Source organism: Mustela nivalis (genome assembly GCF_964662115.1).
Source record: "Mustela nivalis genome assembly, chromosome: 11".
In the NCBI taxonomy this organism is placed as follows: Eukaryota; Metazoa; Chordata; class Mammalia; order Carnivora; family Mustelidae; genus Mustela; species Mustela nivalis.
In genome coordinates, this window is record NC_139030.1 from 56,697,483 (window position 1) to 56,900,273 (window position 202,791).

The 202,791-nt window shown below is 37.0% G+C and overlaps 2 protein-coding genes and 1 long non-coding RNA gene across 5 annotated transcripts; all 3 read right to left on the reverse strand.

Annotated features, from left to right (window-relative positions):
- Positions 1 to 24,192: 24,192 nt before the first annotated feature.
- Positions 24,193 to 32,456, reverse strand: TBR1 (T-box brain transcription factor 1). Of its 2 annotated transcripts, none has more exons than XM_082691273.1 (6): positions 31,549 to 32,456; positions 30,795 to 30,949; positions 30,312 to 30,433; positions 29,609 to 29,767; positions 28,379 to 28,440; positions 24,193 to 25,136 (listed from the first exon to the last, which is right to left on the reverse strand). In XM_082691273.1, the coding sequence occupies exons 1-6, from the start codon at positions 32,238 to 32,240 to the stop codon at positions 24,278 to 24,280; spliced, it is 2,049 nt and encodes a 682-aa protein (XP_082547399.1). In that variant the 5' UTR covers positions 32,241 to 32,456; the 3' UTR covers positions 24,193 to 24,277. The 2 variants fall into 2 exon arrangements, with proteins under 2 accessions (XP_082547399.1, XP_082547400.1); XM_082691274.1 differs by lacking the exon at positions 31,549 to 32,456 and adding an exon at positions 31,363 to 31,440.
- Positions 32,457 to 37,076: 4,620 nt separating this feature from the next.
- Positions 37,077 to 139,368, reverse strand: PSMD14 (proteasome 26S subunit, non-ATPase 14). 2 transcript variants are annotated; one of them, XM_082691291.1, is made up of 12 exons: positions 139,047 to 139,368; positions 131,514 to 131,642; positions 129,194 to 129,245; positions 81,093 to 81,164; positions 80,761 to 80,880; positions 77,270 to 77,340; positions 76,121 to 76,271; positions 61,601 to 61,708; positions 54,399 to 54,473; positions 50,918 to 51,043; positions 39,949 to 40,011; positions 37,077 to 37,492 (listed from the first exon to the last, which is right to left on the reverse strand). In XM_082691291.1, exons 3-12 carry the CDS (start codon positions 129,239 to 129,241, stop codon positions 37,394 to 37,396), a joined length of 933 nt encoding a protein of 310 aa, XP_082547417.1. In that variant the 5' UTR covers positions 129,242 to 129,245; positions 131,514 to 131,642; positions 139,047 to 139,368; the 3' UTR covers positions 37,077 to 37,393. The 2 variants fall into 2 exon arrangements, with proteins under 2 accessions (XP_082547417.1, XP_082547418.1); XM_082691292.1 differs by lacking the exons at positions 129,194 to 129,245; positions 131,514 to 131,642; positions 139,047 to 139,368 and adding an exon at positions 99,672 to 99,707.
- An 11,574-nt stretch (positions 139,369 to 150,942) lies between these two features.
- LOC309844419 lies at positions 150,943 to 157,091 on the reverse strand. Its single transcript, XR_014300675.1, has 3 exons — positions 156,977 to 157,091; positions 152,053 to 152,096; positions 150,943 to 151,096 (listed from the first exon to the last, which is right to left on the reverse strand). It is a non-coding gene; the product is annotated as an uncharacterized lncRNA (long non-coding RNA).
- Between the last annotated feature and the right edge of the window lie 45,700 nt (positions 157,092 to 202,791).

Below are 202,791 nucleotides of genomic sequence, written 5' to 3' on the forward strand. Positions count from 1 at the left end.
TTAACCTTAGAGACTGTTTAAAAAATATATGCTTATTTTCACCATATGAGAAGAGTTCCCATAAAGTCTCCAAAAAAAGGACTGCCACACCGAATCAAAACAGTCTAGTCATACTAGATAGAGTGCTGGAGCAGCGTCCCCCTCTGCCAGAAAATCACATGAGTTCAAAGCAGGAGCTTTGTTTTCAGCTTACCATTATGATTCTCCTACTCTATCTATCTTCAGGATCAGAAAAGAACACTGTGTATTTCAGGAGGTAAACAAGGAAATGGAGCTGCTTATAGTTAAAGAAGTAACACAGTAGACACAGGAAAATACTTAAAACTTTCTTTCTAGTTTCTAGCCCTTCACTGTAACTTAAATGAGAACTAGGGTATCTAGCTTTTCCGATACAATGTCTGGACAAAAGTCGTCCTGCATCCTTGGGTTTTTGCAGTGCTGCTTTAATTTTACGAAAAGGGTAAGATGGTATAACAGAAAAGGAATGAAATAATGATGAACTCTCTAGAGTTTCTTAAATACATAAGAGGTAAGCAGCTAAGATGCAATGAAAGGATGTGAGTGGGAAGTTTGTGACCCATGAAGTTGATACTGCTGGAAGCGTGAATGAAAAGTTGAAAGGCTTTATGATTAGGCCAGACTAGATAGATAGTGAGGCAATTAGAATCATTCATTGCTGCCAAGGCATCAGGCCAACGTGAATTACAACCCAAACTGAATGAAGCAGAATAGAAAATAGAAAAGCCTTTAATGAAAATGTTGGAGAACTCACAAGGGATGGGGAAAGTGCCAAATAACTGGAAGATGGCTAAGTAAACTAAAAGGTCTATTCTCCCACCAATGCATAAGGGATTTACAAGTTTAACTCTCATTGCTGTTAATAGGAATTCTATGTGTGATCCAAGGGTGTACTCATGGAGAAAATGCATCTATTAGTGTCTCGATTGGCCTCTCTTGAGCCAACACTGGCAAATGCTCCAAATTGTGTGGTAGTTTGGTGACAGGGACTAACAGAGGCTAGAATGAAAACCACCAGCTTTGCTTCACCTTGTAATCCTCTGATAGTACAAGATCCCTAAGGAGCAAAGAGTAAAATACATCCTATGCAATCTTTCGTAATGTTTAATTTGGAAATTAACTTCCAGCAAATTAAAGTAAAAGAAAATGTAAAAGGGCAGAAATTTCTATTCAATCGAAAAGCCTATCTTTGAAAAAGAAAAGCACATCTTTAAATAATTTTCTACCTGAGAAGAATCCTTTGGCTAATTTATCTAGTAATAACAGCTATCACAGCCCCTAATATGCCCACAGACATTGTATCAGATGCTTTACTAAAGATTCTACTTAATCATTACAACCAGTCTATGAACTAAGTTACTATTTTCACAGATAAGGAAATTGAAACTGAGACACTAAGAAATTTCCCCAAGTCACCCATCTTGAAAGCAGCAGATTCAAATCCAGGTCACTTTAACTACAAAGCTCATGATCCTTCCTCCACACCTCACTGCTTACCCATTATAAAACAGCAAATGTGCCCCACTACATCACTCTGACTTAATTCATTTCCCAACCCAATACAAATTCTCAAAATCACTAAATCCCCCCTTAAATTCTGCATACTTTCAGAGACAGTAAAATTATCTTTTCTAATAGTATTCCCCAAAAAAGAAAAAAAAAAGTGATATATTGGTTTTAAAGTAATTAACATTTTCATCCTAGAAACATTTTTAAGAATTTCATATAACAGAGATTATATATGCCAAGGTCTATATTAGACTAAATACAAAGATAAATACAGTCCCTGTTCTCAAGATCAGTTAAATCTAAAAGGAGAAATAGACATTATCAACTCATTAAAATATAATCTGATACATGATACAAGAAGGTAAGTACAAAGTGCTGCGGGGCACATTGTGCCATTTGTAACTGTTGATATTTGTTAAATATATTAACAAATGTACTGACCTAATTCACCATTGTATAACACATTTTATTCAAAGATTCCAACAAAGCTTTACTAAAGGCTCAAAGTACTTTCATTTATTTACAGCAAAATTTCTTCCTGCTCCAAATCCCTCTAAAGTGTGTACAGGGGAATCATTAATAGATCCAAATTGCTGGTGGAGAAATAGTGGCTCAACAAAATGAAGTAGCTGACAGAACTCAGAATAAACTCCCAGTGACACACCCTAGTCCCCCCCAGTATAAAATTCATTTCTCTACAAAAATCTTACTTAATCCAAAGTAATATTGACTTTAAAGACTCCTCTGATGAGCTAATTCCTCAAGAACCAGTTTGAACAAGTTCCATCAAATAGTCTGAACAATCTCAGCTCAACCAAACAGCAAAACAATTTCTAAAACCAGAGGTAGGTGCTGGATACTGCTTTCATTTGAGTTAATTAAAAGTATTTGATCCACTATGGTGCATCTCAGTGTAAGATCTTTAAAAGAAAACAATCAATTAATCTATACAAGTTTCAGATAACACCCAATCTAAATGCCAGAGCTTGTGACCAGATTTAATGAGGCTCTGGACATTATTTATTGATTTATCCAAAATAAGGTTGTGAGGTATTTTTTAAATTTTCTTCTATGAAAGTAGTTGAATAATAAATAAGCTATCAAAACCACCATCAATTCCCATTACTGATGTATTGAAATTTTTGTGAATATTAGGCAAAAACAAAGTCAGAATAATTTATTATTCAAAATGTCAAACATTACAAGAATTAGCAATGCACGTTCTTGGGAGAAGGGATGGATAAATTTTACCTCTTGTTCTTTTTTTTTTTTTTTTAAGGATTTATTTACTTATTTTAAAGAGAGCTGAGGGGGAGGAGCTCCATGCCCAGCATGGAGCCCCATTTGGAGCTCAATCTCATGACCCTGAGAACATGACCTGAACTGAAATCAAAAGAAGGTCACTTAACCAACTGAGCCGCCCAGGAGGCCCTACCTCTTGTTTTCTTAATGCCAACCACTTGGAGATGATAAACACCAATAAAGCAAATTCTACAGGCTTTTAATAGATACACCCTTCTACTCAGGCTCTCCTCTCTGGTTTACCATCAATACCATGGATAGCCTTATGAATAAGCTAAGGAGGCAATATCTAGTAATGTGAGCTTAAAGATACCAGAAAGTCTCCAAGCCCAAACTATTTTCTTCTCATCCTGTCTGCTGATTCCTGAAGCAAGCATTTCATTCTTTAACTCAATGGTTCACAGTCCTGGCTAATCCTTAGAATTACCTGGGGCACGTCTTTAAAGCATTGATGCCATAGCTTCAGCCCCAGAGATTCTTATTTAAGCCTAGGCATCTGTGTTTTTTTCTTTTTCCTTCTTTCTTTCTTTCTTTCTTGCTTGCTTGCTTTCTTCCTTTTTTTTAAGAATGACAGGGAAGGGGCTCCTGGATGGCTCAGGTAGGTAAGCAGTCAACTCTTGTTTTCAGCTCAGGTCATGATCTCAGGGTCATGAGATCAAGCCCCGTGTGGGGCTCCCTGCTAAGCATGGAGCCTGCTTGAGATTCTCTCTTCTCTCTCCCTCCTCAACACTTTTACTTTCTCTCTTTAAAAAATTTCACTCTCTCTCTTTAAAAAAAAAACAAAAACAAAAACAAAAATTGAATGACAGTGATTCTAATGGGTAGCCATGATTGAAAGCCACTGTTAGGATATTTGAGCAAATCTGAATAGATACAGGAGAAAGCAAGAGGATATGAGGTAACTAAGAGAGGGAAGAAGCAATATATAAAATAGAGACACAGTATGGGGAGACTAAGGCAGTCAAACCAAGGGTTCCAATTTTGCCTTTGGCCAACCGTGTAAACCTAGGACCTGTTCAGAGGGACACTGTTGAAACAGGAGGAGGAGGAGCAAATGCTGCTAGGAAAAAAATTCATGAAGATCTAGTTTCAAATCATTTTACCACTATGGACATAGAAACGAGTTCAGCTTAATTTAGATCCCAAAATAAAGTCCATTCATAAAAATACACAAACATTTTTTAAGTATGGGAAAAAGAACATTTCTCAATTTGCACATAGATATATTTAATTGAAACTCAAAATAAGCCTCATAAGTAAAAAAGAAATACTACATTACTATTTTTCTTTATTATATGTCCTGTTCCTTTTTTGTAGAAATAGCTCCATTTAAAAAAAAAAAGTAGATTAACATTTTGAAATTAATAATAATAGAAAGCATTTAAAGTAGAGGATTTCCGACTTTAGAACAAAAATTTTTACCAAGGGGCACATGGGTAGTTCAGTGGTTAAAACCTCTGCCTCTGGCCCGGGTCATGATCTCAGGACTGTGGGATCAAGCCCCACATTGTGCTCCCTGCTCGGCGGGGAACCTGCTTCCCCTCTCTCTCTGCCTGCCTCTCTGCCTACTTGTGATCTTTGTCTGTCAAATAAATAAATAAAATATTTTTTAAAAATTTTACCAAAAAGAAAAAAAAACTTAATCTCTAGTTTAAATACCCAGTGTGTTCTGTGTGTTCTGTGCAAGCATTTAACTAGGTCTTGTGTTTCAGTAAAACATCAAAGTAATATTGAAATTTTTCATTTAATAATTTCATTCAAAATTCTGACCTTTACTATTGTCCAAATGAGGGACCAGATGATTCGACATGAATTTAACAAGCTTCTGATTAATTATACAAATAAACTGTCTTATCTTTAAAAAAATGTTCAATTTTATTGGCAAAAATGCTTTTTACCTAATTCAAAATAATTACTTTACCAGATACATTTTTATTCTGTTGTACAAAGGAAGTTATATAGCAAAAATATCACTGATACTTTTTTTTTTTTAACAAATCTTTTTTTTTTTTTTTTAAGATTTTATTTATTTATTTGACAGAGAGAGATCACAAGCAGGCAGAGAGGCAGGCAGAGAGAGGAGGAAGCAGGCTCCCTGCTGAGCAGAGAGCCCGATGCGGGCCTCGATCCCAGGACCCTGAGATCATGACCTGAGCCGAAGGCAGCGGCTTAACCCACTGAGCCACCCAGGCGCCCTATCACTGATACTTTTGAACAAAATTGAAATCCTCATGATTTACAAAACAAGCTCACATAGCTTAAAATGTTTTTGGTTTTTTTTGTTTTTTTTTTTTGTTTTTTTTTTTGTTTTTTTTTATTCTACTTATTAGAAACTATAGGGGTGCCTGGCTGGCTCAGTTGATAGACTGTGGGACTCTTGATCTCTGGGTCATGAGTTCAAGCCACATGCTGTGTGTAGAGATTCCTTGAAATAAAATATTAAAAAGAAACTACAAAGAACAATTAGAGAGCAATAAAGAGGAAAATTTTGGCAGACTCACAAACAACACACTCTCTTATTATTCCATTTGAAAGAAATAATGAATATTGTACACCTGAAATAAAATCCTAATTCTTTTTTGAAAAAGGCAAATAGTCCATTTGTTTTGCTAATATTTACATCTTTAAATAAAGTCCTAAAGGATCCACTGCAGATTTCTTTCTTGAATTCTTTTTTATTTATTTATTTTTTAAGATTTTATCTATTTACCCGACAGAAAGAGAACACAAGCAGGAGGAGTAGGAGAGGGAGAAGCAGGCTTCCCACTGAGCAGGTAGCACGATGGGGAGCTCGATCCCAGGACCACGGGATCATGACCAGAATCAAAGGCAGACACTAACGACTGAGCCAACCAGATGCCCCTTTTTCTTGACTTCTTAACTCCTATTTGATTCACTGTTTTTCTTCATACTGCTTTTGGTAATAGTAGTCTAGATCAGTTAACATCTCATTTATCTTAACACCTTTGCTAATAATAATAATTACTCTGAAATCAGATTGCCTGAGTTCAATTCCTGATTCCACTACTATTTACTGTGTCATTATAAAAGTTACTTACTATCTCTATCCTCCATCTGAAAAGTGGGAATAATAGTGTCTATCTCACAGGATTGTTATGAGAATTAAATTAGTTTATATACACTTAAAAACATCTTAGAAAATTGTCATAAAGCATTTAGTAAATATTTGTGATCATTATTATCAGTTTAACACTTACGGTATTTCCAAAAGAAATCAGCTTTCTTCCAGAGTTGCCATGGTGTCTGAGATACTATTTTTGCTTGTTTTTTTTTTTTTTAATCTGAATATTAGTTGATTCTTAAATACTTGATTTGAATTTCTAATCAACTTTAAAACAAACTAAATCCAAGTATATTGGTTTGAGGTAAGGGTTGGAGGCATATAATAATAATCTAAAGAGAAACAGACTTTAGAACTATAAAATCAAAGCACTGAATGGATACTAGAAGGTCATCTCCATTTCTTCCCTCTCTTCCCAATCTCCACATCTACCATCTCACACCTGTATCAATAAGCTTCACTCTTTCAAGACCAAGTGACACTATGGTAGACTTTTAATTACTTCAATAAAAGTGGATTACATATCCTCCTGGTTGAAATTTGAGGCAATAATATATTCAACAGAGCACAGGCCTCAGGCAGATTTAGGATTAAATTCTTGCTCTAACATTAACTAATAATACCACCATTGGAAAGATAACTTAAATATTTTGTCCAATTTCTTTATCTGTAAAAGGAAGCCAGAGCCATATTGTGGGGTTGTTGTAGCGAACAGGTTATAAGCCTTATAAAGTATCAAGAACAATGTAACTTAACATCACAACTAGATAAAGATATACACAGACAATATTTCTCTGAATTATGTTATATAATCATAACAGTGATATATGCATTTTGTGAGGAAACAAATGATAAGGACAACTAATTTAAAATGCCATTTAGAATAAATTAGAAAATAATTAGTGATATGATACATTTACAAAAATATTTTTAAGATACACCTGTACTTTGATTTCTGAATCTAGTAGAAAAAAGAAATATGGCTTTGAGGTTTGCTTTAACTTCAAATTAAAGATTTTGTGATAAGGAATATACTTGTTAAAGCCAATATTTGCAATTTGTTTATCAAACCTCTTCATTATAGATGGACAGATGGCAATTAATATGTAGAGGTAGTCCATGAAATTTTACAAAGATTCTTAAATTATCACCAGCTAAGAAAGAGTGCATTAAAATAAAACTAAATAGGGAATTATCTATTTGCCTGTTTTGTGTTAAGTCCCTGAGATTTATTCCAGTGAGAACAATAAGCAGAGAGAATGAAATAAAAAAGGCAGAAGGCCAAAGTGTCATAAATGCTGTTAAAGTATTCGATAAAAGCTATCCACTTGAGGTTCATTGCAACACATTGGGAAAAAAAATGATCTTCCCATATTTAGACACATGCGAGAGCAAGCCAAACACTCTGAGAAGATGTGATACTGTTATACAACACACAGAACCATATTTATCTTATTACCGCTACCTATGTGGCCCATAGTGTTCGTAGGAAACCTGATTTGATGTACATGATATAATGTTTGGAAGCTGCTCTGATTATTCTACCCTAATTAGCAGGATGTCTGGTAAAAGTCAGCAAACAACGCAATGCCTGAGTTTGGTACTAAAAACCAAGTCTTAAATCTCCATAATATTTTTAAAACAAACAAAGTAGGACATGAATGGTGTTTTTTTTTCCTGGATTCATCTTTTTAAAAATTTTCCAAGATCCTTCCAGTCGATACATAAGATAGGGCACATATTGTCAAGGATAAGTTGTTAAAGTGAATATGAAATGTGCTTCTCAAAATATCGTTTACACATTTACCAGATGGTAAAATAAACATGTAAATTGTTATCAAGTATACACTAAGTTTGTATTAAAATTTTATGCTCTGTAGAAAGAGTGTAAAAATTATCACATATTGTATTACTTGTTCACTTAATAGTTTATTAGCATTCTATAAATACTTTCTTTAAGAAAAAATGATATTTAAATGGTCAGAGGATTCATGGGATGCTAATCAGAACAAAAGAAGCCACGAACATCATTAGATAATAGGGAGAATAATCTATTTTCCCTTATCCTTTCATTAGTCAAAGGTGAAAAGCACGTTTCCTTAAAACACCAATTAAATCCATAAGTTAATACAGTTAACTTAATACCTTTGCAAGATATGACATTAAGTAAGAAAGCTGATTTCACGGACATGTCCACCATTATACTGAGGATTACCAGAACATTCCACAGATCTAGTCTTCTGTTCATCATTGTTAACTACTACAATTGCATAAAGCAATTACTAAAAAGCTCTGACAAAAAATAAGAGGAAAATTAAATCTCTGTGAAGTTACTCTCTTTTCAATTCATTCTAGGTTGATGCTTCATGAATAAAGTTTTTGAATGACAATAGGAGCACATTATGGCACCTCCAACCTCCTTTCAGATTTAATCACAAGTTTTAATCCACAGCACTGACATTAATAACGTCAGCCATTTGCCACATGTCATCGCTCTCCTGCTCTGTGGCCAGATTTATATGCAGCATGTTGTTAAAAATGTGGTATTATTAAAATGTAATATTTAAGGCAGAATTTCTAGAGGAAATCTACCTTTAGAAAGAATCGATGAGCCAATCATCAAAGCTTACTTAACATACCTCAGAAACACATGATTATTATAAAGGAGAATATTATCATAAAATTTAATGATAACATTAACTTTTCAACCAGAATAACCATCTCAGTTTTAGAAGGTCCTGGAAGTCAGGATCAGACCCCAAAGATTCTAGCCCAAGTATAAACTTTTGCCTGAAGACTAGTGTTTTAAAAGAAATCCATAGAGAAATGATCAGTGAGTCACAATGGAGAAGTTCTTTGAGGTCACAGAAGTAGCTGAATTTATTAGTAAACTTGCCAGCTCATGGTAATCAATAAACAACATGAAAAACTAAAGTTCAATGACCTGTCTTCTTCAGCCAAGAAACCTGGAACCTAAAATTTCAAGCCATAAGAATTCCATATATCAAATTCAGGATATCATGTCTTCCAAGAATAAAGCAGAATATGGAAGAACTTGTGCAATCTGGGATTTTCACCTGCTGTTTCCTAAAAAGCAAGGGACGAAAATCACCAAGGAGAGTATTGTTCCTGCACTGGATTCACAACTGAGATATTGTTGGAGGCCCCTCGGGAGTCACTGGAGGAACCAGAAGTCCAGAGGCCTCACTCTGCTTCCATACGTACATGTTTTCTGTTCTGCATATCAACGTGTTTTGAAAAACAATTCTGTTATTAAAAATTTTTAAAGTGTGAAGATGACTGCCCTTTGGGAAACAGAGAGATAAAAAAGTAATGATTTTTTGTTAGTGTTTCTTTCTTTTTTTTCTTTTCTTTTCTTTTTTTTTTTTTTTTTAGATTGTATTTATTTATTTGAGAGAGAGAGAGCACACAAGTGGAATGAGGATCAGAGGGTGAAGCAGACTTCCCGCTGAGCAAGAAGCCCCCCGGAACTCCGGGATCATGGCCTGAGCCGAAGGCAGACCCTCAACGACTGAGCCACGCAGGCATCCCAGTGCTTCTTGCTATTGGATGTGTTATTTTAAATATTAATTATCCTCTGTTTCCTTCAGTTCATCTACTAGTCAAGAAAGTAGTGTAGATTATGTGGACTATAAAAAATATGTATTTAATGTCTGCAAGTTTAAAAAAAAGTGACTTTTTTATTAAAAGCAAAATGTATAAGAAACAAGTTAAAGTTGTTTAAGGCAATGTAATAGTTTGCTTACACCCTGAAAGGGAAAAAGAAAGAGAAGTGGGTATTAACTAAATTCTACTTTACAATGCTTTTTGATTTGTGTATATAACAATTCTATCAGAATATTTTAATAAATCAATATTTTGCCATTCCTTTTTCTCATATATTAATGGTTTTGTTAAGCAATGAAGAGAGATTTCATGTCTTATAATAGGTTGTTGACTGCCACGGTAATAAAACTTGTATATATCCCTCCCAATATCCAAAGTGCTATCATAAATTATTTAATAACTAAACAGAATAAATGTTCATTTTTCTTAATCAAAAAGAAATCATGTAAATACTACATTCTACCTTCAAATTTTTCAGCTTGTTTTAAAATGAAAATAACATTCCTCCCAAATCTTTAAAACTTAACAATCTAGAAAGGCATGTCACATTATTCCTATAAGTTTTCTTATACTGTCACACAATCCCATACCCCAGGATAAAATACTCTCCAAAGTTATATGTTTTCTAGTTAGAGCATACCTTCCTATTTTAGATGCCAATTTCTAATTTCATCAATACGATCAAATTTTTAATTATGTCAAGACTGACATAGTTGGAACTGCTAAGAGGGTGAGGAAACAAATTCTCATATACTTATGGAGTAACTGTAAATTGATACAGCCTTTAGCCCAGAAATTCCACTTTTAGGAACTTATCCAATAGACATCTAACACAAGTATACAGGGAGAAATGTACAATATAGCATTTTTTTTACAATAGCAAAAACCTAGAAACAACTCCATATACATTCGTAGGACTAGTTAAATTAGGACTAATTTATCCATACAATGTTAATAGTAAAGGTGTTAAGAAGAATAAGATCAATATGTACTGGGTTAGAAATATAGCCTAAATACATTGTTAAATAAAAAATATAAGTTGCACAACAGTACATATGGTTTCTTCTAATGGAATTCGTAGTGAAAGTCAGTTATATTTAATCAGATTGGGTTATTTCCATTTAATCAGAGGCCCAGTTTGTATAAACCTACCATTCAAACTGTGCCATTACTTGGCACCTAGCCTTTCTACACTTACCTTCCTATTACCTCCTCTATACACTTTATTTCTCAAACGTGAAATATTACCTCTTTCCCAAAAGACTTCTGCTTTTCTCCCTCCCACACTTGGCTTATGGCTTTCCTTTTTTTTTTTTTTTTTTTCCTTCCCCGTTCAGAATGTCTCTGCAAGTCCAGGCTCAACAAGTATCACATTCACAAAGCCTTCCATGATTCCCTCATCTAGGTGGAATCACACCTCCCCATTGTCCCAGAGGATTTTTACCTGTGCTTCTGTTCTAGAACTCATACTCACCACTTTTTATCTTGTAATATAGTCTTTTCACAAATCACAAAGAATCCATATTTAGTTCATCCTATAACCTCTATGATGCCTTATAAAAACCTTAATTATAGTTAGCAATCTCAACAAAGCCTTGCTAAACTAAAATAATCAGATCAATATAGAAAGTTCTTGTTACATCAGTTTAACTTAGATAAAAGAATCCCCAACCTTTCTGCAAAGAAGGGCTACTTCACATTTTCCAAGTTGGGAGTGCAACAGAGTAGTAGAGAAGAAAGAAATTCATCTGAATGAACCATAATAACCCTAAACGGAGACAAGAAATGGAGGCATACTACTGTCCATCACTACTCTCCGCTCAACTGGCAATCCACAGGAAAAAAAAGAGAAGTGACCAATCGTTTTTGAGATCTATCAGGGAGGCTTTCAAAATAATGGCAGGGAGATCCCAAGGTTTGGTTCAGGAATTCCTATCTTAGAGAGTTCCCCTTGCTAATTCCATACTTACTTAGATTCCTGTGAAATGAACTATTACAATGTTGTATTCAGTTTGCAATAAAAAATAAACTAAAACCTCTTAATTAATGGTAGTTTAAGACTGCAAAAAGAGCAAGGATAAATAAAATTCATTAGTCTAAAGATTTCATTTTAGAAATATTTGTATCCTCCTTCTTGCCAAATTGCATTCACTGATAAACAGATTTCATTTTTACCATAAACTTCTCTTTTTTGTTATCTAGTAAAAATAAGGAGTAAAAGTAATCAAAAGATTGGCAGATGGAAGCAAGTGAGAAGCAATTCACACAGATAATTCGGAAAGAGGAAACGTCTGATTTTTTTAAAAATTGACTATCATTTCTAGAAAGTATGTTAATTGGACAAACAAAAGAAGTATAATTTATACAGATAAAACTTGGAGACCTCAGAGAATTCTAACAATCTTACTTTACTCTCTTAAAAGGCTCAATACAGTATGATTAGAATAATGAAATCTTGTTTCAAAAAATATATAAAATTTAAAACAAGTAGTAAACTAAAAACTGTGCATTTGTTCTCTACTCCCTTTACCATTTTTCAATCTGGGAACACTTCTAAATTTAGGAGTGAGCTATAAATAAGCCATGGTCAGATGACTGCCTGGTTTCTCGAACATTAATAAATACTTAATTCCAGCACAGATGAAATACTGCATTTGGAGAGGTGGATAGCAGGCAGTGTAAAAATAAGGAGATTCAGTAACTTTAACTTTTCTTCTTCTTGCTTCCCTTTTATTTTCAAATCTCAGAACTTGGAGATTTCTAAGGACTGGACAAACTGAATTGTTTCTATGTGATAAATACTCTATGACTTTTCTAATATTTCAAGCTCAGCAAATCCCCAAATACATTGAACCAAGGCTTTTCCTTTTAACCTTTCACCCTTTAGCCACTTTGATTCTTAGGACTGGTGAATTTTTGTATTCTAAGTGATATTTCTCAGCAAAAAAGCAGATCTTGTTTCATCTTATCCTCTAGTTATGGTATAACACTCCTATATATAAATATTATGTAAAACACAAGTCCAGATCAATTTATACTAATTATTATTCCTGGGGATAATAATAGCAAATAATAACTCTCCACACTTTAATGGATTCTGAATCTAAATGAAGCAAAATATAAAGTTTCTATGGTATTTCTATTGCAATATGCTTAATACAACAAATTCTCAAATACATAAATTAATCCGTGACTCAGTTTGATCAGTGATGTTCATATCATGACTCAAATGGATGCAACCACTTAAAAATGAATGACTTGGGAGATTGCCATGGACTATCTGAGTAAGTAAGCTGCTTATATCTGGCCTATATTAACGGGAAGAAATCTTTCCATCTGATACATTTTGGAGGTAATCCCTCACATCCGAACTGAAATATGATACATGGCTGGCATTGCTATACAGAATTCCCACCCTATAATTCTGTATTTGTTCCATGGATTAGGACTATTTTGAATACTCTGGCATTTATTGTTTTGAGAATGATATCAGATGTCAAACATGCAATACTTCCAGATGATCTTCCAATTTCAGTCTCTCTAGATAAAGGCTACCTTATGGATGACTATAGAGTTTCCAGAGACAGTACGAATCACCATGTTTTAATCATGATAAAGCTGGAGGAGGAATATAAATGCTTCTTCTATACAGAAAGTAAGAGCTCTTCAGGTCACTTTTCTCTTGTAGTCAAGGGCATAAACTGCCCATTCTAAAACATGACAGTATGTGTCACAATGTTTAAGAAAAAATAGAAAGCTATTTGAAAATAGTTACTTTTAAATCTATGGGTTTATTTTTATTTTTAAGAAAGTTGCCATTACCTGAGTCCCTAGGCATGAAATTACAATAACTAGGTAGTTTGTCACCATGGTTAATAGCTGTAAAATCAAAAAACAAACAAACCTTCTACCTTTTCTTTCATTACAAAAACATCAACAAAAAAACCTCAAACAAACAAAAATCCTAGGAGATTAGTCCCCAGATTTTGCTGCATGTTGCAATCACCTAGCAATCTTTAAAAAGTACTGATCCCTGGCTCTCACGACCAAACACTCACATTCTGATTCATCTGGGATGGGGTGTTAATCTGGGCATTAAAAATTTTTATTTTATTTTTTTAGGATTTTATTTATTTCTTTGACAGAGAGGCAGAGAGGCAGGCAGGGGTGAGGGGAAGCAGGCTCCCCACTGAGCAGGGAGCCCAATGGGGACCCTGAGATCATGACCTGAGACCAAGGCAGAGGCTTAACCTACTGAGCCAGGTGCCCCTTAGCATTAAAAACTTTAAATTTTTACAAGTTCCCTTTCCGATTCTAATGTAAAGCCACTGACCTAAAGGATATAAGAGCTGCTGCTATCCTCTCGTCCCCTTCCAGCTGCCTTGGTGTCAAGAAAGGGAAAGAGGCAATTCATGCAAAGAACCACACCAACAAGTATGGGCCTGCTTATCCCCAAGACCAGAAGTGACCCCAATTTCAATAAATCAGTATGCTTGGAGTAGGTATGTGTGTGTGCATAAAAGAGAAAAGAATGAGGAGTGCATGGCTGGCTTACTTGGTAGACCACAAGACTCTCGATTTTGGGGTTATAGGTTCGAGCTCCCACATTGGGTGTAGAGATTACTAAAAGATAAAACCTTTTTAAAAATTCTTTAAAAAAGAGAGAAGAATGGGAGATGCCTAAGGACAAATAAGTTAGGTTAAATCATAAATAAAATCTAGCAATCTCAAAGAGACAGAATTTAAAGATTTTTTTCTAATATGCAGATCATAATGGAAAGAACATTGTAGAGGACAGTCTCTCAAGCCTTTCCCCCAAGCATCCTTTATGCCACACATACAAGCAGGTTATCAAACAAGAAGCAGCTCACTCTACTTTGCTAATATGTATGGTCTGCCATTCTAGAAAAGAAAGACTGGAACACAGAGATACAACAGGAAACTGAGGACAATCTATGAAAATCCCATTAATATCATCACTGTGACACTGTTTCTCATTTTGAGGCACTGTCCATCAGAGAATCGTGAAATAAATTTACAAGGTCATAACCAGAATGAAATTAAACATAAAAGAAAAACCATCAGAGTGTATCAAATGATCAAATGTGGCAAAGGTATTTTGTGAACCTTTGTGTATGTATTCATCACTGTGAGTCTCAGTTAAAAACTCTGAAAACCACTGCTTTCGAGGTTGTTGTACCCTAACTCAGAACAATGGAAGTCAAGGTACAGAGAAATTCAGAGGTCCACAAAAAGCAAAGTTCTTTAAAGCTGAAAAATACCTGGAACATTTGATTTATAATTTCATTTTACAAATGATTGTATTGAAAATCACAGAAGTAAACTGTCTTATCTGTGTCCAGTGTTTTCTGCTATACCTTAGGAGTCAGGTTCTTCTGCGACTTATATTTTCAAAATAAACTGAATGCAGGTATCTCACATACTAAACTGCCATGGCACCAATGACAAGTTTTCAGTCATATTATGTGAACATTTCTGTGACATGGTGGCATTTTTCACCTCATTTCTTACTCAAGTGGAAATTATACCAGGTGCCAATTAAGTGATAAATGTAAAAGCTCTTGATTCTAGTGATCAGAAGTAGAGAATTATTTTCATAGACAAGAGATTGCCAAGAGGGTATTTCTTCAGGCTCCAATAGAAGGTCCTCAAAGAGCACAGGATCATGACAGTACGTAGGGCAGCACTGTGCAAGAAGTGTGAGAAATTCTCTGCTTGCTTTTCTTGACTTTATGTTCTTACTCTCCCGTTGCATCATGGTGTTTTGTACACACACACACACACACACACATATACACACATATATATATGCATTTGCTGCAGAGTAGAAAGAATTGAAAATGAAATTAAAAATCGGTGTAACTTCAATCTCAGGAACAAAGAGTTTCCTAAAGAAATGGTAATGCAAGTGAAACTGTTTCTTGTGCTCTCTAAGGCCTGATTCCCCTAGGTTTGGAACCTTGTTTTTTGAAGCCATGCAGAGAAAGGGCTGACAATGATGTCACTACTAAGTGTAGTACACACACTTGTATAGCCATTCAAAAAAATGTTTAAAAAACCTTCCTTCTTCGTGGTGTTGGCATACACACTTCATATTGCAATCTCCTTAAGGGGTTAAATTAATTAAATATTAACTAAGAAAAATTCACTTTTTAAAAATTCATTTTAGTCTTCATCATGCTAAAGTTAAGGGCAAGGAGAACATGAATCGGTATCAGAAAGTTCAAGGAAGGGTAATAGAAAAATTCGGAATGTCAACTGAAATACACCAGGCTACAAAAAATAAGAAACCATCATATAGGTAAAGGTTACTAGGCAATGGGTGGAAGATACATGTTAAGAAAACTAATACAAGTTCTTCTTTCTCCCACCCCATTCTTCCCTAACACACATAGAGCAAATTTTTCTTAGGAGAAATGTAGGAGGACATGCACTGGGCAAAGAAACCTATAGAAACCTATAAATGCAAAAATAAATAAGCCAGCAAACAGAGAGACCCATGAAAAACTGGAAGAAGGAAGGGAAAGTGAAGGAGTTGCAGAATCAGTGATTCTGAATCACCCCAAGGGCTAATTATGATTTTAAAAAGCTAAGAGAATGAAGATCAGTCTGTAGTAAGGCCATTACATTCAGTCAAGAGCACACTGACAAATATAATAAGAAAGATTTTAATGTCTGTGCAAATGAGGAAGCTGAACTGAAAAGGATCAAAGAAAGCATTGAAAGATGGGTCCTAAGTACAAAAGAGATCAGGGGTAAATGAATGAAGTGAGTGCCTCCCAGAGCTAAAAATGTTAGGGGTAAAGAAGAACACAGAAACACCAGTAAGAGACAACAATATTAATTTGTCCTTTCACAAATACAAAAAAAAAAAAAAAAAAAGATAATGGGAAAGTGAATATTGAGAGATGAAGTGATTATACAAGTATATAGGGGGGGAAAAAGCACAAATCTTAAAAAACAGTGTGGGAAAGGCTAAATAAGAAGACATACTGTATCTGACGTTTGTCCTGAAAATTGTACAATTGCTTTTGGGGAAAGCATAAAAATTCTGACCTGAAATAAACAAACTGATGAATCAGGCATAGATTTTATAAAGATTCAGGTTCAGCGTGGTAGCGTGAGAAAAAAAAAGAGGAGGTTAAAAAAAAGTTGTTGGCAAGAGAGTCAACAAGGGCAAAATGAGTGTCAGAAAGACAGCAGAGTTGGAGGAGGGAAGAACAAATTTGTTGAGGAGGAAGTCAGTATGTTTCGTTGACTTTCTCCACAGGAACAAAGCAGAATGTGAGCATAAATTAAGAGAGTGAATCCCAAAGGTGAGTGAGCTCTAAGGATTATTTAGAACGAAGTCAATTTAAATATATATATACATCGCAAATTAAGACAGAGGTAGAAAAAAAGATTTTATTTGAACAAAATATATAGCATTCAACGGTAAGTAAACTGTGGAACGAATAATTCCTCATCATAGCCTTTCAAACGAAGGTGCTGAGTAGTAAACATTGCTATTATTCGGTAAAATTAAAAATTTTTAATAAAAAAGCACATCAGGTTATAAAAGTACTAGCCACCTTTGAGACATTTTTAATCGGAAATAATGCTTTGGCCTTTAGTAAATTTCCACTTGAGCAAGCCATTCAAAATAGAAATCACTATGATAACTGAAAAGCTCTCATAAAATGTCATTGTTGGTTGCAGATGACCTGAACTGAGTCTACATAATGTGTCTGTGTATTTTACTAACTGAAGCTCAAGGATGTTGAGGATTAAAAATATAAATGTGATAGCTTAATACTATAAATACAAAGATGAAACTATTAAGAACGTTATAATTCCACGAAGTAGTCCATAATTTTGACTATATTACAAAAGGGGAGAGATGACGTTGCTCTTTCACGTTTTAGATACAATCAAAGAAGCTATCTCCTAAGGCAGAGGGAGAAAACCACCTCTGGGACTAAACAGAATAATCTTTCATTAATAGAAGAGAGCAAATGTCTGAATGTTCACGGGGATGCATATCACTATTCAAAGAGGACATTTCAAACACACACACACAATTTAAGCATACATATCTGAATTGGTCGTGCCTTCTATCAACTTTCACAGGCAGCCTTACTTGTTCCTACAAATGGCAGCCCAGCAGGCAGTGACATCAGACCTAGAAATGATGTGGCCTGTATAGTATGCAGTGAAGTGCAGTGCTCTACTTGTTTGCAATGGTTTTATTTTTCGACTAGTTTTTATCACACTTGGCATGAACAAGGGAACATGTGCTTTGCTAAATTTGAACTTTTAAGATGAAACTGAATTAACTGAGAACCAAAAAATTGCTTCTGAATTATCCTAAGATTGAAAAATGCCTTCCCTTTCCTACTAGGAATGACAAAATAAAAGACAAATACATCTTGAAAGTTGAAATGTGAGCTAGGAAGATCCTGTGGTTTAAGAACAACATTGTTGACTTTTTCTTTTTTAGGAACCTGAAATAAGATTGTAAGGAAAAGGCTTTTTCCCATACAGTACACTTTTGCTAACGTGAAGATATGTACTAAACTGAAACCTAAATAAATCCAGTATAAGCACCAAACTTAACAGAAGCAAGATATGTTTTGTTGCATTTTTCAACCAGAGGTTTAATTAATTTGCCATCTCTTAAAACTTAGTATGATCACATCTATACATGTATATATGATAAAACATATGTACTACCAATATATACGAAATCAGTATAACCCTTACCCCAAAACATAATCTTAGATTCTTTTTTTTTTTTTCTTGCTAGTATTGGAACAAAATAACTGTATTGGCTAAAATCACCAGAGGCATATCCCTAGAGACACTCTCCCCTCCTAAATTCCCTCTTCCTCCTCATAAAAGATATGTTAAGATACCCAAGTATAAAATGATTTGTATATAAAATGAGTGCCATCATGCAGATATTTTTCAAGAGCTGAAATCCAAAATAATATTAATATAAAATTCAAGTTATAAATCACAGGATATGTTTTAAGGAATTTAGTGATAAGTAATAGGTCAAACAACCTGAAAGAATCAGCTTGTGGTACAAGCTTCATTGCATTAATAATGTCACAGTTAGTATGTTTATTAAATTAAATATTACCAGCAAGGGTCTTCTAAATGCCATGTTCCTAACACTAGATTACATATTTATTTCAGAGTTAGCATAGTAAGAGGGGGAGCTATCACTAGAAGGTCTATTAAGCCATGGTTTTTTTCATTGCTTTAATGGAACTTTTCAAATCAAAATTTTCACGCCATGCCTTGTACACCGCTGCAAACCATACTGTGGGTGTAAAACACATGCAAGGCAGATATAATCAGCTCAGATGAGACCAATGACTTGTACACCATCAAGTTTACTTTATTGTGAAAGCAGTGGGGTTTTCTTTCAAGTGAATATATTTTTAAATATGTTGCAACCTAATTTACAAGCTGAAGAAGGAACCAGGAAGCCCCACAAATCTCAAGGCCACTGAATTAAACCAAGTATAATTCAATGCCTGAAATCTTGCCTAGTTTGTCTTATTTTCTTGTTCTGGCAAAAGAAAATCTGACTGCCCAAATGTAAATCTTGCACTCAGATTGTAACTTCGATGAATCATATGACTCAACTTGCTTTAAAAGTCTCAGCTTTTAAAAGCCTGGTTTTATCGATATTACACTATAAATTTATTCTTTCAGATATTAAAATTAGCAGAGTAACTGCCCACATACCAGAGTAAATTAAGTATTTTTTAAGTTGAATGCTTATCACTGGTCTTTAAAGGTGCTGATTTCTTTGGCCCCTGGCTTGCTGGGTCAGTGAAGCATGAGACTTCATCTCTGGGTTGTAAGTTTGAGCCCCAGGATGGATATAGAGGCTACTTAAAAATAAAATCTTCAAAAAAAAAAAAAAAAAGATGCTGACTTCTTCCTAAGTTTGTCCAAATAATAGCTGCTTTTCCTTTGGGAAATCTAGATCGGTTTGTTTTCACTCAGGATCACAAATTCTACTTTTTTCCTATCCCCCCGGGTAAAAAGCCTACATGGTAATATAACTAATACACACACAGAAAAGGTGCTGCACCTGAATACAGGCCAAACGTTTTATAAAACCACTCACGAACACAAACACGTTGCCCAAATATTGCTATAGAGAGTTTGAAGTTCTGCTGGAGTATAAATGGTCTCTATGCAACAAGGCTTTTGTTCCTTGCCTGCACCCCCAAGAGAAAGTAGAACATCCTTGAAAGCTTCAATGCTAAAAAGATAAATACTTAACATCGCCAGAATGGTGGGTCAAAGAGTTTTAGCAGTAGGATTTGTAAGAAAATACAAATTCAGGAGGTAAGAGGTTTCAGAAAGTTTTCTGTATAATCTAAATTACTACATTATAAGAGCTCGGGTGATGTCAGTCAGTCCTAAAGAGGCAGAAACAACCTGGCTTTGCAAGCAAACTCACGAGTAAGCTTCTGCTAGGCCTAAAAGGCCATCAGGTCCTAAATCCTAGAGGGTCCCTTGGCGTGGCTCTCTCGAGGAGCTACAGACTGGAAAGGGCGCCCTCAGGCACAGCCAAGGTCTCGGTCCTGCTGGACCGGACTCCGAGAACGCAGAGAGAGTCTCCTGGACTCCGGGCCTGCAGGTGGGCCCGGGTTGCCAGTCTAGCCCCGCGCCCCGCATCCCCGTCTGGACTGGCCCAGGACAGCCCGAGCACGGCCACCGGCGGCGCGGGGAGCCTCGGCGCAGGCTGCACGTCGGGGAGCAGGCCTCCCGCAGCGCCCCGCTCCCCGCCCAGCCCCTGCAGGCGCGCAGCCCCACGGATCTGGGCTCGAGGGCGCCCGGACGGACGGCGCTAGGCCCAGGGCAAGTGCGGCCTCGGCCGCGGGAGCAGCCCAGACCCGCCGCCCGCCGCCGCAAAGCGCCCTGGCTCCGCCTCTGCTTTACACAGACCCAGGACGTCCGCCTCGAAGGTTAGGAACCGAGGGCCCAGCACCCCTGGCTGGAGCAGCGCGGGCCGGCGGCCGCACTCAGCCCCGAGCGGGTGCTTGCAAGTGAGTTAAGATGGCGCGGAGGGCGAGTGGCGGGAAGGCGTGAGCCGGAATGCAGGGCTCGCCGCACGCTCGCCTTTTTTCTTCCCGTCTCTTTTAGAAAAGACACTGTTGAAAACACACTTTTGAAAGCTGAGCCTAACTGCAGGTTGCGGGGAAGACCGCGTCCTCGCCTGACCCCTACCCTTGCGGAGAGGAGAGGCAACTCGAAATCGAACCCGGGCCGCGAACTTGGGTGCCCACAGGCCCTCCCAAACCCAAACTCGGATTCCCTTGGAACAGCAGCAGCTTCTGAGACGCGGCGACAGGGTCCCTTCACCAGACACCCAAGACACTGAAAGCGAGCAGAAATGATCATGCTTGAAAGGGGAAAGCACACTGCCTCCGAGAGGAGCGCGGAGCTGCAAATTTACCTCACGCTGACTCAGTCCACACAGCAGATGGTGGAGATGGTGGCAGAGCTGCAAGGGAAACGACCTCCCCAATTTTTTAAAGTACTTCCTAATAGCAGCTAAAGTGCGTCTTTCGGTACAAGGCACTACGTTCCTGTGAAATCTATCCTCGGCTGCTGAGAGCTGCGTTTCCGCACACGACAGCAGCTCGTTTGCTCGCGGGGCCTGTGGCCCGAGGGCGGCGGGCGGAGCGCGGCCCCCGCACCCCGCGCCCTCGGGCCTCGGCGCCCCCGGCGCCCTCGGGACCGCACGTGCGCCTCCTCCCCGGCCGCGCGGGGCGGCCGGCTCGCGGGAGCATAGCCCCAGTGCGGGGACACTACACGAAAACACTGCTCAACTTCTCTGGCGACACAGGCACCGTGTTTTGTACTTTTCGTCCCCTCGTTCGGGTCTTAGGTGTGGGAAGGGTGAAAGAAACACAAAGGAAAATCAGCCATCGCCTTTCTGTGTGGCAGACAAAACTCCGCGGAACGCCGTCTAGTGGCGAAATTGTCCAGAAACAACAAATCGGTTTTGTCCCCCACCCCCCATACCCCTCTCTGAATTTTTATTTTAATTGGAACTTTGAAGCCACTTTGCATCTCTCAAATTGCAAAGGGGTTACAGGACAATCTCGAGGTGGTGCTACATTTAGTCCCATAACCTGAAACTGACCCACACTAAGCAAGAATGTTGAACCATTTTCCGCCTCTTTCCTGGATCTCCTTTCTCTGGAGACAAAAGTACAAAAACCGCTTCTCCGCGAGATAAAGTCAGAGCTCGGCGGACTCCTCGACTAAGACGCAGCGACCTCCCCCACCCGCCCCCCGGCTGGGATATCCACATTTCTGCATTTGTTCTCAAGGAATGGGAATCTGGCCTGGGCAGGACTGGCACAGGAATTCCGCCATAGAGGAGATGGAGTGGTAACCCCCAGATAACCTCCCAAAGCAAGTTTTAAGCTCCAAGCTTAAATACCGACCGTCCCGAGTTTGTTCTCCGATTCCTTACCCCACTCCAACCCCGCCCAATCCCCCTGAAACATCCCGCTCAAGAAATGCAGGCCATTCCGTGTTTGCATGTACAGAGTCGCCACGCATCTCCAAGGCCTCGTATTTAAAGACCGGGATTTTCCTTCGACATCTGCCTAAAGCTGTGGTCAACAGCCTATTCTGACACGCATTTCAGTTACATCCTACTCTTCTGCCCAAAGCCTCCCGCCTGTGAAATTTAAAGAAATTCTTAACTCCTTATTTAAGACCCTCCTTTTCCTGCTCGCATTATTTCCTACTTCAGAGAAAGATAGCTATGATGAGGAACTGCCTACATTTTCCTGGAAAAAGAAAAGAGTGCAACAAAGTGAAACTTGACTCCTAGGGAACTAAGTTACTTGTAAATAAGAAGGAGAAAGTAATCACTGGCAGTGCTATAAAACGAATTCAAGTGGGAAATGGGACCTGATTGCCATTACACAGACTGCCCCATATTCAAGTGGGGTCGGGCTATACTTCCTTAACCCTTAAAAGTAATCACCTATAATAAATTATTTTCAAACTGTAAACTGCTTTCAAACACCATAGCGTTTTACCAGATTTATTTACTTGTTATACACAGACGATACAAACGAGCAAAAAACAAAACGTTTCTCAATGGAGTGTGTACTTGTATAAATTATTCAGTTCACAGACAAAACGAAACAAATATAAAAATCACAACATTAGATTTACAGAAGAGCCAAAATATACACACGTTTAGACCCTGAATTCCTATTAGGAAAAATCCCCCCATGGACTGGAATCTAGATTGAATATTGTGTATGATGCATATTTCACATTAATTTTAAAATACAAATAAAAGTATAGGTTTGCTACACAACATTAGAAATCCTACTAATCTATTTCCAGGGGGATTAATGCTCCTTATCAAATATAACAAGACTTAGAGGGGGGGGAAAAACCAGTCTTACTTGCATTAATGCTAGTGTTTTCCCAAGGAAGTCAAATTTCAGCTGTTTCTAGGTGGCAGGGAAATCATTTTCAAAACTAAAATGCAGTAAAATATACAACTCACACAATTTATCTTCACTAGACTACACTATAGTTACCAACAATTCAGTCATCTATATCATTAGTAGAATATTCATTACAAAGATTTACAGCATATAAAGGTGGGGGGGGACTGAAAAGATATTCAGAAACAGTTTGTCAGCATATTTGGCACCTGCACAGACCAGTAATGGATTTGGCACTTTGGGGAAAAACAAATAAGGCAAAATAATATTGCTGATGTCGAGCTACTCTATGGGGGGGGGGGGGTTGGGGGGGGGGGGACATACAACTCCAGTTAACTTTGCTTTGCAGGCATCATGCCACTTAATGGACTTGCCTATGAGCGGACACCTATCCTTTACAGGTGTTCCGTCCGATTCTCCTTAGCTATTTATGTGCATTAGGCACAGAGTAATTATTTCATGCAACGGATTGAGGAGAAGTGAGAAACCCATCATTATCTATCAAGTATTTCACGTTTCCAGAGCCTCTTAGAATATTGTTAATTATCTCACAAGGCAATTTTTTAAAGTGGAGAGGGGGTGGAGAAAATGGAAAAGAATGGAAAGGTTAAGCGGTGAACTGGTTTTGTGCCTTGACGATGAAAATAAAAACTAGCCATTCGTTACAATAAATTAACACTATATACAGTCATTTCACAGGCTTTGTTCCACTGAAATTATTAACATCCCTACCATCCATCCATCCATCCACTCGGGGATAAGAAAGGACGCGCTGGGTGGGTCCAGGTTCTAGAGTCAACATCCTACGGTTAATGGGGAGGCCGAGACTTGGAGGGTCGGAATCGCTGATGCCTGACAGGACTGCCCAGGTCTCCTAAAGGTGAAGAGTTTCATTACAAGAAAGAGAAGGAGAGGGTGAGAAAAAGACGAGAGGGAGGAGGCTTGTTAGGAGTGTAACTTCACAGAAGGAGAGTAAGGAGGAAAACCGAAAGGTTTACAGCAAAGTTGAAGGTCGGTGAGCTAACTGCAGAAACTGCTGTGCAAAAAAAGGTTAAAATCAAACTCGGAGACCTGTACTTATTCGTCGCAGACGGTATTCGAGGGCCAAGTGACATGAGGGGGAGCGCGAGGTGGGCCGTGGGGAGGAAGAGCTGGGGAGAGCTGCGAGGGGCTGGCTGGGGGGCCGGGCGGCGGCGGGGCGCGGGGCCGGGCGGGCAGGGCCGGCCTAGCTGTGCGAGTAGAAGCCGTAGTAGCCGCCTATGTCCTTGGCGCAGTTCTTCTCGCAGTCCCGCTGGGCCAGCACCTCGCTCTTGAGCGGCGACGAGCTCTCGGACACCGGCGTGTCGGCGGGGGAGATCCGCCTCCGCTTGGCCTGCTCGTAAATCCCCGAGTCGCTCGAGTCGATGGACTTGATGGAGGAGGGTGTCTCGATCCAGCTGGAGTCGGACAGGTCCTTGGGCTTGGCGTCCTCGGCGGCGCCGGGCGGTAGCGGCGAGCGCTCGGCGGCCAGGCCCTCGGCCTCCTCGCCCAGATAGGGGTTGGCGCCCGCCATGCGCGCGGCGGCCGCGGCGCTGTTGGGCCAGCAGGGCAGCACCGAGCCCGACTTGGCGCCGCAGTACTGCGGGGGGCTGCGCGCGCCCCAGCCCGACGGGTCGGCGTAGTAGCCGAGCGGGCGGCCGGTGCAGCCCGCCGCCTGCAGCGGCAGCGCCTTCACGCCCGCCGCCGCGTAGGAGAGCAGCGTGGCCGCGTTGCCCGCGAAGTCCGTGGCTGTGTCGTAGGCCGAGGCGGCGAAGTCCAGCCGGTTGTTGGCCGGGGTCACAAACCAGCGCTGCGGCGACGGCGCGCCCGGGTCCTCGGCCTGCTGCGGCGACAGCAGCCCGTTGGTGTGGGGCACACTGCGGTCCGTGCCCGGCCCGGGGCCCGCGCCCGCACCCGGGTGGAAGCGGGCCTTGGCGTAGTTGCTCACGAACTGGTCCTGCAGGAAAGAGCCGGCCATAGCGTAACGGGCCCCGGGCACGATCTGCGAGCGCGGGGAATCGTTGGGCGAGGGGGTCAGGCGGTCCATGTCGCAGCCAGTGTAGATCCTGCGAGGGAAGGAGAGAGAGAGAGAACCGAGGGGTGGCAGAGAGGTCCCCTCGGGAGGCAAAGGGAAGGCCACCTCCACTTTTCGCCCACCCCCACAATCTCCATCTGTAACTTGCGGTCCAGGGTAGAGACGGACAAAGGTCACAGACCGACGTTCTCCCCCAAATAAAATAAATCGTGCAATTGGAAAGAAGACGAATGGTCTACTCAGGGAGCTAGGCAAAGCACAGATCAAGAGGAAGGCTTGCCTGTCCCCTCTCTCGCGCCAGCTGTACAAGGGATCAGAGAGCAGAGCACAGCAGGGGAGTCGCATCCCACTTCTCCGATGTCTGTAGGAACATTAGGGCAGATTTACCCAGGGACTACGGTGTTATTTGCTCAGTGGGCCTTTTCTCTGCAGTGAGAGTTTCTGGGCAATATTTCTAAACAAGATACCCATTTCTCCACTCTGTGAAGAACACTTTCTTCCATTTGATAGACACGTAGGCTATCCAGGTAGTAATCATCAAAGACTGGGCTTCCCCAGTCTTCTGAGACTTGAGGACTGCTGCTGGCAGCCTCCACAGTATTTACTGTCCATTGTTTCCCCCGTGTGATCCTTTAACCCCCACCTCTACCAATAATAACAAGAATTACTACTTGGAAATGAAGTCATCAGTCAATAAAATACTTTTACAAAGAAAAAGTATATATACTTTTTTTTTTTTTTTGTAAAGTAAGTTTTATGCCCAACATGGGGCTTGAACTGACCACATGAGATCAAGAGTCAAGAGTGGAACCCAAGATCAAGAGTCAAATGCTCTACTGACTGCGCCAGCCAGGGGCTCCAAGAAAAAGGGTTCTGTATGCTGACCTTGTCCTAGCTTTTGAACCATTACTGATAAATAATAATAATAATAGTAAGTAAATAAAAATTAAAATTTAAAAAAAGACAAAAAGCAAAACGGAACGAACAAACAAAAAACACCTTTGGGACAAACTCTCACAGTGATTATCAAGCTCCTCCAAGCACTCTCCCACCAATAATAGCTAACCCTTACACAACTTGACTCTGTGCTATGCACTGTTGTCTAGGACTACAGATAGTAATTCCGTTAACCGTCACAACAATCCTCCCTGTTATGTAGCATTATTATCCCACCTTACAGAGGAGAAAACTGAGGCACAGGGAAGCTAAATAACTTGCCCACAAACAGTAACTGTGTTACTGGGAATCACTGTAGGTGAAATGAAGATTGATCTAGGCCTTGGGCCTAGAAAATCCCATTAGAGTTGAGAAAGAACCAGATGTTGGATCAAGATTGGTAGAAGTGTTTTCACCTACACATAGACACATGCCTCCCTTTTTATTTAGCTCACACATAAATGTTTTAATCTTTAATCAACACACTGTTTTGAGAGAGAGCCTCAGTATTGTCAGACCTTAATCCTTGGGGGAAGAGATTCCCTGGTGAATAGCCAAGCAACCTTCTAGTTCCCCTGAACTTATGGCTCACCCTGTTTCTCCAAGGGATCCATGCTCAACGTATCAGCATAAAAGGGCAAAGGGTGGGTGGCATCAGCCATTCTGCTCTCCCCTGTCCCCTAAAAACTAAAGTCTCCATTTGTATAGATAAGGAAGCTTTATGGAAAATATACAGTTTAAGAATCAAAAAGAAGCGACTTTTCCTACAGAAGTCAGCCAGAGAAGGGTGGGTGAGGGTGATGCAGGGCCATTCTGCTTACCACACAAAATTTCCCTCCTGAATTTAATTCCAGCTTCAGATAAGTAGAGGGAGGCAGGAAGGGAACATAACCAGCAAGGTGCAAATATCTTCTCTGTTTACCACAATATTTTAAAAAGGAAAAAAAAAAAAAAAAGCCTGCAAAAGATACAGTTTAGATGCCCATCCAGGTCCCAACCCACTTGGGATTACCGAATTGATCTGTGCAAAATAAAATGCTTTGGAACAGATGTTCACAACAGAATTAAAAGCTCAAAACCTACAAGACCCCCTAGTACAGAGACCAGTATCTCTGGCCTCCTGGGCCACACACTTCCCACAGTGCCGGGTCCACATTTTTAGACTGTGAGGACTAGAATAGCTGAGTTTTTATTCTGGGGAATCATCTCGATGAGCCTTGCTTCCTCAAAACTACTTTTAAGGGAGGCACCTGACAGTTATACGAGGAAATATCAATGACTCTTTTTAGTTTTTTATAAAAAATATCAGGAGGGAAGTTTGTTATCTTCCTGGAGATGGAATAGAAACAGCCACTTGTCTATTTCCCCACAAAATTAATCTATTTCTGGTTAAAGACAACTTCAACTTTGTAGCTCTAGTCCGGACACTTCATGCAAGCCATGATATTAAAATTCATGTACCCTTCCCTTTTATGGTCAGAATAAAAGTGGGGAGATTCTGACAATCCAGATTTAGATTTTGCTATATAACACTATCTGAACTCTTGGGCACTATATCTGAACTCTGAGCAAGAATGCTAGAACAAGCACTGAGAACAAGCACTAAGTTTATATCTTCTGCTGTCCCCCAGAGAACATCATTTTGATAGAAAAGACACAAGTTAGGGAAGCCTGGAGAAAAGGGTACCAACACATTTAATTAAAACACGCCTAGATGCAAAAGATAAAAGGAAATATTTTTCTTTTGAAGCTTATAAATAATACACAGCAACAGCACCTGGGTCCTTCCCAAAGCCTGAAATAACTGTAACAACGGCTCTGCTCATGCCCTTGCCTATGGTGGGTGCACATTTTTATTCAGTCCATAGTAAACTTGCACAGGAAAAGCTATTACACAAAACTTGGAAATGGGTAAATAAAAGTCACATATGCCAAGGAGAATATAACAACTGCCAGAGCCACATGCACTTTCCGGCAGAATCGGGCGGTTTCAGACACAGACAATCTGAGCTGAGCATCTGCAGCGACACATACAGCTCCCGCACCCAGGAACCGGGGCAGCTTCACCAGTCAGCCAGTCCCAGAGGCCCGCCAACAACTTTGTAATTCATAAGAAAGATAAAAATAAGTAGAGGAAATCTTTGACCCAAACCACAAAAACACCAAGTCAGAAAGTCACCAGAAAGAAAGGGAGCCCACAAAAAGGCAAGGGAAGACCTTGGAAACAGACTTGTCTTCGCACACTTGAGCTTCCAACAGCCTTGTACAGAACAATACACCTTTGACCTAAAGCCCAATTCCACAACTATTTGAGAAGGAAGGTGCAAAACTACTTACGTGTCATAATTATCCCGAAATCCTTTTGCAAAGGGGTTGTGATCTATTTTCAATTGTGTGATCTAGAAAAGACCAAAAAAAAAAAAAAAAGATTAATATGGTCTCACCTTCTGTGTAGGTGGATTAGGTGTTTATGAATGCATCACCACTTTTTACAGGGGTCTATGGCCCACAATTTCATTAGGGAGCAAGGGAAAAATTGGAGGGAATGAATAGAAAGGGAAAAAAGAGAACGTTTCATGAAAGTTATGAGGAACATGTTTAAATTAATGATGCCCAACACTAAAGGATTGCTTTCAATTAGCTCTCCCAAGTGTTCTAGGTCAGCTCACATGCACATCTTAAAAATACTTGTTACAAAAAGACAAATCTTTAAGGGGCACTTGAATTCATCACCAAATGTTGCCTATTTTAAGTGTTTCACCACATTTTTAAAAAGTTGGTCACTTCTGATTCACAACCTCAAGAACCCATAACTGTATCTTTAAATCAGCTTTAATTTAAAATAAATGCATATTTTCATTTTTGATACTTCCATTTAAGTTAAAAAAAAAAAAAAACACCGTCACTCCTACTCGTCAAATCAACAGAAGTAAAATAAGTTTTGGCGAACTTGCAAGTGTTGAAGAGGTTCAAGTGCTAAAAAAACTCACTCCACAGCTTCCAGTAATCCGATTTATTGTACTTTTTAGATATGTGAATGTGTCTGTTCTTTTGATCGCCCAAAAAGTGACGTTTGTTTATTTTAGCCATCAATTCTGAGACTTTAATTAATTAATTAATTAATTATTTTTAGATAATGCCAAAGCTTGCCAATAATAAAATGCAGGAGAAAATCTGCTTCTTCTCTAAATGGAAGAAGGACTCCAAAGGAGGAAAAAAAAAAAAAAAAAAAAGAGTCTTGGGTAGGGGGGCGGGGGGAGAAAGCAAATTTAAATCTCTTCTAGTTTGAGAACTGAATTAAAATTCCCAAAAGAGACCCTACTAGAAATCCTGGGCCCCTCAAAGATGGCCCGTGTGACCCGCGATGAAGACGAATAGGAACCGTTTTCCCACCGGCAAGCTATTCAGAGAAGGTGCCCAGCAGGCCCCTAGCCCTCCGCCTAAAAGGCGCAACAGAACCAGCTGTTGCTGATGTTAGTGCCCGAACCGGGGATGGCCGGGGCTGCGGGCTGGTGCGGGGTGAAGCCGCAGCCGCCCGCCGCGCGCCCAGCCCCCAGGCCTCCTTACATCGGTGTTCTGGTAGGCGGTGACGGCGATGAACTGGGTCTCGGGGAAAGTGAATGTCTGCACGCGGCCAGGCTGGCTGGTGTCCTCCGTGCCGTCCTCGTTCACTTCGACCACATGCAGGCGGGGCTGGTACTTGTGCAAGGATTGTAAAACCACCATCTGTCCGGCGGAGAGACAAGGGGAGCGCGGGGCGGCGCGTTAGCTCGGTCAGTGTGCGCTGGGCTGGGGCCGCGGGCCGTGCCGGGGCTGGCTGGAGCCCGCCGCCCCGGCTAACTGACCGCGGGACTCGTCTTCCTGGGGACTGGCTAGCTGGGGCAGGACCAGCCCTGGTTCCTCCCCGAGCAAAGATCAGCGGAGCACCGGAGGAAAACCGAACCCGACTGCCTGGTCGTCAGGGCCTCCCGATCCGCCTAGCCCTCCTTTTAGGAGGAACAAAGATTTTTACAACCTCCGATCCTGTGGGTTTCCTTCTCAAAATCAATCGAGTATTTGTACAGTTCTTGGGAAGGTCGGGAACTCGGAAATTGGGCGGGGGGCAAGAATAACTTTATAGGAGGGTGGAGATGAATTTTTGAAAAAGGCTTGTTAATGAAGCAAAGAAACATATGTCCATTTTCTCATGCTGATTTAAACTAATGGACTGGATGCTAGCGAGGGACGTGTGGGGGTGGGGGGGGCGGGAAGGAGCGCTTGAGCCACTGACCTGCCCATTGTTGTTTGAAGCTCCTTTGTTGTTTGTAAGTTTTAATTTTCCAAAAGAGATTTCTTGGCGCATCCAGTGAGCCCCCGTGTTGGGGGAATCCGGATGCATATAGACCCGATTTCCTAGAGAAAGAAATATGTTGTTTACATTATGCCCTGGGCACTGCCCAGTCCCAACTCCTCACCACGTAGGACACACGCACACACACACATACACACACGCACACCTTATTCCACAGTGAGGCCCATTAGCTGGGGGTTTTTTAGGCCTCGCTTTCTTCCTATTAACTGGAGATGATTAAAATAGCTTTTGCATAATCCTCCCCCTTCTCGCTGCTCAGTCTGTCCCCCTATCCCCCTCGTTTCCTTTTAGAAGTCATTGGCCGATCGTTTTAAAAGTCTCTCGAGCCAGTCCACAAAGGCTTTAATTAATCATTCTCACCTAAATAAGTGTCAGGAAAATGTGTTAATTGGAAGGACTTGCCTTGCACATTGGTGTCCGCTTTGCCGCAAGGAACCCATTTGCCTCCTTGAAACCTCCAGTGATTGGGATCCGCCAAAATCACATCCACAAAAATATTGTAATGAGCCGTGGGATCGAGACCAGAAATGTTAAAACTTAAAAAAGGAAACATGCGCCTATTTAAATTGAGGGGGGGGGGGGAGAAAACAAGAGAAAAAAAAAAAAAAAAAACACGTAAATGTTAAAGATTAAATGCAAGAAGCGCGGCGCCAGATAGCAAAGCAAAACTTGTTCTTCCAGCGTGGATGAGCGAATGTTTGCTGGGTTAGAGAAGGGGTGGTGGGGGGAGGAAAAGATGTGAGGATGAAGTCGGGGAGATCCGCGGGTTAGCTGGAGTGGGGAGTCGGCAGGTGTCACTGCCCAGGTGGAGAGTGAGGTTGGCGACCCGCACCTCCACCTGTCCTTGGTTCCGGGCGTTGATGCGTCCCTACAATTTCCCAGCTGCAGGCCCGGACTCTCCCTCTCTTTCGCCTTTCTCCGGCCCCTGACAGGTTCTCCGACCACCTTTCTAGAGCGGAAACCCCCTTACCAACACCACCGCGGCGGTTATACCTTCCACTTTCCCTTTTTCCAAAAACAGCCAACTCCAGGGCGCACCAGAGCGCCTTCCACTCCGCTCCCGACCCCAAAACATCGTTACCGGGATTAGTCACAACCCGGCGCACTTGCCCCCGGGCCGCGCCTGGAGCAGCGACTGCCAAGAATGTAGCATTACCTTCCCTGTTTGGTGATGATCATCTCCGTTTGGTGGCGGTGAAATTTCAGCCAGAGGGGCCTGTTGCACAGGTACACCTGCGCTTTGCCGGGTACCAGTCCGGGCTGCGTGGAAGAGAACTGGTAGAACGGGGCTCCTTGGTAGGAGTGGCTGTACTGCTGTGGGTAGGGGTAGCCGGCCGCGGGGTAGCCCTGCGGTGAGGAGTTGGACAGGAGGCTGTTGTAGGCTCCGTTGGTGATGACCGGGTGGTGGGCCATGTAGCGGCTGGGACTGCCGATGGAGAAGGCGGGGTGCGCCGGTCCGTGCTGGCCGGGGTACGGGAACATGGCACTGGGAGCAGTGGCCGCAGACTGTGGCTGGCTGGACTGAGAGAGGAGGTAGCGATCTGCTGCAGAGCCATCGAAACTGTGACGAAGCTCAGAGACCCCGTCCAAGACAGGAGAGAGTTTACTTCTCTGGACGTCCCCTGGTGAGTCCTTGGAGTCAGGAAAATTGTCTGTATCTGACTGATTCGTCATCCCCCTGGTAATTTTTTTCAAAGGTGAACTTCTCTCCAGGTTGTCAGTGGTCGAGATAATGGGATGATCGTGCAAGACAAGCTCAGATCCGCCTGAATGTGGGTAGCTGCTGCTCACATTGAGAAATTTCTTGGAGAGCATGATAGAAGGAGAAAGGCAGTGCTCCAGCTGCATAGCTCTAGAACCTGAACACTCGCCCTCCTGTCCCTGGTTTTTAAAGTCCTATTTATCATAAACTAGAAATCCACAGACCCCCTCACTAGACAGAAAGCACTTCAACCAGCAAATGCTTCTCAAAGGTTTGATTTACTTTTTTTTTTTCCCTGGGAGAAGAGATTGGCCAATTGACACTATGCAGCAATCAGAAAAGGCTCACTTTTGATCTTGCTGCTTGTGCAGCCGATGAAACGGCTCCTGCCATTGGTTAACTGCTGACAGTAATTTAATTAGATAGACATTAATTAGGATAATCACCTGGCTCCTGGTCGCGACGATCATGGCAAATTGAAGGGGATGATTTTATTGTTGGCTTGGGGGATGGGGAATGTGTGTTGGCTTTACGTGAGCACTGTTGTGTCACCTTTAAGCTTTGTGACCACTGCTTTAGGAAGATTCAAAGATGTGCAATTTACTAAACATTTTCCTACCTTCCCCCCACCTCCCTCCTCTCGAGCCGAGGGGCGGAGGAGGGAATTCGATGATGCTAGGAGACTTTTCGGATCTGAATGAGCCAAATATTCAGTTGAATGTAACGATTTCAAGTGCAAAGTATACAAAGCGCGAGCCGGTGGCCTCTTCTCGCCCTGTAAAAGTTCCAGAGTCTGTCTTTTCCAGTTAATACAGAAGCACATAACACCTGAGCCAGTCCTTTGTGAGCAGGTCCTGCGTGTCCTCCGCGAACCGCCCCCCACCACGCACACCTTTTTAACTACATACATAAATAAATAAATCACTGCTGCCGAGAGCCACGGCGATGAAAGTGAGCGGGAGTGGGGTGGGGGGAGAGCAGTGGGGGCGAAAAGCTGCAACTCATCCACCCATCCACCCACCTCGGGAAGGTTCGGTTTCTTGCTTGAGCACAGAAACAGTAACAATCCATGATCACCTTTTTAAGTTTTGAAATAATCATAAGCTGTCGGGCTGAAGTGCCTTAATGTATTTGCAGTGATGTTTACGAGGTCTTTCCTAAATATTTTATCAGCGAGCTTGGTTGCCGATTATCTGAAGAGCATCTAACTGGGGGCAGGCGCCATGCATGCCGCGCGTCCCACTGCACTTCCTTCTCTCAGAGGTACTGGCTTGGCGACAAGGTTCAAAAGCCTCGCCAGGAAAAGAAAGGGCCGAGTCCTCGTGCAAATGGGTTCGCTGGAAGCGCTGATCTGGGGAGACAGAGTGGAAGTGGTGTCAACGCAGTGATCGATACCGAAGACGTGTGTGTGTCTGTGTGTGTGTGTGCGTGTGTGTGCAACGTTTATATAATCTGGATGGGAGGGAAAAAAATGCCAGTAAGTTTAAAATGAGGGAGAATCAGCGGAAGAACAGAGAAAATAACCAATTTAAAAGGATGTTGGCACAAATAAATAGCACGAGGCCCAAAGCGACCCTGGGATGTCGGAAGAAATCTCCCAGTTCTGGCTCTGGAGAGGAAGGAACCCAGCCCTGGACCAGAGGGCCGAGAGCGCAGAGGCTTCATCAGCCCCAAGTTGCTTCCGGTGGCGGCACCCGCCAATCTGCCCTCCCGCGGCTTTCCCCGGGACGCCGAGCCGCGCGGGAAGGAGGAGGAGGAGCGCGGCGGGAGCTCAGTTGGGCCCCGCAGGCTGGCCGACAGGCGGGCGGGCTCCGCGCCGAGCACTGCTCCGGCTGGCAGCCTGAGCGGCCCTCCCCGCGCCCGGCCATCCGCCCGGCTCTGGTTCATTGTCTAACGTCCCCGAGCGGCCTGAGCGGAGGCTGCCCAGCTCCCCGGCTGTCCCGAGAGGCAGCCGCCGCCCAGGAGACTCCGGGAGCTTGGGGAGAGCCGCGCTGCGCAGACGCCAGGGGCACACACTCTTCTGGTGGCAGAGGCATGGCCCGGGAACCTCCGCCCGGTCAGTCCTCCTCGGGGCTCGGCACCTGCCTGACGGAGAGCGGCTCTGGGGACCTTGGGTGGGTCCTAGACTTGGGCAGAGAGGGGTTAACCAGACTCGACTTCCGCCTAGGCGGGCGCCTTTTTAAAGAGCGCTGCCTCAGTGGGCCGAACGGTCAGCGCGGAGCCCAGCCTGAGTCCCCCCAATCCCCAAGGCGGGCTCGGCGCCTTGGCTACAGAGGGCACCAGCTGTGGCCTCCAGCAGGGCGCCACGAGCCAGGCCCAGCGCCGACGGCTCCGGGCTGGACAAGTGGGTGACCAGATGTCCGACTGAAGCCGAGACAGTTTTCTGAGAGAAAAATACAGCCAGGCCCATTTTTCTTTTCCGGAGCAAATCTCAGCTCCTGACCATGAAGCTTCATCAACAAGCAGGGCCTTGGCTGTTCAGGCATCCGGGTGCAGGGGAGGGGACAGGAGCTATGACACTATTTGACACTTGTTTTTTCTGCCCTTTACCTTTTACCACCATTTCTCCTGAGTGGTTTTTGCCCAACTTTGGCTATTCTTGTTTTCTCCTTTCTTCGACCATTAACTTCTTTGTCTCTGAGCGCCTCTATCCCCAGCTTCTGAGATTACCCTCCACCCCTTTCTCTGTGGGACAAGAGCCTTAAGCAGGTAGCCAAAAAGGCTCTTGAAGGCGTTCTCATGTTCTCATTCGTGACATGCTGAATTAACTTTTTAAAGAATGAAGAATGCAAAACTGAAATGTTAAAGTGTAGAAAGGAATAGAGTGCACCTTCCTCAGTTTTTAAGGAATTGGAATAGGAGATAAATGTGCATTCTGACTTTAGATTATCAGTACTAAATTCAGTGATTCCTCATTACAGGGTGTATCTTGAACTTACATAAGCTTAAAAAGGAAAACTAACTTTCCTCAAGATCAGCACATCTGCTCTTGAGCCATACTTGTGTGCAGCAGGGATTCTCAGACTTTAAAGTGCATATGAACCATGCCAGGATTCTTGATGTTTGATTCAGGTCTGGAGTGGGGGCCTGGATTGTGTATATATAATGAGCTCCCAGAAAAGCCAGGTGTTCCTGGTCCAGGCAGATCACACTGTATATTGAGGTTGGAGCTTTCAGTGGCCCCATGTTAGTCAAAGAGGAAAGCAGGGATATCTCTGTATTAGAGGCAAGCAGGAGTTTGGGTTCTTGCGCTGCTTTAACGCTGCATAATAGATGGGTAAAGATGCGCACATAAGCACATACACACCTTACTGAGCTTGTGATTAAATAAGTCATTTCAATGCCCAACTGGACCTGAGCCATCAGACTGCTGCTAAAATAGCTGTACATTCCACCACAAAAGTGTTCAACAAGACTCAGGGCATCCTAATTTTCATCCATTCCAAATCTCAAAAGAAAATGCAGGTTTTTGCTAAGAGGGATCCTGGTGAGGTTTTGAAATTGGGAGTGTTTCCAACATGAACCAAGTAGGAGAAAGTGGTACTGGTTGTGGGGAGTGCAAGACGGTGAGGTGATCAAATAAGAACAAAAGGCAGGTATTGTGCAAGCCTCAGGAGATGTTTTCAGCAGAATAAAATGAAAAACAAAAGGAAGTATTTCAAATGGAATGTTGAGAAGCGCCTCCGGATTATTGAGGCCTTCTTCTAAGGGCATACTGTATGAAAAAAATCTTGACTAGCTCTAATGAATATCTGTGAAATAAATCATAGAACCCTATTTATGTAAAGGGAAAAATCATGTACCCCAAAAAAGTCTGCACACAAGATTAAATTAGGCAAAAGGAAAACTTCTAACTTCCACTTACATTTTAATTGTAAAAGGTTAGCTGTTGTAATCTCAGCAATTAAATTAATACATATTACATGTCCTACATAAAACATACTATGACTATATAAGAGAAAAAGCCACAGGACAAACAAATGCTCAGAATACCTCTTATTCCACCAAAAAAGAGACTGTGAAACACAGTGGGAACTTAAGCCATTTCTACTTTTAGTTTCTGGTAACTGTTCATTAGGCAACCAATACAAGCCTGGAATTGTTCAAATAGGACAGTAATTTGGTCTACCACATTTCTACCACCTCTAGTAGGGGTTAAGTCTAAATTCCAAGTCCCCTAAGTAAAACGCTCTTTTAATGAAGCCTTAGAAACAAACATTTTTACCATATTTTCACAAAGGGTACAAACAAGAATTAAATCTACCTTCATGTTTTCCCATACTCTTTGGTGTACCCAGAATGGTGCTGTGCCATGAGTATTAACAGGGGCAGTTATTTATGTATATCGGGTTAGAAACAGGTTGAGGGATAAGGTCATCTATAAAACCTGCCATCAGTCAAATTTTTGTCTTTCTCAGAAAACTGAGTACTTTCAAGTGAATTTGGGAAAGATAAGAGAAAACAACAACAAATTATTTCTTACGTGCTCATGATACTAAACTCATATTATGGTGACTTTTCTTAATTTGTTTTGAAGAGATTATTTACCTTCAATGGCAGTCTTAGCTAAAAGTCTAGTGGAGTTTGCAGCAGGCAACTCCCAGATAGTCTCAACATTGGTAGAATGTACTCTTTAAAAAAAAAAAGTCTGAATTAACATTGCCCTCTTTTTCTTCTTAAATGTACTCCCCTGAAACTCTGGAAAGTATAATATGTTAAGATATTGATTATACAATATTAATTTGCCACAGATACTTTTAATAAAATATGTCAACATTTTTTGGGGGGGTTACTCACTAATGGTGTAGCAACTCCTTAATGGCAATGACTTTACATTTGTGAAGTTTTGTTATCACATTGATGTTTTATGTGTTATAAGATCTTAAATTGCAAAGAGAAACGTATCTTTGTGTGAGATTTCGAGAGCACTGTCAAATGTTATTCTGTCAATTCCACCCAGTGCCAAAAAACCTCAGGAGACATAGATTGTAAATGTATTTTATTTTGTAAGCAACAATCAAAATATATTTGTGTTACTGATTTCTTCAAATATTAAATGGGATCTTAACAAAATTCGTCCACTTTGATGTATTCTTATACAACTTTGGAATCTGCAAAGACCCTGACTAAAGAAACAGAAGTAATTGCACAACTGAGACTGAAGGTGTTACAGTGCTGCAAATGATGCCAGATGTCTTACATTTAACCAAACACACCTTCAGAGGTCCCTTGATTTTGAGCATTAGGAACAATAGAGGAATATATGCTGGAAGTATCACCAATAGCTTTTTGCATTGTTTTATTTAAATACAACAGTATCCAACATAGCTGCTAAACACTGGACAATATTTGAAGTCATAAGTACATCCACATGTTCCTCCAAATGACGTTTGGGGTCCTAAATAAAAAATAAGGAAAGAAAAAGAAAAAAAGAACCATATTACTGATAGAAGAATTACTTAGTTTAAGTAGTTGAAACTGGTAAAGAAAACCAAACCTAAATTTATATATACTTTACAATTTAATTTTCCCAATATATTGTTATATCCTTAAGATTCCTACATATATTTAAAAATTAAGTACCTGGTAAAATAATAGATTACACAATGAAAAACTGATTTATACAATCAATGCTATAACTCTATACCAGAAATTATAAAGAGTAACAAGGAATTCTATACAGCCGCAGCATCCGATTTTTTTAAAAACAAAGTATAAGCATTTATAAGTGTGCATAAGCCCAAGTACGTGTGCATACTTTCTGCCATTCATATTTATTGACTGTCTTGAGGGGATCTTATTACTCGAAGCAGACGTACCAACAGGTAAGAGTTCAATGTGATTTCTTTCTCATTACTTCCTCTGTAATTTTAATTTAAATTTAATTCCTGTATAAATTTAATATTTCAGGGAAAAGTACATTAAATGATTTAGGAAATATTCTTAGATTAAAAGTCACTGTTACTTGTTTAAAAATTTAAATACAATGTTAGGATACACATATTTTACATGTATATAATATGTACAAAATAATGTTAAAAATACCTATTTGCTGTAGCTATTTTGAAAAAATAAAGTATCAGAAAAGTATATAGGTACAATCTTTTAACTGAAACCTGATCAAATCTATATTTGAAACATTTGAGTTAAAAATGAGGCTTAAAATAACATTGTAACAAATGAAGTTAAAACGCTTAATTTATGTTTAAGGCTGAGCTGAATGAAGTATTTCAGCTAAATGTGAAAGCTTTAAAATATATATATTGCAAATTAAACTCTCAAATAAGGCATTATTTTTGTATGGGTATTGCTACAATACCCAAGACTCCTAACCTTAAATAAATGCTCATCACTGGAATTATTTCTTGGCTGTTCTTTTCTAAATTACAATTTCAATACATGCTTGATTTCCTTAAAGAACCCAGAGATGCAACACGCTACAAATAATTTCAAGTAATTAGACCACGTATTACACTTTCTTTATTTCAGGAATAAGCCTTAGGACATTTTAGGTGGAAGTATCTGAGAAAGACTGGCAGGAGAAAAAGATAGTGATCTGATTCCATTACAGACAGTGTTGCTTTTGCCACGCAACAGGCTAAACCAGTGAAGAGCTAGATTAAGAAAAATGATTCTGATGATTATTCATCTTTGCCCATTACATATTTTTCAGCATCACTTTTAATTAAGACCTTTTATTTGTTGCTGTTAAAATAAAATCTACATGGTAGCCTCAGAGGCATTTATACAAAAAACAGTGGGTTCTATAAAGTGCAAGACTCCAAGCTGGTGATCTAGTAACATATCTTAGACTATAATAAGTAGTAGGAAAAGACTAGGTAACTAGAGCACACAGGATGAGAGAATAAGATGAACTACACTTTATTTTGTTTGGGGAGAGTTCTAGCTGTTTTTACATTATAATATTCAGAATGTAGTGGATTTAATTTCACTAATTATGATATTTAAGTCAAACCTTTGCCCCTACTGCGCTGTTGGAGTAACTAGTTGTATAGTGAATTGGTAACACACTTCCCTCAGTTATCTACATTACTTCTTGTGGCAGCTGGGTGATTCTTAGAGATTTCCCATCCAAGAATGGTCCTGGCCCAAACCTACATAGCTTGTGAGATGTGATGGGATCAGAGCATATGGTAGGATGGCTGAAAGCAAAGACAGCTTAGTGTCTTGCATCTGAAATATCAAGATTCTGCCAACATCAGCAATATGATAACCATGTTCCATGAAATGAAAAAAATGTAATCAACATTCTTTAAAAAACAGTCTAATTAATCTGTAGATTCTTTTAATTGGTTGGTGTGTTCCCCCAACCCTCGGAAAATAGGAACTAAAATATATATTTCATCTTGGAAATGTGAAAGAGCAAATACTTAAAACCCTTTTTCTTCACTCACTATAATCCAATGGTGTTCTCAGCCTTCTCAGGAACGTTACCTACATACTGAAGCCTACATACTGACAAAATGTATCATTTAAAAAACTGTTACTATGTAAGAAATAAACCATTCTATTATCTTCACTAATAATATTATTTCAAGTAAAAATAATACCTGAAAAATAAACTCAAGATATAAGTTTCCTAATTTATTTCTAGGAAATTATTTTCACTAAAGACAGTACCTCGCAGATCTATTTGTGACTTCACTATATATGGCAAACAGGATTTGACATCAAGTAATTCAGTGACCTTTAAAATTAGCATCATATTTACATGACAAAAGAAAAATGTAGAGTGAACAAACAGGGGAAAAAATCATACAGGCCCTAAAACAGTTTTAACTCTACAAGAGCGCATTATTATGCGACTGCGTAACCTATTACGGTATACCTCACCTGCTTGCCAACATTCTTTATTGCCAGCTGTTCAGGTGTCATCTTATCTTCTTCTTCTACAGCCTGTGAATGAAACACAAAGGACAGAGTTTCAAATTCTAAATCTACTTTTTCCACTGCAGAATACTCACTGAAGACAATGGTGATCATAATTTTCATTCACAGAACCTTTTACTCACGTGACTTATTAAACAATAAAGAAAGTGTGCTAATCTTCCAAATAACCTTAAGCATAATAAAAACTATTACCACCATCATTTTTTAAAAATTTTTAAAATTTGTTTAATTTTTATTTGAGAGAGAAAGCACGAGAGAGCACAAGAAGGGGGAGTGGCAGAGGGAAAAGCAGGTTTCCCACTTGAGTAGGGACCCCCAGCTCCACATGGAGCTCAGTCCCAGCATTCCAAAATCAAGAGAGCCAAAGACAGACACTTAACCGACTGAGCCACCCAGGCACCCTAACACCATCATTTTGAAAACAGACTTAAGAAATACAAAAAAGACATTGGATATGGAAACATGACCACCACATGGTAGTATTCACCATCTGGAAACTGTTATATAATTCTTTGAGGGATGGCTTAAAGTGGGGGAGAGAAGTAACTATGGCAGCTGCTTATGGCACCATGGTGCTAACTAGTCCTGTTGTCTTCTCTTCCTTGTCCTACTTTCATGACACCTCTGCCCCAACTTCCCATTTTTCTTGTCAACTGTCACACCCAGTATCTATATAACTATCGGCAGCTCTTAGGATCAAAGAAGCTGCTGCCTTTTGATCCACTTAACAAATTATATAGTTTTCTCCCTTCATAATTCTACATATTTAAATCTCTAAAAGGAGCACATGTATTCAGAAAAAAATCTAACTTTTCCATGACTGATCTTTAGTAATCATGAAGAAAACAGAGTAATCTGAAGTTTTCAACAGGAAAAACTCACTTGAATAAAAAGCCAAATCAAGTAAAAATTAAAACAAAACAATATACACAGACCATTTTCTACTATTCTCAGTTACAAACTCTTACATGTACGACCATAAATTTTCTAGCCAGTTCTTATAAAATAATTACAGCATATAGATTAGCTACCATCACTGCCCCCTCTCTCAACAACAGTGCCACCATAAAATGTCTTTATTGAGAAGGAATCTCTTTTAGAGTATGTTATGTTTCTGTTCGAAGCCAGGACTCTAAATCAGGTGAACTCCTGGTCTATGATTTATTCACAGCATCTGATAAACGGAAAACAAAGAAAACTGAAGGATCATCAACCTTAAAAAATACCACCACAGCACTTACCACAAATATGATTACAAAAGATGAGATGGTGGGGGTGGAAAGCAGGAAACCAAAATCCCAGTGAGGGTTAGATTTGGATACTCTAAACTTAATAATCTCGCAGCTGCCAAATTTCTTCATGTGTGAACAATGAACATGTAGGAAATGCAATCATCAGACATTTCCCATAAACTGGGAAGTTTGGCTGCATTTCACACCTTCTTAATAGTTTTGTAAACAGAGAACTTGAAAATGAGCAAAGATGGCAAGTGTCTAATTTTATAAATGGACAAACTATCTAGAGAATTTTCCCCAGTAGAACCTGCCTAAAGAGAAAGATGGTGATTAAGTACTGTATCTACAGATTATTAGAGGATACTTATTTACAACATATCATTAAGAAAATATATTTATGACTCATAAAACTGGAAGAAGGAAAAATAAAAGCTAATAACACTCCAAATCTAGAATTCCCTAGATGGAGAATATGTTCATTTTCAGAGTCAGATGTCATTCCTATTATGCTCAGCTAGTTAAAAAAGTATTACTTAAATGGGAAATTGCTTCTCCCACTATCTCAATATTTTACATATATAAAAACATGAGCAACACCTAAAAAGTTTGTTTTTCTCAATTACTTCCACAAATCATGACACTGTACCTTACCAATTTGAAAACATTACTGGATGAATGGAACAATTCACATAAGTTTGTACTCTGCATTCATTCAGTGTTAGCTGCTCTATGCACATGTCCAAAACAGTACAGTATTGGAAGGAGGTAAGAGTTTTGGAATTTGGCTCCAAGTACCAGTTAATGTACAAATAGTTATTACAAAGTATTCTGGAGTACTGCAAATATCAAAGATCGTAGGTATGCAAAGATGAAAGTCAAAAAGCACTTAAAGCACTGACCTTATTTAAAAAGTTAAAATAGAATGTAAAAAGCTCTAACTTAGTTTTTAAAATCTTTTATATCATTTAACCACTTTACCAATTAGTTTTTCCATTTCCAATAATTAAAAGAGAGAGTTCACAAACTCTTCGAGAAGTGCAGATGGTAAAAAGTACTCCCAGCCATAGATGCCATCTGGAAAATGAGGAGCAGCTGTAGATTTAGGCATATACTAAGGTTGCAAACCCCCATGACAAAGAATAAGCACATCTTTTTCATTCTAAGATAGACCAGATCAGACCAAATCATCACATCAAACCCCTAAGTATTTTCTCCATTTACCTAAGTCACCTATATCTCATCTACGATCTGGGCAAGACCAGTTTGTCTTCATTCATAGTTCTAATCTGGCTAGTCACCAGGAAAAATTAAGAAATGGTAGCAGCAGAAACAAATGAAATTCAGGCACAGGCAGTGTCCTCACTAGGGGAACTTCTGTGTTTATGGCAACTTCTGTGATTTGGCATCAAATTTTGCTTTTGCATTCATGCTCTTCGGTTTACTCAACCAACAAAAAAGCACTGAAAATGTTTGTGGCTATTCACACTAGAAACGTTTTTAACAGTTTATCAACAAAGACCCCCAGATGGCTATCCCATCATGCACGGTCTGCACAGTTCTAAGAAATTCCTAGAATTTGGTCTGTTATGTTATCGTAATCCCCTCAGATGTACCCCCATCTTAAAGAGTCTTTTATGAAACCCATTAACTTCATTCTTTTTTTTTTTTTTTCTGGTGATGGTCAAATTTCTTAAGTGGAAAACCTTTATCTTAGATTCTACCATTTAACTTACCCCTTAATAAATATGGACTGGGTTCTTTGCTCTTCATTAACACTCTTTTAAGGATCTCCACCATGTAAACTCCAACAAACTCAGTTTTCTTGAACTTTCTGAACACCTTTAAGAGCTTCTCTAATACCTGTTTTCTAATCCTTTAACCTCTCTGCTTTTATAACATCGTGTCCCTTATTCTACTTTATACTTCTCTAGGCCTTGGGCTTCTTCTTTTCCTTTTGATATGTTAACTTTCTTCACCCTATAGCATGTCATAATCTCTTTTAAGCACATGCTTTCTAAACTCACATGTATGGTCACTAAGTGCTAGTGAATTTTAAGATAATGCATTTTACTTCTTTCTGATTTTATGTGAGATCGATGTATTGACTATATAAATTAAAATCACATCACTGAGTTAAGGCAGTAGAAAATGAATTAAAAGAAATAGCTTTTATAAAAAAATACTCGGGAAAGCAAAATTAACAAACATGAAACTATTAGAAGTCTGAGACGGGATAAAATGTCTGAGTCTGGAGAAACTCCTACCACTATCAGTAATTAAATATTACTATATACATGCTTTTATAATATTAATTTACTGAATCCTTAAAACATCCCAGTAAAGTAGTTAATCTACATTTTTCATATGAAGAAATTAGGCATCACCTTCTTTGAGAAACTTTATGTTAATTCCAGCAATACTTCTATTATTTAAAAAAAAACATACTTCTAATTCTCCTTTTGGCATATTTATAAAATTCCAGTACATTCTATACATGTCCTCATCAGAAGAATTTTCATTTTACTATTCAATAATCACTCATTCTGAATAAGATAGTTCTTGCTCTTTGAGGAGCTCACATTTGGGCTTTACTTGCCTATAAATCTCAAAACGCAATGCAGTATGAAATATACAAAAATGGAGTGTGCACAGAGAACAACAGGGACACATACAGCCACACAGCTAATAAGTAATGCAAGTGTGACTTCAACAGTACTATTTATCTCCAAAGACCTTGAAGTAACATTCATGACAATTCAGGAAATGACTAGTTTTTAATGATATATCCTGAATAACAAAGCCAAATCCATGGTTTAATAAGTGACCTGAACAGCATAAATTCTTTCTAAAAATCTTACAGGGAATCCAATTTTAAGTGTTAATTACACAAAACAGACATATACAATAAAGACTGCACGTGTATGTGTGTGCACACATAATAGAAATTGTAGTTCAGCTTGTTGAAAAAACTTCTATGGCAGAATCTATTTGATGTCTACCCCAACATATATTTTCCCCTTCTTTTAGGGGAAAACAAAAATGTTTCCCTTCTTCCCCTGATTTTAGTAAAGAAAATAATGTTTCCAGGTAAAAGACCACACTATATAACCTTTCTCAAAGCAAGGTGTGTCCATTTGAGTTCTGCCAATGAAATATAATCAGAAGTGCTGCTTGGTAAGCCTTAAGAAAGGATTGTGAAAGGGAATTGATTTAGCTGGAAAGTAACCCATTTTGGCCCTTCCTTTTTTACCTGTTGTTGGGAATTTGGATGGGATGGCTAAAACTCTAGTAATCACTGTGAATCGTGAGGGTATCTATAGGATGGAAGCCAATATAAGGGAAGGGGAGCAAAAGATAGAAAGAATCTGCATTTGGGGTACCTGGGTGGCTCAGTCAGTTGAGCATGCAACTCTTGGTTTCGCTCAGGTCATGGTCTCATGGTCGTGGGACTAAGCCTTGCTTGGGTCCTGCTCCACAGTCAGTGGAGAGCCTACTTGAGATCTCTCATTCCTTTCCTTCTCCCTCTGCCCCTCCACCCCTGTGTACTCTCTCTCTTCTCTTTCTCTCTCCCTAAAATAAATAAGTAAATCTTAAAAAAAGGAAGAAGAAGAAGGAGGAGGAGGAGGAGGAGGAGGAGGAGGAGGAGGAGGAAAAATCTGGGTTCATAATGACTTCAAAGTTTTATATTGGCCTTGAGTTGCCAGAAACCTTCATCTCTTTATTTCCCTTTTTTTTGAGATCTACATTTCTATCTTGTTGAAGCCACTGCTACTTTGAGCTAACACAATCTTAGATATAAGTAACACCTGGTTAATGCAAAAACTGAAATAATGCAGGGCTTACACAAAGGATATCATTTCTCTGCTTTCCACCTTTGAGGTGAAATGTTAAAATATGTTGAGATAAGTAAGTGGGAGATAGGTATCTTTTTTTTTTTTTTTAAATTTTTATTCATTTGAGAGAGAGAGAGAGAGAGAGAAAGAGCACAAGTGGAGGGCAGAGGGAGGAGAAGCAGATTTCCCACTGAGCAGGGAGCCCCACACAGGGCTTGATCCCAGGACCCCAGGATCACGACCTGAGCAGATAGCAGACAGAAGGGACTTAGCCATCCAGGTCCCCCAAGTTAGGTATCTTTTAAAAGGAAAGGGAAAGTAACATAGGAACTTTTCATGTTGTTCTATAATTTAATTTTTAATATAATAGTGTGTTGTAAATATTTCTCTAAGTCGGTACTTGAACCCTTAAAAAAGAACATATTAGTTTTAAGAGTTATATGCATTTAAAATTGAAAGATGGCCTCAAAAAATGTTATGTCACTTTTATTTACCCACTACTGATACATTTTCCCAAATTGTTTTTTATATTTGAAAAGAAAAGAATTCTATTTATAATTTTAATTTTTTTCTTTGACCACTTAATAAGGTTGAACTTGTTTTTTCATGTTTATATGCCATTTGTCTTCAGTGAGTTTTCTAGCTCTTTTTGTCCAAATTATTGTTTTTCAAAACTATTTTATAGGGATTCCGGGATATTATGCATCTTTTGGGTACGAGTTCTTTCTGTGTTACCAATACAAATATTTTCTCCCAGCTGACTCCTAATAAGCATTCCATGAATGTTAGTTATTATTTTTATTGCAGATAAACTTTACTGTCAAGTTACTGAAACTTTAAAAACTCACTGATATTCTTACTAGCATTAAAGTAATCTTTGGGAAGCTTGACAGCGGCTTTACCATACGAAATCTTCCTATTTGAAACTGAGGGAATCTATTCTCAAATGTTTTTAGCATTATTCAAATAAAGTCATATACATTTATACACTTATTTCTTATGGTAATTCTTTTGTAATTCTGGATGCTGTGAATTGATTTGCCTATTATAAATTTTTCAACTGGTTTCAGCCTATGTAACTACTTGGTTACCACCTACATAATTCTCTATTGTAACAGTTCTAACAATTTTTCTAGTTTAGTTGCTTAGATTTTTGTTTGACTACAAACATATCCTATCATACTTAAGTAATGATAATCTGGCCTAGTTTTCCCAGTATTTACATATTATTTTGTTTTTCTTATCTTATTACACTAGCGTATAACAACATTTTCCTACTTAAAATAGCTACTGTAATAAACCAAATGTAGTCATATAATTAAATGTCTTACATGTAAAAAAATATATATATTTAATATATAAAAAATACACCGGAATTTTTTTTGCGGGGGGGTTAAGGTTTTTAAAAAATTTAATTATTTGACAGAGAGAGAAAGCACAAGCAGGGGGAATAGCAGAGAGAGAGAGGGCGAAGCAGGGAGCCTGATGCAGGGCTCAATCCCAGGACCCTGCAATCATACCTTGAGCCAAAGGCAGACAGTTAACTGACTGAACCACCCAGGCACCCCATACCTGAATTTTCTTTCAGGTAACAGAGCAGGCACTACTTCTATCTGAAAGGTAAACTGCCAGATTGCAGATTTATAGGGCTACATGTTTGAAAACAAGGCAAATTTTTATGTATCTATGTTATTCTTAAAATACTCTTCTACAATTCATTTTTACTTGCACATTCACTTAAAATATCCAATCAAATATTATCAATATTTTAAAATTTGATGCATCTTAAACTGAATAAATTAGGAGATCTGGAATAACAAGAGTGCAGGTGTTGTAGTTTAGTAATTAGAGAAATCAATGACTAGTGATCAAGCAGAATCTTTGTGTGGAATTCAGACTTGAAACAGAAAATTTGGGACAAAGGAATTTAATTATTTTCTAATCTTCTTTCACTTTAGGAGCTAACTGGCACCTAACAGTAATTACCTTAGTTTAAAACACCAACCAATTAAAAAGAATACTATGAAGAATTGGTAGCATGGGCCTTTCTTTTTATATTTTAAGTGTTACTAAAAACTCCACCACATTCTCTTTCAATCACAGAGGGAATTACATTCTCAAATTTGGACTCCTTCATATCACAGCTTACACATTGTTTTCATTTTATAACCAAACCTTACAAGTTTTTGAGTACTACAGAGATTTTTTAAAACTGTAAAATAGGAAAAACTTCTGTGGATGGGCAGCAGTAACCATAAATAGGTTATTTCCTGGCAGTGGTACCAATATGAATTTACTTAAACTTGCAATGTTACAGAGAAATGAAAACCATTCCTACAGTCTGCTGAATATTATTACTTAAGTCACTAAGGTATAAATGGTTAATAACTGTTTTAAGTATGACAAACTACTTCTTTCTCTTTAATATCACAACATGAAAACATAAAACTAGAAAGATAAAAAAAAATTTCCCTCCGTATGATCTAGAATCAATGGGTACTTCCAGCTGGAACACCACATATAAATCAGGGCATGATCTTCATTGCCAGACCTAATTCTGCTTGAATTTAGTTTGTATGGGCCCATCAACTTTTTTGTTCAAAGCTAAACTCTCTCCAAAGACTTCTTGCTACATGTAGCAAATTTTATGTACCGTCTCTTGGCTAATATTTACTTTGGTAAGGGGTGTGTGTGTTTTAAGATTTTAATTATTTACTTAACAGAGACACAGGGAGAGAAGAAACACAAGCAGGGAGAGTGGGAAAGGGAGAAGCAGGCTTCCCACGGAGCAGGGAGCCTAATGCAGGGCTCAATCCCCAGGACTCTGGGATCATGACCTGAGCAAAAGGCTGATGCTTAACGAATGAGCCACCCAAGTGCCCCTTGGATCTTAAGATGTGTTTAATGTAAAAAGAGAAATACTACTTTTTGGTGTGACAACCCAAACATCAAGTTTAACTGTCTCCGAAATCTTAAGCTCTAGCCCCTATCATTAAATTTTAGTCCTCTATTTCCACTGCTTGTTTAAAATATAACTCTATCTCCTTTCTTAACCCTTCTACTTCTAAACTGGAAAATTGTAATGGTACTAACGTACTTCTAGGCACCTATGCAGGAAACCCTGAGTTCATCCTTGATTCCTCCTTCTTTCATTTCACCCATCCAATAGGTGCCATGTTTTATTTGTCTACTGCTCTCTGTTCCCAATGCCACTGCAGTAAAGCTGATATCTAGTACCTTTTGCTTGGATAACAGCAAGCTCCTCCTAAACAGAATGTCCATTTCAAATCTCTTACAGCACCCTCTTTCTTTTATACTGCTGTCAAATTACATTTCTAGAGTCAGATTCTGGGAATATCAATCTCTTGGTCAAAAGCTCTATCCTGATATTCTAAGCTCTATTATTTGACTTCAATAACTTAAAAAAAAACCTATTCTCCCCATTCACTCTCATATATTATATACTCAAGCCAAACATAGTTTCCTAAAAGGTGCCTTTTCTGTCTCCTAGTCTTTGCTCGTAATGTTTATTTTGCCTAGGGTAACATTTCTCTATATGTCTAATCTTATTCAAGCATTAAGGTCTAGTTCAAATGCTGTTATTCTTTAATACAGCATTCTGGGTCTCCCACAACTGAAAGCAAAAGCCTCTGAATCTTTACAGGACTTCACTATGGACTTCTCCAGGCCAGTTCTCTAACTTCTAACTTGTATACAGATGAGTATACAAATCTCCTGGAATTCTTGATCAACTGTCAATGCTCACTCAGTAGGCTAGAGAGTCTGCATTTCTAAGAAGATCCCAGGTGTTACAGCTGGTCTGTGGACAAACTGAATACTAAGATGTTAAGGAACACACCAATTTTGGTCTACTACTCTGATCATTTGTGAGTTCTTTTTACTGCCTCTGTTTTCCCATAAATGAAGGAAGGATCCCTATTTTCCACTGCAACTTGTACAGGAAATATTCAATAAATATTTGTAAATAAAACACTGTAATTTGTATGTTTTACAAACTGCAGGTTTTCAATACATTAATGGATTGCAAGCTATATGTATGTATATATAATTGAAATAATAGAACTAAGTCAAATGACAAAAAAAACTATCACATATAATAAAGGTAAATATTATTTCGTAAAACTTTTGTAGCAACTATATGTACACACATATACAATTGCATGTTCTGGGTCAAAACGTTAAATCTATTCTTTATGCAGGCTTTTGGTCAAGAAAGCTAGAAAACACATGTTAGGCCAAATCATGGCCCACACCCCACTCCCAATATGTTGAAATCCTAACCCTGGTTAGAGATTGGAGTTGTCACAAGCTAAATAAAACCTGGGTGTGGGGGGGTGGGGAGGGAATGTGTGCCTGGGTGGCTCAGTGGGTTAAGCCTCTACCTTCGGCTAGGGTAATGATCTCAGGGTCCTGGGATCAAGCCCCACATGGGTGAGCTCTGCTAAGTAGGGAGCCTGCTTTCCCCTCTCTCTCTGCCTGCCTCTCTCTCTCTCTATCAAATAAATAAATAAAATCTTAAAAAAAAAAAAAAAAAAAAGCAAGCAAGCAAGCAAGCCTGGGACTAAAGCATCTGGAAAAGGAAAGGAAAGATCTTTCCCTGGAGGCTGCCAATACCTTGATTTTAGACTTCTAGCTTCCATAATTGTGAGGCAATATAATTGTTTTAAAATATCCACTTTAAAATAAATAAAATAAAATACCCAGTTTATGGTAGTTTGTATGGCAGCCCTTGGAAACTAATACAACACAGAAGATACATTTTAAGTCATAGTTCAAGTATTTTTTCAATTGCAAAATTGTAAAAGAATATCAATTTATGAACAAAAATATTACGGCCACATTTATTTTAGCATACAAGTATCTTCAGGAGATTCCACAAAATACAACTTTTTAAACATCTTCATATATAAAAAGTGATCTCCCCTAGTTATACTTTTTTATATCATCCCATTTATTTCTTATAGCACCAAATCACAATATATTATTATATTGTGTTTCTGTTTACTTTGTTTCCCCTACCAGAAAATAAGTTCTGTGAAGACACGTCTTGTTTCTTACCATATCCCCAGTGCCCAGCATATAGCAAGTTTTCAATAGACACTTTCTAAATGAAAAAAAGAAAAGTTCATAAACTAAACTATATGTAGAATTATTAAATGCTGTTGTTATTATCCTACATCTCCTTGTTTTCCTTTCCCTTCCAAGAAAAAGCCCCCTGGATAAAGAAGAAATCTCAAATGTGAAACTATTTTATATGGTCTATTATATGGTCAACTATTTTATATGGCAACAGGGTTGCCAACTATATAGCCCATGGGCCAAATCTAGCCAGCTGCCTATTTTATTAAATAAAGTTGTATTGGGCGCCTGGGTGGCTCAGTCAGTTAAACGACTGCTTTTGGCTCAGGTCATGATCCCGGGATTCTGGGACTGGGCTCCTCATTGGGCTCCATGCTGAGCTCCCTCACCTAGGGAGCTACTGCCTTTCCCTCTGCCACTCCCCCTGCTTGTGCTCTCTTGTTCTCTGTCAAATAAATAAATAAAATCTTTAAAAAATTAAAAAAAATAAAATAAAATAAGGTTGTACTGAAACACAGACTCATTCACTCCTTTTCGTGTTGTGTGTGGCCACTTTTATACTATGACAGCAGAGCTGAGCAGCTGCCAACAGACTGGATGGCCTGCAAAGTCCAAAATATTTACTATCTGATCTATAAAACAGGCCATTCAATTTTTACCTATGTATATATTTATACCATGTTTGCCATCTAATCATACGTATTTCAAAGATTGTAAGAAATAAATGTTGGAAGTAATTTTTACCTTATTGTAATTCTTGGCTAATTCCAACATTTCTTTTACCACTGATTCATTGTGTTTACAGTGTTCACTGTAGTCCTGAAGTGTCAAACCTTCCATCCAACTCTTCTTATGCAAATTTAGCAACATCTAAAAAATATAAGGAAAAAGTAATTATTTTCTTGTATTGAGGATATTCCCGTCATTTGTCTTGAGAAACAATTTCACAAAAAAAGTTCAGAATTAATGTAAGAATTTAAAACTTAATTTTATTAACTTACTTAAGTAAGAATTCTCCTAAATTTATATTAATATAACCTCAGGAGTACTCCAATGCTATGGCCTTTGTACTTGCTGTCCTTCTGACTCAAAGGCTATTTTCCTTATCTTTGCATGGCTTATGTTTCTCATTTCCCTAGAGATAGATGCCTTTCCTCATCACAATACATTACAAAGCCACCTCACACTACCTTAAATATTTGTCTTCCCTTATCTTGCATTATTATTTTTATAACTATCAACACTTGAAATTTGTTTTATTATTGCATTTCTCTCACAAAAGAAAAATCAACGAGGTAGGAGCCTTAACCTGTTGATTTTGAGATCACCAAGATCTAGATTCCAGAACAATATCTAATCTAATCATAGCAGACATTCAATAAACATTTGCTGAATGCACAAATGAATGAGCGAGTGAACTACTACGTTTCACACAAGGTGAAATAGTGCATATAGCCCAGCTTTCAAAGGCCACAGTAAGGAGGTAATGTCCCATTTTCTGAATTGACTTCAGCTAAGTCCTTCTGAGCCTCAGTTTATACATCTATGAACTAAGATCTCATAACTAAGTTTCTTTCTAATTCTAATAGCCCATCCATAATTTTTAAAATGCAAACTTCCTTACTGTCAGAATGAAAAGTCACGAAACTAGGCAGGAAATCACAGATTTGTCCAGTCTACAAAGCAGCAAACTAGGATCACACCCTATTAGTGATCATGGAACTAAACACCTTAGTTCATTGTTTCTTAAGCTAAAGTCCTCATTCTGAGTACATATTCCTCGAAGGTCCTAGGTTTTCAAGTTTAGAGTCCTAAAACAATTTATCCTAGTCTTGTTACTCTATAAATGTTCTTTAGTTGAACTTAAAATTTAGTAACTTTTTAAAGTGAATAATAAAATCTTTGTGGGGAAAAAAATGGTTGTTGTTTTTTTGCCATTAGGACCAGTCTGACTTGTGAGATCCATGAACCATGATCTGAATGAAGATAAGGCTGAAGTGTCAAGTTTAGAAATTCTACTTGCTTAGAGTTTCATAGTTATATATGGTACAGAGTTGGATCTTTCTTTCTTTCTTTTTTGATGCTAGAGAATAGGTACATGTCAAAAATCACCTATGAGATTTCTTAAGACACAAAGCTCCAAATTCCTCCACTCCCATTCAAGGGCCCATGGGGACAAGAGTAGTTTGCAAAAATACCTGAAAAAATCCTGCACAAGTAACTCCAATTTCTTTGCTTCTCATCTTCTCCACTGAAAAGTGTTCTAGAAAATACATCTTTGGGAAATTTTGGTGCAGCTGCAACTATATATGTTATAAAGCTACCTATAGTTAAGTGTTGAGAACTCGATTTTTCCTACCACTTCAAAAGCAAAGCTCCCACAGAGCATATGGCTATCCCTACCATGACTCAACAAGGATTCCACTGTGACCCTTGAGTATGTTTGAAGGGAAGTAGATAAGTATATAGGTTGGTGGGATAAGAGTAAAGGCAGGGCTTCTGGTACTATAAAAAGCTCTAAACTGAGCTACTAGGAGCATAAACATAACATTAACTTATGTAGGTATTTATGTGTTTATCTTTTATGTCAAGGATAGTTGTTAAGTTTTAGGGGCATCAAAAAGTGGAAAAGTTTATGTAATCAGCAGGATATTTCCAAACAGTTGGGTGTCAGATATCTGACTGATAAAATATTTACACATGTGAATACATTTTTCAGTTTGCATCTGACTGGTGCCCTTTTTTCATGGCCTGTACCTATTCTATAAAAATTGAAATGAAGTGTTGAAAATATACTTCAAGCTAACAACTAAATCTACCACAGCACATATAAACTTTGGGACATAGACAAGCAGCTGGAAAAAACTTTATGGCTCTGTGTTTCCCTTTGGGCCAGGGAAGAACAGGCCCCTGCAACGCCTCACTCATCATCATGCTCAAGCACACAGGACCTTTAGGTGAGTTCACTGGTAGCTTTGATCTTTTAAAACAGTGGTTTATAAAACTTAACAAAACAAAACAGAATTCTTCTTTCAATGAAATCTTATATAGCACCATCTTCCCCCATTGTATATAAATGACCTTAAAAATGGAGGTCATCTTGTTGAAAGAGGAGGCAATATGGACAGCCCAACTTATTTCACTTCCCATTTACCTCATGCATTAGAATTCCCTTCTAATGCACGTTTGTGAGTAACAGTTTTGATCAGTTAAGTAAGGTCTTATTTACTCCTGATTACTTACCATGTCTGGACTTGAGAGTCACACAGAAACCAAAACTTACTGGCTACCAATAGTACTTGGGGTTCTTAAAAATTATTTTAAGTCTTCTTCAGGGAGAAATACAAGAAGCTAATTTGGAAGATGACTAATTGTAATAGTAAAGAAATAAAGCATGGGGCGCCTGGGTGGCTCAGTGGATTAAAGTCTCTGCCTTCGGCTCAGGTCGTGGTCCCAGGGTCCTGGGATGGAGCCCTGCATCAGGCTCTCTGCTCTGCAGGGAGCCTGCTTCCTCCTCTCTCTCTGCCTGCTTCTCTGCCTACTTGTGATCTCTGTCTGTCAAATAAATAAATAAAATCTTTAAAAAAAAAAAAAAGAAAAGAAAAAAAGCAGTTCAGATTGTAATTTCAAAAAACAGTAACAGGCAAAATGAAATATTTGGTATTAGTTGAAATAATCCTAAAATAGTAAAAACAAAAGAATGCTAAAGCATGAAGATGCGAGGTAATTTTTAAGGTAACCAAATTTAAAAAATTGGCTAGTATAAAAAAAGGTAAGAATCTAGCTTTAAATATATGAAAACCCATTTCCCTTTAGGTTTTTCATTCACCCTATATAAATAGGGTATTTTTTAAAGTACTACACAACTATAATCTAATTTATGCCTTTCAAATTTGAAAAAAGTTTCAAAAGGTCATTTTATTGGTAAAAGATAATCAGATAAATCACAGAATGATTTTTGTAATTAATCATAAAATCAAACAGAAATGTTTGTTTCCTGCTTATTTTCTTGTTTTAGCGCCTACTAATAAGGTAAAATGTCTTTCTATATGTCCAATAAAATATTCCTTTATTTTAAATTCCTGCAAATTCATCAGGAATGAAAAAATATTTGAACACATCAATGAACAAGGTCAGCCATTCAAAGTGAAACATACTAGATAGTAATTTAAATGGTCTGAAAAAGATTTTTTTCCCTCTCCCTAAGGTAAAAATTTTAACTTACCTTCTGTTCCAGTTCATTTTTCCGATAGTTAATCGTAATGGAGTAATAGTGTCTGTTCAGTCCATGAATTAACGCCTATATAGAAAGGATTAAAGGACAAATTAATGTTCTGTATGTAAAAAATAAGTTTGAAACTGCCAACATATCCTACAGACAACATCTTTACTGACTTCTATGAAAAGTCTTTAACCTAAATAAAAATTAAATGAAAAAAATATTTTTTCTCAGCTATAAGTTTAGAAGTGAGGTTTAGAGGTACAAGTCATACATTCTTCAAAATATCATACACAGCAGCACAAAGTTAACAGTTTCAGTAACCCTGCTCAGAGTCAGAGACAGGGTCTGACCCCATCATAATCTAAATTATAAATTAATGATAGTTTATAAATAACAATTAGTAAGTCTGATTTTATGATATCTAGGGTACTCTCTGTTATTTCAAAAGAAAAGTCTAAAATTTAGTCATAATAATACACTTGTTTTTTTACCCATGACATTAATCTGGGGTTTCCCTTTTTGTTAATGCAGTTCTAACAGATTCAAACAATGGGTATCCACACGTTTCCAAATTAACAAAGTGGAGTTTGTTCTTTACTGGGTCTATTTTTATTTACCTCATGATATTACCCAGTGACAGGCAATCTTTCTAAGCCAGATTTTTTTCCACTGCACTTGACTTCTCTAAGACAAATAGGCAGATCATAATAAAAATGTATGCTAATGACATGGCTTTACTAAGAAACGGTAACACTACCTGTGATGTAATCCATTCACAACTGATCAAATATTTAACTCTAGCAACAGATGTTCAAATGGGGCTCAGAATGACATTCTGGGGGATCCTCTATCAGCCTGGTAAGACATGAACTTGGACTTATTTTCAATCAGTATAAAAACAAAAGCGATTTTAGGGTTAGCTCAAATATAAAGATTAAAGCTAACCAAAACCACCACCGTACTCTCTAATTACTGGATTTGTACAGTGAAGGCATTAAGGTGTTGAGGTAGAAGAAGGGCTAGAAAGGAAATAATTAGTGAGTGCCCAGCATCTGCTTTTCACATTAGGTCTTCTAATCTTCCTAACAACCCAGTAAGACTGGTTCCATTTGTGTTTTGAGAGATGAAGAAAGTATGACACAAATCTTTAATTTGTCCCAGTTTTATAGCAAGGCAAAGGTGGGATTTCTGACTTGAAAGCCCATGTTTCTCTTACCTTGGTATGCCACATGTGTCTTAGGAAATTCTTGGATTAAGTCTTTATACTTTAAAGGGTCAGGAGAAAAACAAAGCATGGCCAGTCTTATTTTATTTTTTTCTTATTTTACTTTTTAAAACATTTTATTTATTTATTTGACACATACAGAGAGAGAGAGAGACAGCGAAAGAGGAAATACAAGCAGCGGGAGTGGGAGAGGGAGAAGCAGGATTCCCACTGAGCAGTCCCAGTATCCTGGTATCACAGCCCAAGCCAAAGGCAGATGCTTAATGATTGAGCCACCCAGGTGCATCAGCCAGTCTTATTTTAAAATGACGCTAGCAAAAACCCACTCCACCAAGTACTAAAACATTTTAGATAGGTACTATAACAATCCATTCTTATCCTAACATCTGCTATAATAAAATGGTTGACATACAAAATTAAAGTACTAAGTGTATTTATTAAATCCTATTCATCTCAATAGTCAACAAGAGTAGTGAATTAATCAGCGTTCAGAAATGCCTGTGCTGTGCAGATCAACAAGTAGAATTAATCAGGGCCTTCCTTAGTATGTACTCATATTTATCTAAATTAGGAAGTGTATCCCATGGATGGAAGAATTAGAAGAAGGTACCTAGTCCTCTCAGTGGATAAAGCCTGACTGGAGAGTGGAACTTATGCTAGGTTTCAGTTCCAAATTGCCCCTCATCGAAGCACCATTGTGCAATGCCCTGACTATATAATTCTACAAAGCAGCCATACAGCTGGTAACAGGTATGGCCAATAAATAAATAAATTGGCCAGCCTGGGGCACCTGGGTGGCTCAGTCACTAAGTGTCTCCCTTCAGCTCAAGTCACAATCCCAGGCTCCTGGGATTGAGCTCCGCATTGGACTTCCCTGCCCAGCGGGAAGCCTGCTTCTCCCTCTCCCACTGCTTGTATTCCCTCTCTTACGGTCTCTGTCAAATGAATAAATAAAATCTTAAAAAGAAAGAAAGAAAGAAATCGGCTAGTGGGCCCACAGTCCACATTTTAGAGATTAACTATACTGCTAAAATATAGAGTTTGGTATTTGAAGATACTGCCTACTTGATTTTTAATAACATTATTTAGACAAAATCAGTAAAACTAACAGGCAGCATGAAAAATTAGGAGATATAATGATTAAAAAATACGTAAGTTTAAATAAAAGGATATCCTCGAGCACTCTTCCAATTTCACTTACTCATGGGTTGTGTACCCCCAGTACACTCCAAACCACAACTGGCCATATACAATCCTCCTTTCACATGAGCCCCCAAAAAACACAGCCTCAGTGAATAATAAATTCTCTCAAATTAACCAATTTCATCAACAGGTTGAGACAGCGTATGCTAAACAAAAGATTAGATTTATAAGGAGGGAGAAGCAACCTTTTGGAGGGGTCAAATTGCAAATTACACAGAATATAATAGCATATGCCATAGCATGTCAAGCAGATAAAGGAGACACCTAGGAAATTTCTTAAAACATCATTACTTAACTTCTTAATTTACAATTAACAAACGTATGATGGACTTAGGAAAATGTAGGCAATTCTTCATTAAAACAGGATACATTTCCCAAACTTATTCACTAATTGGCCATTTTAAATCTCCCAAAAGTTTCTCATAGGAGCATTCTTATAGCCCGATCTATTCTATAATATTATATACTGTGGGCTAAATATGCTTTCAGTGGTTGATCCAGGAAACTAGTCACTTTCTACAGCACTGTTTCTAGGACAATACCTTTTGAATTTACTAACAGCAGTGAGTTTATTTATTTGCCTCTTGTATATCCTGACCCTTGTTTTCTTTGTCAAACTTTGCTAACCTTTCAGGAAGTTCTGCCTAGGTTGGTACTTATTACCACTCTAAGAGGCTATCTATTCTAGATACAGAATGGTTTAGAGAACCACAGACAAAGGGGTGTTTCCAGATCCTGTTGATTAACTTCCTGATTGTTTCCATGCTGCTTTAGTTAATCTTTAGAGTAGAGCTTCATAATTTTGTTAGTATGACAAATCAACTTTAAAATCAATCACCATTTGAATTATTCATATTTCTGTATTTGTTCATTAATGTGATTTATTAACCTTTAGTACAATTATCTTTGGGAGACTAGATACCTAATTGCAAAGAATGTTCAAGACAGTCTAAACCACTACAGGAGAAATAATAGCAAGAAGGGAAAGTAATAAACTTAGAACTGCAGTGATATATGAGCAAAGGCGGTAGAAACTATGGGATAAAGATATAAGCAGTTTATGAGAGGCAACCAGCTATCAGGTTGGAATGAATTGTGTAAGACGGTATTTTATGTAAAGGTATTTTTGACAACAGATCCTAAAATAAGATCCTTTACTTAAATGGCTCCCTATATATGCCTGTGTCAAATAACTATAAACAACTAACACTTTACCCTCATCATACTTCACTGAACACCGCCCAGACTACTGAGTAGAGATTTAAGTTATTTTTTAAAAATTTTATTTATTTATTTGACAGAGAGAGACACAGCACGGGAACACGAGCAGGGCGAGTGGGAGTGGGAGAAGCAGACTTCCCACGGAGCAGAGAGCCCGACACGGTGCTCAATTCCAGGACCCTGGGATCATGACCTGAGCTGAAGGCAGAGGCTTTAACCCACTGAGCTACCCAGGTGCCCTGAGATTTAAGTTATATCTCCATATACTCACTGCTATGGAAAAGCAGATATATTATAAAATACACAGCTTACAAACTATACAATAATAATAACCTCTGGAGAGGTTCTTGATCAATCAAAAAAGTTCCATGCTCTTAAAAAAGGAGTGTTTATTTAGATCCAGAGGTAGGTTTGTCTGTCTTAAATTATTTTACACTGATAAAGTGAAAATGTGGAGCTGAATAGTATCAATTACATCATATTTTTAAATAAATGGAGTTTTCCTACATAAATATAATAACTCTGAAAAGAAACAAAATGTGTTTTATTGTTCCCTCAAGAATGGAGAATTGGATTGCAAAAGGCAAAAGGAGAAGAGAATTTTTGTTAAATACATTTTTGTAACTTGTGAATTTTGAACTGAATAAATATATACCTCTGTTAAAATTAATTATTTAATTAAGTTCCAAGTATAGTATAAAGAACCAGGAGTCCAGGTTATGATGCCAGTTCCTACGTTAACTCACTACAAAGTTCCCTCACCTACAAAATGACACAATGGTTCCTTCCAGAGCAACAGTTTTATAACTTACAGTAACTACTGAAAACGATGCTTTTCAAATAGCTTAACTCTGTTAGACAATGCAGTTGTAAGCAGGACTACACTTAGAGGCTCACAGGCCTTGCACAATGTATCTGTGCACCAATGGTTACAAAATTTCCATGCAGTTGACAACCCAATCTTCACTTATACTATTGCTCCTAAGGATCTGAAATGCTTTGAACACTTTTTAAGTGGAACAGTTTAAAATTTTTAATTATGAAAATAAATGCTTGTTAACCCTCAATCCTATGTTTGACAATAATGGTAAATGTTCCATTTATCATTGGTAAATGGTAAAAAAGGTAAATAATGGTAAAACAAAATATTACAAAGTCTCGTACATTAAAACAAAAGCCTAGAATGTAAGCATCACACCTTTGTTTCCCTATCAGGATTATTAATGGCTTCCCTTACTTAAAACATGAAAGTTAAGATAAACTTTGTCTATTCGTTTTTTTCTTACAGATATTTCCAACATTGTTTTAGTGCTTTAAAAATAACATTTTCTGTAAGTAATGTTATGTTTCACTGTAGATAGTTTTAAGAAATATGGAAAAGGAAAAACAAGAAAAAAATTCCATTTCTACCAAAGGTAGTAATCATTAACATCTTTGTGCAGATAAACAGGCACAGTTTATAAAATACGTATTTGCAAAGAGGAGAACTTGTAAATCCTATTTTATAATCTTTTTCTTAACATATTTTAAACGTTCCTCAATTTACTGAACAGTAGTCTACAAAATAAGCATACTTTCCCCCACTGCAATAAATATAGTAGTAAAAAATCAGTGTTAGAAAAGCATTAGTCGCCATCAGCATAAGTGCTGATAGTTGCTGTCAAGTTTCTATCCCTACTACTAGAAAGTTGGTTTAGGTGCAATGACCCTCTTAACACAAACTAATTTTCCTTCAGAATAAAACCCCTTTGGAAAGGCTTCTGATCCCTGAGTCAAAGATTCTACTAACATATGTCAAAATTATATTATTATATTAACCAGTCACTTCAGGTTTTTCTGGGTTGCTTTCTTTCTAGCTTATCTTAGAAAACTAAGTAATAGTTTTAAAGTGTGGCTTTGTTCTGTTACTTGTTGGCTCGGTCCTATTTAAGTGGTTTAGTATTGAACTGTCTTAAAACCGTAAAGCACTCAGATAGATGTCATTCTGATGGGCGCTATATAAAGTGTGAAATAAATGTATTTACAGATTTTAATTAGAAGGCAAAACAAACTAAAATGAAAGGAAAAACAATGATGCTGTAGCTATTATACACCCAGGTCCTTTTAACTTGGGTTTGGAACTTGCTTTACAAGGTCCACCTTTAAGTTATGAACTATAAGGTAGGACTAAAAAACACAAACTGAACTACTATAGAAAAAAGAACAAATTTTAATATTGATTTTACTCAATTTATAAAGTTAAAAAGCAGGTTTTACATTTAAAAGATGAAATTGTCAACAGGTGGCTGTTCACCTGCAATTAGTAAAAACTTCTGGCAGAAATATACCACGTAGTAATCACAATGACCTTGGATCGTGAGATGCTACTTAACCTTTGGCAAAAAAAAAATAATGAAGCAGTATGATACTATGGGGGTTTATAAGAAAGGTCATTATCACAGGCTAAACATATATTCTCCTGGAACATACAAGCATGGGCTTGTCTGTACCCAATCAAAACACTGGTAGCTTATTTCATACTCATTAAACTTTGCAGTTTTCCCTGACTTGTAAAACAATTTTATTCAAAAGCAACACACCTCAATCCTTTCAAACAAAAGGTTTCACTCTGATGAAGATTTCAAACGAGTGACTGCTGCAAAAGTAAGTGTCTAAAGGTGTAAAGTTATCAGAGTGTGACCCAGGCTTAACCATGGTTAACTGTCAAAGCCACAACTCCCCAAAGACAATCATATGACAGAGCCAGGTTTCAGAAGGCAAGAAGCAATAGCTACTATAATGTCTTTGTCCTATGTGTTCTATTTAACCAAACATGGTATTTCTGCCCATTTAATTAATCTTCAGAGAAGCAATTAACTATACAAACACAGGTTGTGGTACATTTAAAAACACATTTAAAATAATCTTTGCAGACAATGAAGATTTGTGTAAAAACAATGAGACATGTGAATGATACAAAAAAAAACCATTAATCACTCAGGAGGATATCAAACTCTTGCATTAACTGTAATAATGGTAGCTGACATTAGAACAAGATATAAATGAATCAAAAGTAACAATACAGGTATGTGTTGTAGGATTTATTTTAAATGTGGAGAGTAAATCAAAAAAAGGCAGAAAGTTTTCAGGACCATTTAAAAGGAAATGTTTCTGTCTCTTATAGTGTATTGATTATCCTATTTTTAATGCTGAGAAATGTCCACTAACCAATCAATAATGATACCCCTAATGTACTCTACCCAAAACTTGTTTATCAGTCCTTTACTACAGTGTTAACCGTACAAAGCCATAAGGTACTCTCAAGATAAAGACTCTACTATGCTCCCCAAAAGAGTATCCTCAAACTATGTTAGGTAAGTTTAAAGATTCCACTAAAAATGGACTCATAAATGAGCAAACCTAATTTCTGCAAGTGTTTCCATAATCTTCTTCTCAAGCAAAAGAAAAATTAACTGCAAACAAATTAAAATGCTAAGTATTAGATCTTAAAATGGCCATTTATAATAGGCTTTTAAAATTAAAACAGTTTTAACACATTATCAAATACAGGCATTACCTGGATAGATGGCTTGTTTAAATGACCCAGATTTGAGGTTGTTTGTCTTGGTTCATGTCCTAAGACCATCATATTAGCATTGATCAATCTGAAGGCATCAATAACAACCTGTAAAAATAAGGTGTCAGGTCAATTCTTTTTAAAAAGCAAGTGATGATGCCAAGCAACAGTGGACAGGCATGATCAACTTGCATCTGTTTCTGGCCTATTTCCAGAAAATCATTTAATTATAATATTAATAAAAAAGAACCTCCTGCTGACTGTGCCATCAGCACACCACCCTCTATCTTGTAATGTAAGGTGACACCAATTATTGCAATTTTCATGAAGCAGTAAAGAAAAATATTAACTTTGCATCTTTATTATTGAAATAAATCATTATTAAACTTACACAGCAAACAGCCTCCATTGGTGTGCATATGTTTGTCACCTAAATTTTACCTAATCAAAATGAATGACAAAGAGAAACTAAAACTGAAAGTGAGCACAAGCTAAGGGACCACATGTAAAGCCCAGCCCTGTCACATCAATTATACTCCCACAGTACTTGAAATGACAACAAAATTACAGCCAGCAAGGCACTTGCTCCTGTATTCTCTTCTAGTCAGATACCTTTTACTTCTTGTGACTATAAAAGACTTTATACCTTGTCTGATGGCCTTAAATAGCCAAGCCACTGTCAAGAATAGGAGGCAAACACAAGAAAACCAAGGTCATCTGTGATTTAAGCCAGGAACACAGTATAGACTGAGATGGCCATGAGTTCAGAGTAAAGACGTAACGATAGGTATCATCTTTTTCTAAGTGTATTCAATTTCTGTATACAAAGAGTTCAAACTTACGTAATAAAGTATCATCTGTTAGCTCTTATATATTAAGATATTTAACAAGAATCACATATTATCTGAACACTTTGTTCTGTTCATTATCATGGATTTGAAAGAACTTGTTAAAGCTTTTAAATGTGAAGTTTTATGTAAAGCACTGGGACTTTAAGACAGATGCTTCTTTCAGGGAATTTAAATCAATTACCTAGAGAATAAACTCAATACTTCTGTCACATAAAAATAAATCTTAAAGCAGGATAATACATTTTTCTAGATATCCCTTAAAAGTGCTTTAACTGAGATTAATATTATAAAAGTTATCATCAACTAGACTGTTTCCTGTTTCTATACAGTTTGAGTATAGCTGAGCAAGTAGTTGAATAAGAGGGGAAAAGCAAGTTTATTTTCAAGTTAAGACAAATTAAATCTAATCAAGTCTGAAAAGTATGTTTGTAGGAAGTATGTATACATGCTGTATACTAAAGAACAAGATCTAAAGAAAGAAAAAGTCACACTTTCTAAAAGGCTACCACAGAGGGTCAACAAATAGTACAAAGGGAACAAACAGACCAAAAAGCATTACAAGTGTCCACTCTGGCAGGCCAACAACAACAACCACAAAAGTCAACTATGAAATTTTGCTTTTATTTCTAACAGTTTGAATTTCCCCAGAGTCCTCTTGCCTCAAAATAAAATCAAGTATTCCCAGAACATACATGATTTAATAGTTTGTGAAAACTCCTTTTTCTTTCTATATAACTGTAATTCAGACTTAACTTTAATATTTATATATAAATAAATATGGCCTGGGTTTATACTTCTTGCTTTTCTTATATTTTTGTCATGTATTTAAAAAAAATCATAAAAATAGGTACTAATATTAGACATGCTTTAATCAGATATTATCATAGTTTTTAAAAAAAAGATTTTATTTATTTATTTATTTGACAGACAGAGATCACAAGTAGGCAGAGAGGCAGGCAGAGAGCAAGAGGGGGAGGCAGGCTCCCCACTGAGCAGAGTGTCTGACATGGGGCTCAATCCCAGGACCCTGAGATCATGACCTGATCTCAAACACTTGCTTAAAATATAGAAATAAAATTTTTTCCTAAAAAGCACTTAAATTAAATGTGAAAAATAAATATATAAAATGTAAGCAAAAGATCTTTTTTAAGATTTATTCATTTAACAGAGAGAAACAGTGAGAGTGGGAAAATAAGGAGAGGGAGAAGGAGGCTTCCTGCTAAGCAGGGAGACCAATGTGGGGCTCGATCCCAGGACCCTGGGATCATGACCTGAGCTGAAGGCAGGCGCTGCTTAACGACTGAGCCACCCAGGCGCCCTGGAAGTGACCATTTTAATAGATGTACTTAAATAAATTCAGAATTAAGAACTGCCACCATTTTAGTACTGTGGTAAATTTAAGAGCCAAGCATCGTTTTAACCCAATTGTTCTTAGAATACTTCGATTCCATTTTAAGATTTCAGTAAAATCATTTGAAAAAAACCGATCCTACAAAACTACAAAAATTCCATCACATATCACAACAAAATGCCTACATATTGTTTTATACTGAACACTTTCAAACTAAAACAGCAGGCAGCTATTTTACATGCAAAAATCTCCATAATATTTCTCTGGAATATTATAAGCAGGTGTGAAACTTCATAAAAAGGAAATGAAAATACAAGCTAAGTAGGTATTATGATCAGTCAGAAACAAATCTAAAACAAAAAAATTAAACTCTATTAAAAAAATGAGAAAAAGTTTAAAAATATACTACTCAGATAATAAATGATGGTCTGTGTGAAATGACATGCTTAGATCTATGACAATTCCTGAATAGCAATATGATAGCCAATAGAAAAGAATACTTTAACTACACCAAGATTAAAGGAATTTGCTGCCATTGCTATAGCAACTGTCTTAAGGAAACTAACATGTTCAACAACCTGCAGACCAAAATTAGATTTAGTACGCAATAAAAATATAAATATGGCAATATAGTCTACATTTTAATCTGTACAATTTTATAATTGCCTTTTGCACTGTGAGAATAAGTGGGTTCCTCTTTTAGAGCAACCTATCAAAATAGACTCATTAATGTCCAGTGCACTAATGAGCAATGGGTGAAGAAGGTGTTAATTATGCCACAGTAAGATTCAAGAAAAAGCCCTGGTGAGCACTTGGAGGTGTGTATAAGCTGAAGGCGTTTCTCCATGTTTATGTATTTACAGCATGATGCAACAGAATGACAGCAAAGTGGTCACTCCATGGATCAGAAAGGAAATCTTAGATAAAATATACTGCAAAAAGAACCCTCAAAGATTAATTAAGGTATGGGGAAAGGGACAGGGGCAAGAATCCATTTTTGGAGCTACATGAATTTTCTGAACAGTTTGTTTTGAAGTATACATACATTAAACCAGTCCAGTTTACAGCTTATAAATCCAAATAGTAATGTAGCCAAAAACTTTGCACAAAACTACCTCATTAATATGTAATAACAAAAACTTTCAAATGAAAGTATAAAGATTATTTTCAGGAATGTGATGCCAGACTTTTATTATTCCTTTCCATGCTGAAGTCCTATCTACCAGACTGAATCTCTATCCACCAGCCTGACCATTTAATTTTTTCTGGTACAAGTGCCTTGAGACTTTTCAGAGGTCACTGCAACAGTAGACAGCTTATAACAAAACCATTAGCAGTTTGGCTAGCTTAGGGAAACCTCTTACTTTCCTTTTTTGTTTATTATCACTGCATGAATCTGCAGCATATGATAGTTTATAATTTCTCAGGCTTGTTAAATTCATGTTAAAGGTCTGTTTTCTTGTTGAATAAATTTTGTTCATATAATGCTGCCTATTTCATACACTCAGTCTTTAATAGCACCTTTGGTCTATGCGCAACTCACAGATCAAAACAGAGGACTAAAATAGGGGTTGATGATGCTATTTACATGTGTGATTCCTGCTGTCTTCTTGTTAGTAGCTTTAATATAATAGAAGACCTTGTCTGTTTTGTAATTAACACATCTTTACTGGAGAGATATTTGGAAGTGATTGCTGTGAATATACTGGTTAGTAAAATAAACACAATCACACACCACTTTCTGTTATCAGACAAATTTGTGAATTGTACACATTATACTCCAGATCAACAAACTGTGATATAACAGCCAAGTAGAAGACACATATTTATATAACCCTTTATTTTTCTGAAAATATGTATTCACTCTGACCTTGCAAATATAATTAGCTTGTGGGATGTGCAGATTTCAGTACCATGGTTGCTTTACTAATTGCAACTCTTGGAAATAGATACTAAATATTTGGAAGCTGCCAATACAAAATAAAAACTGCATCTTTTTTGTACATCTGTCTTAGCTTATAAAAGCAAATACTTTTAAAAACAATACTGTGTTCCATATTTATTCCAAGCATACCCAAGGGTCAATAACCTATCATTTCATTTTAATAACGAATCTGGTTTAGGACTCAAAACTGTAATTATTTTCAAATTCCGTCTAATCCATAATTTTTTGGCTTATTTCATGAGTATAGTACAGTTTACCCAATATGCTATTTATTTTCAAATTCATATTTTCATATCAACTGCTAGGTCACTGAGAGACTAGACTAAATTTCTAAAGCATCAATCCATGTTTCCCAAATTTTTCCATTCAAAGGAGGCTATATTGTATAGCCCCTAAAATTAATACAAAGGTGTCAGAAAGAAAAATGCATAAACACTTTTGGCAGTAGTTACTATAATTATAAACTCTCCATCTCTGTCTCTGTCTCTGTCTCTCTCTCGTAACAGTAGCTGCCTCAGGCATTTCCAATTGCACTTATATTGAAGTCAAAGACTATGGAAAGTGCTTATAAATAAAATGAACTGAATTTTTTTTTTAAACAAAGCTTGAAAGAAAAATTTTAAGACCTCAAAATCAATGTCATATATCAAAAAAAAGAAAAAAGTTGTAATTCAGTTACCAGTTACTACATATTTAAAAACATAAAGTCTCCAAATGACTATAAAAAATGCTAGGTGTAAAAGAAAAGCAGCACTCCATATCAAATACCCTTTATCACCTAGAAATGACCTATTATCAACTGCTTAGGTTGTTTCTAGATTCTTTAAAAATTAAGGGTGCATTTGACCTGGGAAGTACTGCGGGGGTTTGTGACCCTTTCGTTACTTCTGCTGCCATGCACTGCCAAGCATCTATAAGAGAAAAACATCTTCTGTCTCTTGTAAGCCCATAGCATAAAAAATTCAAAGAAATCTTACTTTTTATGCCATTTCCAATGAAAAGCACTAAGAACTAAAACTGACTCATGCCAAATGCATATCACTGAATTGCTGTGATTTCTTAGTCTCAAGTTTGCAACACGGAAATTATTTATAAAATGTCAATTTTAGCTCTGGAAAAGAAATTCCTATGTGTATGTACATTTTCTTTCTTCATCCTTGGAGAACTGCTTACTGTAGCTAGAGATCTGTAGTACAACTTCAATATACTGGGAGAGAAGGGGGATGGGGTGTAACTACCATAATTTACTTTTTTTTGACAAGTGAAGACATACATCAAAATTCAAACAGTAAAGCCACAAGTTCTGAACAACATGTATGCCTTAATGAAAACAAATGGATCTTAAGAAACTAGTATGGCAAAAGGTAATTAGACATTTTTAGATTCATAAAACTTTATAAAAAGAATATAGTTAAATCATAAAGTTCAGAAATTTTTAGGATATGCACATAGTCAGTCTGGTATAGCTACTTAAATGCTTGAGCCACTGGAATCACAATCCTGCCTAAGTTACAATTCTGGTTCTACCACTGGCTAGCTCAGCAATCGGGATAAGTTATTTACGCTCTCAATGTCTCCATTTGCTCATGAACGACACCTCACAGAGCTGGTGATAAGATTAAATAAAATACATGTATACCTGCCACTGTAGTTCTTAGTGTTATTAACTGCAGCAGTCACAGAGCTGACCGCCTCAGACCTCCGTTCAACAGAAGCTACTGCAGAGAGAACATAGCTGACTCACCACCTCCACATGCTACACCTTTGACTGGGAGTTCACCCCAGATCATGTTTCCCTCAGACTACTCCCAGCCAATGACAAAGTGGGGGTACTAGAAACTAGGCATTCCTTCCAAAGAGAAAGCATTCCTCTAAAGGGCAACTCATCAGTCTGGCTGAAACTTCCTCAGAAACATGCTGTATAGCCTGATTCAGTTCCTACCTTCCCAATTCCACCCAATTCCCAATTCTACCTTCCCTTTCTCCTTTCACAGGGTCACACCTATACTGCTGTCCCCTATGTCTATCACAGGTATTTACCCAAATAAATCTCTTGCATAGCTAATCCCATTTGAAACCTCCTTCTTGGAGCACCGCAACTGACCTAGTCAACAGAGTACTGCTAGTGCGACAGAGTGTTAAAGTTAGAAAAGAAGTACTCCCAAAACTAAATCAGAATTATAATTTTAAATTAATTAATTAATTAATTAATTATAATTATAAATTATAAACACTTGACATATGAAAAGCATCAATAGAAAATTAGGGAGGGGGCATCTGGCTGGCTCAGTTGAAAGACCATGCAACTCTTAATCGTGGGGTCATGAGTTCAAGTCCCACAATGGGGATTGAGACTACTTAAATAAAGAACATATTTTTTTTTAAAGAAAATATTTTAAAAAGAAAAGAAAATTAGGGAGAAACATTTAAAGACATCTATTTCCTTAGAAAAATTCCTAATTAAAGTTTTTTTTAGGGGTGCCTGGGTGGCTCAGATGGTTGAGCATCTGCCTTTGGCTCAGGTCATGATCTCTAGGTCCTAGGATCAAGCCCCGAGTCAGGCTCCCGGCTCGTGGAGATCTGTTTCTCCCTCTCCCTTTGCTTCTCCCCCTGCTCGAGCACTCTCCCTCTCCCACATAAATAAATCTTTAAAAAAATAATAATTTTTTTAAGTATACAGTTATACCAAATATTATCTTTTAAAAAGTCACAATATCCCTAGAATCCTGACACTCCTGCATAACAGATATTTCTAGACCATGACAAATACACACTAAACTTAAAAACTGAACTAGACTATTTATGAGCTACAAGAGACTATCACCTCTGAGTCACTGGTCTGATACCAACTTAGAATACCAATTCTATCTGGTGGCTACCCACCCAACCTCTATAAAATGAACAAGTGACTTCAGATTCCTTTCTGGTATAAAAACTAAAGCAATACAGTTGGTATGCTTCTTGATAGTTGCCCGAAAGGAAAGAAATAAAAAGCTTTAGAGACTACAAGTTAGAGCTCAACCATGTTAACAATTAACAAGGTGGTAAGGCAGATGGAAGGGGAATAAAGGATTTACATACATTGCTTGTGCTTTAACATCATCTTTAAGAAAAATGCAAACCACCATCTCTCACTAGGCAAGGTCATTTTTGCAAGAAAAATATGTAAGAGTTAATACTTGGTTGTGTATCACTTTTATACATTTTTATTGAGCTTATTAATTATTGCACAGAAATCACCTTGTGTAAGCTCTGAAATACTGAGAGGTAGGTATTAATGTTCACAATTTATGGATGAGAAAATGGAGGTTCAGAGAACATGGAAAAATTAAATGAGATGACACAACAAGCAAAGTGATACCACTATGATTTGTACATACACAGCATGCCAAAGCTAGTACTCTTCATCACCAAGCTATTTGATACAACACTTTCTCCTAACACAAAAGCAAGAAAAGAGTACTATTAGATTCAGTTACTTGACAGCAATGTTTGTATCTTACTCGCCATCATATATCCATTCCCCAGCAGAATAACTGGCACACACGATATGGTACAGAATAAGTATCTATTTGAAATCAAGATATCCAAAGAAAGCATTTTATATAAAGTTTGACCATTCATGTTTATTTTTCCTTCAAAAAAAGGGGGGAGGGCATGTGTTTTCTATAAAAATCTAATCACTAGGTTTACAAAACACACACTTTCCATTTCTTTATCACTGATCTGTTCTGAATTCATAAAATACTCTCCCATGGCACACTGAACTGAAAAACCCAAACACCAGAACGCACTGATCTGTGTTTAATTTAGAACAAAAACTCATCCAGTAAAGCAATTTGGAATATAAAAAGTGGCAGTGGGTATCTATTAATCAGCTTACTAGTCATCTAAGAATAATCGCTGAGGAATGAACTAAGACCTACAAGAATATCTAGCTTCATAATCAATCTTAACTTCTTTAGGAAATTACAACGATAAGAACATATTAAACTTATTAAAATATATAGGCTATGGAAAGGCCTATATAAAGTCATGGTTTGCATTTTCTGGTACAATACTGGCATTAACAGGGAGTAGATCTTGTTCTTTATGTCTACAGTGTATGCCTGTAACACAGTAGTCAACAGTAAGGATCTGGTGAATGACCAAGCATCATCCCCATCATTAGACTGGGGAAAGAAAAGTATTTCAGAATCAAAAGTCAATAAATAATTTTCTTATAGATAATGGGAAGACTTTTAAAGATTTTCCTTTATCTTTACTAAAACAGCTTAATTTGAATTAATTTGAAACAGATTTCTATCACTCAAAATACATAGCAAGTACTAAACAATAATAAAGTAGCTCAAAGACTATGTTATTAAAACAGAATCTTTAAACTATAAATTAAACACAGAAACTATAAATTAAAAGAACTATACTAAGAAGTGTTAGTTCTGTATAAGATTTATGTTTCTTAGAACTTCAAACATAAAATTGCTTTAACATTCCTAGCTGACAATTTCTGATAATAAGAGTGTAAAACAGGAAGCAAACAAAAGATAATATAGTAACTAAACTTGTTCCAAGTGTTGGATGGGTATGCTCACAGAGCTATATTAGGAGTGGAAATAGAATTTTTATGTGTCCTATTTTCTATTTTTCTCTTGCAATCTGGAAAACTAGATGAAGAAAAGGTGTGTATGTGTGTGTATACAATCTGAGAGTAGGACTATCAAGCCCTAACTGACCCTTATGGGATATTGATCAAAAGAAAATCTTATGAATAACAGGTATTCTAAATATCTTTCACTATCTTCAGCCTATGGCTACACCACCCTGAATGCACTTAATCTTGTCTGATCTCAGAAGCTAAGTAGGGTCAGGCCTGGTTAGTACTTGGATGGGAGACATTAATCATTTCAAAGGCCAGAATCTTAATGCATTTATTTTTGTCTCCATCAGCATGTCCTAGAGAAATATGTCAGAAAAATAGTAAGTGCTCAATAAAAAAATCAGCTGACTCAAAAGAGTCTTCTTAAATTAGGAGGTGCAAAACACAAGGGCAAGCAAGTTTTCATTTCTTTTGTAGTTATTACCCTTACCTTTTTTTTTTTTTTAAAGACTTTATTTATTTATTTGACAGACAGAGATCACAAGCAGGCAAAGAGGCAGGCAGGCAGAGAGAGGGGGTAAGCAGGCTCCCCGCTGAGCAGAGAGCCTGGGGCTCAACCCCAGGACCCTGAGATGAGCTGAAGGCAGAGGCTTATTAACCCACTGAGCTGCCCAGGCGCCCTTACCCTTACCTTCTTAAAGTGAGCAACACAGTTACAGACTTGTTCCTTAAAAAAAATTCTCAGAAATATTCATATCTTATATTTTAAAATAAGCTAGTTGTTAATCTATTTAAGTAGCAATTAATTTAATCTTGAGAATAAAATGTCATTTATTGCATATTTCCTATAAAGCATGCACATTCTAATCATAACATATTACTTCATAATACTAGGAGATGGGTACTAAAAATCTGATTTAATAGATGACAAAACTGAAGCTCAAGATTAGATAACTTGCTCTGGGCTCCTGGGTGGCTCAGTGGGTTAAGCCTCTGCCTTTGGCCCAGGTCATGATCTCAGGGTCCTGGGATCAAACCCCGCATCTGGCTCTCTGCTCTGCGGGAGCCTGCTTCCCCCCCTCTCTCTGCCTACTTGTGGTCTCTCTCTCTGTCCAATAAAATTAAATAAAATATTAAAAAAAAAAGATTAGATAACTTGCTCAAAGTCATACCATAAAGAAGAGAGAGAGATAAAAATGGGATTCGACTGAAGCCCTGGTAACAAAGCTTGTGCTCTTCATTACTCTATGCCCTGCCATTATGATACATATTTTCCACAGTAAGAAGAAAAAGCTAAGACAAAACTATTTTTGAGTAGTTTAAAATCTCCACTTCTAATACCAAACTTTTGGATAAGTAAAATACTTGCCCCGCCCCCCTACGCTGAAAAAGAAAACCTTATAAATCTCTGAAAAATAATAGGTAAATGCTCATAATATTCATTCTCTAATTCTTTCCTCCTACATTTGCATTTACTTTTCAAAGCCCCCTTTTTAAAAAATGAAATATTGAATAAAGACAACAATAACATCACCAAAAACTATTCATTTTACATTCTAATATATCTGTGAGAAAAGCATGAACAAAGAGGTAAATAAGGATACCACCTGGAACAGAATTATTTCTACATTCTTCTCCAGAAAGACAAATGTCTCTTGTGGGAGTGATGTCCTGCCCACCTATCAAAGCTCAGTTCAAGCGTCACTCACTTCGTGCAGTCATACCAATTTTTCTCTTCTTCTAATTTGCATTTACTATGATTGCTAAACAAGTACTACTTTATTGTATATTGGCACATACAAGGTTCTGAATAAGTATTTGTTGCATTAGTTCTCTCTCTAGCAACCAATTTAATACTTAGTTACAGAAACAAAGCAGTATCAGTGTAATTTGTATTCTATCAGTATGCAATGTAGGATTATCAGCACATAATTGGCAGAATGTTATCTGGCTCACTAGATGTATGTTATCTGCCATACACTAAATGTATATGACTTATCTTCTCAAAATGACCAAGACTGTTGTTTTCATCTACTTTATATACCAGAATCATTGGCACACAGGCACATTATATGTACTTAAGAAATACCTGCAGCTAAGTTATTTCTGATCAGACTGAATAAAAACTTCTCAAGAAAATTCAGCCAGTGTGAAGATTTATATGGACTAAAGGGTTATTAGTGGTTTATTTTCTTTTAATGTTTTCAAAATAGAGAACAAAGATTGTTATCAGTTAGCAGATAACATATAAACATTTTACTGACAGAAATTATGATAAGAAAACAGGTTTTCAAAAGTAGTAATAGTTGCATGGTAGTTTTATAACTTTGCACAAAGTCATCATTCTTTTTGTCCTAAGGAAGTATAATGATATATAAGCTAAGTTAACTTCTAAATCTGCTGCTGGATCAAGTCTAGTTGTGGGCTGAATATATAAGATAACAAAACTTTTTAGTAAGAGGCTGCTACTTTACTACTTGAGAACTGAAGCTTAAAATATCTGAATATATACATTTTACAAATAAACTAAAACAGAATTTTAAAAACTATTCACTAAAGTTTAGAGTTAAGCACATCACTAACTTCTATATACCTACTCTCCATTTAAATTATACATGTTATTATTTTCCACCTTTAACATTTTTAAACATTTACAGGATTACATAATATACAGAGGGCTATGGATTCTTTATTATATAGTATATTTAATTATTTATGTAGGTCTCAATTTTGGTCCTAGGGATGTTGCAAAAACTGAGAGGAATGAGTCTGTCTAAACTGCTTTTTAAAATAAAAATCAACAAATACTGTCTGAGGAAAATCATTTAATATGTAGTAACTACTATAAATAGTACAGTGTACTATTGAGAACTTAAATAAAATACATAGCCCCTTATCGTGACTTACACTGAAGGGAGTGATATCTATCCATATAAGGTAAGAAAAAGTCTTACAATGACCTCTAATACTCATTTGCCAATCCTGAGTTCCTCTAGTTACATAGTTCCTAACTGTCTACTATTAAAGAGTCAGCAGAACAGCTTGAGCTCTGAAATTTTATAGACCTGATTTATATCCTTGTTTTGCTGCTTAATAATGCTATAATTTTGGGCAAAATAATCTCTTTGACCCTAATTTTTTTAACCTTTTCACTGACAAAATGGAGTAATAATGGGATCTCCGGAATTTCTAAAGAATACATGAGACAACTTGAAATATTTATCACACAATACCTGGCACACAGCAATAATTCCATAAAAATACAATCAATTCGCTATAAAAGGAAATCAAACATCATGAATTAATGAGATAACAAAGATTCAGTGCTTACCTAATCACTCAAAAATAGCTAATATAGGGATTTATAAAAATGAAAATATAAAATTTACAGTAAAGAGGTATTAAGTGAACAGTCTCAACTTCAATAATTTACATATAGATTGTCATTTTAACTCCTGATCTAATCATTGTCTTACTAAATATTTTGACAGCTTTGATAAATCACATGCAGAGAAGGGAGAGGGAGAGGGAGAATCCCACGCTATTCCTCATTTTCATAAGCTTATATTCTTGTGTTTAATATTTTAACTAGAAAACTTTGGCCATGGGTTTACTAGCATTTCATTTGGCTCATAGTTCTGGGAGGTCCTGACACTAAAAGAACCATAAATTATAACCAAACTCAGACATCCTATAGATGAAGTTACATTACTGAGAAAGAATTGAATCCTTAATTCAGGTCATGAAATTGTGTGAATCTACACGCTAGGTACAAGAAGTGATGTGTATCATCAGTGATAGGTATGTATACTAAATATTTCAGAACTATTTTTTCATGACTATAAATCTAGACAGTGATACCTATGATTTTATCAAGTAATTTTAGATAGGTTATTTTGAAAAAATAACTACATTTTACCAGATGACAAGTCATGTCACACAAGTGTATTTTTAAAATTCATTCTTTTAACATGAATTATGTTTAATTAGAAATAAAGCAAATTCTAGTTATATAATATAAAACTGTCCTTTAAGATGCTATAAAGAAGATGGCTAAAAATACATATTTATTTTGTTTTGAGAATGTCTTCTTTCGTTGTATTTAAGTTTATATTTTCCTATTCAAAGTGGCCACCATCACAAGTCAAGTATAAAAAGTCAGATACACTGATACTGCAAAATAGAATTCTAATTACATTTAACATTAAGCTTCAATTATTTTTTGTAACTATTGTGGTAGAGAGACTTAAAATCAGATAACTGTTATATTTCTAAAATGTTAATTATTACTTAAATGAGTTAATTTGAGTTATTAAAAAGGTATCTTAATTATCAGGAATTAGATTTAAGAAGTATTATACTGTACTATAATTCATAAAACTAATAAAAGTCAAGGATTTTCCACTCTTTTTATCTGTACAGTTAAGTACTAATATACTTAGTTAAAAAAAGTAAATTGAAATATAGGTATACACAAACATCAGAAGTAATCCACTTTGAATAGTCTAGTGTATCGGTTTCTATTATTGTTTTTGTGGCTAGATTCCACCTCTGAAAAGCTAAATCACATGTAATAGGATCATGATTTAGAGAAGACCTCAATTTTTATTCATCATAATAATATGATGTCAGAAAGTGTTCAACTTCAAATCATGACAGATAAAAACTCCATGTTTAACAGCCATATTTAGTTTGTTTGAGCTGGTGAGCAGATGTAAATGTAATCCGCAATACTAGCAAACTCCAGGTCTGTTAGATAGCAAGCTAATATTTATTTTTAAGTGCTCTAAAAATTATTTGTAAAAGCTGCATAAAAAGGATTCCATAAATGTATTGTGATTTTTTTTTTTAACAATTATTCTACACTACAATGGAAGTACATGCTCAAACAAGACACCTCAGCAGTATTTTAAAGCAGTAACCACCTAGCCAATTTCTCTATGTTCTGTAGTTTTTCTAATCCACTCTCCCTGTGGTTGAGCAAAATCGAATTGCCTCTCACATTTGCAGACAGCTCTGTGAAGGTGATAATAGAGCTGCTCCCTGCTGTCATGAGGCAGGAAATAGGAAAATGGCATATGGGGCTAGAAAGAAAGAAATAAAAAAAAGAAAGAAAGAGAGAGAACGAACGAAGGGAGAAAAAAAAAAAAGAACTAAACAAGAACAAAAGATTTCAACAAAGAACAACTATAACCCAATATGCTTTGCAAGTTAATCTCTTTTCATAATCATTTAGCATATTTAATCATTCATCTGTGTCCTCACTCCAAAAATGCGAATGGCTGATACTAAGTGTTTAGGTCAAGTTTTCATTGTCTAAAATATTCGCAACATCCAATTCCAGAATATGTCCTGCACAAAGTCTGCAAAACAGAGTGTCCTTAACTAGATACATAAAATGTGCCAATCCCAAATTCACCATTCTAAAATAAAGGAAGGTAGAACAATGTTTATTAAAATACTAATATAATGTGTACAGTAGGCTTTTAGTAAGGTTGAACATTCCTAAACCTATGAAATACAAATTTAAAAATAAACATTTATGATTAGACAATACCTGATTAAAGTAGAAACAAATCTCTAAGTAGTTATATTGCTAATAATATTAAGATGACACATTTTTCAACTTGTACAGGTTTTTTGTTTGTTTTTTAAAGTACCCAGACAGGGGTTTTTTGTGTGTAAGAATCCTGCTTTAAACAAAAGAAATTTTAATTTAATGTATTTGTAAACAGAATGTGGCAGCAGATGCTAATAAAGACAGAATCTACTCTACCTTTCCTTTTACACTCTGAATGGGATCCACAACCACTGCCACAGCTCTCTCCGACAAGGCTTCAAAGCTCTGCTGAGTGTTGATATCCACACCAGAAAGCCAACAACCAAAGCCAGGGTGACTGTGATACCAACCAACAACCATCTCAGGCCTGAAACAAAGAGGGCATTCGGCGGTTCAGAACAGAACAAGTAATACACATTTATGATAGGAAAAGAAACAACACACTAACAGGGTATAAATTAGGAAGAGATGAAAAACACACAGGTGTGAAAAAAGCACCATTAGAAACACTGAAATCATACACCATATTATCCAGAAAACATGGAAATGAGTAAGCATGACAAAGGAGTGCTATCATTAAGAGACGCACATTAGCAGTGGTAGATAAGGCTTTCAGTTTTTCACCTTGTTACCACACTTTCTCTGAGCCAGTTTTACCCTTTCAGCATTCAAGTAAATATCTACTCTTTAACTCCTTAGGTCTGGGAGTTGGATTTTCCATGCAGAGTACAATTTTAACAATGGACACCAGGATCCACTGTTGTGAAAGGATTAAATATCAATTAAACCAGCAGTAGAACTAGGAACTCAGTCAAAAACCAATTTGCACTGTTCTGCTCAGCTGCTGAGCCTTTTGCTAACATTAATTTTGAAGTTTCTTCCACAGTAGAAGAATTTGAGCAAGAGAATGACAACTATTGAGATTTAATCTGGGGGGGAAAACTTGAAGAATATTTGAATTCTACTTTAAAAATCTTTAAAATTTAAAATTTAAATATCATAGGCTTAATGTAATTAAATATTCAGAATCTTATTCAGTTCCAATACGCGGAACATACAAGCTCTTTCAATTGTACGTGACTAGACAGTAACTCCATATGCTAAACAGGGAAGCTACAGGCCAAGCTTAGTATATGATGGTTGAGAATTTTAACATGAGGCAGTTTTCTCATTGGCAAATTTCTTTGATTTTAGAAGAAAGAGATACTAGCTGGGTAGGTGACACATAGCACTGCAAGTAATACTTTTTACATTAACTACATGACTTTTTTTCCTAGGTATGATATTCATAAACACCAAGATTTTGAACTACATGTCTAAAAATACTTCCCATTATTCCTTTATATAATCAGTTAAAATACTTACCTTCCTGTCTGCTTCAACATATCTAACATTTTGGCTTGGAACACTGGATCAACTGCCTCCACACTGACACCCTGGTTTAGACAGAAAGAAACATAATTGGCTTTCAGAACTCTGAAAAAAGACCCACAAACATTTATTCACTCTACATGAACAAAGAGCTACCTCCAAATCCCCTACACATATTATTTTGGGATACCAAAGTAATTTTTTAGGTTTAGATATTGATAATTGATTCCCGTTTCCATCAATTATAAACCACACTTTAATGAAACTTCTAAAACCACCAAAGTTTAAAATTAGCTAACTGCTGTTAGCTAATGAGTTAAGACAGTTTTTGGGATCCTTTAAGAACTTACGGCCGGCCATGGCTACTCATATGTGCACATGCGTGTGAGCACACATACACATCTACTACTACCAGAAATACCAAATAACTGAACCAACTATTTTTGGTTAGATCTACCTTGGCAAGCATACTTTCAAATGCCTTCTCTGATACCTGACAAGCACTATGTCCCTTCCATCCTATCCAAAGTTTTGTTAACTATTCAGCTACTACAATAATCAACAACCTGAAGTCTTCTTTTTCCTCAGTAACAGAAATACTTCAAAGAAGGAAAATAATTTCTGAATTTCCCAGAGTAACTTTTGTTTGTTTTATTGGTGGGTGGGTTGGGAGGGGAGGAAGTTTAGTGCCTCAGTTAGAACTATTCTCAATTTTGGCTCAGGTCATGATCTCAGGTAGTAAGATTGAGCCCCACATTGGCTCACACTGGGTGTGGAGCCTGCTTAAGATGCTCTCTCTCCCAGGCATCTGGGTGGCTCCGTTGGTTAAGCTTTTTACTTCGGCTCAGGTCATAATCCAAGAGTCCCAGGATCAAGCCCCACAATGGGCTCCTGGATCAGCGAAGAGTCTGCTTCCCTCTCTCCCTCTTTCTCAAATAAATAAATTAAAATCTTGAAAAAAAAAATTTTTTTTTCTCTCTCTCCACTCCCACCTCCCCATTCCCCATTAGAGACAATATATAACCAACTCTTTTAAAAATACTGCATTACCTTGCTAGTTCAACCAAAAAACCCTAGAACATGGAAGAATTAAAGGCATTAATGTCATCTCTCCAATGATAAATCACTGCCATATTAGCTCTAAAAGGCTTTCTTCTAATATCAGGGATTTAATTCTAATCTAGCCCAATAAACCAGTTAACATAAGCACTTCCTTCCCACCAAAACAAACAATAACTGAATTCCAACTGAGAAAGCATCCTCAAGAACAGGGGTATACAATCTGTTGCCTATAGGTTTTTTACATTTTTAAAGGGTGTTTAAAAAAAAAAATCCCACAAGAATGAGACAGAAACACACATCTTTATAGAAAGCTGATTCAGGCCAGAAGAAACTCTTCTTCTCTACTACACAGAATGAACACAAAGATCAAAATCTTCTACTTCATACTGTCAAACAAGTATTTATAAGGATATAATGTTAACAAAGTTTAAAAACTCCTTATTGTAATTGATAAGGACCAAAGGTAACAGAAATACTAGTTAACTTTATTATGTTTTTCATATTCTGATATGAAAGATAAAAGATAAATATAGGTAAAAATAGCCTAAGATATAAAAATAGCCTTACTTTAAATAAATCTAAATCTTTAGTTAATACACAGAATACTTCCCTACAACCAAATGTACAAAATAAATACAATGGATAGCCAGGTGAACAAAATCAGCAGATCTAAATTAGTTTACCTCAACAAACTAGTCCATTTGGAGAAAAATTTGCATATTTGTCTATATTTTGCATTATTTAGAAATACACTGTAATCTGTAGTAACTACTCTATTTAAAATGCTGGGTCCTCTCTTTCTCTCTATGAAATAAATAATAATAAATAAATAAACCTTTAAAAAATGGGGCACTTGGGTAGCTCAGTGAGTTAAGCATCCGACTCATGATTTAGGCTCAAGTCATATTCCCATGGGTCCTGGGATCAAGCCCCACACTGGGCTCCACACTCAATGGGAAGTCTGCTTGAAATTCCCTCTCCCCCCTTCCTTCTACCCTTCCCCTAACTCACATGCATTCGTGCTCTCGCTCTCTCTCTCAAATAAACAACAATAAATAAAAACTTAAAATGCCTGGGCACCTAGGTGGCTGAGTCGGTTAAGTGGCTGACTCTTGATCTCAGCTCAGGTCACTGTCTCAGGGTCATGAGATCGAGCCCCACATAAGGCTCTGCCAAGCATGGAGTCTGCTTAGGATTTTTTCCCTCCCCCTCTACATTGCACCTCTTAGCATGTACTCTCTCTGTATATAAATAAATAATAAAAACATAGGGTTGCCTGTGTGGCTCAGTCATTAAGCATCTGTCTTCAGCTCAGGTCATGATCCCAGGGTCCTGGGATCAAACCCCATGTCTGGCTCCCCTGCTAGGCAGGAAGCCTGCTTCTCCCTCTTCCACTCCCCTTGCTTATGTCTCCTCTCTCGCTGTGTCTCTCTGTCAAATAAATACATAAATAAAATCTTTCAAAATATACATATACATATATATATATATAACTTGTTTTACTCTATTATCTATTTTATTGAGGTATACCGTTAAGAGCCTCAAACAAAGCAAACAAGCAAATAGCTTTACGACAATTTCCTTAATCCAGTTATTTTCTAAAGCTCAGTAAGAGAAATGTTGCATGTTACAGAAAAAACAACCATCAGAACAGTACACATATTTTTTCTAGGTAAAAAGATGAGAAGGATATGTGTGTAGCTTTTTGTAAGAAAAGCAGACAAGTTTTTTGGCCATTTTCTTTAGCTCTAAATGCACACTTTTTTACACAAGTCCAATGCACTGAACAAAACAGCAAAACAAAACAAAAACCCTCCAGAAAGAATAATGCATTCTACACAGGTAAAGTTGATGACTTCCAAAATTTGTATGTAGTATACTTCCTCTATGAAGAAATTACCAGCCTGGGCTAAAGAACTAAAATTTACCACAAGTTTTTGGTTTCTTTAAACTTAACATTTGAATATGAAAAGCTTAAAGTCATTTATCACCAACAAAAATTGGGGGATCATATTTCAAATCAAAAGGAATAAAACATGAGGACTAGATAACATATGTGAATTAAAAGTCTAATTAAGAGGGTCTTTAAAATCTTCTGAATGGAGTGTTCAAATTAATACCCTACTAGTTTAGGGTAACGAACTTTTAAGTCTGGTATTCTATACTAGTTAAAGCTGAAAGTTATGAGTTAAGGGATTTAATGGTAGCATCACTCAGTTTGTGGATCTAAAGGGAACTCATGATGCATTTAAAAGATGAATGATTTAATTTCATACAGGGTATAAATTTCTATCATTAATCTTATGATGGATTCTTCCTATCAGGAAAATAAAATATAATGTGATCAAAATTATTTTGCATAGGAAAAGGAAAGAGAAATGAAACACATTTACTTACAGCAGGCAACCATAAAAAGTACTCACTGTTCCTGACTGTGGCATAGCAAACACATCAATCACTCTGACGGTGTAATCATCAACAAATTCTCCAAGCATCAGACCCATAACTTCCATGGGAACTCCAGCCCGACCATGCTTTAACATCTGTAAAGAGCAAGATAGGTTAAGCTTTAAGATCCTTGGTACTTTTTTTTTTTTAAATAACCTAAGTTTGTTTCAGTGGAAATAAAACACTCCTATTTTACAAATGCACCTAGAGCAATGACTTAAGTTTGAGGGTTAACATAATAAATATTCCCAAGTAAAAGTGAAAGCAACAGAGTTCTGTAAAGCAAGTATCTCTATTCAATACTTACTTTTAACAGTGCGAGGGAAGAAATATAGACTTGTTCTGCCGTGTCCACTGCAGGAGCATCTGTAGGTGGCCCCTAGAAAAAAGCATATCAATTATTATAAACACACAATTTATGAATTTAAAATTCAAGTTATATGTTATATAAACTTGACTGTTTTAATTTAAGAGTTTTGGGAAAACCCATCAAGTATCCTTTTATTCTTAAATATCCTTTTATTCAGGTACAACACAAATAAAACAACTTTATAAGCATCAAACCTGTGGAAAACAAATCAAACTTAGTGCTCAGGCAAGTGTCCAATGGACATAAAGCTTAATCTTTCAGCAATGCTAATCTACCTCTGCTACAAAATAACTACAAAGCACCAATTAGACACGTTTCTTCTTCTCAATCTGAGACTGATTTTCAGCTACAGACAGCACGCACTTTAGGGCTATGGGATCTAGGCAGATGCGTAGATATAGTTGGGGGGAGGGAGCAAACGATTTTTAATCCCTAGGTGAAAGAGCTGTGAACAACATACTATGCACTTTGCCTATAAATTTGCTTCCCCCGCCCTCCCCGCCAGCAATACAACAAATTTAACACAGGTGCACCAGGGGTGAACAAACTGGCTGCTGACTGGTGTAGCCAACATGAAAATACTTTTAAATTCTGACTACCGCCTTTAAAACAAATGTTACTATCTATCTTAGAAAGGTTAAGGGAGACATTATATTTTCCCTCATCAAAAGCACAAGCCTCTTTTGACTGTAACGTTCAGAGGCACAAGGTATTTTACATAGGGACCTTACCCTCAAGATGACTACAGTCTTATACATGTAATTCCGTACACAGAAAGCTTTCTTGTTTTTCCATACTTGACAGTTGGGAAATTAAAATAAGATGTGTCCTATAATTGCCAGGTTCTGTTTTCCTCAAAGTTCCCTTTTCTTGACAATAACTCTATTATAAATTACAAAGCAAATGTTAGTTATCCCAAGTATAAATCAACATTCTATCTTGTTTTTAAAGGTTTACTTACTAAAATTAATCAATCACTTTATTTACTACATTTCAGATGTGTAAGTCTATATGTATTTTGTGTTTCTTCCTATTTATATGCTAAATTCTGTGATTTTTAAAATTTTTAAAATTTTTTGTTTAAAAATTCATAATATTTGCTGGAAGCATTAAATATAAAAAGTTCCACAATAAGTTCTCTCTAAACACAAGAATACAAAATTATTTCTTTTTTTTTCTTACAGAAATTATTTGTTTCCTTATGTACAAAGGGTTAAGAAAAATCAAATGTCTAATTTTCTTTTTAATAATAAATGTCAGATAATAAATTTAAAAACCAAAAGTAATTCTTCATTTATTACTGCCTAATGCAGCTTTATTGCTTATCTTTAAATAGAGATGAATCTCAAAGTTTTATTTATTTGAGTGAGAGAGAGAGAGTGGAGGGAGCTCATGCACGAGCAAGCTGGGGTGGGAGGATAGAAGAGGGAAAGAATCCTCAAGCAGACTCCCCACTGAGCACAGAGTCCCACAGGGGGTTTGATCACAGGACCCTGAGAACATGACCTGGGCCAAAGTCAATTGTCAGCATCAGCATCGCTACTCAACCAACTGAGCCACCCAGGGAACCCTAAAACATGATAATTTTGTTGGTATGATAATTTTATCCATCTAACTAAGAAAGTAAAGTTTAAGAAAAAGGTGAGGACAGTAGTAAGTTAGCTGTGATAAGAGGTTTTGGGGAAGTACTACTTTAAATCAGGATAATGAACACTGTATTTATTCACAGAGGTTATTTCCTGAATCCAGAGCAACTTAAAAATTTCATATGGAGAAAGAATTTAAACTGGCATCTAGACTAGTTATTAATAAAGTCTTTCTTTCTTTCATTTTTTTTAAAGATTTTATTTGTTTATTTGACAGATCACAAGTAGGCAGAGAGGCAGGCAGAGAGAAAGAGAGGGAAGCAGGCTCCCCGCTGAGCAGAGAGCCCAATACAGGACTCGATCCCAGGACCCTGGGATCATGACCTGAGCCGAAGGCAGCGGCTCAACCCACTGAGCCACCCAGGCGCCCTCTTTCTTTCATTTTTAATACTGCCCTTCTTAACTTGCCAGAAAATACTAAAAAAAGCAACAGGGAACTAAAACATCAAACCATCAGCAAAAATGTATTACTGTCAAAATCCAGAAAATACCCCTGCCACCAATTAAAGAAGAACAAGTCTGTTTTGTTCAACATATAACCAGTACCTAGCAAAGTGCTTGGCACACAGCAAGAACTTAGTAAGTATTGCCCCCCCAAAAAAATAAATAAATAAAAAAGAAATGAATAAATTGAAGTACTACTAGCCAATGAAACAGAAATGAAAAATACCCATCAGTTACTCTATGAGAGAACAAGCCATATGTAAGTGGATATAAAAGATCATTATCTCCTCTTTCACTGTTTTCTTCTGGTTTAGAATCATACTAAGAGAAAACCATGCAGCTATTCTCTACTGGATGGGTGCTGTTTTTTGAGAAAACAGCCAGTGATATTTCCTGTTGCTCCTCTCACTCCATTACTATTTTGTTTCTTTATCTAGTCAGAGACTAAATTTCTCAGAAAAAAACTTGGCAAGATGTAGAGAAGAGTTTGTAGCGGTGAAGAACACTTTCTTTCTTTCTTTTTAAGTAATCTCTACACCCAATATGGGGTTCAAACTCACAACCCTAAGATCAAGAGACCAAGAATCACATGCTCGTCTGACAGAGCCAGCCAGGTGCCCCTGAACTGCATTCTTTAAAGAAATAAAAACAAAAAGAGTAACCTGTGTAAAATACTGTCTACAGGACAGATGTTAAGGACCTCTGATAGTTGTGCATATTTGAGACTATCAGTTTTCAAATGCTTACCTGTCCAGAATATCATATAACCAGGCAAAGAAGAAGAAAATTCCATTAAAGACCCTGGTAACTACAGTTAACCTAACCAAAGTTAGGAAAAATGTTTTGGGCTATGGACAATGTACCTACATTGTCCTTTGGCAAATGCTCCTGAGCAATAGCATCCTGATGATTCAAAGGGAAGAAAGAAATCTGAAAATAGGATTCATAAAATTTCAGAAATATTTGGCATCAGTACAATATAAACTTTCCTAATGTTGAAATAGTTCAAGGACAAACCAAGATGAAAAGATGAAAAATAATTAAGAACTAAAATCACATTGGAGGAAACAAGAGTAAAAATAACATTATGACAGTCACTGATACAGAACACAAAGATGATGTCTCAGAATGTACAGTGAAGAGATAAAAATTACTAAAAATACAAAGATACTAGAGGACAAAGGAGCTATAAGCTAAGAAATAGTTGTTCCTATGGACAAAATAATAGAATCAATAAGTAAAGGTAAAGCTGAAGAAAATTTTCCCGAATGAAAACAATTTTTTTTCAACTTTCAGATCACTAAACATCAGGCAATAATCAGTGAAGAAAGTATTACACCTTGAAAATTCTTGGGCATTTTTTTTTAAGATTGGGGGAGGGGAAGATGGAAAATTTAGTTTTATTTATTTATTTGACAGAGAGAGAGAGAGATCACAAGTGGGCAGAGCAGCAGGCAGAGAGAGGAAAGCAGGCTCCCCACCGAGCAGAGAGCTGGAAGCAGAGCACGATCTCAGAACCCTGAGATCATGACTCAGGCCTGTGCCAAAGGCAGAGGCTTAAATCACTGGGCCACCCAGGTACCCCAGAAGAGAGAGAATCTTTTTTTTTAAAGAGAGAGAATCTTAAGCAGGCTCCATGCTTAGCTTGGAGTCTGACACCAGCCTAGATCTCACACCCCTGAGATCATGACTTGAGCCAAAATCAAGATTTGGATACTTTACCCAGGCACTCTGGGTAAATCTTGATTACAAGGATAAAGCTAAATTCCTAAAAATACGAAAGTAGAAAAACTAACCTGGTGAAAAAAATGCAACTCAGGTTGACTTGGGATTTCTTTGCAACATTAAATGGCAGAAAACAATGAAAGAAAGTTTCCAAGTTTTAAGAGAGAAACCCTGAGTCAGAAATATTATCCTCAATTTAAAAAATGTCTGAAGGCCTACAAACATGTTACTAAGTACACAAGGACTCAGAAAATATGATTCCATGTATCCTCCTTCAAAGAACTTCTTGAATAAATCAACCAGTTGTGCCCCCACAAATCAAAATTAAAACCTGAAAAATGGAAAAGCCATCTGCTAAGATTATTGAAAGCAGTTTAAAACAGATATACATCTAAATAATACAAATAAACAGGGTTCAAAACCACAGATAATTGTCCAAATAACAGTACAGGGCAGGGGAAAGAAATGAAGTAAACAAAATTCTCTATTTTATATACAGGAGGGGAATAAAAAAAGAACTCTTAAGTACTAATTTTGACTATTACAGAAATACGGTTTAAAGTCTTTTTTTTTATATAAGTTTTATTATTTATTCTATAGAGACACAGCAAGAGAGGGAACATAAGCAGGGTGAGTGGGGAGGAGAAGCAGGCTTCCCACTGAGCAGGGAATTCGATGAGGGCCTCCATCCCAGGATACTGGAATTATGACCTGAGCCAAAGGCAGATGCTTAATGGACTGAGTCACTCAGGCACCCCTTAAAAAGTCTTCTGAACAACCTAAAAATCATCACAATAAGCATTCAAATTGAATGTCGCCTTACAAAATCACTGGAGGAAAAAAAGCAAATACAACATTGATAATTAAAAAAACAAAAAACAAACACACACCAGTAGGGAACCAAGACGGGAAGAGAACAAAAACAGCAAATATAAGGTAAGATCAAATATACTGGTAATGGAAAAATATGAATGAATTAAAGTGCCTCGTTAAAAAGCCTCTCATAATAGATTTAAATGGAAATTCATGTATAAACTGATTACAAATAAAAATTAAAACAAAATAAAAGGTAAAATTATCAGTCAATGACATACCTGTATTTTCTTTTTGTAAACACAGCCATAATGGCTACTATGTTTACCCACCTTGCCTTCATCCAGTGATACATTATAGTAACAGATTTCCCAGTATTAAATCACCTTTCTACACCTGGGATAAACTGTTGACATAATTTACTTTTTTTTCTTTTTAAACGGTTTTTGTTTCCCTTTTTACAAGTGAGACTGACCTGGCATTTTCTCTCTTATGTTAAATTTGTCGACTTTAATCATTATGCTAGATTTAAAAATAATTGTGAAAGTTTATACTTTTCTGTGCTCTAGTAATAATACAGCTATCCTTTGAACAACACAGGGATTGGAGCACTAACCACCCACACAGTCAAAAACCCACATATAACTTTTGACTCCCTCAAAACTTAATAGTACTACTACTAAAAGCCCACTGTTGGATAGAAGCCTTACTGATAACAAGTTAATTTAAATAATTAAGATATTCTGTATTTTGTATGGATTATATACTGTAGTTTTATAATAAAGAAAAGGTTATTAAGAAAATCATTAAGAGAAAATACATTTACAGTACCATACTGTATTTATTTTAAAAAATCTGTGTATAAATGGACCCAGGTAGTTCAAACCTGTGTTGTTCAATGATCAACTGTATATACTGAATTATCTGTCTTAAAAATTTGGGAGAGTTCAATATTAAATATGGCTCTAAAGCTGACCTTGGAACTGATCATTATATGTTTTTCAGTGATATTAATAAATTCAGGTTATTTATGTCTTGATACTTATTACATTGTTCCAGAAAGTTTTCTTTCAGTAGATTACAAAGTTATCACCATAAAATTGAACATACTCTAGTTTTTAAATGTTTAATACAGAAAACATTTAAAACTAAATGTGTTTCTCCATATCACATTACATCACCAGCCAGACAGATTAATAATTTACATTTATGAAAAAATCAAATTATAGCAAAACTTGGCTAAAAATATTGGTGAAACTTACTGATTCATTCTATGAGGCCAGTATTACCCTGATGCCAAGGCCAGACAAAGTGCAAAAAACTGCACACCAATATTTCTTACAAACACTGGTGCAAAAAATCTCTACAAACTACTAGAAAACAAAACTCAGCAGCATATGGAAAGAATTATTTTACACATGACCAAGGGGAATTTATTACAGAAATGCAAGGATGGTTCAACATATGAAAACTGATAACAATGTAATAAACCCCATCAACAGAATGAGGGGAAAAAAACCCACATGATCATTTCAACTGATGAAGCAGCAGCATCTAACCAAATTCAACACCCTTTCATAATAAAAACACTGGAAAAACTAGGGGTAAAAGGAAACTACCTCAACATAATAAAAGCTATATCTAGGGGTCCATGGGTGGCTCAGTTGGTTGACTCTTGATTTCAGCTCAGGTCATGACCTCAGGGTCATGAGATCAAGCCCCGTGTCTGGCTCCATGCTCAGCAAGGAGTCTCCTTGAGATTCTCTCTCTCCCTCTATACTGCTCACACTCTCTTCCTACCCTTACTTACTTAAAATAAATAAGTCTTAAAAAAAAATAAATAAAATAAACAAAAGCCATATGTGAAAGCCCACAGTGATCACAACATTCTATGTTTACTATAAACAAAAAGCGTTTCCTCTAAAATGAGGAAGTAGGCAAGTATGTCTGCTTTCATCTCTTCTATTCAATTTAGTATTGGAAGTTCTAGCCAAAGCAATTAGGCAATAAAAAGGGGTAGAATGCACCCAAACTGGAAAGGAAGGAGTAAAATTGTCTCTGCAGGCAAAATGCTCTTACATGTAGAAAACTCTAAAGATTACACATAAACTACTGTAACTAATAAACAAACTTAGCAAAAGAGCAGGCTATAAAGTCAACACAAAAATCAGTTGCATGTCTGTTGTGAGCAACTGAACAATCTGAAAAAGAAATTACAAAAGCAGGGCATCTGGCTGGCTCAGTCAATAGAACATGGGACTCCCGATCTCAGGGTCATGAATTTAAGCCCCACGTTGGGTGTGGAGCCCACTTATGGAGAAAAAAAAAAAAAAAAGAAAGAAAGAAAAAGAAAAAGTAATTGCAAAAGCAATTACATTTATAGTAACATTAAAAAGAATAAAATACTCAGGCATTAATTTCTGAATATTAAAAATTTTTCTTAAAAACCTGAAAAAAATTTGCCCCATTTATGACACAAAGTCAATATATAAATTAACAAAATACTAAAATTGTAATGGAAACATGGGCAAAAAATATAAAGCAAGTAATTACATAAATACATGATGAAATAAATATGAAAATGTTCAACCTCACTAGTTGACCTTCTTTAATTAAGAAATGCCAATTAACACATTAAGACGTTGTTGTTGTTTTCTATCACACAAGCTTTACAATGCCTAATTTTGGAGAGGGTATTATAAAAGAAACACTCTGAGCACTGTTAGTGAGAATGTGAACAGGTTTAATCTATCAGAAAAGCAACTGAGCAGTATCAAGAGTCTCACAACTGCAAACTTTCTGACCCTACTTTTGTACATCTAGAAATTATTTAAGTAAATAAGCAGAGATGTTTGTATGAACCAGAATGTTCATGATGCTTCTTTTAATAATGCAAATAAATTAAGGAATAAAATAACAACCAATAAAGAATACTGTTGAATGTTCCTTTCTCTGAAAGATAAATACCATATGATTTCAGTCATATGTGGAATTTAACAAAAGAAATGAAAAAAAAAAAAAAAAGAAAGGAAGAAACAAATAGTGGCTGCCAGAGAGGGGATGGGTGAAATAGATAAAAGGAATGAAAAGTATACTTATTTTGGTTACCACTGAAAAATGTAAATAACTGTTGATTCATTATATTGTACACCTGAAACTAATATAAACACTCTTTGTTCATTATACTTCAATAAAAATTTTTTAAAAAGAAAAGTTCCTTATGCTGACATCTCAAGATACTTCAGGGGTTAGATGGCTATAGCCTAGGCAAAGACACAGATATAGCTCTATTTCAAGTAACTCAAGAAAAACAAAGTATTTAGAGAAATCAAGAAGGGGGAATGTATGGAGTAGGAGTAGTCAGGGTATTGAGGTAGTAATGAGAATCCCAGAACTGTGAGACACTTTCCAGCAAAGCAGACATGATGGTTTTTATTACTTACCCACTGAAAGTCTCCAAGTCCCTTTTTTTTTTTTAATATAATTTTTTATTTTTTATAAACAAGTCCCTTTAACTAGCCCTGCCCTCATGCCTCATATATGCAAGCCCTCATGCCTCATATACACAACCCTATCACTTTAACAAAGTGATTTCACAAACAGAAACTGATCCAAAGGTTTTTTAGACCTAAGGTAGCCATTGTCAGGCTATGTTTACATGTGGTGTAAAATGGACATGTGGTGATCACAAACATCAACAGATTATACATGTCCCATTTATATAATGAAAAACATCTGAATAAATGCATAGAATTTACTTCAATCATTTTTCACTTTTTGAGAACTTACTATGTTTAAGAAACTAAGCTAAATGTTGGGTAAACTAAAATGAAAAACTACACAATGATTAAACCAAATGAAAACTTGGACCCAAATATTTTTGAATTTTTACACTTGGCTATTACTACTATAAAAAATAATGGAGAAAATAGTTGCTTTCTGGCGCTTAATCAAACAGCGTAGTTCTAAAGTTACCAGCTTATATAGTGCGTAAACTATCAAGTTCTCTACTGACCTTGTAACAACGATTCTACTATCACCATTTTTTGTAAGGACTGAACAAGATGTAACTTAAATTTCAAGGTCCTTTAAAAACAACTATTAGAGGGTTCCTGGGTGGCTCAGCTGGTTGAACATCTGTCTTTGGCTCAGGTCAGGACTCCAGAGTCCAGAAATCAATCCCTGTGGTTGGGCTCCCTGTTCAGTGGTAAGTCTCCTTCTCCCCCCTGCTCGTGCTCTCACTTGCTCTCCCCCTCTTTCATATAAATGAATAAAATCTTAAAAAAACAAACAAGCAATAAAACCAAATTATTAGTTGTACCTGAAGGCACTGGTACAACTAATCTGGCATTAAGCAAAAGCTAAAATAAAAAACTAAAGAAAACTGACCTATATTTCACACAATGCCACTATAAAACAGAAACACACATATCACTGTTAACAGGTTAAGTAAAATAAGAAACATCTATGGGGCACCTGGCTGGCTTGGTTGGTACAGATGCAACTCTTGATCTTCAATCTCATCTTCAGATGATATCTTCAGATCTCAATCTTCATAAGTTTGAGCCCCACACTGGTGGCAGTTCACTTAAAAAACTAAACTAAACTAAATGTTCTGTAACTTTATATTGTTAAAATTTTAAATTAATGTTACAATTTAAAAATTGGAATGATTTAGTTATATATTGCTGTAAAAAATGTGTAACTAAAATATTTGCATATAACCCTTTATAAAAATACAGTAATCACATCTGCTACATAACTTCTCAATATTCAATAGTCAACTTTAAAATCACTTACGTTAAGTCTGGTCCTTCAAAAATGAGTTTATTGTAAAAAGAAAGAAAAATCCACACTTTTAAGCTCAATAAAATCAGCTACTTAACAGAACTGTGGGGTAAACTGGTGAGCCAAAGGCACAAGCAGTGCAACCAACCTTTATATAAACCATGAAAATCTACCCAATTGGTGTTATAATACCTATTCTGACTCCATAAAGGCATTAAGCTTATCTCTGTACAATGAGTTTTGATCTGCCATGTTTAGTAAAACAGAAATTAACATCCAGATCCATAAATTTTAAGTGTGGTTAACTTAAATGAGACATGGTTCCCCACATCCCACCCCCATTTAGAAGGTTAAAACCTTATCCAGCATAAAAAGCTGTGACTTTTACTTGGGCAGCCCTTGTTGACTAAGTGTTAAAAAAAAAGGCATTTGCCATTATAACAGGATAAAACGCCTCTAAGTGTTACCTACTCAGGCCTTTTAACAAATTTGTTAACACTATTAGTTATATTACTCCACCTTTCTCTTAGTGTGAACTGGTATCAATTATTTAGCCAATTTTATTATGTTATTAAAATACCTGCTGATTAAACATGAACCAAAGTGTCATTTAAAAGAAATGTAAAATAAATAGTATCACTGAACTGCAACACAATAAAACTATCTAAAAGTATAAAGTTATCTTGGCAAACAACATAAAACATTTCAAAATTTGTTAAAAAGTTGTTCTATGATTAAAATATTACACAGGTTTTATTTTTATAATGGCTGTTTAAAGGGAAATATTTGGTCCTGCAACACAATTATTTTTTAAAGGTCTTAAAGACATGTATTTTTCAACAAAGAGAAAATAAATTTTATTAACAAATAAAGGAGACAACATTTTTAAAAAACAAAATAAAACCTAAACATATATGGAATAGTTGACAGAAAAGTTTTAATTTACGATATCCAGTACCACCCAAATTTGATAAATTCTGTAAGAACTTTTAAAAATTTGATGAAACTACCAGCTTCAGTTTCTGCAATTAAAATACCCTGAAAAAAAAAAAAAAAACTAAAGACAAAATCAAACATATAACTACAAATAACTACCATGGTATTGTTTATCTCCTATCCAGCAAGGTAAGAAACAACCTTTTAATACTTTAATTTTGTGAGTATTAAACAACTAGTGTGAAAAACAAGCTGCATGTAAACTATTTCTACTGCCTGAGCTTCAATGACTAGCTGAGGCAACCTGTTATAGGAGGTGTTAATTGGCAATAGGAGTACAAGTCAGAAGCATGCTCCCTATCGTCCTAACCCAGCAAGGCTAGGTCATTAAAGTGGAAATGAATTCTTTCATGTCGATTTAACCCCTTCAATGCATGATTTCAGCTGTTTTCTCTCAATTAATTTAAAAAACTTGTTACTTTTTAGAGTTAAAAAAAAATGTTCCCAAAAAAAGGTCCTTTGGCTGACAGTTTCAATGACTATATTATTCAGAAGAGAAGAATAGAGCAAGTTAATTGCAATGTAATATTACAACTCTCCTTTCTGAAAAACATAGGAACTAGTTCTATCTGCTTGTTTTAACACTGTAAAGAAGATATAGGATATAGTGTTTAGAAATAGCTTGGATATAGTGTTTAGAAATAGCTTGGAACCATTTAGTCACATAGGGTTTTGATTTACATTTCAGTTTAAGGATCCAACTATGATACTTAATCATCTTAACCTTGGGATAGGGCAACATTAATTTTTTTTATTCCCATAATGTCCATATAAGAATTCTCAATTTAAAAATGTTTTGAAATATATATGAGTTAAACACCTTTCTAATTATGTTTTATTATTCTGATAAGGTGGATAGTCACAGCATATCCTAATGACTGGTTGCCAAAAAGCCTAAATTCCTTTTATGGCATGATCTCAGAGGTTTCCAGATGGCACATTAATTCTTAAGAAAAAAAAAAAAATACAAAAAGAAGGAAAGAAAAATAAGAATGAAAATGTCAAAATAATGATGCACTGCTTTCAAAATGCCATATTTATAAATACTAATATTCTTATATATTTTAAGCATTACAGACATTTTAAATAAAATTCAATTATATAAATAATATCCTAAATATTACAATTAAAAAATTAACATACTATGCTACATCTTTCATCTGTATAACCCTGAAAATATTTCCTTTAATGAAAATAGTATCAGAGTAAGAATTAAACATGGGAAAATGTGTTAATTCCTAACAGTATATACCTTGTGATAAATAAATAAAAAATTACGAACATGACAATATAGACATAATATCACCCAATGTTGTAATACAGCTGGGCTCCTGAGTAATTATAACTAAAAATATGCTTATGAGGAACCTGGTCAGCAAGGTCTTAGATAATAATGGGCAATATAATGGTTCATGGATATCAAAAAAACAGAAATTATACTACACCCAATTCTATATTCCTTTCTGTACCTCACCCACTCTTCCTCCAAGTCTTTGACAAACTCAGTTCTTTCTTCTAAGAAAACTGATTTTCTTTCCCTAGGCCTACTGACCTAATCCAAGACAGCAGACCTAAGTAGCTGCCCTGGAACTAATATTTTGAGAATATAAAAATTTCAGTGGGAGAAAAGGTAGTGGGGTGAGGCTACATAATAGTAAGGGAGAGGGTAAGGATGACATTTATGACATCACCTGGTTATAAAGACAACTGATCAAAGTAATATAGGATCTGGAAGCCTAATGCACATTGCCCAATGTGACATTTCTTTCTCTTTAAGATACTCATTTGAAAGTAATTTTTACCAGGGCACCTGGGTGGCTCAGTCATTGAGCGTCTGCCTTTGGCTTAGATCAGGATCCCGGGGTCCTGGGACCAAGCCCCACCGACCAGGGCTCCCTGCTCGGTGGGAGGCCTGCTTCTTCCTCTCCCACTCCCCCTGCTTGTGTTCCCCCTCTTGCGGTCTCTCTCTGTCAAATAAATAAGATATTAAAAAAATAAAAATAAAAAATAAAATAATTATTACCTACTTAAAGGTGTGTGTGTGACACATGCTGTAAGTACCAATCACTTTAGACATCTATGAAATCTGTCTCACCAGAACAGGGATCTACTGACCTGTTTCCCATTCTGAGTGACTTTCACTCTGCTCCACAGTAATGAGGAAGGAGCAAGCACAATGCTTGACTTCCTTTGTTATACAGAAGACTCATTCATAGATCAGCTAGTCAAACTTCAGAAACCAGAAGATAACTACAAATGTTTATGGGACACCTGGGTGGCTCAGTCACTTAAACATCTGCTTTCCGGCTCAGGTCATGATCCAGGGTTCTGGGATGGAGTCCTATATCAGGCTCCCTGCTCAGCGGGAAGACTACTTCTCCCTCTCCCTCTGGTTGCTGATCCCCTTGCTTGTGCTTGTTCTCTCTCTGTCAAATAAATAAAATCTTAAAACACACACACACACACACACACAAACTCCAAATGTTTAAGAGTGGCTAAAAAGTGTCTTTTATAACTGGAGATTAATTCCCAGAATCAAGCAGAACCTTGAATGTCCTTCAACAGACCATTAAGTTCTATTAAAACTGTACAACAAACACAACTAGCTCTGACTTTAAAGTGCTTATAGTCATGGATGCCCCTTTCTTCTTTTACAATGTTCAATTACAGTATTATTTATTTATGAATTTAAATTATAAAGCATGTAAAATACAAGTCAGCCACAAACTGGTTATATTGGGAAAACAATCATAATCCATTATATACTACAGAATGCCATGTATGGAATGTTACACACACACATACACAGAATGTATGTTTTTCTAATCACTCAACAACCACAGAGCCCACCTGCTAGCTAATCAAAGGCAGAGAGGCCCTTGCCCTTAAAGATTATAAACTAGAAAGTAAGCAAGAGGGGCGCCTGGGTGGCCCAGACATTAAGCGTCTGCCTTTGGCTCAGGTCACAATCCCAGAGTCCTGGGTCCTGGGACCGAACCCTGCACTGGGCTCCCTGCTCAGCTGGGGAAGGCTGCCTTTCCCTCTTCTTCTGCCTGCCACTCCCCCTGCTTGTGCATGCTCTTTCTCTGTCAAATAAATAAATAAAATCTTTTAATTAAAAACAAAAAGGCAAACAGAGGGAAAAAAATCATAAATGCAATATATAAACGAGAAGTAAGCAAGAAAGAAGAAAAAAACCCTAAACACAATATAGTAGATTAAATGCAAAAACAGACACACATATAAGGGGCACAATGCATTAAGAAGTACAGAAGTGGCTCAGTGGGTTAAGCTGCTGCCTTCGGCTCAGGTCATGATCTCAAGGTCCTGGGATCGAGTCCCACATTGGGCTCTCTGCTCAGCAGGGAGCCTGCTTCCCTCTCTCTCTCTGCCTGCCTCTCTGTCTATATCTCTCTGTCAAATAAATAAATAAAATCTTATTTAAAAAAAAAAAAAGAAGAAGAAGAAGAAGTGCAGAAGTCAGAGCAATCTATTTGATAAAATCTTTCCATAGGCGGGGTGCCGGGGTGGCTCAGTGGGGTAAGCCTCTGCCTTCGACTCCGGTCATGATCTCAGGGTCCTAGGATTGAGTCCCGTATCGGGCTCTCTGCTAGACAGGGAGCCTGCTTCCTCCTCTCTCTTTCTCTCTCTCTCTCTCTCTCTCTCTCTCTCTCTCTCTCTGCCTACTTGTGATCTTTCTGTGTCAAATAAATAAATAAATAAATAAATAATCTTTCCATAGGCTAAGAATTAAAGACTATGCAGGACTTTCCAAACAAAAAAAAGAGAGAGGCGAGTGTTGGGAAAAGACATTCCAATGAGAAAAAAATGACTTATTTATTCAAATGACACATTTAAAGGTACAGAGACATAAACAGTAAGAATCTTGCACACTACTATTCCTATCTACCTATCTATCTATTTATTTAGTTCTAAGCTTTTTAAACAATAAAACAAGCTTACTAAAGCATGGATTCTTAAAATTAAATATATGTTAATATTGCTTCAATTTCAATGGGTGTTTTTCTGAGAATACAACTTCTTTAAAAAGGCCATTTTTAAAAGAAATACTTTTTCTTATCTACACTTTTCCCTTTATGAAAAATATTTAGCCCTTTAGAATATAAGTCAGTTTGGAATTCTGAGACGCTTTAAAATATACATACAGTATGAGACAGTAAAGGAGAACATGTGTTTTTCCATACAAAATGTTATCTTAGAGGCACCTAGGTGGCTTAGTGACTCTTGATTTTGGTTCAGGTCATGATCTTAGTTAGGATCAAAAGATCAAGCCCTGCATCAGTCTTCACCCTGGGATTGGAGCCTGCTTAAGACTCTCTGTGCCTCTCTCCCCCCATCACTCCACCCCACAACACCTGCACACACTCTATCTCTAAAATTAAAAAAACAAAAATAAAAATAAAATCCCCAAACCAAATGTTATCTAGTAATAAGCAGTGTCTTTTTGGCTTATAGATTTTGTATAAATATTATATCTGAGGCCAAGGACTATTTCTCTTTAACATACAGTTCTCAGAATAAAATACGGTTTGTTTGTTTTAAAGATTTTATTTATTTATTTATTTATTTGACATAGAGAAATCACAAGTAGACGGAGAGGCAGGCAGAGAGAGAAGGAAGCAGGCTCCCTGCTGAGCAGAGAGCCCGATGCGGGACTCGATCCCAGGACCCTGAGATCATGACCTGAGCCGAAGACAGTGGCTTAACCCACTGAGCCACCCAGGCGCCCTAAAATACGGTTTTAACAAATATTATTATAAATAGCTGATTACCTGACATCCAAGCAATGGATATCACTGGAAAAGAAGATAGTTCAAGGCTAGGATTAGTTGGATCACTAACCAAAGGAGCTTAAGAATAAGTGGATGCTACTGTGTTCAGCTGTTATAGCCACTGAACAGCCATAAAAACCAGGCCCTAGGGGTGTTAACACAGAATACTAAAAACCTTGCCTGTTTGGGTGTATCTCACTTTGTATTTTTCAAATATGTTACATTTACATCTTGTGTTTTTCAAATATGTTACTTGTATCACCTAATGAAAGAAGATAAGAACAAGGAACAATATATGAAAGAACCCTACACAGGAGAGGGAATCCAAAAATAATGGGTGAATGTAGGCGTGGTTAGGAGAAAATTGAAAAAAAAAAAAGACGGAAAAGCTCTGTGTGCAACACACTGTGACATGCACTAGGTATATGATGAACGGATAAGATGTGGTGCTAGTCCTTAAGATAAATATTGGAGACAGATCATATGCAGGTAAATATAAAAACAAGTGTATAACTGTAACTTGAGTTTGGTATCAAAATAAGAGGAAAGAGAACAAGTTTTGGAAATACAATAAAAACAAGGCCTATTTTCAAAGAGCCTTCCACGAAAGCAAAAAGGCACTGAACATGTAAGCCAGTGATTCCTAACCTTGTTTATTCCTCAGAATCCCCTAGAGGGCTTAAAATATTCTGATGCCTGGGCTCACTCTCAGAGATTCTGATTTAAATTGATCCAGGGTAAGGCTCAGGAATCTCTTTTATTTTTTTTAACACTCCAAGTGATTCTAACATACAGCCAAGGTAGAGAACCATGGATATAAATTTATAAACCAAAGATCTCAATGAAATTATTGGGGTAAATTTGCCTGGCTAGCTGGCTAGGAAGATCAGAACCAGTCACCAAACAGATCACATTCAACATTACAATAAGGTTTCATTATAATCTCAATTCAATGAAATGCAGAGGTTTTACAAAGTATTGCAGAAGTATGAAGAAGAGATTAATCAGGTTTGAAGGCATCATGTGTAGTAATTACTGCTACCCACCAAATATTTCTGGTCCTTCTCTCTAGCATGTAACAGGAGTACACCTCATTGACCTCTTCAAGTTAGATGTGAACATATGACTGGCTTTAGCCAATGAAATACAGAGATGACCTGTTGTTTTCAGTCACAGCTTTTTAAGAATCAGAGTTCAATGATAACATGCTGTCAGCTTGAGTCCCAGAGTAAGGATAACACACAGAATGGCACCCAGCTGATCCATGACAGACATATAGCAGGAGCGAAAAAGAAAACTTTGTAGTTTTAAGTCACTGAGATTTAGGGATTGTTCTTGAAGCATATCCCAGCCTTCCTGACTCAAAGACCATAGAAGACTTCCAGAGGAAGAAGATTATTTAAGCAGTCCAGAAGGAAAGTTTAATAGTACAATTCAGGGGCACCTGGCTGGCTCAGTAAGAAGAGCACGGGACTCTTGATCTCAGAGTAGTGAGTTTGAGCTCCACACTGAGTGTAGAGAGAACTTAAAAAAATAAAGAAAAAATACGTGCTATTCATTAGACAATGGGGCAAAGAGCATTTGTTTTCAGAGATACCTTATATAATGTAATGAATGAATAAGCAGAATAACATGGGATACTGGAGGAATTATAGAATAGTATAATATGGCTAGTTTAGAATATGGGAAGGTTCGAGCAAAAGATAAAGCTGGAAAAAAACAACTCATGAAGGACTGCAGATCTAGACAAGAGATCAACTCACAAAAAGGTCAAAGCAGCCATTCCACAAAACAGTTCACATAGTAGTCCTCAATTTTCTTTCTGCCTTGTTATACCTAAGTGAGAAGACCCATTTTCACCAGTAACAATGGGATAACTACTATCTATCTATCTATCTATCTACCTACCTATCTACCTATCTATATATGTATTTTAGAAAGCTCTAGTTGATTCTGATCCACTTTTAGGAGGGACAGCCCTTCCTCTTCCCTATCCCAAGAAACACTACACTTTCACTTGAGGACTGTGTTTATCCTACAGTGAAGATGACTGAGGCCTGATGAAGGATGTTTAAACAGGGGCACCTGGGTGGCTCAGTGGGTTAAGCCTCTGCCTTCAGCTCAGGTCATGGTCTCAGAGTCCTAGGATCAAGCCCCGCATCCAGCTCTCTGCTCAGCGGGGAGCCTGCTTCTCCCCACTCTCTCTCTGCCTACTTGTGATCTCTGTCTGTCAAATAAATAAATAAAATCTTAAAAAAAAAAAGATGTTTAAACAAATGAATAAAATAATTAGTATTTTAAAAAGGACTTGCATTTCTGGTGGCAGAAAGATTTACTAAGGGATATTGTGACAAGAAGGGTACAGATAAACATTATGTAAAGACCTGAATTAAGCAGAGGCAATGACAAAAGAAATATATTCAAAAGACTTTTAGAAAACGGACCCCATACTACAATTCTTGAGGACTAACTATATAGAGGAAATGGAGTAGTACACAGTGATCACATGTTTTTCCTGGGGAAGCTGGGTAAATATTAACACCACTAATCAAGATAGAAAATACCTTCAAGCCATATCCCAAATCTCCAGAATCCATTTCTTTTTTTTTTTTTTTTTTAAGATTTATTTATTTATTTGACAGAGAGAGATTACAAGTAGGCAGAGAGGCAGGCAGAGAGAGAGAGGAGGAAGCAGGCTCCCTGCTGAGCAGAGAGCCCGATGCGGGACTCGATCCCAGGACCCTGAGATCATGACCTGAGCCGAAGGCAGCGGCTTAACCCACTGAGCCACCCAGGCGCCCCAGAATCCATTTCTTAAAACCAGAATTTTAATGCTCACCACCATAGCTCTCTGATGATAACTATAAATGTTACGGGGACAGGAAATCTATCTACATCTCATTTTACCTAATTTTGTTTTTCCTCTTATTAGAAATGATCTGTGATCTTTCTTTCCTATTACCTTGATTAAATAAGACCTAACATTACAAAGTTCAAATTAAATCTCATGCAACTTTAATAACTTTAACATTATATCTAATATATCTGCAAATAGTGGTTTAGGCCTGTCTAAAGAGGAAAAATTTAAGACTGCCAAAAACCATGATGACAATCAGTTATTCACTAAAAATTAAACACAGTAACTTCTATTCTTAATAGGACTAGTATTCTTCCTTCTCTATGTAAACCACTGAAGTTCTTTATTCCTAAGCAGTTGACCAATAAAAAAATACATAGTTTTCAGTTAAATTTGAATTTGAAATAAATGAGTATTTTTAATATGTACATTCCACGCAATATTTGGGACATACTTCTATTTTTAAAATACTCATTGTTGGGGCGCCTGGGTGGCTCAGTGGGTTGGGCCGCTGCCTTCGGCTCAGGTCGTGATCTCAGGGTCCTGGGATCGAGTCCCGCATCGGGCTCTCTGCTCAGCGGGGAGCCTGCTTCCTCCTCTCTCTCTCTGCCTGCCTCTCCGCCTACTTGTGATCTCTCTCTGTCAAATGAATAAATAAAATCTTAAAAAAAAAATACTAATTGTTCATATGGAATTCAAATTTACGTGGGCATCCCTTGTTCTATTCTGCTAAATTCGGCAACCCAATTTCCAAGTGACTATTAAGTACTCTTCTAAAAAGATTTTTTTATTTGAGAGAGACAGCGAGTGGGAGTGCTGGGCGTGGAGACCAGAGGCAGAGAGGCAGAGAGAGTGGGGGAGAGAAAGAATCTCAAGCACTCTCCCTGCTCAGCCCTGAACCCAACACAGGGCTCTCTCTGAGCCAAAACCAAGAGTCACTGCTCAAACAACTATGCCACCCAGGGGGGCCCTATTAAGTACTTTCTAATCTAGTAAGTCTCTTTCCCATTTTATTTGTTCTGACTAGCTTAAGCCAGAGGCAACTTATATAACTACACATATCCTTTACCTTTTCAAAACCTAATGCTGCTTCTTCCAGCACCTGGGTGGCTCAGTCAGTTAAGCTACTGATGTCGTTTTGGGTCAGGTCAGGATCTTGGGGTCATAATATTGAGCCCAGCTTTGGGCTCTGAGCTCAGCCAGGAGACTGCTTGAGGATTCTCTCTCTCTCCCCTTGAGAATTCTCTCCCTCTCTCTTTGTCCCTCCCCATAAATAAATAAATCTTTAAAAAAACACAACCTAATGCTACTTCTTTGTCTTTAAATAAGTAACACTTTTAAGAGTAAAGCATCCTGACCAAAAAGTCACTCAGTTCCCTCTAATAAGAATATAAATGAAGTTATCATCTTAATTATATATACACATTCCTATCTTATTAGAAATCAGCATCTACTTTGAAATGTCTTCTCTTACCAAATGCTAAAATAATCATTCAATAACCAACAAATATGTCTTTTACTTTAGGCAACAAAACATTCATAGTTCAGAGTACATTGTGTCCTGCTGGTCTCTCCAACCTCTGTCCCAAGTCTAGCTGACAGTAAACTCTCCATGCAGGCCCTGAGCAGTGGTCCTTAGCTCTCCTAGATTTTCTTTGCTACAAACTCTTCTTACTATTAAGTCATTAAGTCTCCATTTAGTAAAATACTCTGTAAGGGCTTTGCCTTCACTTGCTGGTAGCTCCACCACAGCATCTGGGGGAGTGCTCTGCCTATTACTACTGCTCCCTGTTAGAACGTCTTAATAGAAAAGTCAAAAAGTTAAGAGAAAGCTATCTATGGACATAACTGAAAGAATCCCACACTAGATAAAGATTACCCAAAACCCACACAAAAGATGCTCAATAAATAACTCTTCAATCTCTTTATAAATAAATGCAGTTTTAGCTTTTATTTTTGATCACTATCTCACCCACAAACATGCCAGCAGCAGGCATTCTGATGCCTCTGTGAGCCAAGCATACATGAAAATGCCAAAGGCAATCCTTTGCTTCTGTGGTCTCCATTAAGAACTTTAGATCCCTTCTCCCAGAAGGATAAATATATCCAAAAGGCAGAATAAATGAGAGGCTAGAGAAAGAAAACTAATATACTTGAAGTATACTAGAAAGAGAACAAGAAACAGACAGTAAACCAAGTAGGCAGCAGCCTGGGCACAAGGGTATTTCATTTAGAGAACTGATCTGTCTCAGGCCTAAGAGTAGAAAATTGCTTTCTGGGGCATGAGAGAGGCCAACGAGGCCTGCACATCAGCAGAGGAGAGGAAGAAAGAGAGGGCCAAGTTTGACAACCATCCACAGCATGAAGAACTAATTTTTTTCAAGTCATTGTTAGTTTGTTACTTTTAAATGCTGCTTCTTTTTAACACATAAAATATTTAAGAGGTACAAAAAGATATAATATTAATGCAATATACTCATTACCCAGTTTATGAAATAAAACATCATTAAAACAGTTGGGCTGAAGTTCCTTTGTCATCCTCTCTGACTGCATCCTCTCCATACCCCTACTCTACTCTAATTTTGATCATTATCGTATATTTCTTTATACTTTCACTATAAACATATATACAGATAAAATAAAGTATTATAGTATTTGCAAGTTTTAAATTCTATATAAAAATTTCATATACAATGTACTATTCCTCCATTGCCTTATTCATTATATTAGTAAGGATTAATCATGTTGGCATGTGAAGATCATGTACTTTACAAAATTCCATTCTTAAGCAAAAATATGTACACATTCTCCTATTGATGGACAATTAGGCTGTTTTCAGTTTCTTGATATTATAAAATAGAGATCAGCAAACTACAGCCTGTGGGTGAGCCAGCTGACTGTTTCTGAAAATGAAGTTTTACTGGAATGCAGCCAGGCCCATTCATATTTTTTTTTAATTATTATGTATGGTTGCTTTAACACTACAGTGGCAGAGCTGAATTAAGTATGGACCATTTGGTCCACAAGCCTAAAATATTTACTATCTGGCCCTTTAAGGAAAGGATAACAACCCCTGTTATTAACAATGCTGTTATGAATGTTCCCTTGTCCATGTGGGAGATGTTCACTAAGGAACACAATTAGGAAAAGATCTGCTAGGTTGTAGAGCAGGCCAGTCTTTATCATTAGTAGATTTTTACCAAACTGCTTTTCCAAGGTGGTTAGTTATATACTTTTATAGACCATTTATGCTTCTTCCAATGTTTGAATCTTTTGCCTATTTAAAAATGGACATCTTTCTTTCTGATCTGTAGAAGCCAAATATATATAGACAGATAACTACTGCTCTGCCCACTAAGTTAGATACCTCTTTTCCAATCTGTGGCTTACCATTTGGCTTTTTACCTTCATGTCTCAGCTGCATCTGAAAAATGGGGATTATAACATAACTCAACTTCATACAGTTGTTGTGAAGAGTTCCTGAGTTAATATATTTAAAGTACTTAGAACAGTGTCTGGCACATGTAAGTGCTCAATAAATGCTAACTATTCTACAGTGCTGTTTTTTTACAGGAAAATGAATTTTAAATTTTATGTAAATTAATTTATCAATCTACCCACTGGTATTTGTGCTATCTTGTTTAAGAAATCCAACCCTACACTTTCAAATTTATGAGTCCATTAAGCAATATATGTCTCAACCTATCTGTTTATTTACTACCTCTGAATGCTTAGAAAGAACAACACTTTCAGTTAACAGGGTTTCAATTAACTATTCAGTTTCAGTATATTTTCTTCAGTACAATACTGATCTCTATTTAGTTCAAGTAGAAAATAGAAACTCCTCTAGAATACCTAGTCCAATACAAGTTCTTGCCATCAAAAAGTAAATAAGAGAGATCTGCTGATGTCTAAGATAAAGTAACAGAGACTAAATTTACTTTTCCACCTAAAACAAATAAACATAGATGAAACTATAAAAAACAGCAGGACATGGCTAGGACATGTAGGGCATGGCTGATTGGGCAACAAAGGAGAGTGGTATCTGAGGCCTGTAAAACACAGAGGTAAGCCCTACGACAACCCAAGCATATTGCTTTAGGACAGTTTCCGGGCTACAGTGTAGGAGAAGGAAAACCAGGAAGAGTCTAGTGGACTCCCTGAGTTGAGGTGATGGAGCTAAGATGACTATGTAACCAAAGAAGCTAGAGGTATCAGGATGGAGTACTGATAATAGCTAAGAAAATAGTTGCTAATAGAGAAAGCCCTGGAGATCTTGAGGGTCCTCCTTGAGTAATTCAGCTGAGTACTGCTAAGTGCATGTGTGTAAAGAAACTACCAAAAGCTGGGGGAAGAATTAGAGAGAATACCTACCTCTCACATAGCACTGAAGATAGTGTCTATTCCCACTAACCAAACTGAAAAACCTCCAAATGCAAAGGCATCAACTAGACAGAAGGGTCTAAGCACTACTCTAGATTTACCTAATAATATTTAAAAGCAAAACTAGAAAGAATCAAACAGATTTCAAGTAACTTACTGTATCTCTTAACAAATATCAAGAATATTTATAAAAGTAAAAAACAGCCAACATACAAGACAAAATTCAGGCAGGCACTAGTGAAAAATTACTAGACATGCAAAGAAGAAAATATGACCCACAATGACGAGATCAATCAATCAACTGAAACCAATCTAAAAGTGACAAAGATGTTAAAATTAGCAGATAAGGACACTAAAATGTTATTATAATTGGTAAAAAGTAGAGACATGGAAGACAAAAATGGCCCAAATCAAAGTTCCTGAGGTAAAAACTGCAATAAGTCAGTAGCAATGGGATAAAGTAGGGGTGAATTTAGAGAGGCTTGAAAGAGCTTTAACTCTATGGTGTCTGTGAGTGGCCAAAAGGTAAAAAACATATATATATTTTAAGATGAAAAATACACTGAATGGGATTAATGGAAGATTTAATCTTACACAAGAAAAAATGAATTAACCTGAAGACATAGGAACAGAAAATGAAACACAGTCCAAAATGATAGGAAAGAAATTAACAGAGCCATAAATGAGCTATGGACAACTATAAGGAGAAAAATATATATGCCTTTCTGATCCTTGAAAGGGTGGGGGGATGAGAGGAGAACAGAAAAATATTTAAAGAAGTAGTACCAAAATTTGTTTTAACTAGAACCACAAGAACAAGAAGCACAAAGAAAACCTCATCAATGCACATAACTAAAGACTAGTGATAAGAAAAATCTTAGAAGCATTATAGAGTTACAAGGATAAATACAGAGATCAGTAAAACAGAATTGAAAGTTCAGAAATAAATCCCAACATTTAAAGTCAACAGGTCTCTCATAAAGTGACCAATACAATTTAATGGGAAGAGAGTCTTTTCAATGGTGCTAAGAATATCTACATGCAAAAACAAGATCCCCACCTCACACCATACACATCGTGGATCACACACACACACACACACACAAAAAGTAATCGCTGAAATCACAGGGGAGCCTGGGTGGCTCAGTTGGTTAAGCATCTGCCTTCAGTTCAGGTCATAATCTCAGAGCCCTGGGATCAAAGCCCACATTGGGCTCCCTGCTCAGTAGGTAGTCTGCTTCCCCCTCTTCCTCTGCCCTTCTTCACCCCAATCATGCTTGATCTCTCAAATAAATTAAAAAAGAGCTAAAATCATTAAACCCTTAGAAGAAAACTAATGAGTAATTTTTCGTGAACTGTGGTTAGACAGCAATTTTTTGGTACAATATCAAAGGCATGTTATAAGAGAAAACTGACATACAGGACTTAAATACAAATTAAGAAACTTTTTTGTGTTACAGGGTACTCCCCCCCACACTTGTGCATGCATGCATTCTCTCTCCCAAATAAATAAATAAATCTTTTAAAAAAAATCTATACTATAAATCCTAAAACAAATAATAAACTAACAAGAAAGTTATAGCTAGAAATCCAACAAAGGTGACATAATAGAATTATTTAAAAATTCAATCTAAAAGGAGGCAGAAAAAGAAAAAAAAACACAAAAGAACAAGTGAAAAAAATAGGTAAACAATAAAACGATAGATTTAAATGTAATCATATTGGGGCGCCTGGTGGCTCAGTGGATTAAAGCCTCTGTCTTCAGCTCAGGTCATGATCCCAGGGTCCTGGGATCGAGCCCTACATCAGGCTCTCTGCTCCACAGGGAGCCTGCTTCCTTCTCTCTCTGCCAGCCTCTCTGCCTACTTGTGATCTCTGTCTGTCAAATAAATAAACAAGATCTTTAAAAATAAATAAATAAATTTAAATAAATAAATGTAATCATATCAATAACTGCATTAAATGTAAATGACCTAAATATCGTAATTGAAAAGCCAAGATTATCAGACTGAATTGAAGACAAACCTATATGCTACTTACAAGAAAGGTACTACAAGCAGGTTAAATAAAGACCCAAATAAGTTCACTGGAAAATATGTATCACAATAACACCAGTCAAAAAGAAAGCTGGAGGGACGCCTGGCTGGCTCAGTGGATTAAGCTGCTGCCTTCGGCTCAGGTCATGATCTCAGTGTCCTGGGATCAAGCCCCGCAGAGCCCTGCATTGGGCTCTCTGCTCAGCAGGAAGCCTGCTTCCCCTTCTCTCTCTGCCTGACTCTCTGCCTACTTGTGATCTCTCTGTCAAGTAAATAAATAAAATCTTTAAAAAAAAAAAAAAAGCTGGAGTGTCTATGTCAATATCTAACAACTTCAGAGCAAAGAGTATTACAAGTATTAAAGCAGCTCATTATATTGAGTATGATCATCTCAACAAAAGCAAAAAAAGAATGACAAAGCCCAATATCCACTCCACATGTAAAGTAAATAAAATAAAAAATAGTAATCTTCTGTAACGTGACCATCTATTAAAAACCACATAGCTAATATGCTTGATGGAAAAATAGCAAATGCTTTCCCCTAAGATCTCCTAAAATAGCAAATGCTTTCCCCTAAGCAAAAAATAGTCCACTTCAGGGGCACCTGGGTGGCTCAGTGGGTTAACGCCTCTGCCTTTAGCTCAGATCATGATCCCAGAGTCCTGGGATCCAGCCCCGCATTGGGCTCTCTGCTCAGCAGCTCAGCAGGGAGCCTCTTCCCCTTCTCTCTCTGCCTGCCTCTCTGTCTGTCAAATAAATAAATAAAATCCTTTTTTAAAAAAAGTCCACTTTAACGTTTTACTGAACGTTTTTAAACATTTTACTGAAGGTTCCAATCAATTCAGCAAGAGAAGAAATTAAAGGAATCCAGACTGGAAAAAAAGAAGTAAAAACTGTCTCTTTCAAGGACAACATAATCATTGAAATAAAATACTGCTATAGTAGCATCAAAAATATGAAACAGACATAAATACGACAGAATGTGAAAATTCTATATACTAATAACTACAAAAATTGTTAAGAAAAAGTTAAAACCTTAATAAAGAGATATATACTGCATTCATGGCTCATAAATCTCAATACTGTTAAGATACCAGTTCTCCCCAAATTGATGTATAGATCTGATACTCCATCAGTTAAAATACCAACAAGTTTTTCCTTACATAAATTAACATACTTGATTTTAAAGTCTGTATGAAGATGCAGAAGACCTTAGAATAGCCAAAACAATGCTGTTAAAAAGAACAACTGGAGGACTAACAGAACTTTATTTCAACACATTATGGAGCTACACTATCCAAGACAATATATTTGCTTTAAAACCCAAGACACAGAACAGAGTCTGGAAACATACATACAGGGACAACTCATTTTCAATAAAGGTGCAAATAAAACATAAAGAAAAAATAATCTTTTTAATACATGTTGCTTCAAGAGCTGGATAACCACATGCAAAAAATGTTTTAAAATATGAACATGATTCACAACTTACATCATATATAAAAAATTCAAAATGGATCACAGACATAAATATAAAACTTAAAACCAGAAAACTTCTAGAAGAAAACATAAGAGACTATCTTTGTGATCTTGAGTTGGCACAGATTTCTTAGATATGATACCAAAGTATACCCTATAACAAAAATTTAATAAATTAGACTTCAAATGTAAAAACTCTGCTTTTCAAAAAACACTAACAGAGTAAAAAACTAATATCTGCAAATTACATACTTGATAAAGGAGTTGTATCTAAATGATATAAAGAACTCCCAAAACTCACAAATAAAACAGTCCAGTAAAAACTGGACAACAGACTTGAATAAAGACCTCACTAAAAAAGATATATGGATAGCAAATAAGCACATGAAATGGTATTCAATATCATTAGTCACTAACGAAGTGTGTGAACTAGAACCACAATCAGATACTATTACCTATTAAAATGGCTAAAATTAAAAAGATTAACCGTACCAAGTGTTGGCAAGGATGTGGAGGAACCTGAACTCATACCCTGCTGGTACGAGTGTAAAATGGTACAACCACTTTGGAAAACACGTTTGACAGTCTTTTAGTAAGTTAAATATATATCCACTGTATGACCCAGCCATTCCACTCTTAGGTGTTTCCCCAAAAGAAATGAAACATGTACATAATGTTCCATTATTGCTTTATTTAAAACAGCCCCAAACTAGAAAACACCAAAATAGCTGTAAACAGGTAAACAGATAAAGTGTGGTATATTGATCCAATGAAATACCACTGAGCAAAAAAAGGAAATGAGCTATTGATACACACTTAGAAGAATCTCAAAATACTTATGGTATAAAAGCCGGACATACTTCTACTGTATGATTCCATTCAGTTAACATTCTAGAAAATGAAAACACAGATCAGTGATTACTTGGAGAATGGAGAAGAAAATAAAAGAGGGACTATCAAGGGGCCTAAATAAATTTGGGGAGTGATGGATGTTCCCATCATGATTGTAGCGATGGTTCTTTAAGTCAAAACTTTAACTTTAATGTCAAAACTCATCAAACTTTATGTATGTATAGTTTAGTGCATGCCAATTACATCTCAATAAAGCTAATAAAAGCAAAAGAAAAAAAGCATATATATATATTCCTATCTTAAATTCTTATAACTCAAAGAATATTGTAAAGTTACTTAATGATTTCTGTGATCACATACTGCCTCTTGTGATAATTCTCAACTACGTGACTACAAAATAAAACTTTTTTAAGCATAAAATAGAAAAATGCTTATGAGTAGGATAGATAATACAATTTGGTGTAGTAGCTCAGCAAATTCATGTATCAGTCAAAAATAGTGTTCATTCAGAAATGCCCAATTAAAACATTTTAAGAGAAGCTTTTCTATCTTAAAAAAAAAAAAAAATTCCTGACTCCACCTACAAAGTGATTGAATTATAGCTCCTGTGTATACACACACACACACACACACACACACACAGCAGTTTCCAAACTCCACATCTCTTAATTTGTAGTTCCAAAGATAATTAATTCCAAAAGTTGTCAGGGATATATTCTGGTCAAAGGAGAGAAGTCTAGTTTAGGGATGCTTCAAGGCTCAAAAACTCACCACAACATTATGCATTTAGAGACCAAGTTTTAGTCTTTCAGATTACAAAACATTTTTAAATCCTCTCATTTTTAACTGATCTTTCAAACAATGTAGTTAGACAGGTATAATCATACTTCTACTGAACATACACACTGGCAAATAAATATAGATAATTTATATAACTATGCAAGCTACAGGTCAGGAGGTATATCAGGTCTAATCCACTTTCTGCTATACCGCATCTTTTCAATTACTGCAAATGTTAGCTGTTTACACAATGAAAAATATTATGACTTACTGCTCAATGTCATCTGCACAGGCATCCCTGAGCCCATCACCATGAATAAAAATGACCATCTGCACTGGATCATTCTTATAAATTCAGTGTATTAAAAAAATGACAATGCCTATCAACAATCTGATAAAACCCCCTCCCAAATCAAAATATTGGTAAAAGAAATAGATATTCTGGAATCAGAAAGAATAAATATGAGGTTACATCACTGCCTCATTGCTTAAAACTAAAACTCTTGTGAATTGGGGCTTCTCGTACCTATGGTACTGATTACTGTGAGTATTAAATGATAGAACATCAGATACTGCATTAGTAAGGTACCTGGCACACAGCTGCTACTACTCTCCCTATTTTTAACAATATATTTTTTATATTTAAGTTATTGATGTCTGTCAAAAACAGTAATTCTAACATCAATAATATAGATATGCCTTAGAAATAAACACTAAATTTACATATATAAAGGATAATACTTTGTCTTTCCTTTAACAGAGTTTCACTCATAAGCATGCCTGTTAGGCACACAGATTAAAAAATAACAAAACAACAAAGTCAGCAAATTTCTTCACGTATATACAGACATACAGCATGCCCGAGACTGGTTCCGAATCTGTATACTTGTAAAAATTCTGGTTACTGGTTTTAAAAAACTAATCTAATTTTTCTTTAAATAACTCTGAATAAGTAAATCATTCTTATGATAGTACACAAGGTTGATAATAGATCCTAATGTTTATAAAAAATAAAGTGAAGATAAACTTAAAATGAACTTACTTTCCAATGTACTAAAAATATAAAAATCACCTGTGATAAACAGTTTCAAAGAGGTTTACTTTTTCCAAATAATTCTAAGGTTTTTATTTCAAATAAGACATGTCATTGAAAATACTGAAGAAAAGAATTTATACCCACACTCATAATATGCTTCCATTATCCATAATTTTAGGACCTATGGCCCCTTCTAAATAGTACCACAGACTTTTTATATCCCCGTTTTTCATCAATATTCCAATCCATAAAATATTTAAATACAATGTTATATTAACAACAGTGACCTGCTTTAATTCAACATAGTATTCTAAGGCCTAGACACAGCAATTAGACAAGAAAAATAAAAGGCATCCAAACTGGAAAAGAAGTAAAGCTGTCACTATTTGCAGATGCCATGATACTATATATATATAAAAACGAAGAGACTCCATAAAAACCACTAAATAAATAAGTTCAATTTAAATTTATTTATATCTATTTAAATCTACTTAATTTTCATTTAAAATAAATAAATAAATAAATAATAAAATATATAAATAATATATAAATAAAAATTAAATAAAAATTTAGAATTTAAATTTCTATTTAAATTTATTAAATAAATTCAACAAAACTGCAATTAATCTGTTCCATTTCTATATACCATTAATGATCTGTCAGAAAGAAATTAAGAATCCCATTTCCATGGGGCGCCTGGGTGGCTCAGTGGGTTAAGCCGCTGCCTTCGGCACAGGTCATGATCTCAGGGTCCTGGGATTGAGTCCCGCATCGGGCTCTCTACTCAGCGGGTAGCCTGCTTCCTTCTCTCTCTCTCTCTGCCTGCCTCTCAGTGTACTTGTAATTTCTCTCTGTCAAATAAATAAATAAAATCTTTAAAAAAAAAAAAAAAAAGAATCCCATTTCCACTTACACCAAAAGAACACCTGAAATAAATTTAACCAAGAAAGTGGAAGACCAGTACTCGGAAAACTATATGACACCGATGAAAGAAACTGAAGATGACACATGCAAGTCGAAAGATACTCCATGCTTAAAGACTGAAGAATTAATACTGTTAAAATGTCTATATTATCCAAAGCAACCTATAGAATCAGTGCAATCCCTATCAAAATATCAATGGTATTTTTCATAGGACTAGAACAAATAATCCTGAAATTTGTAGGGAACCACAAAAACCCTGAATAGTCAAAGCAATCTAGAGAAAGTACAAAAAGATGGAGGTATCACACAATCTGAGTGCAAACAATACAACAAAGCTATAGTAGTCAAAAGAGTATGGTACTGGCACAAAAACAAACACAGAAATCAAAAGAGCCCAGAACAAACCCACAGTTATACAATTAGTTAATCTACAACAAAGGCAAGAATATACAATGGAGAAAGGACAGTCTCTTCAATAAGGAAACTGGACAACTACATACAAAAGAATGAAACAAGACCACTTTCTTATACCATATGTGAAAATAAACTTAAAACGGATTAAAGATCACAAACCATAAAACTCCTAGAAGAAAAAACAGGCAGTAAGCTTTTGGACATCAATATGAGCAATATTTTTTTTTCAGATGTCTCCTCAGGCAAGGGCAACAAAGGCAAAAATAAATAAATGGGACTACATCAAAGTAAGAATCTGCACAACAAAGTAAACCCTAAAAAACAAAAAAGCAACCTACTGATTGGGAGAAGATATTTGCAAATGATATAAATGATAAGGGGTTAATATCTGAGATATACAAAGAATCCACACAACTCAATATCAAAAGACAATATAATTTAAAAATGGGCAGGGCACCTAGGTGGCTCAGTCAGTTAAGCCTCTGCTTTTGGCTCAAGTCATGATCATGGGGTTCCGGGATTGAGCCCCACATTGGGCTCCCTGCTCACTGTGGAGTCTGATTCTCCTTCTCCCTCTGCCCCTCCTCACTGCTCGCATGCTATCTCTCAAATAAATAAACATGTTTTGAAAAATGGGCAGAGTGCTCACTTCAGCAGCACATGTATTAAAAAATGGGCAGTGGTTCTGAATAGACATTTTTCCAAAGAAAACATACAGATGTCCAATAGACAAATAAAAAGATGCTTAACATCACTAATCATCAGGGAACTGTAAATCAAAACCACCTCACACCTGTCAGAATGATTATTATGAAAAAGAGAAGAAATAACAAATATTGGCAAGGATGTGGAGGAAACGAAACCCTTATGCATCATTGGTAGGAATGTAAACTGGTATAGCCAGTATGAAAAACAGTATGGATTTCCTCAAGTAATTAAAAATACAATTACCATATGATCCAGCAATTCCACTTCTGGTTATGTATCAGAAGAAAACAAAAACACTAATTAAAAAAGACACATGCATCTTTATGTTCACTGCAGCATTATTTACAATAGCCAAAATATGGAAATCAACCTAAGCATCCATTGACAGATGAATGGGTAAGGATGCGGTATTGATACATGAAATATTACTCAACCATCAAAAAGAATCAAATCTTGCCATTTGCAACAACATGGATGGAACTACAGGGTATCACGCTAAGTGAAATAAGTCAGAAAAAGACAAATACCACATAATGTCACTATGTGTGGAATCTAAAAACAAAACAAACAAATAAAACAAAACAGAAACCGACTCTTAGAGAACAGTTTCATGGTTGCCAGAGAAGAGGGGTAGACAGAGAATGGGCAAAATAGTTGGAAGGAGATTACAAGGTACAAACTTCCAGTTATAAAAGAGGAAAGATGTGGGGATGCAGTGTACAGCACAGTGAATATAGTTAATAACATTATGACAACGTTGGTGACAGATGGTAACTAGATCATGTCACAATGCAAAGAAATGTTAAATCACTATGTGGTACATCTGAAATTAATTATAATGTTGTACGTCGACTACCCAAAAAAAAAGCCAGTGACCCTGCTTAAATTTAACCATTGTCTGACAAGGAAGGCACTATAGAAAAGCTTGAAATGTACAATTTTGCCAGCTGATATACAAAAGTTCTAAATTAGCATATGAAAAGTAATCTACATATGGCTATGTAAAATTCAGAGAAGTCAAGTGAATAAAAGGTGGAAACTATCTATACTTACAAACCTAAACTGAGCTAAGCAAAGCCTTTTGAATGTTCGGTCATAATTCAACATTTAATAGGCCTCTGGGCTTGTTATGTTATCACTGTTAAAATAAGTTAACAATAAGGCTATCATTATCTACTACTCCTAATATGAGCTCCTAGCACCACAGGTCTGTTATCTAACATTACTTCTAATAATCACATAATCCTGCAAAGTGAGTACCATTATGCCTATAGTAAAATGAGGAAGCTGAGGCTCAAATGTTAACCAATGTGCCCATGGTGATCAAGATTAAGTGGTGAAGCCTAATTTTAAAGCTGCCAATGTTGTAGTACATATCTTTTTGAAAACATTAATACAGGAAATGACCTAAATGTATATCAATAGAGGACTGGTTAAGTAGGTCCTGGCTCCTCCATAAAAGGAAACAGCAAACAATCACTTAAAGAAAAATGAAGTAGCTTTTTATGTACTGAATATGGGAAGGGACAATATCCAGGATATACTATTAAGTAGGTGCATGCCACTGTCTAATACAGTAGTCATTGGCTACATGGAACTATTTAAATTTAAATTTTTTAAATTAAATTAAAAACTTAGGGGTGCCTGGGTAGCTCAGTGGGTTAAGCCTCTGCCCTCGGCTCAGGTCATGATCTCAGAGTCCTGGGATCAAGCCCCGCATCAGGCTCTCTGCCCGGCAGAGGGCCTGCTTCCTCATCTCTCTCTTCCTGTCTCTCTGCCTATTTGTGATCTATGTCTGTCAAATAAATAAATAAATACCGTCTTTAAAAAAAAAAAAAAAAAAAAACAACTTAGGGGTGCCTGGGTGGCTCAGTGGGTTAAGCCTCTGCCTTTGGCTCAGGTCATGATCTCAGGGTCCTGGATCAGCCTGCTTCCTCCTCTCTCTCTCTGCCTGCTTCTCTGCCTACTTATGATCTCTGTCAAATAAATAAATAAAATATTTAAAATAAATAAATAAAAATAAAAGTAACTACCTATTTAAAAATAGCTCATTTCATTCCCAAACTCCTTGATTTATGCTAATAAGAAGCATAAAAGGCTCAATAAGTTCTGAGGCATAACCAATAGAGATGAAGGGACAGAAAACATCTCTTCAAGATTTCCTAGAAATACTCCTAACCACTACCTTAACTTCATTAAGCATTTGTTTATTCATAACACTATTTGGGATACCAACCAACTACAGAGTTGCCATTTAGAGGAATTAAAGAAACAGGGACAGACAAAAAAAAAAAAAAAAAACGGAAGAAAAAGTATTACAGAGCATTAAAGAGAGGCTGTGGTCAAAAAGCCCAGGGGAAATTCTATTCTTTCAGGAAGGAAGGTATGGGTCACACTGCCACATCTATTTCTCTTCTCCCTTTCTCATACTGCTGTTTAATGCTTACAGAGGAGCATTTGAAAGCAAGTCTTTCAGTTCTACTCCGAAATCGTATTTTTTTCCTTCAAAGGTCGTAAGTTACTTTAGTATTATATGCTTCAATCTCTTCACCTGCGAGATGGAAACCTGTTGCTTAATCAGTGTTAATTTAATAACTACTGGACATTTTTGCCTAGGAGATGGGAAACGGAGTTAACAGCCAATCCTGAGAATATAAGAGGCAGTCATCAGGTAATCCATAATAACAAACAAAAAAACATTTGAATTGATACCTTCTCACTGGGAGATAGCTCAGGGAGGCTGAAGGGTCTGTGAATGATGCTAATGTACGAAAACATACCCTGGAAGAAAAATGAATGGGAACAAGATCCCAGACATCCACTTCCTTGCACAATGACAGTGTACTGTCACTCTCTTTTCCTCTTCCATGGATCTCAGCCACTATTCAGATCAAGTCTAGTTCCAGAATGTGGCCTTTCATCATTGCCCAATATATACTACCTTTCTCAGTGAGTTTGGATTAAGTATCTGTGCCAGGGCAGAAAAAAGCGACCCTGGTGTTCACAAAGGGGCAAAGACACAAATTTGTCTCCACACAAACTGGGGACCAGAGACGGACTCCACAATCTAATCATATCCACAAGCATTCAAAGAAGTCAACTTACAAAGGAAAATATCCTGCAAAATAAAAGACAAAGCAAGGAAGATGTGGCATAGTGAGGAAAAAACATATGATGACTCTTTCCAGAAATGTGTATCTCTAAATTACTAAACAAATTTTAAAATGCAAGAATTACCAATAAGTAATTTAAACCCTAAAAAAATTATAGGGCAGATGTTAAATTCATTTCATACAATTGCTACATGTAGAAATCTATGGGGCCTTAGACTACCACACATTTATTTAAGGGAGGGAGACATCTGAAAAGGAGTTTATATTAATGGGAAAGTGCAAAGAAACTTGCCAGTGTGTCAGCTCCATAGCCTATGGGAGGTGAGCATCGCCTATCGGTGCCAGTCAGATCACCAACCAACATTACTGTGCAGGCCATTAAAGAAGCTGTTAAAACTCTGGTTTAAAACCAATCTCAGCACAGGCCAGAGCAGCAGATTAAGCAGAACTTTACATCAGTGGCAGGTCTTCCAAGTTCTCTTGATGCCACAGAATTCGTAAGTGGGATCAGTATGTTCTAAAAAAACATGGTACTGCAAAAGGAAAAAAAGGTTCCACAGCATCAAGCCGTGTAATACTTGAAACCTCATCATCAAAGTGACAGTTTTCAAGTGCCATTTATGATGCCCTAGTCTGGAAACATCCCAGCTAACCCATCTGATCAACAATTTCACAGATGGAAGCACTTGATGGCTAATTGGCAAGTCTATTATTCAAATAAAACAGCTCTCTGTACCTCTTCTTTCATTATTACAAGTCAAGGTACAACAAGACTGGTCATTCAAATTAGCTTATTAAAAGAAGTGTCTTTCCAAAAATATTTTTTTAAATAAAACAGCTTATTTTGGCAATTAGTTTAGAATACTAATTGATTTCTGAATAGTAAGGAAATGTTTTATAAACTAAAAGGAATAAGGTATTAAACCTTCTTTAAAAAGTTGTACAATTTGTATCCTCTATTTTTAATCAATATATCAAGGTATATATTACATGTTATCATAGAGAATAAAATGAAATATTCACTCATTCCTTAAATATTCTTAAAACATGAAACAAGAATGACATATCGCAACAAAGAAAACTCCTCTCAAATATTTTTTGTGTTTCTTAAAAATTTAAAAAGCAAGCATCCGGGGGGGTCTCAGTGGTTCAGTCAGTTAAGTGTCCGACATTTGATTTTGGCTCAGGTCATGATCTTGGGGTTGTGGGACAGAGCTCAGGTGGGCTCTGCACTCAGCAGGGAGTCTGCCTAAGATTCTCTCTCCCTCTGGTTCTCCCCACCACTGCATAAGAGGGCACAGAGGCATTCTCTCTCTCTCTCTCAAAAAGAAGTAACTATAAAAAAATTAAAATAAATAAAAAGCAAAGCTTCTTACTCTTCACCTACATTTTACAATAAAAAGTTCTAGACTATTTAATGTTTTTTAATTTATGAAGCAAGTAGCCAGTGACAACACTGTAAGATTATCTACGTGAGGAAATGTTGATGTAGAATAGCCCTCGGCAACAGAAAAACCTGTGTTCTAACTCTAGCTTCACTTCTTAGTTCTATGACTCAAGCCTATAATACAGGAGTAATTATCCCTACTCACATAGGATTGCTGTGAGGATTAAATGAGATTAAATTCATAGAACATCTCAAAACACGGGAGGCACTCAGCATTAGTCCATTTAGCTCTCATCCTCTCCCCCATCCCCACTTCTATAAATTCTAGGAGAATCCTGATAAAACTTTCAAAATATGTGGGTTCTCTTCATGGATTCAGACATTTGCCCTAGATCCCACTGACAATTACATTCTTGATTTTCAAACTATATCCCTTTATTGCTACAGTAGTGCTACAATACAGCTACAATGTTCACAACCCTCAAGGAAACCCCTAAGAAAGAGTCTTGTTGAGAGACTAAACTATAAAATATTCCAAGAGCTCATTAAGCCTACCAAATAGAAATTGGGGGGGAGGGCAGGGAGATGCAAAGGAAATAGAAGCCCGAAACTGTGGAAGGAGGTGAAAACCAAAGTTAAATCAAAATCATCTCCCTATAGTGATATGACTATTTAATAGTAACAAAAATGTATTCTATTCGGTGATAAAATAAGCCATTTCCATTTAGTAAAAGAACACCACCTTCTCTATAAAACCGAAAGGGGTGCTTTTCCAACTAGGTTTTGTTGTTTCATCTACTTCTGATAAGCATTTTGCTTTCAATTACATAGGCTCTGGTGTTTAGAACACTAAGGGAATAAAGAACTCATCAATAGACATGAAACAAGAATGACATATACATACATAGGCAATAAGAATGTATACAGGTAAAAAGAGGGAAAATATACATAGGAGTAAGAGAAAAGTATAACATTCTGAATCATTAATTTACTCTTTATCGTCCCTAAGCCCTCCCGTGGTGCTCCACACAGGCACTCAGTGTCCTGTCAGGAAGAGCCCGTGAAATCACCAGCAACAGTTTGAAAAGCAGCACTGGAAGGCTGCTCAGTGGAGACGACTGCCCCGCTCTAGTGGCATGATTTTTGGCACTCAATCCAGGTTAACAGTCCACAAAAAACCACCTTGACTGTGTGTTGTGGGAAACAACACGTAGGCCCGGATTTTAGATGAGCAGGATATCTACAGTACTGTCCAAATGATAATATGATCTGAAAAATTACAAGTTATATTACAAAAGTTTAAGATAGAAAACCCAAAGATCAATGTACCAAATAAGCAATGTAGCCAGTAAATCAAATATGTAAAACAATGTAGAAGGCAGGGAAGAAAAAGACACACACTGGATTTTCAAGACTGTAACACCCCCTATATTTGGCAGATTGAGATTATACTGCAATACCTCAGTTTCCTGTATTAGACAGAGGTATCTTATTTCTCATCCCATTTATCTTTTCTACCAAAAACAGTATCAAATGTCATAGATTCATCGTATCTTTAATGTCAAATTTAGAATTTTTTTTAAAGATTTTATTTATTTATTTGACAGAGAGAGATCACAAGTAGGCAGAGAGGCAGGCAGAGAGAGAGAGAGGAGGAAGCAGACTCCCTGCTGAGCAGAGAGCCCGATGCGGGACTCGATCCCAGGACCCTGAGATCATGACCTGAGCCGAAGGCAGCGGCTTAACCCACTGAGCCACCCAGGCGCCCTCAAATTTAGAATCTTAATGTTTCATTTTTCCTCGTAATTCTGATTTTCTATTTCATCAGAATGTGATTAATTCTGGAAGATAATCTCACTGTAATTGAAAATAACTGCTCCCCTTATATTCTAAAGAATTCAAACAAAACCATTTATGGTAATTTCATATCATAATAGAAATTTAACATTCACAAGTGTCAAAGATCCTTCCCTTTGAAAGACCACTCACCAGAATGTTCAAACAAAATGACAAGAGAGTAACTATCATGCACCCACCAAGAATTTGTTTTCCTTTCACTTGAGAACTCTCAAGAGTAGATCTGAGACCTCTCCAGAGCACAGCATTTTTTATGGGGTTTAATATCTATTCAGAAGAATTACATTACAAAGACAACTAGAAAGAGTGTGCTCTAATTAGCTTGCTATTGACCTGACCTTTCTTAATTTTCTAGAGTAGAAACATCAGCTCAAGTACATGAATAGAATAATTAGGAACTATACTTTTAAAAATAATAAAATTATTACATGACAGACACAGCAAAAGAAAAAAATTAAAGGCATGTTGTATTTTTGCTTTGTTTCTAAAGCAAAATCACTATTTATTTGTAGTTAAGCAAAGAAAGAAAACAATTACAATTTCTTGACCCTTCCCTATTCTTAATAGGCAGAAAAATGGCCAAATTAATCTACCAATATTCAGAAAGCCTCTTTGTAAATGTTCAGAGAATCACATAAGGACAGATACTCAAAGAATCAAAGAGAAAAAAAGGTAGCCAGTAAAAAGGTAGCCAGAAGCATCCATCGGTATGTAACTGTCAATACAAACAGACTAAAGCACTCAAGGAACATAATCCTAAAAAGTCTTTTGTAAATGCCTGCTCATTTTCATGCTACTGCACCTTTTAGTAAATAAAGGTCGTATTTCAAATGTGACAGATGTAAAGATTAATTGTACACATTAACTAAGTACACATAACCTGTGTTGGCTCAAGCTACACCAGAATCTCTTTGGCAGATGAATATACAATAAAATAATTTAATCTATAACTTATCTTAAAACGGTATTGTAGTAGTTTCTTGTCTCTGCTTCCATTCTTTTCATCTTGCATTACATCTCCAGAGTACGCTTTAAAAATGTTTCATAGGCATAACTCCTTTGCTCAAAAATCTTTAATGATTTCCCAACTCACTTGGAAGAGAATTTTCTATAAGGCCCTACATAATTTAGCCTCTGGCAACCTCTCTAGTGTTATATGAAATACCTAAGTAAAGCATGAAAATAAGTACTGAAAAGCAAATTAAAATGCATTTCTGATTTTGTTTCACTAGGTGCCCTTTTTAAAAAGTAGTAAAGAAAATGTTATGTAGTATCATTTAATGGTACTCACTGACTTGTTCTTTTGCTTAGCTTTTTTGTTTGTTCATTTGTTTATTAAAAAGAGAGAACATTATATATGAAGTAAAAGTTCCTTTTGCCTCCCTCCATTCTCATTAATTTGTGTGGGTTTATCTAGGCCTATGGTAGTCACTAGCCACTATATAACAATAAATTTAAATAAAATTGAAAGTTTAGTTCTTCAGTCACATGAGGTAGGCACAATCCATGGACTCAACAGCTACATGTGGTTATTAAACTTAAACTAACATAAGTTAAAATTAAATAAAATTTAAAATTCAATTCTTCAGTTGTTCTACTCACATTCCAAGTGCTTAACATCCAGCCACTGATGGCTAGTGGCTACTGTGTTAGAGCCCGTATAGAGTATTTCCATCACCACAGAAAGTTCCACCAGACAGCCCTGCTGTAGAACTTGTAATACTTTTACTCAAAAGTTATGTACCCCTTAAAAATTGTTGTTTTTAGAATTAACATTAATGCTTTCATACTGTGTATCTCTCCACAACCTGAGTTTTTCTCTTATTGTGTTTATAAGTCCAAGAATCATTTTAACTGCAGTATAATATTCCATCATAACACATTTTTTCCACAAAAAGACATTTAAATATTCTGCAATTTTTCAATAGTGCAAACAGTGTCATAATATGTTGTAAATCCATAAACATATGTCCTGATAAACATGTGTAAGAATTCTTTAAAGTGAATAAATGGAATTGCTGAGACACAGCAGTTAGGGCATTTTTCAATTTTACTAGATACCATCAAATTGATTTCCAAAGTGACTACAACCATTTATATTCCATATGCAGTGTGTTCATTCAACATATATTTATGGTCTTCTATTTGCCAGGTAATGTTCTAAGCACTGAGATACAATCCTTAACCAATTCCCACACCCATACTCCACACCGACACCTGGCCTACAGAAAAAGAGCTTACATGAAAATTTTGCTGTCTAAAATGTTCATTGACACTTAATACAAGACTTTTTTTTTAATCTAATATTTGTTTTAATTTTCACTTCTCTGACATACATTGAAGTTGAGTATCTTTTCTTATGCTTGCTGGCATTTGTACAAACCGCCATTTCACGTTCTTTCTTCTATGAAGTTGTCCTTTTTTGTCTTACCAATTTGTAGTTCTGCTAAATGTGTTGCAGATGAATGTGTTACAAAAATCTTCCCTCCTTCTATTGCTTGTCTGTTAAGTTTGTTTCTACGGTCTTTGTTGGGACAAGAGTTAGTAAAGTACTGAAGCAGTCAAATTAGCAATCTTTTGAGTTTTGCTTTCCTATTTTGAGGTCATACAGACAAAATTTTCTTGTAAAAGAAATTTTTAAGGCTATCTTCTGTGTGTCTGACATATTTAATCCTTTTAAGAAACAGCCAAGGCAGGTATTAATCTCATTTTAAAGATACAGTAATTGAAATTTTTATTGTGGTAAAATATAAACAATGTAGAATTTACTATTTAACAATTTTAAGTATACATTTCTGTGGCATTAAGTACATTCACACATTCACAGTGCTGTGCAACAAACACCACTATATCCAGAATTTTTTGTCTTCCTAAATTGAAACCCTATAGCCTTATAAACACTAACCCACTCCACTACTTTCCGCAACCTCTGGCAACAATCACTCTACTTTCTGTCTCTATAAATCTGACTTTTCTAGTACTTCATGTAAGTGGAAGCATTCAATATTTGTCCTTCTGTGACTGGCTCACTTCATTTAGCATATCTTCAAGGTGCATCCATGCTGTATTAGATATCAGGTTTTTCCTTCCTTTTTAAGGTTGAATAATATTCCACAGCACGTACATATCACATTTTGTTTATCCACTCATCTCTCAGTACAACACAAGTACCTTTTGGCTATTGGGAATAATGCTGCTATCAACAATAGCTTACAAATATCTATTTGTGTTCCAGCTTTCAATTTGGGGGGATATATACAATGACAGAAATAGAATTACTGCGTTGTATGTACTTTTATTTTTATTTTTATTTTTTTATGCTTAATTTTTTGAGGAACCACCGGACTGTTTTCCATAGAGGTGACATAATCACATTCCTACCAGCAATGCACAGGGTTCAAATTTCTCTACATGCTCAGCGCCTGGGTGGTTCAGTGGGTTAAGCCTCTGCCTTCGGCTCAGGTCATGATCTCAGGGTCTTGGGATCGAGTCCTGCATCAGGCTCTCTGCTCAGCAGGGAGCCTGCTTCCCCCCACCCCCGCCTGCTTGTGATTTCTCTCTCTGTGTCAAATAAATAAAATCTTTAAAAAAAAAAAAATTTCTCTACATCCTAATCAACAACTGTGATTTTCTAGTTTTGGGGGGTTTTTTTCTGAATAGCCATCCTAATTGGTGTGTCTTCCAAACTTATAAAGTTTGATTTTCACAATCATGCCTCAATCCACATACTATACATTTTTGTATATAAAACAGGTAGGAATCTAGTATTAGTTTTTCCACCATAGAGAAAACCACTTGTTCCAGCATCATTTAATGAACCACTCAGCTCGCTCCTTCCTCACTAATTTTTAATACAATCACTATTAGAAATCAAGTTCCCATATATGCATGAGTCTATTTCTAGGCTTCCTGCTTGATTATGCTGATCTATCTATATGCCAATATTAGCTTATTTAAGTCATATAACATCAAAATATATTTTGATATTTGGTAGAGCAAGTCTCTTTTTCCTTTCTAAATTATTTTCTTGAATTATTTTTTGTTATATGAATTTTAGGATCAATTTTCCAATTCCATGAAAATTCCGGTTTATATTTTTACTGGAACTCCACTGAATCTGTGATTAAATTGGAGAACTGGCATGTGATATTAAGACTCCTCATCTGTGAAAATGGTATTATTTCCTCATTTATTCCAGGAATTTTTTCCCCATTCTTATGTTAAGTTAATCTTTTCTATAAAACATCAGACCAGGGCGCCTGGGTGGCTCAGTGGGTTGAGCCGCTGCCTTCGGCTCAGGTCATGATCTCAGGGTCCTGGGATCGAGTCCCGCATCGGGCTCCCTGCTCAGCAGGGAGCCAGCTTCCCTCTCTCTCTCTGCCTGCCTCTCTGTCTACTGTGATCTCTCTCTGTCAAATAAATAAATAAAATCTTTAAAAAAAAAAAAAAAAACATCAGACCAAAACCCAGAAGACAAATAACTGAAAGAACATTTCTACTCAAAGACCCATGGAAACAGAAAAATGATTATTAGTTATGTACACAAAATCCACATACTATAGGGATTCAGGAGTTTTAACAAATAAAACAGTACATACAATTCAGGAAGGGTTTTTGTGTGTGTGTGTGTTTTTTAAATCAAGCTACCTGAAATACTCCCTCAAAAATGTAGCTTACATCTCACCACTTTCAGAAAGCCTCCTCTGATCATTCACCTATAGTATTTCTCCCCTTTTTTTGCATCTGGAAATTACTGTCTCTGTATCAGAAAGATACAAACTGAGAACTTACAGGCAACACAGGTCTGTATATGTATTTAGTTCAGCCTGTGTCATGTTCCTTAAAACAAAAACCAGAGATCAAAACAATTAGGACATTTCCCACAAAAATCACAGAATCTATGACTTGCAGATATGTCATTCTCTCTGAGGGAGCCAGCTAACAAAGATTCCATTTCCATGCTTTCTTGATTACAGGGCAGGCAAATCATACTGATTTTTAAAGCTTCCACATAAAAGTGACCTATTAATTTCCAACTCATGTTACACTGGTCAAAGTTAAATCATGGTCAAGCTAACTTAAAAAATGATAGATAAAATCCTACTATGTGCCAGAAAAGTTATAAATCAGAAGTTATTTCATATAATTGATGACTCTGCCTTCAATATCTTCCCTTCTATCTATTCTGCACACTACCACTAGAATTACTTTACAAAAACAAGACTGAATTAGGGTGGCTTAGTCAGTTATGGGTATCTTGGTTTTGGCTCAGGTCATGATCTCATGATTGTGAGATCAAGCCCATCTTGGACCTGTGTTCAGTACAGAATCTGCTCAAGATTCTCTCTCCCTCCCCCTCTATACATGCATGCACTCCCGCTCTCTCTCTGTCTCTCAAATAAATAAAATATATATTTTTTAAAGCACACACTGGATTATCTCATGAATAATCTTCATCAAAAATCTTCATGAAATTATTATAATGCCTATGGGGGGAAAAAGTAAAGATCACTAGGAATGTCATTCAGCCCTTTCACAATCTACTCCAAATTCATTCATCAGCTTCTTTCCTTGTTATTTTCCCTTATATTACCTATTCTCCAATCTTTTGAATATATCTTACTGTATGTTCCAAAACTTAACTCAAACATCATCTCCCCCATTCAGTCTTATGTACCCTTATTGTAGAAAAAGAAACCCTAGGGGCACCTGGGTAGCTCAGTGGGTCAAAGCCTCTGCCTTCGGCTCAGGTCATGATCCCAGGGTCCTGGGATTGAGTCCCACATCGGGCTCTCTGCTCAGCTGGGAGCCTGCTTCTTCTTCCTCTTCTCTTCTCTGCCTGCCTCTCTGCCTACTTGTAATCTCTGTCTGCCATATATATAAATAAATAAAATCTTTAAAAAAAAAAAAACCCTATATCCACTATACTTTCAAATCACATTATTTATAATGAACACTAGTATCCACTCATAATTGGTGTGTCTCTACTAAAACGTAGCATACTGTGCTGGCTTCCAAACAGCACATATACTAAAATCAGAAGGATACAGAGTAGAATGTAACATACTTAGGTTAAGTAACAATATTCTTAGAAAATCAAGATACTGGCAGAACAAATTCAAATACAATATAAGCTAACAGATGTTACTGACATTTCATTTAAGAATTCATTTACTTTTCTTTTCTTCCTTCTTTAAAAAAAAAAAAAAAGATTTATTTATCCTGGTGAGAAATAGCACGTGCACAGGAAGGGGCAGAGGGAGAGAATTCTCACTGAGTTTGGAGCCAGAGGCGGGGTTTCACCTCTTGCCCCATGAGATCTCCATCCATGAGATCATGACCTGAGCAGAAACCAAGAGTCGGACCCTAACAGACTGACCCACACAGGGGCCGTGAGAATTCATTTACTTTTCAACCTACCTTAAAAGCTTACCTTGCCTGTTTCTAAAGCTAAAATGGACCCAAAGACTGACACTAAAAACCTTTTAGAGACTGGAGACTATGCTTTGACTAGGCCTATCTCTTGCATTTTATCTTCACAGATTTTGGAAAGTTTAGTTGCCAAGACCTAAGTTGGGATAGTAATAAAGATAACCAAGTACCCAAATTATAGCAGTAAATGCTTTTAATAAATCATCTCATATCTTACAGTAATTTCAAGTTCATAAACACCTCATCAAATAAAAAAATACATTTGAAATTTAAAGCTACTAGTTAACAAATTTTAATATTTCTAATAAAACATCTATTTGTAGAGCACATGGGTGGCTCAGTCCATTAAGGGGCTGCCTTGGGCTCAGGTCATGATCCCAGGGTCCTGGGACTGAGCCTTACATCTGACTCTCTGCTCAGCAAAGAGTGTTTCTCCCTCTCCCTCAGCTTGTATGCTCTCTCTCTTAAATAAATAAATAAATCTCTTGGAAAAAATCTGTTTGTTTCTACTTCAAACTACTAATAAGTTTATACTGGGGATGCCTGGGTGGCTCAGTAGGTTAAGCATTTACCTTTGGCTCAGGTCACAATCCCAAAGTCCTGGGATCAAGTCCCACATTGGACCACTTGATCAGAGAGAACTCTGCTTCTCCCTCTGCCAGCTACTCCCCCTGCTTGTGCTCCCTCTTTCTCTCTCTCTGACAAAGAAATTTTAAAAAAGTTTATAATTAAGTATGGGATTGTGGATAGATTTAATGATGTTAGCCTATCGCTATTCAACATTTTTTAAAAAGATTTTATTTATTTGACAGAGAGATCACAATTAGTCAGAGAGGCTGGCAGAGAGAGAAGGGGAAGCAGGCTCCCCGCTGAGCAGAGAACTCAATGCGGGGCTCGATCCCAGGACCCTGAGATCATGACCTGAGCCAAAGGCAGAGGCTTAACCCACTGAGCCACCCAGGCACCCCTATTCAACATTTAGAAGTGTAATATGTAAAAAAAAAAATCTTCAACTTGTTTTTGTAGGTACAGACACAATAATGAAGAACTAAGAAAAAGTACCATGATAAGCGCATGGAAGAAAAAGTTTTAATACTGACATTGTGAACAGTATTAAAATATTAAGGTCCAGGGATGCCTGGGTGGCTCAGTTGGTTAAGCATCTGCCTTCAGCTCAGGTCATGTTCTCAGTGTCCTGGGACTGAGTCTGCATCAGGCTCCCTGGTCAGCAGAGAGCCTGCTTCTTCCTCTGCTGGCTGCTTCCACTGCTTTTGCTCATTCTCTATCTCTGACATATAAATAAATTAATATCTTTAAAAAAATATTAAAGTCCAGTGAAAAGGAATTCAAAGTTAGGCCAACAGATTTGGCAACTTGAACAATTCCAGAAAAGTAATGGAAGAGAAGGCCAGTACACAACCTCACAAGAGTCAAAGGTAAGGAAGTATAATCTGTGAGTATAAGCTATTATTTCAGGAATTCTAGAAATAGAAGAAAAGCTTAGTGGTAGAGTACAGTGAAGTTTTGTTGTTTTCTGGATACAGACAGACATTTTTGTACACAGAGAAAAGGGCTAGTGCAAATGAGCAAGGCTTCAATATAGGATAAGATCAGAGAAAAAGTGGAAGGATTAGCCATGGAGAAGAGAAATCATTTCGTTTCAGAGAAAGTTCAGAGTTCTCAGAATGAAGAACCCTGTTGTTTGTATTCTCATGTTTTCACAGGACCATATGCAAACTTACCAGCAAGTATCCCTGCCTCATCTTTAAGGAAATTCTAACTTTTCCATTAAGTGGTAAGACAGTAAAATTACCCATTTACTTTTGGAGCTTATGTCTCCTTTTCCACTTCTATTGGCTGCTACGTACTACTGAATGGAAAGAAAAGCTATTAACTCAAATATTTTTTACTTTATTAAAAATAAACAACACACATTTTGCTTCTGTATATTAAAAAATACACTTGACATCTACTGCAAAGATATATCTTAAATTAAGAACAAAAGTAAAATTTAAAAAAATTTTTTTATATTTTTATTTATTTATTTTTAGAGACAGAGCATGAGTGTGAGTTGTGGGAGGAGCAGAAGGAGTGGGACAAGCAGACTCTGCACTGAGCGCAGTGCAAACACTCAAACGCTATTATTTGATAGAGAAGATATCACAGAAACAAGCACCCCACAAATTATCCCATTGAGAGTTTGTCATCTAACTGGGAAGATGAAATACTTACTTGGAATAACAGATTCTCAAACAACATATTTTTAAGTTCAATTAAGAATGCAGGACACATAATGTGACTAAATTATCAAATACCAAGGAGAGGTTATTGAATCAAACTTAAATTTTTTGCTTACTACAAAGGTTTGCAGTGGTCACTGAGATATGCTATAGCTCAATTTCTGGTCAATAAAACTGTATTTCACATCCGGCAATTTCCCAGCATGGATTTCTAACATGGATATGTAATTTATTTCATCTAATGCTTAAGAAAAGGTACTTCGGTATTTAAATTTGACACAACTTCCTTTAAGAATTCTACAAAGGGGAACGCCTCGGTGGCTCGGTTGGTTGAGTGGCTGCCTTCAGCTCAGGTCATGATCTCGGCGTCCTGGGATCGAGTCCCACATCAGGCTCCTTGCTCAGCGGGGAGCCTGCTTCTCCCCCTGCCACTATGTCTGCCTATGCTCACTCTCTCTGACAAATAAATAAATAAAATCTTAAAAAAAAAAAAAAAAAAGAATTCTACAAAGGGAGTATCATTGCCTATATTTTGCAGGTAAATTTGCAGTACCTATGTACCACCTCAGCTCACTTCTGACACTTTGATATGCCTTAACATCATTATTGCTAATTTTGGAATAAATGAGAGAATTCTAAAAGCTATCTAGAATGCTTATGAAAGTATGGAAACAGCTTTGGAAGGGTCAAGTTCCCAGAGACTTAGGCCTCTTTTTATTAAAGATTTTATTTAGAGAGAACAAGAGTGAGAGAGCATGCGCACGTGCGGGGTAGGGGCAGAAGCAGGGAGAAAATCTCAGTCAGACCCTGCCCACCACTCGGAGCCCAATGCACTGCTCAATCCCAAGACCCAGAGATCATGACCTCACCCAAAATTAAAAGTTGGACACTTAATTGACTGAGCCACCCAGACGACTCAAGGCTTAGGCTTCTTAAGAGAATATATTACACATATCTTACAAAAATGAAGAATTGTAACAAAATAGGCTGATAGTAAAGGAACATGAGAAATAGTCAACACCCAAAAAAGTAAAAACTGGGGGAAAAAAAAGGAAAAATAACTGAAGTCTATACAAGGATACAACACAGAATCACAAAATGATTCCAACTTTCCAAAAGGAAAAAGTTTATTAGTAGAACCCATGAGACAGACCTACTTAAGGAACTCTTATGAAAGTGCCTCCACACTGAAAAACCATGAAATCCCCAACAAAACTGTTTCTTTCACAAAATATAGACTTTTTTTTTTTTTTTTTTTAAGATTTTCTTTTTTGACAGAGAGAGAGATAGCAAGAGCAGGAAGACAAGCAGGGGGAGCAGGAGAGAGAAGCAGGCTTCCTGCTGAGCAGGGAACTCAATGAGGGGCTGGATCCCAGGACCCTGGGATCATGACCTGAGCTGAAGGCAGATGCTTAACAACCAAGCCACCCAGGTGCCCCAATATAGACTACTTTATATGAAGAAAGACAAACTGATCAATCGTGATAAGAAAATGAGGGAAAGCTGGAAGCTATAAGGGTTATAAAAGTAGGTTATAAAAATACTCCTAAATTTTGGTCATAAAACATTATGTTACATAAAAGTCTCGGGAAATGACAACACATAGTTATCACTTTTATGAATGGAAAACTGGAAAGATAATCAGTGTAGAACTCAAAAAAAGCAAAAATTTCTGCCTCACCTAAAGCAGAATAAATATTCTGAGATTAGAAAATCTATGTAGAGGCCATTTGCCCAACAGCAAGAAACAAGGTAGATAATAATATTAAAACTGAAAAAATTTAATTTTAATAAGAATGTAAAAGAAACCATACATTCCAAATTTAAAGAAAAAGAGATATTACATATTATTTGAGCCTTCTATTGTAACTACCAGAAGGAATTTAACAGTATTAAAACTGTACATACAAACATTCTATGGGTCGGTTTTCTGGATCTTGCCAAAAATATGCCATGTTTACTTTTCCGTGTGTTACTTCTAAAGTCTACATTGTAAACCCAGAAATAAGCTTGAGTCCTTTGATAATAAGCTTTGAGTCCTTTTTACTTTTTATTAAAAGTTAAGTTGGAGAACCTTACATATCCCCAAATTTTAAATAAAAGAAACAGAGAAAATTCTTATTCTTAGGAGAAAATTAAATTAAGATAATAGGAAATGTTACCCTCATGTATTGAGTGTTGCAATACAACAACCAGCCATAAACCAACCAACCAGCTTCTTACTATAAGGTTACCTATGAGATGATTTTCTTGGGAGTGATTTCTTTCTCTTTGCATAACTAGAGAAAAACGTGTAGTTTACAAACAAAGAAATACTGAAAGTCTATATACTAACCTGGCCCAGTCCAGGCATACCTCCTCCAAGTCTAAGAAGTCTGTCCATATTTCTAGAAAACAGAAACAAAGGAAAACGTTCCTAAGCACCAAAGTGTTTACTCAATTGCTATCTATATAATTCACCTTCAGTCACTCAGTATGTCAAAAATATTGGTGGTAATTACAACACAACATCAGACTTCCTGTTAATTAACACCACATATTAATTCAAGAAGCTGTCTTCCATGCTAATTAACAGACCTTACTTTACTGCTTTGGTTTTGGGTTATCCCTGGTTTTAAAGACAAGCAATCTTAGCATACTTTCAAAACTTTGCTATCATTAAGTTAATTATATTTTCTCATTGTTATCTAATAAAGTACCTGAATGAGGAAAAAGTGCCTGAAATGCTTATCATATGTATGATTGAATTTCCTTCAATTTGTTGAGTGTACAAATAAAAATCCTCACTTTTAAATTAAATTTTAACATCCTCATTAGTAAGTTCTGTGCTAATTAACTTACAGCTTGTCAGTTATCATCAAAACTACATGTGAAAGACATTGTGAGCAGATTATGGATCTCTGAATTAGCATCAAAGGCTTTTTTAAAATGAACTCATTATACTAAAAGAAATATTATAAAGTAAACATTAAATGCATTAAGATAGTGTTCTAGAACCTACACAGATATTTTGCCTTATTTCAGATGTTGTGGAGATATACACCTTCTTCACTAAGGAAATTCAGCTATTCTCAATGATAATTTCAGAGTTAATCAATACAAAGATTAACTTAAGAGTATCAATCTGATTTGTTTTTTATATCTAGAATAACTACAGAAGACATTCTTAAAAGCTTGAAAAACTCAGAAGAAATCAAAGGAAAGAAATAGCAAGAGTATCACTATGACCTCAACTACACAAAAAAGTATAACCAAATGCTAGAAAACTAGTATCAGTGCAACTAAATGCTTTAAGAGTGACAATGAAGCATTTCTTCTACTTGAAAACTGCTACTGTGCCTTAAAATTCCTTTTCAAAGTTTATGCTTTAGATAATGGTTATTACTACAATTTGTATTCTAAATTAAATGCTAATGAATTAGTCATTTGTTCATACTGTTTTACTAGCTAGAACTGCTATATAAACTCAAAATTAATAATGTACTCATGATCATTACATTACAGCTTAATCATGTTTATTGATTCTGCTAACAATTTATTCCTAAATTTAACAATGTTAATATTGCAAACTTTATCCAAGTCCACATACAGAAAAATGCACAACTGACATAGCCATGGAATCTTCACAAAATATGAACATACTCCCATAACCACCACCTAGATAAAGAAAAAACATTATGGCCACCTAAGAACACCTCTCACGCTCCCCTTCCAGTCCCTACCACCGTGCAAAGACAGAATTTCAATTTGTGATAGCATGGATTAGTTCTGCTATTTTTGAATTTTATATAAACAATTTATAAAGAACTTTATATCAACAAGTCTGTGAGATTCACAATGGATAAATTCATTTTAAAAAATGAAAGGCACATAAGAAAACTTGCTAGTCCAGACAAAGTTTCTGCTTTATAACCTTAACACATTCTAAGAGCAGCATTTACCAACAGAATCTCCATCAAATTCTCATTAAAATTCCTCAACTCGAATATAGCATTCAATACATGGCACTTTTTAAAGGCTATAAATAGAGGGGCAAACCCAAATAGTTGAAAATATTAAAAATATTTCTCTAGAATGTATTACCAAAGGAAAAAAAAAATTCTTTTGGACCATTTCAAGCTTAAAGAACAAACAGAAAAAAACTAACATACAGTATACTACAGATATTATATATATTCCAGGCCAAAGTCGATTCCCAGCTGTGCTTAGTTTATCTATTCCCCCAGTGTTGTTTCTTATGACTTTACACAGACTCCAGATGCTGTGAATATACATGAGCAATGTGGGGAGCAGAGGGAAAGAAAATCTGGCAGGTCAAATTTGTGTTTTTAGTAAAATTAGATGTCTCAGCAAACAGGAAAAAATATTTAACAAACTAAAACATTTTAGATAACATAATGAGGTTTAATAAAAATACTAACATTTGGAAATGAATTATATCAATAAATGTTCTATATCACACTACTTTTTAAAAAAAGTTTATAGAAAGCAAATAAGAACAAAAGTGCTAGTTATCTAAATGACTTTCATGAGCTCTTAAATCTGGGTATTACATATTTATAATTTGATGTGTGTTTAAAAAATGATGTTTTCATAATATCTTTATATCATATCCTGAAAGAATAGGTAAAAGTATATACATTCTTAATTCTCACCTGGTCAGTGACTACAACTCTTGAGGTGTTAAGCTTCAATTCGTTGAGTTTGACAAATTTCTTCTTAATTCAAGCTCTTGCTTATACTGGCAGGTATAACTTTCCCCAATTTTTTTTTTTCTCTCACTCCTAAAAAAAGTAAATAAGATATAATTACTTTGAGACCTATGGAGGAAAATATGCCACGAGCTTTAAACAAAGCAAAATTCCTAAAAGCGAAATAGAAATCAAAACTGATTTTAATCACCATTTCCAGAAAATATGGAAAGAAATAACATCCCAGGAGGCTAAAGAGCAGAGGATTACCCCACATACAAATTTTGTTTTTAAGTTTCTTTTTTGAGCAGTTCTAAATACATGTAAGAATTGACATTTCATGACTTTTTTGAGCAGTTCAAAATTTTATGTAAGAATTGCCATGTCATGACACTTCATTGACATGTATTTCTAGAGGTGTTTCAAAGAACAAAGAGAAAATTTACTCACATTTTTAAACAGACCATTCTATTGTGCAATTACCATATAGTTCCATTGCACATTATTATAAATCCATAATACATTATGGAATCTTAGTGATGTTATTTTTCCTATATTTGAAAGTTTGCTATTTCACTATCATAGGAATTAGTTCCTCATGTCTTAGTCAATTATTCCCAACTACGGCAGAAAGACTAAAATAACAAGAAAATGAAAAAAATAAATAAAATAAAATAACAAGAAAATGGAAGAATAAGAATTACTCAAAATGATGCAATAGTGAAATACATTATTGCTATTGTTTCATCCTTCAGTTTTTATTGTGCTGCCCAAAGCCATTTCTCCACCTTTCAAGAAGATATAAAAGACTCTATAGAGACACAATCTCTGTAGTCTTTTAAGCTTTCATTTAAATACAGCTGAAAATTCAGAATTTTTTGTATTATATCCATAATGTCAAAGAGGAGAACTGACAGAGAAAAAGTTTCACAACAATTAGAGAAGGTGAATGTAAAGAAACAGGTAACAGCACTCTAGTCTCTAACAATAACAATAAAACTGATGGTATAAGCCAGGGTTTCTTCAGCACTGTTGACATTCAGAACCAAATTTTTTTTTGGTAGGGGACTGTCTTGTGCATTATAGGATGTCTGACAGAATCCCTGGCCTTTACTCATTAGATGCTGGTAGCACCCACCCAGTCATGATAATCGAAAATGTCCCCAGACATTGTCAAAGGTCTCCTGGAAGGGCAAAATCACTCCCAATTCAGAATCACTGATATAAACAAAATTTCAGACTATACATCTTCAGACAACAATACCCTACATTAATTTTCTCGAACTTAAGAACCAAGGAGTGCTGGAAACAGTTTGGGAGCTCTTCAAAAATTCAACAAAGGATTACCATATGACCGAGCAATTCTATTCCTAGATATATATCCAAAAGAATTAAACATAGGTATTCAAAATAAACACAAGTACATGCATGTTTACAGCATCATTATTCACAAGAGCCCAAAGACTGAAACAGCCCAAATGTCCACCAAAGGGTAAAAGGACAAAGCAAATTCCAGTATGAATATACATACAATGGAACATATGGAATATCATGCAGCTATAAAAAGAAATGTAGTACTGACACATGGGATAATGTGACTGAACCTCAAAACATTATGCTATGTAAAAGAAGACCTGCACAGAAGGTCACAAACTATGTGATTCCTTTCATATTAAATATCCCAAATACCTGAATCCATAGAAAAAGAATAAGGATTAGTGATTGCCAGAGGTTACAGGGAAGGAGTAACATGAAAAACTGCTTAACGGGTAAGGGATTTTACTTCAGAATAATGGAAATGTTTTGGAACTAGATAGAGGTGGTAGCTGCACAACACTTTGAATGTACTAAACCACAATGAACTGTTCACTTTGTTTTTTTTTGTTTTTTTTTTTTTTGTTTTTTTAAGATTCATTTATTTGGAAAAAGAGAGGGAGTGCAAGCACATGGATGCTTGTGAGTGGAGAGAGGGGTACAGGAGAGGGAGAGACAGAATCTTAAGCCGGCTTAAAGCTGAACAGGGAGCCTGTCAACCAGCTTGATCTCAAGACCCTGAGATCATGACCTGAGCTGAAACCAAGAGTTGGATGCTTAAACCAAATAAGCCCACCCTGGCGCCCCTGAACTATTCACTTTAAAATGGTTTATTTTGTTACCTGAATCTCACGACAAAAATTATTTGATAAGTGGATCAATGAGTGAACAATGTATTTCTAAGACTAAAAAAGAAATGTGTTCTCATCTAGGTGGGTATTCAACAAGGGCTGAATTACACACTATTTTACAACAAGAACTTGTTTTGCTACAGAGATATGTTAGTAACATATTCTTTTATCTTTTTTTTTTTTAAGATTTTATTTATTTATTTGACAGAGAGAAGGATCACAGGTAGGCAGAGAAAGAGGGGGAAGCAGGCTCCCTGCTGAGCAGAGAGCCCGATGCGGGGCTCGATCCCAGGACCTTGAGATCATGACCTGAGCCAAAAGCAGAGGCTTAACCCACTGAGCTACCCAGGCATCCCTATTCTTTTATCTTTTATGCTGTTAATGAAGTTCTTATGTGGACAAATGCTTAAGTGTCCACAAAGCAAAGCAAAAAGAAATAGATAGGGGCGCCTGGGTGGCTCAGTGGGTTAAGCGGCTGCCTTCGGCTCAGGTCATGATCTCGGAGTCCTGGGATCGAGTCCCGCATCGGGCTCTCTGCTCAGCGGGAGCCTGCTTCTCTCTCTCTCTCTCTGCCTGCCTCTCCATCTACTTGTGATTTCTCTCTGTCAATCTACTTGTGATTTCTCTCTGTCAAATAAATAAATAAAAATCTTTAAAAAAAAAAAAGAAAGAAATAGATAATGTAGAAGTGAAAAATAATCACTGGACTAGATCTAACTAGTGTTTATAAATCTAAAAGAAAAAAATGTTTTGCAAGCAGAGATGACAGCCAAGGTCTCTCCAATAAAATTATGAGCTATCTAGGATTCCAAAAGTATTACAATGGGAAGTGAAAAAGTTCTGGAGATGGATGGTGGTGATGGATGCACATGAGTGTACTTAATGCCACTGAACTGTACCTCTAAAAATGGTTAAAATGGTAAGTTTTATGTTATGTATCTCTTATATCCGGGTTAAGAGCTGTGACTCTGCAGTACAAGTGACAGGATTCAAATTCCATCTCTAATACATATTAGCTGTGTGTCCTTGGGTCAGTTACTTTCCTGAGCCTGTTTCTTCATCTGCAAAATAGGGATAATGACAGCATCCACCTTATACAGTTGTTCAGAAAATTAAAGATGACAGTGGACATAACCTAGATTTAACATAATGCTTGGTGTACAGTAAGTGAACAATGGGTGTTGGCTGTTATCAGCACCACCCTCCTTAGCAAAGCTACAGTTCATACAACACAGATTCTTCTTCCTACATAGTTTGCCACTTCATGAAATTTCAAAACAGTAGGCACATTTTGCAGTACTAAATGAATTATATTGGAGGAGGGACTTGTGTTTTGCAGAATTTAGCAAGAGTTCATAAAATTAAAAGTGTTACACTATAATAAGAAAGACAATACTTCCAATTCTTAGAAATAAAAGCCACACATAACACCTCTAGATTTTTTTTTTTAAGACTTTATTTATTTATTTGACAGAGAGCGAGAGAGGGAACATGAACAGGGGGAGTGGGAGAGGGAGAAGCAGGCCTCCCTCTGAGCAGGAAGCCTGACTCAGGCCTGGATCCCAGGATTCTGAGATTGTGACCTGAGATGAAGGCAGATGCTTAATGACTAAAGCAATGGCTTAAAGACCTAAAGCAAGCTTTTACACCTATTGAAAAAGAGAGGACTCCAGAGATTATCATGCTATGATTAACTTTACTGATAATGTTATCAGATAGGGGCACTGGAGTGGCTCAGTCAGGTTAAGCGTCTGTCTGCCTTTGGCTCAGGTCCTGATCCCAGAATCTCACATCTGGCTCCCTGCCCAGCAGGGAATATGTTTTTCCCTTTGCCCCCCACCCCCTCTTGTGCTTGCTCACTCTCTCTCTCAAGTAAATAAAATATTTTTAAAAATTTATCAGATAATATGAATAAAATATTTAACTGTAACTAATATGCCATGCACAGAGTAATCTTTAGAATCCTAACTGGTAAAAACAGTATGAAATAAGCATTGGTACTTTCAAAAGATTGTACATCAAAAAGTTGATGATCTTCCACTTTTTCATCTCCTACTGAGTTAATATCTAGTTAAAACCTGACACAGTTAGATTGTGTTCATGTTGGAAATAAATCAATTCTCAAATACTTATAGAAAATGTATGGAACCATGAATAACTTAAAAAAACAGAATCTTCAAAATTAATTTAATCTAGATTTAGAATGTGGCAATTTTTTTTTTTAACTTTTCAACCTGTTCACAAGGGACACTGTTGTTCCAGTAATTCATAAAACTCAAACAAAATCATGAAACTCTCAGCTGTTCGAGGTTATCACTGTTTTTCTTAGCTCAACATGTACTCCCCAACCCATGCTGCAGTTCCATATTACTTCTCAGACTGATGCTAAATCCTTTCTGTATTCCAGATCTCACTGTATTTCTAATTCCACTGCTTTCTGAATTGTGGAAAGTATTACAGACTTCTTTGACTTTCTTAAGGGCTTTCTTCAATGGAAGAAATAGAGTCAACATTAAATTTAATCATATAAATACGATTTTGAAAGCAAGATTTTTTCCAGTTTAGAACAGTGAAGATGGAACTACCACAACATCTTTTTTTGTGCTGTTTCCTAATTACAACATTCAATTTAACATTCATTAAATACAAGGTTCCCCCTTTATCCAAAAGCAGAGTGTTCCTATTAAAACTTTCCTGAGTGGAAATGGCATAAATCAAAGAAACAATTAACATTTTGTAAAAATGAAAATCCTCTTCAGACTTCTTTCTGTTAGCAAAAAACAGGCATAATGTAGGCCTTCTATAAAAGTGAAGTGGGGTAAAGCTAACTTTCAGACAGTAGGAGAAACCTGCACCATTTCGCACATAATAAGGTGATACAGAAATAGAGCCATTAAGAAACAGTGATTTTCACTGAAAGAATTTATAGTCTATTTGGGGAGGCATGATATAAATTCATGAAAAATATATAAAGTGAAAGGAAGCAGTGTAGAGCCAGAAAGGCTGTGAAGGCAATCAGACCTTGACTGGAATCTGAGCTTCAAAACCTATCTCCAGGAGCACATGAGTGGCTCAGTCAGTTAAGCGTCTGACTTCAGCTCAGGTCATGATCTTGAGGTCCTGGGATGGAGCCTCCATTGGGCGCCTCACTCAGTGGGGAGTTTGCTTCTCTCTCTCCCTGTGTGCCCCACCAGCCCGTTCGTGCTCTCTCTCTCTCTCTCAAATAAATACAGTCTTTAAAAAACGAGCAAATTGGATGCCTGGGTGGCTCAGTTGGTTAAACATCTGCCTCCAGCTCAGGTCATGATCTCAGGGTCCTGGGATGGAGTCCCTCATCGAGTTCCCTGATCCATGAGTTGCCTGCTTCTCCCTCTGCTCCTCTCCCTGCTTGTGTTATCTCGTTCCCTCTCTCTCTCTCTGACAAATAAATAAATCAAACCTTTAAAAAAAAAAAAAAAGGCAAGCAAACCTACTCTCTGTATGATCTGGAAAAAAATACCTTCTTCTAGAATCTAGATTTCATCTATAAAATGGGGATAATACCTACCTTGCAAGTCAGTGGTAAGATAAAATACAAAGCACCTAATACAGTGCCTGGAACATTTGTAAGGTACTCAATAACTGTTGTTACTATTATTGCTATCATCACAGAACCAGAAGCTATTATGTAATACAATTCTCATTTTACAGATGGAGATGCCAATATATCACAAAGCAGGATATGATTATCAAATGAGTGCAACAAACTGGCTATATGACAAGCTCACGAGTAATAAATCCCATGAACGTCCACATGACTTTCACAAGTGGACAGTAAATTATGAAATGAATACTACTATAAAATGAAAAACAAAAACACAATTGCCTTTTGTTCCTGATACTCAAACAGGAGTTCTAAACCTATATACTAAACATAAGATTTACATGACAAGCATAAAAATAAAATAAACCCAGGTTAAAATGCAGCTTTACAATTAGAACAGCAAAATATTATTTACCAAGCACTTCGGGGGTGGGGTAGGGGGGGATAATATTCCAAAATCAACAGGTGAGGCTTCATTGAAAGATGACTTCAAAACTTTCTTCTGTGGGCCAGAAGTAATTATGTTCTGGAGCAAATTCAAGACAATATTCAGGCCTTTCACTAAATATCACTTCACTAAACACAACTAGTTAATTCTAAACTGCTGTATCTTAATCTTTCCAAACGCGCAGTTACTCATTAAATTTAAATTTTTTAAAACATATAAGCTTTAAATGAGCCAGCTGCTACCCTTCCAAGACAAAACATGAAAAGCACCACTGTCTTAATCATTTCCACTAAAGCTGTATTCTGTTCTGTTTTGTTCTTTCAACATTACCAGTGACTGTCTTCTGGCTTTACACATAATCAACAACGTAGTAGCACTAAAAACATATTTTTGTGGGCAGTAAAAAATAATAATAATAATAATAATAATAATAATTTTCACCCTAGAACTGCATTTCTGTGTTAATTTTTAAGGCTTCTTCCCTGCCTTAAAATTTCCCATGAATCTTTACCAACTTTTAGTTACCATTTTTAATTTCAAATATTTTTCATTCAGTCACTAGATTTATATTCAAACTCTTCCGAAAAGTTTGCGTTTTGTGTTCTTTTGACAGAGACAAAGTAAGTCCCCAGGAAAATTAAGTTTCAAGAGGTAACACAGAGCAGCAGATTACTACTTTATTGAACACAGGAAATATTACCTATTCACAACAACTACACAATTAAGACAAACTGAAAGTAAGTTAAAAGGCACCGCAGAAAAACCACACTTTGAAGAGTTTCAAGGTTAAAAAACCAGGGCATCTCTGGGGTTTTTTTTTTGTTTGTTTGTTTTTAAAGGGAATTGAAATCTTAACACTAAGAAAAAGGGTCAGGCCTATGGGAAGGACAGGTGATAAAACAACCATGCCTTCAACGGGAAAGTTGTATTTATTCTCTCTCCCTTGTTTCCTCTGCTGCTTTGAAGTTTTTCAACACGGGAATAACTATCAATAGACACACACACACGTACACACACAGGCCACAGACAAGGGTTCTCCTGGTATAGGGAGAAGAGGGCTCCCGAGATGCGCTTAAATTCAGCAAAGCAGAAACGCCTGGAAGAGGAGACCACATCCAGACCTAGCTTACAAGACACCCGAGTAACCCGCGAGGAGGACGCAGAAGCCTGAGCTCCTCCCTCAGGGCCCAGGCCTCCAGTGGCAACTCCGCCGGGCAACGTGACTCAGGAAAGCGCGGGGCTGGCGGCGGCCTAGCACGGCTGTCTCCGCGGACCTGCCGGGCCTGCCTTCCCTGTCTTACCTGAAGGCCGGGGGGGTCGGCCAGCCGCGGTCTGGGCTATCGTCTTCCACCTGCGGTGACGCGAAGGCAGCGGAGGCGGCAGCGGCGGCAGCGGCGGCTCAGACTCCACGGGGCTCTGGCTCCGCGAACCGGCGATGAATCAGCCCGATTCCATTCAAAAGAGTCGCCCGGGCCTCCGCGGCGAAGCACTTCCGGGTTCACTGCTCTTCCTCGGCTTCCGTTCCCCCGACGGCCAATTGGAGACGGCTCGGGAGTCCGGCGGGCGTCCCGGGAGGAGTGCGACAGACGGTCGGCGCGGGCCGCGGGGCTTCTCCAGTCTGGGCTGGGAGGGCGGGACGGAAGTTAGCGCCAGGGCCGCTCCCGCCCCTCAGACATCCTCCCTTTCCCCCCGCCCCCCCTTCTCCCCTCTGCGAATCCAGGCCTCACTCGAGATCTGCGACGCCGGCCAGCTAGCCCGAGCCTGGAGGTGACCGGGTAGGAAATGGAACAGCGGGAACGCTGAAACGAGAACCCTGTTCGTTTGGGTGTTCCCCGCCGTCCCACTCAAAAACTGAAAGGTTCGTTTGAACTCAACTTGGTCGTCTGAGAGGCAGAAAAGGAAGAGGTGTAAAAAGAGGGGAAACAGGTCAGAGCTTCTCTTCCACAGCGCAGTCCGCCCACCTCCTTGATTTCTCCGCTTTCCAGGAATTGCATTTCAAAGAAACCAACGTTTCCCAAATGTTAAAACCAATCATTTTAGGCCCAATTTAATTTACAGGGCTTAAAGAAAAATCATCACTCACACTTCTCCAAATAATTAGCGTCAACAACGTTTTTTTACCCATTATCCGCTCTGGGCTAGGTTTTCAGAGGGCAAAACCACCCAAGAAATGATTGATGATCGACAAATTTTTATTGTATTTAGGCACAGGCTCTCTTTAGGGTGACAGAGTTCCTCTTACTTTGTCAAATATGTTCCAAATAATAAGCACCTTTAAAGCATTCCTAAATAAGCGTAGTGATGAATCTTCTGGATGGAGGGGAAGGACGGATTACAGCATCTGAATCCAAAGCTATCTGGAGCATAGTCACACAGAATTTCCCTCTTAAAGATACCTCATTTCTATTAAAAAAAAAAAATCAGTTATTATAACCATAGGTAATGCTATATTTGGATCAGCATCTTTCTGTGTCCACCCAAACCTATGCCTCTTGTTTGCTTTTTTTGGTGAATGACCCCATCCTTCAGCTAGTTTCCCTACTCAGATCCGAGAATAGACATATTCTCTCCTAGTCACCTCCCAATAAATCACCCTAAAAATCATGAAGTGTCTAATCTGTAAGAGAGCTTTTCCAACCAGTCCCCTTTCTCCATTCCCTCTACTCCAGTCTTAACTCAAGTCTTCCTCACTTTTTTCCTAGAACACCCCAATAATCTTAAACTCCTTACCTCCAGTTGTCCCCCTTAAATCCATGCTCCTTTAGTAGCAAAGATTTTTTTTCAGCTACACAAATAAAGTCATGCTTCTTCTTTGCTAAAAATTTCACCAGTAACTCCCCCTAACAAATAACAGAAAGGTCAAAAATCTCTTAATTTTGCTCAGAACACCCTTGCTTCCAGCCACCCTAAAGTATTTAGCTAGGGAATGAGATGTCCATAGGAACTTTGAAAAACTAAGACATTCCTGGGAATCTAGAGGGTAATATGCATGCTTAGGGGCATATGCATATCTAGGGCTGTATAGATGCTCAGGAAAGACCTGAGAAGGTCCCAAGTTCTCCCCTCTCTCTGACCCTGAGGCTCTACACAAACAAGAAGTGAAAACCAATATAGACATGTAAACTTGCTGCTTGAGTGTTGAAGGTGTGTCCCAATACACATATTAAGCTCCTTGGCGAAGACTGGGAGATTCACTATTTGATGATATCTAAGGAAATCTTTGTCCAGTCATCAAATGACTGCTAAGCTGAGCAAAGACTTCACTGGTCACACAACAAAAAATATAGACTTTAAGGAATGCATTCAAAAAGTCATTAAACCAACATCCACTATAACAAACAGAAACAATAAAAACCCTGGGAACAGATGAGAGTCTGATTTCCAGAGTTGCCACATTATATTATTTGAAATGTCCAGTTTTCTTGACAGTTACTCCAGGGATTACAATTACCAAGTTATAATACTATAGTTCAGATTAATACCAATTTTACTTTAAAAGTATGCAAAACCTTTACTACTCTATAGGTTTATTCCCTCCACTCTCTCTTGAGCTATTATTGTGATACAAATTACATCTTTATACATAATATGCCAACACAGAATTCTTATCACTTTATGCAATTATTATCACTTTATCCAAAATAAAATATGGTTTTTAAAGCACAATACACACAAAGAAATAACTTATGGCCTATACATAGTGGAAAAGGCAATTAATAGAAACTCTCCCTGAGGAAGTCCCTATGTCTAACTTATACATAAAGACTTTATATAAGATATTTTAGATATATTCACAAAGCTAAAGGAAACCCTGTCTAAAGAACTAGAGGAAACTATGAGGAGAGTTTCTTACTAAATAGATAAAATCGGGCGCCTGGGTGGCTCAGTGGGTTAAGCCGCTGCCTTCAGATCAGGTCATGATCTCGGGGTCCTGGGATCGAGTCCCGCATCGGGCTCTCTGCTCAGCAGGGAGCCTGCTTCCCTCTCTCTCTCTCTCTGCCTGCCTCTCCATCTACTTGTGATTTCTCTCTGTCAAATAAAAAATAAATAAATAGATAGATAGATAAAATCAATAAAGGGAAGTTATTTAAAAAACAAAAATTCTAGAGATAAAGAGTATAACTGATGTGATACATTCATTAGAGGGGCTCAATAGTAGATCTGAGCAGAGGAAGAAAGAATAAATTTGAATACAGATTAGTTGAGGTGATCAAGTTTGGGGAACAAATAGAAAAGAAAATAAAGAAACATGAATAGAGTCACAGAAGTCTGTAGAACACAATCAGGCATACCAACATATATATAGTGGAAGTCTTAGAGAGGAAAAAGAGAAAAGGCAGAACTCTTGAGGAAATACAAGTCAAAAACTTTCCAAATTTGATGAAAAATGTTAATCTGCACAGCAAGATTAATTCCAAATTGAATAAACTCAAGGAATCCACACCTGGACACTTTATAATCAACCTACTGAAAGCCAAAATCAAAAGCAAGGAGAGATTCTTGAAAGTGTCAAGAAAGTCACTCATTACATAATTCTCAATAAAATTAACAACCAAAGCTATGGAAGCAGAGAGCAGTGGCATGACATGTTCAAAATACTGAAGGAAAAAACCATCAACCAAGAATTCTATATCCAGGGAAACTATCCTTCAAAAATGAAGGATAAATTAATATATTTCCAAAATACATGTATAAACAAAAATAGAATTCATTGCAGGAAATGTACCCTGCAAGAGATACTTGTCCTTCAGGTTAAAATAAAAGGACACTAGACAATAACACAAATTCACATGAAGAAATAGAGGACACTTGTAAAACTGCATAAGTAAACAGAAAAGACAGTATAAATGTATTATTTGTAACTCTTCTTTTTCTATTTGACTTAAAAGACAATTGCATAAAGTGATAATAATTCTGTGTTGGCATATTATGTATAAAGATGTAATTTGTATCACAATAATAGCTCAAGAGAGAGTGGAGGGAATAAACCTATAGAGTAGTAAAGGTTTTGCATACTTTTAAAGTAAAATTGGTATTAATCTGAACTACAGTATTATAACTTGGTAATTTAATCCCTGGAGTAACTGTTAAGAAAATAATCAGAAAATGTATAATAAAAGAAATGACAAGGGAATTAAAATGGTACACTAGAATATATATATGTATATGTGTGTATATATATATATATATATATATATATATATATATATATATATCTGAAAGGCAACAGTAATAATGGAATAGAACAACAACAGAAGCCACAACATATGACATAAAGAAAGAGCAAAATGTCAGGTGTAGATACTACCTTATCGGTAATTATATTAAATATAAATGGATTAAACATCCTGATTAAAAGACAAAGATCTGCAGAAAGATTTAAAAAATACAACTATCTACAGTCCACAAGAGACACAATTTAAAGATTTATTTATTTGACAGAGAGATTTATTTATTTGACAGAGCAAGCACAAGAAGGGAAAGTGGCAGGCAGTGGAGAAGCAGGCTCCCCATTGTGCAAGGAGTCTGAGGTGGGGCTCAATCCCAGAACTCCAGGATCATGACCTGAGCCAAAGGCAGCTGCTTAACTGACTGAACCACCCAGGTACCCCCACAAGAGACACCAAAGACACCAAAAATTTAGATTCAAAGACACCAAAAAATTTGGAACTAAAAAGATGAAAAACACATACATATATAATATGTGAACAGTAGCTAAAACAGTATAACCACTTTGGACATTTTTCTGCTATTTTTTATTTTTATTTTTTGGTTCTATTTTTTAAATAAAGTTAAAAATAGAGCTACCATTTGACCTAACAACTATACTGTATATATTTACCAAAAATAAATCAAAACATATGTCCACACCAAGATTTGAATGTGATAGTTTACAGCATTTTAATTAATCATAGTTCTAAACTGGAAATAATCCAAATGTTTCCCAACTGGTAAATGGATAAAGTGTGATATGTCCTTACAGTACTATAATACTCAGCAGTAAAAATGAAACTAATGACATGTGGAACAACATTGATTACCTTCAGAAGCACCATGCTGAGCAAAAGAAGTGAGACACAAAAGAGTGCATGCTGTGTAATATTATTTTAACAAAACTGAACAAATGAAATCAAATATATAGTGACAGAAAACAGATCTGTGGTTATCTTGGGGGCTTGAAGTGGAGTTGGGTGGAAGAACTGATTTCATGGAGTAAAAAAACTTTTTAGGTTGTTAGAAATGTTCTATATTTTTTGTGTGATTGTGGTTTGTCAAAACTCATCAACTAGTACACTTAAAATGGGTACATTTTATTGTATATTATTTATACTACCATAAAGTTGACTTAAAAGAGGAAAACATCCTCAAATTTGTTATTGTATTCCTTTCCTTAGTTATACCAAAGTATTATGTAGCTAAATCATGTTGTTTTATGTCTCAGAATAGTCCAACCTATTGTTTCTCCTATCTGAAATGTCCTTCCTCCCATCTGCTATCCTCACAGTCCACCCCATCTTTTTGGAGAGTGGTTGGTTAATACTAGTCATGTATCTTACCCTACAATCCTACTCTATAATCTCTTTTTTTACTTGTCTGCCTTCCCATCTAAACCTTAAACTTCTTCAGAGCAGAGAACATGGTCTGGCCATAAATTGGTACTAAAAATTATCGTTGACTATTGAAGTATTACTTGTCCAAGTACTTTGCTTCCTGATTATACTAAAAATAGCAGAAACATTTTAAATCCGGATACAGCTCCTCTTGAAATAATGAATTCTTTAAAAATTAACAACCACATTTATAGAATTTAAAAGGCCAGATATCTGATACAAATACTTCATGCTAATGTTTAAAGAATTCATTGTTTGAATTAGTCCCAATGTGGCTTTGGAGAACACTACAGTACACAGAATTGTTAAATGTTTGATGTTTCCTAAAATGATACATTGCCAAAAGTCCACATTATTAAATATGTAATATACATTGTGTCAAAGAAACTTTCCTACTCATTTGGTATCTTCTGAACCTGAAAGGTTTGAAAAGTGAATGATTAACTCTGGCTAGTAGTGGTACTACATAGCTGTTCAAAATGCATCATCCTTATTACAAAAATTTCTTCCTATTTGTAAAGAGCACTATATACATATAGATATACATATACATATAATTCCTTTCATATACAGAGTCTGATCATGTATCTAATAAGAAATTTTAACAGTAAATTTTCAGATAACCCAGCTTTATAATTATGAATATCAGAAAAGGGCTGTTGCCATTTGAATTTCAAAGAAATGTTTGGGAAAAATTTAGAAACACATTGTTTTCTGCTCAAAATTTAAGATCCATTTTAATTGTTATACCTAATTATAGTTTTTGAGTTACGCAGCTTTTGAGTATTATAAATAAATATAGATCTAGCACAAGAAAAAGGAAAAATAGGAAAATATTTACTTTTAAAGTACAGTGAATTAATTTAATGTATAAGGCCAATAAAATAATTGTTACTTCTGCCAGATGGTATTTTACATTTCGATAAAAAGATATATTCTTAATCATATATGTCAAGGAAAAGCGACCATATGTTGTTAAACACTTCCAATTTGTCATTTAATTTAAAAGGCACTACTGATGTTGCCATAAATTTTTTTGGTGATGTGGCCTAAGTATCATTGATGTCAATAAAATTTAATCTTCTCAAGTAATTTCCATATTTCTCTTTGTCTAGAATAATTCAACAAAGAATTTTCTTAGCATCTATAAAGAAAGGACACCATAAAGGGGATAAATCAGAATTCGGAGTCTATACTCAAGTTACCACTGGGTATGAAGTATGATCTTTGTTTTCAAGAAACCTCTAAAATTCAATTTAGTATATTCTAGCAAAATAAATAAAAAGAATAACTCAAATGATTCCAAATTGATGTATCCTCAATTTAAAAATTCAATATATTTGTACAGAAAAAGAAAGATAGTGATTATTTATATTACAAAGTAATTTTGCACATTACAAAAGGGTTTCTAATGAAAGGTACTTTACAGAAGACAGAGAAAATAGATTCAATCTCTAATGGAAAAAGGAAACTGATATTAGATGATTATTAAAGGTTTGTATAACTTTGTTTCCTCTGCCTTTTTGAAAAGGGAATTTGTTGGTTCCTCTTGCTATTTTCCACCTATTTCTCTTTTCACTCTATAGGGCTTTATGTAGGATTTTACTCAGGCTTAAAGTTTGAATTACTGGGGTGCCTGCATGGCTCAGTCAGTTAGGTATCCAACTCCTGATTTTGGCTCAGATCCTGGTCTTGAGGTCAGAGGATTGAGCCCACATTGGGTTCCATACTCACCAAGGAGTCTGCTTCTCTCTTTCTCTTTTTTTTTCCTCTTTCTCTACTCTGCCCCTCCCCCCCTAAAATAAATAAAACTTTTGTAAAAATAAAGTTTTAATTACTATGTCCTTTCTGGAGACTTGCAGATTTCTGACATCTGTGCCTATCTCTTCTCTGGCTTTTTCATTGTTGTATGGCTGTATTACTATTGATGCATTCCCCAGTTGATGGACATTTGGGTTTCCAGTTTTTTGTTATTACAAACAATATTGCTATAAATATTCTCTGTTTTCCATGCCTATTTGACCAAGAGATTCTCAACTATATATACCTAGAAGTAAATGACTGGGTTCTAAGGCAAGCATGTTGTCAGTTTCAATAGATAATACCAAACTGGGGGTGCCAGCGTGGTTCAGTGGGTTAAAGACTCTGCCTTCAGCTCAGGTCATGATTTCAGGGTCCTGGGATCGAGCCCCGCATCAGGCTCTCTGCTCAGCACGGAGCCTGCTTCCTCCCCACCCCCCCCCTCTCTGCCTGCCTCTCTGCCTACTTGTGATCTCTGTCTGTCAAATAAATAAAATCTTTAAAAAAAAAAAGATAATACCGAACTGTATTCCAATATAATCTTCAAACTTTCTTATCGCTTTTCATTATCACCAACATATAATTTTGTAGACTTTTAAAAAATTAACATATAATGTATTATTTGTTTCAGGGGTATAGGTCTGTGAATCATCAGGCTTACACATTTCATAGCTCTCACCATAGCACATACCCTCCCCAATGCACATAACCCAGCCACCCTATCCCTCTAACTCCCTCCCCTCCAGCAACCCTCTGTTTCCCCGAGATTAAGGATCTCTTATAGTTTGTCTCCCTCTCTGGTCCCATCTTGTTTCATTTTTCCCGCCCTCCCCCCCCCCACTAATTTTGTTAGACTTCTTAATTTTCACCAATCTAATGAGAAAAAATAATATATTGTCTTGCTTTAATTCGCATGTTCCTGATCACTAATAGGTTGAACATCTTTCATATGTTTGTTTGCTGGCCATTTACATTTTCTCTTTTCCGAAATGTCAATTCATGACTTTGGCACATTCTTTTTTTTTTTTTTTTTTTTTTTGACAGACCACAAGTAGGCAGAAAGGCAGGCAGAGAGAGAGAGAAGGAAGCAGGCTCCCTGCCAAGCAGAGAGCCTGATGTGGGGCTCAATCCCAGGACCCTGAGACCATGACCTGAACCGAAGACAGAGGCTTTAACCCACTGAGCCACCTAGGCGCCCCTGGCACATTCTTTACTATGGTGCTATATATCCTTTTTTGCATATTTTCAAACTCCTGATTTTGCACTTCAGTTAAATGAAACCCAAAGAGTATATATCACATGGGAAAGGTGATGTTGTTTGTAGCAGAGTCAAAATTCATAGTAACTACTGATTTTTTTTTTTTTTTTTTGTGGAAAAGCAACTCATGTGCAACTAATGTCATTTTCTTCTATGTTATAGTTTTATTGTTCTCAAGTGGAAAGAAATATATTAAAGGGGCGCCTGGGTGGCTCAGTGGGTTAAGCCTCTGCGGTCAGCTCAGGTCATGATCTCAGGGTCCTGGGATCAAGTTCTGCATTGGGCTCTCTGCTAGACAGGGAGCCTGCTTCCCCCCTCTCTCTGCCTGTCTCTCTGCCTACTTGTGATCTCTCTCTGTGTCAAATAAATGAATAAAACATATATATGTATATTATATTTATATATATAAATGATTTATATATATTATTTATATATAATGTATATATATTATTATTTATATATAATATATATATAAAATTTCCATCACATTTCTATCACACTTTATTTTTTTTTAAAGATTTTTTTCTTTATTTATCTGACAGAGATCACAAGTATGCAGAGAGGCAGGCAGAGAAAGAGGAGGAAGCAGGCTCCCTGCAGAGCAGAGAGCCCGATGTGGGGCTCAATCCCAGGACCCTGGGTTCATGACCTGAGCCGAAGGCAGAGGCTTAACCCACTGAGCCACCCAGGTGCCCCTCTATCACACTTTAGATTGCATTCTATACTATAGGTTGCATTTGATCACCTTCTTAGTGATCCAGGCAGATACATGGACTTGGCAGTCCACTGCGATTGGAATGTTGCTCCAGGGATGCTACACCCAATAGTGAACATTAAGAAGTCATAGGTTTGTCCATTATATTTGTAAATAACACAGGAAATTCATTAACACCTGTCCTGGAAACTCAAATTTGGTGGATTGAGTGAGAGAAGTATGTTGCATAATAAAGACCCACTGAGGGGACGCCTGGGTGGCTCAGTTGGTTAAGCAGCTGCCTTTGGCTCAGGTCATGATCCCAGCATCCTGGGATCGAGTCCCACATCGGGCTCCTTGCTCTGCAGGGAGCCTGCTTCTCCCTCTGACTCTGCCTTCCACTATGTCTGCCTGTGCTCGCTCTCGCTCTCTCTCTCTCTGACAAATAAATAAATAAAATCTTTATAAAAAAAAAAAAAAGACCCACTGAGGAGTCTGATCTTCCCATTCATTGTAATCTATCTAATCATTATCTAAAGTGACAGGGAGGCAAAATCAAAATGCAGTGTATTTCTTCTTGTTTATCATGAGTTCCACAGGTAGTACACAAGATAATTTTAGATGGACATTTTTCACATTCATAGATTTGTACTTACCTCAATGCATACTAGAAAAATATATAAAAGGCATATTGGATCTGTGATTTAATGGTTATTATTGCTTAAGATGACACACAATTTAGTCACCTATTAAAAATATTAAGTAAACAATAACACAAATAAGCTGTGGGTGAGAAAAATTATGAAATGATGAATAAATGAAAAAAATTTCAAAAACACTAGACAGTGATCTTGGTCATAGGTAAATCTGAGTTTAAAAATTGATTCCAGTGGTGCCTGGGTGGCTCAGCTGGTAAAGCGTCTGACTCTTGATTTTGGCTCAGGTCATGATTTCAGGGTTGTGAGATCGAATGCCTCACCCCACATTGGGCTCCACACTCAGTGGGGAGTCTGCTTCTCTCTCCCTCCCTCTGCCCCTCCCCCTGCTCTCTGTCAAATAAATAAATAAATCTTTAAAAAATAAATCTACTTCATCACTTTCTATTCACATAAGCTTGGGAAATTATTTACTTTCCTCGGTTATATTGGTTATGTCTAGTTACTTTAGCATAGACCAAAATATTATTGGCTTAAATAACTTAAAACTTTTTTTGTTTTATAAACATATAATATATTTTTATCCCCTGGGGTGCAGGTCTGTGAATTGCCAGGTTTACACACTTCACAGCACTCACCATAGCATATACCCTCCCCAATGTCCATAACCCCACCCCCCTTCTCCCAACGCCCCCCGCCCCAGCAACCCTCAGTTTGTTTTGTGAGATTAAGGGTCACTTAGGGTTTGTCTCCCTTCCAATCCCATCTTGTTTCATTTATTCTTCTCCTACCCCCTTAACCCCCCATGTTGCATCACCACTTCCTCATATCAGGGAGATCATATGATAGTTGTCTTTCTCCGCTTGATTTATTTCACTAAGATGATACGCTCTAGTTCCATCCACGTTGTTGCAAATGGCAAGATTTCATTTCTTTTGATGGATGCATAGTATTCCATTGTGTATATATACCACATCTTCTTGATCCATTCATCTGTTGATGGACATCTAGGTTCTTTCCATAGTTTGGCTATTGTGGACATTGCTGCTATAAACATTCGGGTGCACGTGCCCCTTTGGATCACTACGTTTGTATCTTTAGGGTAAATACCCAGTAGTGCAATTGCTGGGTCATAGGGAAGTTCTATTTTCAACATTTTGAGGAACCTCCATGCTGTTTTCCAGAGTGGTTGCACCAGCTTGCATTCCCACCAACAGTGTAGGAGGGTTCCCCTTTCTCCACATCCTCACCAGCATCTGTCATTTCCTGACTTGTTTATTTTAGCCATTCTGACTGGTGTAAGGTGATATCTCATTGTGGTTTTGATTTGTATTTCTCTGATGCCGAGTGATATGGAGCACTTTTTCATATGTCTGTTGGCCATCTGGATGTCTTTGCAGAAATGTCTGTTCATTTCCTCTGCCCATTTCTTGATTGGATTATTTGTTCTTTGGGTGTTGAGTTTGCTAAGTTCCTTATAGATTTTGGACACTAGTCCTTTATCTGATATGTCGTTTGCAAATATCTTCTCCCATTCTGTCAGTTGTCTTTTGGTTTTGTTAACTGTTTCCTTTGCTGTGCAAAAGCTTTATATCTTGATAAAATCCCAATAGTTCATTTTTGCCCTTGCTTCCCTTGCCTTTGGCAATGCTCCTAGGAAATGTTGTTGTGGCTGAGGTCAAAGAGGTTGCTGCCTGTGTTCTCCTCAAGGATTTTGATGGATTCCTTTCTCACATTGAGGTCCTTCATCCATTTTGAGTCTATTTTCATGTGTGGTGTAAGGAAATGGTCCAATTTGATTTTTCTGCATGTGGCTGTCCAATTTTCCCAACACCATTTATTGAAGAGGCTGTCTTTTTTCCATTGGACATTCTTTCCTGCTTTGTAGAAGATGAGTTGACCATAGAGTTGAGGGTCTATTTCTGGGCTCTCTATTCTGTTCCATTGATCTATGTGTCTGTTTTTGTGCCAGTACCATGCTGTCTTGATGATGACAGCTTTGTAATAGAGCTTGAAGTCTGGAATTGTGATGCCACCAACTTTGGCTTTCTTTTTCAATATTCCTTTGGCTACTCGAGGTCTTTTCTGGTTCCATATAAATTTTAGGATTATTTGTTCCATTTCTTTGAAAAAGATGGATGGTACTTTGATAGAAATCGCATTAAATGTGTAGATTGCTTTAGGTAGCATAGACATTTTCACAATTAAAACGTTTTTTTTCTATCTCACATGAAAGCTCAAGGTAGTGAGGGAGTCAGGGTGGCACTGCTCCATGAAGCTGTCTAGAAGCCTGGGGTCCTTCCACTCAGCTGTTGCATCATTCCCTACTACACTATGTGGGAAGGGGAAAGAGGAAGTGTGGGGCAAGCAGCTTTTTATTAGGCACATGAACTAGAATTTACACATATCAATTTTGTTTACATTCTAATAATTGCAAGAGACTATCGTCTCTAGTGGGATGGAAGGAAACAATGGAACTTAAGACACTGGACATCAAGCAACAAAGGTCAAGGAACCCTGAGAGTTAGAAAACAAAGGAGTGGAGCTCTTTAGTCCCCCCAGTTGTCCCAGCTTCCGCTCTGGAGAAAGTTTCCAAACCTTAGTACAGGAAGGAAGAACTTAGTTGGAGCCCAGTGTCTACTTGAGTTGAGAAGATAGAAGTAGGAGTCTGAGAAAACCCGTTTGCTAGAGTTCACAGGGTTGTGTTCCAGAGAGGAGAGAGATCACAGGGAGAACACCAGATATCTGCAGAGAGACTGAATTTAGTGATTAGTTGAGTGTTGATCAGTATATGTATGTGGCTGGGTAAAGAACGATGTGAAAGGACTAAGGGAACAGTGAGTGGTTTGTCGGGACAAGGAATAATACCAATTCCCAACATCTAGACTTAAAAAAAAAAAAAAGCAAAACCAAAAACAACTTCATAATTCAAACAGCATCAGTTAGAGCACCAAGAAGGGTATGCTTCATTAGTGGGGAATAATTAGCCTTAGACTAATTGCAGGTCTGGTCCTGCTTAAAAAGCTTAAAAGCAAACCCCCAAGGATCAAAGTGTTTCTACATAACTGAACCAGATTCAATATTAAGATTTCAATCCTCCCCAAGCTAATTCTAAAACTCATATGGAAATGAAAAGGATGAAAAGGACTTAGAAAAACCAAAAGAACTCTGAAAAGGAAGAACAAAGCTGAAGAACTTACGCTACCTGTCTTATTACACAACTGGAAGAATCCAGACAATGATATCTGACAGATCTAGAATCAAATCCCAGTTCCATCTCATACTTACATTGGGCAAGTCACCTTTACTGATGTAAGCAGCAGTTGTCTTATCTGTAAAATCAAAATAAGATTAAACTCATAGGATATGTGACTGGATGAAATTAGTGTATATAATGAACTTAGCACAGTACTGGACTTAACAAAGAACGTCACCTTTTCTCATTCATTCAACCCCAGGCTCCACTGGACAGGAAGGAACTCTCTCTCTTAATTATTCTTGATTGTTAGGGCCTTAAAGAACTCAGTTCTCAAGCCCAATTCATTGCTTTCTAGTGGTTCACAAACTTCTCTTTTATTCTAAATAGTTTGGCTTTGGAATACTTAAAAATTTTTTAAAGATTTAATTAATTAATTAATTAATTAGCTTAAGAAAGAGGTAGTGAGTGAGCAAGCGAGCAAGTAAAGGGGAGGGGCAGAGAGAAAGAGAAGCAGACTCCCGGGATGAGCAGGGAGCCTCATGCAGGGTTCGATCCGAGGACCCAGAGATCAACAGATTGGTCTACCCAGGCACCCAACTTTAATGTTCACTTATGGAAAATCTTAATATAGATCTGTAAATCTTTGCCTAGGATAGTATTAGAACTAAGCATAGTCAAAATGAAAAATATGAAATAAAAAATAGATTATAAAATACAAAATATTAAAAAATAGTATAGTGTGATGGGTAAAACTTATCCAAAGATTTAAACTTTACTTCTAGGGTTCCTTGGGTGGTTCAGTGGGTTGAGTTGCTGCCTCTGGCTCAGAACATGATCCCAGGGTCCTGGAATGGAGTCCCACATCAGGCTCCCTGCTCAGCAAAGAACCTAGTTCTCCCTCTCCCTCTGCTGCTCTCCCTGCTTGTGCTCTATCCAATAGATTTTAAAAATCTTAAAAAATAAATAAATTTTACTTCTAGTAAACCCAAGTTCAAGGCATAAATAGTATTAATTATAAGACAAATCTTTAATTTCAGAATAGTGTATTTAGAATTGCCCTGGTGGTCTGTAAGCTCAATATAAGAGTGTAAGCAGGGGTGCATGGGTTGCTCAGTTGGTTAAGTATCACACTCTTGATTTTGGCTCAAGGTCATGAATGATCTCAGGGTTGTGAGATGGAGACCTGTGTAGAGCCGTGCTTAAGATTCTCAATCTCCCTCTCTCCCTCTCCCTCTATTCCTCCCTGCCCCCCTTAAAAAACAAACAAACAAAAACAACAAAGAGAGTATAAGCAAATGCTGTCATTTAAAAACTTAGCATGATATTGAGTCATTTTGCATAAAATTTTGTTTATAAGAATTTCATATTAGAATGTCTGATGACTAGTATTTCACATCTTCAGAATCTACCCCTTTCATTTAGTAGTTAAAAAAAAAAAAAAAAAAGGAAAGAAATCTGTAGGTCACCAGGCTAGATAAGTAGGTAGACCATAGAACATGAGACTATTGATTTCAGGGCGGTGAGTTCAAGCCCCATGTTGGGCATAAAATTTACTTAAAAAAAAAAATTGAATTCTGCTTATCATACTTTAAATTCCAGCATGAACCCTTAAAACCACTACCAAAGCCATTTGACCCCTTTTTACTGGTGTAACATAGACCTGGCCATTTTTTTACATCTTCCCACTATTTTATTACTTCAATGCATATTCTGTTTCATGTTATTAAGTTTGCAGAAATATTCACAATTTATTACTTTTTTCCCAATAACATTGAGCGTGTAGTATCTTTCTCCTGGTATATTCAGGAGAAAAATGACTGATGTCATCCACAGCTAAAGACTGACTTGTTATGAAAAATGGTTAATAAACAACAAATTTAATTCTAATCTTTAAAGAAAATCCAGTTTCCGTTTAATCTCCATCACATGTTCTTTGCTTATTCTAAAGAGCTGGCCCTTTCCGTATAATGTCTTACTTCTGGCCATTTTCGTGGTTAGATTTGGTGTTTAAGACATATTTTCCTCCACTTCCACCTCCCTATCATTGTGAGACTCACCAAAATCTCCATCTTTTCCATGTGGATACTTCCTAAAACCCTCCCATTCTTGTTCTAATAAGCACATGCAAGAAAGTAATCTCTCCCTATTTTTGGCCTGACAAGGCCCCTTTTGGAATCCAACATCTAACATTTATTACCACATTTTAAGAAAAAGAAAAAGCAATAGTAATAATTGTTTTAATAATAGAAAACATGAATAAAGATGAGAATAATTTGGTTTTTTTTTAAACCTAGAATAAAAAAACAAACCTAAGGGATGAATTCAAATGAATGCTAAGTTATTTCAGGAAAAACGCTAAATGTCCTCTATTCCATGTAAGATACAGAATGACAATTTTGCAGAACTTTATTAACAATAAATAAAGAAGGCTTTATCAACTGTAAGGACAGTATAAATCATTTCTGTCCTTAATAGATTAAAAATAAGATATACAGGGAAGTACCCAATTTTTTGAGTGATAATGTCCTATCTTTCATTTACTACTTGGAGAATCTGTAGATGAAAGAAGCTTAAGTACTTCTCCTAAAATTGTTAGTGTGCAGACTAGCCAGAAAAAGTAGAAGAGCGAAGACCTAGTGGCTTACTAATTCTACAGTATAATTTTTCCTTTTTTCAAAAATTTTAATTGCAGTATATAGTTAATATACAGTCTTATATTAGTTTCAGTTGTACAATATAGTGACTCAAACCATGATTTTTTTTTTTGAACTAGCTTAAGTGATCAGAGATGCTGTGTGTATTTTCGCTTAAGGAAATTGCCTATATCAGATCACTATTGAAAATTCCTTTTTTTTTTTTAATTCCAGGGTTCAAAAGACTACTACTGTCATTTACTATTTCAATATGTAGAATGTTGCTTGCATAAAATTTTACTCTCTTCTTAAGAATTAGAGTAAAGGGCGCCTGGGTGGCTCAGTGGGTTAAGCCGCTGCCTTCCGCTCGGGTCATGATCTCAGGGTCCTGGGATCAAGTCTCAAATCGGGCTCTTTGCTCAGCAGGGAGCCTGCTTCCTTCTCTCTCTCTACCTGCCTCTCAGTGTACTTGTAATTTCTCTCTGTCAAATAAATAAATAAAATCTTAAAAAAAAAAAAAAAGAATTAGAGTAAAATATTTTTCTTAATTTCATTAAGTCCTCAAACTGACAACTAGCTTCTATTTTTTAAAAGATTTTGTTTATTTATTTGCAAGAAAGGGAGAGAGCCCACACAGAGGGAGAGGCGGAGGGAAAGGGAAAAACAGGCTCCTTGCTGAGCAGGGCGCCTGATGCGGAGCTAGATCCCAGGACTCCAGAATGGGATCATGACCAGAGCCCAAGGCAGATGCCTAATGGACTGAGCCACCCAAGCACCCCTACTTAGCTTCTATTTTAAAAGTAAAAACATTAGTGACTCATTGGTTAGGACTTACATAAAGGTCTGAACCTCTTATAAAATAAACCTGATCCTCTTACAAATATGAGAATTAAATCAAAATGTGTGAAGTATCAGAAAATGTTGCTCTAGTTAAACTTCAAAAGCTTTCTTAGCCTCTAATGAGGTAGCTTAAACAAGATCATCTTTGTTGGATGTTATTAATTGGGTCTATAAAGAATTCTATTATTAGAGTATAACTATTTTTATAATAAAGTTATTTGATTTGTAGATTAGTTCACTGTAAAACCCCTTTAATCTTTGTATTAGTTTTCCTGGCATTTCATGATTTCTTTCTATAATTATTGTGTTTAACTAAATGAAGCAATAAGCTTAATGTTTTAAAATATTAGTGTAATAGAGGAATTTCCTAACAATTCAGGTGAAAATGAGCTCATTTATAGAGAGGATTTATATTCATTCATAAAATGACAAGAATTCTTTACAGAAGGATGGTAACATTTTAAATAAATCTCAGCCACTTAGTGAAAAGTTTGAAAGTGGTAATCTGAGACTACAAATAATTTAAGGATTAAATAAAGACCAGATTATTTTTCCTTACCAGGAAGTAATTTTTTTATTTTATTTTTCAAAACATAAACAGGCTATACAAACATTTTAAAATAATATTCATAGGGCACCTTTGGGGCTCAGATAACCAGTTAAGTGTCTGCCTTTGGCTCAGGTCATGACCCCAGGGTCCTGGGATTGAGCCCCAAATCAGACTCCCTGCTAAACGGGGAGTCTACTTCTCCCTTTCTCTCTCCCTCCAACTTGTGTTCTCACTCACTCTCTCTTCCTCTCAAGTAAAGAAATAAAAATCTTTAAAAAATAATACATGCAAAACATCAAACCATATATATATATACACACACACACGTATGTATGTATATATCCTTTTATATATTTTTTTACATATATAAGTAGATTTTTTTTCGTGCAGTAACTTTCTGAGACTAGCATGCAAAAAGGCTTCCTGGAATTGTAATAATTACCACGGTATCTGCTACAGAATTGCCTCAAAGGTGACTCCTCCTTACAATAAGATATTTTGGATTTGGTTATAAAATGTTTCTAATGATTAATTGTTTGGGGTAATTTTTAAACCTAAACACACACACACATTGTATATTTCTTTGAAAAGTCTATTCCATTTTTCTCTAACCTGCACATTTTTAGACTCTGTAGTACCATAATTACTACATTAAGAAATTAAGAAATTAAATAATCAATAATGGGACATGTGAAAAAGACTTAAAGCCATCAAAACTACTGAGAACTAAAGAAACAGAAAAAGTCAACAGGCTATTTATTCAATTATTACAAAAGAGGATTTATTTCAAGGGCTACTTACTCTTAACAAAGGGATAGTGAAAAGAAAAAAACAAAACAAAATAGCCCAAGTTTGGACCAGATTATGTTGCTATGGATCAGTTAACTGCTCTGGGCCTCAGTGTGCACGAGGAGAGAGTGGTTTTCCATTTCTTCTTTCTCTTCTTTTTCTTATTCTAGCAACTGAGCGTTTTGTTAAATGGAGTCTTACCATGGAGCTCCAATACATAAAACACACACATGCAGAACTGCTCTTTGTTCCCCCTTTTGTTTCTTTAAAGCAGGAAGAAGTAGTTCTTGAGACAGTTGTGCTGTGCAGATACGCTTCTCATCTCTGGCAGTGAATAGGGCATTTATTCCAGTTTTGCAGACTATGATGAGAAGAAAAACCATAATTATTATTACATTAGCAACTCCGAAGAATCCCCATTCTGCGGAGGAGAACCACGTGGCCGGGTTAAGCCACCAAGACTGTTGGAAAGAGATTGCCAAGCTTCTGTGTGAAGCTTGTGATTCTCCACCGCCCTCAATGAGGTGAAGATTGGACCCTTTAGCTGCTGAATGTCAAAAGTTAAACTATGGGGGCGCCTGCGTGGCTCAGTGGGTTGGGCCTCTGCCTTCAGTTCAGGTCATGATCTCGTGGTCCTGGGATTGAGCCCCGCGTTGGGCTCTCTGCTCAGCAGGGAGCCTGCTTCCCCCTCTCTCTTTGCTTGCCTCTATACCTATTTGTAATCTGTCAAGTAAATAAATAAAATCTTAAAAAAAAATAAAAGTTAAAATATATGGAGTGATCCATGCATTTATTTCTTTATCTTTTACCAATCATGGGCACGGGGTGGGGGGGGTTGGTGGGGGGGTAATACAGATGGATGTGGGAGCCCAGTCACCTAGGAGGCGTTGCCGGCAGGCTAGGACTTCTTGTTTTTCTCCAAGATATGTGGAAGACGTCATAGTATTTTTTTTTTTTTTTTTGATCAATAGTTTGTTGAAGTTGAAATTCCCTTGTGGTATTAATAGCCAGCTGAACCACAGAGGCAGCCGAGTGAGAAAGAGAGGCAGCTGCCACGCGATAATAACTGAGTCAGCCGCCATAATGCCCACAATGAGCAGGCCCAAGAAGCGCTTAGAGTGTCCGATGTCAGAGAATGCCTGACTCAGAAGGCTGATGGATTTGGATCCTTCCCAATCTCTGGTAAAATCAGCAGGGATAAAGGAACAGGCCTGCCTACTTAGTACAAAGACTGAGGATGCATGAAGTTCAGACAAGTTAGAATATGAAAGGACAGGTGAAGCAATTAGGAGAGATAATGAAATCTTTGTCTTTATACAAGGACGGGTAACTGAAAACCAAGACAGAAGGGTGAAGAGTGCCTGAGATAATTTGCTCTAGGAGAGTCCACGATAAGGTCACAAAGTAATTGGAGGTTGTTTTTTGTTTCTTGTTTTTTTTTTCTTTTTGTAAACTGCATGCTGAACTTTGAAGGGGAAAAATCAATGTCCTAGTCTCCATAAAGAAGACTGGATTAGAAATGCTTCAAGAAGCCAGGAGGGGCGCTATATCCCTTGCGATTTTATGGGATAAGAACTGTAGAAGGTCCAAGAATGGCCAGAGGACCAGTTGCAGAGAGGTATTACAAGACACATTACAAGTAAAGACGGGACAGGTCTCCACTTGGTGGTACTGTATGGTCCCAGCTGTGAAATATGGGGAACCCGCCCTCTATAAGACTCTCATGTGATCTGACCACCAGAGGGGGTCCATTTGCTATTTTGTTTACAGGAGGGCAGGGGAGAATGACTCAAATCCGTGGTGATACCACCGTGAGATTCACTTCCCATAGAGAGGTAGGTTAAATTAGCCCTTTGGTTGTCATGAGGAGGAATGCAAGGTTAAAAATTCTGAATCACAGGTCTAGCACAGAAGATATTAGTAGTGGAGACACATAAGGGTAGGATGGAGGAATAAACACTGAAGTTAGGTGAGACTGAGATCCAGACAGGGCCATTGACATGAGGGGTGTCAAAGGGCATGGGAATTCTTCCCACCACATTAGTGACATTGTTGAAAATAAGGAAAGCGGGCATCTGCTCAGGCAACAGGTTTGGGGAAGGGGATTTATATCACAGGCCCAATAAAATGACATGAAGCACCTAGGCAGCCGCAGAAGAAAGACAAGACTACACACCATGATAGAACTGGTGTTAAGCACAGATACCACAGCCAAGCACGTGTTTTATGGAGTTGAGGGTTTCTGGTCTGTTGTAGAATCTCCTCGGCTTTCGGGGTCGTCTTTTTGAGGTCTCCCCAGGTCACGAATTTGGCCTTGTGGATACTGGCACATGACAGGCAACTGCTTCTCCTCTAGATTCAGGTGCCTCATCTGAGGGACTGGATTCTGGCTGTGCCAGGCCAGGTAATGTTTAATGTTTCTAGCAGGGATCCACACTGGTCCATCCTGAGTGGAAGCACAAGCACAACTCGCCCCCACGTTGTGAGTTCTACTGGTCCTTGCCAGATGCCCCTGTTTGGGTCCTTCCAGAGTCCTTGGCCACATCGTGTTGATGGGGAGTGAGATTTAAAATGTTTTTCGGCCAGAGTTTCAAAATCAGGATTTAAATTTAAAAAGATTTAGAGTAAGCAGTGCTTTCTGTAATTGGGCTATAGGACCCATATCTCCCCCTTTTTGTTTTTGTATCACAAGTTTAAAGGTAGAATGTGCTCTCTCAATAATAGCCTGATCTTGGGGGTTATATGGGATTCCAGTAATTTGTTTAAGGCCCCAGAGCATACAAAATTTAGCAAAGGATTGAGTAGTATAGGTTGGTCCATTATGTTTTTATAGTTGTAGGAATGCCTAGAATGGGAAATGTGTGTGGTAAAGAAGTTTAATAATGTGCTTTGTGGTTTCTCTAGCTAGGGCTGAGATTAAAATGTAATTGGAAAAGGTATCAATAATGACATGAACATAACATAACTGGCCAAAGGAGGGTATATGGGTCCCATCCATTTGCCAGATTTCATTAGGAGTGAGCCCACGGGGGTTAACTCTGGAAGGAGGGGGAGAGGTACCTGTACCTTGACAATCAGAACATTGAGCAATGACTTGCCTAGCTAGAGTCTGGGATATGGAGAACTCCTTGCTAAGAGATCTCCAATTTTGATGAAAAAACGAATGTGAAAGACGGGCTTTTTCTAATAACAAAATCATTAATTACCATGGCATCTGCTCGATGGTTCCTGACCACGAGGGGGCCTGGGAGGACCAAGTGAGAGCATATAGGACCTGTGTAAACTGCATGAGAACGTTGCCTTAGCAAATGTTGTAGAGAATCAAAAAGCATAAAAACAGCTGGCAGCAAACAGGGTTTGATGTAGGCAGTTTCAATATTTCGGCAGACAAAGACAGCCTGAGCCGAATCACTAAGAATGTTTAAGGGTTCATTCGGAAAAGATTCCAAAGCTAATATCAAGGCTCTTGAGTTCTCCTCTCTGGGTAGTTTGGAATACTGAGTAAACAAGCACTGACTCATTGCCCCATATACTCTAGCTTTTCCAGTTTTTCCAGACCCATCTGTAAAAACAGTGCATTAGGAGTGGGAGACGAGGCATTGTGAAAGGGTGGCGAGCAGCAAAGTGAATGAAGTATCTTATCAGAAGGTAATGAATAGCTAACAATGCCAACAAAGTCAGCAAGAGCAATTCATGCAGGGAAACGATTATTGTGCATGAAGGAAAACTGTTCCCGAGCAACGGGGATATGAAATACATGTGGGTCTATCCTTGACGGGTGTAGGCATCTCGGCTTTTACTTATAATAGTGGACATCATATCTGGATATGGGGAAATAGATTTGGGTGGGTATTAGCCCAGAATATCCATTCTAAATATTGGAGGTTTAGGGTGAGTTGACCAAGGAGTCCAGAAGGCATTTTTTGCGTGGGGAAAAAAAAACAAACGAGTATCAGAATTAGCCTCAATTCTAGAGAGATATGGGGAAGATAGGCCCCCTTCAACCAAGGAAACCTCCTGTGTAGCCAAGGGGATTAATTCTCCAAGGGGCGGGGGAGGAGGTTAGAGAAGCGTCCACTTGCAAGGTTGCACATAAGTTGGACGAGGAATGCGCTGGAATCCTGAAACTCTTTTGAATCCTCAAAATCTCCTAGGAGTTTTTGGAAGTCATTAAGAGTCCTTAATTGCTTTTTATCTATAGTTAATCTCTGTGGTTTAATTGTTCTTTCAGAGCAAATAACCTAGATATTTCCAGGGTGAAACGAGTTGAATTTTATCTGAGGATATTAACATACCTTGCATGGCTACAGTGTTTTGCAAGAAGGCAAGTACTTTTGGTAGTCTCTGAATCAGGATGAGTTCAAAGTTCATGAGTTCATCATCCATATGATGAATAATTCTGGCATAAAACCATTTATCTCTCACAAGTTGAGATACTCTATGTACATGATGCTGACACATGGTGGAGCTATTTAGGACTATTTAGCTATTAGGACTATCAAGGACTTTCCATTGGTATCGTTCAGAAGGAGTTTGATTATTAACAGTGGGAACTATGAAAGTGAATTTTTCTTTGTCCCAACGGGCTAGAAGGATGGTGAAAAAGCAATCTTTTAAATCAATGACTACCAAGAACCCGATCTTTAGGAATCATTGCAGGGGATGGCAGTCCTTGTTGAAGTGGCCCCACAGGTTGAAGAACTACACTGATAGTTCTGAGGTCATTGTCCTGACCTTTAAGGAATTACAAAAATAAAAGAATTCCAAGGGCTAGTATAGAGTTCTATGTGTCCTAACTTTAATTGTTCTCAGATAAGAGCTTCTGCTTGTATTAATTTCTCCCCTTTAAGGGGTCACTGTTTAACCCAAACTGGTTTAGAAGTTAACCATGTTAAGGGCAGGGGAGAAATAAGGACAGTGGCCCCAATTAAAAAAGGGGTTTCCCTAATTTTCATTCCCTATTGGGAGAGTAGCTCTTTTCCCCACAGATAAATGGGTATTGCTAGTACTAATGGCAGGCAGTAAACGAGTTTTCTACTTGCGTTTTTGCAGGTAAGAATTGATGAACTCTGGTTGGGTTGGTTGCAAGTCCCAATATCAACTATAGAATTATTGGAAGGGGATTTTGGCCATTTATCTGGTCAATCAGTGGCTCTAATAATGGTAACATCTGCCCCCATATCAATGAGTCATATAAACCATTTTCCTTGTATATTAACCTGCATCATTGGCCCCTCAAAAAGAGATATTTTGACTCCAATAAATGCCCCTGGTCCCAGTGTTGCCAAAGCCTTGATCACCTTTCTCTGCTGATAGGGCCCCAGGGACCCAGTAAGGTAGAAGGAATAGAGGAGCAATTTTTGTTTTTGGAGGGAACGTATGTAGGCCTTTTCATCTCATGAAGACAACAATTTCACCTGTGTAGTCACTGTCAACGACTCCTGGAATAACTGGGATTTCTTTGATACTGAGGCTAGATTTTCCTAGAATAAGTCCTACCATTTCTTTCGGTAATGGACCCCAGACTCCTATAGGACCTTTTGCGGGGTTTTCTCCTTCCTTTAAGACAGCTTCTGATTGAGTGGGGTGGTCTAATCCTGCACTGCAGGGGGAATGGGCTTTGAGAGGGGCAGCTGTGGTTTGCTCATGTAACCGAAGCAGACAGAGGTCCTCGTTATTGGCGGGGCTGGAGACAAGGCCCTTTGGGAGGCTGTCTGCATTAGGGGGTGGCCTTTGCGAACAAATTGTGATTTGCACTAGCTAGCCCAATGAAAGCCCGTTGGGCATCTTGGACAAGGTTTCTTTGGGGGTGATTCTCTGGAGGGACTGAGTGTGTGTTGGAAGTGGGCATTTGGCATGGTTTTTTGAAGTGACCAGGCTTTCCACATTGGAAACAGATTTATAATCCATTTCCTTTGAGAATGCAGGGTGCAATGCCGCTGCAAAGGCTCTTGTTTTCTGAGTCTCTGTGCCAGTCCATTGGCATGCTTTGATTAATTCTCCGACAGCGGAGGCTTTACTACGGACGGCTTTCACGGCATCTCGACAATCTTTGTTGGTATTTTCATATGCCAATTGTAACGGCAAAATGTCTGCAGCTGATTATGGCTGATTTTTTTCTGAATAGCTTGCTGTAATTTATTGACGAATTCGATAAAGGGTTCTTGAGGGCCCTGCTTAATAAAAGCAAAGGGCCTTCCGGGGTGCCCTGATCAGGGATCCATTCCCAAGCCCGTTTTGCACAAAGAAAGCATTGTTCGAAGACTCAGGGGATCATAAGAAGTTGCTAACCCCCCATCAACATTTGGACCTCTCCCCTGAAGCCGCTCAGCCACTATAGGAACTCCTGCCTAAGTGGTTCTGAGCAGCTTGTTGTTCACAGAACTTGTCGTATTCAGTACGTCAGACCAAATACTGAGGGGCCCCAAGGACTGTTTTACATAGATACCGCCAATCCCAAGGGGTCCTATCATAATTAGTAGCCAGAGAGTCAGTAAGTCCTCTCAAAAAAGGGATGAGGTTCTTTTCTCCCCTGGCACTTTTCCGAATTTCCTTGAAGAAATCGAAAGGCAGAGGTTCATGAATTTGCTGTTGTTGCTGGTCCAGTAACGCTGGGAATATGTCTAATTCTTGATTTATCCGGATTTTATTTTTCTGTAAAGAGTAAGGTAGCTCTGGGGCACCTGCGTGGCTCAGTTGTTAAGTGTCTGCCTTTGACTCAGGTTGTGATCCCACAGTCCTGGGATTGAGCCTTGTATCAGCCTCCCTGCTCCTTGGGGAGTCTGTTTCTCCCTCTCCTGCTGCTTGTCTTCTCTGTCTCACTGTGTCCCTCTCTGTCAAATAAATAAATAAAATCTTAAAAAAAAAAAAAAAAGAGTAAGGTAGGTCTCCAAAATCATATTTTTCAAGGTTACTATGTAACTGTTCTTCCATTTATTAAGTAATTTGTCTTTATCCTACCGATTTGCAATGTCACCTTCTCCTATAATAAATTCTCATATTTATCCTCACATCGAATCCATTTCTAGTTACTGGTACTTTAGTTTTAGGGTTGCTTCTATCTCTCCCCATCCTTCATTGATTGCCAAGAAGAAATATTATATTACAGTCCTGCCTTTTTTTTTAAAGCTATAGAGATTCAGTTTTATAGCATTTTGTATATCTTTTCATGCCACATTTATTATTGCTAACTGTGTAAAAAATATTGACATCTATTGCAACTGTAATCAAACTAAGAGATATCTAAAAACATTAACATAGTAGGTAAGAGCATGAATTTTGGAGTCAGAATTCGTGGGGACAATTGTGCTACTTCATCAATAAGATTGTTGTGAGGATTAAATGACTTAATATTGTGAAGAACTTAGTAGATGTTACATGTTATTTATTATTATAATTATTGCATATAAGCTAGAAATCAATTGATTTAGTTTACACATTTCATCTTTTAAAAAATTGCTACCCTTTCATTTACATGAATATTTAATTTATTGGTGTCTAAATTTAGTCAATATCTCATTTCTCCCAAACCATAGATCTTAAGATGCTTGAATGCCAATAAATTCCTCTTCTGTGTACCATGTTATTATTACTCGGTTCCATCCTGCTTTCAGATTTCCCACAATTAATCATTATATTTATTTTTTTTTTCAATTCAGTGTTAGGTTTACCCATGTAGTTATTAATTTATTTACTTATCATTACTCTTGCTTGTGAGTTTATTGCCTTCTTATGGGAATACATCTTTTGTTACTTTTTTATTATTATTTCTTTCAGTAAAAGTCTGAGTGATAAACGCTCTGACTTTGAAAATATATTTTTCTCTAACTCTTGAATAATAACTTAGCTAGCTTTATATTGTATGTTATCGTTTATTCTTCCTCAGAATATTAAAAATTATTCTACAATCTAGTTGTTTATTTTTGCTGTCTTTTGTGGGTTCTGTGTATTTTGATTGTTACCATTTTGGTTTGAGTTGGCTTGGCTTTGCTTTTACTTTTAAGATTCTCTCCATGAGCTTAGTCTTTGGAATTACATTTTTGATATCTCTACTAACGGATTCATTTTTGTCTAACTCTTCAGGTCTCAGTGCCCTTTTTCATTGTGAAGGCTCAAGTCATTATTTCATCAGTTCCCCCCAAAAAATTCTCAGCCCTTTTCTTCCCCTTGCCTTTCCCCACTTCTCTTCAATCCTTTCATCTTGGAATGTCTATGGGTTGTATGCTGTAGTTCTCATTTATTCTCAAATCTCTTAATCTATTTTTTGTATTTTCCATGTTTTTATGCCTCTGTGTTGGATTCAAGCTCATTTTCTCACACCTGTCTTTCAGTTCACTAATTCCCTCTTCAGAGTCTAATCATCTTTTGTTCTTTAAGATTTTATTTGAGAGAGAGTATGCGTGTGGGAGGATTAGAGGGGTAGAGAGAATCTCACGCAGGCTCCCCCCTGACTATGGAGCCCAACTCGGGGCTCTGTCTCATGACCCTGAGATCACAACCTGAGCCAAAATCAAGAGGGGTTTGCTCAACTGACCAAGCCACCCAGGTGTCCTCCAAGTCTAATCTTTCAGATCTGTTAGTTTTCTTTCTTTGTGGTCCTGGCACTATTCCAGCTACATACACTGGAACTCTATGACTGTGCATACTTCAGGGGCAGACAGCAATTCTGGTTCCCTCCTGCAAGTCATGGTTTCAGTTCTTGCTCCTCTCTTTACGGGGGCTCTGGACCAAGTCTCTTGTTTCCACCTAGGGGTGAGATTCCTATTTCCTGTCCAATTTGATCCATATCCATGTCTGATAGCCTCCTTGGTTGCCTGGGCACCTGTATTAGTTTCTTATTGCTACTGTGACAAATTACCCCAAACTTGGTGGTTTGAAATCACACGCATTTATTCTCTTACTGTTCTGGAGATGAGCTTTATGGGCTAAAATTAAGGGCACTTTCCTCCTGGAAACTCCAAGAGAAAATCTGTTCCTTTCCTCTTCTAGCTACTAAAGGTGGCCAGCATTCACTGGCTGTGGTGAATCTCTCCAATCTCCTTCTTCATCTCATTACCTTCTGCTCTCTCTCCTACCTCCCTCTCTCTTATAAGAACCATGTGATTACACTGGGCCCACCCAGATAATCCAGCATCATCTCCTCATCTCCAGATCCTGAATTTAATCGCATCTGTCAAATTCCATCTACCATGTAACATATTCACAGATTCTGGAGAGTAGGGCTCAGACATCTTTGGTGGTCCATTATTCAGCCCACCACAGCCTTTGCTCACAGGCTTTCTCCAATGGCTGGGAGTTCCCTCTTTATTTCTAAGACCTCTGGATTCTCCCTTTTTTCTTTCAAGCACAGCTGTGTATTCAAGAAACATTTTTTGGGGAATGCTTATGTGTCTCAGTTGGTTAGGCCTCTGCCTTCAACTCAGGTCATGATCCCAGAGTTCTGGGATGGAGTCCAATAATGGGCTCCTTGCTCAGCAGGGAGCCTGCTTGTTCCTCTGCCACTCCTCCTGCTTGTGCTCTCTCTCTGACAAATAAATAAATAAAATCTAAAAAATCATTTTTTCTTATATTAAATTAGAACTTTCTATGTATTTATATTGTAGAAGGTATGAGGGGTGAGGGGTGGTCTTTGCTAACGAAGATGACATGTTGCCAGAATAGGGGTATTATAAACAATTGTGAATAAATAGCCATAAGTAAAATTATCATTTTTTAAACACAGGGATTTAAAACCCCCCGGGGTTGTGAAAAGTAAATGAAATATATATATATGAAAACGGGCTTTTAAATGCCAAAACAGTCCACTTTTAAATCGAGGGAGACCCTAGTTCTTATCTGTCAGTGACTGCTTCCCTTTCCCCCACCTTTAGGTTTCAGTGCTACTTGCTTATTGGTGGTAACGGTTGTACAGCTTTAAGTCAGTAATGTCAAATTTTATTTGTTTGTGACTTTTCTAATTATTTTGGTTTACTCACTCCATCTCCAATCACTGTGAAAAATATTTCCAGAGGGCCCTGACCTTTGACTTTCTTCATGTGCAGCTATCTTGATAAAAAAGAGACAGGCAGAGAGTTTAGGGATTGAGCCGTATCATCTGTTCTTGGCATGGTGAGAAACAGTGGGACTCCCATGAGACTACCTAGAACTCCTAATAGTGAAGTTTCATCACATTATTCAGAATAAACAGTTCTTTGTCGTTCTAGGGTTCTTTCCTTGACACAAAACACATGTGTCTTTCCCAACACCACTCTTCAACTCTATGATTCTCTCACACCATCAGGGTGTCCTGCAATTCAATCCTATCCTACTAACTACCCAGAGTGAGTGTCAGACTCTGCAGGCTCGCAGAAAACTACACTTCCCAGCCCTTAGGATTTGGCCAGGGCATATGATATTTCCAGTCAGGAGACTGTGAGAGGAAATGATATGTGGCTCATGCAGTAAAAAGCTGCCAAACTATCTCCCAGTTTCCTTTTTCCCTATAGCAGCAAATGGGGATGTCTTGTGGTAAGAAGTTGCAGGCAGAAGATCGAAGTAGATCTGATTGTTAAGTGACACATGAATGACAGCTGCCCTGGAGAACCGCATCAATTATAGTGATCTTTGAGTGACAGAGAAATAATCTTCCATGCTTTAAACCACTAAGATTTTAGTGTTTGTTACTACAACATAAAACTAGCTAGCCTCTTCTGCCTGTGTCTCTCCTGCTTAGTATATATATTTCTTTTCTATCATATTCTTGCTGGAATTCTGACAAGAAGCCTTCTCTCAGTCAGAATCCCAGCAGGAAAGAGAAACACTTTCAAAAGATGTCATCAAAAGACAGTTTAATGAGGACCTTCATTAAGGCATGTGGACAAGTTTAAAGGAATTCAAGCGAAGCACCTGCCACAGGAAGCCAGTCCCATCCACAGACTTGAAGGGGAAGGGGAAAGCAGTGGTTAACAGAATCTGAGATGAGCTCTGTAGCTGTGGGGGATGGGCGATTTGACAGGAACTACAGCCTTAATGGAGTCAGACATGTAAAACTGAGATTGGCTTCCAGATGAGTCAGTCCTTAGGGGCTAGTCTCTCAGGGCGAAGAGCAGGGTAAAGAGCAAAACATACCCAGAAAGCCTCAAGTCCTTGCATCTCCTGCTCTAGAATAATGGCGCAACAAATGATATCTGAGAAATTTCTTGGCCAAACCACATCTCAACAATCATCTCGAAAACTCTAAGAATCAGGATAAATGACTATCATCAAGGGACCACCCTGGGATATGCAACCAGAAAGGCCATGTACACTTCATTTGCCCATGATTAGTGCATGTGAATCTGAAAATTAAAACTTGAGAAATATAAATATGAAATGGACATATTTGCATATAAATGAATAAAATTCCCAAATAAAACATTCGATGGATTTCCTTTCAGAAATCATCTTCCTACTAACACCACAAGCTGTAATTTTGGATACCAAGCCAACTATTCACCCTAGTTATTTCGAGCTCCTTCAGTACAGGGACCTAATCTTACCAGTCTTTAGAACCTGAACATCTAGCACATTTTTCAGGAAGTAGAATTAGGAAATCAATATCTACCATAGCCATGCCATGTCATATGGTTTCACATAACGGATGTTACTAATTCTTTATAGATGAGAATGTTGTGGCTCTGAGAGTTTTAATACTTTGCAAACAGTCTCAAAACTACTAGCAGAATTGGGATTCAACCCCAGATCCACGTATCTCCAAACCCTATCTTCTCTCCAGCCAAAGAGTGTGTCCTACTGCCTCCTAATCCAAAATGGTGGCTGATTCAAAAAGGATACCTATTTAACTTTGGAAAAAGTTGATTTTGTATTTACATTTGAATATAGCAGTGTCAGAAATTGTAGAAAGAAACATGTCAAACCAAATTATGGGCATACACAATAAACTTTTAATAGAGATGCGCAAAACACCAGGATTAGCAGGAACACCCCTTCTTGAGCTTTTGATTAGGCAGTGGTTTTAGGTTTGGTATGACTTTTAAATGATTTTCCCTACTAAATATTTTCTGTTATAACTATCTGTTATCATATCAGCTGCATTTTGTTTGATTATAAACAGAAACTATATATTTTTTCAATATTATTCATTCCCTTGAACTTGTGTAGTTATGAAGAATACTGAGTTAATAATTATTTGTTGGTAAACTATAATTAATCAGGAAACTCAGGTTTCCTTACTACTGGTTAATTTTTAAATGTATAATAATGTTGCCTATAACCACCATCATCAGAGAAGAGAGAATTCCACCATTCATTCATATTTTTAAACGGGGAGCTGAATGTAAAAATAACACAAAACATTCCCCATAAAAATGTATGTATATAATAAACAGTATACCTATGATCAATGCTCAATAGAGTTTTTCTTAAACCCTATTTGTATTGATTTTCCCTTTTATACTTACCATATCTCTACTATTTATGTTGACACTACTTTCTTCATCTTCAACTTCTGTCTCACTTTGTGATCTTCATTAACCTTCGTTCTTTTAAAATTTAATAAATAATTTTCATTTTAATATGTACAATTTAAAATAGACATTTCTAAAACCTTTAACAAAACCTCTGGATGTAGCCAGTTCCATATTGTCCTATTACAGTGACAAAACAATTACCCTGAAACTTTCGCTTTCTGCCAGTAGATGGCGCCTATGCCTAAGTAACACAACCTCCTTTTTTTTTTTTTTTTAAGTTAAACTATTTGGAAAAATCCTGTCTTCCTTTGAGGTAAATCCCACTAGAGAGGTTCCATGATAGGTATAGTTCACTTCTAAGATTTAAAGAATTGTTCATTCTAAACAATTTGGATTAAAGACTTTCTAAATGGGCTGTACTTTTCCTTCTTAAGCTAGAGCATATAAGCTTTTTTCCTGATGATTGATAATCATCATAATAAATATTAATTACAGTGCTACAAAATATATACAGACTATTCTAGTGTTTGTACATTAAAGGCCCCAGATAGCTGTGCTTTGGGGGCTTATTCTTTACAGTTATTTAGTACAGTCTAGTATTTGGGGGCTTGTTTTTTAAAAGCATTTTTTTCTCTTTTTTTCCAGGTATTACCTCTTAAAAGTAACAGTTAACAGCAAATGTCTTCTTTTCCCAAACTTTGTTTCAAAATATTACTACCTCTAATGTATTATAATCAAATACACTACATAAGTAAAGTTATTAGAATTGGGTCAAATACAAATCCCATTGTTGAATTACATAGGCCTTAGTATGTTTTACAGTATCTGATTTGAGTGCTGAGACACTTTGATAGTTTTATTTGTTTAATAAGTGATCTATTTTATTATATTGATTATAATTATAATGATAATTAATAATTGAATTCTAGAGCATTCAAAATTTGATTCCTATTTGCTATACTCTTTTGACTTCCTTCTCCTTTTAATTTTTTAATAATATTATTGATCCCATTAAGATGACTCCAGGTTTAAGAACTTATTTATTATAGGAAATTTCAGGAAGTTTTTTACACTTTGCAGAAATATTTTCATTTTTTGAGAAATATTTTTGTTTGTAAGAGGAAATACCTGAAGAAATGTGTGACAAGCATGGCTATTAATCAATTCTGAATGAAATCATTTTGAAATTTTAACATGCATGAGAATCAAGTAAAGATTTTGTTACAATTGCATACACATTCCAGGGCCTCACTTCTAGAGATTGTATTTCAGTTGGTATGAGGTAGAGATCAAGACTCTGTATTTCAAATAAACATCCCTATTGATTCTTCTACCTCTTCGTACTTCTCAGAGTTCTTAGCTGACACTAAAGAAGAAATTCTCACTTGAGTGGATGTAAAGTTGAGTATTTTATTTTGGATTCAAAAAAGGTGTGTAAAATTAAAAAAACAGAGAGAGAGAAAGAAAGGAAGGAAGAAGGGAGGAAGGGAGGGGAGGATGGAGGAAGGAAGGAAGAAAGAAAAGAGAAAAGGGGGTGCCTATCTGGCTTAGTCGGTAGAACATGTGACTCTTAGTCTCAGGGTTGTAAGTTTCAAACCCCACACTGGGTGTAGAGATTGCTAAAAAATAGGAATTTTAAAACAAAACAAAACAGAAACAAAAAAAAAAAAGAAAAGAAAATCCAAATTAAGTTGTGTTATACAATTATAACTTACATGAAGGAAATTCGTTTTCATGTCAAACTCTCTTCCAAAGTAGGGCCATATTGAACATTCCATTTCATACTTCTTTTCTGGATAATGTTTGCAGACATCTCTTCATAATCCAAGTCCCATTTAAAGATGGTAAACTGAAATCACTTCAGGTTATTATCTGTTAGTAAGATTTTCTAATACGCAATTATAAGAAATTAATTAAAATTAAGATAACTATCTCAGTGTTTAAAATGCTGATCCTGACTTTAAAACAAAACAAAACAAAACAAAAAACGCTCTTTCTAAAAATCAACTTTCACCCTCCTTACCTTGTAGTAACACTTTTCCACGCCTTTTGCGTGACCCTGTTTTGAACAGTGTTAACACTTCAGAAAAATCTCCAGATATGTGTCATGTATCTTTTGGTCTACTTTAATAACAAAACACAGTCTCCTTGTTATCCTTACTTGCTCAACCAATGTATATTCTTGCCCCTGTGTTTATACAGTACGTTCATTAGTGGTTTTTACTTGTCTAGTCTTTCGGGCCATAAAACTAGAGTTTATTATCCTCCAGGTGATGAATCTTATTTACAAATTAATTGCAGATCATGTGTGGGCAGCCTGATTGCTGATCCTGCCTAACGAATACATTTAGTGTTTAATTTTTTTTTCTGTTGCTATTTTCTAATTTGAAGTGGGTAGACCAAAACCAATTAATTCTATTCCAGTTTTTCAGTACTTTGCTACATGCTTCTTCTGTCACTACAGATGCTTATGACTCTTAATGTATGGCTTTAAATAACATTGATATTAGAGATGTGTTGGTATTAAGACTACATGCTCCCGGTAACTGCCGTTTTCAGGTAAACCAGAGCTGCTAATTACCTTAAGACATTTTAGGTCACATACTCATAATGTGAATTAACTTACCTTGAACAAAACTGCTTATAGTCAGATCGCTTTAATAATAATCCCAGTCACAGAACTAGACATCCTTAAGAACATTAAAAAAAAAAATTGCTTAAAAACTAGCATACCTAGGTGAATGTGATTTTCCCAGAGGGATAGTTTGTGGGTTGTTTTCTTAATATCTGAAGATGAGATTAAGAGATAGACATGTGGGATATTTTAGATGTGGAAATTAGTAGGTTTTTGTACTCCTCAATATCTAGTCCATCAAGAGGTATGGATGAAGCGGAAGAGCGACTTTGCACACATGGGGACAAGCATTTACTGAGGCTATTGTAAGATTCCAGGATTTCTGGTGATTTTGACAGTTTGTGGCCAAGATTTTAGCAACAGTGAGTGAGTGGAAAGATGAATCAAATGACAAGTAAATATTTGTGTTAACTATATCATGACTCACACAGTCATAACCCTACGACTATAAGAATCTAGTTTGTAATAGAAGTATTTTTAAAAAATTGTGAACTGGTTCTAGTTCATAATATTAAACTAATGACACTCCGGCAACTCTCACCTTCGCATAATAACAAACAACCAGGTACCAAAAAACTATGTGACATCAACCAGCAGTAGACACTTGAAACCTAAGGAGTAATGAGGGTGATACAAATGGATTTAAATATAACTATTGTTTAGTATGTATTATATTTCTAACACTGTGCTAGCCATGACTACATGGGTTATTTCATTGTGTCCTCAATCTTATACTCTGTAGAGGAATGGATAGTAATTTTATTCCTGGTTTATTAGCTTTCTTGTTCTTAACTACATATGCTCTAGCAGAAGTAAGCATTACCATCACTAGAATTTTTCACTTTAAGGCTGTGTGAGTACTTGAAGAGATCCAAGCATCATATGGGAGCTTGAACTGGATGAAGTTAAAATTCATCCAACCCAAAGATTCTCTAAATTTATGTAACACTGCTCTGTTTTAGATTGTGGAGAAGCCTTAAAAACCATACGGCTAGGGCACAAACCCAGCAGGATAATATGGAGATGAGGCAGAAACCATGTTCTGGTGCTCCTAGATAGGCCACTTTCATGGCAATCTGTCCAAGAGAGTTGGGAGTTGATTATGTACACAAGATTAATTGTTTGTCCTGAATTGTCCGCATCAGAGTAAAATAATCACCTAATACATAAAACACGAGAAAAAAATCGGCACGAAAGGACTCTCCTTCCCCGATTTTTTTGAGCAGTCAGCTTTATACTCTCACCTACAGAATGAGCAGAGGTTAGAACATTCTAATTCTATTTCTCTGTAGGACACCAAAAATAGAAGCAGCATTGAAATAGTGCTGTGACTAAGCCTAGCCTCACTGTTGCATGTTACTAATTGCATGCACTTCAAGGTTTGAGTTTTTTTAGAAAGCTATTAAAAAGTAGGAAAGTAGGCCCTACAGTATGACTTAGAGTTTACTTTTCAAAAATTCAACTACTTAAAATTCATTAGTATTTAAGGCAGTGTTATTTTCCACTTCTTTTTACTTTATTCCTTTTCATTTTTATAAATAGTCACACAGACAAGTTATATGCTCGTGTGCACGGGCTTTAAAAAAAATAATAACCCAGAAAAAAAGATGGCCATTTGGAAAAATATAGAGGAGAGACTAAAAGATATGTAATAAACTTTGTTTTCCTTTAATATTATCTTTCAGCTACGTTAACGTGATAATCTGTGTTTGAATACATTCCAACAGCAAAGAATTCTTAAGTGTGTGCTCCAGGGAACTGGGAAGAAAGTTCGATTTGCCTGCTTAATCTCTCACATGCCTTTGCATCCTTTCTGTAGTACGATTGCTGTTTTGGGAGGCAAGTAGGTCCTTGGAGTCAGTCCCTAATTTCTCACTCAGGTTCATCTTAACCTCTATTTTTTTTACTGTGGTAAAATTTACATGAAATTTACCATTTTCACCAGTGGTAAGTGTACAGCTCAGTGGTATTAAGCACATTCAAATGTACAATCACCGGCCACCATCCGTCTCTATCCACCTTTTTGACGGGATAGATGGTCATTGTTAAAAATGTAGGATTGAGCCATTGTTTTAGCTTTCCTGGGCCCTATTTGCTCTTTCTTAGCTGGTTTCCATAAGATAAATTTGCCAAAGTCCCTCTAACCTAAAATGCCACATTTGTTTATCTGAATTTGCCACCAACACATACTAGCAGCATGGGGGAGATAAGAAGTGGTAGCATTAGAAAGTGGATGGGCCAAAGCAAATTATGAGAAGTAATAAGGATGTTTGCAGGCCCAAAGATGTTTTGAACTTTCTGTAAAATTACAGTCACATATTTGAAATGAAGAGTTTAAAAAAAAAAAAAAACCTCTAAAACTAAAAGTAAAAGCTCAGAGCTATGAAATCCTGCAGCATGGAATTCTTTCCTCCAGAATATGAAATGTGGCACATAAGATATGATTTTATATGATATTGGGGATAAAACTTGTGAAAAATGTCAATTCTTTGTATGTTAATTATTTTTAGAACTGAACATATTACCACAGATATTGAATCTCCAAAATAGCTTCATTCACTTTTTCTCAGAATGTGTGTGTGAGATCAGGCCAAACTCACTCTTCCAATAAATATTCATCCAGTAATTTAGTTTTCAATGGAGCCCGAACACCTATCAGGTGAAAGATGATCCAGATCTGCCAGTATTGACGTACATGTAGGTGGTTCTTTTATTACAATTTGTGAAATGCTAGCAAGCTGCCTTGGTGAGGGACTCACACGGAGAGAGATAATCGAGGGACAAGACGGAAAAAGTAAGTCAAGTTGGGCAGTTTCGTGAAGTGACCAAGTATGATATATTTTAAATAAACAAGGCAACTTGTTGGCTTATTCAAAGGCAAGGTGTGATAGTATGGCATTTTAGTGCAAATTATTTGATATCTTAAAAACTATTTCTTATTATTTCTTTTCAGTCTAAAGTGACTGACAACACTTCTGAAATCGCGTGTTCCCATTTGAGTGGCATTTCATTAAAAAATCTCAAGCTAAGACCCCTCCTTTCCATTATTAAATATTGTAGTCTACATCAAAACTGTCTACAATGATGAGTTGTTGGTGTTTATGTCTTTACAATAACTGCCTTCCAATCGTATTGAGAAAATTTACTTTTGTTTTCCAATTGCTTATTGGATTCTAAGAGAAACAGTTGTCAGAAATAAGTTTACACTGACGAATGGCTGCCTCAGTAGGTGTAAAATCAATTTGTAATTTTTGTGTAAGAAAAGGGATATGCCAACTACCCACTGTTCCTTTAGTTACTGATTTTGGGTAGTGATGGTATACCTAATTCCAAAGAGAAAATTTTGTTTTTTAAAAAACAAGACCATGTACTTTATCATGAAGACAAGCATATCACGAACTATGCTGAATCTCTTTAGGCAAGGATTTTTTTTTCAACCTTCCTGCTTTATATGTCTTCAATTTCTTCCTGAAATGATAGGATCATCTTTTCATCTTACAACTAAATCTATTTTGGAATCAAAGTTCACAGTGGAGAACCAACGAATGAGCACATTTAGCGCTAAGATGGAAAAATGACAAAGACCGCAGAGAAAACTAAAGGACCAGCCATGCAAGTAGATCTTACGCTAAGATAGCACTTACAATTTTAGTTTTTGTACCCTTTACATTTCTCTTGAGGTCAACCTGCACTTCAAAATCAATGACTAAAACAGCACAAGCAAGAACAGTAGGTAGATATGTCGTCTAATAGGGTTCTCTTAATGCCAACCCTCATTTGAGATAAAGGTACTATTGCTAATTTGCAAATTCTAAACCAAGGCCACATAAGGCCTTTAGGCTCCTGCATAAGCACATCAAACGTTGCAATGAACTTGCCACGTGGACGATTTTGATTCAACTAATAAGTAGAGAAGTATAATGCTTGCAAATACTGAAAAATAATTTAATTTTACCAAAGGCACAGTATTAACGGCCTGCATTTGAAAACAAAACTGTTGGGTTGAAGTGTAGCCAACTAAGCAAAAACAAATGGTTGGGGGGGACGCCCGTCAAGAGGAGAAGTTATTCTGGGTCTACCTGAGGAGGGACAAAGATGAGAGGAGCCATTTAAGAGCAGTTCTGCTTTCTGCCTCTTTTGTTCTTGCCAGGGTGCCCATTTTTAAAGTATTCAAACAAAGAACCACAGACCGCCAGTCACACCATAATACCAGCTTGTGTTTACATTTTCAGCTCTCCGGATCGTGATCCTATTCAGTGCACACAGAGCGAGTGCTCGTGTACACGCGCCCGTCCGCCATCAGGAGGACTGAAACTGTAAACACAAGCTGGTATTTTGGTGTGATCACGCTAATATGGCGGTTTGTGAGGTCGAGGGGTGGAAGGTGAATTATGGATCCAGAATTTCCTTGCTTTTGTCAGTTTAAGTCAGGCTGCTTACGCAGTAGCTGCTTTTCAAACTTGAATAACTCAGCTATTTTAAAGAAATGAAGACCTACCTTAAATAATTAGAGGAACCACACTGGAGAATTGTCTTCCCGGGAAAGTAGGGGAGGTTCTTCGGAATCTACAAAGTTAGACCGTGAAAGGCATGGTAACAGTCGAGTTCAGAACATAACCATGTATTGGGTCATGTCAAAAAGTGTTGGGTAAAATAACCCAGTGCCTCTATAGGACCTCTCGTTTCAAAGGAAAACCACCTAGGTGGCTTATTTTACTATTAAAAGTCCACTTAACCAAGAACATTGGGGGAAAACTGTTTCATTGTTCATTGCACTCTAAAGAGAAATGGAGTTTGAGAAGTAGCTTGGAATGCTTTCCCCATTTTGTTGTTGAACAGTTGATTTTTGCCCTTTCATTCCAGGTAGGTAATACATCTTTAATGGAAATTGTGCTAGATCAGATCATCAAGATTATCTGGATTTTGAGATACTATGAAGTATCCTCAGTATAAGAAATGTCGGAAATAGTACCCCAACTCTCCTCAACAAGGGCAAGAAAAAGATCAATAGAAGCAGATTTATTAGAGTTCAATTTCCTACTGAAACATAGGCTAGTAAATAAATAGATAAAATTAGTTTTATAGTCAATCGTATTGAGAAAATTTACTCATTTCTACCTTCATGCAGATATAGGTAAATATAATCCTGTTAGTCTGTTAATTTTTTAAAAAGTATAATTGTACTGAAATTATCAAGGTTAGAAAAATAAACGGTGATTTCAGTATACGGGATATAATTCCCTTGCTAATGGCTCTTTTGTGTGAGAGTTATATTAGGACTGGTTATGTTTCTAGTCAAGTAAATTAAATTTTCTACTCTGTTGACAACACAGACATTTCTTACAATGTATATTCTTTCAATTAAATAACACATAAATAAAAACTGGTTCTCACACTGTGTTCGTTTGTTGCATTTGTTGTTTGGTGTACAGAGATGGAAGACTAAAAGAAAGGTTTCTTCATACATTCAGTTATTTCCAGTTCATCAGAATTCAGTTTGAAACAAGGCTCAAAGAAAGTAAAGTTTTTGTTTTGAGGCAGACAGTCCAATAATAATTGTACATGATAACATAAATATGTAAATATATTTAGTTGTCTCATAGACAACAATTATTCCTGTGACAATACTGCAATTTTTAGAGTAAGAAGTTCAGTTAAGTCCTTTGGTCCATTATCATCTTCAAGCTGACTCCAAGCATGGAATTATCAGTCATCCGTATATCAAGATATGTGGAGTCCCCTTCTTTTAGAAGTCTTCTCATTAATATAGAGCAATTGACCAGTTCATCCCCTATATATGCATATGTTCACATGCAAGAATATATCCAGTGAATACATATAGTTATCTATATAAATGGATCCATAACAAGAGTAAAGAACTCATATTAGCTTATTTTCATTGAATTCATTTCAGGCTAATCTTGTCTGTCCTATGAGACATCAGCTGCTTAAAAATTTGTACTGGGGCGCCTGGGTGGCTCAGTGGTTTGGGCTGCTGCCTTCGGCTCAGGTCATGATCTCAGGGTCCTGGGATCGAGCCCCACATCGGGCTCTCTGCTCCGCAGGAAGCCTGCTTCCCTCTCTCTCTCTCTCTCTGCCTGCCTCTCTGCCTACTTGTGATCTCCTTCTGTCAAATAAATAAATAAAATCTTTAATAAAAAAAAATTTGTACTATATTTGAATGAAAAGTTTGAGCTCCCACTACATCATTTATTCTGCCCATCTTAGTAATTAATGATGGCCGGACTGATTAAAAATCGAGGTGAGAAAATAGAATCCAAGCAGGGCCCAAAAGTCTGAACGACTGTTAAGACCTCAGTGGGATTTTCCACATTTTGATCGAGCATTAGCGTATCTTCTATTACCTGGTCTGCAACAATGTCATTTTCCATTGACTTTAGAAATACAACTCTTTTAGAAGGAAGAGGGAAGTATATTTAAAGAATAAAGAAAATGATATGAATGATTAAAAACAAATTTAAAAGAATGTGTTTAAAAACACATTATTTCTTGCTGTATCTTCCTTTAAGATCTTGCCAGCCTCTTCCCCGCCCCCCTCACCCCCTTGGAATGCTATCATAGACATATTTATGAAAGTAGCTTTTTTTTTTCTACTTGTTTAGTTAAAAATTTTGCTCTCTTGGGAAAATGGTGGCTGCCTTCTGAATTTGAAAAGAGCCGAAGGGGATAGCTATCATTAGATTTTTTCATCCTATTAGTTGAATATTTTTTCATTTAGAGAGTAGCAGTATGTTTCATGAGATGATTATTTGCTTGATAGTTCTACTGGCCAGTTCAGATTCTGTGGAGGATAGTGGGACAGGTGATGCCTCAATTTTCTTCTTCATATCTTACAAGTTAGCTCAAATGGCATTAAATGAGAAAATGTCAGGTCTCAATCCTAAAAAATTCTCCTCTTTTCAAGAATAAAATCTGTTCAGATTAAGTTAGGGTTCAGAGAAAGTAATGAAAGGCATGGTTTAGATATCCAGAGTTTTGAAAAGTGGAGATCAAGGGAGAGTTACAAAGAGGAAGTAAGTTGAAGCATTTGTAACATTTTAAAAATTTACTTTTTTTGGAAGCAACTTCTCATTCTATGTAAGCATTTTCCCTCACTATTCATTTTTAAAAATATTTCTCATATGATAACATGGAAACAAGAAATAATTTTATAACTATGTGTTAGATTGTATACAAGTATATGTAAAAGTAGAGAGTAAGAAGTGACAAGAGCTAAGTAGTGCTTTTATACTTCTTTTTAAAAGAATTTTTTTTAAAGGTAAACTCTTTGAGCCCAACCTGGGGCTCAAAGTCAGGACCCCAAGATTGAAAGCCATATACTCTACTGACTGAACCAGCCAAGTACCCCTTTTATAAAAATCACTTCTTACATTTGGTTTACAAAGGCATGGACAAGACTTAGTCTTAGCAATAAATGATGTCATGTGTGAGGTAGACAAATGGATGGGAAATAATATATCACAACAGAACATACGTACTAAAGGTTAATACTTACAGTAAAGCAACGCATACTTAAAGAAAAACATTAACCCCAGGTGATATAATTCAATATAAGACAATCAGATAAAATGCTAACATAAGATGTATATACTCATTTGTTCTGTCTTTAAGTTTTGGTAGAAATTGTCAGCTGCATTTCCCTGGAAGATTTACCAAGAGGGACCGACATGCTGGGTTCTCCTGTGCTCTCAATACTGTGTGTATGAATGGTATGCACTGGGTTAAATAGAAACTTGGTTTTTTGCCACTAAACAAAGAGAGGGACATAATCTAAATGAGGCATTTTCTAGGCATATCTTTATTTCCCTTTTCCTGTTTTTAAAGAGGTTTTGGCTTTTTGTAGCTTTGTAATGGGTGGGATGTGTGAAGAAAGGAATGGCAGAAAAGATGGAAATGTGGAGAATAATTATAAATGTTATACCTTATACTTTAACAATTGTTTTACCAGGGAAAACTTCTCTCCCTAAGAAAGTACTGTTTAAGAATCTCACAGGTTTATTAGTCATCTAATGCATAAATGCATGCTTCTTCTTAGAAATTAGGGGCATAGTGGCTCAGTCGTTAAGATTCTGAGCGGCTCAGTCGTTAAGCTTCTGCCTTCTGCTCAGGTCGTGATCCCAGGGTCCTGGAATAGAGTCCCATGGCAGGCCCTCCGCTCAGTGAGAAGCCTGCTTCTCCCTCTCCCATTCCTCCTGCTTGTATTCCCTCTCTTGTTGTGTCTCTCTGTCAAATAAATACGTAAAATCTTAAAAAAAAAAAAAATTAAAACACAGCACCAGTACAGTAGAGTAAAAAAAAATGAAAGCCATTTCAGAACCTTAAATCATATGATTTAATCAATATACCTCTGTATTCCAGAGGTAAATAATATTAAAAGTGTTTTGCCTATCATTTTAGAACATATGTTTATTCATTGATGTCACATAAATTATTTGGAGGATTTTGTGGTTTTTCTCAACACTCAACAATACATCTGAGAGATCTTCCCATGTGTTGATGCACAGACCTACCTCCTTTTAAAATGGCTGTATAGTGTAGATGTACCTCAATTTATTTAACTATCTGCAAATGATGAGCATTTAGTTCCTTTCAAGTATTTCTATTGAAAACAATGATGCCATGAGTAGACCAATCTTTGTATGTTCTTTTTTTTTTTTTTTTAAATTTTATTTATTTGTCAGAGAGAGAGTGAGTGAGAGTGAGCACAGGCAGACAGAATGGAAGGAAGAGTCAGAGGGAGAAGCAGGCTCCCTGCGGAGCAAGGAGCCCGATGTGGGACTCGATCCCACGCTGGGATCATGACCTGAGCCGAAGGCAGCTGCTTAACCAACTGAGCCACCCAGGCGTCCCTGTGAGTATGTTCTATAGGATAAATAAATAAATATAGTATGTTGTATAGGATAGTATATTTTACAGGATAGGTTCAAAGAACTGGAATTGTTGGGTTAAATGTATGTGTATTAAATTTTGAGGAACACTGTGGAAGTGCCAACTACAATGAATGAAAATGCTAGCTAAACATTTTATTTTTATTTTATTTATTTTTTTTTTTTAAGATTTATTTATTTATTTATTTTTATTTGTCAGAGAGAGAGCGAGCACAGGCAGACAGAGTGGAAGGCAGAGTCAGAGGGAGAAGCAGGCTCCCCGCGGAGCAAGGAGCCTGATGTGGGACTCGATCCCAGGACGCTGGGATCATGACCTGAGCCGAAGGCAGCTGCTCAACCAACTGAGCCACCCAGGCGTCCCTGTGAGTATGTTCTATAGGATAAATAAATAAATATAGTATGTTGTATAGGATAGTATATTTTACAGGATAGGTTCAAAGAACTGGAATCGTTGGGTTAAATGTATGTGTATTAAATTTTGAGGAACACTGTGGAAGTGCCAACTACAATGAATGAAAATGCTAGCTAAACATTTTAAATTGTAGCTTTAAAAACAGCAAAGTTGTGCCCAAATTCCAAGAACCTACAAAGGGCCAGTTTTGTTAGCATTACGTTACACTGTCAAGTTCATCCAACTGATAAATAGCATCGAGTTTGGCCAAGCCTCGGGTGTTGCTTAGTGGTGGGACAGTCAGTTCCAAGGCAGAATAAACAGTATCCTCATCCTTAAGATCAGAGTCAGTCCTCACAGCAGAGGCCTAGGATGCAATTTTCCTTTGTTTTACAAAAAAAGGAACAAATGTTCAAATAAAACACAAAATGATACAAAACTAAATTGAGTCTTGAGAAAGGAAAAGATAAAAAAAAAATTGAGTTTTGAAATTGAAGTAGACATCCTACCTACCTTACTTCCAGCTTGTGTGTATCTGTGGCTGCACTGGTGATTCTATGACCAAGAGAGCAAGGCTGTCACTTTTGATCACACTCTTCTCCAAATGGGTTGATCTGTCTAGATCCAATGCAAAGAAAACCTTAAGGGATTTTCAAAACTAACACAGACATCAACACACTTTGACAGCCTATTAATAATGCAAATAGGAAGTTATCAATAGTTGGAATAATGCAATTTTAAAAAGTGGAACCAACTGGAAAGCTTGCTAGCAATAAAGGCTATTTAATCATGTGAAGATGAGTAAGCCATCAAAAAGTGAAAATAGGCCTTCACTTGGGCCAAAATGCAATTAGAGCTAATATTATCAGTAGTTTGAAAAGAATATTTATAAAAAATTGGGCAAGATTAACTGACCCATTTATAATATGCAAAGGCATTGCTTCTTACACAAAAGTTACTCCACTGAGCTGAGGTTTGGGAATAAACTGATGTGTTTTCTACACACACAGACACACGCGCATTTCATAGAACCATTGGCAGGGGATTAGATAAAAACAAAACCATCCTACCTCATTCTTGCCTTCTACCAAAACACATTTCTTGTGACTGGATCTAAATTAATTGACAGGTTTGTGTTATATTTTTGAAAACTGACATTTATTCTTTCTTAAAATTTCTCATCTCACATATACACACACACATACACACAAGGAACAGCCAGTGGCTCATCAGACTGAAGGCAAAGGATATCTCAGCTCCTCCCAGTTGCCCTTTTACCAAGAAATTTCTTGGTTTTGTGTTATAGACCCCTTTTTTAAATGCGTTGATGATGCCCCCTTGGAAAAATCAGTTCTACAGCACTAACAAATAACATTTAAAGGGGCATTTTAGTTCTAAAACTTGGGTCTTTGGAGGACAAATGAAAATAGATGACTCTAAAATTAAGCCCTTAAAGTAATGCTTAAAAATTCAGTTAAAACTCTGAATTTCTCTATTATAATCAAGAATAAATGGGAATAGTGCTGGCAACATTTTGTTGGACGCTTGTAAATAAGAGCCTGAAATGATCCCCAGAACATAACTAACCAATTGTATTTCTAATATATCTATGGTCAATTAGGCAACTATGCTCTTTCATTCCATGTTCAAAATGTTGATAAATATGTCGATATATTGCTATGATTAAACTATATAATAAATATTTGAGTTAATTTATTATGAATAATACAGATTAATGTGTTAGGCAACTTGAGACAAATTCATAGGCTCACACTGTTTGGAAGGGCTCATCTGGTCTGTCATGTACCTTCAAATGACCTGCCTCTCCCTCCCCACATATGCCCATGCTCTCTTTCTCTCAAATAAATATGTAAATCTTAAAAAAAAAGATGTGATCCCAAACAGGAAGTGATTTTCAAACAAAAATTAATTAGTATATGATACAGAGGAGATATTTCCTCTTGCCTGTTTAAGAATATTCAGGAAATCATAAAAATTATGTTTGTTTTCTCCCACATTGACTGTTTGTACTTTGTACATAAATCTTAAAGTCTTTTTCTCCTGTCCTTTTTCCCTGACACTTCACAATCCTGTATTGCACTGAATGATTATGATTGTACCTTGCACTTACTTCTTTTGAGACCCATTTGCATTTATTTCTTTTGAGAACCATTTAAAAAAAATATGATCAATGGGGCACCTGGGTGGCTCAGTCTGTTAAGCATCTGCCTTTGGCTCAGGTCATGATCCCAGGATCCTGGGATGGAGTCCCGAGTTGGGATCCTGGCTCAGTGGGGAGTCTGCTTCTCCCTCTCCCTCTGCCTCCTTCTCCCTCTGCTAGCGCTCTCTAGCTCTCGCTCTCTGTGTCAAATAAATAAATAAAATCTTTAAATTAACAGAAAAATATGATAATTATCCTAAATTGAATTATAGTTTATTTTTTTCAGGATAACAAGCACCTTAATTAATTTAATATCATTTGAAAATTTGTGTAGTATTGTTTTGACTTGTTTGAATAAACAGAAAATATTTTTATTGTTATGGGTCTTAAGAGTAATCTCTCAAACCCTTCTTGGTAAGGCCTTGAAACAACCTGATCATTCAAAAAGTAGTATGACTGAGATTCCTTTTGCAGTTGTTAATGAGATGAACACATGAGATGGCATCAGATTTTCACCTGGGAAAAATGGTATAGTTAGAAAAATGCTATATAAAAACAGAATGATGGGGTAAGAGCTAATCTGCCCTTTCACATGTTAAAGTACATTGTAAAGCTATAGTGTATGGTGAGGAAGCAGATATACATTTATTGAATTACTAGATGCCAGTAATTTATTATTTATATTATTGAATCTCCACAATTATCATATTTAAGGGTGAAAAACCTGGGTCTTTAAAAATAGAACTGGCTCAGTGAGATAGATAGTATTATTTGTTTATAAGTTTTCATTTTCTCCAAGTCCTTAACATGCCTCTCATGGGAAGGCAATATGTTTTCCTTTGTCACTCACCTAGGCGTTGGCCAAATCAATCGAGTGGATAGAGAATGGGCTGAGTTGAGATTTAAGAAGTACGGCCAAAGTTTTGCCATCCCTCTGGAACTCCTGCCATTTATCACGAGAAGAATATGCTCTAACCAAAGAAGCATGTGAAACAGTCCTAAGTCTGACCTGGAGCCTGGAGCAGAGTCCATTTGCATCTGGCAGAACCGTGCAACTTCGCAGCTGACCCAGAGACGCACGAGAGAGGAAGAAACGGCTGTTGTTGTAAGCCATTGAGCTTTGGGTGAGTGTTGGTTACACAGCACTATTGCTGCAAAACCTGAGCAATATTCTCGGAATCTCACTAATATAGAACAGGTTAATACAGATAAATGAGACAGAAGGAAAAAATAAAATCTGGAACTAGATTACAGTATATCTAAGAACTTAGTGGGAAAACTATCGGTTGCTCAAAACTGGTACGGTAACATTAACCCCTTGGAAAAAAAATATGGTTGGATCTCTATGTCTCAAAAAAGTAAATTTAGATAAGTTACAGATATAACTGCAAAATATGAAAACACATAGAATAAACCATATGAGAATCTTTTTTCACTAATCTTGTCATAGATAATGTCTAAGAATGATACCAAAGTTATTAAATTACGTGATAACTCACAAATTTGATCACATAAAGACTTTGTATGGAAAAAATGACAAAAATGAGGTAAAAAGACTAAAGATGTACTGAAATATATGGCTATAACAAAGGATTAATATTCTTAATCTTTAAGGAGCCATTTACAAATCGATAACAATAAGACATATACTTCAGAAGAAAACCCATAAAGGATAGAGTAACTCACAAATACATGTGGAAATAACAATAGGCCATAAGCATGCAAAAACAAATAAATCTCCTTTGTAATCAAGTTCTGGAAATTAAAAGAACAATGAAATACCATTTGTCATCTATCAGATTCTAGAAGACTTAAAAAATAATGTCAATACTCAGTACTGGGATGGTTTGAGGGAAAAATCACTGTGGGGTTTTTGAGGGCCAGTTTGGCAGTGCGTATCAAAAGTCTTAAAATTAAGCAGACTTGTGGAGCACTTGGGTGGCTCTGTGGTAAAAAGTCTCTGCCTTCAGTTCAGGTCATGATCTCAGGATCCTGGGATCAAGCCTAGCATCAAGCCTAGCATCGGGCTCCCTGCTCAGCAGGAAGCCTGCTTCCCCCCCCACCCCCAGCCCCCGCCTGCCTTTCTGCCTACTTGTGATCTTTGTCTGTCAAATAAATAAATAAAATTTAAAAAAAATTTAAGCAGACTTGTTGACCCTGCATTTCCATTTCTTAGGAAAATTACGTGTCGAATGCGAAAAGATGTTTTAGAATATTCATTGTAAAATACTGGAAAGTGGCTAAATATTCATCAGTGGAGGACTGATCAAATTATGGAACACCATGAAATAAAATATACATTTTAATGACAGCCATTAAGAATTATGAAGATCTGCATTTACAGGCTTTAAAATACAGCAGCAGTACTTAAACATTAAAAGAAAAAGGAAGCTATTAAACAGAATGCACAGTATGGTCACATTTTATAAATACATAAAATATATATGAATAGAATTAATTCTTAAAGATTAGGCAAAATACTATTAGTAGTATTTTGTTCTGGATGAGAGAGTTGTGGCTGAACTTCACATAAGGAAGTCCTATTTTTCTATAATATTTGAATGCTTTTTATGCTGAGAATATTATATATTTATAGTCAGAAATAAGAGTAGTAAAACACCTTCCTTTTTGAAAAGAAAAAAATATTTAAAATGGCAGTATCTTCTACTATAAATATGGAAAAAAGTCTACAGGATTCAAAATAGGTCATATCTATTATTTCTTCCTTGTCTAGGTCCTCATAAATTATTCATGGAAATCCTATCTATACTAATAATTATTTTTGTTCATTACTCCTTTGCATTTCATTTCAAAAAATGACAGGTATTGTATTCTGCAGTCATTTATATTTTAGGATATTCCTCATAATTGCTATTTTCTTAAGCCATGTTTATATGATTCCAAAGAAAAGCATATAAATAAAAACAATGACATTGAGTAAATTCAGAGTATTTCTACATAAACCAATCATTTTAGCCTGAACCTAAACTGACCAACTTAAGATGACCAATTATTTTAGCATTATTTTTAAAATTCAAGTTAAGAAAACTGAAAAATCAATTATTTAAAGAAAAAAGCAATTAGGGGTGCCTGGGTGGCTCAGTGGGTTAAGCTGCTGCCTTCGGCTCAGGTCATGATCTCAGGGTCCTGGGATCGAGTCCCGCATCGGGCTCTCTGCTCAGCAGGGAGCCTGCTTCCCTCTCTCTCTCTCTCTCTCTCTGCCTGCCTCTCCATCTACTTGTGATTTCTCTTTGTCAAATAAATAAATAAAATCTTTAAAAAAAAAAAAAAGAAAAAAGCAATTAGCAAATAGTTTCCAATGAGACAAATTAACTTCATAAAAAATCACAGTTATGTAATATATATTTATGATACTGTTTATCTTTATAATTCTGCATATCAATCTATAGATATAGATCTATAATTTAGGTATTTGTTGGTGTATAAAGTTGAAGTATAATAAACTACAGAGCTCGTGTAGGTCCCATCTGAGAACAATTAAAAAACTTTACTGAGGAACACAAAAATTTTTATAAACTGTTCCTATATGGGAAAATGACAATATTATATAAAGATGTCCCAATTCATTTATGAGTTGAATGCAATTCTGTTTAGAATTTCAGATGAGTTTTTATTTATTTTTTATTTTTTTAAAGATTTTATTTATTTACTTGAGAGGCAGAGATCACAAGTAGGCAGAGAGGCAGGCAGAGAGAGAGGTGGAAGCAGGCCCCCTGCCGAGCAGAGAGCCAGATGTGGGGCTCGATCCCAGGACCCTGGGATCATGACCCGAGCTGAAGGCAGAGGCTTTAACCCACTGAGCCACCCAGGCACCCCTCAGGTGAGTTTTTAAATCCAGACTGCCTAAAAGGACTACTTTATAGTAAAAAGGAGGAGTTCCTCTTCCCCACAATGTCCATTCTCACACCCCAAAAGTAACCATTGGTGGTAACAATTCTTCTTGTTTAATCTTTCAGAAAATTTTTATGTGTCTATAAGGCACGTAGTCCCATACATGGGCACATACACACGCCTGTATGCTTTCGCTGGCGTTTTTAATTATAGGAGGGATAATATCATCCATACTGTTCAACGACTTGCTTTTTCCACTTAATATATCTTGGGCATTTTTCCATAGCAAAACATATGCTCTCAAGTGAATTTTTTAACTTAATAAAGTAATTCTGAAACGTATAAAGAATAAATAAGCAAGAATAGAAAAATGAGTTTTGGGGAAAAAAAACTACTGAAGAGATACTTGCAGTATCAGATGTAAGAATATATAATCAAAATACTATGGGACGCCTGGGTGGCTCAGTTGGTTAAGCCGCTGCCTTCGGCTCAGGTCATGATTCCAAGGTCCTAGGATTGAGTCCCACATTGGGCTCCTTGCTCGGCGGCGAGCCTGCTTCTCTCGCTGCCTCTGCCTGCCTCTCTGCCTGCTTGTGTGTACTCTCTCTCTCTCTATCTCTGGCAAATAAATAAAATTTTTAAAAAATAAACAAATTAATTAATTAATAAAATAAAATACTGTGATGGGGCACCTGGATTTCTCAGTCATTAAGCGTCTGCCTTTGGCTCAGGTGGCCATCTCAGGGTCCTGGGATCAAGCCCCACATCAGGCTCTCTGCTCTGCAGGAAGCCTGCTTCTCCATCTCCCACTCTACCTGCTTGTGTTCCCTCTCTCCTGTGTCTCTCTCTGTCAAATAATAAATAAAATCTTAAAATAAAATACAATACTGTGATAATGGTAGAGGAAGAAAGAAATCAGAGGAGCAGAAATTAATCTCAGAAATGGACTCTGGAACATAAAGTCAGCATGATTCAAAAGTCTATTTATTTGTTTATTTATTTATTTATTTTAAAAGATTTTATTTATTTATTTGACAGACAGAGATCACAAGTAAGCAAGCAGAGATAGAGGGGAGGAAGCAGGCTCCCGGCTGAGCAGAGAGCTTGATGTGAGGCTCCATGCGGGGCTCAATCCCAGGACCCTGGGGCCATGACCTGAGTCTTAGGTAGAGGCTTTAACCCACTGAGCCATCCAGGTACCCCTCAAAAGTCTTTTTAAATCAATAAGAAAGAAGTATATCATTCAATAAATATTCAAGGACAATTGCTGAACAACTGAAAGGAAATGATCAAATCCTCATTTCATGTGACAAGCCAAAATAAATTGCAGATTGCTTAAAGCATTACATGAATGAAATGAAAATAAGAAACAAAAACAAACCAGGGTCATCAAATACATAGCAGGAAATGTAACTGCATATCTAATCTCCATAAGGAGTATTTTCTAAATGTACAAGCACAGGTAGAAATTTTAATGAAAACATTTGCAAAACTGATAATTTAAAAATGAAAAAGTCAGGGTGCTCTCCTGGCTCTGTGTGTGGGGCATGACTCTTGATCTCGGAGTTGTGAGTTCAAGTCCCACATGTTGGGAGTAGAGTCTACTTAAAAAAGAATTTTTAAAAAAATGACAAAGTCAATGACAAATACGATATTACCTTGGAAAAATATTCTATAATATATGGCACAGTGTTACTATCCTTATATAAAAAACCCTCAGAAATTAATTAATATAAAAAAATCTCGATAAAAAAATGGATCATGTAGAGAAAAGAGTAAGCCACTATGAAACAATATGAATGGTAAATAAATATATGAAATATATTAAAATTTTTTATTTTTAATCAAAATGAAAAATTGGCACATATATATATATATATGTATATGCCAATATAACAAAAACTAGATGAACAAAACTGTTTCTTAAACATCACAGTAGATTAAAAAACTGGTGACAGGGGCGCCTGGATGGCTCAGTGGGTTGAGCCTCTGCCTTCAGCTCCGGTTGTGATCTCAGGGTCTTTGGATGAAGCCCCGCATCTGGCTATCAGCTCAGCGGGAAGCCTGCTTCCCCTTCTCTCTCTGCCTGCCACGCTGCCTACTTGTAATCTCTCTCTCTGCCAAATAAACACAACCTTTAAAAAAAACAAACAAACTGGTGACACTTAGTGTTGGTGAAGAGATGAAAAAATGGACACCTTCATACCTTTCCAGTCCAGAAGACACATTGGATTTATGTACAAAAACTTATAAAAAAACATTTTGACCCTCAAATTCCCCATTTGGGGAATTTGTATGGAGGATCTAATTGTAGATATATGCAAGTATTGTCTACAGAGATGTTCATTATAGCATTGCTTATAATGTAGGGAAGTTAGCAACCACTAAATATAGTGCTAGAGAACTTGTTAGATAAACTATGGTGTACCATACAGTCATTCAAAATAATTCTGGTGACAAACATTTAATGACATGGGAAAATATCTGTGATATATTTTAAGTGAAAAATGTAGATCACAAATATTCCCTGTATTCTAACTATTTTTAATACATATTACTGTACAGAAAAATACTCTGTAATGATGTGCTTTAAAATATTGACAGTGACTATCTCTTACTAGTTGGGCTATGGGTGATTTTTATTATATTATTTCCATAGTGTTCACAATAAACACTTGTTTTATCATCAGCAATAATGTTACAAAAATAAAATCCTGGGGTGCCTGGCTGGCTCAGTCTGTAGAGTGGGCAACTCTTGATTCCGGGATGTAGGTTCCAGTCCCAAGTTGGGTGTAGAGGTTATCAAGAAAATAAAATCATAAAAGATAAAAAAAAAACTTTAAACAAATATTTATGATGCAGACATTTAAATTTATATTTTTTCTTAAGTGACTGGCTGCTTTGGGTCGCTTTGTTTAGGTGTAAGCCCCAGTTAGCTTGTCAGCATTTCATTGAAAAAATATACCAAGTAAATCATGAGAATAAAATTATATGTTGATTTTGTAAAAAAACAAAACAAAACAAAACAAAAACAACAACAAAACATGCTCTTTTGTTAGACAAAATCACATATCTAAAACGCATAATGTTTTCATTTCTTAAAAGGAAACAAATTACTATAATAATTAAAAGAATTCATGGTGCACCTGGGTGGCTCAGTTGTTAAGCATCTGTCTTTGGCTCAGGTCATGGTTCCAGAATCCTGGGATTGAGAACCCCATCAGCCTGACTGCTCAGTGGGAAGCTGCTTCTCCCTCTGCCTCTGCCTGCAATTCCCCCTACTTGTGCTTGCTCTCTCTCTGTCAAATAAATAAAATCTTAAAAAAAAAAAAAGAATTCAATTAGCAATATGCGCCTTTAAGTAAAGATTAAATGGCTCCTCCCTAAATTTTATTATGTAATCCCGCTTCATTTTTTAATTAATGGGAACAAATGGGAACAAATAAGTATAATGATAAAATTCAATACTCAAATACACAATTTTTTTTTTTTAAAGATTTTATTTATTTATTTGACAGAGAGAGATTACAAGTAGGCAGAGAGGCAGGCGGAGAGAGAGAGGAGGAAGCAGGCTCCCTGCTGAGCAGAGAGCCCGATGCGGGACTCGATCCCAGGACCCTGAGATCATGACCTGAGCCGAAGGCAGTGGCTTAACCCACTGAGCCACCCAGGCGCCCCACAAATCTTTTTTTAAATAAAAAATTTCCAATATTTTCCCATCTACTTTCTCTAGGGAACAAATCATACCACAGAGCAGGGCAAATAAACTCTAGGGAACATTCTTCATTTGTTCTTTCTAGAAAATGCTAACTTGTTGATTTGGTGGCAAACATATGTATACATATTGTATTAAAAATAAAATAATGTGGGGTGCCTGGGTGGCTCAGTCGTTTAAGTGTCTGCCTTTGGCTCCGGTCATGGTCCCAGGGTCTTGGGATCAAGTCCCGCATCTGGCTCCTTGCTCAGTGGGGAGCCTGCTTTTCCTTCTCCCTCTGTCTGCTGCTCTTTCTGCTTGTGCTCTCTGTCAAATAAATAAATAAAATCTTTAAAAATAAATAAATAAAAACAAAAAATAAAATTAATGTAAACCTAACGAAATGTTAAAATTGTGAAGCACAAAGCAGCTAGTTAAAGCTATCCATTCTTGCTCATGTATTCTTCCATCTGCTATTTAAATTAGTAGAACAAACTTTGCACAATCCTCACCTGGTTAATTAAACTTTAAAAGACTCCCAAGTAGCAAAGATTGTACATGGTATTGTTTTAGGATCTGATTTAAGGTCTGCCTGATTTGGCTGGCAGTGTGATAAGCAGCATGTGAACAGGAGGGGTCAGTTCCAAACAGAGCCTGAATGAGAAGAGCAACTCATTTTCCATGAGCCAGACGCCTTTTTAATTTGTCAGTGCATCTTCCATCTGAAACCAGGTGCTATTCCCGAAGGAGAAAACACTGCCCTCCAGTGGTCTTCACTGGAGAAGTGAAGAAAGAGTTTCAGGTACCATGATTACTGCACTTAGAGAAAACATTGTTGGTATAGCTAGTCTCGTTTCTGGCTGTATTTCTTAAGCTGAAAACTACGTCTACAACCGAGCATAAGAACAAAACCTCCAAAGTAAATTCTGGTACAAAAGTAGTTACGCCAATTAAATAGTTCTATTAGGTAGGAGAAACGATTATGGCTTTCTGACCCCCAAAGCTGACCATTTATTTGACAGTCAGAATTGGATTATGTTATTCACCTAGAGCTTATCACTTCCCAGATAAGGAAAAAGAGATTTCATCTCTATGTTTCCCTTGTTGGCCAATTTTTTAGCTAAAAGACATTTAAAATTGTACAGCAGGCAGAACCCCAGGGGACTGAACAGTGTTCCAACATCCTTAAAGGCTTCCCATCACTTGAAAAACCAAATTCTTCCTCCTGTTTCTTAAACTAACCAAAGTAGGCAAAAGCAATTTTAAAAAGTCTTTGTGTCTAGCATTGGAAGTTTCTCATATTTCACACCATTATATAAATGTCACTCTAACCTATATGTATCACAAATGCTACGCTAAATTAGGGCCAAATTTGCAACCTAGTTTAACTGGGTTTCCTCTTTTTGCAAATGCAGTTTTTGTGTCTGCATTTAGCAATGCATACAAAACTGTCCGTGTAGCTAACTGCTTCGAATTGCTAAATTTGAGGGTGGATGTGTAGATCGCCTGAGTCTTTATGCCCGTGCCAAAGCAATCCTGTTTCTAGGCATATAAAGACTTCCTAATCAAATGGACCTCGATTACACTGCTAAATTCTTGGACTACCTCATTGAGTCTTTTGGATTTACTAAAGGAAAAATGGAATTTTAAGGGGACAGAGATGGTTTCCTAACTTCCCATCCCTCTATCCTTCAGACAGAAGTGCCACATGTAAGATCAAGGACCAGTCTGTTACCAGCCAAGTGATTGGAACTTAGCCTCATTTTTCTCATCACTGAATAAAGGTAACAACGACCATCACAATCACTATCACTGCTAAGACTATTAAACGAATGGCCAAGTAAATGTCCTAGAGGCATGATTTTCTAAATATATTACTCTTTTATCATCTTAAGTCAAGGCTCCTCATTTGGTTTACTACATAGATGTCCTGAGTCCTCCAGGTAAATTTTCCAAAACAAATGCCCTGTACTATTAAATATTAAGTAAAATATTTTAACATCATATTGTTTAGGGGTGCCTGGGTGGCTCAGGGGGTTAAAGTCTCTGCCTTAGGCTCAGGTCATGATCCCGGGGTCCTGGGATGGGGCTCCCCAGTGGGCTCTCTGCTCAGTGGGGAGCCTGCTTTCTCCTCTCTCTCTCTCTGCCTGCCTCTCTGCCTACTTGTGATCTCTGTCTGTCAAATAAATAAATAAAATATTTTTAAAAAACCCATCATATTTTTCAAATACAGCATCTTTAAGTATGAATCAAGATTTTTCTTCTTTTCAGCCCCCAGAAGGTGGTATCTATCATATATTCACCCGGATTCACAAAGCAGTTCAAATTAAAAAATGACAAACTTGAAATTATATTTATCCTTAAAATGGCCTAGGAATTAGACATATTTGGGTATAGTGGAACTAACTGTAAATTCTTTGGTCTTAAAAGTATACAGTTCCACAACCACACCTGTTCTGGTTGCTTATTCAGTTTAGAAAATATACCCTTCAGAAAGAAATACTGCTTCCTTTATGAGGTTAATGTGTTCTCTTTTCAGATGAAGAAAAACTTACAAACACGTTTTAATAAGACACATCGTTTCCCTCTGTCACTAACTGTGGTAATGAGTTTTTACTGAGCCATGGTCCCACATCTTCATCTGTTCCCACTGTGTACACCTGCAGCATTGTAAGAGATAGTTTCGAGTTGGATAAATTAATCCAGTGCTGTCTTCACTGTCTACGACATCTCATCAACCACCTCGTTATGATACTTTGTGTCATTTTGGTCGATCAAAATAGTTTTTATAATACCACAAACTTTATGATTTAAAACAGTAGGATATAATAAACTAAGACTATAACAACGATGGGATCAATATGTTATATTAGAAATTTTTGGATGAAGTTCCATTTAGAGATGGAGCCAAGTAAGTGCGGGTAGATATTCCAATAGCGCATACTATTCCAGTATTCCAATATTCCAATAGCGCATACTATTCCAATATTCCAATATTCCAATAGCGCATACTATTCCAATATTCCAATATTCCAATAGCATATACTATTCCAATATTCCAATATTCCAGTAGTGCATACAGGGGTAACACTGAACCCCTGTATAAACATTATCTGTGTATTAATAAATGCAAAGAAAACAAACTATGGTTATGACAGTTATAGCTAATCTAAATAAATCTCAAAATCTGACGATGAAACATATGAATTTGTGGCATTCTGAATTTTGAAAAATGCATCATTTGTGACAGCATCAAAATAATCTAAAGTCAGAACACCTTTCCTGGATATAATTATATTATTATAATTCTCTACCTTGACAGATGACATTTTTAGAAAACTCTAAATACAACTTCTAGTATATGCACTAAAATAAAATGTTAACAGATAGACAACTCACCATAGTATAAGTAACACATTCAAATTTAGTAATTTATTTTCCAGGTGGAAACCAGGCTTCTTGGAAGACTTCAAAGTATGCCAAATGGTCTGATTTTACCATAGAGGTAGGCACTAAAGGACTAAATTTACTTCTGTGTAATTTTTGTTAACTACATTTTACATGCAAATGTCTATACAACCATGTTAATGAAGTTATAGAGAAAGAAAGAAAGTTGGCATTCCCATTTTTCTGTTTTATTCAAAAGCAACTTTCCAGTTGACTTGTTATATCATTTTAAACCACTTTTCATTTAGTCAAAAGAAAATAGAAAGGCCTAACAATGCTTTCAAATTGGATCACAAGTCAAGAAAAATAATACCTTACTTAGGAACAGGCTTGACAATTTTTCTCCTGTACCTTAAATTTTCAGAACATAGGCTACTTCTATTGGTATCAGACAAAAAAAAGTTCTATTAATTGTAAGTATTTAGAAAGTGCAATTTACGGACCCAGAGTTTGTCAGTGGGAAGAAAAAAATTGATCCTTCTTATTAGGATCTCAATTTTTTTTGCACCCAACGTGGGGTTGGATGCTTAATTGTTATCCAAACTCTTCCTTTCCAAGAAATATGAACAAATATATTTAAATTCTACATGGGTGAATTTCCTATTAACATTTTGGTATTCACGCTTCAAAGCACATTGTGGCATTGAAAGTTCTGCCTTCAAGGGGTATGTTAATCCCAAATTTGTCTCATATTATAAAAGAAGTGTCCCTAGGGTCTAAGACAAAGTGTGTTTTTAAAAAAAGTCACGCTTGATTTGTAATAGAACTTAAAGTGAGAACATCAGAAGTGGAGGTGATAAAAGGAGAAAAAGGCAGAGGTGATGGTCACAACTCCTCATTTATGGTCCACGTTACAACCAGGACCAATACAATGTCACCCCAGAACATCCGGAAAAATAAAGCAAAAATAAAACCTCCTTCACTTTTGCACTTTGAAGGGCATCGAGATCCTCACCCAAATTCCAAATTCCTGGAACTTGGAAATACCTGTAAAACCCCCAACACCAAAGTTTCTGAAACCTGCCACCTCCTAGAAAAAGGCCGATCTTCAACCACAGAATCCTGACTACTAAGAATTCACAGATTATCTGAAACATTTATTGATCACCCCACCCCCAAGCTACAGGGAGAGGAAGACCCCAAGCATTGGGGAAAGCCTGCTGTGAAAATGCCAGGCCCTTCCTAGGCCTTAGGTTGTCCACCTAATTCTAGCCATAACTATTATATGACTGTATCAGGGAAAACAGTGTGTGTGGGTGTGTGTGTGTTTGTGAATTGGGGTGGGGTGGGGACAGGGGACCAGGATGTCAAGATAATTTAACAAATCCATATGATTTTCTTTTCTTTAAACATTTGAGAAATGTTGTGTTTCTACATGCTGGGCAACGTAAATCCTAAATCTTGCTGGATTTCTGCTACTGCTGCGTGAAGGCTAGGAACGGCCTTGCTGTCAATGGGAGAAAGAGACAGAAATCAAGACAGAGACAGGCAGCACCCCCAGGACCCAAAGCTTGTTCCTCCTCCCGCAAGCTGGAGGGGAAGGAGAGGATGACATCCAGAACAAAATGTCTTTGCCACGAGGATGCTAAGGCTCTTGCTTTGTGATCTCTGTATAGGAGAAAGCATGATCAATGGAAGGGACTTTATTTTCCCCCTCTTCTGGAATCAAAATATGAGGGCTTTTTAGTTATTTTTAAACTTCTTCCTGTAGAGTCCATTGCTGCGTTCCATGGAACAGACAAAACTGAGCAAGACAACAAAGACTTGATCTGTAGGAGAGAAGGTAATAGAGAGCAAGTCCCTTCCAGAGGGTAATTAATCCTTAGTCCCTCATCCTAGAAGTCCCAGTTACAGTGGAGGTTAATGTTCAGGTAGCTTCTTTCTATTTTCTTTAAAATTTTTTTAAACATTTTTTTTTTTTTTTTTTTTTGCAGAATGTTATACTATTAATTGCCAATTTGCATATGTGTGCAGCTGCTGTTTTGGCTCTGAACTCAATCCGATAAGCTTGCTGGAGGTATCGCAGAGCACTTGGCAGCTTTCCTATTTGAAAAGAAAGCCTCTCCCCACTACAGAACAGCTGATCGTCTATCAGCGATAGACCCTGATGGCGTGAATTACAATTACACTACTTTTCACACTAAATCTGGGTGATAGCTACTTGGAAAGAAGTTTCATCATTTTTTACCACAAACTGGAAAAAGAATTACATGGTCATGCTGTGCTTTTAAAGGCAGTTTGGTTCACTTTTGTCTATTTAACACCTAATTCCAAGAAGTCCATAGGCATCCAGAGATCTGAATGGCGCGTAATGAATTCACTGTTTAGATTGAAGATTTTTAAAATCTACCTCAAATTACATTTATTAACAAGGCGACCAGGAAGTGTTAAAGTTGTTAGACGCTTCATTTATTAAATAATTTGTGGGTATTTTCAGTTGTCATATCTAGAGTCATGGGGTTTGCTTATTTTTTTTTAATTAGCAATCCAAAACAATGCTACTGCAATTTAACAATTCATCACATAATCTTGGGCTCTTCAGTTCAGCTGTTAATGTTAGATAATTCAGATTGTTATTTTGATCTGTTTATAAATGATTTCGGTTGCATTGTGCCGTGAGGAGAAGCGCAGTCGCCGACGCCGGAGATCTTCCCCTCTCTCTCCTGCATGGTTCAGGGGAGCTGAGGGGACTTCCAAAAACGCATTTGGGGAGCTTACCGTCTAGCTGGAGGGAACAAGCGATGGGGGCGAGGGCCACTCGTCAGGACTTGACTTATTCTCAGTAGTTAGTTCCCTTCGTTCTTAATTTACATTTCCTGTCTGCCTGGAACACTGAGGCACGCCCTCCTCGCCAAAGTGCGTCTTCTCAGAATCCTACATCTCTCAGTGTTTTTTGTTTTTTGTTTTTTGTTTTTTTCCTGGGACATTAGAAAGTACCTTCTTTCCTCTTCTTGCGAGAACCGACGAATCCTCAGAAACTGTTCAGAGGCCCTGAGCAGCCCTGTCCGGCTCCCCCTCCGCTCAGATCGCCTCCCTCCCACCTGGACATTTTAATCCATTTGTTTAAAAAACAAAACCCAAAGCGAACCCCCCAAGAACAAGAGTTAAGCCCACCTCGAGCAGCCGAAGTGGAACACACTCCTCCTGACGTAGTTAACCTAAGAGGAAAAATAGATTGTTTTCCTTTTTTAGTCGCTAGCTTTATTAGGTTTCTCACTCTCACAGATTATCCGAAGACTACCCATTGATTGATCGCCCGTAGAGCTGCATTTGGTGTAAAGAAAAAACTCACAGCTTTATTGGCTCCCAGGAGACAAAACAAACAGAACAAGATATTCATATTAATGCAAACAATGCAACAAATGAGGAGAAGAACCGCCCGGCTGGAGCGCGGCTGGAGCGAGGCGCGGAGCGAGGCGCGCGGCCGCCGGGCGGGGACGGGCCTGGGTGCCTCCCGCCCGGAGCCGGAGCCGGGGCCGGAGCCCGAGCCGGAGCCGGAGCCCGAGCCGGGCTCCCCGGCCTCCCCGACCCCGGGCGCGGAGCGGTGGGTCCCCCGCGCCGCTCCCCGGCCAGGCGCCCGGCCTCCAGGCCTCGCGGGCCCTCGCAGCGCGCAGGCCTCCAGTGCAGGCCTCAGGGAAGGGCCTGCCTAGGCCCCTCCACCTCCGCGGGGCTGGGCTGCGGGGACCGAAGAGCCCTCCTCGCTTTCTCCTTCCCCCTTCGGTCGGCTCCAGGGGCCCCGCAGCGGAGCCTCAGTCTCCCCTCGGCTCCGGGTCCGAGGCGCGAGGGAAGCCCTCGGGGGGCGCGCCTCCCCGCCCGCCTGCCCCACCTGGAGGGAGAGGCCGGGACGGGGCCTGGCAACCCTGGAAGGGAGAAGAGGCAACGGGACCCGGCCTCACTGAGCTCTCGGCATCGCGGAGGAGCCTATATACACACATCGGAACACAACAGAACACTGCACGAGCGGAAGTATGGACAGCAAATGCTGACAGAGATTGAAGAGGCGCTGAGATTTCCCTTGAGGAATGAAAAAGGAAGAAAGAGTTCCAGGCGCAAAAAGAAGTAATTGCCTCACACCTAATCACACCCCCCCAAATGCACAAAGAAACAAAGAAACAAACAAACAAACAAACAAAACCCAACAAAAAACCCCCCAAACCAACCCAAAACAACCCCCCCAAAACAACAAACAAACAAACAAATCCAAAAAACTAGAGGAAAATATGTTAAGTAACACTTGATTTCACATCATTACAGTCAATAAAATATTAAAAATACGGTTCCCAAATACTGCGTAGGGTATACTTAGACTAAAAAATGATTTGTTGTTTATCTGAAATTCAGATTTAACTGCACTTCCTGTATTTCTGTTTGCCAAATCTGGCAATTCTAACTAAAAATAAATAAATAAATAAAATAAAAATTTTTTGAAGAAACCATACAAGAAGGCTTATGCTCTGATGTACATTAATATAATAATCAAGACAATCAGGACTTTTCAATTGGACTTTGCCTTTGAAAGGAAATGAGTTACCTTCACAGGATACTTTTCCAAGCGCACTGTAGGGTGGAGGAGGAAGAAATGGTGAAAACACTTGGAAATGTCCTATGTTGGAGGAAGTGGCAGTGTCATTGTTGATTTGACTAGAAAATGGGCCAGGGTTCCTTCCTTGAGGCTGGCTCCTTTCCTGGCCAGTACAGGGTACCCACATCCTGCCTGCAATTAACCTGACAGTGGTACACTCCCATGTCAGGATTACATGTACCACAGTACTCATTGGTATTTATCTGGAAAGAGACAAAGTTGGGACCTGAAAACTTTTTTTTTAAGATTTTATTTTTATTCATTTGACAGAGAGAGATCACAAGTAGGCAGAGCAGCAGAAGGGGTTGTGGGGGTGTGAGGGGTAAGAAGGTGGAGGGGGGTGGGGGTGGGAGGGAAGCAGGCTCCCTGCCCTTCAGAGAGCTGGTTGCTACTTGATCCCAGGACCCTGAGATCTTGACCTGAACCCAAGGCAGAGGCCCAACTCACTGAGCCACTCAGGCGCCCCAGGGCCCTGAAAACTTTTAAAGGTGAAACAGAACAACAAAATCTGCTTTGAAATTTCACAAGTGCTCTCACCTATAAACAGATCTCATCCAGGCCCTACAGATGTTGAAAGAAAAGACTTTCAAAGTGGCAGTGGTAGAAACCTCAAGAAAAACTGAACAGTGGGTCTTTGCATATTGGAATGTGTGTGTGTGTGTGTGTGTGTGTGTGTGTGTGTGTGTTTGAGTGTGAGGGAATTGAGAAGCTGAACGGTGGAAGCCTGCTGCTTACATTTCTCCCTCAGTCCTGGTTAGTGAGAGCTTTTTCAAGGAAGCTTTATCACCCTTACTGATCCTTTGGATTCCCAGGGAGCTTGCCTTCCTTTTAAGCCAATTGCTTGAAGTTGCATGAGTACATCCACACAGGCTGCCCCTTTCACAACTGCAAAGGGAGAGACTATTTGTCTAATGAGAGCTGTTTCCCAGAGTTGATTCGCCAACATTGTAAGGGAAGAGGATACAAAGCCAGGGCCGCTCCATCGGCCTCAGGGCCATCTTGGGACAAATGAAGGCCAACTCCTGAACCAGTGAAACATTTGCTTGCTTTAGAGAATGTTTTAGTTCCAGCTGGATAGTCTCAGGAAATATATAGGCTTACTTCCAGTTCATACTGGTTTACTTTGTTTTCTTTACCGTACAAATGCTAACCTTCGGGGTGGAGTTTTGACAATTGAAGTTAGCATTGTGGTTTGGGTGTTATGGTGACGGTTAACTCCAAGCTTTTGAGAAGCAAATCTTTTTTACTTTCTCTCCTTAGTTTGTGTCTTAAGCTTCAAAAATACGTTCTAACACTTGCTGCTTGGAGCGAGGAAAGAGAAATGCTTCAGTGCACTAAGGTGCTTCTTCCTCCCAGCAGAAATGTTCTGAGGCCTGCCTCAGGGTGGTGATAAATGGATAATCCCTAAATAATACACCCCACCCGCGGTCAGGTAATGTCAGCCTCCCACTGTCCCTGTGGTTTAGTATAATGGTTAGTCTCTTGGTGTACAAAAGTCTTCTGAGAGAATGATTTAAGCTTCCTATGAAGCCAAGTACAAAGCCAATGAAAAAGTATACTTATTTTAAGGTGAAGGATGATTACAGAAAAAGCAGTGGGTTGAAAGACAAGAGAACTTGAGTTGAATTCTAACAACTGGAGTGGGTTTGAGGGACTCATTCATTCTCTTTAAATGCAGTTTATTTGGGGTTTATTGTTTGTTCCTTTTTTTTTCATCCACGCAGAAAGAAAGTTGGATTAGGCAATCTTTAAGATTTCGTTATTTCAAAAACAACTATTCCTTGAATTAATTAGTAAGCGATGACTTATCTTTTGTACACTGCTTCCAAAAGATATAAGTAAGGTATTTAAAGAATGTATTCACACTATGGCTCTAAACAACAAAGGAATCATGGGCACACTTCAGGTTACGCAGGCCAGGCGGTCCAGATTCCACGGGAATATTCAAATGAGGGAGACCAGTTCAACATCAGGAGATACCGTAAGCAGGTACAAGTACCCTGGGGAAGGGTGAGTGACTGAACAGGACAAGGGGATAACACGTCTGAGAACCTACAGCGGATTCCTATTTGGGGGTCTGAACCTGAGAAAGAAGAAGACTGCAGTAAAGAGAAAGCTAAAGTTGTTTAGTGACATCATCATTCTCAATATTCTAGTGTTTGCTGCATTTTTAGTGTATGAATTCATCCATGAGGTGCTCTGAGGCTGGAGAAAGTTGGTGATCTAGCTGTAACTGGTTCTAGAAAAGACCCAAGGAACTCACTTCCTGACATCCTATCAGGGTTATAAAGTGGTATGTCTTTTAATTTGAGGCCCTCCTTGTGCTGGAAGCTCCAACAAGCTTTCGCTAAACAGACTTCATTCACATTCTGAATCTGGTTTTTGTCTCACACATATTAAATTTTACAAAACAGAAAGAAACAATAGAGCTTATTAGGAAAAACTTGTTTTGAATAGTAAATTAAGCATAATGGAAATAGGCACATGTTTTAGCACGGTTTTCCCCCCTTTTTTACCAATTGAACATTTACATCTTTTTCAAAGTGCTGTGATTTTCCCCTTAAGTCTTAAGCTGGCATCACATACTTTCAATAAATGAGACTTACATCACTTGTGTCTACTGAGAGGAATCATTGTAATACTGTGGATTCCAAATGCGCGGCCTCTGTCCGTAAAGAGAGTTTTAAGCAGTCTCCCTGAAACTGTATTAATCAAATCACTGTGGCATTCTAAGAATCCAGAGAACTACCTGATTTCAGACATTGTAAGCAACTATCCGTTCTGACTGATTTCAAATCATACCCTGTTCTTGGAGACTGGAAACAGGTACTTTCAGAGGTTCACCTGACTAGATGGGTTGTTACTGAGAAATATACCCCAGGTGGAGGCATCTTCAAAGCCAATATATTTGCTTTATAACTGGTGTCAAATTGATGTATATATTAAAAAATCTTGGAAAATGATCTCAAAAAGGAAGTAACAGCCCAATGAGCCATATGTTCAGGGAAACTAACAGGTTTCCATTGGGACCAAATTTCACTTCACCTTTTTGTCCTTATGTGCAAATAAAAACTTATCTGTAAATACACCATTAAAACAACCACGCAAATTTGTGAAGTCTGTAGACTGAGAAGAAATTGCATTAAACCCATAACAACCAAGACATTGGAAGGTAAAGAGTTTGATTAGGTATTAGAAATACATACACAGTGCAGAACTGAACTAAATGTACTTGAACGCTATAGGTTTAACACTTCAGAGAGATAGAGATTTTGGTTCTATAGAATTGGTTAATGAAGAAAAAGCTAATGATAGTTAATGAGTTGGTTAATTTTGATGCTAATGGAGCACCTGAGTCTCCAAATTTACATTAGTAAATGTAAAGGTGTTTTTTTTCCCTGTTAGGTAGGTTGCTGTTTTAACAGATTCAGATGCCAGAGAGTTTTCCAAATGCCAGATGATGCTCTTGCACCGAAAAGTCTGGGATGCAGTGAGGGCAGACAGGCCTTCTTAGTGGTTTTCCAAGGAGTAGAAATGAAAAAAGCCATCATTTGTACAAAACTCTTGAGGTAACTCTTTTAAGAATTCTTAATTTTCAAATGTATAACATTCTGTGTTATTCTGTTGTAGATCCCAACAATTTTGCATTTAGCTATTGTATTGGTATGCCTGGACACATTCTAAAAGGAAAACCGATTCACTCTGTGTGTCTGTGCAGGTTTTCACTAGATCAATGATAATGATATAAAATACCAAAATTTACTCAAGTCGTTTTTATTTTATTCTCTTGTGTTGTACTTTAATTATGACACATTACAAACAGAGAAGGGTAGAGAGAATAATATAAATGAAACTCTCGTGTATAAATGACAGCTTTATCGAATCTTCACGTTTTGAAA

Coding starts and splice junctions, on each gene's coding strand:
- TBR1 (XM_082691273.1), bottom strand. CDS start 32,240: ATGCAGCTGGAGCACTGCCTTTCTCCTTCTATCATGCTCTCCAAGAAA. Junction 30,434..30,794: donor AGCGGACACCAATGTGCAAG/GCAAGTCCTTCC, acceptor TTCTTTCTCTAG/GAAATCGGGTCTATATGCAT. Junction 28,441..29,608: donor CCGCCTACCAGAACACCGAT/GTAAGGAGGCCT, acceptor GGTCTTTTCTAG/ATCACACAATTGAAAATAGA.
- PSMD14 (XM_082691291.1), bottom strand. CDS start 129,241: ATGGACAGACTTCTTAGACTTGGAGGAGGTATGCCTGGACTGGGCCAG. Junction 80,881..81,092: donor CTTCCCTCGCACTGTTAAAA/GTAAGTATTGAA, acceptor TGCTCTTTACAG/ATGTTAAAGCATGGTCGGGC. Junction 61,709..76,120: donor TTCAGAGTGTAAAAGGAAAG/GTAGAGTAGATT, acceptor TTATTTTTACAG/GTTGTTATTGATGCCTTCAG.